Source organism: Battus philenor, unplaced genomic scaffold (genome assembly GCF_028537555.1).
Source record: "Battus philenor isolate CCGP_79_NKW_IND1 unplaced genomic scaffold, ilBatPhil1.0.hap1 SCAF_10, whole genome shotgun sequence".
Lineage (NCBI taxonomy): Eukaryota > Metazoa > Arthropoda > Insecta > Lepidoptera > Papilionidae > Battus > Battus philenor.
The window spans coordinates 9,760,821-10,012,500 of NW_027181662.1; the positions used below are offsets into that span (position 1 = coordinate 9,760,821).

The 251,680-nt window shown below is 31.7% G+C and overlaps 1 protein-coding gene and 1 long non-coding RNA gene across 12 annotated transcripts; one reads left to right on the forward strand and one right to left on the reverse strand.

Moving 5' to 3' along the window:
* The first annotated feature begins 53,436 nt into the window (after window positions 1–53,436).
* LOC137925467 (homeobox protein abdominal-A homolog) lies at window positions 53,437–243,501 on the forward strand. Of its 11 annotated transcripts, none has more exons than XR_011107668.1 (5): window positions 53,437–53,719; window positions 66,598–66,627; window positions 108,858–108,896; window positions 194,049–194,067; window positions 239,700–239,786. XR_011107668.1 is itself a non-coding variant. In XM_068768916.1 (3 exons), exons 1-3 carry the CDS (start codon window positions 198,948–198,950, stop codon window positions 240,095–240,097), a joined length of 1,050 nt encoding a protein of 349 aa, XP_068625017.1. In that variant the 5' UTR covers window positions 198,362–198,947; the 3' UTR covers window positions 240,098–243,501. The 11 variants fall into 11 exon arrangements, 4 of the variants coding, with proteins under 4 accessions (XP_068625017.1, XP_068625024.1, XP_068625032.1 ...); XR_011107667.1 differs by lacking the exon at window positions 239,700–239,786 and adding an exon at window positions 196,816–198,193; XR_011107669.1 differs by lacking the exons at window positions 194,049–194,067; window positions 239,700–239,786 and adding an exon at window positions 117,920–118,088.
* LOC137925517 (uncharacterized) lies at window positions 116,722–138,976 on the reverse strand. The gene is made up of 3 exons (XR_011107674.1): window positions 138,801–138,976; window positions 118,390–118,562; window positions 116,722–116,949 (listed from the first exon to the last, which is right to left on the reverse strand). It is a non-coding gene; the product is annotated as an uncharacterized lncRNA (long non-coding RNA).
* Window positions 243,502–251,680: the final 8,179 nt, after the last annotated feature.

Sequence of the window (251,680 nt, forward strand, 5' to 3'; positions counted from 1 at the left end):
GAAATTGTTTCTTCGCAAAATATTTGTTTATATGGAGTGTTTGATTACAGATGAAATTTTTTAAAGGGGTCAATGTATAGCTCAGTTGCTGTTATAATAAATAACAATGAATTTATAGTGTGATAAAGCGTTATCAAAATAAGGATTATTGCATATTAAAATTAATTATTGTTTGTTGTCTGTCACTGTAGACCAGTTATAGATCCTGTGTACGTCTGTACAATCAAGAAATGTTTTTTTTTTAATTTTACATGTACGTTAAGTATTAAATGTACATAATAGAACGTTTATTTAAACCATTAGTCATTTAAATTACTTCTATGTAGTTTTAAATATTTTAATTACGTACTATGTTGCAACAGATGCAAGATCTTTTACTTAATTGATGAGCAATTGAAGCTCAGCCGCCCGTCGCCCAACAATTGACTCAATTATGAATTATTGAAAAATTTAATTAAATGTCATCACAGATATGAGTTTATTGACTTAGTAGTAGTAGGAGGTATTGGTTATATTTATAAGCTTTAAAAGGCTGAAAATATCAAATCATGTTTGTTAGGAAAACGCTTTAGAGCTTTTTCCAATAATCCTGTACATAATGACCACTGTGAAACTAAACAATTGAAACGCGACAGGCCAATAACTTTTGGGAAATTATAAAAACATTTCTTTCCATTATTTTTTTATAACAAAATACTTCAAATTAAGAATCGAGGAATAATAACTTCCTTACAAAATAGTTATTATTGTCTCTTTTTAATCTGTATACTAGTAGTATACATGATTAAATGAAAAATGAGTATATTTCTTTTTAGGTATACTGTGTTTATAGCTACTAGTTTATGTTATCAACTACTTTCGTGGACTGAATAAAAAAATAATGGCGTCCAACGCTGCAATCCGCACCGTCTGCCCTGATGCAAATTCTAGGTACCGGCAATGCATACAGCGCGCATGAGCACACCGTATATCCGATCGTAAAACTGTTACAGCCATACTTATACCCCAACCTCCCCCTCCCACCTAGCTTTGCCAACCAAACCACCCTTCTTTCGCCTGTCTGGGAACCTCTTTGTTTTTGGCAATACCTCCGTGGAGGGAACTAAAATAGGACTCAACCTTAAGACCCTTTAATGGTCGTCTCTGCGGTGCTCACCGAATTTCCTTCGACGTTTCGCGGGGAAGGGTTGAGAATTTTATTATCTATGTTTAAAAGGATTTGGCGCTTAATTTGAGATGTAATTAAATTTCAATGCATTTAATATCTTTTTGATGTTTCGCTAAAACGCAAAAAGTTAAACTTCAACAATATTGATTTTAAAAATAAAGTTTTTTTCTTTATTATTATAACAATACTATATGTCATAATTATGGACTCTCCGGCATACATATCTTAAAGTAAGTTTAAGCAAATATATATCTTTAAGTAAGTTTTTAGCTTTTCTTTTAGGGCTATCATGACCGCCATGTTCGTATGATGTATCGACATTTTGAGATCGTACTTATTTAAACTCTCTGGAGAAGGACGTTGCTTTTTGGAAAGACTCAGTTTTTAGGGAGGAGTATCTGTACATGCTAATAAAGCGAGTTTAGTTCCAGGTCGAATAAATAAAATTCTTGAATAAAATTAATATCTATAAGTAATGTTCTAGAATACACTTCAGCAAAGAAATTTAAATCTAGCGAATCTGGTACAGAACCGATTTTGATATTGACCTTTTTTTTCAATTGATTTAATTTTGAGAATTTCAAAGAATCTCCTTATATTAGAAGAAAAGTAAAAAATACTTATTCTTATATATATAATACAAGGGATCAGGCAACGAGTAAAGAGGTTATATATTCAATGTGGAATTATTTAAATAGGTAGTTGTCAAACTAAAAAGGCCCCCAATACGTTTATATTAACACTTACATAAATGTTACGTAAAACTACTATAGGTCAGTAATTGCTGTCACTTTTTATGTTTTTAATAATAGCGATTTACAGCTTATTTTAGATTATCTACGAAATATTTCAGTACATAATTTTTTTTAAGTCTTATTATCCCAGTCTGCTCGCTTCTAGATTACTTAATTAGGTCAATGTGCTAAAAAATTTACAAATAACCACGTGCTTTGATTAAACATTGGGCTTTTACACTATTAAAACTCAAAACAATTCTTATACATGTTTTTTAACAACATAATAAAATATTAAAATATATACCAACGAATTTAAATAATAAATCAATCATCATTGTTTTCATTTCAGTCGTAGCTAGGCCTATGTCGCCCCCATACATTTCCAATAACATCGATTGGAAGCGGCTTGTATCCAGCGTCTTACGACGAATCTAACAATCCATATTGTTACAAAATCATACCGTTAAAATTGAGTAAATACTTTCACTGTATTGAATTTAAGATTTCGTAGATACCTCTAAGTTTTGTATCCGTAACTTATGAATGAATTTCACTCGGAACCTTTTGTATAACGTCTATCCTTGCGAATATAAGTCTAAATTTTCCCTTAGAATGTTTTGAATATACAATGATCTTAACGCTAAGTCGCCTGGTTAACATCTTTCGTAAATTGCTAAGCAAATTCCGAAAAAAATATTTAGAAACGTTTACTTGTTAAAGTTAAATAAATATTTTATTGCTGTAAACAATGACATACAAATTTGTGTATACAATTATAACATATTATTAACCTACTTTTCTTACTTATATGCTGTTGTACGTCTTAAATATTGTGAATGTTGTACACAGCTTGAATAAGCAGGTGTTTCAGAGTTTTGAATTGTTATAACGCTTAATTTTAACATTTTATTGCGTCTGCTTCGGGTTTGCTTTTGTAAATAAATAAGTCAAGCTCAACAAAGAAAACGTATCGATTTATAAGAATGCTTATATATGGGTGCCGGGCAGTGCAGCGAGCGTGGGCCGCTGTGCGCGCGGCATACTAACTCCGGAGGTGCCGGTATTGATCACATGCCGCTAACCTACACTACTTCACTCGACCGCATGCACCGGCTTTGATTGTTTTCTTACTAGGCTTCTAAATCAGGCCACTCTTGTTAATTATTATTTATCATCAAACTTTGTTAGTAAAGCTATTATTCATTCATCATTGATAAAAAAATCATCCGTTAAACTTAACTAGTGTCTTGGAGTAAGACAGTCCGAATAAACTGATATAAATTGACCAATGTACATTCCAAATGGCCACTCGAAAGCTCAAGTATGATTAAGGTTACGTTTCTGCTAAGTTTCTAGATTTAATTTCCGACATATTCTTAATAAAAAATTTTAAATAACTAAACAATAAAAGGTTACAAGGCTGTGTTAATTCTGTAAATAAATTAAAAAAATTGTTTATGAGCGAAATAGAAATATAATAATACTTCTATTCCGCATATCATGAATACGTGAATAAATATTTTACGTAAACAAAAAAACTGTTACGTCTGTTCTTGTATGGTCCGTTGATATGTTACTGTTAATTTTTTAAACTCAGTTACTCATTCATAGAAGTCTTTTATACTAACATTAATACAATTTTAAAATTCTTTCCGAGTTTTTTTTTACTGAAACTAGAGTATTCCACTAATAAATTGTAAAGTATATATGTACATGTGTACATTTACATGTAAAGCATATATGTAGATACTTTACGTATTGGTATAGTGCAAACATTCAATTTAATTTGTTAAAGTAAATAAAGGAAAACATGTACGTGTACAGACTCTGGTTAATTTTCTTTATTCCTCATCTTTATGTATTTTTCATCGTTATTCTATTAGATATTTTAAAGACGTAAAAGGTATTTACGTTTATAAGTTAAAAATGGAACTAATTTTGTCAGTGGCCTCATATTTTATAATTATTTTACTTTAAATAAAATTAAAGAACGAATAATGTAATTAAACAATTACCTTTGATTTCTTTGATTTGATTGCCGCTGCCGTGATTGTATTTGAAAATAAATAACGCTAGTTACGAACGCGTGGCTGATAACGACTGTAGATGCTAAGATAGTACGAAATGGCGCGAACACGATGACGCTGCTGATGGCGGGCAATACCAAATAGTGGATCATTAGCAACTAATCCGTCTCATATTCAATCAATATCCAAAACTTTACCCACACACCTCCTCGCCCCGCGTCCCTCGTCGCGCGACATTTAATGACACCCGTGCAACGGTCGCCCCGCACCATTATAGTCCTTAAATCAGCAGCACAAGGGCCAATGTTCCCCGAACACGCCCACCGCGTTATATAGCACCGAGGATCTATAAAAGTTACGTCTGTAATCTAACATAAAACTCGGGCCGTTTAGATGCGAACGCCACGGACGACACATCTCGGGCTCGCTCCGTACTTTTACCGAAATGTGGCAGTGGTTTTTGTGTGTTCGCTTGTGTTTTTCTGTGAGAAAACGCTCGTTTGTCGGCGTCGGGGCGCTGAAGGCGTCACACTCGCCTGCCGGTATCGCACCGCCGACACAACTGTGAGTACAGCATTTGAATGTTTCAAACACTTATCCGAGCACCCGCTTACGCCAAAATATCCGGACTTATTTTATCCGTACATTTAAAATTTATAACACGTAGCTAGAACAAAACAATACCTATTTATTATAAATAATCTACACATTAATGCATTGACCTATTCGTTTGACAACTGATTAATGAAAAAAATCTATGTCACAAAATGTAGCGTGCGATTCAAAAGGAAAAAAACTATAAATGATTTTCGAAACTGGTTTTGTGTGTAGTGGTACGAGTTATTAATAATATCTAAATAAATTTTGCTTATATATAGATCTCTTAAACTGTTGGTATTTTGGGACATTATATATTAGTACGTAGAATTCTAAACAAGCCTATGATGACTGTGTTTTGATTATTTTATTCCTATTTATTTGAAAGAAAATGTTGTAGTTATATTTCTAACCTATTTTTCTTTTATCTTTTGACATATTTTCCACATATCTTACATTAAAATATTATTGTAATACTGAAATAATAGCATTTACACAAAGATAGAAACAAAAAAAATTTGACGTAATGTAGTTAACTGTTTAAATTATACTTTATCCTAATTTACCTTTAAAAATATCTAAAATACCATAACAAAATGTACTACACAAATATATTTTAAATTTGGAATGCCTTGGTACAAAATAGTCATAATACGAAATTTATTTTATTCAATAATGAAGTGTAAGAATATGGCCTAATTTATAAAATAGTTTTGGCGCAAAAGTAACATTAGTCGACTTCAACTTTTAACTATTAATTATTTTAAAACCATCAAAAAATCAATAACTCTAACTCGAATATAATACTATTTCTTTCCTGTTTTTCAAATCTATTTTTTTAACTAAAAACATGATATAAAATTCTTTTTAACTAAAACATAAACCATCAGCGCCATCTCTTACATACATTTAAAAGTTCTCTAGCAATAAATACCTGAATGTCTACATTCACTTATCGTTTCCAACATACGTATTTTGTATATACCTTTCCCTTTCTAATAGATTGTAGAAATGTATATAGCCGAAAATGATAACGTACTGTAAAAACAACTATAAGCCATATGAAATAAGGTTGCATTTTTAATGCAGGTCAATAATACAACTGTGGAGTTCGTACAGCACGAACTGCATTCCAAAATATAACTGTCTCTTTCGCACATGTTTCTTATCTCAGTTAGATGCATTCGCTTTAGATATAGATATCTCTTTCCGTAGAAGATAAACAAATGTTTGTAAGATGGACCAAGTTGCTACGTGATAAAGAAGTGATGCTACCACCATGATGGAATGGGAGGGGCTTGTTAGTCGGACGTTCAGTTCAATCATGGCGAACGATAGAAGTAGTGGACGGACATATCTCATAAATATTAGAAAGGATTTATTGAAAACGTATGGTTTTGATTTTGGTAACAAAATTTCAATAATATTTATTGTTTTCTTATATATCAAATATGTATTTTATAATATAATAACGTACTATTTTTAAAAGCATATTGGTATGTATGGAAAAAATAATGACTAAAAATTAAATCAAAGGCTAATTACAGATCTGAAGTTAACCATATGATGTATTTAGTTATATTTTCTATTGTATTAAATAATACTCGTATTATAATTATCAAAATGTTCGTAAAAATATTAGAACGTATAATTTTTTATTGAATAATGTGGTTTTTTTTTTCAATTACTATTATAATATTATATATATTATAATATAATATATATTAAGTAGTATGCAAGCAATATAATAATGTTCTATGAAGTAACTGCACCTTCATAGAATATGATAATGGGCAGGTCACACAGCGTGCAGAATAGATGGCCGCTATGACCCTAAGGTTCTGAAGTAGACACCGCGTACCGGCGAGCGAAGTGAATGACAAGGTGGATAGATACTCTTTTTATCATTAACGCTTCTTACCGATCCGATGATGACGATAACATTAATATTCCAGCTAAGATCTCAAAGAGGAACAATTGAGGAAACAGTCGAAGTGAAGGTTCCGCCTCTCCAACCTGGTAAACCTATAATTTGTGTTAAGGGCAGAACGTACCATCTAGGTAATAAGCTGGTGACAGCAGATGGCGTAAAATGTTTTTTTGTCCTTGTAAGTAATTCTGTTGGAACATGCAATTTTTTTTATATACTGTGGCGCGGGATAAGGTAACTCAAACCTGTGTATTTCATCATGTACTGATATTAATGAACGATCCGTATCACTAAAAAATTGGTAAACAGTATATTTTGCTGGTATAAAAATCTTTAACAATTCTTTTTTACTTTTATTATATCTGTTAAGATAATTCACACAAACAATTAAAATATGCATTTATATGCATGTGCTTGAAAAGCAATGGTTAACCTTTTTCAGTCCAAAATAATCAATTTTTGACGACGAAGATCTTTGACCAATGTGAGTTTCCGGTGATAACTTACGGATCCGAAACGTGGTAGCTTACAGTAGGCTTTACAAGAAGGCTCTAGATTACTCAAAGAGCAATAAAGAGAGCTTTCCTCTGAGTTTCGCTGGAAGTTCGAAGCAGAAATCATAGATCCGCAGAAGAACCAGTATTACCGCCGTAGCTCGAACCGATAGCTGTTGGAGCTAAAAGGTTCTCGAGGGGCGTATAGGAGCTGGCAGTCAAGGACTGGACAGCAAGGAGGAAAGCAAGACTGGACATTGTGGCGGCCTTCGTAGGAGGTCTACGCCTTGCAGTAGGCATCTAGCTGCTGAAAAGAAGAATAAGAACCTTTTTCAGAGAAGTGGGCATTGAATTTTTTTACACCTAGTAGGAGGGGTATTTTAATAATATAATAAGATGATTATTGTCACCATACGTGGTAATAATAATATTAATAATTGATGTAAATTTAAAATATTTTTTTTGGAAGTTCGCACTATACTTAATGTAAATAAAATATGTTAATTAAAATTATCGATACCTATTAAAAATATTTTTATGGAGTTTCGTATATGTTTAAGAAAATCATATTTTTGAATTAGTACTTTGGAAATGTCGCAGCAGGCACATTGGAGATCAACCGTAGGTGCAGGATTGACCGTCTATATTTTACATTATAACTTTAGTAAGTTGCCACAATTCACTTACGAAAAATTAAAGGTAATTAATAATTGTAATAAGAATGTGTTGATTAAAAATCTGGAAAGAATATCAGTCCGTTAAAATGTGATGTTATTATATCTCTAGACAAAAAACACTGTAATAACTATATTTAACTAATTTCTAGTTAGCTTGTATGTAGCTTAGTTATAACTAATTTAAAGCTTCACGTGCGTAACAATTATCTAATGTAATAGTTAAGAAAAATGTACTTCAATTAGAGCAATATAAATACCTTAATCTTGTGTCTTTCACATATGGTCTCCGTGTCTTTGTTGAAAAGCATCTAAAATATCTACAACAGAAAATGTGTATTTATTTAGTTATAATTCACACTCCATTTTTTTTGGTAAGTCACTGACTTTTATTCTAAGGAAGTTTTTCTTTAACCCCTACCTTAAAAAATCTCAGATTATCAATGACATTGGTTATAACATACTAATGTTTTAACTACATATGTCTACTTGATCAATAGTAACGAGACCTTTTTAAAACATTTGATTTTTTATACATCTGAATCTTATAGTATAATACCGTGTCACATGACATCTGAATTGATTGTTTGAAGTGGCAGCAGGCGGAGCACATTGCTCGTGCAATCGATGGCCATAGGAGGCAAAATATTCTCGGAAGGCGACCACGAGTTGGTGGACGCGGTGTGGCTAGGCCCCCACAAGTTGGACTGATGAGATAGTTGAGATTGATACAAATTGCTGGCAGCACATAATCTGTTATTTTGGTGGTCTTTGGGCGCGGCCCTGGCTTTGCAGTGGAAGTCTTTCAGCTAAAAAAAGGAGAAAAAGAGCAATACCTGAATTTATTCCTCCAAGACACTAATCTCATGTCTTATTACGCTAGTAATTAGTAATATATAATAGCAAATATTACACTAAAGCGACTATTGCTTAGAAGAATATATAACTAAACTTCAAACAAAATAACATTAATTTTAATAACAACTAAAATTTAAATGCATATACGTTACACTCCTAATATTATTAAAACCTAGCGCCTCCTTTCATATAGTCTTGTTGACATAATAAAAGCCGTCTTAGTGTTTTTAACTGCTACTTCTGCAATGTGCAATCTATAATAATTTTCATTTTCGTTACATTACTAAAATTATTAAAATACAGGCTGATTAGTTATAGGTATAAAAGCTTTAAAGAATTCACACCTTTAAGTCACAAAGAAGAAATATTTTTATAAATTTGTGGATGAATATTTGCTACACCAATGTGTATACATAGTGATTGGTTATGTCTGTAATAGAATTAAAAGATTGAGTTTATAGTGCATTTGCTGTCAATTAATATTTAATATAATAATCCAATAGTTTTAGAAATAATCAATAATACAGAGAATAATATATATGTAAAAAGCGTATTTAAAATTCGGATTATTATGTATTGAATACGTATTGATGAAGTTGTGTATTGCATTTGCATACCAGCATAATTTGTACTTCTATAACTTATTGGCCTTTTGCATTCTAAAAGAAATTAATAATTAATATAACATATTTCAGAGTGATTACTTTATGCAGGGAATGAGGTATAAAAACTTTAAATCTTTTTGCTGACAAATGTGCTTAACATTCATCCTTTTAAAACTATTACATCTATAACTATTCAATCTGTATATCTACGATGTCACGTGTGGTTAATATTTATATATTAATCTCTATTAATGATTAATATTTATATATTTTCTTAGATGTGTTAAATAAATGAAAATAGAAAAACAGCCTGCATCTTTAAATCCGGTTTGAGAATTATATTATTACTAATTTGGAGATAAGAACAGATATTATGGTCTTTTGTTTTACATAATCAAAAACCCTATTTTGTCTAGATTATACCTAGATTTCCTATTTTCTGATTTACGCTGTACTCACTTCATATTTAACGAGACAAAAAATTTTCATTAAAAATAAAAGGTACATTAATTACACAAATTATTCTTAAAATATCTGACATATATGTATCATTGCTATAAATATTATTGTCTACATAACATTTTTTATTTAAATATAGAATTTGCTATTTGCTAATAAAATTTGTCGGTTCCCTGTTATAATATGAATATTATATGTTAATGTTATGGTATGAATGCGTTCAACGTGTTGATTGATTATAATTACTTAATACTTGTTATCATAAAATGAGATAAATAGCAAAAAATAACAATTGCGTCCAAAATTAAATCAAAAAGAGAATGGCTAATAGAGCCACCTTAATGTCATTATATTTAGTTATGTTTAATTATATCAGTGATACGTGCGCGGCATTGATAAAAAGCAAAATATACACTGTCTACAGATTAATGACTTGGGTCTATTTTATTTTATAAAATTACTTAAATCCTTTCCATATCTATTTACGCACAGTATTAATAAAAAGTAAACTCACAATGATAAAGTATTTTTGTAATAAACAATATCTTTCATATCTATTTGAAATTAAATTTTTAATGTTAAACGTGAACACTGACGTGAACAACAGAATAGGTAATTGAAATACATATGTTAATCTCCAGAACACTGATGAAAATTTTTTGTGTTCAAACTTTGGTAGATAATAGAAACAAAGATATTTTAATCGAATCTTTTTTCAGAAATGATTACGATTGGAATATGATTTCTTACTGGAATCTTCTGTTCTTCTTCTCTTCTTCTTTTCAGCCGATGCACGCCCACTACAAGGCACAGGCCTACCCCAAAATTCGCTATGATGACCGACCTTGCGCTTCCTGCATCCAATGACTTCACCGCCACCTTTACCATGTCGTTGGTCCACCTAATGTAATCTTCTTATAAGTAATCTTCTATTACGCTACCATTACTATCTCTCTCTTGAAGTGCCTCTCCAACTAGTGAAGGTTAGTGGCTATCAGCTTCCTGCTCTTTTCCTTATTTTTAGTTCTGCGTAATAGCTCAGCAGCGCTGGCGATTCCGGTCCACTCTCTAATATTACGAAGCCACGACTTCTTTCTCCTACCAACCTTCCTTTTACCAGCGACCTTTCCCATCATGATAAGTTGAAGGAGATTGTATCGTTGGTGTCGAAGAACGTGTCCCAAGTAAGCGATTTTCCTTCGTTTTACTGTGAGCATTAGTGCGCGTATATGGCCGATTCGTTTCAGAACTTCGACGTTGGTTACCTTCTGAGTCCAGCTTATGGACAGCATGCGTCTATATGTCCACATTTCGAAAGCCTCTTATAGCACCATTACTATAAGCTCTTGAAACAGTAGTTTTAAAAATATGAAGTTACACGTCTCTTCGAGGTATGAATTAGATTTCAATATTTTCTTAAAACTACACACTTATTGTAATGGTAACTTGATGTGACAGTGGATAGCCCACATAGCGACGCAGTGGCTGCTAGAGCCTCTTAACATATTATATTGAAAACAGCGTACCAGCAAAACGGACTGAGATACAAGCTCTGCTTCCAGCCGGTCATATTGGAGACGTGGTCCGACAGTGGACATCTTATGACTGAATACATGAAGACGACGTCCTAAAATATGTTGCCGAAAAAAAAAAACATCAAATTATTTAAATATTTTAAGGCTTATATATTAAGAGTTAGAACAACTAGATGTTATGTCGGTGATAATTGGAAAAAAAATGTCTCTTGAAAGTTTTAAACGTATTTAACTATTAAATATAAAATGAATGATCATCACGAAACAACATAAAGTGGGTCGTTACTCTGATTGACTGATTGTAGGTTTTATTTGATAATTAATGAAACGGATTCTATTCCAGTATTTATAAGCTTACAGCCAACTATCTACGTTAGTATACAAGCCATATTCTATAATAACCCTTTGCTGAATACTTACAAAATTTATTTTGGTTTATATTGAATGAAACCACCCGTTCATATTGTTATATAGTCTATTTCATTTCAAGTTCCATTCGTCGCGATAAATAAATCTATTTCTATCAGTAATTGATACTGGATAGTTATGTGTATATAAGGAATTTTTATAAAAAGGAATAAAAAGATCTAGCACATATGTATACTCTAATTACAGTTTTTAAGACTAGTTGGTTATAACGATGTGAACGTATATATTAAGTCTTTTTAACGTCAACGGGTTTTGTCTTCTTTTAAGTATAGCAATATCTGTGTCCGGACACAGGCTCTTCTTTTTCAATGTTAAATTGTTTATTACATAGTCTAAGCACTAACATGTACAATTATAATTTTAAAAATGCGAGTAATAGACAAATTAATAAATTCATAGTAGTACATTTAAATTGACGGGTGTATGTCTGTGTGCACGTGCTTATTTCCTGTCATCAAGCTGCAATAACCGTATTATGTTACAATTTCAAATAGAACCTCTAAATTTGATGATTTAAGGTAACAATTCACAACCTGTAGTCATATGATAGTACGCGTGGACCCATCGGAAGTACATGAAAATTATAAACGTAATGATGGAAATCATCATCATCATCAAGTCAGCTGATAGATGCCCATTGCAAAGCACAGGCCTCCCCTAAGATCGCGACATAATAAAATGTAATATGATCATAATTCTAAATTTTTGTTGATTTCATGAAGATGATATCTTTATACTCGTAGGCAACTTAGGTAAGTGATCTCAAGCATACGCATGCATGGAGGCCTGGTTGATATAAAAGTATGTGAACATGCAATCTTATCGTAGTTTCAGACCAAAGATAACCACAGTCTCCCCCACTGTCTCCCCCAAAAATATCTGCGGGGGATAAATCTTAATCGCCACACTTGACAGGCCGGTTGGCAATCGCATTGTGGTATTATGGTACGAGGATGATGTTGTTGCCGATTCTCTGGAAACTTGTTTTTGAGCAGGAGAAATGTTATGTAATTAGTTTTAATGCAATCATACATCTTTAAATAATTATTATATTTAAGACAAGAATAATACCTATAAAAGTTCGGAAGAGTGTTGGCCCTCTCGGGTAACCTCTTATTTAAATTCTGAACGATTTTCTAGAGACACCTTTCCAGAAAGCCTTTTTGAAGGTGTCTAAACAAATTTTGAATCCCCCAGGAAGGCCTGTGTGCTCAATCACTGCCTGGTATATCCACCTTAGTAATCTAAGAGCATGAACGCTTCGCGATCCGATAAAATAAATAATTTAACTTTCCGATAGTAATAAAAATATCATATTATAATAGTTTTACATATTACAATATTTATGTCATCATAAGTCATTTATATTTTATGTTTCAGGATGAGATAGTCGAAAGCATACATTAGAGCGCTCTGGAATCAACGATTCCCAGCAACAAAATTATTTTAATCGTGTATAAGGTAGCTAAAAACAAAGAATCTAGAGTTTTAATTTCAGCTAACCAAACATTTTCAATCTTTTAGTTTTGGACATAGGCGTAATAATTACTGTTTTGTAACATTAAAACTGTCGAAGCTGATGAATTAAAGTCGAAGCTTCCTCTGTGGCAAGGTGACGGGCACAAATACATTTATCCACAGGACTTTGTAATAAATCGAAAATCGGAACAGAACTACATCCAGAGTTATAGTGTGACGTTAACATAATATTTTTCGATTCCTTGATCATTGCAATGCGATAATAGGTTAATTAAATAAGTAGGGAGTTTTCAAACGACAAGCTCTAACTATGACAAAAGAAAAAATACCCTTGTGATGGTAGAAAAGTTATAAAATAAGAATGATGGTACCTTATTTCATCATTTGAGTTTAGTTCCCAAGCTTTCCGTTACGTATTGTAGAGCGCTAATTTGTAAAATCAATATTGATGCTTAATTATTTATGAATTGTTATTTTATTTGTATACAAAATTAATTAAAAAAAATTCTATTAGTTTACAAACAAAAATCAATTTTTTAATGAAATCATAAGATGTACGCATTAAGTTAAAACAGCGCCATCTCGTATCGAATGGCAGCACTACGAGAAACGTGTACACACACATTGGCAGTTCTCTCTCTATTCTCGCCCCGGTTTTTATTTATATAATACATATAGACATTCGTCTGGTAAGATTCTTACTATCATGGGGACTAGAATTATATAAAATAACTAGTAAGTTATTCGTAACAATAAATTTATCAGTGTCATTTCAAGAAGGCAAGTAAACGATACCGTAATGTTTACATCTGTCTGAAGATGTGGCCTGTGATATAATGTTAATATTACATAAAATAAGATTATATAATACTGTTATTAACTGTATAAAATATTAGAACGAAATATCTCAAAAATCGAACAAGTTTGTGGCATTTGTCATTTCTTAAAACAAAATCAACAGTTTTGATATGACCGTCGGCAAATAACCATGCAAGATATGTAAGATTAAAAAAAACTATTTAAAGATAATTACGCGGTAAAGATAAAAAGAGTATATTGTTTTAAATTTTACCATTTAATGCAAGTATTTTTACCAGCAATGAGAAATTAAACCGTTATGTTATTAATGCAAAAGAGTAATAAGAAAGATTTTTACCGACGAACGGCCCTCTCAGTACGCTAACTTTTTTTAAAATTACCGGACAAATGGAACCGTTACCTCCTTGCTAAGTGCTTTTTTGCCACGTCGTAAGTCGACGGCCGACGCATTATTTTGTAACTGCGGTTGCGAAAAAAACTAGAGCAAAAAGCTCGCGTAAAAAGTGCGCCTTCGTACCCAAAGGGTTGTGGAACAATGCCTTAGCACGGGTCGTTTATAGGGCAATATAAATTGACAATAGGAACACATTGCCCTGTACTAATGTTCTATAAAGGTGTCCGAACAATTTTTAATGGGAAGCTGTTTAGTTCTAATTTTTAACTCACAGAGTATGGTTATATTAAAAGTAGTGGAAAACGTGATGTTAGTTATTTTGGTGAATCGTTTCAGTTGAATCAAAGCAGCTTCTGGTTTAAATTTATTATATATATTAAGTAAGTAATTATTGCTCATTTTTGTACGGATAAATATGTCTATTTTTATTATTTATTAATATTACACAGTTCTTTCTTGTATATAAGTTGCAAGAGAATTAAACAACTTATCTATTTTGTTAGGATTAATGCATTGTTATTTTACTTTGTATAGTGAGGTACTAAACGTGTGTATCGGACATAATTGTCATTTTAAGTGCAAGCAAAAAGTTCAAAATACACTTAAACACACACTAATAGACTTCACACCTACACAAACATATTAATGTAAAAACAAATATTGACCGGGTATGTGGTAATATAGTTTTTAAGTACTGCATGAAATATTTGTTGTTTATGTAATAAAATTTAATAAGTTAATTTTAATTTCAATGTTTACCCAGAAAAATGTAGACGGCTATAACAGTTTATAACGGGTACAGCTCCAAACGACATAGCATAGCAAGCCCTGAATTCCTCAACGCCTTCGAACGTATACGTATATCTCAATACCAATCATCACAAAAGATACAAAGATGACGTGAAGGCATAAGAATTCATCAGGCTCTCTTCAAAATAATTGCTCAGGCGTGTTATATACGCAAAACGTGATGTATACATTCAAGTCACATATCGCGATAGGATCGTAAATAAATTAAAAGTGTCCGTTGAAACCAATTATGTTTCCACGCCCGGAACATACGCACATCCATTGCATTGGACAATATGAATATACATACGCAGATACGAGGATCACATATTTAACTCTGCGTGTGGGTGATATATTCAAATTATTATCAGTTAATAAGAAACTAGACGTTGGTAAGAGAATCTGCGCAATGTAGAAAATTTTATAGTGCAATTAGATTAAGAAAACTTTTATGAGTTTATCAGCATGTCATAAGACTATACTGTCGGATAGTGAAATCAGAGCTCTGTCATTAAGATCATCAACTTAAGCAATAATCAATAAAAATGAATTTATTTTCTTTAAATATATTGCACGGCTTACTCTTCTTTGCCTTTTAATATTATTTATATAAGATATATATCTACGAGATATGTCTATATAGATTCGTTTAAAATTATACGGTTTTACAAAGATAATTTGAATTGGTAGCAGATGATAATAAAGTACGGACAGCATTACTCCGATAGGGACAGTTTTCTGTTTTATAGATATTTACAACAAGTTCAGATTGTTTAAAATTATACTATTCGGCTACATAATGATACAGTGTGTAGGCGGACTTTATGAAATGGTCTTTTTATTTACCTGCAACGTACAAATATGTGCTGATAGTTTCATGTTTATTGACTAAAAAGTTAGTATTTTTAAAAATATTATTACTTTGTTTTGATAATCACACATGTCTTTGTGTATGATCAAAGAAAATATAATTTTTGTGCAAACGATTAGTGTATATAGTCGATTTTGTTATCATATGGTATTTGGCATTAAGTCGATAACAATCTTAACCTGTCACTGAATACAATAAAAATTAATATTATTCATGTCATCATATTATCACTGCAAGTTTTCGAAGATATAATAAAAAAATTAAATTAATGTATATCTCTTGTACTTGTTAAAGATTTTTATATCTCTGACGAAATGTCTTTTTGTTTTATTCACAGTTGCAAAACGTTATTTTATACCCGTACGTTTACTGATTTAAAAAAAAATGGAGTTTGTATATAATATTGAGCAGATTGATTGTAAATAAATAATTAATAGGCGATAGTTCATTCTATTGTTATTGTACTTGATAAATAGAAATTAATAATCCCCATAGCTCATACAGACATATTTAAATTCATAAAGCAATACGTTATGACATTTGAATAGTTGAGTGAAACTACGTTTATTGAATGTTGATGACAAGAACTGTTAAGGAAAACAATTCTTGGAAATTTTCGGTTGACGTTCAGTTAGGTTAACATTTAGACTATAAGCATTATATACTAATATTTAATACACATAAATATTGCACATGCATAAGCACGAAAAATCATAAACATATATTTTTGTGTCTGTGAACATTATACATGTATAATTATAAAAAAAGCCGACACTTCTTTTTCCTTACTGATTTCTTTGATATATAATTTATTTTAAAAATTAACGCTTTCGTTTAATTTAAATGAAAATAGCAGTCTATTAATTTGTGAAATTTTGATATATTAACCCTTATAAAGATGTATACAGTACACGTCTTTGAAATTTTAAGTAGGAGTGTGTATATACACCGATATGGAAGAGTGTATAATAATACATATACTATATAATGTATAATAATATATATAATATAATAATACATCTGAAGCACAATTAATTTTTGCAAAGTTCTTTCCAACAAAAGGCAAGTTAAACAAGATATTTGTGACAGATATTTACTTAAAAGCATTCTTCGTCTCGACAGCTGATGTAGGCAGTCAATTAGCGAGCTAATTCCCAACCTCAATCCACAAACGGCCGCTGTGCGTAGCCGTACATCCGTTACCAAGTTATTTGTAGTTATTTCTAGGAGGCAACGAATGGGGCGGGATCCGATCACGCGACGTTGCGTGCCGACGGACATTGCGGCGCAACAAATGCCTACATCCACGTAAAGTTTTCATCTAAAATATCTAATTACGCATTACAAGTCCGACCTGTGTAATGAACGTAAATATTAAGATAAATTACTACACTAAATATACCTTTACGGATATTTAAATAAGTTATTCTTGACGTAATTGTATTGAAAGTAATAAAATCAGATAAATTCGTGTTACGTACGTATTTCTGGAATATTTTTGAATACGGAAGATAATTTCTACAATTACTGTACTTAATAATTGCAACCATCGTCATCATATCAGCCTAGCCCACTGCAAGGCATAGGCCATCGCCATGATGACCGATTTAGCGCCAACCGCACCCTGAAATGAGAACATGGAAGTTAGTTTTTATTTACTATACATAATAGTTACAATATATAGCCTAAATTAATGTTTAGGTTTGCAATACAAACCATGGTACTTATTATGTTATTACGTTAACATAGTTTGGGAATTCAATAATAACTATTATTAATAAACGTTCCATTCTGTACAAATTTTGCAAATATGTAATCCACTACTTAATTCTTATATTTGCGCGTGGAACACGAAAAAACGTGCCGCTGACAATTTGTAACCGAAATTCTTACATTAATGTAAATCGTTTAACCCACAGAAAGTTCGCTTAATTTGTTGTTAAGCTTTTAATGTGTTTGTTACATGAAACTTCTTTTTAGGTTTATCAAACGAATTATAATTGTTTTGTTTTTGTTCTTTCGTCTGATATAATGGATTCAGTGGACGGGATATATTCCGTAACTATGAAAAACGATGGATGCCTATCATTGGCCAAGGATTTTATACTTAATCAATTGATAAATAGTTTAAATTTAAAAAAAAAACGTTTGGCAGAAAAATATTTTACTTGTTTCATACCTAATATTCACTATACTGTTTTTAAGCTACACTTTATTTATAACAAGACTTAAAGTGGTTTAAATTTTTGTTACATTACAAATTTAAACCTGTGTATTCATACATAAAATCAAAATTTATCCACAATAAGGTTTAATGAGTAGGATTCTCCCAATTAAGGAATTTAAAAACATGTTTTATCCACACAGTGCATTGTTCAAGGGCCTTCGATTCCAGTAAAGTCAAGTCGGGCAGCATACAACGTCTACATATTTTATCTAAAGAACGCTTAATCGCCCAACACCGTCCCTTACAATATCTTGAAACCACAACCAACATCAAATGATACTTCCTTACGCCCTTAAAACAATGAAGATGCTGCTAGGAAGGAAAACTGTTGTGTATAAAACGGTCTACTTTCGTTGGACGGTGTAAAAGATACGCGAGGTACACATACCTCTTACACACTTAAAAAAACTTTACGTAGTAATGAAGCAATACTTGAAAAATTGTAACCGAAGTCGTTGACTAAGAACTCTCAAGGTTCAAATATTTCGTTTAATAATATAAAGAATTTTAGGTATGTTAGAACGTTTATTTTTTTGTTGCCCACACAAAGTTACTTAAGTTTTGATGAGCCGACATTATAATTTAAAATGAAACAGATGTTCTTTAAAAAAAATTAAATAGTGAGGAAAAATGTCTCTCATTTGCCTAATTATTATTTATAGTACCATAAAAACTCTTCTGCCGCGTGCGTATATATTTACCTGCATTTCCTATACATCGTTCATTTAACTCATTATTGCTGGACGTTGTACTAAACGTAACTACAAGTAAATTTTTAAAAGAACTTTTACTTGAAGAAACAAATACCGCACCTTTTGTATTCTCGAGCATTTTTCCTTCCAATACCCTTATTTGCATTGACCCGGAAAGTAATTTCCGATTTATTTAAAGAAAAAATCCACATTCTCGGAGAGTAGTGTTTGTAAATTTTCCCTCTGACCTACTTGGATATCTCCGAAACCAAATATCGTTGGCATGTCGTACCCCTCTCTTTATCTGAGGAGTAGGTGAATGTAGGAGCGGGTAGATGATTTCGGGGGTCTAGTTTTTCTGGTTCCGTCAGTTACTGGATCGATAGCTCTGGCAGGTCGCCCAGCTCCGTTCCCGCATTATTGTTATTGCGAGCAGTCTGTCGGTAGCTATCTCTTTGCTTCCGCCATAATATTGGAACTGAACCTCTATACCGGTTATAACGAAAGATAAGAAAGTGCGTCGCATGCGGTACCAAAACCATAAACCTAATGCTAACATTGTAGGCTTAGTTAAGCTAACATTGTTAATTAACAGAATACTTCAATTTATTTCAAAGATTTTAAACACCAACAACATTCTACGAAGAGAAAAATATTTAAAAGTCGCTCGTATGACAGTATTTTTTTTCCTTAAAAAACCTCGGTCAACCAATTGCATTACCTCACATAAAACACCATGCGTTTAACTAACTGAATCGTAAATTAATAGCGTAATATCAATACAGACATCTCCACGAAATTACCTTCGCCTTATCTCTGTCGAACTGTGATGGACAAAATTATCATACAAGAAACATAAACGTTTATTTAGAACATTATGTACATATCTTATAATCCGAGAATGTTGGTGCACAGAAAAGTAAGGTTTTAAATTTGATAAAATATTGACGAATATTATTAAGATAAATCTTATATTATAAAGTAAATCCGGATGAGATAATATGAAAGTATTATATACATCAGATATTCAGTTGCGTATACGAAGTAGGAATTTATTTAAATTAGAGATTGTCACCAGGATATTACGCGCATGTATGCATTCCAAAGTTGGATATATCAGAATTTTAAAAAGTGCTTGTGTAGAAATAAATATTTTACTTTGTTATGGGACCACTACAAATACTGTTTTTTTATGTTACAAGTCAAATAACGATAATGAAATTTATCACATTCAGCTTTTACATTTGTTACCTTTATAAATTATATTGTGAAGTATTCTAAAGAATATAAAAGCAAGTAAAGTTTGCTTTAACAAATAGTTATTAATTTCCGTACTATTTTAAATCAAATCTGCCCAAAAAGTAAAAAAAGTTAAGAAAATAAGAAAAATAGTACTTCGAATTTACTCTAATTAAAAGCAGTTTTATATTCGAATAATAATTATATATAATTACAGTAATATTAATTATTAATGAAACATGAAACAATTTATTTCATCTCCATCACGTCAAGAGATGTAGAGTTGCCTGTAAACCGATGGTCATAATAATTTTAAGTAATAAGTGCGCTTATGTCTTTTACTGTAATGAAAAATATAATAAATATATGTATACTTAATAAAAGTTTTCAAAGGTTATAATCAGAATGTTTATAAATAAATTACCTGATAATGAAATTATATTCACTGATAAAAATACCATTTTCGTTTCGTTTCATTTTCGTTATTCACTTATAAAACGCATATCTATATTGTAAAACTAATCATTTTAATGTCATTATAATTAACGATTAAACGTAACGAGTTATTAATGAATTTAAATGCTGAAAACTAGTATTTTTGCACAAATAAATTGTTAATAAATAGACGTCGATGTTAACAAAAATTATATATATAATGACTTTTTACATGATTTTTGGATTTTAAAATGTATTCATTACATGAATTTCATCTTGATTATCGGAATAGGATCTTTATGAATATTTATGTGGGCTTAATTGTCAGTTTTCAATTAAAAAAGTTATCGTTGACCAGTCTTCGTATTAACATGAACGGAACAAGTTCTTCTCAACACGGTGTATTCGGAGCGACAATGTTGCCACACTCATTAGATAAAGACGTTAAGCCGTAGTATCGCAATTTATTTTGATAACTTCTTGAACATAATAACAAACGTTCATATCTCAATCTAAAAAACTGCTTCTTAAAAGAATAAAGAGATTAAACCAGATTGGATTACGTGATATAGGTAGGTTGTGATTAATAGTAGTAGATAGAACGCCGGATACGACCTTCTGTTCTATGCTCGTCTAATCAATAAATACTTTGTTGCAGTACGGTGGATGCACGATTCGTCTTTGTTAATACAAACTTAAGAATTACTTTCGTTTCTTTATTCAACTTAAATGGCATTTATTTTAAAAAAGTAAAACGCAAGAAGTATAAAGAATATATTTAATATTTCGAAAATGTTTAAAAGTTATGGCTTCACTGATGGCTCTTCGTTCTGCCGTGGCTGATGTAAAAAATGTTACATTAAAACAAACTATTACTAACAAAACTATTAGTAAAATTAATATTTCCTAGAAGTAAATATTAAAGAAGATGGCTGTTGTCTTTATATGCAAATGTATGATGTAATAGTGATTTCATGACTTTTCTCTTTAATGTTTTTATTCTTTTACGTCTACTGTCATAATTTAATTTGATTTGATAATAATGTAACTTCGTAATTGAGATATAATTTTTTTTTATGTACCAACATTATTGATAATATTAAAGAACTATTTATGAATTGTCAGCTGTGAAGAAGCATTGATTATATGAATAAATAAATAATTGAAGTCAATAAACTTTGCATTATTAGGACAAATGCAGCTAAATAAATATAAATGTTTTAAGACTTTGTTTTCTTTAATTTTGTAAATATATACCTCCGAATGATAACGTTATACGTATGTCGGTACAATGCCCTCACCTTATATAAGAAAAAATTAAACATGCTCATCAGTGTTGGAAAAATTTGGATACGGTTCATGACAGAGGTCCGCAAAGGATCATTACGTCAATTTAAAAAAAATTGTTATATTTCCTTTTCAATGTTTATGAAAATTAATTCTCTTAAATACTTACCATGCTTATTTGTTACGGAATGACATGAAAAAATAAATACTTTGTCGCCGATTCTTAGTTAAGTAATGATAAGGTAAAGTAAAATGTTGTTCCATAAGTAGTAATAAATAAAAATAAATTAAGTACATGCAATATTTTATTATAATAAAATATTTTAAAGCCTTGGGGTAAATGGTTCGAGTTTTTTGGATTTCCTTTAAACTTACTATTATAAATAAACAAACTATATAAATAAGAACTTTAAAATAAAATCTTCATACTTTGAAAAAACATACCTTTATGTGTGTCTATAAGAGTTATTAATTCATATATTAGAAACGATTATTTTCAAAGCTTACGATTCGTCTATCTGTTTCAATTGCCTATAAGAACAGCGGTGCGGGTAAATTAGTCGAAGTATACGGAATATACTCCAGACAGCGATGTTAAAATGTACTTGAGTGCAGATTAAGCACTCTCAAGGCAGGTAACCGTCTACTTATAAATTAGACAGTTAACTTTATATTACATTCGGGTAAAGTTAATTCTTGCCCTCGAGGCAATTCCCAAGCGCAGATGGAAATGGTAATCATTTTAGTTTATCTACTAATTTCGTCTAACACTTTACGGTTAAACTTTAAAACGCTGTTTTCGTAGATGATCGACGAATTATACACCGATAATTTTTAAAATGTGTAGTTTTTTTGTCTGTACATTTAATTGTTCGCGTAAAATTAATATTTGGCATATTTAAAGGTAAATAAGTTTAAGTTTTTGTTCCTAAGCTGAAACTTAGGAATATCATAGACGAATTGGAATTTAGAATTTCAAAGTATCTTTATTCGAGTAAGAATTTACACGCACTTGTAAATTGTCAATTGTTTCTTAGTAATCAATAAATAACACTGGCACGGAACGCTAAAAAGGGCCGGTCAGAAACTCTGTAGTTGTAATTCTTAAATGATATATGAGAATTGTATTTCTAAATCTGTTGTTATGTTACGTTAATAAATATAAACGATTAAAAACTGTAACATAGATTTGATTTGTGATAATTTTCCGTTTAAACTTTTGTTTTTACACGTTATATTTACTCTTAGTTAATTAACAATATTCTATATTATATAAGTACAAGTTTTTTAGCTACAGATGTAAAAGATTTAAAGCTGCGAATGTATTTCTTATTTGCTACTTTTGGTAGCTTTTAATTTTTTATCCTAATAACAATTTTTTTAAATTACTGAATGTTAAATTAATTTCTCCATTGGAATGCAACGGGCTAAGAACTCCTGGTAGTGAAAAGTAAAAAGTTTGCAGTAGTTATCCGAATTTTGAAAACGCTTTTTTCCTATATTATCATTACGTTAATTGTTATTTCTCAAACTATTAATTTTTAGTTAAGGTGTGTCATACATGAATTGTGTAAATGAGCATACACCCATTTAAAGCCGTTACACTTATAACCAAATATGCTCTATTACCGACCATCTAGATAATTATGTTTGTTGCACCTATTTCCGCGACAAAAATTAAAGTACAAACATAATAGTTTTTTTTATAACTTGGTTTATGTAGAAACCCGTATCACGCCTAGGTATAGACGTGGCGTTTCGCTGAATTCTAGATTACAAAACTCTGCGTAGCATTACACATTGCTCGTCTCAACGTTTAATGACATAAAAAAGGTCGCGAGAAGCGAGACTCATTTCCTCTTATAATATAAAAACAATAACTTCGCAACAATTGCGTCGAAGGCCGAGGGCTTCAATTTGCCCGTACACAATAAAGCGTGCATCTGGCGCCTCCGTGGATTGTTATTTTATAGAAACGATGACATCGACGCGGTTCAATTAATTTTTACGATGTTCCATCGGAACAACCTCAAGGGGCCGCTGGGAAATCGATACACCGTGTTAACAATAAAAAACGACCGTAAATTGTCTGCTGATCATTTGAAAAACAATAACAAGCGCAACATTAGCTAACGGAATCGTATTTGCTGTGTCTAGACGCTTGTTAAACCTATTCATGTGGCACAGTGTGGAGAGATCTTATCTAAATTACAAATATATATTACACAAATGTACTTATCTATCAAAATATACTTCGAAACTCCTTGGTAATTTTTTCCACTTTAAAGTTAAACTTTTTTTTAAAAGGGGAGGTCTATTTTAACTTATTTTAACTACTTTACTTAAAAGTTAGTATTTCAGTTAAAGTAAATAGCCTTAAGCTATCTCTCACGGAGTCTCTAGAGAGAGTACAAGAGATTTTTTTACAGAAATTGGTGTTCTGGTAGTTGCTCGTCAATACATATTACGTAACATATAGTTTATGCGACTAAATTTTAAATATTTTAAATAAAAATGTGAAATACAAAAATAAAAAAAAACTTGCAAAGCCTAAATTACTTTTCAAAACGGTAAAAAATCCTTCAAACTTTATTATTTATCTGTGTGTATATATAATATACACACTGTGTATTATATATACGTGTATATATTATAGTCATATATCATTCTATAGTCGTGTATATTATATATACACAGATATATAATAAATTTTCACGAAATTTGTTTAAACATAGATGTTTAAGTAAAATATACTATGTCACCTAAACAGCCTTGTTAAAAGTCTAAAAGACAAAAAACAGTTAAAAATTTACTACAAATATTTATGTTTATACATAATAAATTTACTAAGCTCAACGTTTATATTATTCAATTGGTATTAATAATTGATAGAATAATTACGAATCTGTAATTCATTACAAAACTGGCATAATGAAAGAAAAGAAAGACTTTCTAGAAAATTCTAATATTTTATACACCGGTTTCTATATAAGGTACATTTAATGCGTGGGAGAATGAATAATTCCAAGTGAAGACGACGGCAATTGTCTGGCTCTGCAATCCCACTTCATTTCGGGAGTTACACGTTGCGCGGCGAGGTCACTGGCTGCAGACGGTCTGCTCCGTTCCTTGATTCAATAAAGCAGTGCTCGCCTCTCGTGCGACTGCAAATTTCATCAGTATCTTTATTCGTTTCTCTCCACACGATTGCAGTTCTGTCATTCTGTTTAATTTCAACGAATCATCCGACGAGTTCAACGCACGCACATCAGATATTAGTATGTCAAAAAGAAAATAATTCCAAATATTTACCTTTCTTTCAGTATGTCTACTTACCTTGTGTATTATCTATCATAATACGCGAGATAAATAAATATGCTAGAGAATGCCTAAACACTTTACGTCAATAATTTAGATTACTTCTATTTGCTTTTTTTTTTCTTTAATATTACTGTAACGAAAGTATAAAATCTTAGCGATAATTAATTTAACATACAATAGATTGTTCTTGCCTTGTTTCACTATTATTTAGATAGCAGTTTAATATTGTATTTAATGCTGTAATAAGCTAACATGATATCGGCTAGGATTGTGTACGCTGACAATTGGCAAACATATTAAACATTTGTGCTATTATTGATAAAACAAATGATATATAATACCTTTATTTCATGAAAATTATTTTGTTACAGGTATTCAAACGAAATTGTGGTGATTTAATTCGTGCAGGTTGGTATGAAAGGCTTTGATAACAGTCCGTAAAAAGTTAGGTTGGATTAGAAACTAAATCACAAGTATACGAAAAGTTCTTAATTAACTCCGGAGGTGAACGATCCACCGACCTCTATTTCGTTGTTTCATTACGAAGATCCCCCGCCCTCATTAACCTGTCGGTGCTGTATAAAAAGTGACTTTATATAAGAAGTTAATTCGGCATCACACCTGTCACGCTCGTAACTTTTCCCTCAGGATAGCTTTACAATGAAGCCTGCCCATCCGCTAGCAGTATCATTCGCCCTAACCTTTCCGCCTCGGCGGCATCGTCAAAGAAAATATAAAATGTATAAAATCTTCATAAAACCGACGTTTGACAGTTCGATTTTCTAAATAGCTTTGCCGATGTCGAATTATTACTGGCTAATTCGTAACAAATTGAGCGGACACCTAAATGCGTTTTTATATTAACACAATGAGTAACACTAAAAAGTAAAATAAATTTCCTATTAATAGCCCTTCGCGTTCTAATACATAATAAAAGCACATCTGCATTAAGTCATGTAAAGTCCGCAGCTTAATATGTTGGTAGAATACCACGCGAACGTCTTTTTACTTGTTTCTAATGAAGAATTCTGAGAGGAATAAAGTAAAAAGAATACACTGCAAAGTGTGCGTCGAGAAATAATATTTTATTCCATTCCCTGAAATTGGCTTAAATGGTGTACGTAAAGGCGGTGAAAGTATGATGGTTACCCAGGCTAAGTAAAGCGTAGTGAGATGCAAGCGAATTTTCTCTGAAAGTTTCTCCGCAAAATGTTCCAATTCCATTTCGGTAAGAGACTAATAATACTTTTTTTTTCGGCATTTTGCTTTTTACTTCCACCCTTTAATGCTGTACCAAGACGAGTGGTATGGAGTAGAATTCATTATAATTTATTTATTGAATTAAAATACTGCTATCGTTATATATCATTCCTCATTATTTATAAAAGTAAATGGAAATTCTCAAAGTTAATTATTGACAATGATTTATTATTTCCCGATTGTGTAATTAAATTTCATTGATAAAATTGTAAAATAAAATGACCAGTTATAGAAAGAAAAATATAAATTTATCTGTAAAAGGATCTCTACACCGTCGTTGTTCCGTGCAGACTTGCAGAGAGTAGCGGACATCGGACCCGTCAATTATTTAGATTGGTGTCGGCGACGCAACTCTCACAGAACAAGCACTTTATTTCAGTAATACCTACTCTACGAAATATGCTCTTGGCCTGATGTATTTCTACTTTAAATGCTTTTTCAGCATGTTTTTCTTCTAATTGGACATTTTTAATAATATCTGATTCGCTGAACTAAATAATTGCTTCACATATTTCTTATAAATACCAATTATAAAAAAAATTAAATTAAAAGTATGACATTTATCCTAAAATGTGAATAAACTCTGGTGGTACATTAATATTTCTTTGGTTCCATAGTTAATAAGTAAATGTTATAAATAACGAAGAAGCCGATTTTATTACAAAACTTTGAGGATTTGGTCTTATTTGAAAAAGTAAAGCATAAAATGTTGTTATATTTTACGACATTCTTTGGCTAGATAGGTAAGTTATCAGGGATTCTTATTATTTCCATCATTACAGAAACGTATCGACCCATGTTAAGGAGTCCCAAATAAATTTCCTCCGTGCGTAAAGCAAAAGAAGTTACGTAAAACTTCCACGTATGAAAAGGCAGTCGTATCAGTACAATGTAAGGGTACGGCTTATAATAAGTGAGCGGATTTTTTATTACTTTTACCAAAATATGAATAACACGATTTAAATAATAATTAAAATTAATATGCATGTAGAGATAGGCCTACATCGAGCAGAGGACTTTCGGAGGATGAAATGGTGAAATTGCCCTTAGTGAATATTTAATTAATATTTTTATATTTTTATACTTCTTGTTACCCAGGAGCAAAGTGTAGTGAAATGTACAAAAAATGTAATTTATGCTTTTTTTATTAATTACTTACCGGCTATAATATACATATATATAACATATACATATATATAAACACACTCACTTATTTTTTTATGTGGTTTATAGATGATATTAAAATAACAAGATTCCCAAATGTTTTGATCTAACAAGATACTGCAATATTGTTTTTAATTCTAATTTCGGCAATGCTTACAGACATTTATAGACATAGCAACAAAACATAATTGAAGGGGCGAAGTTCTTTAGACCCAATAATAGTTGCAAGACATGCTGCATACCTAACGTATCTACTGATGATAGTTTAGCATTTGGTCCTGTCCGTAAAAAACTAGCAGGCATGTTATCAAGTAGGGATGGATAATAAAACTGATTTTAATTCCTAATTTCATTATGTATTTTCACATGTGTAATACTTAATGATGCATTGTACCACCATTTTTTTTAGAATAACAATGAAGTGTTTTCGTTTTATATATATCATTCTATATATAATTCATTATGACGTTTTTTTAGGTTTTTTGAAAAATTATGTAGTTCTTTCATCTTCCATGATTTTTTTAAATGTTACATGTTATCCACATATTTACTATCAGCAGCATTATCATCATATAACGTCTTTTAATCATTTAACGTCTTAAATGCTCACTGCAAAGTACAGGAGATCGCCACGACGACCGGGCTTTCGTTGCTTATATCCAACTGCTTCCCAAAACCTTCACTATGTCATTAGTCCACCTAGTGAGGGCCTGTCCACATTAATGTTGCACACTTTTGTAAGAAGAGTATCTGCATAGTAAACGAGAAGATATTAAACAATGACTCATGCAATGACACACCAGTCGCTTCTATTTTGCGCCACGCGCTAATCTAACAAACCAATAGTTGTAAGTCGGCACGCGTTTGCTCAGCGTATATCATTGGCTGTCGACGCCTGCGAGCTTTTCTGCTTATTCCATACCATGGCTGTTATTTCATATAAATGCGCAAACGTAAAAAAATAAAATCCACCTATTTTATATTAGAATGTGAATATATTAAATGGAATTATCGTAAACTTTCAAAATGTGAACAGTAATCTACAACGCTAATCATTGTTTTGGATTTCATTGTAAAAATTTTGTATTTCATCATCCGTAACATTACAGTCAAGACAGATAAAATTTTACATTGAAATCGACACACTCCCTAAGTTTCTTAAAGCATATTTAGTCTATAAAATTAATATGTCTAGATAATGGTAAACGAATCATGGTGTTTAATTTTTTTTTTGCTTTTTACACTTATAATGCTTAGTTATCTTTTCTATTAATATTATTTACTGACTTTCATTATTTCTAAATTTATATATTACTATTTTTGAGATAAAATTTTTGTGTATACTGCGAAACAATATTTAAATCTTGTTGTACTTTATCTAGATCGATTGTTTTGTTTTATTTATGTAACGATTATATTTCTCTATATATACATATACAGTATATAATATATTTATGTAAAGAGAGAACTATATTTTGATTCATCACGATATCTCTCAAACCATAATATTTAGAGAATAAAAACTTGGTAGGATTAGTCCTTTTGCCAAATATAGATTTGCTTGATAGTATTTTAGGAAATTTTACCCGCAAGAGGGTAGAGCAGGTCAAAATTTTATATTTTTATCCATATTTTACTCCACCCGAAACGGGCGAAGGATAGCTAGTAACATATAAAAAAACGATAAGTTTAGGCCTATTCACTTTTATGCGCATGTATTATAAAAATGTTTTTTTTTTATTTGATTTAATTTTGGTTTTTTGTATTAAAAGAGAGAACATAAAAATATTAAAACGTATAAACTTTATTATTAAAGTGTAATAACCTAAACTAAAAAAGGTACACTCATAACTCCCAATGATCGCGTCTTTACTAAAAATTCATTTGTAAACCAAGCGGTGTATTTGCATCGAAAGCGTCCAAAGTTGATTATGCAAAAATAACGTTGGCGAATGAGTGCACCCAATTTCCAGTTCGATTTGCATTTCACAGTCGTTATGTGAAATGAGATGGTGGCTATTATTTCGGCGTCGTATGCGGTTCAACTGTCATGGCAGCCAAGTTTTTATACTTTTTTTTTTAATTTTCGGCATTGGTATTTTGAGATAAAATTTTAGTATTCATTCCTTTAATTTTAAAATACTTTAAGTAATTAAACATATGTTTTCTGTAGTGTTAGGTTAGTTCATTACCGTTTGAGTAGTAAATTAAATATCAATGATATGAAACGATACTTTTGATATTATATCATTGATTTTAAACAATAAGCAAATTAGCCATAATTTATATATATTTAGCAATATAAATACGAATTGCACGTTGACGTATTCAGAAAATTAATGGCAAACTTTTACATATGTTAGATAAAATTATTATTTCTTTTTACGTGTACAATAAATTATTTTCATATCTTATGGTCAGAAAAGGTTTTTCGAACCATCAAAAATTACCAATTATCATAATTGAGGCAAAGTTTAATACTTAAATCCGAATATTAAAAATAATTAAAATCAATTCAGATAATTGGAAACCTTTTACATTACGGCCAACTTCAAAATCACCCTGAAATTTAATAACTAAAGCATTGATAAAATACAAAGATTTGGCCATCTTGAAGTTCACCATTTTATAAATTTAGTACAAACAAAAGCAACAGTTAATTTTAATAGTAATTTATTTCATTCGTGGTTTTAGTAGCATTTATTTACATCTTAGATTCTCCTTTAAGTCATAGTTCACTTTTTCTTGGACCAACTTCTTGGTGTCTAGTATCCAGTTTACTTAGAAGTTATTTTTGTAACACGCTGGTTTATTTGCACCAATGATTGCCAACTGGTGCAAGGTTAGGACCACCTCCTTTACGAGACTGTTATCCTGGTCTAAGAAGTTTTCGTCCAACCTGCACAGCTGTAAAATTCGAGTGCAGTGCATTTTTAACAAGAAACGCCCCGGGATCGGTGTCCGAGCTTTTCATTATTTTTAAATTATTCAGTGATGTGTAGTGTGTACCAGACAGTGTTATTTTGCGACGGAGATGTTACATTGGTAAGTAAACATTCAATTAAATTTTTTTTTTAATATTGTTCCTTTTAACTAAATCATCCTTTCCGTCTAACTAAACTTGATTTGTAATGAAACTGCACAAGATTTTTTATCTACTGTGTTAATCTACTTGAAGTAAAAATCAGATGGCGTTATTACTACATTTTATAATACAGGTAGCAAATAAAAATAAACGAAATTAATACAAACGATCCTTAATAGCATTGTTTAAAGTGATTCCGAAATTTCTTGTGTAAACAAATATTCCACGTTTATAGGCTACCGACATTTTGATTACAAGTAAAAACCGTTAAATGAACCACTTTCGAGTATTTTTGATACAAACAGTTGAACAACAGGCAATTCAGTCTCACAAGGGTCTCAAGTGTAAATGTGTACTTTCTGAACAGTTGCTCTGTATCATTCTGAAACATTACATTACTTGGAACTTTCCCATTTTGAAGAACCTCTCTTATATCAATGGGAGCTGGACTTACATTCACTTTACTAAATGTATTTTTTTAACTTAAATTTAGTAACATTTAAGATATTATGAAGATAGGATGAGAAAGAGAAAATATATTAATAAAGAAAACATATAATCATCTTCAAATCTATATTCACTATGTCTATTGTTGCTCTTACAAATAAAATATCTTGTATTATACGTTTAGTTGTATATTGTTACGTTTAAGAATCATTGTACTAGTAATAATGTAAAATTCATTGACACGAATGGTATATAAAACATAAAACAATAATTTAGCAAAACGTCCACAATAACCATCAAAATTAATCGTCGGCTCGTAAACAAAATTAAAGTTATAGCCTTTGTACATTCGTACGCAAGTTGGGGGACCCATCGCCTCATTAGTTCCCATCGCCGCTTTTACGAAACTCGTTCCCGAGATAATTTCCGTCCTTCGTCCAGTATTACCTAAGCATAACTCGCAGGCCCAGTAAAACAACGAAGCGTCGACATAACCTCCCATTAAGCTCTCCCGGAGTCTCTGTATTCGTACAATTATTCCCTGAAGTGAACCCTTCGTAGCGCAGCCTACAATTACCTTCCATTCAGCTAGAGGCGCTCCGCTCGGCGAAATAAAATAAAATTGAGGCGGAAAATAAAATATCGAGAGATTCGTTCCAATTACCTCCTATATACCTTGTACCATTTCCGAGAGATATTTATATGAGAGGAAAACGCAAACTGTTTTCATTTGCGTCTCGACTTCGATTCGCTCAGCAAATACCTTTGGCTTATAGTGAGCAATACGGATGAATTTAGTGGTCGTTAAAAATGTAAACTTTTACATAAAAGCCTCGTGATCGGACACAAACATCTTTAACCGTTTAAATTAGTAACCGGCTTTACCAAAAACAACAAACATTTGTTGCGTACATCCACAAATAATTGATTTTGTGCAAATACTTTTATTACCAGACAAACATTTCCTTTGTATATAAAACAACGAAACAACTCAAATTAATATATTTACAATATTTATTATTAATACATTTGTAATAATATAATAATTATAGAAATAAATATAGGTTTATAATAATAAATTTAATGGCTAAAATGAGGAAAGTTGGGAAAATCTTTCTAAATTGTTATAAACCCGCTGTTTGATGAAAGTCCTTTTAGCCCGGTAAATATTCTTGAAATTGTGTCTTTAAAATTTAAAAATGTTACAATTACTTTATTATTCAAGATTTTAGTTGGAAATTTACTTTATAAATGAATCTATTGATTACTATGTATTCAATTATAAACATTGTGCTGGTTCTTCAAATAATAGTTGGATATTTTATTTAAATTCCTCCGATCAAGCCGACTCAGTAGTTACAGCTGTTTCATATTATTTATACAAATTATACGCGTTTGCTGGCAAAATTTCATTTAGCTTATTCATACTGTATCGAAAGCGCGATTGATTTATTTTATAGAGCCGTATTTTCGTTGAAAATATACTGACACGTTTTATCCACGAGGCGTACTTAAGATCTCGTAAGAGATTCCGAGAGGGCTTAACTGTACGTACGTCACAAGTTTTTCCTTGTAAGCTTCTCAAAACGTTAAATTTATTTCGGCCCCGCAGCGTCGAATTAAGTACTGACTTAATCCTTTTGGAACGAACTTAACCTAATATCATAAAGATGGAGCAAGCCAACATATACTTACTCAGTGAAGTCAAATATTATCCTTTGACGGGATTAAAGGGTTAATAAAGTACCTCAAGGGTGTATCTTCTTGGGAGCTTCACTTCGTAGCACTATTTGGTTAAGATAATTTTTGATTTACATAGCAACATTTGAGTAATATTTACATAAATAAAATAGTTAAAAAAAATGAATAATAACGAATATTTAATTAAAAATAAAACAGAGCTTATTTATTTCTATAGTTAATTTCTCGTTTTGATATACAGTCAAAATTTAACATTTATTTAAACATATACTAGAATACAACTAAAATGCTTAGATTTAATATTTTACGCTATAGTAAGCAACGTCAGTACCTGTCTTTTCATATCTGTTAAACATAACTTACTCTTCATTATTTTTATTGTGTACGTATCATTATATAGTGTTAATGCACCATTAATTCTATTGTATTGTTTGTTATTAATAAACATTAACAACATTTTTAATGACGTTTTTTATTTTTAAGGCTAATGTACAGATACACCAATTACCCTTCAACAACAACGACGATAACACTGAAGGTGTAATTTGGAACAATTCCAATGAGACAACGGTAAACGTATTCAAGAAACAAAAGCGTAACGAAAAGACACCTGCCCTTTGTTAAACGAAAGTGATGACATAATTTAGTCGATAACTTTTTTATTACGAAATGTTTTATCAGGCAACGCTTCAAAGTTAAGGTCACAAAATGGTTGGTCTGCAAAAAATATGGCAGGACATTCCCACAGCTGAACGGCGGCCATTTTGAAACCGCCCGGGAAGGGGCGGCGCGATCCCTTTGCCACATGATTTATTTGCTTAACGCTTATCGACAACTCCTTCACATTAATATTCTATTGGACCTACCTTTTCTTCTTCTTTTAACAATAATAGTAAATTATATGTTATATATTCATAATTTTCTTCATTAATAGCTCATTAAAATAAATAAAATAAAACGTTGTTACAAGCAATACGGTGGTTTCGACTGAGTCAATTATTCGAGCTTAATTAATTCCAATTGGAATTTCGTTAAAAGCCTGAGACTTAGATAGTTGGAATTTTTATCTAAAAGTTTTAATTAAAAATACTTTGTCGACAAAGGTTCCTGTTATTCCGGTTTTGTCATTGATAACATATCTTTATTCTGAACTGGCACTTACATATAAATAGTTCACGAAACTTGAGCATTCAACTTGTAATTGGTTAAAAGTAGAAAAACTTGTTCCAGCTGCAATACGAATGTGTGAAGTTATATTTATTTAAACATTTTTATGTTGACGTACAATTTGTGACAAAAGTAAAAAAGGAGGTGTAGTCAATGAGTACAACACAGTAGTAAAGAGTAAAATTTTACTATCAGTGTTAGAGGTAGCATGCATTTAATTTCTTATTAAATTCAGTGTTATAAAGTTTATGATTAAGATCATTATCTTGATAAGGTTATATACCGCACTGCGGTAGGTTAACACTTTAATAAAAATTAATAATTAAAAGTGTAATGCCTACAAATCGTGTTCAATGAGAATTCATGACGACATTTCATGTGACACAAACTGTTACATTGTAACAAGCAACTCATACTTAGCCTTTGAATATCAAAATAAGACGTTGAAACGCACAAGCGATTATAGTTCTAGTGGATTAAAATTTTAAGGTTTTAAATTTAAAATCAGAAGGAGCGTACCCGAAACCTTGCCAACAGAAATTCCTTTGAATTAAGACGCAACATTGTTTCATCGAGATTAATCTAGCGAAGAGCACCGTCCTTTTCCAACACAAATAAAGATATTGAAATTTGATAAGCTCATCTCTCTCTTGTGAATGCCCCGGGTATAAAGGAGGCTTCGTAAATATAACAGAAGATTAGTTGTGAAGTTGAGTCAAGAGTTCGAATTAAGATGATCCCTGCTGCTATATCGGAATGATCGTATAAGATAAATGTTTAAGTACTAAAGGCATTAAATCATTTATTAAAAATGGCTACATGTTTTTGAGACTACAAAATACAGTTTTCTACTATCAAAGGTCTCTCAATCAAACAATATGCAAGTCATTATATACATTACTTCAGCCGTTGGGCGTCCATAGCTGGACATGGGCCTGCTCCATAGGTTTCCAATAGAACGGGTTGGAACCGGACTGCTTATAGCGTTTTTATACGAATTTAAATACGTATAGTATTATTATAAGTCGAAAATTTTCAAAGTAACTTCTTCGTATCAAGATTTTTATAACAAACGAGTATGAAAACAGTATTAAGCTTATATTGACTATTTTAAAACTCCTTATATAAGTTAAATATATTTTATTTTATGAACAACAAAATTTATTTTTAAAGTTCCTTTCATTCGTTCCAACGCATGTCATATAACGAAACTTTTGTAACAAAATAAAGTACTTATATCGTATAAATGGTATAACTCAGAGTTGTCTATCGTTTAAATTTCAAAATGATGCATTCAGAAAGTGGCTAATATAATGCAATGTATAAAGCGCTAGTGTTCCTGCATCATGTTATATAATATAGGTAATAAACTCATCGTGCAATATTATTATATTGCTTGCTTACTGTAATGTAATGTGTTTCACCAGCACCTGTCCATTAAAACGGTTTACATGTAAGCGTTTAACAATCTGTCATAATTAAATTTATTAAATGTTAATTTGTAGAAAAGTACACATTGCGGGCATTTTAAGGAATTAAACAAGGCTTCAGCATTGATATGTTTTCAGGTTTAATCAAAAGTTAAGTACTTCTGTATTGTTTATAAATGAGATTTAAATATTTAAACTATTAAATGTATAACTAATAAGTTACTTTTGTTTATATTCTTTTCGAGATGGTTAATTTTTATGGTCATTAATAAAAGCTATTTGCCTGCACGCATTTATATTTACACGGAGTTCGACGAGATAGAGCGCTAAAAACGCTTACCATAGACCTGTTTACAGAAATTATCTTCAAGGACTCTCAAAAGAATTTCGGCACGGGTCGTTGTATTATTTATTTAAGCGATTACTCTATGATAATCCCAAACTATATAAATAGCCTTATGACTAATGTCTATGTTGTATCAAATTTCAGTTTGTAAATTGTAGTTTATATTACCCGATCAGTTAATTTTAAGACATTGTAGTTTACACGAACATCTCAAAGAATTTACCAACATCGTTTGAAAAATATCGCACGCAAACACATATATATTCATATCTTATATAGTTTGCATAACGTTATTCCCTTATATCAGATACATATACATAAATGTCTATAAAACATTATAATATCTAATCATGGGATTAACTGTAAGTATATTGCCTTATATCCATAGAAATGTAAATTAGTATTAAGAGAAAACATTGCCTCGTATTTTTTTTAAAAAATACAATATTTTATTTAAGATCCTATAGAACCTGCATGAATAAACAAAATAATCCGTGAAGAAACATCGCTGGTCAGCAATTAATATGGTAAACAAAGTAACTAAACTGTTTTTTATTAATATACTCGATGATCGTGGCCCCTCTACGCTCGGCTTCCATTTGTGGTACAGCTATTTTATTACTATTCGATGGCTCAATCGTGTAAGCCATTGGTATTTCACTCTGAACATAATAGAATATTTTTGTTTTAAAGAGAATACTTTTGTATCAATTCGTACTGGATTTAGCCTCAAAATATACGAATATTTATTTAAGTGGGCGAACCGGTTCAATTTACTAATTAATTAGTCACACTTACTATGTAAATTGATTTCTTTCTACGGCTTCCATTTGCAGATTACTCTGTATCGTATCAGCGTTTTGTGAGCCATTTTTATGCAAAATAGTTTCGACGACGCAAGCAGGTTTTATGTGTTTTGATAGCGCTGTATTAGGCATTTTAACATTGTAAACACAGTCTGAAGTTATATCGTCGATTATGTACTCTATTTACCTATTACGTTGAATCATTATTTACTCCGCGCTTGTTGGATTACAAAAGAGATTTTGACTTCTCAAAAATATTCATAAAAGAGAGACAAATATAACCGATTACTGAAGACTGTTTACGTTGTTTTTTTTCATCATCTCAACAATGGTAAGATTTCATTTTATCATCGAGACATTGATGAAAGCCTCGGAGGCATAATCACGATGTTCCAACAAAAAGATGAACAACCCGGACTTAGGTAATTGCAAATTGTATAAAGCCAACTTACTTATGGCGCTCACCATTTTTTTAACTGGGTGTATATTGTAGCAAACAAAAATAATCTCTGGTTTACATTTATTAAAGGTTTATAGATTTATAAATATCAACAAGAAAATAAAGGTTAAACTATGATAAATAAATATTATATATATAAAAATCTTATGTATACGCATACAGCTACAAGTCGCAGAAAGCGTCATAGTAATTTTAGAATTTCACGCCATGGCTGATATCTCGTTACTCGACCCAGATTTAGGCCCACACCCCTCTAATGTCCCGTAACGAATCACTACCTCGCCCATATGTGGATAATAATTATAAAGTCATCCGTTTGAACCCGGGTGGTTTCCGTGAGAAACGAACGTCAGTGTAATTAAGGAAATATCTTATTTATCGTATTACTATACGATAACCATGGACTATTTTTTTATTATAACATTAGCTTTGAAACGATAATCAGAAACCATACCCGTGTATCTATTTAAAAGGATATTTTTTATCGAATTGTTGATCACTTCATTTATTATTCCCTTAGTTCAATAATCAAACAATTGTTCAGACAACTGAGTCGCAAATTGCAGATTATATTGCAATTAGGTTTTATGTTCCTGAAACCCGCAAAATTCTTGTCAGCGAAGGACGATAATCCAGCGCTTAGACGCCATTCTTTTTTACGTGAACAAACTTTCTCTTTTGAATAACTCCCTTATTTTTCCCGCAGGCGACCCCTCTTTATTCATAAGCTGACGTAACTTGAAGAATCTTTAATGAATGGCCGTTTCTTGTTTTACGCCTCTATTCGCAACGCTTTAGGTAGAAAAGAAAGAGATTTGCACGAGAAAAAAATAATCTCAATATTTCACTGTGATTTAAAAAATTTTAAGCTCTCCGTTTCTAAATTTTTTTAATTCGAAACCAATTTTATTTTTGTTTAAAAAACTATATATTTTAAACTACTATTTGAATGGACTTAAGGTTCTTAATTGAAGTAATTTTATACATTAATTTGAAATTATTTAAATACACGTTTTAAGCTTTTGATCGTATAGTAAACATATGCGATTCTACATTCAATAATTAATTCCGAATTAAATATTTAAATCTTGTGGTTAATGTTTACGTACAATGTAATATTAATGAGTCGGCGACTTAAAAGTCATTTTACACATTGACTACCATGCTTTAGCGTTCAATTCAAATTAGCATATGATTATTAAAACATAATTTACTTAAATTGTTTAATTCCCTACTGGTACTTTTTAAAGAAGACAATTTCAAATGTTATAATTATTAATTAAACAGGTGTTTATTCTTTCGAATAGGCTTTGCTAAGGAACTTCAAAAAGTCATAATAGTGAAATAATTAAATAATTTAACTGGTCCCAAATTTCGCAAGAAAACGATTCCTAAAATCCACAAATATTTCAAATTCACGGTTTATTTATAAAGATGTAAAATTATTTGTAATAAGTTTACATGCTTTAGTTTAACTAAATTAATATTTTGACTCGATATAGAATCTTTGATGGTAATAATATAGAAAGAGTTTCAAAAAAAAAGTTCGTTGTAAATTGAATTTTAGCGCTGACTATGAAGAACGTAGTAAAGAGTTTCTAAAACCTTCGCTTTACGATGCACAGCTAAAATACGGTTCCGAGCGCTAGCTGAAAACTGCTCAGTTTATATGGAACGGAGGCGGAGACTATCCCAGAGAACACGGGACGAATGGCCACCTCTCGGGCAAATGCTTTGGGCTGTTTCTGCACGAACGAAATTCTAGCGGCGTACATTGCGTGTTTGCATGGAGACCAAAGCTTTTGTTTTTTTTGTTTCATAGTACATAACTTTTATATTTATCTTTACATTGCCTACACATTTATTGTGAAGTATTTTATATTTATCGAATTAAATAAATAATTAAATTGTAAGAAAACTATGGTATGAGTATTTAAGAAAAAAAAATTTTCGTAAAAATAATTGCGACTAAAACTTACTTTCTAAGTTTTGAAATATTTTAAATAAATACAGATCTTACTAAAAAGCAAAAGTAATATTACCAGCGAACTATAATATATATGGATGATTTCCGAGACGAATAATAAAGACGGCGTTCCAACAGATGAGTGAGATGTGTAGGTACATATTTATGGAACGAAGTTGTCATGTTACAGATACAACGCGAAACAATTACAGAATGTTAAAAAAAAAAACTATAAATAATATCTCGCTGACATAATTCATAAACGTGCGTTTTGGTATTGCTACAATATATAAATAAATGTTTTAATTTGGTTACATATGTTGTCAATACGCACGAATTTTACACGGAGTAATGAAATTTTGTGTGATTGAAGTGCAATAAGTTTCTTTTATGTTAATTTTCTAGAATTTTCTCCAATTTATTGAAATCCTTACATTATACTGCTCAAATATTGATTAACATTATCCTAGTGAAAACTCATAAGAAAAAAATCTTGTGTAGAATTATGTACCATTGCCATGACAATACGAAACGCGCACCATTATCGGGCCCCGGAGGAAACTTGCTCAAGTCCGTTACATACAAATGCCTTTCATTAAGTCGTCGATGCTTCGTCAGAAATACTTTTGAATGGTGCTAGTTTGTTTTAGTTTTGTATCCATCTTGATTTCAATACACAGTATCGATTTTGAGAAAATATAAAATCTTTCATCCATATTCTATAATTTTTTTCTACTTAAAACTCCTATTTAAATTTCACTAAAATTCTATAGATGTTAAGGTCGGCGGACTCTGGACACAGGCTGCTTCTAACCGGTCTTATTGGAAAGTTTTCTTTCGTAGATAAGGGGCCGACCTATGCCCAGCAGTGGACATTCGGTGGCTGAAATTATATGTTTTAACAACTTTATTCCAGGCATTCATTCGAAGTCGCTTAACGAGAACTACTTTATAAATTGTGTTCTGTTATGATTAAGAAAAAGATCGTAAATAGGTAAAGTAACATTTTTATTAGCAACATTTTTATTTTTTATTATACTTTATTTAAAATTAAACACATTGCAGTTTGTTTTATGTACAAAGTATCCATTGTTATTTATATTAATTTAATATCACTGAAAAATCACATTTTATTTTTGAATAATTACACTGAACGTACTTGATGATTGATTATAGATGTAAAAGCTTATTAAAAGTTTAAAGAGATGAATTGAAAATGATCATTTGCCAGCAAAAAGATTTAAAGGTTTTACACCCATTTTTAGGTACTCTTTATAAAATGATCGTTGTTAATTGTTACATTATTTTATTTTTATGTTGGAATGCGACGAGCCAATACGTATTAAGAGTATAAAGTCTGCAAGGACAAAAAGTAAATAACAATTAATTTTATAATGTAGCCATTCACTTTTTCAAAAAGTTTTTTTTTTACTATACTATTATAACGATATTTTGACATTTCAGAAGCCATTGTTTTTCGGATATGGATACCATACATTAATTGACAAAAAAATTAACAACTATAACCAATTATCCTGTTAATTAGAATTAGTATTTTACAAACTTTGCCGCTCTATATACGACAAGTCTTTACATGTATAAATATAAAATAAAGGGTGTCCTAAATAATACAAAGCATCGATCAACTCTTTACCAAAACATTTAGGCAGCGAAGGCTGAGTGGTCCATCAATATTCTACAGAGTTTGTTTATTTCATCGTTTCGTTCGAAAGGTTAAAGAAAACAAAAGGGAACAAAATAGGTCTGTTATTCAAGTCATTTCCGATACGGCCTACTTCGTCGTATCGACGAATCAAATTTCCTCTTCTATAGGAATAAGTTTCAGAGATCTTGTCGTCTCGACGAAGATGGCAGTCGACCCAAGGAATAACAATAGGTAAATTTATGTAAATGAACGCTGTCTACGCAACAAAAAGGAAATGAGCCGAAGCTCGTGTATTCAATTCGATTGTCAAACGTTTTTGTGAGCGCTTATTTTGAAATATGCCCGATAGTTTGTGCGTTAGAACATTTTAGACGTCTGTATCAGTGGACTCTCCAATTCTTATTTTTAAGTGGTTGAGAAGTCTTAGTCGTTAAATAACAGCCGATCGTGATATCGAGGTACTTTAGGTAAAACATAAATATAAAGAAAACATAAAAACGTAGTTACTATAATATTTTCCTATTATACAAGATGATTGTTAATAGGCATAAAAGCTATAAAAGTGTAAATTTATAACCGATTTGTAGTCAATTAATATTTGGTATACCCTATCTGAAATTACTTTAAATTAAATAAATAATGTAGTAATAATATAATAAAAATTTGTTTTCAACATTCGTTCATACATATTTAAAATAATTATTATTTGCTATATATCACTCCAGTTTTGTTTTTGTACTGCAAGAAGTAATCGGTCTACCGTGTTACAATAAAGTTGCAAAGTGGCCTCTTTGTGTGGAATAATTGTAAATAGGCGTAAAATCTTTAAATCTGTTACTGACAAATGACATACATTCACCACTTTAAAGCTTTTATATCATCACTTTGTATGTAATTATTATGTGTTGAAACTTATGTCGTAAAAAATTTAAAAACATGAAGTGAAATTTCTTTAATACATTTTGTACGAAATAACTTGGTAAAGACAAATAAAGACACAAATTTTGAATAACCTTTCCAATTTACGATTGAGATAGGAGATGCTTTTGTATTGGTTCGTATCTTCTTTTAACCCCAATTCTAATATGAAATACTTTATGTACATTTCGGTGATATCATGCGAATTTCACTTTCATGTTTACTCGGGTAAATATAAAGTTACGTCGAGGCAGTTTCGCCCGTAAGCGACTAACATATCTCTTGGTAAAATGTATAAGAAAATTCTTAGCATGAAGTAACTTTGTAGGTAAAGTACAAAATTCTCTTCATATTTCTTATTATTATTTTTAACTATAACAAATTGTGTGCTTCGAGATAAATAAATTTTATCTTATTTATAACCATACCCTTTAATATTAAAGCCATGTTTCGCGGAGCCCATTTATAGCAAAGTCAAAATCTCAAATATAATATCCAAAAAAAAACCAAATGAAGTTATTATATTTAAAGAATATTATTTACGCATATTTTAAAATTTTATATGAAAACTACAATTACACCATGAATACAAGAAATAAAAATAAACTTGTAACACTTAAATTTATTTATGAAAAAGTTAACTAATTCGTCACGGGTCTGAGTGTATGCATAAATACCACAGTTCCATAAGATATTTTAGACTTTCCTTTTCTTAGTTTTAAATCTAAAGTTAAAACTATATTACTAAGTAAATCTTATTATAGCATTCAAGAGTTTTTGGTTGATCGAAATGTGTGGAACTTAGTCTGTTGACTCATTTACATGATCGATATTATAATGTATACTTAAAAAAAATGTTATATTTCATTTAAAAGAGCATAAGTTTAGTTCCTGGTCGGCTTTTCTGAACAGATCAGCATTAAAAGCTGGTTGTAGCTTACTACCAGCAATGTTAAAATAATCAACGATTCAAAAACGCATTTACATGCGCATTACGTACTACTCACGTACATAGGCCTTACGGCCTACTTGAATAAACAAATTTTGAATTTGAATTAAAATGATAAAGTTAAAAATCATCAGGGTCATGTTACAATGATCCTAGCAATATCGTAGAATGATCTCCAATGCTGGTAACATAAGCAAAGGCAAACAAATATTTATTTGACCTTTATGAGTTCCTAATTATTTATATTTTTGTAATTGACCACATTAACGTCATTAAATTTATATTTTTAAAACACTCTTTATAATATTTTCATTTTATATAATTCCTACGAATTCAAGTCTTTTTTGCTGTAACGTCATGACTGGGAGAAAAATTTAATAAAGCTTTTCAGAATTCTGAATAATAAAATGCTTCAAATAACCTCCGGCCTTGTGCAATATGCCTGTATACGTCAGCAGTTTACGTTGTTTCACTTTATCCCGCACGTGTCAAAAATGAAAAAGGCCTCACAAAACTTTCATTGCAAAGCGGGCTTGTGTGACACATCCAGAAACATCCACCAATTTCATTCCTCCTCTCCCTCCCTAGAGCGTAGTAAACACCATCGCACTCCCCCGCCTCACACCACCACGGCATGCGTGTTTGTCCAACTGATATTCTTAAAGATGTACAATTGAGAAACCAGTGTAAATCGACCCCTCTTTTCACTCCCGTCCCTACACCCACCCGTACTGGAAAACTAATGCAGTCATTTTTACAGATCTAGTTTAAGTTGTTAACAAATTTTTAGTATTACCTGTTACTCCGACGTTCATCTTTCAGCAAACAAACAAGTCTAGAAAGTTTAAAAGTATATTGAAATAACCTAGGTTGTTTGTCTTTAATATAAGTAATAAAAAATTGATGCTAAAACCTGAAGATTATTTTATATATATTATTTATTTTACAGGTTTATCAAAATCGTTAATGAATTTCGATAGTTTCCGTCTTCAATTCTAACGGGAATAATAATTTCATAAAATTATAATATTTATTAAATACATATTAAAATATAAATAAAATAGTGTTTAGTTTGATTGAACATTGTGGTTTGTTTTGAGACAACATAAAAATTTAACTAAAATCACCATAACATTTTTGGTATATAAGAATTTGTAATTTTCTTTTCTAATCAAGCAAACACGCGAAGTAACAATGTGTTCGTACAAACCTCTTTCAGTGAATCACCTTCAGAGCAAATACATGAAATAGCGCCCCATCCACAAACAGTTGGTACAAGAGTCGATCGCAGCCCTTATTGGGTGTAGCTCTCTGCGCTGGTCTGTTTGTCCGCTCTCGTTAACTATGTTTGTGTGAGGCGTTATTTACGATGTGTTTGCATTTCGTAAGACCCCGCTAATTGACCGTGCAAGATATTTTATGTTTGCCTCGAGTATTATATTGTCAATCTGTAAATTGTGTAATATTTTGCGGAGAAAAATATAGCTAAAACAAAGCCAGCCCGTAATCACTCTGCAATGATGTTAACTTTTAGCTATTTCTTTTAAAAATAAGCCATGAGTGAATATTTAATACTATATGAACATAATTAAATAAAAAAACCTTAATTAAATAATTATAAATTAACATTTTATGTAAAGATGAACTCATCTTTACATGAATTATTATTTACTCCAACTTATGATTATCATAATATTAATATAAAACAGGACGGTTTATGTAAATTATATTTATTCAGAGAGTTTTGCCACAAAAACAAGTATGCCTTAGGCAGTGTCGTTTCTTAATAAAGTAATACAAAGTCGGATAGTAAAAAGGTTACTTACAAGCAAACTTTATACCTTCCCTTATATAAGGATTCACTGGAGAGGAAAAACAAATTCCTTCTAGGTCTCTATAAAATTTTATTGATTGATGTTTTCGTGCACTAAAATCTTTCCGGCATCTATTGAGTTTAGAAATAAATCCCTCTAAAACAAGTTCATTCGATGGTACAAATGTGAATTAAAACTCACTAAGAAATCGATAAAAGAAAAACCGTAAAAGTAACTTAAATAAAATATACCGTAATTTATGAAGGCTGTTAAGGAGTTACATATTTATTCACACGAACATTATATTCTAAATTTGTCAATCAATTTAATTGTGAATTATTTTTTTAGTAAAGACTCGGAATTACTTAACATTGGACCGTTTTATAATGTCGCAGAGTTTATGATCCGTGCATAAGTAGGGTTTAATCGCACGGCCTGGATTCTTGCGACGCTTTAGTCCCGAGCGTAATGAGAGTCCTGGCAAAATTCTCCGAGCTTCATTAGCCGATCGCTCGTTTGACCGGCTATACCGGGTAATGGCCGGGTCTTTGGATAGCGGTACGATACGGCATAATAGAGGGACGCCCGATATGTAAAAGCTATTTCCTGCCAGTAACCATGTCACATGCTACCTACAGCGTTCAAAATATTTACATAATAATTTTTCTTTAAACAAAATATTATAAGAAAACTACACCACTATTATTATATAACTTAGGTATACTATGTAATTAGACAAAAATTTACTTAGTTACTTATTATTTTAATGACTACCTTATCAATGTTTACAATTTATGGAGAGTATTTTACTTAAGTTGGTGATATACATTTACACAAAAACAACAATCTTTTCTGGCTATTCCAGATCTACATAATAGATAAAAACAATAACAGTAAAAATTATTACACTGAAATGAATAAAAAGGTAAAAACCAAACTTTTTCAATAAAATTCTGTATTGTTCTTCTTAAAAATGATTCACAATCACTTTCTATAATTTGTCGATTCTGTCAAAATGCAAGTCTACTCGTGATTCAATAGTGTTGATATTGGTGAATTTGCGCCCAGAAACTTATCATGAAATAACTAATTTGTATCAACACAAAGCTCAGTAGTTTCATAACAACATTACAAGTTTTTTTTTAATTGTTTGAATAATTATAAATTTTTTATTGAACAAAGCTTTTAAAATCTTCATATTTATGAATTCGTATTTTTTTATCTATATGTTTCCACGGTCTTGGCACAGGCACTGTGTTAAAAAAAAATACTGGCCGTTATCCACGACGATAATCTAGTTTCGATTGGTGGAAGTCACTTATCTTACGCAATTTAGTCCAAGGGAATACTATTTTTCTCACAATGTTTTCTTTCTCTGTTTACGGGCGTTTATTCCGTTATGTATTATGATGCACACGGAGCACGCGTTTCATCATCATTATAGTTTCAGCTGTTGCTGAACAAAAACCACCCTCATATATTTCCCAATACTACTGGCAGCGGTCGGCAATCAGCGTCTTTCGACTATCACAACAACGATGCCTGTTCATCTTTCATTTCGGAATAAGATCCTAGCAATCATCTCGACTACATGCCATACGGTCAGGAATTAATTCCGCAGATATAAGAATAGTAACTTATAATCATAAATCAATAACTGCTAACATTATAAATAAATATATATATATATATATATGTATATATATATATATATATATATATATATATATATATATATACACCCCCAAACACGATGTGTGTTTGTATGAAATTAGTTTTTTTTAAATTTTTTAATACTAATTCGCATTCGTATTCACATGCTCGCCTGGAAAAATCCAGTAAAAAGTGCATGTGTCAATAAGAATATATTAAAATTCGTCTTTGATACCCGTTTTGAAGACATTCTTAAACATATAAATAAAATATTCTTAGACAATCATTCTAGATTTTTATTGTGGTCTAGATTTAGTCACAGTTTATATGAAAATATAAAATAAATGGTTTTCGTATATTTTCGTAAACATCGCATGTATTGCGTGTTTTCGTATAAACTGATCAGAATCATTTTCTCCTTATTTATTCGTAGTTATATAAGTATGAATAGATCGATCAAGGGGATGAACAGTTTGGCTATTTAATATATGATTATCTGTCACTATTTATTAGTCTGAAAATGTGACACGAATTAATAAAAAATAAAATCCTGTGATTATGAAAAAAATTATGAACTGTTTGTTAGATTCATGAATAGTTTTTAGTTCTTGTTGGCTTCTTTCATGTTACTATTTTCTCCTTCTTTCACATTCTTACCTCTATCTGCAGTTTTAAAATTGTTTTTTGCTCTTTTCATCATAAATTAGGTCTGATAATACCTTGCGTTAGTTGTGGTTGCCTGTAATGTTACTTAGACAGAGTCTAAGTATTTCTATAGTAAATATCATCACTTGCGGTCCAATATAAAAACAGTATTAAGTACAAGTATCTTTTTCTTTTTTTAATGTATACACGTATTACTGTTAGCATCCGAATTCAGATCGGGGTTCGATTCAAAATTCGAAAGCGCAGAATAGTTTAACTCTTAAAAGCATTATGGCAGTAGTTGCCTGTAATACGGAACGTTCTCACGTAAACGCTACATATCATTAATCTTAGCACTCTCGCTTAGACTACATATATTTATATTTCAGTACAAATTCTTTAGAAAATAAGCCATGTTATATTCCGGCACTTAGTATATATGTCTTCACGCACATGACTTATATTGTATTTCGCACCGTGATATTAGATCATTACTATATTCTAAAACCTTATTTTAAATCAATTGAAAATCAGCCTTAAATTTACCGAGCATAACGATAGATTTTCAACAAAGGTCTTTTGAAAAGTATATTCCGACGTCGATGTTTTTGTTACAACATAGATCAAACTTCTCTTATATAATGTACTAAACGAAATTTCTGTAATAATGTTTACATGATTTTTGGTAGTTTTAGTATATTTTTATACTTTTTATGTTTTATGACAAAAATCACAATGTCAATCAGATATTGGAAATCTTTAATTTTATCTTTGTTGTTCAAAATGATGCATAAAAATTTATAGTAATGAAACGTCCGTGTGATACATTTTAAAAAGTTTGTGTGATATGAGATAAAATAAAGAATTGAATTAACTTTCCATAGAAGTTATTAAAGTTTAAATATCAATGCAGTGAGAGCAGTTACTTCCCAATCTAGCTCATTTATGCAGCATCTTGTCTCAGTGAAGCCATTCGAATAACTGATACAAAGTTAAACAAACCATCGCCAGGGTCTAACGTTCGAAGCCCGATGTACACTCGCTCCGCTATTATCCCCCACCGACTACGTCAGGTCATGGCCGCTTAAGGCCCTTGAAAGCGTTTCTATTGCGGTCTTATTGCATTAGCGGACGTCTACAAGCGGTTAAATTCCGCCATTATCGATTTATACGGAAATATTTAGAAATAAAGTATTCCAACGTTAATAATTAATATCCGCACATATAATAATAATAATAATATTATGTATAGGTAAATAATAAGCAATGGATTATTTATATTTATATAAAAGATTTCTGCCTATTAAGACCCTTTACGTTATATCTGAAACAATAACAAATAGAAACTTGAAATTAGGTACTTAGGTAGGAATATTCCTTTTGCCAAAGAGAACACAGCTAAGATTTTACGAAATTTTACCAGAAAAGAGTCGAGGGGGCGTTTATTAAAAAAATATTTGTTTTCCAACAACACCTCTAAGAGGTATGAAATTCAGTCAGAATGTTTTTTTGCAATGTGGATTTAATTAAATTTCTGCAACAAAAGGCAGTGTGTTTCACTCGAAGCGGGCGAAGGGCAGTTAGTATGTTTATATAATCGTTACATATTACGAAATTCTGACAGATGTACACTCAAACCCTTAAACAGGTTTTGTTACAATAAAGTTTTCTAGAAAATATGTTCGTTAACTACGTAATTAAGTATTTAGGGTTCATTATTTAGTAAAGCACAAAAAAGTAGGTTGTAATAAGTTTCCGAACAAGCATTGTGGAAATTTTGAACATTTCTTACTAGCGTCTATTAACGGTATTTCCGCTGAGCTTATCACGCCGCGGGCCCCTAAAATTGAGCTCCAATCGGTGTTCAAGAGTGAGCTCGTAAATCGTAACGAGTTCATGATTTATGTGTACCCACTACTCCATGCATATATTTAGAGCATAAAAAATATATCAAGCCGACAGCTAAGGGCGCCGAGTATAATGGAAAACAATACGGGAAGTCTCGGCGAACTATCGCCAAACGTAACGTAGGTTACGTGTTGTAAAGGACAACCCATGCCCTATTTTTGTTATTTAAAAGAAAATACTGACTGTATTTTAAAACTTTTTGTTGCAAGTAATTTCATACGAAAATGCAGGTTCATATTAGTTTTTTCTTTATTTAGTATTAATTAATTGAAGTACTAAAGAACTCTGACATTTCATTTATTCATACTAAATCCACACAGGATTATTTACAGTAACTGCTTACATACGTCGCGAGAAGAATTCTAGAAAAGCCAAAATATTGATAGAAACTAGAATCAGATTAATCTTCCCTGTAGTGGCATCTTCAAACATAAAGCTAAAAGGCTTTCACGCGCCCTGATCTGAGAAACACCCACAACTCAGAGGATTTTTTTTGCGGTCACGTTACAAAATCCTTGATTGATTGATACATTAGTAGAGCAATTGTTTCCCAAGTTTTATTATCATTTATAAAACTTTCACATTGTAATATAGTTTTCTATAAGCTTTGTTTTATAAATTTCTTATATTTATCACATCATAATTCAGAGACATTACATGGAAGTGTTTTGCAATATCGTATACAGTCGCCCAAAAAAAGGTTATTAATTTTATATAGCCTAAGAAAGGTATGTATAGACTTATCTTTATTTTAGCGCTTGACTTATGTGCATAGTCAGTTTTCTTACATTTATTAATATTTTTATGCACATAGATTTTAATAAAAATATTTCTTTGTAAATTATCACCCCAACTTTGCACATCTAGAATACTGTCTACTACTACACTGTCCACTTTAAACTGTACATTTATTTCTTAGTAAATATGTATTAGAAATTATATTAATTAATTAAATTATATCACATAATATAGCACTGTCTGATATCTAGTCACAAATAAAATTTAAATTTATGAATTTAGTAATTGGTATACATTTAAATAGGTCCACCGAGTTATATATAGATGTTTTTAAAAATAATCTTGCTAGTTTCAACTGACTGTTAAGCGCAACTTGATATAAATTAGATTATTTCAATGCCATTTATGTACATACATATAATTTTAAATAGTAACTCAGAAAGAATCTTTGCTTTATTTTCATTACATTGGAATTATTTAAAAGTTTTTATGTTAATATTTTATCTTAGATGAGATTGCTTATATTGTGTTAAAATAGAACATTCTTTGTAGCAGCAATACAAAGATATGCGTTTTGCATTTTATGGTCAACATTTTAGTTGAGCGCGCACATTGCACGCCAGACAATAGCCGTCGCAGAAAATCAATTCAGAAATGAGTTTCGTCAAACGAATCCCATATTGTTCGACGATTGAATAAAAGTAAACCGGTTTTTTGCATAATTGCGTAACATTAACGATTCCGAAACTCACAAAACAACAACGAAACTAGAGCAAAAACTGAAGGAAAAAACTGTTCAATACCGGTCGATACCTAGAAAGGGTTTAAACATTGCGGTTAACTGTTAAACAATCCGTACAGTTATTGTGGAAGGTTTATGGTCGGGCTGTAAATCATGTGGTGAAAAAAGACGTGACGTCATAGGTTGTAAAGGTTTAACGGCGACGATCAGCTGAGGAGGAGGTCGCCGCATCGAGAACACTTGAGCAGGCAACATTGCGTAGGAATGCGATGAACGTGAGAACATTTCGACCATTGCTGCCTTCAAGTTCTGTTTATATAAAGTCCAGCGTATTCATATATCATCTGTCTTAGCTAACCTTTTTGTCCTTTAACTGTAAATATAATAAAGTTTTCGCCCTAATTATTTCAATGTATTATATTAATTCATTTTTTTGTATTAAAAGGCGATAAATCAATAACTTCAAGTAGTATAGTCTGCAGGGACAAATAAAAAACATTAATTAATTTTAATATGTAGTAATCAGAATTTAAAAAATAAACCTTTTTTTTACTATATTATCATTACGTTATTAATATTTTTGAAACCGATTGATATTTGGATGGGGTATACCATACTAAGTTATATATACAATTACACATAATTTAAATCTATTAGGTTGAAAATAATTTATTAATATTGCGCTGCTATTTTTTACTCCGATATTTTTAATTATAGACGTAATTTAATAACAAAAAAAAACATTTGTTAAATATAAAATATAGCATAATGAAAGTTATATTCAGTCTTAGAGTGACTTTTTGTTTTTGCTTATGTATTTAAATGATCATTACTATACAGGATATGTTACGGTAACATTTTATGAATCATTGCTTATACATTTTATTCAGATGTCAGTAAATGTCATTGGCTAATTAAGCCATTTAACCTATTTAGTCTTTTGATAACTAAAGTGGTCGCAGTTTTATATCTGTATATTATAATTTTTTCAATTAAATGACGTGATTATATTCGATAAAGTTCTATCAATTTTCTTAAAATTTTAAAAAATTTTAAATTTTAAACTAAATATATTTAGTTTTTCTCTAGTTACTTTGATTCGAAACAGAAAATCCGAAAATTTATCACGTTTTCATATATATTTAGGCGCATTTTGTTTTATAAGACAATTAGAGCTATTGGCCATTTAAATTTTTTATTGTTCATCAAATAGGTAATTCTTTTAAAATAAAACACACTAAATCAGTTTTTTTTTTTCAAATAATACATATGACTTTCATCACATCTCTTGCAAAACTGTTCAGCAAAAGTTATTCAATTTAGGTACTGTATAGTAAAAACTAATAGATAATCTATCAATAATCATGCATTACCTTTACGCTTAGATGTAACTTCGATAACTTAACAAATTTGTATTATTTTAAATGTACATTATTTTTATTTTCTATATATACCTACAGTACCTTTTTGTATTATCGGTATATGTCACTTTCAGCCAAGTTTTGAATTCTATATTTAACTAACTCTCTCCTGCCCGCTTCTCTACATTCAACTAAATTCAACACGCCAAAATTCTGGCCACTTTTTATGCCTATAAGACCTAGAGTTATGTCCAATCATACCACTTCAAACTCAGATACACGCTGGACATGGAGGCTTTTCTTCGTACCAGTTCCAACTCCGGCTTAAGCCCAACCCGGCCTGCGTGTGAAACTCTGAAATAAAGGAGAGTCCGCTACACTTGGCACGAATTTAACTCAGAGATGGAGAGAAAATTAGACATTGGCGGAGTGCTGGAGATCTTCTCTGATGAAAGACTGCACCGCCCTTTCTCGCTCTCTCTCTCTCTCTCGTCTCGCTTCCATAGACCAGGTAATGAAAGATGTACTGGCCAGGAACGGTAGCACACAGTTTTCTGGCAGAGCTTCGGCGCCGGTCGTTGCCGAATCATCAGGTGCCGCTGAGTAAGTTTCTCTTATATAAGTAGGAAATGTAAATATGGCATGACATAAATAGATAAGTAAAATAGCTGAAACAATTAGCTAACCCTCATACTAAAACTATTTATTAAACTAATAGATGGCACGCATCGATAAATATGACAATAAAATTAAGATTTAGGATAGGCGATAATAAGAATGAGAGTTAATATAATTTTATACATTAACTAGAAAAGAAAAGAGAACTGTAAAATATGTATTAAAAAATTTCTGCCATTTTAGGGTACAGCTGTATGGCGACCAATAAAAAAGGCTTAAAGTTTTAAAATATGCTTTTTTTAAACGATGTGTTGTCAACTACTCTTGTGGATAGAAGTCAGTTCTTTTACGACTTGTAATCAACGAAAGAAATAATGTTACCAAACATCAAGTCTCTAAGTCTTATGGTTCTAGAGATGTCGTGTTCAGTCAGTACATTTACATATTTTGAAAAACTTTTTGCTTTTGTACCTAAGGTTTAAAGGAGTTACAACCTTCGCATACCCCAGTGTTTTTTGGCCAGCCGAAGTATGCAACCGAAAACCGCTGCTGGAAAGTCTATCTATGTATAGATCAAGAAATTTCTTAGGAATAAACCTCTACAATTTCCTAGTGAATTGTTTTTAAAATAGGTAGCGGCAGTAATCTCAACAGACCATATACCGAACACAATAACGATTTCTGCGCCGCAAACCTCGCCGATAACAAACTGGAACACGTCTCTAGCCTCCCGATAACGAATGCGAATTTCCACGCACATTAAACCCGATAACGCCGTTGATAACCGCCCATTGTTGCCGAGGATTTCTAATCAAAGGATCTCGATTGAAAACCTATGCCGGCATCGATAAATGAACCTAATCGATTACCTGGACTTGATAACTTTTGTAGATTCAATCGAAATGTAAAAGATTTATTTAAAACTAACAGAACCAAAGCATAACAAATTCATCTTAAAATAAACATTTTTGTGGAATATGTGCTAATATGATGTGTATATCGTTCTTGTTTTCGTTTTGCTAAAAAGGTAAACACATTTACTTTTACTAATAAATGTTGGAGGCTATATAGATAATATGGCATTGTTTTTCCATAAATCATTTTGTTCGGATGTCTTTTCAATGTTTCCTATATGCCACATTTATTCTTTAGCTATTATTCTATTTATAATAGGAGCGACATGTATGTTATATTTTCATTTTTTATTCTTCCATTTTTCATTTTTTATTTTTTTATTTCATTCTTTTTCATTTTTTATTCTTTAAACATGTTCATTGTCATTAAGATAAATAATTCAATAATAATTGAAGCAAGGATGCGTATTATCAATTCCCCATGATTCTTGCAAGGTAGTGATAGCGAGGTAGCGACGCGTAGGTGCCTCTAACCCAATGGGAGAAGTGCAAATCTGCGCTGCATATCGCCATTAAAATCTGCCTATAAAAGCTATTATGACTCTTTTTATCGGTAATGCTTCAATAAAAGGCACAACTGTAACCGAGCCGTATAAATCGGAAAACAAAACAATGGTCGCACCAGTTTCGTTCCATATTTCTACGCGACAAGTTTTTCTCTATGTGCAACGAAATTCATACTATTTATCACAGTTATGAAAGCACCTCGCGCTGGCCAACACGTCTTTTCGTTTTTTTTTATTTAATTAGAACTATAGTGTGGCTGTGTCTAAATTCGGTTTCGCAGAAATATTTATATAACGTGCTTCACCTCGAATGCCGTTCAAACGCGCTCGGTCGTTCGATGAAAACATGTATAATGAAAACACAAGAAAGCAGGCGTCTGCTACACCTGGTGAGTGCTCAATACTTATATTATCTACTGAAAGATCTGTTTCATGTACAAGACACCTAATGCCATCTGTGTAAAGGGCGGACAACGAATGTAGTCGTCAACGCTGCATCGTTTTACATGGAAAGTGACGCAACACATAAAACGCACCACTACACGCACAGTGCGAAACGTGTTTAACGTATTTCTGTGTGCGACGGGTACGTTACGCACACACAAATACGAGGAAGTCGTAAAAGAGCAATTGAAAAGCTTCGGCTGTTCGCCGCAGGATGGCGTTGAATTAAAGGTTAGTATCAAGGACTACGAGTATCAGTTATGTTTTTGATGGCGCTAGTGTAAAACAATCATTGAGACTAAAAGGCGAACCGAACCGGTTTAGGATAAATAATTTAGAGTTTTTTTAAGTAGACTAATGTGGATTTAGATATTTTTATAAGAGTCAAGATGTATGTTACGATATCATCCAGAAATGTTTTTCGTGTCTGATCGCATGCCGAGCTTTTGAAGAATAACAGTAAATCTATGCGCGAGTAGGCACATATGGTTACGCGTTGTACGCGCATACAGGCGTGCATGATTGATAGCTTCGAGGACACGTTTGTGGTTTGTCGGGTGCACTGACAAAAGGTCAAATTTTCAAGATGAATGCTATAAAGTCAATGAACCGTGTTTTAGCGGCAATGATACATACAAATAATTTTCGTATTTTGTTTTTTTAATTATGCGTTATCGAAAGCTTGACATTATTACTTTTACGTATGTAGATGTTTTTAATTCTTATTTTAACAATTAAAATTTAATCTTTTAAAAAAATGCAAATAAAAAGGTATATGTACTAGAAAGCTATCAACGAATTTTGTAAGATAATAGTAACGCATCAAAAAGAGGTTTTGGAGTGGAGAACTTGGACCGTCAATCGAAATGTACCCACTAGTGGACAGTCAACCTAGTTAATGTCGTTGGAAGCCACAGAGAAGATGATGATGAAGCCTTCCAGCTAATGTGCGGGCCATTCGAGCCATGGTACGGTCGTTTAGCCAAATACATTTCGAATAACCGCCCAAATAGAGGTAGGGATTCTCGAGGGTCTGTATTTATATTTGAGAGTTCCTGTATACATAACATTATAATTGGGTTTAAAGAAGCTGGTAAAAGACTGATGGTACTATTTTATAATTTTTTTACACTTTATAACATTGTGTAATGGTTGACTTAATGGTTTATAATATATAAAAAAGAAAGCATGTATTTAAATGACATGATAAATAAATAATACAAAATGTTAAAAATACTATAGATAAATACCGATTATAATATAATTATCAATAAACACATACTTAAATAAGAGGATGAAATATATACAAATAACATTAGTTCGTCAAACCATCCGTCAATTATTTATTTGTGAACAAAAAGCAATTTGTTTACTTTCAGTCTGATTAATGAGAAAGAAAAAGTAAGTAAGAACAAATTAAGTTGTAAAATATGTGATCTATGACGTATAAAAACATCTTTACATAAGATTAAAAAATCTAAGTTAGAAATTATTTTTTCATTATTTCAAAACGACCGTAGCCGAAGAGTTTGTTAGTTCAAGTTTTACATCCGCTCGGCGCGAAGTGACAATAGAGCGAACCTCTACACCCCTCTCATCTAACTTGCGCCATTACCGAGCTCTTCCATTCGTTCCAATTTCAAATTTGAAGCTGATGGCGCTATATATGGCACCGCGACTCAACCCTGCGCGGAAGCTGTGGGACAATAAACCGGATAGGGCGTAGTAGGCATAATAGTATCATTTACGTATAAACAGGTTTGCGCCTCGTGGTTTAGACGAAAGTAATGAGCACGCCTTGCTATTTAATTATATTTTATATATTAACGTGTAATTAACAAGTTGCTTATGATTTATAACAAAAAACTTTCATTTGTGCACATCTTAAAAATATACCAGCGTCTACAAACAATTTAAATTTTATATAGAGCATTTTATTATCATCATTTTATTCTTAGGATATCCACTGTTGTCAATAAGCCTCTTCTATAGACTTCTAATATGACCGATTGGAAGCAGCCTGCGTCCACCGTCTTCCGTCGACCTCAACAAGGCTATTTGTCCACATGGTGGGTAAATGTCCGACGTTGGGCTTAGCGATCCGGAGTCTACACTTTATAACCTTTAGGCCTCAGCTATCATCTGTTATTCAGCATTTACTTACGCATGTTTGTACTCATATTTAAGAGAATACATTAATAGATATATAAATAATTCATTTTACGAGTCTTATTTATTTTTACTAAAGTGAAGTTTAGTTTTATTCACAATACGTTGCAACTTTCTAATTTTTTACAAAAAAATAAGGAGTAAAGATATAGATAGGTTTTGATACAAACAACACACTGGGCATATTTTTATAATTTTATTTACGCAATAACTTGATTCAAACTTATGTCGATAGTGGAAATTTAACCAAAAAATGTTTATACATCACAAGTATAATGAATGCTTGAAATATATGTAACGTAATAGTGTAAACCTTACGATAACATAAAATAAGTGGAAGGTAGAGAAATAAAATAAAATGCTAGTGGTATAGTATATTTATTACTGTAATTTTTATTCTAACCTCAAAGAAGTATCAACTCGTGCACAAAACAGCCGCAGCCCAGCGTCCAAAAATCTTGTATGCGCCAGACCTAAAAATAATTTCTTACAGTTGCAGGGCACGTCCGTCCGTTATTTTAGACGCGCCAATTCCACCGTCTCACCAACGCCCGATGTCGAAATCCGAAAACGTTCCTTGAACGCAGCCAAAATAAAATTTCATTTCAAATGCTTATTTACCCATTTATTTATCATTTTTGGAAAACTTACAGCCAGATTAAATTATAATAAGAGAACATAAATATGTGTAGGATATTAAACAGTTTTTATGAATATTTGAAGAAAACAATACAAAGCAATTCTGGCGGTATTATAAATATACAATTATGTCATCTATACATCTCAAAAATTCTATCAACGCTTGTCAATCATCAGAAAAAAAGAAAGTGAAAACTTGACAAATGATAAAAGTAAGAATGTTTTATATATGAAATATATGTGACATTTATTCATATTTCTTAAATCAGCGCCCGAAAATTAAAAGAATTTTTGAAATCAATTGTTTTAATTAGAAATAACAAGTATTGTAGTATAAAATTGAATGTTTACTTATCTCTATTTAAATGTTGAGATTTTCTTATCTGTGTTCCTAAAAGGCGATAAGATTTTTGAATGTTCCAGAAAACTTTCGAAGCGATTTTTGAAAACGTACGTTTTATCTTGTTTACATTTCTAAGCGACATTCCACGACACTCATTACCAAATACATAATTTAAAGCCGTCTCCATAACGAGGCACTTCAGGTCAAGTCTGCACTTAACGGTCTTAATATATCAGCGGCACCCATTTTACACGACTACGTGAGTCGACGCGGGGTGAAAAGCATAAGGACGTCAACTTGGCATTTAAAAATATATTTATGATTCGAACTTCAAATCAATAAATAAAAGTCAGACATGTCTTTGATGATAAAACATTTTAATTATAAATTACCTTAAATAATATCGAAAACCAATTTAAAAATTGTTCTAAACTAAAAAAGGTTCAGTTTAGTGATTATTATATTTAAATTAATAATACATGTTTTATATTATTGTTTTTTATTTTTCTTTATGTAGTATGTGTATGTATTTTCGCATTCTAATTTTAAATTAGACTGTCTATTAATTTCAAAAATACGATTTATTAATTATAACAAAATAAAGTGTATCATTTTATAGATTGCGTACAAACTATGCTGTCGACGCTGTCTCCCTTTGAACAATGGTTCTGTAATAGTAGACTCGTTGTACACTCGTCTATTAATAAGACTACTTTTCGATCGAGTTAACGTTTTTATAATTTACATATATTTATTTTATTTACATACATTTGCCGCAAATTCACTGTAGGTTAAAGAAAGTACTTCGGATAATTCTCCTGACAAATATAATTTTGTGAAGAGAATTTAATTTTGATTAATTATAATATAACAAGTTAATTTAACAAAATTCAGAGTTGAACAGCGTATAATATAAAAACAATTTCAACATATTTATTCTTTTTTACATTATAATTATACATGAAAAAATTGTGTTTAGGTTGACTGGTAGACAATGCTTATAAGGCATTAAGTTAATATTTATTGGGACATTAATATGATGACTTTAAATAACCAATAATATCTCTAACAAGAAGTGAATAATGTTTTTTGACCGAACTCTCTCTGTAGCCCTACAGCGTTTGCGGACACTGCGAATTTGAAGTAGCAGGGTGCGGAGGGCAAGTCTTAGACCTCTTTCAAAGTAGCGAAATACTCTTGGAAGAGCCACGAGTCGCTGCAAACTACTACTTTACCGAATTTGACGGCCGCCGAGCTTATGGATGCTCAGCGGATGCTCCATAGAGTAACTAGGCTCTAGGAACCCACAAGGAGACCTTGCTTGGCTTGTGGTGTCACTGACCTCTACTTGGTTAGTTGCTTAGTTAATAATACCGCCACTTCTGAAAGCGATAGCGCCGGGAAAAATGACAGAAGAAACTTGAGCAACGCTTCTATCTAGTAGGACTTTGGAATTTTCTGTCAATAAATTACAGTGTTTCTTGTTCTGTGTTTAAATACAAAAAATCTTTATTAAAAAATTATAAACTTCAATCCGTATTAAACAAGAACCAGTCCAAGTGCAGAGTACTTAAACACGATGAAAAATAACTTTGTTATTACTTCTTGACACTGATTAATAACAGTGACAAAGCGTAATAACATAACTCAAGTAACACTTGTGTCAACACACGTCGCCAACTTGCTTGTACTTACGTAAGCGCGTCTCCACTCCGGAATATTGTAGAAGTATGGATGGGCGCGATTCGGGAGGGCAATATCGTACACAAGCCGGCCCAATTTGCTCGGAAACGTTCAGACGCTCCATAGATTACTCGCTGTACTTTATTATATTTATGTATTCCATATTCTTCTATTACGAAAGTTTCATACAATGTCAATGCCTACTGTCCACCGAAATTCATTACATTTATTTTCGTACTATTTTGTTCTCGTGATACGCAACGGTTGTAAGTTATTTGTTAAATTGGTTGTAGCTATATTTGAGTAGCAGTTAAGCTTTGTAGATAAAATTTACTAAAGTGAAACCATTGCCAAATGTCTCCGAATGTGGCATCGCTAAGTGACTGCAGCAATAAATTTCTTAATTTAATTAAAACGATCTCACTGACCACTCGACAGACATAACGAATTGAGCAACAATGTTGCACTGTTTGTACTTTTGCACGTTAATATTAAGCTTGACTGCGAAACGTATTGATTCGGGGATGTTTTGAATTAAGCTCTGGGATTTATTACAAATATCTCTATTTGTTACTTGATTTGACTTAACTTGATATCAAATTAAAATCCAGATAATGAAAGTAGGCAACAAAATATAATAAGATACTTTATAATATATAAATTAAAACGTTTCATCAGATATTTTAAGGTCACTTGTCGTAGTGTTATTCAGGTACAACAAAATCTGATACAGTACAGTATAATTTGACAGCCGAGTTAACTGGTGGTTTCATTACTTTCTGAAATAAAAATAATTTGTTAATAAAAAATAGAATATAAGGCGAATTTAAGTAAATTTTATTAATATCCATTAAGGTGTTTCGGCCTATGCTATAAGGTTCGAAATATATATTTAGTTTTTGCCAATATACCAGAGATAAAATGTGATTGTTAATTAAGTGGCATTTAAATATTATAACATTAATTTTCAATCATTGGGAAAGATTAAGATTAAGTCTCAACAGCTGTGTCTCGATTATTTACTAAACTATATTCTTATTTAAGCAGTGCTTACGCTAAATTTAATTACATGACAGTAATTAACTAAAAGTTTAGTATACAATTTGACATAAACTTTTTTAATTGATCTAATCGATTCTAAATTTAATATTTCCTAATAAACTTTAAAATATTTGCTTTACTTGAAAAGGTTAACATTTATAATATTACTGTCGTATACAGTTGGTAATTTTTTTAGGGTCCACCATAATCTCTTCTAAGCAAAGGCGAAATTAATTACAATAAAACATTTTCTTTATTCATCCAACGTTTTAAATAACCCATACGAGAGTAACATAACCATATAAATGTTAAGCGTGGCCATGTTTTAATTAAAACAACCTGATAACTGACCTCAATTCCGCCTGATAGTACCACGGCACGACAAAACTAGAGCTGAGGGAAAAAATACATTGTTTTATAATTTATGCAATGTTTATTTATGAAGTATGATAATATTTATATATATGGAGGCATAAATACCTACTATAACATGTTAATTTTAAAATAAAAATCTTTACTTAAAGCATTTCTGCACCTATTCATTAAATGTATTAAATAGTAATCCTTCATTGGTTTATTATTCAGTTATTTCGTTAGTAGAACGTTTTTTTAATAGATATTATTTAGGTAGATTTTACCGTAAGTCTCGTGCTTTTTTTCTGGCAGTGGCAGTAATGCTTGAAAACCGGCATTTACGCTGAGATTAAAAATAGAATTTTAATTTTTCATTTACATATTACGTTATTAAATACAATAGCGGTAATTTTGTCTGCATATGCGTACGCAAATTATTCATGATTACGTCTCAATGTTCAAGTTTAATGTAAGATATGTTAATTTCTAGAATAGCTTATCTTTAGCAGAAACCTAATTTTCATTACCATTACGCGTAATATCGCCGGCAGAGTTACTTCATTAAGTGTCTGTAATAATTGATGTCTGAGGAGGGCAGCCATTTTTGTTCTTAGCCCGACTTAATCCCAGGCTGCCGATTCTTTGTTCAAAGATAAAATTACAATCTTGTCTTTGAGTTTATATCACACTTTATTGGTCTTGGTAATTAAGCATATATATGCCAGGTTCTGTTGTTGCTTTCTCAAGTTGACATTTTATTATTTTGCCTAATTAATTGTTCAAATATATTAGATATTAATTAAATAATTAGAATGGTAATTAATAATTAGCTATCTCACAAATTAATTACTCTGAGAATAAAAGTAAATTAAATATTATATCATTTATAAAACGAATTTAAATAATTATTTCTCTGAAACAGCTAAAACAGTCAAAATCTCAACGACCAAATAGCGTTTAAAAATTCTATATAAGCAAGCTTTGAACATATCTTAACGGCCAGTCGTGAGAAACAGCTTGTCCAAAGTTTAGTGGTCGTGCTAGCATTACCTAACTTGCACTAGGTATACTTTCATAGTGATTTTGTTTTTAAAGCTTATACTTACACGAAATATAAAAATCGATTGAAAAATTTAAAGAATTGATTTACCTATTATCGATTAATGATTTACTTTTTTTTCTCTTAATCTGATAATAGTAACTACTTTTTGAGTGCCTCCACTCATTCCTCTGCTTGAGCGACCAAAGACCTAATATAACGGCCAAAGTCTAGGGCTCCAAGGGAGTATTGAATTAATTTACCGTGAATAGATTCTGATTAAGCGCAAAAAGCAGGCCAAATCTTAAAACAATACTGCGTAACACCATATTTACATATTTGATTAATTATTTTTTTACAAGATATGCCACTGATCAATAAAGAATATAGTAATATTTACGTTTTGTTATTTGTCAGAAGTAATAACCACCGCAAAAACTTCCAACTAAACGGCCAAAGAAAACGTAAGTCTGTTATATTAAGATTATGATTTATGGTTGTTCATCATCAAACCATCGTCATGATTTCCAAAAAAAAATCATCTCTAGGTAATATGCAGCATCTGATGACTTTAACAAGGACTGCTCCTCTTGTAGGCGGATGTCTTACGCTGTGCTGAGTCCGTAGTCTCCCCTCCAGAGCCTGCTATGTGCCCACTGCTACTTCCATTTGCAAACAGGCTGAGCTATGTTGGCGTTCACTTCTTAACAATTAACATTTTAACATCTCTTACGTAATATGTTTTGTTGTTTGTAATTGTAACATTCATGTTTACATAAATAATTTGAAAACTTTCATGAACCCAAATCAGAATAATTTTTAGCGAACATAATGAAACACGTTACATTTACACGGTAACATAGTCCTTTTTAAACGGTTTTATTTAGTTCGACCCGTACGGAATTTATTTGGATCAAAATTAGAAATTGAAATTTAAGCAAGACAGATTGATCTGAAATTTGGTACACACATTTAATTTAGATGACAATACAATATAATAAAATCAATAACATTATAAATCTAAGATGGCCGCCGATACAACAACCACCACAATATGGGTATCAAAAAACCGTTTAACTTAAAAGTTTTTTAAATGTATTTTATTTGGATAATTTGGTATGTAAGCTATTCTTAGTATAAAAAAATTTTAAAATTGTAAAAACCGTAACAGATTTATTTATTTAGTTCGTACTAATCATGTACTATAACATGTTACGATATTTTCCCAGAATTATGTTCTTTCTTGACACTTAATACGTACAACACTAAATACTTTTATAAATGACAAACCTTTATTACGAGACACTAAGTACAGTGGCGGTTGCTGTGCGAATTACTTACGTTTTAATAGTCCTTTATTGTGCGCTCTAGAGCGTATAACAACACCGTTGTCTGAAAACTCCATCCCTTTTGTTTGTTAGTGGACATTCCTTTGTTTCATTCCACTAACCTTAGAGTAGTGATAAATTTAGCTTAAAATAATCTTTTTAAAAGTTTTTAAAATAAACACAATTTGGCCAAAAAAATTAGTTTAAATATGTATAGTATCTAAATCTTAAAAAAAAAAAACTAAAGTTCATAGATACCTCCATGTTACAAAGGAGCAACTTAATACGTTTATGACGTCTCCTTGCGGAAGCCGTTCGTCTATCAATGACAAACGTGTTCTGTTTATAAAAACTTATAAAAAACTAAACGAATTGTTCAACAACAGAAGCTATGTGTACCTGGCGCCGTCAATCAGAGCAAACGTAGTTTTTTTTTAAAGTGAAATCGAATCTTTTTTTGTTAAAAATGAAAGTTTCTTTTGTAACCAACAGTTTACTGGATCCAATAATTTTATAAATATCACCAGCTTGTTTGTATGTTTGGTAAGAATTTTAAATTGTAGTATTTATTGCAAAAGGTAAAAATATAATGTTTAATACATATAATGATTTGATGAAAATATGATGATTTTATTCAGATCTAAATGCGGTTTAGCAATATCATGAATATTGAAATAGTCGCGGGACGCGTTCTGGCATACTTACCGCTGTCAATTGCTTATCGGAACCCATGAGTTGTTTGAAATATACAGCCGAGACCTCTTCGTGCCGGTTCGTACCAAATGTAAAGGTTCCGAATCGCTCAAACCTTTTTATAAAATTACCATATAATATCTTAAATAGTTTCATCTACTCTACATCTTTTATAAATGTATCTATTTCCTCCATTAGTATATACGTGAAAATTATATGACCACGATTCGGCTTGACTCCTTATTTTGTAAAATCTCCTTCGCCCTCATCTTTGTTCTGAAATATATACAACTAATCTTTTATTTTTAGTTGTATAAAATATTTCTCTTCATTCAAAGTACTAATTTCTTTTCCTTCATTTAAATAAAAATGTTTATAAAATGCAGTTGCAATATAAGTACTTAATTTTTAGAAGTAATCTCTATGTAGGTACATCGAATTTTTAAGGGTTTAGTGTTATTTTTATATCATAAATATTCTTGAAAAAATTCGCTGTTTACTCAAAAAACCATAGAGAGAAGCAATACATTTTCATGCATATTTTACGCTAGAGTATAAATTGCCTTCTTATATGCTCACGACGAAACAAAACAACATACGAACAGAAATGTAAGCAAAACTCTATCATATTCCAGCGCAGTAATTGCCCCTACTCTTAATAATATAAGCTCGACTTTATGCAGCGCTTGCAGGTGAATGCAAATAAAAGATACATAATTTTATTGTACATAGATAAAACCCTTTTGTTCCGTCTTCGTTACTCGAATGTATAAGATAGTTAACTATCTAGCCAACTGTAATCGTAAATTGTTTCTATTAGAAAATAAATTATTACTAATGCGCGAATAAAATAAACTGGTTTGTTATTCCGAAGAAAAACTCAATCAGATTAAACGTTTTTAGACATCGACCGAACACACATAAAATAACTTACAGGGCGTCGTACTGTCTGACGCTTTATGTAAATCTTATTTTAATGTTCGCAAAGGCAATCCAATTCGTAACTACAACTAATATAACCGCTGGCTGGATGCAAGTCACGAGTGAATCCAATATCAGCATGTAGATTAGAAAAACTTGTAAATGGAGGGCGATGTGGGGCGATGTGCGGCGATGTGGGGCGGACGGAAGATCGTAGAGTCAGCGAAAGAACCCTGAAACAGACAGATTTATTCCATTAACATGTTTGCTATGTCCCGCTTTTTCCTCGGAGCGTTGTTTATCTTGAACGAAATCCAATAAAGTTTCGCCGCTATAAGTCGAATGTAATGATAGACCCTCGCTCGTAAATCTCTCCTTCGCGGCTATTCTTTCCGCGAACTCAATAATATTAATATGATATAAAATTGAATATATCCCCTTCAGCTAAATCGATAGATGTAAACAAAGTAACGGCACGCACAAATTCTTTGTGTCTCAATATATTTAGCAAGAAACGTAACCTCGACAGAATAACGTATAAATTTTCTGTTCTTAATAAGTCCTTTGCTTTTATGATCGCAGAAAATCCAAGCAAAATACATTGGGCTGATGGATGCGAGCGACGCGATATGTTTACTAAAGGCCTTTCATAAAATTCGGGTTGCGATCATTCCCATGCTAATTTAACAGCACTTGTTCTTTTAAATCATAATATTTTTAAATTGCATCGGGGCGATAACGAGGGCGTTCCCTTTATTGTGAGATCGCTTTTTGTACAGGTATTTACATAATTGCCGGACTGCCCTCACTTCAAAGATCGGATTACATTCGCAAAAAATCGAATCGAAACATTTTGGTGGGGAAAAGTTCTTCAATATAAGATAAATATTTCTGAGATTTATTAGAAGAATAAAACAGTTGTAACTAACTTAACATCCTCCTCTAATAATATGTAATACTCCTTTATTAGTCTTTATTATGATGTATATTTCCCTCGGTGTTTTATACTTAGGATTGTATTAATCTAGCATTATTAAAATCACTTTAACATTGACCATTATTTTCATAAAGAAATAAATTTTATTTATTTAGTAAAGACAAACAATGAGTTCCATTGACGGTGACACGGCATAACAAAGGGGGTTTCATTACCATCTAGGGAAAGAAAATCTAAAAAGGTCCGTCGCAGTAACGTGTTTGCGCTTCCCACCTTTGAGATACAAGATAGTCATTCATTCAACCTGTTATATTGATACGGTATCTTTCATGCGAGATACCTTAATACCTGCCCACTAAGAAATGGCGGCAAAAATAGACGCTTCAATAAAACTATCCGAAATATCTTTAACAAAAGAAAACAACTATTAATTATAATTATTATACCTTACCTTTTTACTCTAAGCTGTGACATAAATCGTAAATCATTAGACAAAATTATAATCATCAGTTATATCTATAATAAAATAATGTTAATTATTTTTAATAATTACGTGAACATAAAAACAAAATCAAAACGTTTAGTTTGTTAGCAATCTTTGTCTTTAAAGCAGTTTTACAAGATATTGATTGTTTGTAATTATACTTGACAATATTTAATTTAAAAAGAGTTTTTAAATAAAAAGCTTACGTGAAGTTCGAAGAGAAAATGAAGCGAAATAATTACACCTCTTCTGTCCTCGCTCCCGCCCGTCTACGCTTCGGCTTGCCCTCGTTACGAAGTTTAATCTGTTTAAACTTTTATTTACTTCGCTTGCGCCAAATTGAAGTGATTAGCAGACGGGCCTTTCCCTGAAACACCTCCGTTTCATCTTCGCTTTAAAATTATTGGATCTCCTTATTGGTTGCTGTTAAACGGAATTTGTGATTACGCATCAGTTACGATAATATCAAGTAACAAAATATGTAATCGGAATATTAAAAAAAATGGGTTTCGAATTAAAAGATTGAATTACAATTAAAATTACAACTACATATGCAGTTTTTTTTTTATTTAATTACACTGCATAAGTAAATAAAATGTATTTATAGATTAACACATTAGTCATTTAAAAATACACCGAATTTGGAAAATGTAAACATTTATCTTTTAGTAAAAATCTTAATAATCTATTATTAAAAAAATATTTTCTATTAAAAACATTTTATTCAAACCTTTTCTTTATATTTCTCTTTTAATAATATTAAAATAAAGTTGCAAACGTGATTTAATTAATTAAAAAATTTCGGCATATTTTTAACGTATATATAAATTTATTTGTTATGATCGCTATGGTTTATATAATTATATATATATAATTCAAATAAAAAAAAATAATGATAGTTTCCGTTTATATGAGTCTAAAAATTTTCATGCAGTTGCACCGTTTGGTCGGCCATGTTACAAACCAGACATTGCTAAGCGATGCTCGCTTATATATCTATCTCATTCACATCTTAACGTACTAGATACTGCTATCTCTTTTTAACGGGTTCCCTGCACTCAAATAGAGCAATACGCATGCGCAGTGTGTCAATGTCAAATCAATCTTTGTATGCTGATGCAACGTGCTATAAATAATTTACGATACATATTAAAATATGAATAATAAGGATTAATTATATTGCTTGTTACAGGTTATGGAATACGGAAATGCAACGAAAGAGGTATGTTGGTACGCTGGTTTTACTTGAATCAATCTCAGTTTTCGTTTTAAACTGAAAATTAGTTAAAATGGTTTGATTTGACTTTTAAATCTCAATAGGATTATGGATCTATTATAGTATTTAACTTAGCTCAGATAAAAAAAATCTAGATTATTTACAACAAAATTTATTGCATATATTTATCGACTGGAGCATTTAGATAATCTAATTAGTATTGGGATAATGATGTCCGTTTTCTTAGGTAAATTTGGGCGTTAAATATTTAGCTGGCGAGTGGCAGGCATCGGACATATTTTTACGAGTGACAAGAACCGGCTCATTACTATCTTATTACATACGGTGTGGGCCGCGATGAACCGAAACACATCCAATTTCCCAACTTCCCATTTATTGATATTGACTTGAGGATGCTCCGTGTTTCTCAGCCTACGTGATCGATATCACTAGATGTGACATGATGTCACATACTGTGTTAAATATTCATTTTTTACTCACAATAATTTTATTATTTATATGTAGTTTGCTTAAAACAAAAAATAACGGAACCACTACATCACTAAATAACTGAGTAATTAACACTCATTGTTATAAATAAGACAGGTCATCCTGCCGATCTTCAGCGAAGGTCTTGTCTTGCGGTGAGCATCTATTGGCTGCCATGATGATGATGATAATAATAATGATTACATACGATATTATTTATACTTAAATATTCATAAATAACTAAATTACCTTACTTCTCCCACGGTTATACCAAAGGAAACTTATTATAATAGATTTTAGTTAATTTAAATCGTTCTACGAAAATAAACTACTAAAATATTCTATTAATATTGCATCGTATCGTCGTATCGAATTAAATAAAATGTTCTAAAACAGTTTTTCTAAAGAAAAAAAATTTTCTTAGACAAATCTAGGTATTAATATAGAGTGACGGATAGATACTACGTGGTATCACTTATTACCGTCAATGCTGAAGCCAGATAAACTTCAAACGTGACTTGCAAAAAATTATAGTTTTGGACTCCCCGCGCGTATATAACTGTAGATATCCCTGACAAATGTACAATGAGTATGCATTCATTGCAATTGAGGAAGTTATATAAAGTATGTAGATAATATTATCGATTAGCGGCAAACATATGTAGGGAAACAAAAGCAAAACAAACGAGAGCCGCATGATATTCTTAATATGTTAAAGTGAAACCGGTTTTGGCCGAACTTGCTGACTAGAATTTCTCGGAATTGAACGCATGCGAACGTGTAGGTATTTCGTGTTTAGTATTGGAAGTACCCCAAGCTCCTGTCAACTGGCAATCCATTTAAACCATTTTATTTAAAGTTAAATAACTCTTTAACACAACGTCTTTGTATCTTTTTATTATTCTATACGTAAACTGTCTTATTGACTACGATTAACATATGTAGTGCATTTTTATTGTATATAATTCGTTGTTATAACACAATGCTCAATTTACTAAATACTTTTGTTTATTATCGTAATTATAAACTGATAAAAATTGATCTATCTCAATATTGGCTATTAGCTAGACAAATAACCCACATACAGCATTATTTATTCTTATAGTAACGTGATATCTCAGTAAATAGGATGACTTATTTTATATAAGCTTTTAATTTCTTTGCAAATGTATAACTCAGTTGTCAGCAAAATGTTATAAAACTTTTGCACTTGCAATAGTCACATTAACTTAGTTTTTCAATCGGAATGCGACAGTGCAATAATTTCTAACAACCACTAGCAAAACAAAGTATAAATATAAATAAAATAAAAGTTTGCGAGACAGATAATAAAAAAAAATTTTTTAGCACGTTGTAATCAAAATTTTGAGAAAGATTTTTTACTGTATTATCATTACCTTTGTTATTATTTCTGCATTCATTATTTTTGAATAGCACTACACTTATGTTAACAAATGTTAGCAAATGTAATACATTCACCTCTTTTATAGTTTTTACACCTATAAACGGTCATTTATAGAGCACATTGTCTTAATAGTATATTATATTTATGGTCGTAGTTACAAATGCATTAAAGTGTCTTAAAATTTTTTGGTAGCTAGAAATATAATTCACTAAGCTGTTGTTATAAAAAAGTAATTATTTTTAGTCCAGAAAATGAGATAATGTATACGACTATAGAAAAAATATTTGAATAAAAAATTAAACATCCAATATTATTTTTGTCAAAAAAGTTTATACCGATAGCAAGCAATCAGCGCAGATCGCAATGCAAAAGTTAAATCGATTCAGGGGCTTTAAACTGGAATTGGCCGGAGCGGAGAGCGTAATTAATGTAAACATGGGACAACGAAATTGGGCTGTCATTCAAAATGACATAAACGAAACGAAATCGAAAATAAATAACCGTTCGGATATAGCGTGGCGTGCCTCATTTACATGCCAATGAAGTTGGGTGGGGAAAAATACAGACTTACCTGATTACTTGAAAAAGGCTGCTCTTCTGAGACATCGCATAAACATTTCGTTTATTAGTCGCACTGTGGGATTACGTGTTCGTCCATACTTATTGGATAATTATATACATAACTTTTTTACTCATGTATTATTTACAAGGCGAACTCGTTAAATTTCTTTGTACATAATGTTAATTAAACTTTTAATTTATTCTTAGCATGTAAATCTAGTTGTTAAGGATTAAAATAAATCTAGTGAAAAGTTTATTTAAAAAAAAAAACAATTTCAAAGTTTCCTTCCTAAATTTAACAAGTTTTTTATATAATGGAAAAAAGGTACCGTTGTTTGACATATTTAAGTATACTTACGGGAAGACTTAAAATATAATTCAATATAATAATAATTTGAAGACTAATAATATAAAATTTTTTGTCTAAAAATCGCATAAAAACACCTGGTATCAAACGCTAATTTAAATAATAGTTACGATTATAAAATAGATTCTAACCTATACTAACCTAACCTAACCTGAATATATGAATATCAAAGAAAATATCATAGAAGTTTTCGTTTCAGCACATAGACCCTCACTTCAAGGCATAGGCTTCACCAATAATATCTATGGGGGAATATACCATCAATCGTTTGGCAGCCGAGTTGACGATCGCAGTATGGTATTATGGTACACAGAGGACGCTGCTGCTCATCCTCTGGAAACTTGTTTGTGAGCAGTGGCAGTCTTATGTAATAAAAGCACAGTGTGAATTATATAAGATTGCATCGCGGGCATCGAACCCGCGACCTACGATCGTAAGTCTCAGTCCTCTGCCGCTGGGCTACAACACACATGTATTAAGTTTTTATCATTTTAGAACACAGCCAACCAAAGTGTCTAAATACAAAATCACTTGCACAATCATACCTAATTTTCAGTTAGAAAAAGAAATGTAATAAAAGGAAAAGAAAACAAGATAGTTAAAAAATATTTTAAATCATTTTCCTTGTTAAAGAGAACTTTGTTTAACATCAGTATATGAGCTTCGTGAACAATCTTCTATTTACACTTGTGGCGTTCGAAAATTACAAAGAAATAACATAACAAATTAGCTCCGTGTTTCGATTTGGTCCGAAAATAATTCAATCTCACCGGTTCGATCAAAGGCTAAAAACGACCAAAAAAGGTCGAGGTAAAAAGGGATACGGAAATTGAGGGTTTACGTGTAGGTAAAATACACTACTTTCAACAATTTCAAAAAACAAACTCCGGTTGTTTTTACATTTATTTTTTCTTTCCTTAGAATATCTTTTATTTTTAACATAACGATAACGTAAGCATAATAAACATTACATACATTTTGTACATTATAAAGCATGTTGGTTAATTATTGTTTTTATATAAAAAAAATTATAAATTGTTCTTGTAATTGAATGCTATATATTGTTTTATTGTTGGTTTACAATAATATTTTCTTGCACATGTTTATAAATTATTAAAAAAATAAATTGGACATAAGATTTAATTGTTTACTTTTAATTAAGCTAAATAAATATGTAAAATCAATAAACTATGATGTGAGAGAATACCAACTAACTTTTCAAGTTAACAGTATAATTTTAATAAACTATTTTATACTTCAAATACTGTACAAGTGTAAACAAAGTTCATAGTGCATATTCTATAAAGTTTAATTTATTCAAGCCAACATGGAACTGGACGAAAGCCATCGCATAGAAACGTGACCACTTCTCTCTTTACTTCCTAGACAAACGCTACTATATTTTTGTCTATATATCTTCCCTGGGCACGTTTTAATATTTTACTATAATACTAAAGTTTTTTAGATTATATAAAAAAATTAAGAATTTCAATAGTTTGCGAGGTATAATATTAAAATTTCTGATCTCTTTGCCATTAGTGTGCCGGCTATAGTGTTAAAAATGTCTGTGTGCGGGGTGTTTGTCTACAGTTGTAAAATCTTTAAAGGGGTGAATGTACAGCTCATTTCCAAGTACCTCCTGTGTCACACTGAAACATGTTACATCAATTTATTGTTTCTATTGGAATGCGACAGATCAAACACTTCTGGCAGTACAAAGTCTGCAAGGACAGATAGTAAACAACAATTAATTTTAATATGCGGTAATCATAATTTTGAAAACCATCTTCTTATTATATTATATTGCGATATTTATTTTTTCTGGCACTATTGAATTTTGTATATGGTGTACCAAATATTAACTGACGGGAAATGAACTACACTTTCACCTCATTACAATTTTTACACCTATAACCAAAAACTCTGTGTTTTACGTGAATAAAGTAAAATAAATACTGATTATCTATTAATTTAAATTTCATATCTGCACAATAATAAACTCTATTTATAAAAATCTCTCGATTCCCCCAATATTAATAAACATAAAGCCTAATAAAGCTCCTGCATCTGTCGTATCTAAAAGATCAGGGAAGATTCTTAGAGCAAGGGAAGCTTTTCCCGTCTTATCTCCAACGACAGGTATGTAATGCGAACTATTCGATACACGGTCGAGAGGCGTGCGTATGCCGTGGGCGGGGTGGGAGCAACAAATATACGTGGAGGTGATATGGGCGCATGTTTTATATTATTGAGGCTCCGATGGCCGCTGGGTACCGTTTACCTTGTTTACAGATATATGAGGGTTGAAACCTTCATTCTGTACGAAAAACTTTTCATTGAATTTAAAAAACAAATTTTTATAGCAGCGATTCTCCAATCAATCACTACGATTATATAAAGCTGTCAAAATTTTAAAATACCGTACCCGAAGTACGTTATAAATCAAAAATAAAAATTTCTTTATGAAAATAGGCATTTGCAAGCACTTTTGTAAATCAATATTTTTTTATCATAAAGTATAAACTACTTAACAAAACTACCACTGGCCTAAAAGTTTCAGCCAGAATCTCAATAATAGTTACTCTTAAAATAAAATTTAACAACGTTTGATTTATACAACTAAAAACCTTAAGCTATTATAAGATTATTTAAATAATAATCTTTTGTAGTTAAACTAAGAAAAAGAAGGTCTAATATAACTGATATGTACTGCTGCAAATGATTAAAGAATGAAAATTAAAAAAACGATAGGAGAAAACAATCATGTAAAAGATACAACTGTGGCCCGGCATTCTATACGCCATGGAATTGTTCCCGCTAGGAAAAAAAATATAACATTTTTTTTCGTACAAATAAAATGAATCGAATAAATAATATTATTATAAATAATACGAATTAGTCAGCTTTTAAGAGTATTTTTGTCCTGCTTCGACGTCTTTTGTTAATACAGTAAATTAGATTACTAGATTGATTCTTTAAAAATCAAATTATATTCTATATGTCAATGGAATCTAGTATATAATTTGGAAAAACGGCATGTCGTGGTGAAACCTAAACATAAACAGATATTTTTATTTTTTACTTTACATTAAATATTTCTGAGCCATCTAATATGAAACCAAACATTTGCGATCCGTCGGGTCGGAGCGGTCCCAAATATTCATTTCCATAACATTGGATAAAAACAAGAAAGTTGTTTGGACAAAACTCGGGTCCCTGATTATATTTGAACAAAATATTTCTAGGATCTCGTGTACATAGTGTAATAAGTCTCTGGAGCCGGCAAATGGAGCTGAAACGAAATCCATCGTGTCTTACGTTACGTGATCCGTGTATCGATGTAGGTATGTTACGGAATGGACAGGGGGGAAATCTCTTGAGCTGTATTAAGGCATAAAGGTGGGTACCGATTCCCAAATGGTTTGGTTATTTCCCAATTCGAAGCCGGGATAACCAGCGACAAAAAGTTGATAGCCTTTGGCCAAAACGTCACTACACAGAAAATGTTGATTGAATACAAAGTTTATTTAACAACTTCCAAAAATTTCTATAAAGTTTTATTCGCGATATTTAATCTACTTGTTACCATGACGTAGAAAACTACTTCATAGTTATAAATTTAATTGGCAAACAGGCAGAATTTTTGTTATCTTTTTTGTTATTTAATCGCATAAGCTTTTGATAAACATGCAATCAAAATAAATTTGATTGGCCGCACCCGACAAATTGTACAGCAAAGAATTTATTTAATCCAAGTTGTTCCAAAAACTGATGCCGTGACAGTACAGTTTTGTAAAGAAATTTCAGCTCAAACATCTCTAAGAAGCTCTGAGTAGTTATTCGAAAATAAGACTTGCAGAGTTTAACTGAAAGTTCATTATGTTACACTGATGTGTAAAAGCGTTGTATGAACACGGTTTAAAGAAATTTGAACTGACATGTTAAGACAGTAAGTTCTGTATTTGCTTGCGTTATAATTTATGTAAAATTGAACGCGTTGTACCCACCGCCCGTCGGGATGGGACCGCCAAATATTGCGGCCTTTATTTATGTCCACTTCAAGTTTCCCGTAACTATAAGAGAAGCCTTTTTGCAAAAAAACGAATTCAAATTATGCATCTCGGTAGCAAAAGCTCTGGAAGATTTCGTTATATTTATTAGGAGAATAAAACAATTGTAAACAATCTGTTTTATTTACATTCAATTTCTACGAATGCCTTGCGTCTTCTGCATCTATGTTTTAGGCAAACTTTTTCTTTCCGAGTTTTATAAATTTACATTGAGTCACCCTTTTAATTAGTGACTTGTTTTCTTTATTTCATTAATGTTAAATACACAACTGATTTGCTTATCAGAAAAAAAATGCAATCAGTACGAAAATTATATCACATGCCTCTTGTTTCAAAGCTTTTATTTTTGTATTGTCTAAATATATTGCTTTTTGAGGACCCCAGAAGACTTATTCATTATAGTATGAATTAAATAAGAAATCGACAAAAGTAATACAAAATCTTCTATAACATGTATACATATAGTAATCTTAAAAAATAAATATCAAAGGCAGAGAGCACAAAACAAAGTTCATTTATTGTGTGGATCTTATATACATACATTATTTCTTCGAAGACACAATCACGAGCGACTGCTGGTGTTTACACAAACATACACAGATGTAATTATACTCACTAAATAAACCAGAACGCTATTAATCGTAAACACAAAACAGCCTGAGCTTTTACCTTAAGACCTCCCGCAATCCTTTGATCTGTCTCGCGCCTCCGCCTTGATTAGCGCACCGTACATAGTAAAAGTTACATTTGTGCCCCGAATTCAGTAAACGCTTCCGTGGGAGGCTATATATTTTCCACCTCATTAACTAATTGGATCCTCAGCGGTTGGTCCATTATTTGTAAGTGTTTATTTCGGATCAATCTATAAACTTATAAAATTATTGCCTTCCTTGTTGGGTGTATTACTCGTATATATGTATTTTTTTGAAACATCAATATTTGTTAATATTTTTAAAAGTAATAAAATATATGTTCATAAATAGCAATGCGGAGATTCGTAGACGATCGAAAGTACCGACAAGGCCCAGCATATTGGCAAGTGGGCAGACCACGTAGCTTGCAAAACTTAGGGCCACTGGCTCCTGTAGGTGTGAAGACCAGAATTCAGCAAGCGCAATGTAGGACGTCCACCCATAAAGTGAACAGATGACCTGGTTAAAGTCATCAGAAGACGCTGGATATTGGCCGCTACTAATTCTGATGTTTATGATATAAATTAAGGTATAATATAATTATTTTAATGAAGGTTCTCATTTGAATAATTTTAAAATATATGATACCTTATCCATATTTTATCAATGAATCTTCCGACGTCATAGACGTGTAGGAATTGAGTACAGTTTTATGCAAAACCGCGTAAGATTAGAGCAATGTTTAAAACGTCATATCGTGCGAAGAAAGGCGCAACTCCGCAATTTCCTGCCTCTTCGTAACCTTGTTAACGTTAATATAACCAAAAGCGGCTAAATGCAACCGCATTACGCGTGCTGTAAACGACATGTAATTCCGTTTATTGCCGCTATTGCACGAACTAATTTACATACAATACATATGTTTAATTAAAGTTATTTCCATTATATAATATTAGTTACCTTGAAAGATGTAGTAGTATTAACTGTATTTGCTAGGCAGAGTTAATACAGCGCTTTTTCAAGCGCATTTTTGTAAGTGTAAAGGATAAATGACATGATCCTAAATGTTGTGAAAAAAATTTAAAGATAAGTTTACCTGTGACTTCATTTTTAAAAGCGGGCAAGTAGCTGTTAACGTATTTCTGTCGATAAATACAGTTAGACTTTGTGGCTTGGTTACCCGAGGTAATAGTAATCAATATCAATTAAATATCAATTCCTTGTTAATGTAATTAAAATATGATTTTTATTATATCTATTTATTCTTACGCACTCTTTTTAACGCAGTTATTTTGATTACTTTTGGGCAGTATAGGTATGCGTTTAATTTCGGCGTTTATATATTCATTCGGATTACAAAAGTATTTATGTAAAATGAAGTTGTTAAATAGAATAAAAAATTGTAAAGCCATTATCAGTGTTATGATAGTTATACATTATACAAATGCAATATGACAGGTAGGCTGTCTGAATACTAGGCTACTAAAATTACAGGCCTAAATACTCAAATAAATGAAACAGATATGTTTATCGTGTGCACAAGACGTACACTGTACATACTAATTACGTTAAATATAAAAACAAATGCTATATTTAAATGCGAATTTCAAAATATTAAACATGCGAAAAAATATAGCCGATTATAGCTTTATGTGCTATAACAATATATTCAATATGATCCAGTAAGTGCAACAGACCATAGAAATATTCTCACCTGCGATAAACAGCTGGCATGCACGCTATACTGAATATCAGTGAAACATAGTGACGATAGAAGGCTATTACGATACATATACGATGCTACTGTAAAAATAAATAGTAATCTTTAGTTAATTTAATTTTTGTTTCATATTTGTTATTTTTTATACCGTTTTAATATTTTATACCGATGAAATTGTAATTATAGGTGTAATCTGCGATTCATGATGTACGTAAACAAATTTCGTACATGTCTATAATAAATATAAATGCTAGTTAATCATCATAATCGTCATTGTGTCTGAAGATAGAAACTGCATGGCATAGGCTTGCCATCCACCGGCTTTCCGCATTCTTAACCATATCGCTAGTCCACATATAAGAGTGAATAAAGACATACAATCATTGTTTATATAATATGTCTATGCTGCATACATGGCTTGTAAATAAATAAATAAGCTTACTGCTAGATGTTATCTCACGTTTCGGGGGACGAAAATAATCTGTGGGAACTATAACGATATGTAAATATGCTAGCTCGCCTTTATACGCTGGCTTATGAAATGATAAGAAGATAAGTGATATTACGTTGATATATCGTCGGAGAAACGAGCTGGGACGCGTGTTGAAACTGGTCGTTTTAATTCCTTAACGCTGGCTATTTCTTCTGTGGATATTCATGTATGTTTATGACAGTTTGTCGCACTTTATGTTATTATTTCCAGCGATTAATCCACCTCGGCGCGATGACATGAGTTTGTCTCAAATAATTTTAGTTTATTTATTACATTGCGATAAAAATTTGTAACTGGAAGTCTTATGATTTAACTATAATGCTAAACAATTCCAAGAAATCAGAATGATGTTTACAAATTATTACCAAGAAGTGTAAGGATATTTAATAATATTTTTTGCGTTTTTTACATGTTGGTTCTTTTCAGCATATCTAAATACAATCGAGAAGTTAATATCGTTTTCTTTACAGATATCAATATTTTTCGGCAAAGATTATTTAGACAAGGGATTGAAGATTTAATTTTATTTATGCCTTATGTATAGAGCTACAGCGGATAAGTAGATTTTAATAGCAGTATGCAGGCCGTATGTAATGTGGAACTAACGGCCGCCGTGGCCTCAAAGGTTCTGGAGTGTTGACCACGGTGCAGCGATCGCAGCGTAAGACATCTCTTGAGAAACAGGTGACTTTCGAAGGTCTAAAGACGCTGGATGCTAGTTCTTTCCGACTAGCCTTAGTGGTAATATATAGGGGAGACCCATGTTCAGCAATGAACATTCTACGTCTGAAATAATTATGTCCATCATCATAATTATTTCAAACGTGGAATGTCTCTTTGATTAAATGTCATAAAAAATAAATATTCTGAATTATCAATAATCAAAAAGCATTTTAAACTTGTATATAGCAACTTAACATGGAGCAGGTAAAACAAATTTACTGAAACATTCCTCGCCTCACCTCTCTACTTGTATCGTAATTGCGATCAATGCTTTTATCTAATCAGAATACGAACGAATACGAGAAATAACATTTGTACATTTAGCAAACCGGTTTCAATTGTAAGACCATCGATACATTTCATCCCTTGCGCCATTAAGTAAATCATGTAATGAAAGGCAAATTAACTTAAAGCAACGTAACACTTCATGAAAATATACATTTTCTCTGGAAATTATTTTAATAAATAACCCTTTTAAAACATATTTGGTGATAGGCACAACCTTTAAAAAGTTTAATTAACAACTCTTTTGTAAGCAAAAAGATTTAAAACTTTTAAACCTATTTCCGATCACCCTTTAAAGTGATAACTTTGAAATACGTTACATTCATATTTTCTTTGTTTATAAATACGACAGGTCAATAACTTCTACTGGTATTACAAAGTTTACACAGACAGACAGTAAACAATAATTAATTTTAAATGTAGTAATCCAAATTTCGGAAACGTTTTTTCTTGCTGTATTATCATTACGTTATTTATTTAATATTTAGAAACCATTAATGTTTGTATAGAGAGCATCATACGGTAATTGACTGCAAATGAATATAAATAATAAATACTTACAGCGCACCAAAGTTTTTACACCTATAACAAACCAACCTGTATATTTGTACGAAATATACAATCTAAAAACCACGTAATAAAAATAATTTTATTGTAAAAATATGAGTTCAATTTATTTTACTAACCGTTTAATCTTTGCAGATGGCTTTTAAAAAATCGATTTACTATCTCTTATTTCGTAAAATATCAAGGTTAAAACAGTAACATCATCAATGAATCACATAACTGGCAAAGCAACTAGCAAAATTTAAATAATTAAACAATGTATTCTACTAAATTGATCTAGATAAATATTTATTTTTGATTAAAATAGGTTATAAACTTTTTTAAATGGATAAGAGTTATTTTAAATGTTAGAAGACAAATAAATTTCAAGAAAAGGCTACCGTTGTGTTAAACAAATCTCTATTTCTTATTATAAATAATTTCTTGATTATCATAATTTTCAAGTCATTGTCGATTAAGAATAAAATAGTTCAATATTCTATACATATTCCTGAATTACTAAATAAGACGAGACATGCGAGCTATGTAGCCAGTAAAGGGCGAATAGACATTCCATGCGGGCAATATAGACACCTATACAACCTCCTCGCTTCCAAATAATAAAAACAATGTGCCCCTTGTTAGCACTTAAATGTACCTATCTTGAACTTACACCAGTTCAACAGACTTCAAAACGTACTTCCAACATTACAATAAGAACAAATGCAAGAAAAACTACATAAAAAATAATGGGTCGCCAAAATTGTTACTAATATCAAATCGCCATAACGGCTTTACCAAATGAGTTTTTTTCATATTGTCTTTGTCGCTATTATGGTTCTTATAGAGAGAAAGTAGAAAAATATATTTTTTCATTTATTTCAGTTGTCAAACATTTGACGTCAATCTAAATCGAAAGAAAAAACATGTTAAAAGATTATAAAGCAAGCACTATCGTTTTTCATAAAGCATTAGATATAAAAACATTATTATTTAAGACATGGTGTGTACGACATTAAAAAATTGGTTCTACATTCGTTTTAAGTAGTTTATGTACAGCATAAGTGGCAATGAAATTCTAAGACTTTTTTAAAAAACCTTTTTTTATGGATCTTATTATTGACTTCTTCACAACTGAGGTTCGTGGGCAAGCATGTTAGTAACTGCTACCATATTTATCAAGGCTTCTCTATTTTACTAAAAGGGTTTAATAACCACGCATGGTAGTGTTACATATTTCTGAAAATGCGACCGTCCTCTGGTCCTTTTACCCTCCACATTGTCGAAAACTATAAGCTTTTCTAGATTGTCTGAGCTCCTTCGTGCAATGTGGCCAAAGTAACAGAGTCTTCTATGCAAGCAGATTGTGGACTAATGACTACATTGGTTTTATCAAGATCTTTATGTTTACTATCTACTTCAGTATTATCTAAAACCACGCACCACTCCAAAATGTTATTATTTCCTAATTCACTCTAGAGACTGGTTTATTCTAGACTGATTGTGCCTAGTGTAGTGTTTTGTTAAGCAGTGAGTTTCATTGATATTTTGATTTTATAGAAATAAAAATTAATAATACTATAATATATAAAATATGTTTTAGTAAAATCAAAGTTTGTAATTAAGATAATAAGTTAATAAATAAATAAATAAATTGTGTACTCTGAAATATATTTAATTAATTTATTTCTATCCTTTATTGGTTCATCGACGGTTAAATTAATTACAGTATGTCGTTATGGCAAACAAAAAAATAAAGTCTACGTGAGTAGCAATACATATATCACCAAATAGTATTTGGCTTGTATTAGGTTTAAACGTATCACGATGCGAGTACAACACAACTAACGCAACAAAAATTATATCTTAAATTTACCACCGTATGCAGTTTACTGGAGATGTGTTATTGAATATTTTCAGTTCATATTATTTCTCAAATATGATATTAATAAAAATATAAGTTAATTTAAATGTAAGTACTGCTAAGTGTAAAATAAAAGTAATTAATATTAACGAATTATTTTTAACAAAATATTAGACTTACCCAATGTAGAAAAACGTATATTTCACGTGTATTTGTATATATCGTACAAATTCTAGGAGATAATCTATTTTTAACATTTACTGCTTCAATCTGATTACGATGAGTAGAAGCCGCGGTTTCATCTGAATATTAAAGTAAAGAGACAATGTTTAAAAGGGCCCTCGTAACAAAAAACGGGGAAAGCTAACAGGGATGTGTCACCCTCTTATAAAAACTGGGCCAATAGGGAATAGTATTCGTTGACAATAGATTTTTTCCTACCAATCGATACAGAGATCCAAAATGGCCGCTTTTAAAACTTTTGAAAATTTAAAAGCGTCAGCCATTATCTTTTTTTTTTCTAAATGCACTATAATTTAAGAACTCAATTCCAAAGATTTTAAATGTAAATAAAATTAATTTAGGCGAAAAAAGTTTGAAATTAGATCTAAAATATTAAAAAAAATCAATTAATATTAAACACTAAAAATAAATAAAAATTGCTGTTCTTAAGTAAAAGTATTTTGTTTGTAAATTTATTTCTATTAAGTACATATTTGTACATAGTAAATTTCTCCACAAAATTATTTTGTATAAATACGGTTAAGTAGAAACATTAAGGCTTTTTTTAGTAGCATTTCATTCATAATAAACTTTCCCAAACGCCATCTATCGTCTCGTTTTATCAATTGCGAAATATCTTTTACGTAAGTCGTAGGAATCTCTTTACGAAAACTTCGAATATACTCACAAGTAAGCATTCAGCTTATTTACTATCAAAAGCAATGACACACTCGTACATTTTGCCTGTGTGTAGCCTCGTCTGTACACCGAATGTGAACACAATACCATCTATGAGTGAGTGAACGTAAGTACGTATCGCCTTCCACACCCACACAAAGAAGAACTTTCGTTAACAAAAAGTTACCCGTAGCGACATCTAGTCGGAAATTGAAGAACTACACCTTGACACTTTCGACAAAGAATGAAGCACGTGAAATTTTCTCAATTTATAATCAACTATTTTTTTGTAACATTTGGTCTTTGAAAACTTCCTTTGTAATTAATTACTTTGAAATTTCACTATTATGAATAAAAATCATTTAGTACACTCTTACAGAAGATGATAAAATTCTATTTCATAACTTTGTTTAAATCCCATGTATGTAATTAATAATAAACCATAAACCAACATTGTTCAGTTTGATAACAGTAGAATGTCATGTCATTTTATTTTTATGTGAGTTATACATTGATCATTACCTTTTTTTACCATAATGTTAAAATTTGAAGAAGAGTAATATATCATTAGTACAAAATAATTAGTTTCAAAAATACTGTTGATAGTACTAGACAGCTTTGTAAATTACAATATATAAAATATAACAACATTAATGACACTGAATGCACATCTTCGGAGAATTTTCATTTGCGTTCATATTCATGTCGATCGTCGCTAGAAATAGACATCTTTATCAGACTCCTTCAGTGAAGCGTGATTGAACGCGATTTAACTTTTTATAAAACTTTAAAACAATTATTGATTAATGATTTAATGGTAAATTACTTTCGTATCACTAGCTTTTTTGATGTCAAGTTACTTATTAAGAATAACATCTTAAAACACTTTTTTTTACATTTTAATTTTTTTAAGATTTATGGTAGTTTATTTACATATACATATCCAAATTATAACGTGCAACGGAAAAATAAAACCTTGCCACATGACCACATGCTGCGTTTTGTTTTAAAAGGTAATTTTTTTCTCATTTTCACATTATTCTTTTAACATGATTGTGATCTAGTAGGATGTTTTTGTGTCTCTTTTAAATTATTTCACTAATTATTAAAATATACCATTCTTATAAAAAGTTTAAAAATTGCAGTGGAATATTTTTTTCTTTATTTATATTTTATTTACAATGTACTCGTACATCGAGTAAACACAATAAAATAGGGGATTAACATCAACTACGCCGTAATCTTGTCCGATACAATTGTGTCATGCTTTACGGTTATTCGGACGGAATATTACCAGCCGAAAACGGAGAAACTTTAAAATAACAAGGAATGTTTTCCGATCTTCTTTATCTGTCGTCCCACGACGCGTCATCTGGTGCCAGATGTCTCGTGAATGTTGGATAATTCATGCATTTTATTGCCTTGCAATGTCGGTCACTCTCTCCGTACTGGACGCGCGTTCCCTGTTCAATTACGAAACTTATTGACTGGCTGATGCCCCGCAATCTTACAATGTTCGTGATTTTGATTTAATTTCAAACATATCAACATTTTCAAATGTTTATATTTGTTCATTGTTTAATTTCCATTATGATAAATCATAAAATAATTAAAATAACAAAGTGTTTCAGTTATTTTTTAGGTATAAAAATTAAACGAACGCAGCAAACTTGTTCAAAGCATAGTATGTGTTATGTTAAATCAAAGAAGCTTACATAACAAAAAGAAAATTAAACGCTGCCTTTCTTGGTGAAGAGTTTATTATTTTTTACAACAAATATTTATCAGTAAGAAAGTTTAATATGCAGTAATATACTTCCACAGAAAAGAAAGACTTTTTTGTGTCTCCAAGTGTCCTTAAATATTAAAATACTCAGAATTATTATTTTAGTCATATTCAAGGACGTCGCGACGGGCGCGTGTGTTGTATCGAAGTCGCAGTTGGTTCATTGACATTTTGCTTAGACTGCACAAGGGGATGGAGGAGATTGATCTATCTCTTTCTGTCGCTTTTCGTTAGAGTAAGACGGACGTTTTAAGCTAGCAAATTGTCACCGACGTCGGTAGCAGGTGGCAAATATTGGCCTTCAGTCAAATTGCTTGAACTTTTGAAGGTCAAAAAATAAACATGTGATATAGATGTTGTTGCTATACGCGTTATGAATTATTACAATATAAATTTACATTTTCATCTTACATACGATCTATATTCATTAAATAGTTTTTAGTCGGTTACAAAAATTTATAATTTATATTCATGTTATGGTAACTCGTTCTGATAAGTTTGTGATGGGATGTTTTTTTTTTATAATTCCTCAACGTACATGTAAATTAGAAGATAATTTATTTTTCTCTCTTTAAAACTATTACACTGTTACATTAACGAAATACTAAAAAACTTATTTTGTATTAAAAAATCTGCGAGCTGATTTGGACGTCGTTTCTTGAAGTAAAATAAGGTTTTCATCTGTTTACCTAAACGTCTATTAAATCAAAAATCTATTAAAGAAAGCAAAACGTAAATAGCAGATTAGATAGGTTACACGCGATCTTTCCTTACACTTAGAAGTGTCCGTGGAAGCGTACTAAGTATTTCGATTCAACATTTCTCATCCGCACAGCTCGGGTATGAAACTTTCTGCCGGCTTTCTTTTTCCCGAGAATTATAACCCAGGTCTCTTCAGAGTCTGAGTAAACAAGTACCTACTAAGTCCACGTGTTTTATCTTCGTCCATAACGTCGTTTTCTATCAGACAACACGGTGGTTAAACTCGGACAAAAGCGTTAAATAAACGATTATTTTAAAAACACAGATTTTATAAAACGTTGAAATATCTTTCTCATAGCTATATATGTATATCACGCAGTGCCTATCACAGTTCTGTTACATATACGTGTCATAGTGTAAACAAGCGATGTACATTGCCAGGATTGAAATAGGCCATGGCTAATCAAGATACATTGTTGTATCAACTACTATTTTGAAGCACTCATCGTGTAGGCATACTCATACTAATTCTTTTGGAGGTTCGAAATATACATAATTGGACTAAGAAAATACTGATTCTACATGAAATAAAAGCAAATTGTCCGCAAAATAATATGAACTTATCAAAATCAAGTTGTAACTTTTTGTGTGTCTTAATGATTAAAAAATGAAAAAGGATACGATGCTGCATGAAGCGAAAATGTTTACATTTTTTTATAATTACAAAATCAGAACTGGCCGTGCAGTGGTAATGTCAAAATAATTTAACCGCTTAATCTTCGTCGGAACCTTTGAAAGCAATCTTTAACCGCAAAAAAGAAAAAAAAACAACACTTCTTATTTAAATAACAGATCTTTTTTATCTGTATCAAACGGCGGTCATTTAATTATGGCATGGCCTCTAATGAGATTGAATAGCCTTGATTTGATCTTGCGATGAAAATAGCTTCAACGTTACTTCATGCACGCGAGACAAAAGAGTTAAATTACTAAAATTTAATAATTTTGTTGAAAAATATTCCCACGTATTATTTATAGTTTTTGATGTAATACAATATTATGTTATAAATGAAAATAAAAGAATTATATTAATGAGGCCTCTTTTAGGATCACAGTCGCTCAATGGGCATCGGACAAGTTATGCACGGCATTTCTCTACAAGTTCAAACTAGAAATGAGATAATCCGTAGACAAACAAAAGTAACCAATATAGTTCAGCGTATTGGCAAGATGTATTGGTAGTTGACATACCACATAGTGTGCAGAACCGATGGCGTTTTCGATCTCAAGGTTGTGGAGTTGCGACCATGGTCCGACTAGTCCAGCGCAGCACGCTAATCAACCGTGGTCTTCTTTAAACTATCACATTATTATTTCCTTTTAATAGTCTGTGTTTTATCTGTACATGAACCTCAATGATTATTTACCATTGAGAATATCAAAGTCTAGCCTTGATGAAAACGAAGGAATAACACAAAACCAATTTACTATACTCTGTCCACTTGACATCAAAAGTAGTTCGTTAACATTAAACTTATGATAGAATAATAAAATGTTTAGTTTAAACAATTCATCTTTCGTTAACAAAAACAACAACGCCTACTTGGTTTCTAAATTTAAATATTTGTTTTTGCCTTGGTATGGTAATGAAGTGAACATAGAAAAAAAACTCTTAAATAATATGTAAATAAAATTTCAAACCCAAAAGTAGATATAATCACTATTGCAATACGTGTTTTTAACGGAATTATTAATACAGAGATTTTAATTAAAGCAAATATTTTAACAGATGGCTCTTATATATTCCTTTCCTTGATTTTCTGTGCTCCCTTTTTTAATTTAGTTAATTACTTTATTAAAAACACAGTGCATCTCGTTTAATTAACCGCGGGCTCGATGAGATTTTGCGAAGTTTGTTGCAGACTCCCATAATTGATCATAATTTCTTTACCTTTTTAATTTTGATGCACTGGAATTTTTTAATTAAAAAATTACTTCAAAATTTAAATTTTACATATTCTATGTAAATCGTATAAATTATTAATAAATTAACAAATGATGGGATAAGCATATTAATACAATACAAAAAGAAAAGGGACAAACAGGATTCTGAATTAGAATATACCTTCCGAATGTTTACGTACACACAGGCCGTCTTTTTCTATCAAAGGTATAAATGCAATTTAGAAAAGAGACGAACGGAAATAAGGGATGCTTCTCTAAAAGGCTTTACTCGGCTAACAGGTTTAAATCAAATGTTGCGGGACGTAGAACGAAATCAAACCAATGATAATAATTTAAGGTGTATATAATAATTAGAATTTTTACTTTTGTCGTATTAACTGTTATATAAAATATCCTAAAATAGTAAAAACTTTTCTTGATTGGTTCATTTGTAAAAAAAAAGTATTTAAAAAAATGTTAAAATTCACTTTATCAATATACTCTATTACAGAACTAATTGCTAACTGTAATGGATTTTAATTTCTTACTTTTTAAAGGAATGTATTAAATTAAATATTTTATGTCACATAAAATGGTAGTAATAAGGTGTAATTATTTATTACATAAAGAAAATAAGCAAAACGAGAAAGTCTTAATAACATTAATTATTACATATATTATGTAAAATCTAAATTTAAGTCTCTTACTTTGAAAAGCATTGAAATAGAATTAATTGCAGCAAATTCGTTTGTATCACACAGTATAAAAAAGGATTTATTACATTTTAAAAATGTTTACATAAAAAATATAATATTAAAATGATTCGATTAAAACGTTACAAAAAAATTCAGCAACGTCCCGCAACATTTGGTCTGCCTGCAAAAGCCTCCAAAGGTTTTGGATAGATGGCGTTAGGCTTCATCTAATGGCGTCCTTTCGCTCCCGTTAACTGATAGACAATTATAGTGCATGTTCACCTATTTTAATTTTTTGTACGTGTAGCAAACCGGCTTGGCGTTCCTCTTTTAAAATAAAGACAAAAGACCTGAATTGCAAATGAGGCAAATTCGACAAGAAGAGTTTGAATAAATTTGAATAACATTTTCCGCTTACGCTTACACTAACAAAGTAAACATAAAGAACATGTTCATCGTCATGTGGGAGTTCTATTATAACTTATACACTGTTCATATTATTACTACATCAAAATATTTGAAAGGCACAGAAAAGTGTTCATCAAGGAAATATTTTCTCATCTCTGTTAAAGTTTTATTACTCATTTTCTAATAAATGTTTGTGAAGTCAAATGCCTCATATCTTATACGACATGCCTCGAACTGGAATCATTCATCAAATCTTATAAGAAATATCTTTTTGATGGGAGCAAATGTTATAATAAATTATAATAAATGTATGTCTCCTCTTAGGAAATGATAAATGTTAAAAGTATATTTTAATTTGCGATTATTAAAATATTTTAATATTGATGTACATGTTACTAGATGAAACGGCGTTGCATAACCAAGACATGCCAAGAATCCCGACGCCATATTTATATCCGCACACGGAGATGTTAGCGCATGCGCATTGAGGTCTCTTTTCTATTTGTTGGTAAACATTGCCGGCAGTGTTTGGTCGATAACTTATCTTACTCTAAGCGAATAGGAATTTGATCGCGTGAGAGATCGGTCCGAGGGTCTTGGGTAGAAAAAATGCTTTAACATTAATAACACTATTTTTTTGGAAAATATCGTGATCTGACCGATTTTTATAATAAAACCGTATTGACAAAATAATTATTCCACCAATAATATTTTAAATATTTGCAAAGAATAGTCGTAAAATTATGCAGTGACAAATAACTGCTAATTAGTCATTGATGTAAAACTAACTTGTTTGTATGACTTGAACTTGAACTTAATCAATAGTTTTTGTGGTATCTTTTCTTAGGATTGTAATTGTTTCATTATTGGAACATTCTTGAAATGCACAAATAATTGATACTATTTGTCTTAGTACTTGTTATTCCTGTTTTCCTTATGTTTTTTTTTCAATGTTGATTACTGTGGTCACCGTTATCATTTTATGTCACCTACTCGATATAGGCTTCCTTTGTTCCTGCATCCTGCGTTTTTCGAGGACAAAGGTCACCTGTCCACTACCACTATTGTTTTGATACCATATAATTTTAACTAAATGTAACCACAGCAAGCCAGTCATATCTATCATAAATATTCCTTAGAATAATTGAGTTATTAATGTCTTTAATTACGATGCAGTAGGTATAATACCTAACAAACTTAATTTAATCATTTCAGTTAAACATTGTTAGTTTTACAAAACTGTAAAATTAATATTCTCTGTTATTTTATCGTCGGTTCCGTGGGAAGCAATTTATAAAAGTTGATAATTACAAGATGCCAGTAACACATACAATGTCATAAACTATGTTGTTCATTTATATAGAGAATATTCAATTTTGGGTAACCTTCGCTTTCTCAAATACTAAAGTACTATACCATTTCCTCATAATATAAAGAAAAATGAAATATTTTTAATTGTATTGCATGGCAAGTCAAAAATTACACAAGGTTCATCACAAAACAAATGGAATTTATGATACTTTGTAAATAAAAGTGAAATTTTAAAAATTGAATATTTAAAACAAGAAAGTTTGCTCTCAACGACTAATAAATATAATTATAATAATTTGGAGTTATTAATATAAAATATTCTAACGTAAAATAAAAGTCAGCTTTTCAAACGATTGATAAAAAAAACGAATTTCATTTATACAAAATTTATTCAGCATTCAAAACTTTTCAAAGTAGAAAATATCTCTTATAAGAAATAAACAGGAATATTAGAATTGCTTCCTGATTAACATTCCTTAACAATGTTACACGGAAAACAATTTGATAATAATATGATTGTTTTTATAGTCGCAGTTTTAACTATAACAGTTTTGGAATTTTTATATATTTAAATATTTATAACCTGAGTCATGGAGTACGTAGACCATTATTTATTGATATATAGATTTTTTTTATATTAAAAAGACGCAACTTATTACAAAATATCTATGGAATTTGTTCCGTAGACATTTTGTAATAACTTACGTGTGTTAAAATTATAAAATAACTTATGCCCTAATTGTAACTTTGTATTTTAAGGCATACAGGACGAGTTTCTTTATAAATTAGACATACATATTATTCAACCAGTACCCCAATTAACAAGATTGTTTTCGGTAATTCAAGACTCACTAATTACTTCTTTGTGTACACAAATTCCCTTACAAAAATATCAGTCGTAGAAATGAATGCCTAAAGGCACTGTTTTACCTTTACAAAGGAATTTAAAATTTATTAACAGTCCTTAGAATGAAAATAATTTTACTTCTAGTTAGTTACGCATTACTGAGGGATTTTTTAAGGCGAGGTTCTCATCGACGTTACAACTTCGCCCACACAAAATGACTTAATCTCACCGAGGAGTTTTGTTTAGTTATTTTAGTTACATATATTTAGTATAATTTTACCTTTCAAAAATTATCGACGGTCACCTTTGAAGGTGGTTGTGGACATTTGCATATATATTTCACATTTTGTTATTTATTTAATTATCCAATAACATCTCTTTTAATCACAAGAACAAATGATCGCAACAAATGTATAATTTTTTCCATAAGGGAGGACCATACATAGATATTTAAAGTAAGTTAAGAATTAAATGTTAATTCAAGTGAATTTTAATCAACACATAATGATAAGTATGCTAAGATACGCATTGCTCGATAACCTGCATAATATGCAATGTCGAGATAATTAATTTGTTATTTCTAAGACCGCAACGTTTGTAGATTAACTTAATTAGATAAGTAAAAGACTTCTTGTCTAATAAAACATATTAGTGATGTCCTAGCATTATCTGGCATAATACTAAGTTAGTATATCGGAGAAATATATTTGTTATTTATCGAAATATGTCAGTACATTATTAAGTTTTGCTAATCAAAGTAGATTAATATATAATATAATAATAAAATGTAATATAATAAGGAACTCTTTAAAAAATTATTCTTTTTTATATATGCAAAATTTATAGAAACGATTATATAACACATGTAATATATAGATATAATTTAGTTGTATGAATATTTTTTTTCATTTTTGTTTGTAATGTACAGAATGTAAATATTAAAATCAAATATTAAGTCACCGATGCTTTTGTCTGCATTTATCACATTTAATTTGAAAGAAAACATTTTACCGAAAAAATAAAGAGAAAAAAAAACAAAAACGCTGGAACAAAACGAATGTTGTTTCTAAATTAACTTTGTTGGAAGTTGTGGAAGTGCCCTGTACCGAAACAAACAAACCTCGTTGCGACAACCCTGGGTTTACTGCGGGGCAACTTCAAAAGTTAGGGTGTAGGGGTGCCCCATTACTAAAATGTACCACGTTGCACTACGCTAAATTCTGCATGCGAATAACCGAATTTGCTAGGTTCGATAGTCGAAAATTGCAAGACGTCTTCTTTCGAGTTTCGAGAAGTGCTTTGACTTAAAAAGTTTTCAGTATTTGAAAGGTGGAGTTCGATTTGCAGTGAATCAGTCCATATGACACTCGAGGGTTTTACAATTTGTGGCGTAATATCTTGTATCATTTATTAACTTTCATTCGCGTATTACACATAGTATATAATATTTGCAAATATGTGTTAATTATGTATCCATATGCAGTGGTAATGGATTATAGGTGTAAACGCTCTAAAAGTGAAAATGTATAGCTAGTTTGTCAGCAAGAAGCTATAAAACACCTATTTCCAATTATAAAACATCTACTCGTATTTCTAATCACTTTATACGGGTGATCTGAAATCGATGTGGCTATAACAGCCTTGCACGGCTAACAGCACGCACTTCATTCAGAATAAAGAATTTTAAATGAAAATGACTAATAACGTCTCTCTCTACACTGTATTGCGTGCTTTAGAAAGGCCTGTACTCGTATATTACATATGTTTTAATCATTTTTAGAAGTGACTTAGGCTTACTTCATTGATGTTCATCTAATAAATGATAGATTCCAAATAAAATAGTCGTCGTGGTTTCAGCTCATAGACACTCAGTACAAGATATACAACTTCTCGAAAGACATCTATGTGGGGCTATGTGGTATAAATACCATAATCACCCCGCTTGGGTTGGCGATCGCAGTATGGTATTATGGTACAATAAGCTGCCTCCCATCATATCGAAAGTTGTTTATGAACAGTGGCAATCCTATATAATTAATGCACAAAGTGTGAATCATATAAGAAAACGAATCCGAGACCTACGATCACAAGTCAGTCCTGTACCGCTGGGCCACCATTGCTCAAATAAAATATTACCATTAATTATTTTAAATATTTGTTATTTATGTGTAAGAGGTATTTTAATAATAATGATAATTACGTTTAACCTTAAGAACTGTTAAACCTGGTTAAATAATAAAAACAGATAGTGGTAAGATGACAACCGTTGACAATAGTTTTTTTTTACTTATATAGATGTACATAAAATCTTAATTTATAGTTTTTAATAAATCAATTGTTAAATACTCTGCCAATTGCACTTAGTTAGTAAAAAAATACACTTTATTTTACATTACTTATAAAAGGTACGCAGGAATATAATAAAAAGATAACAAAATAATGCACTATATTCGCTAAAAAGTACAAAAAGATCTCATTAGCTTTTTTTTAATAAGTGTTGCGATAAAAGCGTTTTATCTTATCTTTAAAAATTTATAATATTGCAGTCTTGGTCACAACCATCCTTTTCATACTGGCCTTATCATAAAAATATTTTAGCCGCCAATAATTTTCTATCAGGAGGCGGGTTTGTGTTGGATGTGGGTGATATACATAATTTACAATATTTATCTCGCTCATATTTGCGAATAATTATATTGGTATTGAAAATGTTATTTTTTAAATTATATTTTAATCACGTTTTAAATTTTCTTACGTTGATTAAACAACATAAATTTATGCAGACTAATTTTTTTTAAACAGTGTGATTGGGGAAAATATATTGCTGATTTGTTGTCAATTACTGTATGGTACACCCTATTTAAAAACCAATGGCTACAGAAATAATAAATAACGTAATGATCATGTAGTAAGATATTATGTTTTTGTACTGGTCTAAGGTATCGGCCTGTCGCATTCCTGTCCATAGAACAAATAAATTAATTTTACATATTTCAGAACGATCATTTTATACATATTGATTGTAAATAAGTGTAAAATCTTTTTAATGAGAAATAGGCTATATATTTAAAGTTTTTAAAGCCATAACCTATCATCCTCTACGGCTATTTCTTTTCAATTGTGTTATATATTCATGTCGTTTCTAAATTTGTAAATGCATTGGGTTTTGGTGCACACATGCTGCACGTCGCGTTAGTCTAAGGAACATTTCCAGGAATTAACATTATCCCTAGTTCAGACCGCTAAACTAGTCTGAGTGGTTTTCGCGCATCTGCGAAGTCCCAAGTGATATGTGAAAGCGGAATTTGATTTTTGATTTTATAGACAAATGACGTTTAGCCGTTGATAATTACAGCTTCATCAGATACAAGATGGAATATATATTGTATAAATGCTGTGCTGTAAAAGAGTCCATATTTTAAAGTAGCCCGAATGATTCAAGGTTTTCGGCTCCTGCGAAATTATTTCATCATCATTATGTCAATATGCCTATAGATGCCCACTGTAAGGCATAAGACTTTCCCAAAGATCGTAACGATGCCCTTGCGCTGCTCGTATCCAACGACTTCCAATGATCTTAACTCTGCTGTCGGTCCACCTGGGGGGGGGGGGAACCCGCTCCGCATCTATCAGCTCCTGGTCGCCACTCGAGAACCTTTCGATTCCAACTCAGGGCCAGCCAGCTTCAGCCAGCCTCAGCTTTGGCGAAATCATCTAAATGCAGCTTAATATAAAATTACTATTACGCATTAAAGTACTTTATATCATAGCATTAGTTTTGTACTTACGTACAAAATGTTTTCCATTGATTTCTAAAACGTACAAAGCTCACTTACAATAAATTTCGTAGCCAATAGAAACAAATCCGTATCTCTTTGGTCGTATCATTTGACACCGGTCATGGATCTTACGTTCTCACACCGCGACCACACACGGTTATTGTTTTTATTTAATCTGCTGAGTTTCAACTGATACCATTTGTTTAAATTATATTTTAGAGAGTGTATTCGCTTTAACTATGTCGTCTACATATGGGCAGTGGTAGCCTAGCGATAGAGGATTTAGACTTTCGACCGTAGATCTCGGGTTTGTTTGTCAGAATAGTCATATAAATCACATTTTCGCATTAATTATACAGGATTACCACTGCTCACAAGCAAGTTTCCAAAGGATGGGTAGCAACGTCTTCAGCATACCATGATACCACACTGCGATTGCCAATCTGCCTGCTAAGCTTGTTGATTATGCTCCTCAGAAATATCTCTGGGGTAGGCATATGCCTTGTCGTGGATCGATGGGCTGAAACGAGGGAATGACGGATCGCAAGAGACTTCAAGAGGGAACCTCAGTTTGCGATGTCACTCAATCAACATTCTGCATTCTGATTTGTGTTGTATGGCCACGGTTTTTGGTCTATAGTTCCCCTGGTCTCTTGTGTCTCTAATATAACTCATATTATTATAACATAACTTAATTTTGTGTTAATATCTACAACATTATGCAACGGCAAATGTCGCTTCATAGACGCTGTCTGCATTTGCATTATCTTCACGTATGTTGATAATGTATGTTTTGCATACTACAAACTTTTTATTTAATTTTGTGTCTTAGCGATGATTGTTTAGTAAAGATACATTCAAATGCATGGACAGCTTAAAGTATTATATTTTTCTATCGTTCATTTGCAATAATAATTTACAAATACTAAAAAACTCCTGACAGTGGTTATTTATTTAGTAATTGCATTAAAATCTCTGTAGTTATATTACATAACAAACAGATTTTATAATGTCAATAACTTTTAATCTATTATTATCTTAGTCTCTCTTCACTTAAACATGGTGTAGTTTTCTCTTTAGTTTGGGTAATTTACTTTAACTACCGTTTCGCGGGCAGTCGCGGTTTCGAGTAAAACCATTAAGACGACTTATCTGCAAACTGTTTCTTAACACGAATGTATTGATTGCTTTAAACAGAACACATATTAAAAAAAATTAAAGTTTTCGAAAACTACTAAAGACTCATCAGACCTCAGAGACGCATCCGACCAGACAGAAAAGTGTTTCTGTGTTTCAATTTTAGAATACATTCTATTACAATTAATAAATACTGTTTAAATGTTTCAAAAGTATTGAAAAAAAGTTGTTTAAATGCTTTTAAACGTTAAATAATTTAAAAATTATAAAATTTTATACATACAAGTCCAAACAAAAGTAACTAAATGTTGGTACAATTAATAAGTTAATTAACAAAATACACACAAAATTAACAAAGAGAATCATTCTCTGCCTATTGCATTCCAGCATTAATTTCCGTTATAGCAACGGACTATTTTCGGAGCTTATTTATGAAACAATTACCTTATTGTTGGTAATTTCAATTTAACATCCGAATTACAACGACCCGACAAATCGTTGGGGGCATCTGGTCTACAAATACAATTGCACATAATATCTTTGCACTTCGAACAACTTCAATTTTGCTTTTCAAGGGAAATTTGTTCAACTCTACAGTACTTCAATAAGATATATTTTAGCATCTAAATTATTTCACTTAATGCAACATTGTTTCTGTTACTTGATTGTTGTTCTGTTCTTTAAATTAATTTAGGCCTCTCGCAACTCCTTCTGTCGACCGTGATTAAGTCTATCTCCAGTTCCGAGTTAATGAAATCAGTAGCAAAACGAGACGAGAACAAAGGCAGCGTTCAGTATCTCGAAAAAATTAACATAAGTCGCTAACAAGTCTGAGATAAATTCTATGATAGACAGTTTTCTTTATTTTAAGTCAGTTTTCTTGATTTTATTTCTTTTATGTAATAACCAAGAGAAAACTGACATATTCAATATTTGTTAACTTGGAAAGTCGAGAAATAGATATACAAAATATTTATTTTTTACTGTTGAAAAATACCGAAAAATATATTAAGTGTATTTGTTCCTACAAATATTTAATAACAATTAAATAAAAAAGAAATTACATCAGCTTTCACACAGATTCCATTTTTACAATATACTTTAAATATTAAAGATAAATTGTTTAGGTATATACAGTGACAAATAATACAATAACTTGTTGCAATAAAAATTAACGAAATAAAATGTCTCGGTTCGCATTATATCGTGACCACAAATGCTTAGTTAATTTGATACGTATTATAAACAACGTAAATTTATTTACACCGAGAATTCTTGTCCCTGCATAAAATGGCGTTTCATATATCCATGTGTCAAAGCGGTGGTCCCCGAACGTGCTTCGAAGATTAGCGTCCAATCATTTTTGTTTCACGCTGGGAACCTCTTAGCGGAATTTTATTTTGCAGTGCATTTTAATGCAAGGTAATCTGATGGACCCCATTGAACTCTGCATTATGGACTCCCATCATCAAATATACACAGAATAAAATTATTATAAGGCATTATAAGAATGCGATTATATTTTTAAATTATCAGAAAGTATTTATCTTATTTAATTAAAGTCGCCCGTTTTAAATTAAAACGTATAATTCAATTATCTACGCAAATTGATATTTTATTCTTTAATTATCGGAGTAGATGCGACCGCGTCAGTGCTCGAGCTACGTTGAAAGATTCTAAATAAACATCCGATAATCTGTATTCATATACGTACAATTTATGTAGCTTTATCTGTACTCTGATTACGGCGGTAACGACTGGTCTATGTTACTTGCAACGTGATATCTATGTGAAGTTTTTTTTTATTGTTGCGCTTATCACTCGTGTACGAACTAATGTAAGCGAAGATATGTACTGTACCGGTTGTTGACGTCCGAGGTTGAAGTCTAACCAAACACGATCGGCCATTTTCAAGTTGTATTCCATTAGTGTTCGAATTTTAAACATAGTGCCGAGTGCAGCGAACCCTATTCCGATATTTGTTCAATGCCGTTCAGATTATTGTGGCCCGTCAGAGTACCAGGCGCTGCTTTTCTGTGGTCTATATTCGTGAATATGCGGGACGTGGGGCGGATCATAATATCTTGGTCACGAAGAGCCCTGCCCTTCGGAGTGGGGACGCAACGGTACCGAACACACGCGAGGGCTTGTCGTCATTCATCATGCATTTTATGGCGGAGAGGCTTGAAAGCAAACCGCTTACATGCAAGGCTTATCCAGTAAGAGATACGTACCTGTCGCCTTTTAGCTTTATCAACTATATACATAAGACTCTACAAATGTAAAGTATTTTAGTTAAATTGAAATTTTTGACGTGATGCACACCCAAAATCATGAATATTTAAGCATTACAACTAATTAGGAAATAAATAAATTGTTTTGCAAAAAAAATGCTGTTATAGAAAGATTTCTTAAGTAAGCTAACAATAAATAATTAATGACGTTAACATTATTAATTATCAAAAAGCCATTATTAATTATCAAATTATTATGTAAATACATATCACAACGTTTAAATCCTTCTTGCGGTCAATTAACAGTATTTTTCTTTATTCTCTGTAATAAAAAAAAAACTTTTAAATGTAATTCTTCTTTCATAAATATTATCACCGACGCAATAAGATACATTCATTTATTAAATTTGTCTGTCTGTTATTAATTGCTTTATAGGTGTTGAAGCTGTAATGTTTATGGTGTAGAAACTAACTCTGTTTGTTTATGTTTATTATTATTAACTCTTTTTGTCGTAAATTATAAAAACGTTAAAAAGTTGTTCATTGCATTAATAATTTTAGGATCGATCTTTTGTCATATCAAAAATCAAATATAAAATTTGATATTTTGAAATGGTACAATTTTAGATAAAAATGTTGAAATTTGGCAATTATAGTGCCCCCTAACCTAACCCCGCGGTTTCATATTACTGACCATTTTCTATACCTAAAAGAAAGTATAATCACTTTACTTTAATGAGTTCATGTGAAAGTAAAAAGATGAATAATACATTAAACTAATGAAAAAACAAATTAATAAATAAAGTTAATTAATAATAAGGATCCGAAATACAAAATGCATCAAAACCGTCGTCGCTTTGGGACGTAATTATTGCCCAGCCTCTTGTTAATTAACACTAAAACCTTTTCAATTAATAAAAGTAACAACGAGAAACTATTCCTTAAATAAACGAGCCCATTAAGTATAAAAATTATAACATCGTCTCATTTCTTTTTAAGCTTCACATAAAAGTACCCGTTTTCGTACTTTAGGTGATGGGAATCCACTTAAACCAAGTTCATTATCTCGTTTTGATATCTAATATGCATATTATCAGAAATCCGAGACAAGATTGGATGGAGAATCTTTGCGAGCAGCTCACGGCCCGTTGTATGCGAAACAGGCAAATACCGTCATATTTTAATCTCACTCCCAAAAACGAAACAACCCACCGCAACTTTAAATTTCATCGTAAAATGAAGCTCATTTACTGAGGAACAACAGTCGAATTCCAACGGCATTTCATTGAGCGGTTAAGCATTTACGATTCCACGAACTACTGTTCTATATCGGTAGGTAAATTTTGTAATCTTGTCCAATTTTCGAAGAGCACATTTACATATTTCCTCGCATTAAATAACTTAAGTTCGGTAAGGAAACTTTTTTTCATTCGAACTTTGCTCCTTAAAATAGTTATGGTAAGACGTAGCTTTTTCTTTCGGGGATCAACTGCAAATTTTTTTATGTTTAGATACTGGATCACAATTTTCATTACAATGAAACGTCTTGTCTACTCAACTAGCTCTGTACAATTTCCTCATTCTAAGATATAATCAACGCTTTCATTACAACAGAATGAAAGAATAATAAGAGAATAACATGAGCATTAAAAGAAATTGTAGTTTGGCAACGTGTAACGCTTAGATATGTGCCATTTGTCGCGCCGGGTGTCACGTTCCACAAATATTGTTACGATTCGTCAAATACGCGGCGCTGTACGGCTAAGAACAAACGTCGGGGCGTGATGCGTGTTGCCAGCGTCAATATGCAATAAGTTGTTGTTTTCAGCAATCGTCCGTGTTTCTGCCACTACGTCACGTACGTTTCTTATTTCAGCACAGTTCTGCCACATTGTGGATATTGTTTGCCTTATTTGTCTATGGGGCGACGACGTGTCACTGCCGGCGCGTCTTTGATTATGTGTGTTATACGAGTAAAATAGTAGATAATGAAATCTTTGTATATGTCCAACGCCATATTTCTACTTTGTAATCCCTTCCCCGTGTTTATCCCTTCATGAGAAATTATTAAGAAGAGCACAAAAGGAAGCAAAATAACTAATTCAGTCAAAATTATAAAATGGTTGATAAATAGCTAAAGTAATGGAATTTTACACAGTTAAATTAATTATCTTCTGGCGTTTATTCACGGCACTTAAAGTTTCTTTATAAAGATGCAATTTAAATACAGATTTATAAACGATTTAGATATATTGATTTATTCACTGTGACTATCATCATTTCGCAATTTTTCAAAAATTTAGAATAACGCAGAACCGAACCTTATTACGATAATTAAAGTATTTGGTAATGGAATTTGAAGTTTTGGGTACTGACTATTTTAGAGCAGCTATGTTTGATGAACACGGGATTTTAACTAATTCGTAATGTAAAGTTTACACTTTACATCGAGTAAAGTACGAGTACGTAATATGATTACTCACATTTTCAAGCCACAAACCTCGGCAAGAGCACTCCGTCGACCGCAATAAATCAATGATCACGTATAAAAGAAAGCAATTAACATCACGCAATAGACAAAGAGAGCACATTATTACAATGGAAAGTGACCACCTTCACTATGACACCTGTAACTCAGTACTGATCTCACCTCATCGCAGCAATGCGGAAGGGGTTTTTTAAAAACTTTTTTTTGTTTGTGCTCTATTTCTTTACGACGCCACTAAAATATAAACAAAAAGTCAAACCCTTCGATTGAACAATAAACTCTCAATTTCTTTATAAAAATACAACAATGGCGTGTCGCTCAGGGAGAGGTGTTTTTTGATATACAGCGTTAAACAAAGACGCTCTGTTGAGACTTTTGTTGTTATGAATGCACTACTTTTTATTGCTCCAATGTCATTGCATGTGATAGACATTTGTACTAGTTGTTCCCGGAACGAGCGTGCGTGGCAAAAACTTGGACTTTTTTATATTATTCCTCTATTGCATATCGCGTTACATCAGTCGTTGGTAAGAGCACTACTGTAACGCAACCATCGGTAAGTTTTTTTTTATTTTCAAATTAACTTTATTTCTATTATAAAATTAGTTACAGGCCACTAATATTTAATATTTATTAATTTTCGTAATCCGTGTCTATTATTAATGCTAATATTGGTATATGTTAGGACTTGACAAATAATAATAATGTCCTTAAATTATACATTAACTGAATTACAATTTACTAGTGATGCGTTTTGTTCTTATAAGCGTTCTGGAGACGAAAGCTAAGATTTACAAATCCTTTTAAAGGACGCCGCAAAAATTGCTTAATTTATCTCAAAATTATATATTCGTACTGCGTATTTTCGTAAATACAAAATATTTAGATATACATTAGTTTATTGGTCCTATATTTAATTTCTTTAATTGTACTACTGCTAACTTTTTTAAAACAATTACTTTATCATCAAATCAAAAATCTTCGCTTTTACCTTAAAAAAATTTTGCAATGAATATTTTTTCATTATTAATGTTTAATTTATGTTTTAAATTACAGAAATTCAAAGAATAATTAGGTAAACAAAATTCAGGTAATTGTTCAAAGAAGGGAGAGAACATCGCGTTGTTCTTTAATTAAACTCCTAACGAATCCTTGTTGGGATAGTAATAGCAGATTGATTAACATTGTACACCCCCGTTCACTACATAACAACCATAATTGGATTTGCTTTCATAATATAAAAGTTACACAATCAAAGCTCAAGGATTTAAAAAAAAAACACTTAGAAAGTTTTCATGACAAAGTTCAACCTAATTTATGATTTCTTTCGGACGATTTAGTTTTATAAAATTACTCAATAATTATTTGAATTTTTTATTCAACATCTTTGTAACATTATGTATTTTCTAAGTATAATCTACAACTTCATAAAACTGACAATAGTTAGTTACGAATTTCTTCATCTTATTTAGAATTGTAAATTGATATTATTTTAATGAATAAAATTACATAAATTATCATTTAATATGGAAAATACAGAACAGTACCATCGTCGTCGTTTTTCTAAATCTCGAATTAAATTTCGGTGGCCAAAGGTTTTACTTAACTTTTAACTTAAAGTAAAATAAAATTATGTGTATCGCACATTTAAATGTTAAAAAAGCAGCGATCAGTGAAAAGTTGAGAATGTTACATACATTATAATTATCTCATCATTTACTTGTGACTGGTTTTTGATAATTTATTAATATTAAGAAATAAATGATGAAATGAAATCATTCGTTATATCTTGAAACTTCAAATGAATATCCGACATATAATGAACGTTTATGCAGGCTAATGCTAGTGGCCTTGCAATGGATTAAAAATCCTGTCACAGCTCTATGTGAACGCACGTTTTCTCTAATTTCGGTGAGAATCGGACTCTACCCATCGTTTGAACGTATTCGTGACTTATGTAAATGTCCGTTTTAACACCTACCTACGCTACAATTAATTACTTTGAATTAACGCCGCGGCAGTAATTTGCTGATTGTATCTATGGATTAGGGGGAAATAACTTTGTTAGTGTGAATTTTATTAGAATTAAATTAATTAAAAGGACATCAGATAATGTTCAAAATGCTTCCGTTCTAAGATTTAAAAAAAAATCATAGATCGTTTGTACCCCTAGCAGGGTTACTACAAGAGTAAATGACTTCATAGATAATGGTACCTTGAAAACGACGTGTTCACCTCAAAGCTACTTCATTGTTTATTAAATTTGCAATTTCTCCGCGTAGTTTTAGAGTTAATTATAAATAAATAAATAACAAATTTTTAAGAGGTTAATCGTCACGTCTGTTATAATCTATTTATCTATACAGTAAAATTTAGTAGTTAATCAAAAAAACAAAGTTGTACTAATAATAAATCATTAGAACATCTTATTTATTTTGCGTTTTAATAATATTAAGTGTTTTTATATATCCGCATCCGCTTTAAAATACTTGAGTTTATATTTATAATGTTGTCTAAAATTCTTCTGTTCAGTCGTAGTAAAGTCAATGTATCATATAGGATGTTAATATTAGATCTATATAATAAGCGAAATATCTTTCTTCTTAAGTAAATCGAGTCAGCAGTCTTCGATCGCTAGCGTGTGCCAAATTGGAAAACAGCCAAAACGTAGAATAAATTCTACCAAATGACGTCATATTTATAAGTTGCCTTGAGGATAATCATTCATGAAATTAATTACATTAACTATTCCCATGAGTCGATTCATTCAGAAAATCGTAATCGCTAGCGACATCTAAACTATTGTTTATTAAATGAATATTACGGTTTATAGACAATCGATGTAAAATTTACACATTTTGGAAATGAGGCCTTAAAACTTCAACGTAAAATAGACTGATATTATTTCACAATAGTATTAATATACAAAAAATACAAATTGAAGTATAAAAAATATAGTGGACATAGTTGTACATAATGATATTGTTTTCTTTTGATGAATGTATTTCAATGATAAGTCTGTATAACATATATCTGGATTTATGTACGTTTCATAAATCCAGATATATGTTATTTGCAAATTATTAAAGTTAACGGGCAAACAATAAAATATATCTGACAACCCATTTTCTAGTTTTACATTCAAAAAACTAGACACGGTTGAGGTGAATATTTGCATCTTTTAATTAGAATGAAGTTAATCAATTCACTGAGGGCAATTAACGATATCTTATAATGTTTATTCATTTTATATATATATAAGTACCTAAAAACTGTATGTCTCAGCTTTGTTATAAAACATCCTTCGGAAAGGTTCCCTTGTATAAAGTTTAAAAATTGACTTGATACAAAAACAAAACAACCTATGTCTTTCTTTGTATATAAGAGATTTCCATATGTATATTACCCATCACGATGTTTCTGAAAGGCTTATATACTTGTAGTGTTGGTGGAAATATTCCTTTCGCCGTGTAGTGGCCAGCTAAAAATTTTACGAACGTACAAGCTATGTGAGACATAAAGCTTTCATTAATTTCTCAAAGCGGGCGGGGGACAGCTATATATAAGTAATTGATAGTTATTATAAATAAAGACACATAATTAAAAAGTATATAAAATAAGAAATCTATATTAAATTATATAAATGAATTTCAGCAGTCTTCTTTAACTATAATATATATTTCACACGGAGACTTTAAAAGTGATATACTTTGCTTTTTGAAAAAGTTAGGGAAAAAATTGTTTATGAATAAATTTTTTATGCATTTTTATGTTATTTATTGTTAAAGCACATCGTAAATTTCCTTGTTCTTTTAAATGTTAATGAAAAATTAGTTGTTACACAACACTTATGAAAATTAAAAGAATAAATTACGACGCTGCGCCGATACAGATCTCTAGTTCCTTACACTCTAGTGAGATGTGCCAACGAAAACTGTGAACTTACAAAAATATTAGTCTAAAAGAATTAGGAACTTTAAAACATGTAATACATTGTAACTGTTTATGTAAAGTTGTAGTGGTATTAATAAAAATTAAAAATCGTGAAAAAAAGAAAAAGACGAAATCGTTATGATAACCTATTTAAATATTGCTAAATCTCATATTTTATTTACTAATTTTATTTACCTAAGTCAATAAGTAGTTACACAAAGGTAATAAGAAACAATATAATAATTTAAACTACAGATAAACATAACATAACGTTTATTCCTGAATATATTTGATCCGAATTTTATAAAAAACTTTGAAAGTATTTCAGATCCCGTTTATGCTTTAAGTCGTTGTCATAGTACCAGTAATATTGAATGAAAAAATCTTAAGCATAAATTAAATTCGCCGTCTTAAAAATGCTTCCAAATTTTTAATCTTAATTAATTTATTTTGATGCAATAATTTTTATACGAATTATCGTACTACGTTGATTCGTGTAAATTTTTATTTTGTTTTAAGCTATTTTAAAAGTTACTGATAATATTAACCAATAAAATTTATTTAAAAAGTCGTCCTGAATTTTAAAACAAAATTCTTCAAAAAGAATTGTAATTAACTTTATTACAACGGATTAGCTATTTTGTTTAAAGTTGAAGTGGCAGTGGCAGGCCACATAGCACGCCGAGTGAATGGTTGCTGGAACCTTTAAGTTCTGAACTGGGCTTTAAGTGGCCTTAAGATTCTGGAATGGATACCAGAGACTGGAAGGTGTGGTGTTGGATGTCCACCCACAAAGTAGATAGATTAACTTGTTCAGTTGGGGCGAGGGATTGGACGCGATGTGTGAATCTAAAGTAAATTAATGGTGTGATAATGATAGAAAAGATGAAGGATGAAACAAGGAAGAAAGAGAGGAATTGTGAAGGATGATAGAGAGAGGCTAAAATTAGTTTTTTGTTTGTGAAAAGAAATCGTTTATAAAATATTTCCTTGTCCAAAAAATAAGATGGAGGAACGAGGGGTACCAATAATGGAGCCATTAGAAAAATAGAACTTTTCAGTTCGTAATAAGACCCTGGATGCAGGCACACGGTCTTATTTTAAGTCTATTCGAAAGGCCTAGCTCCAGCAGTTGATTCCTACGGCTGAAACGGTGAAGATGATGAATATAATTTCATTTGACTACATTATAGGAAAATATATCCATGAAATCCGAGAAAAATAAAATATGAAAAAAGTTATCCATAAGTTAGTAATCATTGTGGTAGAACCATGTAATAACTGGCTCGTAGCCAACCGTCGGCGGTTCCACTATGTTTTAATATAGAAACGCGCTCGATATTAACAAGGCGCTATTCTACTCTATTTTAAAGCTCAAAGAATCTTTGTTTTCACCGGTGCTTAACCGATTTTTACGTATGAATCTAGATTTGGTATACGATTATTAGAAATCACGTATATTATGCAGTTGTTTGGTTTTATAACGGATTCTGTTAATCTTTTATGTAACGTAATATTTTAAGACTTTAATGCTCACTGCATCAATTTGTTTAAAAATATATAAAGTTTAACCAATCTTCCTCCGTTCAAATTTATATTTTAATGAACCCGAATTTGATGAACTGCAGTCGCTTAATATTAATTTATGAGACATTAACAATTTACACAGATTAACTGATATTAAATGTAACAATCAAAAATTATAATCATACAAGATATCATTTAAAATAACGATTTTCAATTCTAGTATTATTTTAATCTATCGAAGACTGCTATAAGCTTAGTCCACTTGGACGAAACATATCTTTCGTGTACATATATTAATTTAAAGACAATAAATGTTATAATGATGATCTGTGGTAGCCTAGCGATAGAGAACTGAGATTTGCGACCGTAGGTAGCGAGTTCGATTCCTTGCATACAATCTTATATAATCCACACTTTGTGCATTCATTAAGTAGGATTGTCAGTGTAACAAAAGGTTTCTAGAGGCTTGGTAATAGCGTCCTCTGCGTACCATAAAACTACACTACAATCACCAGTCTACTAAGAATGGCGATCATGGTATATCTCCCCATAGATAACTTTGCCTTGCAGAAGATACCTATGGACTGAAACAAGGACGACGAAATGTACAGAACAAATTTGATAAAGTTTCATTCCTTATGGTTCTTTCTTAACTATTCTTTGTGCCGAGACCGTTTGCAATTTAAAACGTGAGTCTCGTTTGTGTAGTAGACGAAAGTAACATAAACAGTATTCCACCGGAATTTTTGTTATTAAAATTAACAAATTTTAAATTTACAAAATTAATAATAGGAAATATTAGATTAAAGAATGTAAAAAAATTCTTAGTACACTAATAACTTAAAACAATTTTGAATAATTTATAACCAAATTAATTACGATGATTAATAATTTACAAGGAAGTCCGCCCATTTGTTAAACCCATATATATATATATATACACAAACACAAACACACACACATATATATATATATATATATACATATAACACACACACATATATATATATATATATATATATACATATGTGTGTGTGTGTGTGTGTGTGTTTGTGTATATATATATGGGTTTAAATTTTATCCAAATATACTCGTAAATATAGACATATATATCTGTATATTTATATGTATGTACATAAGAGATTTCCACCTACATAATTACTCAACAAGATATCACGATATCTCTGAAATCATAAGGAGTTGAAATTTGGCATGAATATTCTTTTCACCGAGAGGTCAGCAAAAATAAATTTTCACAAGCAACATTTAAATAATTTCCCACGCAAAGGGTGGTAAAGACGCGTTCGTTGGAAAATGCATATTTTTAAACTATAACCTTTATAAGTATAAAAGTATAATTGATTTAATGAACATCTACAAAATTCAGTGCAGAGGCGTTAAATATAATAAAAAATGATTTACGCTAAGAGAGTGTAAAATAATTTCTTATTTATGCATTTTAAATATATTTTTAAAGTTATAAATTTATTCCATAACCATTATATATTTGACAAACAAGAAAATATGTTTTTTATGTATATGTAAATGAAAAGGCAATAAATACTTTAATAAATAATACAAAATAAGGCTATTACACACACATAAGCCTTTTAATTTTCCTTATCCGGGGTTCGTATGTTCATTATTTCAAGATTTACCAACACATAGCAACACCAAACAAGCTTTTACTACAATGAAAACGTCTGTGTATTAAGGAACATTACAGAAACCGCTTGCAAACCAACTCTATTTAGCAGCGTGTCTTGTTTACCCGGCATTTCTCTAGGGGCAGGGTTCATTATATTATTGCTCCGGACACGTTATAGGAAAAACCTTTTAACGTTGGTAACCCACGAGCTGAATAAGATGAAACAATTTACTGTGCTGTTATTATGTTCTCTGTAACTTTTTGTATTTAAATCGAGTGTTGAATGCGCTTGAATTTTACTTGAATGCTAATAACGTAAGTAAAAATGGTGTAAATTATTACATAATATTAAAAGTTATGTTTATTTTATTTGATGCAAATACAAGCTACGCCGCGTTTATACTTTTAACTTTTAATTACTTATGGAGTGTCGGCTGAAACGATCTGTGAGCTGTCCAGCCTTCCAATCTGGTGAAATAGTAGTAAGCAGCGGTCCAAGCGGAGGCTCCTCCGGGAGCACTCGAGCTTCGCTATCTTAAAAGAGGTTTTATGCTAAGCGCACTGCCTTGCCGCCTCGAACCCGCAGAATCTGCAAATGACCATTGGTCAGCAGAGAGATTCTAAATAATTAATTAATTTTAATTTCTACCACTGTAATTAATACTGTTTAAGTGTATTTTTTAAATAAAGACGTTGCTATCTAATAATAACTACTAATTAAAAATTAGAAAAGATACTCTTTGCACGTACACAGAGCGACTTTTCTTTTTACGTAGGTATTACTACAATGCAACCAATGATTGGGGTACATAATGTATTGCGTAGAATATACTTCTTACATTCATATAGGGGCACTTCCCCTTAACTCAAACTGTAGGAAAGTTTATAAATACATAAAGGTTTTCGACTTTAATACGTCATCATTATCAACATTTCAGCCATAGGGCGTCAAGTTTTAGTTATACCTCAATAGTTAAAAAATTCGGCAAAAAATAGTGCTAATAAATATTAAAAAAAATATATAGTTTTCAAAAATGTATATAAAATAAACTACATTTATGTTCTTGCCTCTAATAACTTACAATGCTGCTTGTATTAATTACAATTAAGATAATTTTAAATAATAATAACAATTAAATTACAAAAATCTCCTGTGTAGGTTATTATTTGATTTGTATGTACTGCAATGATTCTACGATGTAACTAATCCTGAAAGTCAACTAAGTAATATATTTCTAGCATGTTATCCTCCTTAACTAGAAGTGTACAAATGTATAATAAAGAATACGTAAAGGTTTTCGATTTTAATACCTAGCTTAAGTTATACCTAATTTGTTTGGACAGCAAGTGCTTAGCGAAAGTTATCATGAATTTGTGACGTAACATTGCCATCCATGTTATTCCGTACGAATATAAAAACACCATCAAATCCCCGGTTCTTAATTAACAATGTTTTTTTATGAAGATGCGTTTAAGATAAAACGCTTTTAAGCGAATTTTTTCGATCGTCGCGGGAAACAAAATAATAAAATTGTAAGTAATTTGCATGCCGCCGTTACCCCGCCACTCGACACTTGCAATCTCAGCGTCCCATCTCCGGGCAACATGTATCGACTTCGCTTTAAAAGTCCAAATCAAAAAGAAAATAATGAATGTGAAATTTTACAGTGGTGCCATCGTTCGTAGTGGAAACTGGAAAGTGAGATCACGGCGCGCTCTGTCCCATAACGTAGTTGTTTTTATTTTCACATTAAATGGAGTTCGGGTGGAATCGTAATGTGGTAACGGTGTTAACATTGCATTTTATGAATCGCATGCACCTGACAGGTTAATTAAGAATTTTAAATTCATCGAAAACCGAATATCGATATTCCAAATAAGGAAATGCTAATAAGGGTAGCGAATGCTTATGTAGGCATTAATACGTTTCTGCAAACGTGGGTTCGCTTTGAGTTATTTGATATTAAGTATTGTTAAATCAGAATTTTGGTTTTTCGCCTTCTCTTTATGCCCGTTGATCGTGTAATATATGACTTCGAAAAACTGTCCATTATATCCTAATATATGAGATATTGGGAAACAAAAATTGCAAATAACAACAAAAAGCTTTTACCGATAGTATTAAATAGGCGTATTTCCTTATCAAAGTATCCTTTTCCCTTTCAAAAAACTCTTACGAATGCCGATGTGAATGATAATAACAAAAATATTTACCAGAGCTCAATGGAAATAGAAGATGCCCCTAAACGTAGGCCCATATGTTCCTGTGTTCCAGCTATTATTTGCTTCCCCAAAAAAGATTACGTTTCAAAGGAAATATGAATGCAAATTCAGCTGTCTGAGTAGAAAGTGCTTGCTTACCCTCTATCCAATTTGAAAGCACCTGTGGGAACAATGTTATTAAGCAGGGATAAGTCACAGTGAGTTTTCTAGCTGCAGTCTCTCGATATACAAGACCGTAAGCGGATATTGGTTGCTTATAAAGAAGCGTAGTTTGTTGTTTTATTGTAGATTGAGTTTAAAAGTTTATAATATTCTAAAATAAGAGTGAGAAAGGAGATCAAAATTTATATTCAAATTGACTTGGCCGAGTTCAATATTGGTAAAAAAATCGTTTGATGAATACGCTTTGCAATATGTACGTAATTAAGAAATATTGTTACATGCTTCCCGAGATTCCCGCAAAAGCTCTTTGGCTTTGCCTTTAAAAAGGTTTAGCACCATTGCCGTTTGAACTCGCGGAATCTTAAAATGCCGTTAGGGCAGCAATGTAAGCCAGGTCAAAAGAATTCTTAAATTGCATTGTGTATTACTTCTTAACATTATTATCAGTAAATTAATGCAACACTTTATATCCCAAATTGCATTGTTAAAAATGTGCAAACGTAAAAATAGTGTTTAAGCATATGAAAACAAAAAAAACGCTGTTAGAAATCGAAAGTAGTAGGTCAAGTTGCTTGCATGTTAGGAATTAACAAAGACGCGTCGAACGCGACGCGATCGTAAAAGCGTGCGTCCATTGAGCGCGACAATAAAATCTGATTCAGATCAGATGGTGTCACTAGCCCGCCAAGTTCAAGTGCGCTATTAACTTGCACAACAGGCCATAAAACGTTAAAATTGAAGAAGAAAAAAAACCTGACGTAAATATACGCTCATCGTAAATGCGGCATCGTTTATAATAATAGCGTGTGTGCGCATTTTTATGCCGTGACGGTTATTTTTATAGGCATCGGATCGTAAAAGCAGTAGACTACTGGCAGACGGGTTTTACGGTGCTTGTGACGGATTGCGACCAGGTGATGAGACGCCGTGCACGCGACCAAACTAGCCGGCTACGTGAGCGAGTACAATTGCATCATTCTAAACTTTGATATTTTTTCTTGACATATACGTAATCTTTAGTGAGAATGATGTATTATTTTTCTCACCGACGTAAACATAATGTGAAGTTACAATATAATTAACGAGGATTATTTTTAACTTTAAATTCAATATGTAAAGTACAATTTTTCTGGAATATGTATTAAAAAGTCTTAATCTAAGGGTAGTTAAAGAGAATATTTTTTGACTAAAAAAATTCTCATGTTTTTTTTACTGTCTACAAAACTTTTTCTTCATTATCAGCATCATTGTAAGATATGAACTTGTCCCTATAAATTTGCCAATAAGACCAGTCTTGGTCTAAATTAATAATTTGCTTAAAACTCTTTGTTAATAATTTTTCTTATTATTGTTCCAGATGCACAAAGAATATGGATAATCTAAAAGTTAATAACAGGTAAGAAATTAAACATATTTTAAAAAAGAATCTTTGTAACACAATATAAATAATAATGTTTTTTAGAATGTTTTTTTTTTGTAATTTGTTTCAACAGTCGTAAAAATGCAACGCATTCATATCTCTTTATAAATAAAACTAATTGAATTGGTTACAAGCTAACGTTAAAAGAAAAATCAAAACAATACACTAAGGTCTACGTTGATTAAACCATTTTCTATCATTGCTTTATTTCAGGCATAAGTTGATTATCTATTAGAGACGGTACAAGAAACAAGAAAACTTATTTGTAGGATTATATTTAAGTCAGCAAAGTGTAAATTGTAAGCAAGTGCAAATACAAAAGTACAAATTATACAAAAAAAGATATCTACTTGCAAAACAGGTAGAAGTTGAGAATTTAAATTGGATTTGACTTTCAATCAACATATAAATATGTCACGCGATAAGTTTTTCCTGCGTTTTATCATTTGCTTATTCAGTGAATGTTTCCAGTTATAAATTGGCGACATGAATTTCAAAGACTTTATCTACATCAAGATATATATCCTTTTGATTAATTTGACGATATATGGAAGTTGTTTACTATTCGACACACACGTAGAATAATAAAGGCTACATGTATATTACATATTTAAAATAAATATGTTTACTAACAGTGTTGTACGCATCTGTACATTTTTACAAGTCATGAACAGTTCGTAACTAATCTGTGAAGGTAGTACAGTAACTGCGGTGGAATCTGAACGTTGAATAGAGCAATGTTTGTCTGCTCCTAACCGGTCCATCACATGCGCTGCTCAGTCTTTACGAGATGTTTGCGGTTCCTAAATTGATTCCCTCACGGATTCCCTCACGGAGCGTATTTTAGAGATTAGAGCCATGAGCTATTTTCGTTTTTTGATATAAGCTCTTTATCGTTCACGTTCAGTTCAATAATATAAAATAAAACATCAGCGTGAACTTATACCTATGTGATTGAAAAGACTCCCGTTTACCACAGAACTTATTATTATTCTATATTATTACCGTATTTTTTCACGAAATTAATGATTATTTTATTAAACAGATCCGGATTTTAACTGATTTATATGCAATGTATTGTCAATAAAAGGTTTTAGTGAGACAGGAGTAATTCAAAATGCTAAAATATTGACTATTGGTTTTCAGTACGTGTATGAAAATGTATATCGATGAAAACTTTATTACCTAGGAAGTGTGTTTTACATAATCTTAATACCAAATCATAAACTAATTTTGTATACCTGCTCGACTTCTATAGGAAAAATATACACTTTTACAATAGGATACCAGAAAAAACTTTGAAAGAATTTACTACTAAATTTAAAAAGAAATATCTAAGAAGGTTTGTGTACGTAGTGTTACTAAACACTGTAAATAATTTAAAAGAAATGAAAATGAATGAATGCACATCTTTTGAATTTATTTCACCTCTTATTTTTAGGTGTGACGCATTTAAAATAGGAACAGATGGTAGACTCATATACAGGTTAACAATACATTTTTACATCTCGTCTAGATTCATCCTATGTCGCAAAAAAAATTTTTAAATTTAAACTTAATATCAAGGATATATAGTCGAGGTGCTTTCGCTTATTTAGTTTTTTAGTAATACGAGGTGGTGACATAGTAAATAAATAATATTCAAATTTTAATTATAATATGTAATTGATTTCAGAGAAAATTTCAACGTCCAGAGCGTTTTGTGAGATATGAAGCTTCTGTAATATATATAATATGGAGATTAAAGTGCGTTGGGTGATAAGATACGCTTAAAAAAACCGGCAAGTACGTGGGTTTAAATCCTTATTACTTCATTTACATATTCAATTATTTCGTTACTTATAACGTTACGAAACAAAAATAATATATCCATTTAGATCTTTATATGATTGAAATAATTTAGTTGTTGAAGAGGTTTTTTCTGAATCAATTAATTTCACTCAAGAGACAGTAAATAGTATCAGTTTCAAAACATTATCTTATTGCCTAATAAATTCAGGTTGCCATTAAAATCTTTGTTCATTAAAGCATACAGACAAAGCACCGTATATGTTTTAATATTAAAATCTTATAAAAATCTAATATTTTGAATGTTGTACACAGCATAATTGTAATTATTTTAAAGCATGTGCTTGTGGTGCTACTTTTTTAAGAAATTAAAATTAAAATGTTATTATATGATGTAAGGTTTAGGACCAGCCGGGAGTTATAAAGAAGGATAATTTTGTAAGGTCACAGGAAATATTTTTGCACAAAGCTTCTAAATAAATTCTTTTTGCTTATATAGGGTGTCTGTGTTAATTAATAAAAAGGACAAAAATGCTTTTTTTTCACCAATAAACGTTTTGTTTTACAGTGTAACTTAAACAAACATTTTAAATTGAATTTTAACAATTGGCAATAAACAATCTGAACATACTAACTTACATAGTTTGGATATAATAAAACATCACAAGTTCAAAGTTTAAATTTACTGCTTTGATATTTCACTGAGCAACTTGTGAAAGAATTATTAAATTTACACACACAAAAATAGTAAAATAAATTCGTAGATTATTTTCAGTCACATCAGAGTAAATGATCCGTGTATTCATTTTCCTCGGAGAATTTCTTGAAAAACAAGCAAATAACATCACATTTAAACTACTGCCAGACAAAATTTACACAAATTTTGTAAATCGCTCTTGCATTGTTTTCGAGCCAACGAGCAGAGATTGCGAAATAACATTATACCTTTAGTTTGAGAATTATCTTGTTATGATATATTTTAACAAATTTTACTTTTGATATTTTTAACAGAAACGAAATTATGCAAAAATACGATTCTTAAATAAAAATGACTGTAAAAATACTTAAAAAAAAGAAAAATTAATTGCATTTGATAACGGCGATGTACAATTTTAAAATTAGAATTGATGACTTTTTTTATAAAAAACCTTATTGTATTAAACCAGTGAAGCTATATTTAACTCTTAGCAAAATAGGAGTGATTATATTTATCAAGTAGTAAAACTGTGTCCGAAGACCGTTCTATTGGAACTTCACGAAGTTTTACGAGGCGCCAGCACGTAAACCGTCGGGCACCTGTTGTATGCCACTTCGTAAAAATTTCTCAATGGCCTGCATTGTACGCCAATCATATAATTCATTGCCTTATTAACGACTTATTTAGATGTTTATTGTTCCCGTTGTTGTAAAATTCATAGCCCTTTGCGGCGAACGAAATTAATTGTCAAATGTTTTTTTTAATATTTACAGTAATTGCAACGTATATGCATTGTTAATAATAAAACCATTACTTACTCTCTCAAATAATTTATTAGTAATTAATTATTTAAAGTTATGTTGATATGACATTTAGCTTATTTACTATACTTACCCATTACTTTTGTAACATTTATAATAAAAAATAATAATAATAGGCGACTTGTGATACGGATTCCAAACAATAAATAATGTAAAAACGCAGAGAAATCATTCATCGGCCCGTTTATTTCCATTCAATTCGCTATGGTAATGTGTGTGAGTCATAAATAGCTCTCTTACGCTTGATCGATAGTTCGCAAACGGTTATCAGTGGAAAAATATTAGAGCAAAACCAAAACTCAGCAGTATTCTTAAAATACGCGCAGCGTCCGCCATGAGCCATAACTCAAATGATAGCATATGTCAGGAATATCAAGGAGGTATCCCGTCAAGCTCCTCCTGAAGTAACATGGCCGCACTATCCGTGTACACCTTCTAAACTCTTATTGGTCTCAAAAGAAGAAATGGACTTGTTCTTTTCCGGATCCTCCAATCAGCACCTTTCATTGATTCAAAGAGTTTGCTAAGATGGTGATGCATCAAGCATCTTTCTCTTTCGCTTTATGTGCGAGTGAAGAGTATTGCAATAACGTGTCCGATCAATATAATAGTTACAACATTTGTTACACAGATGGCGTGGTTGAGGACGTAGTTCTTACATATTCGAATAGATGGCGTTTTGTTCAATTTATTTTATTTGTGGTAATATTAAGGTATTTTAATATGTAATACTTGTTATTAAATTTATAATAATTTGACTTGCTTTGCTATGTAATTACTGAAAAATATTTACTCTTACGATACGGACAAAATATGAATTGTTTCAGTGTAAATAAATTCATTTATCGTTATGGAGTATTAAAAAAATATTGTTATGGTACAAAAAGCTTTGTTGTTAATTCATTGATATAAACACAATTACATATATTAACTTTTAAAAAAATTATAACTGTTTATGGTTTTTTAATTGAATTGGTTCGTAAAAATATTTATCTGTATTAATGTAATTATGTTACTTTCTCTATTGCCTGAACTCCCAATTTTTTTAGTGTTTAAGTATATCAGATTTTTTATTCAAAAGATACTTACAATACATAATAATCTAAGCAAAAAATCAGAATTACGATGATTTTAGAACTATGTGTGCCATTGTAAAAACTATCACGGTAATAATCAAAAGATAGGTAAAATTATAGCATTAAAACACTGTTGGAATTATCATTGGTTAATTTTATTTTTGTCTATAAAATTTGATAATTCACAATAAACAACGCATAGGTTCTGATTATGCCATATTTTTTATGAATGCATCTTTTAGGTTGATTGAAATTTTGGTTGATTATTTATTAAATGTATTATTAACAAAGTCAGTGTAGGAAAATAAAACAGTATAGAATTTTTTTAATAAAACAGGTTTATTTCATCAATATTTTTAAAAACACAGATCACTTTTCTCTTCTTGGCAGGAAGAAGCCAATTAACACTGTTTATCTGTCAGAATTATTTACAGAATAATTATATTATAATGGTTTTCTCATTAGCGTGCCCTAACATTATATAGACAGTCATTTCGGCGACGGACTGGTGGTCGAACGGCGTTCATTTTGTAACTGTTTAAATAGTTTGTGTTATGTTTGAGTTTATTTAAAAATATCTTCATTCAATCAACTATTACAATTTATAAGTACCTAGCATGCTAGAGACAGTAGATCACTTTTTGTAAAATGAGGTTTTTTTGGCCTTTTGTCTGTCGATTAAATGTCTCAATGTTTAATGTAGTAGTAAGTTCTATTACTTGTGGACTCCGTAGGTAACGTCCAGTTTACTTTTTATTTCCATGAAGATGAATAATTACATTGTAACAAAGAGGAAGTGTCTATATAAAGATATAAAACTTAAAAATTGTATTTATAATATACAATTACACTTAAAGGAAAAGTAATTTTATTGTTTTGCCTCACAAATTAAAACGAACCATTCACTTAATTAAAAGTATAGTACATAATGAAATATTAAAAACTTATGAAATAGTATGATGGGGAATTATACGGTACATTAGATTTTTGAAAGACCAGCATTGATTAATATTAAACATGCATAATGTTATGATTGTATTACCATTTATATTAGTAATTTCGTTGCCTCCGAATATTATTAAAATTAGCCACACATATTAACATTTTCGAAATTTTGTAAATTCTTTGAAATTTTGTAATTATGCATTCCATATAGTATAAATTTAAAGGTTTGTGTTAGTTATACATATTTAGTCTTGTATCATTACGAAAATTGTTAGAAGATCTGTGTCGTCCTTCATTTAGTTATCGTCGACTATTTAATATCATTTTTTAATTATCTACAACTGTTTCCAAATAAATATAATATTCATAAATAAAACATTTTTCACTTCTGATATAACGTTCCTAAAATATCGGACCGTCTTTCCGACGGCAAGTGAAACTGTTTGTTTTAGTAAAGACATAATTTATGAATTGTAGTATTGATTTTAGTAGAATCAGTCATAATAATACATAAATAATATTTCTGTAACTAAGTTTTTCAATCAAATACGCAATGCAGATATAAATCCACGAAGTTATTAAAATTGCTTTTATAACTTACAAAATTTTCGAGGTTATAGATAAAACCTGTTTACTGTTTGTTACCCTTTTATATCATTTTCAATCATGTAAAAATACAGTGTTCCAAATGCCGCCATAGTCACTTACTTTGACAATTAAAACACTTTATTGTTTTGACAGAGTCTAGTAATATTATTATATCTTAACACATGACTGTCTTAACATAAAAAGAACTCTAGCCGCCACTATAACGCATAGACTTTCCCCAAAGATATCTATACAGTATAAACCGTATTTGTCTCTCTTAGCAAGCGGATTGGCGACCGCAATGTGGTATTATGGAACCCAGCGAACGCTGCTGCTCATACTCAGGACTTATTCGTAAGCAATGACGTACCTATATAATTAATGCACTACGTAAGAATTATATAACATTGAACGCCAGAAATCTAACCCGCAACTATACTTCTACTGCTACTTTATCTAATTTACATTATTTTGTCCCATTTTATATATTAATTGTACATAATAAGTTATAGCTACCATTATTTTTTATAGATACAATAAAACTTACATTAAATTTGTTTATTTTCATACTTGCGACTTAGTTAGTCTTTTAGTTATAAATATAATGTATGTATCAATTTATGAACATTTTTGTCTATTTATATCTACACAGTAAAACTTATGTATATCAAAAAAAGAGAACCAGAAGATCACAATTAGATTGAAACTAAAATCCAGTTAAGCTTCTCTATAATAGTATATTTCAACCAAGGGGAGCCCACAACAAACTAAAAAGAGAGAAATAAAAGAGAAAGAAAAATGTTATTGTTGACTTACAATTATTACAAGTAAATTATGCATCTATTTACTAAAATTATTACAATTGTAACAAGCAAGGTATTATAAAAAGTAAAAGTATCAATAATGAGAACTTTTACTCAGCTACGTACTTCAAATATAGCTTAACCCGTACTGCAGCTGATTTTCAGTAAGGGATTTGGGGAGGGAAAAAAATATGTATATAAAATTAAAAAAAAATGTAACCAAAAGTAATAATAAAAAACTCAAAACATTTTTATTGGTCTAATCCATAATATATAGATTTTGAAAAATACCGGTAGGAAATGGCCTGATATGGCCATCTTCCGGCGACTTTAATTTTCACAATGTCTTTAATTCAATAGTAAAGCTTTATTATCATTTAAAAATTCTTAAAACTATAATTGAAAATTTTAGCAAGTTTTTGTTTAAATAATTTAAATTTATTACATTACTCTGAGACACTTACATGTGTGTTGTAATACCGTACGAAGTTGCCCACAAAAGAGTTACTAATTTTATGAATTTAGACTTGTAATGTTGTTTTGTTAATGCATATAATTACGAATTTTACTTACTTAAGAGTTTACTCCAAGATTTCTTAAGATCTTTTTAAGAGCTCAAGGTGCTTTCACTGAGCATGCGCGTTGGTAAACGTGCTGCCGATGGCGATAACTATTGACATACACCACTTCACTCGACCGCCGCCGTAGCATCAAATTCCGCTGAGTTTATACAGGGTGATCGGTTTTAAGTATAAAGCTATATGGTAGTAAATGTAAACCTCGTTTTGTCAACTAGTGTATGTTACATCCTATCTACAAATCAAAGGTTTCAGAAATAGCAAATAACGTTATCATGATATAGAAGGAAAAAGCGTTTTCCAAATTCTGATGGCTAAAAATTAAAATTTATTATTGTTTACTATCTATCTATGCACACCGTACTAACAAAAGTTATTATTCGAGCGATTTCCAATAAAAACAAAAATAAAATAAAGTAATCACTTTAACGGGGTGATTGGAATACATATTAAAATTATTTACAATATTTTAAGTACAATATCGGCAACGATATTAATATACATTTTTGGCAATAACCTCACTTGTTCAAATATATTTGTGAACTTCTTTACAAAATGTCTTAACGTTGTAATAATTTAAATAATTATTTTTGTACAAGTTTTAATTTGATGTTTGCATAAATAAATTTCACAAGTTTTCTTTACGTGTATTCCTTTTTTATTATTTGAGGATATCCGTCGACATTTTTACTACGAAAATGTTGTTGCCGATGTGTGCCCCCAATCCAGGCTCCTGAAATAAAAGAGAGAAAATATGACAAAGTGAGGACACGAGGGGCAATTGAAGGGTATATTTGGCACAGTTGCCAACAGGACCCATTTATCAAGTGTAGCCGCATTCGAGTCTCAAGAGCAAACGAATTATATTTTTTTTAATAATATTTCTGCCGCGTTATCTTGTACATAACAGTCTGTATGTGTGTATGTGATATCTGTGCCAAATAAATTAGGTTTAAAAAATTAAAAAAAAAGATTAACTATTGGTTTATTTTTTATACTAACTTACTGTTGGTTTTTCGGAGTTTTTGGTACAATTTAGTTAAATCGACACATACCAATACATAAAGTGTGTATTCTCATTGTGCTTAAAATTATGAGACAGATGATAATTGTTATAAAATTATAGTTCATATACAAGCTCTAACCGAAAAATACTTAGTTATTTTGTAATAATGTTCTTTGGCTGTTATCAAAAAAGTGGATCAAAATTTTAAGACAAAACTTTTTCAGATTTCGATTACTGTGAAATATTGGCACTACAGCCAAAGCAAAGATTCTCGAAAAGATTTTCATAGAAATCCTGCAGTTTAGTAACTAATTAAGAGGTTAAACCTAAGCGCTAAAACAGTTTTTTTCCTTTGTAATTCGTGGAATAGCAAAGGTGACTTTGATTTAAGTAAAAAGTAGACTGTCTTGCTAGCCGTGAATAAATTCGGAACAACCCTTTTAAACAGGATGGTTGATATACAAACAGACTAATTTATTTTTGGCGAAAGGTATAGGTATTACAGAGAGATTACCTCTTCGATTTCAAAGTAAAGAGACCCGCAATCAAGTAAAAAGTAAGTTATGGGTACATAATATAACAATTTGTTTCTGCATTGTGACAATTTGTGTTTAATTCGCTAATAAATGTTGTTTAGAAGCCTCTGAATGATATATTCAAACATATATATTGCATATATATTCCTTGTATATTGTAGGTGGCGGTCGGGAGCTCTGAAGTGCAGTTTGGGAATACCGCACCGACTGATACGCCGTAAAGTACAGGGATGTACAGCTGCACACGGGGTTACGACTCTCGAACATGTCTTCTGATATGTCTCAATTTTATTACAATTAATTTATTTTATCAAATAAATACAATGAAACAATGGCAATGAATTTAATAAATTAAAATTATTGTATTAATAATATTTTAATAGAGTTCTTAGATATATTAATTTAAATTCAATTAATTGTAGTTGTAAATAAAAAAAAACTCGTATATGCTATAATTTTTTTAATTTCGCCTAAAAAACGTAATTAGTGCATGATAGCAAAATTTAATATGGAAAATATTATGATTTTGTAACAAATGGTTGCTATATCAATCGATGAATTACCGTGGCGAGTTTTTATTTACAATATACTCACTTACCTAAAAGAGTAAATAGAACAATATTTTACTTACAAAGGCCGCGCAAATTTTAAATACGGTTGTATGAGAATTGGGTGTGTTTCATTATGTAGAAGCATTCTCATCAAATCAGCAGATTGGTCCCGAAACCGGAGTCCTGGTGTGGTGTGCGGCCTCAATAAAATATGTAGGCAGGCGACGTGGGACGCAGCCCTCGCCCGCCTTTCCTATAACAAGAAAGAATTTTTCTATGCATTTATTTCCTTCAACAGAATACGTTAGACACGCTCCTATAGTTTTTTATAACGACACATGACTTACATGAATTATTACCTATTTGTTAAGGAATTTTTTAACACGTCTATAACCTTTAATAAATTAAATTACACCAGATAAATACATTCTAATTAATTTTAATTTAACAAGAATGCTGTTTAATTAAACAAATATTTTTATTAATTTTTACCCTTGAATTAGGTTCCGTTTGTTTAATTTATAGCATTTATTAAAGTCCCCAAACCAACAAAATTTTGATATTATTACCATAAACTTTTTGATAACATTCCACATTTATGTAAAAATATGTTAAACACACACACATATACATATATATATATATATATATATATATATATACACACATATATATATTAAAGGATTATTATAGGACTATAGGATTACTACATATTAAAATTGATTATTGTTTACCATCTGTTGCTGCAGACTGTTAAAGTTATTGGCCAATCGCATTTCAATAGAAAAATAATTAATTAATAATATATATTTTAGAGAGATCATTTAATGTAGGATGGTGAAAAAGCATTTTAGAGCTTGAGTAATACATTTACTCCTTTAAAACTTTTAGACCTCTAACCAATATATATTTCTATATCATATAAATTGTATAAAACTTTTGGACAACTTGTATGAAATTAATAATAAAAATATGGAATACATAATATACAGTGATTGTTTTTAATTAAAATTTGTAATTTAAATAAAGCTACGTCTCTGTAAGCACATCGGCAGACAATATCAAGTTATTGAAGCAATTGTTAAGCAGTAACATAACGGTTACTATATCAACTAAGTAATTCCGAACGTATTCGAACGTATTTCAAATGGTCAAATGTATCGTTTTCGATTACAGTGTAATAACCCAACAGGTTTCAATTGATTTAAGGCTGTGTACATAGCGGCACATAGACCTTTAGTTATGGGCGGTGACTGAAGAGATACACGCTTCACAAATTGTGGGTTTTGTTTATATGATACGTATTTATGTTGAAATATGAGTCAACAAATATTTATAACAGAATACTCAATGAACAACCAATTTATTCTGTAAGAAATTTTATCTGTATTATTATTTATAGCTTGCGTAAAGACATTCATAGGTTGTCCATAACAAGACGAATTGCATAGGGTGATTGCTTATTTGTGTAAATAGCTGAATTAATAGTTTAATTGGTACCATAAAAGTTTAAAGTTTTTACACCTGTATCCAAACAATCTGTATGTGCACGTTCTGAAATATGGCATATATATATATTTTTTTTTTTTTTTGGGAATGCGATACACTGATAAACTCCAAATAACCAATACCTAATAATAGCAATACCTAATCTGCGACGACAGATAGTAAACAGCCTTTTGTTAATATATTGTTACTACATTATTAAATATTCCTGAAACATTTTGAAATTAAGGTTTACCATACATTAATTGTCAGCAAATAAGTTATACATTCACCCCTTAAAAGTTTTTACATATATAATCAATTCCCCTGTATATCGAGTTGCTATAATCTAGTGTCATGGAATCATGCTAACTCGAGAAGAGCCAAATTCTTTCTAAAATCAAATACATCATGTATAATGACAGTAAAATTACCATAACGCATATATATTCACGTAACTTTGTTGATAAAGCCGTAAAATACCCCATTTCCATTAAATTTGACGTTTAAAATTCATTATAAAATTAATTTTATAGCAGGATGTATATTTCAAACCTAATAAAGGTTAGATTAAATATCTGGCCTCTATTTTTTAAATTAGAATTTATTTGTGTAAATTTTAAGAAGTATTTTAGTTTTGATTTGTTTTTTAATAAGAAGCAGTCATTAAATTTCAACTAAATAATTAGTTTGTTTTCATTAAGTAATTACGTTAAAAGCAAGATTAAAATATGATTATATACATTGCGTATAAAAAATACCTCTGGTATTGTAGCATGTAGTATTTGACACTAAAACGATGCTGTCTCATTAACGGAGAGCCGGGGCTCGTTGTTATAACTTACTGTCGGGCTGCGGTCATAAAATGTAACATTTGATTGGCGAGCAAACACGGACCGCGGCGGGAATATCTTACCCACTGCGTTAGATTTGAAGGCCGCGTATCGCTTTCGCGAAAAAGATGTTTATCTGCCGAAATGCAAACTCAACGCTAATGAGCAATCCTCTTAAAAACACTGACTGTTATGTGACAGTAGCCCCCGATTGCTTAATTCGCTGCTGTAGGTTCGGCGCAGTGTCCCGACGCCCGCCAACAGATGCCGCCAGATCACCTGCCCCCCGTCTACCACTGAATTCGCATTATCTTAAAATTATAAAGAAATTGCCACTTTATAAACCCAAAATCAGGCAAAATGCCTCGTTTAGATGTAAGCTTGCATAAATCAACGTTCATTGCATTAATACTGATACCCGTATAACGTTAAAATAATAATTTCTTATAATGTAAATATCTCATTAAATTCTGAACTTTAAAGACACTTAAGCCAACGTAACATGTTTCAAACATCTTATTTAAATAATTAATAGCATATAACGTATTTTTTAATCGATTTGATATAAATAAATGGCGGTGATCGTGCTTGGCCGAAAATATCTGTGTTGAGAGCATTGCTGCGTTGAGCTTTGTTTGCGTTCCTGTTTCTCCTCCCCCGACTAACGAGGTGTCAAGACGTAATCTTATGTTATTTTAATCCATTCCTACAACCCTAACGTCGGAATGGGTTCTCTCAGAACTGGTCTGGTAATATGCGGGAGTAGTTAGAAACTAATTTTACGAGACATCTATGAGCGGGTATGCGCTGTGCCGCCTAATGTAATCCAGATTACTGTTGTAGCCTCTCATCTACATACGTCAGCTCAGCGCCGGTGCTCTAAACCATTGTTCATTGATAAACAACGAGCCGTCGACGTGTGTTTCGCACTAGTTTCCTCTGAATTATTTCTTTCTGAAAAAAATAGGTTACACACAGCTAAGTGCGTACGGTTAACACATTGTTCGAGAAAAATAGATGTACAATTCGCTGTTTCCAGGAAATGAAATGGCACAGCTGTTATTGTTCCTGGTTATACTATTTTTTACACCTACAAGTCCTACTAAACCTCAAAACTTAGAATTTTGATCAAAATTTCCTAATTTTTATGACAATAAATAAGTTACAAAAACGTTACATACTTTTTTTAATTATTATATGCATTTTCTTTTTTGCTATGTTATTATGTCACTATATTAGTAAATTTCCTTTTCAATCTTGTCATAATTTGACAAATCGTTTTTCTTCAATTTTGACAAGAAATTCTACGTAATTTTTTGAATATTATGGCAAAAGAAAACAGTTTTTAAACTAATCATCAAAAATATTTTGATTCTGTTTGAATGTCTCGTACATAGTTAAAATATAAAGAATCATGCAGAGGATTTCTTAGCACAAAATATTGTCTAGAACTTCCCAGAACCACACGCTATCAGCGAGTCATGCCTTTTGTATGAAGTGATTACGAATTGTTAATATTTTAAAATGTACAATTTAAGAAGCAATAGATTAAGCAATAATCCTCATTAAATTTACAAATGTTCAATTAATGCGTCATGATTCCATAAGTAATCATCGCATTGAGCTTAATTGAACTGCCTTTTACGTGTACATAATTTCCAATTCACAAAAGTTAATTATTAATCCTGCAAGTAAAATAAAATTGTTTGGTAAGTAATTAAAGAAGTTGCGAACGGGTCATCGCATCAGGAGATTAAAAAAGTTATAAGTTGAAATCATGTTGTGAAAGCTCTGAACGTAACGGGTACTTCGCAAGAGTGGTATGACGAAATTCTCTTTACATTGGATAACAGTCAACCTTCGACTGAGCTTAACGGCTAAGAAATACCAACAGCATTGGGTTTTCAATTACCAACCACGGAGTTCAAATTAAAAGATTTATCCGAAAGTATAAAAACAAATTTCCCATTTGTCAAGCGGCTAAGTCAAGATGGCGTTCTTTCTCTTGAAATTATTAACACATAATAATGTAATTTTATGGTTTCTTTTAATGGAACGTTGGGGTTATCGGAGAGGTCCGAGTCTGAGATACGGCCCCAATAACGCTTGATGTTAATGGACTCCAGCGATGGAGTTATTTGTATATAAGCATTGGATAAATATGTATATTCCTTCCCTATAAATCCTTTTTGGTTTACGTACACCTACCATGCTATGAATGAAATAAAATACGTACGATATGAACGGCAGATAACGCAACGCTGCTTATCGATTCGTATTTGTTTATTTTTCTCCGGCAATGTATCCGATAGGCTGTATCTCAGCCGGGACGTCGTCTTGGAGGTTCCTATTTAATAAAAATGAAATTTAAAGATTTCCGTCGTCTCGCTTGAAGTTGAAATTAAAACGCAAGTCATATAGCTGTTATTAACAATTACTTTAGATATATTATCGTCTCCGGCGACGTATGATTAACGTGGTATTACCTTTTTAAAATTAACAGCATATTCATTGTGTTTGTCAAATTAATCGATTAACTTTATGCAATTTTTTTAATATCTTAGGATTAAACAATGATATATGTTTTATGTTTTTAAAGAAGTTCTTTAGTGCTTATATGGACAACTAATTAATTTTAAAATACCATAAATTTCGCAAACGTAGTTATGAAATTACTTGCAAGTAATATGTTCCTATATGTAATATCATCAATTTCATATAAACGTAGTTAATAGATTTTAAATTTAATATTAACTATATGACAACTTGAACGGATGAAATTAAATTTAGGAGCCTAATTAAAAAAAAACTAATCGATATACTCAGAAATAAATTAAAATAATAAATAAAAAATGTTTGCCGTCCCTCGATATGTAATTAATAATCCACTACGCAAGCCGGCCTGCGTGTTCTTATGCGCCTATTAACGCTCTATCTAATACGCTGAAATATCCACGTGTTTTGTTGTTCTTTTAACATCCTATAATTCAATGCTAGAATAGCCCACCGCACAAATGGATCTTGAAAAGCAACCAGTTATTTTGACAACTCCTCTAATAAATTTGGGCTTAACTCCATCTACACACAAGCGAGTTTCTACTATAACTAAACCGAACATGGGCGCTTTTTGTTTAAAAACTTTCGTGAAAATACGAGTTTCTTTTCTTTGGCCACGCAAGACCTTAATTTTAATTTGGAATGAGCTTTTTATAGAGGACTCTGTAAAGAGGAACGATTTTTCATAAATGATGAGGCGGCACCGATTGTGTATATTGGATAAATATTTTTAAGAAAACTCCGGGGTCGGAAAAATGTGGGGTGTAATAAATAAAAAGGCAAAGCCGCGTCGACACGTGTAACCAATCGCTCGATTATACGAGTCCGTAATGAATTACACCCCCGGAGGAATTAACCAGGTTGCGCATGAGATATTACCGCACGCATACCTTCCCAACGGCTCGCCGCCCCGTTAAATTTATTTATTCTCGATTTCAAAATACGTTTCCTTATGCAAAAAATATAATATGAGAACATATGTACATGCGGTGAGCTTATTTCGGGTCGGTACCTAAATAATTAAATTAGGAAGCTCCCGTGCTGGAGCACAGGTGTTGCTAATGATTTAATTTCGACTGAATCGCGCACCTTTGGTACAAAATTGGACTTTGATCGCTTAAATAAATCTGGGTATTGCCTAATCTGCTTCCTTATAACAGAGTATGCTACGTGACGTTATGGAATTGCGTTTATGAGAAGATTCTTACTCTTGTTTTTCATCATCATCATTATAATGCCTGTATCAAGCGTTCTCCGACGACCTTGAATAGGTCGTCTGCTTACGTTGTGGTTGGATGTCCCACACTGCGCTTGCCGATCTTTGGTCTCCATTCCAAAGCCCTCTATCACTTCACTATGCCAATCTACAGTTTTATGACGGTTACTGTTCATCTGTTTATTTCCTCATTTCTTTCCGATCTCAAGAAATCCCTATCATAGCCTTTTCCGTTAGCTTGTTAACCAACTTAGCTTGCCGAAGAAACCGGAAGTGAGGATCATGTTTTGTCCTCGTCTGTGCCGTATGTCATGACTTGTAACACGTATTGTTTGTAGGCATTCATCTCAAAGCACAGATGTTGAACGAGAAGACGTTTCTTAATTTTCCAAACTAATGTTTTTAATCGAATATTTATGAGTAATATTGTTTTTTATATTAAAAACCTAAAATAAATGTTTTTATAATTTTGAAGTAATTTTATAAATGTGACTTAATTAGTATAGGTATTAAAGTGTAAAGAATGATTTAGGATTGAAATCCGGTTTGGGCGGTACATAAGCGAGGCTGGCGGTGGAGGGACGCGCTGGGGCCTCCTATAGGCGCAGTCACATATAGTAAATTAACTTTCAATTTGCATTTTAATAGCTTCGGTGTCTTAACATACATATTTCGCTAGAATTTACAGGATAAGAATTGTCAACCCGTGGCAATTGGAAAAACATAAAAATGCTATAAAATTTGATCGTAAAAGTATTGTAATTCCCTTTCATGCATTAATAGCTCCGCTTTATATTGGAAACAAAACTGATTTTATATAAAAACGAACACTTAGCAAAATAATTATCGTGAGGATTTTTAGTTTTCATGTGCTCTGAGAATATTTAAAAGTGTATTGAAAATAGTTTATAAAATGTTATGGCTTCGCAGCTGGCATCTACTTAAGTTACTGCAATAATAGTCGTTTAATTTTACTTAGTTTAATAAAAAAATAAGAATTTTCAAGTAAAGCACTGTATCAAAGTAAAAGATAAAAGTTTTTGAGATTTTATATACGGAAACCGCTCGGCCGGGGCAAACTTTTCTCATAATACTCCCTCCTCGCCGCCGAAAAGCCATTGCGGCGGAAAATACAAATTTTACCTTTAACAAGTCTAAATAAGCGCTACAATTTCCTTACAATTACATTTTTTTTTGCTTTGTAGATATACGTTATAAATATTTGTACATGTAGAGTTATTTGTAAATTTAATTTATTCATTAAAATTTTAGTTAGAGACTGTAGAGAATAATCATATTTATACCTAGAGAATAATAATTAATTAAAATTCCTTATAAAATAATTATAAATATCTCTAGATAATAATTTTTTCTAGAGACATTATAGATTTAGTATACATACATTAGATTCATTAAAGTTACAAGTTATTTCTTGTTTTTGTGGAGATTTTGTAAGGTTAGAAAATAACCATAATACATACAAACAACGCAAGCAACCTTTTGGCCGAAAGATCACGCGGTATCGATTTACAGATACTAAATTTTACCATAATCATGTTAAAAATTATTAAGTTTCAAATTTAAACCATGAATAAGTTATTACTGAATTTTTAAATCCAGTTTCGTGTTAATAAATTTTTAAGTAATATTCTTAACTCTTAATTGTACCTTCCCAATTCCTTAACTGGGTCTGTTGGAACAGCGCGGTGCGTGGAATTACACGGGGCCCCACAACTTTGCTATTTCCATTACTTTGATTAAAGAACGTCCGACATGTTGGTATTTAACTTTTAACTAGAAGTACACACGTACACGCAATTCCTACACTATGTGTGCTTCTGTATTACATCTTGAGCAAACATTCTCAAGATAGATATCAAAGGAATATATTCTTTATGATGTAGCCTTACGAGTTATTTTCTTGTGGATAAATGTTGTATTTGCGACGAAAGGGACGTGAAGATGGATATCGATTAGTTGTGAGGTAGAGCCGATACAACCGTTTCTATTTACGCTGTTTATTTATTTATAGCATCCATCTAACTTCCTACCTGCACTTTTTCTTGTCAGTCCACGTTTCATTCATTATCGGCACGAGTGTAGGTATTGGTAATAGAACCTTTCAGTTCTCGTCTTATCACATGCGTTGAGAAAGCACAGCTGTTTGAACTTTTAATAATTACCAGTATTTCGTTCTGTATGCTTCTGTATTGGAAGAGCCCTCGCAATTTACACATTTCGTCTACAATGTTTTATAATATTGTTTTTTTTTTCATAACACTTACACAATAACGCTACGCCAAAGTGAAATTATCAAAATCACTTTCGTTGATGTAGCCACATTAAAGTTTTTGATAAATAGGCTAATAGATATACTTCAATAGATTAAAGTTATTTATTGTATCGTCTAGTGTCCATTAGACAGTGAACGACCTATTAAAGATTTGTTTAAAACACTCGCTTCATTTATTATTCTCAGGGTTGTTGAATATTCATGATTTTTAATTAAAGGAGACCTTTTTATCTGTATCACCTTATTGGAAAAGTTACCTCTAGAAGCTTTAAAGTCAAATAGATTATTAAACAATCGCTAACTATCAATGGCTCCTTGAAATGATATGATTAGGTATTTATATATAACTTTATCATTAATAATTAAAGCTCCGAGCTTTAAATCAAATAAGGATTTCGTTTTAAGTAAACCTAATAAACTTAAACTATGTAAAAGTTTCTTTCTTTTCCAGTAAAATATCGCGCAATAATATTTTAACATTATTATTTATTTTATTCTTATGGGATAAATTATATTCTACGCAAAATTCTAGGGAAGACGAGAGATAACGTGGGAAATTAAATAAAAATCTAGGGCACATCTGGGGTAGAACTTATGCCCACTGGGGTCTTAAATTGTTAAAGAGAGACCACAGACCGGCAAGATTAGCGTAAAATGTCCACACGTAAAGTGGACAGATTGCGACATTATATCGGAAAACGTCGAAGAGACGTATGTAGAGCAATAGACATCTAACATCTGAAATGATGATTAGGGGTGGGCTGAACTTCCCAAAAATCCTCGCTTTGATTTACAAACACGTGACTGTTCCGTATTGGTCTCCATCCTCAACACCAGCGAAATCATAATTTATTTTAGTTGCCTTCTACTTTATTTTTTAAATCTAACCTAAAAGAAGAAAAGGAGAAACAATATGCCCAACGTTTCGAGGTAAAAGTATCGATTTGTAACACACATCGTTGATTCAGATGTGCTATAATTTATTTTTAAAATTATATTACGCATTCAAAAATATATTCTGTAATTTAGTTTTGATTTTCAACGACAATTCACACTGTGGTGTGTAACTGCGTGTTTAGCAGGTGGTTGCTACCGCTTAGCGCGCTGACGATTTTACTGACCGTAAACAGGAACATTTAAAGCTCATCTTTCTTTTTAACGACCGCACAGAATTATTTATAGTGGAAAAAAAGTGTCAAGTCGTCCACAGGGATGGATTTAATGGCTAGAAATATTTACGGTTACAGCGAAATCTTTTAACAGCTCCAACAAATCAATGGGTATCCCCTGCGATATATTACCGCTAGTTTTATTTGTTATTACCTTTATCGCTTTTTAAATAATCGTGTGTCACATTATTAAACTTGCTGTTTATTACACTGAAGGTCAGGTCGGGTTGAAAGTATTTTAAATCAGTGCAAATCAGGCAGATTGGTTTAATAAGATGTAATTCGCAGACGCGGGTCAACGTATCCCAATTCGAGAGATATAAGGTGACTTTTCTGAAGGTTGTCTGCCGTCTCTTGATCTATACATGTTATAGATTAGTACAAATGTTATAATAAATTTATTTCACAGCGATATCAATGTGTCTAAATATCGATACAGCTGCTGTTATATGTATTAATTTACTTTCATATGATTACCATGTGAATTTCTAGTAGAAATGATGATTATAAAACGGGGATACAAAATGGGAAGTTTAGTGGAAATATGACCAAAAAGGGTATGTACATAACGATATTAAATTTATAACGAAATTAAAAGCATCAACGTACATTATTTGCATTTACGTACGCTTAGGGCGAAGCCAAAGTAGAATTACGCAACGCCCCGTATATTATCGGAGTCGGTCGTAAAATACTTGAGTTACCGATTCCATCGACATTTACTGTTGAACAATCGCTGCGTGTGAGTCAGTCGGCGCCCGGAGCCGGGGCTACGCCTTCTACGATCGTGCCCTTACCATGTGTTCTAATAAATACCGAATGCCCACGCATACGCCTAGTGGGAACCTATTCAATGTCATTAATAGTCTCGAGCGATCGTTCTGGAAAGTACAAGGAAGGATCATAATAGAATTTTGATTAGAGCTGTTCAATTCCGTGCTGTGCGTTACGTCGAAACGCAACAATGTCGGGCCCTCTGCAGACGGGGAATCGCGAAAATGGCTCCCTTCGCCCGTTATTAGGTATTTCAATACATTCACTTCATCCGTTCCTTGTATTGCATGGATTTAACTACGTGGAATATTAAAAAGTAATACTTCGACGTCGTTGAGCACGAAATGATGTTTTAACGATTACTATTTATTATGTTTCGTGTAAATAAAAAGGATAGGTTTACACCTAGTTTATGCAAACACGTCTTTATATTATCGAATGTGAAATATTATATTACAATTGTGTAAATTTCTGGAAGAGAGGTCGCGATAAAGAGATTTTTTTTAGTATAATAATCCTAAAAATCTAACTAGTTGAAATCAAAGACGAATATTCACAACCTCAGAGTCTACTTTCGTTTTATGTCCATATCTACTTTGTTAAAAATGTAACGAAATTTCTCAGTGTATATTTATTGAAAATAAAAATTTGTTGCGCTTTTGTATATTCAACAGAAAATGTATGTTAAAAATAAGTAGTACATATAACGCTTGTAAATAGTTCTTTCTGTTATTTCTTATTAGGGTAAGAATTGTTAAAATAAACTTAAACTGATTTTTTTTCAGTAATCTATCATAAGAATTTAAGATTATAAGAAAGTATAAAAAAACTCATAAAATATTTGTGTTCCGTCACAAATCATTGAGACTTGCAAACGTGCCAAGTGATCCACATCTACGAACCGCTTTTAAAACAATTAAAAACCTATAAAGCCATATTCCCACCATAATTGTCGTGTAAGATTCACTTCTTATGGGCAACTGCTATAGGATGATAAACACGCCTCTCGTGTCGAACGTAAAAATAAACCTTTGTTACCATTTTATGACAACAATTACGACCAATAAAACGTGTAGCGATTATTCCACGTCGAGATTCTTGCGGTCGCGCTGTCATCAGGCCGTGCTGCGGCGGGACTTTACTCACGTATTATTCCAAAAAAACCTAAAATAACTACTTTTTGTGTTGTAAATTCAACTTTGTTGTAAACATCTCAATGTTGATATTTCTTTACTGTTTACGTCATTGATGAAATGTTTACAGGCGTACAGGACAAAGATTGAACGGGATCGACGGGTTTTGAATTTGTCCGCGAGTATTTTATAATTCGTCGACTGTTTAATTTCAGCCTACGCACGATAAAGACATAAAAACACATTAAAATGTAAAATTAAACATAGATTTTCTTCACATCTGACCTTTTTCCCTGTTAAATTTTACTTCAATTTATAAAGAACATTTTCGCTTTCTCTCGTGCCAAAGCGACAAAGGATAAAACCTAAGGACTTCTACATTTATGTCATTGGAATATTGGATTTCTATGTTTGGGTATGAATTTACTGCGGATTCGGCGCTTAAGGAAAAATTGCCGTGAAGATTTTGATCGAGGCCGTGACTAAGGAATAGCTTACATTTACGATAAGTAGAAACGCGTTTTACTTTTTATGTATTTTACTAGAATTGAAAGTGTTACTCTAGTTTCCATGTCGGAACCTTTTTTGTTTAAGCGGTTACGAGAAATGTTTTTCTCATATTTATGGCGTTAAACTTTAGTTAAAACTGTTAAAAAAAACTAAAAACGGTGACTAGCAGTGTGAACAAAAATGAAAGATATCTAGAAACTTCTTTTTCTTGCCGCCGTTCGTCGTTTTAAATCGTTGAAGCAAATTTTTAAACTAGAAAATGTCGTGCTATCTCAGATTATCGAATTACTGTAAGCGTGTTTTAGTTAATATTGTTTACAACGCTAGAATATAGGTCCGTTCTCAAACAGATATTGCATTCTCTATATAAAATGTATACTTATGTTAGAGATAATATATGGTATATGTATACATAGTATATATACATATGTGTGTGTATGTATATATATATATATATATATAGGTAAGGTTATATACAAATACTTTCCATTATAATTTATAAATTAAGACGTTTTATTGTACATTAAATTATAATCATAATTATTTCTATAAATATTTGAGTACAACAAAAGACCGCGTATACTAAACTCAATTTTAAATACTGAACAATATTATGTGTATGTATGATGTCCCTAAGGGACATGCCCTTGTACCAGTTATCTTTCCATCATTTTAATTACTATCAAAGGAACGTCTCCACTGTCTTGTATAATTATAGTAATAATTGGGTTACGTGGGGCCATGAAATCGAGCCCCGGTTCTAAGAATCGTTCCAAATATTTGCCCTTTATACATTATGTACTCTTGTTTACAGCTGCGTTCTTCGTTTTTAATTATTTTCCTCTAGACAATCAATTAAACAAGTATTTCATAGCCACTCTGGTATTCATATTGCATTGTATAAACTATTTAATACAACTGGTATTTTATACAAACCTTAAGAACTTTCAATTGGCGGTACATTTTATATACATAATAAACATGCTTGTACATGATTTGTATATAAGTTTAAATATATATAATATAACTGTAATAAGAGATTTATAAGTAGTCCAAAGTAAAAAAGGAATATACATAACTAAATATAAATAAGAAGTGCATTTACATTAACACTATTTATATTAAAATATAATATATACACGATTGACAAATAAATTGCTTAAAATTGAAGATTTTTAGAAATTTATTTCTTTGTGTAAATTAAATTTGAAAGTGTGTTAATCTATTATAATTTTAATTTCAAACCTAACCGAAAGCGTCATTCAGTAACACTAGTGTGAGAAAGTGACTTCGATAAATCCAACTAAAATCTTGCCAAAAAGAAAATTTACTGTAGCAGTGTAAATTATAGTTAACAATGAACCTATTTAGAATCATAAAGATAATACCATTGCGATTGTCACAAGCAACACTATAAAACTCACATTTACATAAATAACACAAGTACGTTCAAACATAACATTGTCTAGTTATTGGCTGAAAGTGATTCAATCTCGAAGCCCCCACACGTGGATGCCGCATCGGGCGTCCCGTGAAAATGCAACTAATTTCGACGTGTGGGACGAGACGACGTTTGCGATGATAGCTCTTATCCGCGTTGCCGATCGCAACCTTTTGTACAACAAACAACGCACGTCTCAGCGGAAAATTACGTAAAAACAAAATTCAGATGATGTTATTCGTGTATAATACGCATTTAATACAACCATACGAAGTATCTTAATGTTGAATTGCTATTAAAATATTTTAAAGGCATAAAGAGATATAAAAACTTTACTTAAGTCGATATCATTCCACCTTTTGCACGTACATGGCCGTTAATTATAATTATTATTGATAAATAAACAAATAAATGTAAGTTTTCAATTTTAAAAATGTATATGACTAATGAAATCTTAAATAACGTTTTAAAGCTCACGTATATCTTTCGTTTGTATGCATATATGGATTTAGAAGTTAACAACAATCAATCAATAAAAACAAACAACAATGTAATATATTTTTTGACGACATTTCTCCTTATTTTTTTCCTTTATTTCTTTTAAGTCTGTATTACAAAATTTGTTCTTAATAGTATTTATTATTCATATTTATAAAACCGTTATTTCCCGACCAACGGATGCATTGTCTGACTCAGTATACAGCCCACGTAAGCGAATTGCACTTTTCATTTCCTAAAGCACTTGTCGTTTCTCAATAATTTAAAAACCATTCTTTCTCCTAAATTTACATATAATCATTAAAATTTGTTATAAAAATTATGGCAATACAACAATGTTTACAAAAAAATATTTTATGTGTTTGTGAATTCTAAATCATTGGTTTCATGGATTTTGTAGTGTGCTTTGTTTTAATGATAGCACATGTTTAGTATTCAAATGTTAATTAAAAGTAAAGCATTAAACAGATAACACAATCAAGTTTAGTACCTAGTTATTAGTAATTTGTATTCTAAGGTTCGTTATTTAGGTGTTTTAAAGATTATGTATAAAAAAACGTACCCAAAAATTGATTTTCCTAAAAGCCTCCACAAATAAATACCGATGCTAAGAAGTTAAATTGTACGATGTATGTAAAATTAAGTATTTACTCCGTTGATACAGACATTACGGAATTATCTCATTACCCTGCAGGAACGGCAATTAAGGCGAAGTTCACTTTTAATACGCATTCGAGATAGCAGAGGTAATTAACTGAATTTTATTCGCACCGCTCGAGTCTGTCGATATAATTTTTGCGGCGTACAGTCGCTGCCATGATATGTAAAGAGTTTAAAATGAAATATTTATTATTTAAAATGGTGGATGACGGACTGGCGTTACAAAATCACAGGCTAACATTGTTACCGTATGTTTACATATTCGGTACACGCGTCCTTGTATTCCGTAAGAAGCAAATTTCAGACCGTACATTTATCTATGTATTAGACGCATTATGTCCAGAGGTTAGAATGGGGGCAATATAAACAGATGATATGACAATCTCAACGAACAATAGACCGATTTTTCCTTGACCTTTGAACAAACTGTATTTTGATCGAATAAATACGCACTGAACAAACAAACGAAAATGAAAATGAGTTCAAAAACTAGGTGGTTTTAAATATTATTTAAATTTTTATCTTAATAATGCTTTGTGTTTGTATTAGGAAGGTTTAAGTGAAGGCATATATAAAGGTTTATTTCATTTTAGGTTACACAGTTATAATATTTTTATATGAATTGCAAAAAATTACCTATCATTTAATTTTGTTGTGCAGAAATTTAATTTGTCTGTATCTTCAACAAAATATTTAAAGTATTGTTCTCGTCATGTTCTAGTCTAACTACAATTTTATAAAAGGTTTTAATGGTAATTAAAAACAAGAAGATATTTATTCATATTGACGTTTCATGATTAATTTATAAATATGTAGATCTATAAAGACACTTAAACTCTTCACAACATGTTACGGAATGGTATTAAATTAGTCTAGTTTAATACCTTCGCGTCAATTTATTACTAAAAGAGATAGCGCGCATAAAATATTAAAATTAAATCAATTATTTACTGCACTATCAGCTTGTTTACGGGCGAGAAATGATAAAACATTACATAAATACGACAGAATGATAGACGTATCTAAGTATAGGTAGGTACCGCTTTATGGAAGGAAATGCTCGAAACGTTTCATAAGCCGAGGGTCGGGCCGCGTCCCTTACAAGTGCAGAGGCATAACTTTATTTTGAGATTAACATAATTACGGACCATTCCTCTGTGGATTTAGGGTTGACTGCGTTGTATACGCATTCGTTGTTTACTAGCGAAAAGTCAAATTGCTAATTACCTAATGACTTTTGAAACAGGCTCTAATTTACTGTTAGTAATTTACCTAAGTGTTGCTGTTTGTTAGAACTAAAGCTACCAAATCATAACGTTTTTTATAGTCTTTTTTATTTTGTTGCTGAAATTATATTATCACTATCATCATATCAGCCGATGTATGCTCTGTCCAAACCATTGACATTCCACCTAAATCACCATGATGATCAGCCTTGAGCTGCCCGCATCCAGCGAATTCCTGGTACTTTAATTAATCTTCGATTCACCTAGTATGGGGCCTACGAATGCCGCATCTCCAACACACACAAGCGATGTGTCACGTCGACTGTGACTCCAGACGTGCAATTAATCGATCTATGTCTTTGAAATTACTAAGAACTAACTTATTGGTGCAAATAAACTAACAATAAGCAAATAAACGCATTAAAAAATTTCAATAGTTATTATTAAATATGTAGGACAATATGGTTAATAAGCATGATTTTATACAAAGTTTAGTAAAAATATAAATAAACATAATAGGCTCGCGAAAATTTTGTCAATAACTGAAACAATTTTTAAAGCGTAGAATAAAATAACGAATTTTTATTTAATGTTATCTTATTATACAAAAGAATGTAAAAATATTAAAAAATTGTATAATTTGATATATCTGTATAATAATTAAAAATAAACATTTATTAGTTTTAACTAGCGCGTTTAAATTATTAAAAATCTCTTTTGTTATAATAGGTTTAAACAACTTAAACATAATATTATATTTATAATATATAATATATCGTTGAAGGATAGTAATTATAGTAATTTCTACACAATGTTCAAAAACTATAACGTTAGATTATTTCTAAAGTAAGATAAACATTATGCCATTATTGTATCGCTATAAGTGATTTTTGAAACAGGCTCAAGGCCTGTATCACGGAGATCTATGATTGGAAACTAATTGAAATAATTATCATGAATATAGAAATAATGTGGTTTAGGACGCTTGGTTAGTTTAAGAAATAATGAAATTTATCGTCATTAAAGTTTTACAATAATGAACTAAACCATAATTCTGAACGTTTATTTTTTCTTCGGGCGCTCAAAGGCTTTTCATGGACTCTACAAAGGGGATAACAATTTACTGGATACTTTTTAGTTTTACCCAATCCTCGTTAACCGTGAAGATTCGGATAAAACTTTATTCATTAAAGTCTACGATGGTGGACTATTTTGATATTATGGTCTACGTAACCAAGAGATTTTATACACTTACTATATTTTTTATAACTAACACAAACTGAAAATCGTACGAATCTTTAATATTTTTAAATGTTAAAATTATAAAGAAATTAATGAAATATCTGATATTTTCTTAATTTTTAGACTAATTAATTTGTACCGTACACACAACTGGATGTTTGGAATATTATATAAATTATTGTTTTATTATAAAAATAAAACAATAATTTATAATTATAATTTATAATATATTATTTGTTTCTATTATATAATATTATTATTGCTTTCTTATTCACGCAAGTATAAAGTAACAATTTGTACTAAATAAACCTAAAACAATATATAATTTATATAAAGTGTGTTCCATTTTTCACATACAGTAATACAATTTACATAATCTTTTAAAATTATAGAAGAGAAAAGGAATGCGAACCCTCTTTCGGAGAAAAGAATGGCGGGCATCAGGTGTCTCCAACTGATCCGTTACAATGATATTATCTCCAACATATTTCCCAAGTCGGGGTCGTACACGGAACAGTCGCTCCCCACTCTGAATAAATTACGCCTACATAGATTTTGTTCTGTATCTACAAATACAGGGCTCAACACTGTAAAGGCGTTGTGATGGTACAAATAACTTATGTACAGTATGCACAGCTATGTACGCAAGTAACATTTAAAAGTCAAGGTATATGTTACTGTGAAAGTAAAGGCATGATAGCCGTCTATTGTATTTGAGTTGCTCTATTACCATAATACTTCGATTTAAAATGTGATGTAAAGATTTATTTTAAATTATAAAAGTTGTATATTCTCAACTATTTTTTTAAACAAGAGCTTTTATTGTATCTTACTGTTAACAGTTTATTGGTACCATTCGCATGTTACTGTAACAGCGCATCGACTGTAGGCTGTTGCTCAATTTATTACAGAGAGAAAATAACTGCATTGACAAATGTCGTTTGTCGTCGTTTCAAATTCTATATGACCTTTCGTCCGGGCCTTTGACCGAATATCGAACCAAAAGCCCCCGTCTAGACAGTTTAGTCCCGACGTACACTTGACAGTGGATGAACGAAAGGTTTCTATTGAAATTCATAATAAACAACACTCTGATTAAACAACTGTTTTTATCATTAATATTATATGTGGTGTAGTAAACACCCAAAAGTTTCTTCTCTACAAGGGAGAGCGAAAAATGGTAATATAGTTATATACAGTAATTTGTTCTATTGACTTGTGTAAAATGATCACTGAAATAGGTTTATTTTTTAATTAATTTCCCAAATTTTATAAATTATTTCCGAATTTTCAATACGCTTTTTCTTACTATCATTACTTTATTTACTATTTCTAAAACCGTTTATATTTGGATAAGATTTATTACACATTAATTGAGAGCAAATACAGTACCTTTATAAATCAGAACATATGTAACCATTCAGTCTATATTACGGTTATATAACTATATACCAGTCTAATTTTTTTTTTCATTAATTTTACTTCTAAAGATATTATTACTTCTTAGTCGCATAATATCAAAAAACATAATTGGTGTTTGTTTTCAAAGGATAACTAATAAATTAAAATCTCACTTGGCGGCGGTTTCAAATGGAGAGAGAAAAAGACTAAACTATAGTCTAATTTAACCAAATCATGTTTTTATTTCTTATAATACAATCGTCATTTTAATCAGGCGTGGGTCTGGCGTGGGCCCGACGTGAGGCGACCCTCGAGTGCACCGCCCGTGCATTTTCCCTCCACTCGGGCTTTTATTTTACGACTCACTATCTACGCGAGATACGCCTAAATGTGTTATGTAATATGTTTAAATTGCTCCGAACAAATATTACGTCGCATCGACAGAAGGGTTGACAACGTGTTAAATTTCGAATGTCTTACGTGTCGTCCGCGTCACTCTCGAGTTTTATTATTTTTCACTGTTACTGTTAAAAGATAAAACACAAACAGTTGTTTTTAAAAACGTAACTGATTCACTCGACTTGTATGTCGTTGTCATCACAGACTGTAAAAGGATATGTATTATTAGTTATAACCGCTTTCTAAACATTTTTACAAAATTTCTATAGAGAGACATGTTCACGGCATTTACTTTTCCGTGTAAAATCTTATTTATTCTAATAAGCTTTCTAAAATAAGACTTGAACTCTTTTATAGATTACTTACTTACGTTACATTATTACTTATTAATCTTAACAATAGTAAATAATTGATTAAATATCTAAAATAAGTGTTGCTTGCAATTCATTTAATCTTAATATCAAAATATCATCCTTAGTTTTGGGTTATAATGATTTTTTAAATTATAATCAAATGAAATCTTTAACATGATAAGATAAATATATTTACATTTATTAATCAGATAACGGAATATTCGGATTTTAATTGAAATCAAAAAAGAATCCAAAAAAAATGGAAGCGCTTTATTAAAACTCCGCCATGTTGCCTGAAATATCTGAAGGACAGGTAAGTTGTGGAATATCGCTTAATCGAGCCAAGAGGTCGGAGGCACGCCATTAATCGGAGGCTTTACGAGAGGGCTCTCTTCGGACGTCAAACGCTCAAAGGCAGTGGCCAGTGCCCACACGGCGTATACCGCAGATAAAGCTATCTTATACGCCCAATAAAATTAATATTTTATCATCATTCCGTTCTCTGTTTACGTTACTTTGTACGTGAGTAATGGTATATTTTTTCGTGCTCCTACGTGTATGAAGCAAGTAATTTTATATATTAGAAACGTCCATTGGAAGATTCAGTTTATGCGATCCGCTACTTTGTAAACACTCTGTGAATGATAGTAAGTATAGTCAGAGTAATTTTATTTTTACATTTATAAATTTCCTTTAGTTACTTAACTTTCATAAGCAATATATTTATAAATTTAAGCTTTCATTCTTAAAAATGTACTTCTGGAATCAAAGGAGTTCCCTAGCACTGGAAATACATATTTAAAGATGGCTGTCGTTCTAGAGCTCCTTCGTTCCCCTCCCCGCGCGTCTCTGCCCATGCCTCGACGCAGCCTAAAATATTATGCACCCAAAAACCATTGTCTGTTGCCATGACAACGGGCCGCTCAATACCGTGTTCTCGCAGACGCATTAAAAGCGCTACAGTTATCTCGCTCGCTCCTTAACTAGACAGATGCTGGATCCGGATTTGGGTTATCGCTCGTTTTGCTCGGACAACGATGGCTGATTGCCAGCGATGTAGGGACAGCAGGAACATTTCGTATCGCTAGAGCCGGGATACGTCTTGTTGGAAACGTATTATTTGTATAAGAATTTGTTGTTATTTAATTAGAGAATAGTTCGGCTTCTATCTTACAACTACATGTTAATAAAATATTATATTATACTGTATAATATTAAAATTACCTTCTTAGCCTTATGTTCACATGTTTTTTTTTAAATATATGACATAAATATAGAGTTAAAGTACATAAAAAAACTTACACTGGTTTTAAAAACACAAACAACTTTCATGATAAAAATAACGATGATTTAAAAATTAACAACACCAACACTGCCAAACAACATAATCTTCATATTAAAAAAATAATTATTTTCACAGCGGTACAAGTATTTGCTTAAAAACAAAATATTATAATATAATTCATAGACAAGTCAGCCTCAGATGCTACTGAACAAATGAACGAGGAAGTAGATCACCAATTGCAAATAGAAATTAGAAAGTCATTTTTCAGCTCCCTCATTGGTCCTTTAGATAAATATTGTCCTTTTGAACTCACCTAACTTTCTCTTTTTTGTTACAATTCCAATTCTTCCTGGACACCTCGAACCCGGAAAGGTTTTTAAAACTTTCTCCTTAAAAAACAATGATGTATTGTACTTACGTAACTATACTTTTTATCACTAGTGTTTTGAAAATGCATTTCATACAGAAAATTATGGTTTATTTTGGAGGTCTGATGATTAGAAAGAAGTCGTTAAATTATGTTTAAATTTTAGGTATAGGTTCTATTTTTTTAAAACAATATATTATAAGCAAGGCCCGTGAACATATATTATTTCTTATTTAATTTTTTTAATAAATATAAAATTTACCTAAATGTGATTTTGCTAAAAATTCGTTTGAAAAATAAATAATAATGTAATATTCTTCCAGAATTGTGACAAAAAAATAAAAGCGAGGCAAATAGAATTATAAAATCTGAATCTGGTGCAGCACAGTCATGCATCACGCATTTATTTCTAAAAGTTCTGTCACATATTTACAGATGGCGCTATTCTTAACTTTTAATATACATTTATTTATGTTAAGAAACGGCCTATTTTTATGATTTTATATATCATACCAAATATTACTTAAATAATTATTCATACAAAAATAGTCTTCACTATTCGGTAGGTCTGTTTAGTAACCAAAAAATACGAAAATACGTCTTAAAAACGTAATAATTATTAGTACTCGAAATCATCAATTTTATGTAATTAAAACTAAGCAGAACGTTCATTTTAAATTCTAGTTTAATTCATTTAGTATACCTACTTTATTTATCTGAAGTGTTCAGTTTCAGACCTTGCGATCACCTTTAGTCCTTGTAAAAATTCTTTACAGGTTGTAGACGTATCTACCGTGACGACTGAAAAACCTGTTTTACATGACTGACAAGGACTGGAAATCGTAAAAAGTTATCGGCTCGGGTCAGGAAGCGGTGGCGCCAGGAGGAACCAGACGCACTTTATGTGCTGTTTCGAATCATTATTCCATCAGTTAACAAATTATTAACGGTTATTATATGTTATTAATTGGTTTTTACTTAATAATACTCCGACTTTTTAGTAGCAACAATAGACATCGGTTTTAAATATATGATCGTTATTTTTATTACTGTCCGCCTAACTTTGATTCCTTAAGTCCCAGTCTACCATCATCAACCCTTAATATACGTTTTAAAATGTAAAATAATTTTTGTTTTACTTTTAAGTAAATACGATTGGTAAGGTTTTACAAAAAAACTAGATGCAAGATAAATATTTTTGGTAATATCTTTAATCATGTTATATAGTTGTATAAAAATACTGATAATAATTGTATTATTCCCTAGCAAAAGAAATTTTTACGAAAAAATATTTGTAAAATGTAAGTAACATGTATATACATGTACAATGTTACTTGCGTTATAACAACAACTTTATTTTTAATTTGAGAACATTTTTATCTAAGTTATTTCTATGAAAATAGATTAAGTGCGAAAGACTTGTGCCAGTTTTATTTAAAATTTATAAAAGTATTGTAGAAAATATATGATATATTTTTATTAATTTTACCCTTAATATATTCAACATTAAATAGACCACAGAAGTCCGAATTAGTCTAGTCAGAGTTTAAAAAAAATACGAAAATGTAATCTTTAAAAAATTTCGTTTATATCTAAGAATTTTTTACTTTACTTTTATTAAGAAATAAAATTATCGAATATTATTTATTAAGTATTTATATCAGTTATGTAAAGTAAAACAAACATATAATACATGTAAAGATAAAAAATGTAGAAATAAAATCAAACATTGGAGCAATCGCTTCATTTTTGATCATTATTCAGACTGTTCAATTCCTGGCTTTTTAATAAATTGATTTTAGGATTGTGTTAGGTTAAACTTTAATTGCTTTTGGCATTAATTTCTCTGTTTAGAGTTACTTTAAAAGAAAAAGTTTTATCATTTATAGATAGAGGAATAATCATTTATAGATAGAAGAATGTTTTTGGGTTCGGATCAGTACATCAAACTATTTTTAATAAAAGAAAGTCATTTGTTTCATTATTTATTTATTTAAAAAAAATGATGAAATCCTACATTTATTTTATAATAGAAACGTTAAAACTCTGTACAGTAATTCATTCAATAAATACGACATATGAAACACATTAACTGGAAAAAAATTACAATCTTACAATATACATAAATTTCTTTACCTCCTGAATTTGACATGTATTTTTTGTAAATTCAACTTAATATTACCAATGTAAAGTAACAAAATATATGAATCAATTGTTATCATAGCTATAACAGAGTTTTAATTTTTTTTTAATTAAGAGCAATATTATAATTTCACTTTGTAAACATTAGATGAAATGTACGTATATTGTTTCAAAAATGTTCCTTAAAATAAATGTAAATTTCGAACTATGATGTAAAACATGTCAAATTTTGCACACGTTACAAGTATGTCAAAACATAATAAAGTTATTAACAAGAAGCAAAGAATACATTCAAGGTGAAAAAGAAGATGTCTTCGTGGCGACCGTAGAGCAGTGTCATCTTCTGTTACGTATACTGAAGGTATACCGGAAAGAATGAAGCACTCAGGATACATTCAGTATACGTACAGAAGGCGACGCGTAATCTTCTCTTCTGTCTTCGAGAACAATCATCAAGCTGCTGAAAAGGGTTATTTAGTACATGGATACATTGTTATAAAAATATTTTAGAACAACTTTTAAGAATATATTTTACTAAAGTGGTTACTTAGACACGGAATGGTTTGCCCAACCTTTTACCTGTCCGATAATATTTTAAAATCTGAATGGGTAGGTACGCTCTGGGCCGGCGTCCTCTCTCCGGGATCACCATCTAAAAAATAAAGTATAAGCTTTAAAACACTGGCCTCCGAAGCAAAAAGGGCACACTTTAACCATGACATCCCCTTCTTTACTCGCTAAGGGGAAAATATTAAACTATAACTAAAATTTTTACGACAAAATTTTAAAGCATTTTTATAACCACTCTTAAACAATAGTCTTTCCATTGTTTTCCCTCCGCCAATAGGAGCCCGAGAAGCGTGCAGAAAGACAGGATTGGTTTGCAAAAATTATATTCGCGAAACAGAGGACCGGTAGCGATAGAGTTTAATGGTCGGCGCGGCAAACGGTCGCCCGTACAGGCTTTTGTTCGCGACGTTTTTTTGTGCGAAGGATAAATTTCAAAGGAGTCGACACTAAAGGTAGAGAATTGTGTGAGGAATAAAAGAAAGAGCGCGAGGGGTTGATTTACGTTCGGCGTCGTGGCGGTCGGAGACGGCAGGCAATAAGGAGCACGTGACTTACCGGTCAGCTGTTCTCGCGCGAAGTAAACATTGTTGGTCGACGGGCGCGTGTGTTCGGGCTCGGCGTCTCCGGGCGTCTGTGCGTCTGGCGTCGGGGCGCACTCCCAGCCCGCCATCGATTGCCCTCCGCCCTCATCGGCGCGCGCAAAACCACCGGACTAATCCCGATCCAAGATTTTCATTACATACGCCATGATCGTTGTTATTTGCACCCCGTAATGTTTTTTGATAGTTTGCTTAGGACGCCCTTCTTCACCACGTTTCTTAAAGTGAACGAATGCAGCTAACCTCGCGTTATTGAATGTCTAATAAGTAGATATGGATGGTAATTTCTATTTAGTGTTACTTAACAAAAATCGTATTTCAGACGCCACTGTTATGCTATTATATGCTATATTGTATTCATTTTCAGGCCTGTGTGCGACATTTAGAGGACCCAAACATAATACACAGACAGAATTATGTATAAATATACTTCAATTAAAAAAATGCTGTCGAAAATTAACATTGATACAAACAAAATTGTGTAAAGAGAATACAATGTACACAATAAAAATGCTAACGGCGCAACATTACACAATTTCCATGTTGTACAAAATCTTAATATTTTTAGGTTATGCAATTATAAATGAAAAGGTTTCATTAGCATAAAGTAGTTCAAATAGCAACAAATTTTTAAATACATTCTTTTATTTTTTATTTTTGTTTGTATATATTCGATGTATTCGTGTTGAGATTTTTACTTAAATATTGACTATTTCAAACGAGTATTAAAATAATAGCTTAAAGCACTAAACTCTGCTTCTAAATTAGTTGAAACATTCAATGTGCTATAATGTTAATTTATAATGAACGCAACTAAAACTAGAAAGGCTCTCTATTAATGATTTATTTGAAAATCGAATTAGCGTGAGTTACTATAAAAATATTAGACTTTATTACAGGGTAAGAGTTTTAAAAAACATTGACAGTTATTATATGTTTACGTCTTGTACCTATAATTTTGTTCTATAAATTAATTATATAACAATACAGTAATTTTAAGTATATACATATTATGTATAACATCCTAGCTGTCCCCTTCGCGTGGCCTGCATTGCTTTTTGTGGGTGTAACATAATAAAATCTAGGTAATTTTTATACTGCTACTATTCTTTTATACTTTTATTTTTTATACTTTTCTAGCTATTTTTATAAATATAAAAATTGGCTATATTATTGCAGTATAAAAATTCTTAGATACAAAGTCTATCCTCAGAATTTATGATTTTTTCTATTGAACGTTCTTCAATTACTCTTTCGGGAGGAATTAAGCAAAAACCCTTTTCAGCGACTTTTACTCAGCAAAAGGAATATATACTTAATATTTATATATATAAATATATTCAAGTAGGCATTTAAACGCACTTTTGACTTATAAATTTTTTGACCTAACTTAATGCCCAAGTGGCATTTGCAGATTCCGCGGATGTGAGGGGTGTCACCACGCTTTGGCGAAAACTCCATGAAGGGACTAGAAGCAAGGACTCCAAAGGTACCTTAGCCTGGGCTGACACCTGCGAGGACTAATAATTAATTATTTTCCCATTATAAGATACCACCGGCTCTAGATACTGATCTGAGAAGAGCCAGAAATTCAACAGTAGCTCTTTTTTTAAAAATTGAACAATGATTGATGTATACTTTATCATATCAATTATGTAAATGTGACATCAAACTAAGTTTCCAAAGTTTAGATTTTTTCACATGTTTTTACTACTATCAAATTTCAAACCTCTTACAGCCTATGGTATCGTGAAAAGCCCGTACAGCACAGTACAGGTGGAAATCTCTTTTGTACGTAAATGTAGATTTATTGTGCTTATATATATTAATTCATATAAGTATCTGGTTTATTTTTTTGTGTATGCATGTGTTAATAATAAAAAAAAATGCTTGTTAGCTTAATCTCGTAAAAATCGTCATTAATATTGTTCGTTGATTATTATAAAAAGATCGAGAGCTGAGCCTGACAAAGCCGAGCTCGGTGGACGTGTGTAGTTTAATTTAACAAATTGTTCGCAGCGATGTGGCACGCTTGACGCAGGTGTCGTCAGTCAGCTAACGTTGTTTTATTCAAGGCGGATACAGCTCAGTGTCGTTAACCGAATGCCCTGCCTGTACTTGTGTCGCTATCATGACTAAATTATGTGCAGTTTTTTCCGTTTACCTCTAATTAAATAAACCCGTTTTTAAATATTTTTGACAACGTTATCTATGTTATCTATATATAACTAAGATTTCCGCTTATATACAACAAATCTATTACATATTTCTACGCCATTACTATAATTTTTGCCACGCAAACAAAACTTATGTCCTCTAGTTTATATTAATTACATACTTCGGTTATATATATGATGAAAACTCAATATTTTTAAGACATTATCTCTTATACTTTTCAATCAAATATCTATTACATATTTTTGCTTTCGTGTTATCAGTAATGACTTACGATACAAAAACGTGGTCTCTTACTTTGGGCCTCATTCGTAGTTTCACGGTTGCAACACTGTGAAGAGAGTTATACTCGGGATATATCTATCGGTGTCAAAATGAGGAGATACGTAGACCAACGAAAGTAACAGACAGCACAGCGGATTAGCAGGTTGAAATGGCAGTAGCAGGCAGGCCACATACCGCGCTGAACTGATGCCCCCAAGGCTTAATCCACGGACCAACAAGAGCGGCGGAGAACATCCATCCAAGAGGACCTTGTTAAGGTCACCGGGAAACGTTAGGTGCAAGCAGGGTCTTATTCTAAATCTATAGCAGAGGATCCGTAGAACGTCTACGGTCTACGGGCGAAATGATAATGATTTTCATATTTTAAAAGCCAAAGAAATTGTGTTAATTAAAACAGTATTTTATTTCAAGATATTAAAGATAGAAATGAGACTTTGAAGGATTTTGTTTTCAAAACCTTAGGTAGCACATTACAATGACTCAGGCGTATAACGCGCCTTCACTTAAATGCCTCGCACGCCTCGTTATTTTATGGAAAAGAATATTCTGTGAACTTAAAACACACAAACATAATGCGTACATCAACTCTTCGCTTTTCTGCGATGCTATGCAATAACTTAAATGACATATGTAGCAAGAAGCGCCAAGGACACGAAGTCGTTTGACATGAAAACTAATGATTTTTACAGTGCCAACGAGCTATGGTGAGATTTCTTTATGTACTGTATGTATGTACGCATTTAAATGAAACAAGTTCTCAGCTAAACATAATAGTTACTTTGATATTTTTTTCTTTATAATAAAAAAATAATAAATTGTTAATTTAATTTAAATTTTTTAAACTCGTCCTAAAACTAAACAGTTGTGTAAAGATAACAAAAATGAAAAACGCACCTATTTTTCATTACAGATCTTAACATTATGCTACATATATGGTTTCGACAATAATAACCAGTGACATGCAAGCCTAAATTTTTTTTTGGTTGTAATTCCTACAAAGTTGTTTTGAAAGTAATACAATGTAATATCTCAATCAATTAAAAACGTATTCTTGAGCGACACAATGAAATCTCACATATTTATACCATCATATTTGTAGATATTATTAGAAATGTCAATAAAATGAATTACCTTTTACTACTTTCTATGCTCAATTGGATAGTTCATCAGAAATTCCTAACTTTAAAGCTTTTTAGAAGAAATAAGACACAAAAGGTTTGGTTATAGTCAATATCAATGAAACAAATATTCATGTTTTCAAATAGGCTTTGTTAATCAATTTCAAAAAATCAAGACATTCATGTAACAAAAATTTCAATATATATTTGTACATATATTCCAGGTTCTGCCTATTACCAGGTTCGAATTGTTGATTCTATCGAAAAGAACCTAGCAAGTAACTCTATAGTTACTCATTTAAAGTCAATTTTACAATTTTTTATTATCATAAATCTTCTATCTGTCTCGTGAAAATTAATAGATACTATAATACAATAATATGTTTCATTGATCAATTTCCTTTCATTACGAATCTCTATAAATTGTTTAAGTAGTATCATTGTTTTAAAGTTAGATAGAGATTATTCATAAATCTATTATTTTACAATATTTTTAAAAGTAGACGCCTTACCACTCAGTACCAAACACAACATCGGACTAGCAACGTTTTAAAAGGTCGTCAGACAACGATCGGGGCGCAAAACAGCGGGAGCACGGAGGTGGGGAGGATGCCACAAAAAATAGGGTGGAACCGACTGCAGCCCCCGGCGTCGTGCTGCAACAAAAAAAAACGATGATTTATTTGCAAATTCATGCTAACAATGGCCCATACATGCAATTAGGCGTACCTGTGTGCGTGCGTGTTATAAGAACATCAGTGTTTTTATAGATTTTTGTTACACTGCCGTAGATTTTAATGTGTGTATAGCAACTTTGTGGGTGTAGAGGGGACACGTTGAGCATGTGTGCGTAATTGACCCACACTTTGCCACAACGCGGAGATTACAGTACACATGTGTTTGTGTAAGTGAATCTTCGTTAAACTACCAGTGCGTTTGTGATCTTATGATTCTCACAAGCCACTTTAGATTATACGGCAATAACGAATTATCTCCTAATTAATTTTCATTGACGAGGAAACATTTGCTCTAAATTAATACTTGTAATGTGGTGTAATCTTTGCTCTGCGTTTTATCTTTGGGAGACCTGCAAACCAGCACACCATAAATTATTAATTGTTTTTTTACGTGTCTTAATATTTCTACATATTTAGAGACGTTGGTTTATTAAAAACACGTACTAGTAGTGAATGAAATAAGTTACGTACATTATGTTTTTTTTTTCAAAAAATTAAATTTTCATAATAAATCTCTTGTCATTCGTTCTGGCTTTCGTTATATACACAAGTAACGATTTTTTAGAGAAAATAATGGTGATTTAGCACCTGCAGTTAATTCACCATCTTTAAAAAAAAATAATAAGTATGTTTTCTATGGTCAAATTTTATTATTTATAATATAGGATTCAAAATTCTTGTAAGAGACGACAACGTACACCTGTGAGTAAACCAAGTGGTTTAAAACATTATCTATTGCTTATTATGGAAATCTTTAAAAAACTTGTTGAAATAATTTATGTAACAAATATTATTTTACTATAATTTAAATCAGCGAATTTTATTACAAAACCTAAAATTCGCTGATTTAAATCAGTATAACTAAGAATTATGTCTATTATGTTTTATTACAACAAAATAAGTTAGCAAACTTTATCTCTAATTATACATTAAAGTTTTCCATGCCGAATATGGATTTTAAATGATTTTAAGTTAAGCGCTTTATGTTATAAGTGGTACTAACCCGGAAGCTCTAGAAGTAATTTATTATGATACAAACATGTTAGAAATTAAATTAATGATATTTTTAGACGAAAATTGTGCTAATTACACTTAATTAATTGTCAATTTATGTTAATAAATTGCTTTATCAAAAAGTTAATAGATATATTATGTGCGATACAACAACTTAATTATTGTCATCGGTAAGGACAATTGGCCGGCCTGTTTAACTTAAATGTTATAAAACAACATTTAGCTAAAATTTAGTACCACACAACAGCTATAAATAACTTGAAAGTAATCCAATATAATAAGGTCGTCTCTTCACGTAATAGGACGCTCTACCCTAGACTTGCCGATCCGAGAACTCCTCTCTTGAACCACAAAGCCATAGCGGCCATCTGTTCTGCGCGCTATGTAGCCTGCCCTCTGCTACTTTAACTTGCCAATCCTCTGGACTAGGTCGGTTACGGATCTCCTCAATCCTGACGCAATCTCATACAGAAATCTCCACATCTCCGCGTCGCTTGTAGACCGACTATGAGATTGCCAGTGCGATCCGAATTGAGAGACCAACATTTCTGAACCATAACTTATCATTGATAACACAAATTGCTTGTAAACGTTCGTTTTCAGGCACTGAAAGATATTGGACGAGCTTATCCTCGTTACATAGTTTTTCAAACATTGTCTAGCTGATTTGGTTCGAGGACTGACCTCTTTCTCAAAGACTCGACTTTTTGACCCAGGTATCAATGTAAATAAATTACTTGAATAAGTATTTTATTAACATCGTCATCATCATAGTTATTAACGAAAAAATATTATTTTAGGTTTTAATTAAATTTTTTAACAAAAACTAGTGCATTCGTTTATAACATATGGACTCTTCACTTACATTAGATTAAAAAAATATTATTCTTATCTATACCATAAGCATCACAGATAATAAAAATTAAAGGCAATAAGGCTTCTAAGACAATAATAAATTACATAATAGATAGGATGCTGATAAATTTTATAAAGATACATTATAAAAAACCTTTTTATTTCATGAACAATGACATGAAAATTTAATTGAGTAAATATTTTATTAACAATACAGATAAATAATGAGTCATAGGGATGTCTAATATGGAGTAAGGTTTAACATTAATAACCGCACAAGAATATTTCTCATCACTTGCAAAGGGATGCCTTTGATCTCGATCTCGTGTCTTTGTTATTGGCGTGCGGGCAGCGCGCGGGCGGCTTGCAATAAATTCACGCCATTTAATTATTGTAGCACTGGCAGTAAGTCTGCCAGCGAATTACTTTTATATGGTCGTCGATAATTACGATTTATTAACAATTATCTCTAAACAATTGAATTCAACTTGGGCACCTCTTAAGGAATTGTTACATGGACATGAAGTGACTTTGAAAACAAAGCTTTTATATGTATTATGTGACGGCTATCAATTTCGTGAATATAATTTTTTAACACACAATATAAATGTCTACCTTAAATCATTATTATATCAGGCGATAGCCACCCATTGCAATGCATAGCTCTCTCCGAAATATCGCCACGATATTCCATCCTGGGCTGACCGTATTCAGCGACTCTCCGCGATCTTTACTAAGTCGTTCGGCCACTTAGAGTAGGTCCCGCCCAAGCCACGTCTACCACACAACTAATAAAAAAGTAGTTTATTTTAAATAATTTGAGTTATCTTTAAATTTTATAAAATACTAATCCATTACTAACATTGCCTTTAAGAAAAATTGATACTGACTTTCAAATATTCTGTAGACATTAGACTAATTTATAATAATAATTAAATTTATCATAAATTTGTTTACATCACCAAATCTATACAATACAGAAACCATACCTACATTAACTTTTACTAGCCATAGTCGCGCCACTTCACTCAATTATGTTTGGTAGAGTGATTACTGGTTGATACAAAAATGTTAAAAACTTTAAAGTAAGTCTTAAAACCAGAATATACCCTAATAATGGAGGAGCATAACATTTTCACTTAAATTAGATACATCCAAACATTTTCATAATTGTAACTATAACAAAACATGAACACTATAACGAAGGAAAAAATATGGAATTACGGAACTCTATAATAGGTAGGATTAAAAAAATTACAGGCCCTGACTTAATGCTTATTTCAACTAATGGCTTCCATTGCTGGACGTGCCAATGCATAGCAACAATATGAAAGATGCGTGAATTTAATGTAAATAAAAGCTGCCAGAATGACGAAATATGAAGGATGAAAGAAGGAAGAAAGAGAGAAATTGTGAACAATGAGAATGAGAGGACGAAAATAGAAAAGTTTTTGAAAAAAAAAAAGTTATTGAAAAATATGCCCCTGTTCCATAAGACTGGGAAACGAAAGGCCCAATAACAGGGTGCGATAAAACCAAAAAAAAATGTGATGGATGAAGGCTGATTTCGACTGATCATATAGGAAATCTATGTGGGAAATAGATATTTCCTGTATTGACCGTCGTGCGGCTGAAATCATGACGATAATGATCATCAGTACATGAACCTATTAGTAAATCCAATGATTCTACATTTTGGAACGATTTAAAATAGTGCATATTCTTATTTATTAACTACTTAGTCGATTTATTTGTTTCACCCATTATTTATTTATCATTGCTCCTCGTTTTGTTTGTTCTGCAGATTTTCAAATTTGTAATTAATTTACGTAAGGTCCCTTAACGAATGTTCTCTTCATCAAGCTTTCTAATAAGATCCGTAGACAGGCGCCATGTTTCGGAAAAGGGTGTCATTGAATACTTTTATTGTAAACTCGCTTCCTCAAACATATGCAAACATTAGAAGAAAACAATCTGTTTAGCTCACCGAGGAGCTGTTATATTATCCTATTTACCTAAAATATATGAATTTACAAAGTTCATCCGCATTTGATTTATTCATTACCTATTTAACAGAGATCTTAACGTCGCCGCTTTCAATCGGTCTTGTTGGAAATCTATGAAGGAGGCCTATTACCAGCAGTGAGCGTTGTGAGCGGCTGAAATGACAATAATGAAGATGACAGCTTCTTCCAGAAATTTAACAACATGCCTATTTGGTTCAACCGCTAACAATTGTACGTGATGTTTTATTTAGATAGACTTGCATAGCAATAGACGAGGTATTTACAAAATTATTCTTTTGATATTAATAAATGTATCGTAATATAATACGATGTAACATAAATCTTGCTTGCTTAAACGTACCTGGTACCTTAATCTACTAGCAAACTTAACGATTTCAAAAGCACTTACATGTATAACGTTATAATATTCATCATGTTTTTAAAGGCTGTAAATTTGGCTGAGATATTTTATTATTAACTATTAATATGCATATCTCATTACATCTATTTAATGTCTTATTTTGTATACCTTTGGTTAATAATAAAATTAGTGACATTAAAACAGGAGTTATACTATTGTACTTTTATTTTAGAAAAAAAAAATAAAGATTAAAAATGGATTGTGGTGAAATAAAGCAATTCTTTACTATCAATTTTACTTAGCAATAAAAACACATGCAAACAATTTATTAATCTTAGTTAAAAAATATTTAAAAGAACGTTAACACCTTTGTTTATATATACAAATTATAATAATATTTAAATAGTATAAAAATTAAAGTTAAAAGAATGTTAAAATAACATTTAATACCCCTGTTATTAAAAATTAAATGAATACATATTAATAAATTTATTTAAATAAATAAAACTAAAATGGGTAGTGAATTAATGATTATAAAATGGTGTTTCTTCACAATAAGAAAAAGAAAACTTTTAAAAGCTTACCAATTGCCGCCAATTTAAATATTGAAGAAAACACTAATATTTGCAAATTTTTGATTTTAAATAAGATTTTACAGTCACATTTAAAAAACCTAAAAGTTATAAAAATAATAATTTAAATTAAAACAAACTCATTATGAATATAATAAAAAAAACTTGCTGACATTTAGGCCTAAACTGAGAAGGCGGCGGTAATGAGCCGACGGCGGCCATCTTGTGGCGCTGCCGTCGGCCCCGCGTCGCTCCTCGCGCTCATTGGCCGAATGACGTCACAAGCGCCATGCCGGCCCACCATTACTGCAGAGTTACAAACTTGTGCTTTTACATATTCAAACTATTGTGTGTTGTATCAGCGTGCGCTAAGGCACACGGCAGTCGTAAGTGATACATTGCGGACCTTTCATGTGTCAAAGCTTGTCGGCCCGCATTCTTGCCTCAAGAATTATCGGCTTCGAATACTTTGAATCCACCCTTATTGACCGAGGGAAATATTAAAATGCACCGTAATAGATAACTTTGGGGCTGCCATTGATGCATGAAAAATAAATACTATAAACTAAATTTTTGTTTTTATTTAACTTTCGAATAGAAAACATCTTCAAAAAGAAATACCATAAAAATAAGTATTAATTCATTTGTGTTTATTGTTATATTGTAGTGATAAAGATAAATTTAAAATTAAGCTTGGTATGAATTTGTGGTACGTAGACAAAATACTTAACATATATGCTTAGATTAAGATATTTTGTATTTAAATACTTTTCGTGTAATTATGTGACCATGATAAGGTGATCATAAAGTTATAAATATATTAAACGTTTTATTCATTATTTATATTGTAATTATCTCGTTCTAACGTATAAGGGAATAAAAACAAGAAGTAAATCAATGTATCGTTGTTGAAAAATAACATTTAAGATAGGTCTGGGATTCTATTTGGATTGTTCTTTCACCACCAAAATGTCTGGATATATATTCACATATTCATATTTTGTTTGTGGTCGATTAACAGCGATTTCTGTTACACCTTGTTTTTAGGATAGGATGTATATCCTATAATGGTTTCAAACAATTAAAATTTGTATACATATCGCCTAAAGAATTTAATTTTCATATTACAAATAATGTCCCGTTCGTATTATAGGATAAAGAACGTAGCATTTAGCATAAACATTTTTTTAAATGTTATGTTATTTATTTACAAGTATTTTACTATTAAATTTATTAATATTTTGGTACAGTACTTTACTTTTCCTGTCACAACACCTCGTGGTAAGGGTCCGATTCTTGTCACGGATAAATATTTATTCATGTATATTCATGCCCTTGTATAGCTTGTGTATATTAACATACGTTTGCGCTAGACAGAATCCGATCCTAGAACAAGAATTGGTTTTTCATGAGGAGAAGACAAGTATTACAAATTTTAATATGTACACCTAGGATCTCTCTCTAACATTTTTTTTTTTACTTTTTACTACACACGGTGTAGTATATAAGGAAAAAAATAATTAAATGCCCAAAAAACTATATATTACTCGGGCCGCAATAACGCAAAGAAGCAATCGATGTTATTTATAACGAACGCATTTTACTTTTTCCATGTTAATGAAGTTCTATCATATTTCTATCTTAAATAATTAAAGACCACCTTGTGACTTAACAACTGCAGCTCACTTTGTAGTGCCGACAGTAATTTCATAACTTTTCTCTCTACAATTTATTGTTATAAATTTTTTTGAAAGGGACGAGGGTAACGCGCATCTGTTGTGTCGCTTATTTATGTGATTGCCTTAAAGATTAGTAACGTTTATTAATTTTTATTTTAAAATCGCAAATTTATGGTAGCCGCCATTGATTTGGGGAAATTATGTTGCTTTTGGTTACCTGTCCGATAGTTTATTTAAACATTTAGATATCAAAAGTTAAATTTAAATTTTGTTATGCGTGTTACCTAAACCAATTTTTATATTTTTCATATATATATTATTTACTTAGATATATTATTAAAACAAGTTTAAACATGCATATAAGCAAGCAAGTTGTCAGCAATGACATAGTAGCGTAATACATATATTTTTTTTAAAATCAACAAGCTAAACCAGAAAAAAAGCATCCGTATTATTCTAAATAGGTATACTATTTCTATAAATTTTTAAATACTATAAATATTTTTTATTTAACCAACATTATTAATAATAAAATAATATTATCATCATTATAAAAGAAACAATATATACCTATTGCACTTTTAGTTTTGTCGACAATTAATGACTGTAGCTTTTGTTTTTGATTGCGATAAGCCAAACAGTTTTATTTTGTACCTAATATAAACTAAAATCTAATTCACATCTATTATTAACATATGCACGAATTTTAAGATTTACAGTAAAATTTTTCATATGTACGTTCATTTGTAAATTTATAAATAAAGAAAAATTTGGCTTATTTGGATAAAAGAAATTAACAATGTTATATATATATTGACTACAACCCAAGAATTTGTTTTTGAATTTTTTGAATTATATCTGTATGTTATAGAGAATACGCATTTGTTTTTCTTTATGTGCCTAAATGTCGCCATTTTATTTAGTATTGAATGTTTTATATAGATAAATCTTTATAAGTTATGTTAGTAATAGATAACATGTAATAATAATAAAAACAGCATTATAAAAGATATTTAAGTCCATAGATGTGTTGCGGGAATATTAGGCGAGAAAATCTTGAACTACAGTTTAAAATCGAAAGCGAAACAAATTTATCATCATCTAAAATCAGCAAACGTAAACGGCATCAGTGTTGGAGCATTCGCTGCTCCCGTGTATCGAGGTCATTGCACTTACTATTTTTACACCGTGCAACTTTCGTGGTTCCTTATCGCTTCAGCGCAAGGTCCAAAGTCGCGTATGCAGCGGATTTATCAAAGTAGACGATCGCAGATGCAGATACTGTGACGTACGTATGACATGAGCCTCGTGGCCTTGACCCGTTGGATGACGGATTCCGTCCTTGTGGGGTCGGCGAACGTGGAGATATGTAGGTTGCTTACTTAACGTCTAGCCTTGAGAGCTGTCACGTCACGTAGCAATGACTCCTAGCGATTATCATCAGTTGTACCATACAACTGTTCTGTATTTGTTCGTGCTGTCAATTCTATAAACAATTTATTTATTTACTTTTTATTGAGTAGTAAATAAAAGGAAATCATATGTAATTGACAAAAATTGAAGTACAAATGGCGGCCCTGGTTGATTAGGAAAGATAGAGCGGGCTGTCATCAAACGACAGAAGGTGCTGATAATTGATTTACATATAAACATATTTCATATTAATGAAATATGCAATATGTTTATATAAATTAAAATTTATACATTTTAAAAATAGCTATATACTATTATAATAAATAACCGACGCAGTTAAAACAGTATGTTCAGTGATAAGCAGGAGTATACATTTTTGCTTTTCATCGTAGAATACAAAATGTCACAAGCAGTCAATGTTCACTGTGTTCAGGTATCGTATTGAACTACGTGAGAGAATCATTTATTTTACTATAACACAGATTAGATTTCTTTAGTTACATGTCTATAGTTTTTTCTCTGCCGAAAATATCAATGTTTTGTACTAAATCAAAACAGTTCGCTTCTAAAAGGAATACGTTTTCAATTACTTTTATTTTTCCACGTATTCTTCTATAGAACATTAATAGTGTTTAAAAAGATGTTCCTTTGATTAATTGAATAATAAATGGTAATGTACATATAATATTTACTTAATAATAATAAAAGTAAAAAATTAAGAAGTATATCTACAACGAACAAAAGACAACGGCTTTGTTGTGGGAGGCAGTCTGGCGTCTGCTACATCAAGAAAAATAATGTTAAAACACACTTCGTTCGTAATTGAATGTTCCTCTGCATTGACTTTTAAATGTAATATGTGCTTTGTTTTCTCAAAGTAAATGATGCCCCGAATAAATTAACTGTTAGAATATAATCTTATTACGGATAATTCGTTGGACAATTTCATCAGCGTTTTACTGCGTCGGCAGTCTGAGAATTTGCTGATCATTCGGAAAGCATGCGCACAGATTAAATTAAATTCAAATGAACATCTGCCTTTGTAAATTGATAGAAGAAAAGTTGCAACATCACAATATACACTTAAAATACGTATTAATGAAACTTATCTTAAGAACTTTTAGCGATTTGCAAGATTTATTTAATTGTTTGCGCGAATCACATTCTTATTCGTAATTGAGAACATACGTTTTTTGTAGTTAGATGTGATCAACTAATATTTCACAGCCTTTTAGGTTAAAGTATTTAGGTCATCTATATAACGTTTATTTATAGCTGCGTTCAAATAGAACTTCAACTCAAATTGATTTGCACATCAAATTACAAACGATCTCTCGTATCGCAAAATAATTTATTAACACCAACAAAGGCAGTCATGTTCAGCGAACAAATCGCTCCCGAATACATTGCGTCTGATTTAAAACGCAGGTATTTGACCGAGTTGCCACTTACACGAAATGTAATGAGGTTATTTATGAGAATAGAGTCAATGGACGATGCTCTCGATTGCGGCGATCACTTTGTTGGTAACACTGTCGATATACGAACACCTCGAGGCGGTCGGATAATTCGTTTTATGTTGGCAGTGACGTTGTTGTCAGATATCAGATCGAAATGTAGCAATTGCCGACGTTAATATTGTGTGCTGAAATAAATTGATTAGACCTTTCGTATCCTTAAGTGCAGTACAGAAAGCATATTCTACTGGAATATTTCAAACGCATAACCATATTTTCATCGTTCACTTGCGTAATGTTATTAATTACAGGCGATGCGTGTTTTGAGTCGGGCGTGCGATGACATCGGTGCAGCAATGGATTTAAATTGCTTTCGTACGTACATGGGAGTTGTCCGAGTGCCAAATATCCCAGCTGCGGACAGGCATGTTGCGCTCGGCATACTGATTAAATCTGCGTTATTGTTTTCGTTTTTTTTTTCACTTTCGTCCCCGTGTCCCTTTGGTCGTCGACCTATTGAATTTTTCATTGATTTTTTTTAATTTTTTTATATACTTGATAATTTGACGTTAACATCTACATATATGACTGAGTGCCACTGTTAAAGGAAGTTAACGCAATTATAGCCGCTCGATAGCGACATTAGCATACATTTCGCATCCCATTGAATTGTCCTTTATGGAAGTTTCGATGGTTTTTATTCCTTTAATAAAAATAAATGACTGTGTATTAAAGTGACACGAAGCCCATAACATCGTAAAGACATGAATCAATAATAAGTTTTGGTTGCTCTTAAATAAATCGTGTGTAATTTTTATTTCAGTGTGGGCTGTAGAGTTTAAAAAATTGTAAAGCTTTCGACGTTTATTATTTGAATACGTTCACAAGTTTTACAAATAAAACATTGAATGTCTGATAAATAAGACAGTGTGACAGTGTGGATTGGAAGCATTAAACTTTTGCTGCAATGTAAAGCAATAAAAACGGCAATTAATAGAAAATTTCAACCACTCTGACTGTCGCAGTACTACCTCTGAAATATGCGACGGTGTTTACCACAGGACGGTCGCGTATTTGCGTCTCATTCTACCTCATAAAGAGCACCTGAAAAGAAAATAACAATATTTATATATAAGAATGCTTAGTCGCCAAACAACGCTTGTTAATAGTAAAAATATAGTTTTATGCTGTAACAGTAAAATAAATTTAGCAAAATTTTAGTATCTTATCGAAAAGGAAATCCTCGTATATAATTAATTAGCAGTTAGTAATGTAACTATGGCGCGTACTAATAATTAGTACAAATGAAACTGCCTTCAGAAATAACTTTCCATTAGTAAAAGTAAGTTTAGATACGACAAGAAAATAAATGTCTTATTTCTTATGCTCAAACCAACAAAAAAATGTAAACAAGTGATGCCGTGGATGTTAGATTATAAATAAACTTGTACGGATCGGGTGTCCGTGTAAAATCCTTTTAACGTTTTAGAAATAACGACTGCCATCTTTGCTAACAGACGCTCTGGTAATCTTTCAAGCACGTACTTTTTAAATCACGTTTTTAAGAAAAAAAAGTTCGAGGCAGGGATCTGAATTTACTGATATTATGGCTTGCAAGTTCAAAGTACGCGCCTGAATAACGATTCTATTGATCTTCTCATGACAATTGAAAGTCGCTTATATACCATAGCAGCTAGAGTATATTTTCATTTTTAGTCTCAGCGTTTGCAAGCCCCTTTTGCTCAGCCCACAAACTGATGTAAGACGTGCAAATAAACATGGTATTTTTATCGACACAAACCTTTATATAGTTGCGGTCGATTTCTCCTCTTTATCTTCCCCAAGCGGTGTTTGCTTTATCTCGTATAAAGAGAAAGGTGTGTGCGTTTGAACAGTTCGCACGCAACGCGCAGATCTCAAATAGGCTGTTACATTGTAGATGTGCTACTAAAAGCGCGCACAACGTCAAGCAAAGCTCTATAATGTCCTCTAATTGTGATTGCAATCAGTAAAATCTTTAAAAATCTTAAGAAGACATGAGGTGTTATGAATCATTGATTATACATAGCGGTAACGACGTTGTTCAATTGAACTATTGATACGCAGACTACACGAAACCATTGTTATACAACTTTAAACATTCAATGGCTTGTAGCAACCAAATGAGTTTTATAATTTTTTAGAGTTGAATAATTTACTTAATTGTTTTCATACCAAATAAAATTTAATTATAAACATAATCGTGTTTGTGCTAATTAACACCGACACCAATTTTTTAATTTAAATTGGTACTTTTATATAAAAACTACACGTTTGCCTGCAAGCACTAAAAATTCGATTCGATAAGAGGTCGTAAAACACTGCCCCCGCTTCATAAAATTAAGGTCATCTTGCTTTGCGATTATAGCCCCTAAGACAGGGTACTAAACGGCGAAGGATTTTTTTGCATGATTCGTAGCGTGGCTTTGTTTTATGACCAAAAAGGGTTACCAACTTACGTAATGTAACAATAAACGTTTTGAGGATAATAAATTTTAATAGAGCAGAAATTTATGGTCAATTTGCGGGGACATTTACAGCTGATGAACAAAAAGTTCATTTTTCGTGGCCTAGTTCTTTAATCATAAATATTGTATAGGCTCTGATTTTATTGAGGAACGTTATCCAACATAAGCGATCGTAAAGTTGACGTTTACATGCGTTAATAAAATGCCTAAACGATTCTTTAGCTCCTTTGGTTCAAGTTTACTGTTAAAATTTATCAACACAGGTATCGTCCCAGCTGACGTGCTGCATGAAGGTTTGTTGTTAATTAATTAATTATTAATAGTTTTCTATCAATTAATTATAAATTAATTAAAAATTACATACCAACAAATTATCTGTTTTTGTTAGCAAACTGATATAGGAATAAAATCTGTTATCTTTTTACTACTCTTAAGGAAATAAATTACATGAAACATCGAAGCACATCTGAGCGAAACACGAAGAGAATTGAAATCGCAATATAGGCGAGACAAGTTCTTTCATTAAGTTTGGAAAATAAAAACAATACAAGTAAAAAGGGTATTGGGTACTGCACACATACACGCTCGGGAAATTTTCCTATTATGATCCCTTCCCTGAAGTCAACTGTTATATAGGTATACATTTATAAAGCGGTCGTCCGCCGTACTAGCAGAACTAGAGATGGGGTTACGAAATTTATCGACGATGAAGGTTAAATACAAAAACATTCTTAAATAGACGGATTATTCCGCCTGAATGATGTGATCAATACTTTATTATTATATTACCACATGGATAGACTACAGTGGTATGCACAGAAGAAACAAAAATGATCATATCTAAATTTGAGGCGAGCTTTTTTAGAGAAGGTAATAATTTATTTTAATTATCGCTACATCGATAAATTTGGAAGAAGTTTAAACTAACGCTGCTTGCCCCACACAGCGCAACGTAAACATACAGGCAACACATACAAGGAGCCCGCGCAAGGCTGTGGTTATGTATTTAGACATAGTTTTATCTAAGACCGAGAGTGGAAAATTCAATAAAAATGCAAATTCTTCCCGTGCAATTTTCATCTCACTACCGTGGACTCGTTTATTCTCTTATGCTCGGTTTTATTATTAAAGTAACACGTGAATAAAATGAATTTTCCATTGTTTGCATATTTAAACTGGACTAAAAAGCGCCTACAACTTTTTTTACCCGGTGAACCATCAAAAGAGAGTTTTATATGTTGTTAGCCAATTTCAATGTACATGTTTTTTGCAAACGGGTAGGTTTATCTGGTACCAAAATTCAAGTAACAAATTAGCTGTGTTAACGACAATTGCAATAAAGTTTCCACTGTGTTATTGTTACTATAATGAACTTTATATGTTTTTGTTAGCGTCTTATGGTTTGTGAGTGGTGCTTGATTAGTTTTGAATTTATAAAAAACTGCTTGAATATTTCGGACATTTTTAGTTGCCAGAATATACGTTACACACACACAAACATATATATATATATATATATATTATATATATGTATATATATGTGTATATATGTATATGTATACATATAAACATACATATATATACATATACACAATAAGAAAGTTTTTTTTTGCCAATGTAGAGATTTTACATTATTGACGACAAATTTTGTAATTATTGAACATACGATGGATGCGGGAATACGCTTCTTAATTTTGTTTATCATTTAACTCTGGTTATCTTACGCGCGCAACGACGACGAACCACTGTAAACAGTTTCAGCAGTGCTTTGGTCGCCCATTACGGTAGGTACTTGACGAAATCTTCTCCCCCTCTATTTGAGTTGAACGATTTATCGCCCTGAATAATTTCCTGATTTTTATCCCTTGACAGCCTAAACCTACTAAATTTTATATATTAGAAAACTATGTCTAAACTGTGAATTTTTTGCATTTAAGCAGTTGCAATAATAACATTTTTTTTATTACAAAATATTCTAAATAGGATATTATATATGATAATTCATATTGCAAAAAGTTAGCCTCGATATGCAAGGGCGTTTTAATTGCAATGTTTTCACATTTTTAATTTAAAGTGACGGTTCGCTTACTCAAAACTTTCCACCTAGTTGGGGAGCGGTAAAGAGGATGGAAAAGGGGTGGTGGGACAAAAAGGGCGGATTAAGGACGCTCCAAGCGAGGAAAGAATACACAATTAGCTATTCTACCTGCTGCAGATAAAGCAGCCAGTTTAGTAAGACCCTTCACGCTACACGTCCAACGCTATCTTCTTTTAGAAATATATATGTTGTTATGAGATTGGAGTTCTTTCATATTGGGCAGTTTAAAGTGAGGATTTTAAAAACGGGATGGAGTTGGAGAGACCGGAACTGAGGGGCCCAGGATCGATCGACGGGACTCGGATACTCGTTGGTTGTTAAAAATCGAAATTAGACGATTAGTATTCGCTTGGAACAAGGGTAAAACAGGCTTACTAATCGAGTTAGATAACTCTGAAATATTACCTTATGAATTTAGTTATTTGTCATGGTTTGAAAACGTGCTAAACGGTTTTGTAAAATTTCAATATAATTTATCTCAGGTATTCCATAAATTATAAATGAATTTTAGACAACAAAACGAATATAATAAAACCATTACCGAGAATAATTTAATACTGTATTTAAATTTGCACTAGAAATATACATTAAATGCTACGAAAACATTATTAGTTCTTAAAATATGGCAGCAAACGTGTTAAAGAATTTATATATAAATAATTCATAACGTATTACTAACGAAATTTTGCAAATTTAAATAAATCTTCGGTATATTTTCCTACGAAAAACGGCATAATAGAGCCTTAGGTTGAACCAGTGGGGCAAGCGTTCCCTCATAAAATACGAGGTGCTACGCAACATTAGGCAATTATTTCCAACGTAGAAACCTCGTGTTCGTCTGTAATATTTTTCTATCGGCGATGTTGCAGTTTGATGCTCCGCAAAAATATATTTAAATCATTGGCTTTGCATGAATTAGATACGTTATCAAAGACTTTAATTTTTAATAGATACATTGACGTTAAGATTTTGTAACGTAATACATTACATATTAAAATTTAACTTAGTAAATTGCATTACCTCTTAACAATTAATATGACAAGGGTTTAAAAATTAAAAGGTTTCAACTTTTTGGGGTAGTATGATTATGTTAGTACAGAAACGTTATATTTAGTCTTATGGGTAACCGCGCACATATAGAACTAACTCGCCTTTACATTTACTTTTTACAAAATTCAGATTACTACATATTAAAATTAATTATCGTTAACCTCCGAAAGTCATTGGCTTGTTTCATTCCAATAGAAAGAATTAATGATTGTAACATATTTCAAAGTGATCACTTTATACAAAATTTGTTAGCACAAGCTATACATTCACCCCCTTTAAAGTTTTTGATACTTATATCCGATCATCCTGTATAAAAAGCCGTAATACTATTTTACAAATACAAAAATGGTTATTTTAAAATCTAAGAGAGTATCTTCTGTATAATGACTTCAAATAGTTACTTTTCTACCCTCCTCAGGTATACATATTTAAATAAAGCGGCGGAAATTTCTTAATAACCCCGAAGCTTCCCCGCGGCACCCTCAGTAATGAGACAAGCCAAGTCCGCAGTGAAGATCCACAAGTGATTTAAAGAGATTGTCAGTTAATGACCCCTCGTCGGCCACAAATTTAGCCCTTTCTCCGTACCTACTGAGCTAATGCCCCCCTTATCTCTGTCTCGTCGCGCGGGCTCCGTCTCTGATATTGAATATAGAAAATAACGACGCCGTGTTAACGTGCTGCTAAGAATTCATAAAGCCGTAAATAACTACAAGAAGAACGATTTAAAACCGAAAACAATACCGCAAATGTACACGGGAAGCTATAGAGAGACATAAAAAATAACTTATTGCTTTATTTATTTGGCTTTTCTGCTACAAATGGGAAATGTTTTTTTGTAAATTTATCTATGTTTCTTTTCAACGCGACCTTGTCGATCAGATCAGAGTTATCGTTTGTTTTCTTGTTTATCACGCACCGAAAGTTAACAGTACTGGTAGCTATATCCCAACTGGATGATTGCCAGTAAAAAAGTAAAAATAAAAATCTTTGTATGCCTACCTAATCCAGTCACGTTCGCATTCACGTTGTTGTATACTTAATTTGTCGTTTTCAGTAACAACTTGTGATTAATTTTTTGTACATAAATCAGTTATAAAATAAATATAATTGCATATAGAAAAGAATATAAACGAGAAATAAAGAATAGTTAAACATAGATTAAATCTCGTGAATTCTTACGACCGGTTTTGCAGCAGAAATGGCGCCCTTACAAAATTTACTATGATAATCCAGTCCTCGATTGCAAATTAAACTACAAAAATAATCACCTCTCAGGTGTAGAATATCCTGATCATTAAATATTAAAATTATTACTTGACCATCTGCATAACAGGTTTGGACATAATCTATTGCCACGGAGCCATTGTGAGCGTTCGAATGAGCCACTTCGAATCGGCTGCGTTCCATACAATTTATCTATGCTCGATCTTTGGTGCGGGGATCGCCTGATTCGGCGTTCTTCCCACACCTTGTTCGTCCCCAATCTTTACTACTACATAGAAACGAGAGTACAAAAATAAAAAAAGGCAGCCGATCGAAAACATTTTCGTTCACGCGGAACCGGCTCCAAATAAAGTTATTCTTTTCTAACGTTCTATATGAAAATTCTATTGCCTTTATGATCTGAATTAATGTCATAATTGCAGCAGTTTTGGATAAAATAAATCGATATGGCGCGCTTAAATAATACCGCCCGCAGTTTGCCGCGCAGAGGCCTGTAACAACCATTTATAGATGAACCATATGGTTTTATTGAACCTGGGTATTTTTAACATTTGGAATAAAAATAGCGGGAAGCGCGGAAGACCAAGTGCACTGGTCGTATTATATTAAAATATAAGACTATTAATGACTTTTTATCTTTTTTTATATAATGATGCGTAATGCAGACTCTATCCTTTTTTATTATTAATGAGGGTCTTATAATTAAAGAATTCTTTTCTATTTTACTCGATTCTTAATAATTTATGAACTAGGACGTTAAAGCATTAAATCAGTTATATATTATTCATATATTATTTACAATTTGAAATTTTTGAAACAGTAAATAAACATTTGTCATCTAAGATTTGAATATGGGCTGGCAACAATTAACTTTAGTCATAATTTTTCAAATTTATTATTTTCTTAAATGTTTCAAAAATATAAATTAAATAACTATAGTCTCCGTGTATTCTAATTTAGGTTCTCGTCTGTCTTGTTATTTCCATCTTAAGTAACACTAGTTTAGCGTGACCCCCTGCTAAGAGTGCGGTGCCTTCTCTATTCCTTGTACGTAATGGTGGACAGGGAGGCAGGGTAGCTGTTTTGAACTGGTTATGTGCGATACATGGGTAGACAATGGTTCAGTGTGTGTAGCGTTTTGTGAAATTGCGAGGAAGCCGAGAACATTCCCGGCGTGCCCAAGGGATAGTCTGGTCTAAACACTTCGTACTTTTGTTTTATTTTTATTCTCGTTTTATAAACCTTTGTATATAAATGGCGTACATACTCTACGTCGCCTTTGACTAGAAACTTTTATGCCTCATTTACCTACAAAGGAAGCTATAAAATTACAGAGGTCCTTTTTCCTTTCTCTAGAACGAGCAAGTATCTTAAAGTTAGTCCGAGCGACCATCTCGACAAATCAATTTAGATTTACGTGTTTTTTACATCTTACGTTTGCTTGGAAGTAAAAATATGGAATTTTTTTTTTCCATAAAACTTTAATACTAAAATTTCATACAAAAACTTTAAATACCAGTTTGTAAGTTTATTACACAAGTAGGTCATGGACACTGTATATATTTAATGTACTGGCAGATAAATCGGAATATATTCTAACAAAGAGTTAATACTTGTGAAATGCGAAAAGAAAGTCAACCATAAACGACCGGTTTTCAGCGGTCATTAAACTTTTACGAATTCATATATTGGGACGCATTAATACTTTTGTATCTGAATGTGTAACCAGTTCTATAAATTTTAAAAGGAGCGGTTATTTTATTGCCTGTCATGTACTATTTTATTACACAGAGATATTAGTGGGTCGATTTTTTTATTTTTTTAAAATTCATTCGACATGCAATACTGTTGGCATCTTTTGCCAGATAGTCATACTTAAGTTTCAATATATGTTATTCGTGGGCACTTGGCTATGTTATGTTCATTCGAGAGAGTTATAACAGCGCTCTTTCAACCGCATTTGGAATCGCTTCATTCGCTTTTCTTAATTGCTTGAAAGGAAGTTATGGTCATTGGAATTTTTTCCTACAGAGTCATATAATCAACAATCAACATCAGAGCAAGAAAACGCGTCCTCACCGTGCAAACTTTACACGTGGATCATCATAATCGTTCGTGGATAATCATAATAATTAGATCAGCCTATAGATTCCCACTGCAAAACATAGAAAATACTATCCATTAAAAATCAAAATTATTTCATTTAATTACGCTGTTTAAAACCAAATTAACATTCATTCTGAAGTTTTTGAATTAAGGCTTGTAATATTTTAATAATTGCATAGAACATTGATCCTCTCGGAGAAGTTAAAGAAGGACAGGTGTATTTTATTCATTTATATATTTCAGATTTAAAATGCGTAGATATAATATGGTCGCGACGGAAAAGCGATAATTTAGTATAAAATACCAATTTTTTTGCATGTGCATTATTCATTGTTTATAACGTTTAGTAATTTTGATATAACAAGAGATCATACACGATCATTGCTTAAAGTCCTTGTCTCATAAGGATCGGCGTTATACGAAGTACCCTAAATAGTTGTCCACACAATTGCTACGCAATTCCTTCACACTACTTCACCGCATTAGCCACACTCGTAAACATATCTTCATGATATATATCTTTAACTGCCGAATACATGTTGCAGGCAATTATCGTGGCTGTTACACATGTAATAAAAGCGATAATTGCTGAAAGGAGAGAACAGAGGGGTCGATATCCCTTTGAAAGGGAGGGTTGCATTGCTCGGTCATCGGGCGACTCCCGCTTGACCGTAGGGGTAATTGTGAGGCAGACAGCGAACGCATTTGCATTACAATGACAGACGTATCCCGGGGCAATGGGCGACGAGCTCTTCCGTCCGGAGAACAGGCTGCAGCCTAGCCAACTAAAAGTGATTTGTATTGGCCTACGGATTGCGACACTACCTTTTATCACTATTACAAAGAATCAAAAGTTTCTTTTTTGATTTCAAATACTGAAACGATTTGTATGGCATAAAGATAAAACAAATTTATAAAAAATAAACTTGAATCTTATTTAAGAACGAATATCTTCTTAATGTCTATTTACTTACCCTCTTAAAAATATAACATAGTAAATAAATAGAAAATTACGCTTATTAGAAAAAGATGCGTAATTAATTACACAATACTAAACTGATCTACGATTTATATGTACAGTGTGTTTCATATTTGTTCGATTTGCACTTAAGTAATGAAATTTAATTTCTTGTTCGTTTCGTATTGTCTGTAACGTAACATCTGGAGTCGCAGAAGCGTACAAAATTCAATTTTTGCTTCTCTATTTCGTTTATATGGACATCCGGAAAACTTTTGCGTCGAATAAGAGTTGCGATTCTATTCCAGAACAAAATTTTCGTAAACGAAATTGATCCTTTTACTCCGATTGGCCAGGCCAGCGATTAATGTAAATCGTTTCAGGTAACAAAGATGTTCCGAATTTAACAGCTGCGGGTCCTATTTACTACATTTTAGTGCAAATGTTATTATATCGTATTAATTAAATAATCTAACTGTTTGAATCTTCTATACCTAATTATTATTGTCTCCGTGTTCATAACATTCATTCCTTTAAATATGCATTTTGATGCACAAGACACACCAGTTTGAAAAAAACCATCATAATTGGATTTTATTGTTTATCACATTTACAAATTGTTGAAATATGTAATGTAATATATGTATAAACCATTGCAATCCGCACCGCAGAAGCAAAATATTTTTTTCCATTACGGTATTTACTTATTCCATCTACCTATTTTATAAGTTCACTGCTTGACACCTACAATTAATTTATCTCTGCATCACCAAATGGTTAGTTTAAAAAAAATTCTATAGCATTAAATTTATATAAGTTCATAAATAAATAAGTAAATTAAATAGTTATTAAAAAAATCATATACGATAAAACATCGTTTGTATTGGACATTTGGCAATGAACCCTAAACACAGTGTGACGAACTTGACTCTGTGAAAAAATATCCACGATATAAATAAAATATCTCACGTGGTCTCTCGGAGTTTGTATACAAATGCCTATGTAGCTGTCTTTAAATGGCGCCACGGTATCGGAATGTGCACAAAATGTCAATTATTGTAAATAATGTATTATTAGAGGCGCATGTTGCTTGCACGTAATATATGAGAATATCATGCCAATTCTACTATAGGACGATAAGAACAAGATGATTTATTTGTGCTCGCTGCCCTTGTTCCTTATAACTGTAATTAATAACTAGGAGCAAGTTAAAATATCAAAATTTCAATTAAATCTAGCAAAGAAAAATTTATCGCATTAATGATTACTTTTATAGAAAAAAACATATGAATCTTGGGCGTTGCGATATAATTAATACAGTTATTATTTAAAATACATTTGTGTTATATTTACAATAAAGTAACCTTCTGTATTCATTACGTTCAATTGTGATACGTTAAGAGCGTCGCATCTTGCTCTGAAGGCAAGGAGTGTATCAAGCGACCTTTCTTAATCAATGCAGACGGCGTCCACAATCAGACGTAATGGACTGATATACGGCTCTGTTGCACCATAATGCACCTACAATGAATGCAGACAATGCGCACGCCTCTGCGATGCGGATGCAATTGCAATGCCCCTCCGCAAATGAACGTGGGTTCGATGCGAAGTGACCGCACGTATACCGCTCATCTTCATATTATATTCATATGAATGTCATAGTAATCTCGTTATATGGACTATAGGTAGTTCTACTTTTGATTTATATACGGTTCATATATGACTAATGGTAAAAAAATTATATTAGTAATCTTCTTTAGTAACAAATACTTCTTTTTTACTTTTATAAAAATAAACGTAATTGTTCTAAGTATCGGCAATCTATTATAACATTTCAAATATGTTATTCTCTGTATCCTTCAACGATTTATGTCTCTAAAAGGAAAAAAATGTAACAAATCAGTTCAGACTTATTGCTGGATAACAGCAATAGGTAAGAAAAAAATGTTTAGATAAAGTTAAGCCACACGTTATTCACCTCAAACTATATAGATACAGACGAACAATAGTTCAAAAACTTATAAAAACAAATAATAAATTATGAAAAGGAAAACAATAAGCCCGTACAACAATGACAGCCATTAACTTGGACATCAAAAAACCTTAAAAAAGCAACAAAGATACTTGCACAATGAACCATTCAACCCTTTCGTCAAAATATATGTCGAATTGACACTTCCTTATTGCCTCGTAAATTTAACAAGCGTCATACAAATTCTAAGACAATAAACTTTTTTAAAAATTATTTTTGTCAACTGTTTCAATCTCTGGACAGCACTAATTTTTTTATTCCAATGAATAACGTTACATAAGCTGTGTGTACGCGCAAACTCTTGAGAATTCATTTTTATATTATTTTGATAGCTTTTTAATTGCGTTATTAACATACAATAACAAGTTGTTACAATTTACGTAAATCGGTAAGTAACTTTCAAAATTTCAACTGGTATTTTTAGTGAATTTTATTTTGTACTTTTAATTTTATTTTATTTTATTGGCGGGGAAGATCTTTATTCTTCGTGTTCGATTCTGTGACTATATCTAACTACATTGAAAAACATTTTTCATTTTTATTTTTAAAATATTCTCAAAACACATTAGTATTACATAATATAAAACAATTGATCGCTTGCAGCCACTGCTAAATAGCAAATAGCACTGCTAATAATTCAGTAGGTATCGATTTTTATAACCGAAAGAAAATTATACTATTATCCTGTAAAACCAAGCAGTAAATTATTTCATTTTTTGTGATTAGACTTGATTAAAATTATGTAGCTTTTTGTAATCACAATTTGGCAATTATCATTTAATGAATATCTATTCCTAAAACTATACATACAATTTATTCTATAAGTGAAAACAAGTGAATAACTCGCTTTTTCATAAGTTATTGGTCATGAGTTGATGGGAGCGGTGAATTACAAAGATTAACTATATATACTTCCCAATGTTGCCTACATTTTGTTACGGCTTATAATCCTAATAATTTTACTAACCGCCTTCATTACCGAAATATAATATGGTTTATGCATTATTTACGTATATCGGAGGTTTCTTGTATAACGAAGCTACTGTAAACACATTATACTGTATTCGAGGGACAAAGTTAAAACTTTTTCAACCACACTTGTGTAGTTAAGTACTTGTACAGAGGCAAGTGGACAAGTGATTGTAGTAGGCGTCAATAATTGTAAAGTAATTTAAAGGTGATTTTACACATGACTTCTTTTTTGCGCGCAAGCTATAATATTTTTATATAAAAAAAACCCGTGAATTATTCCAGAACAGTTTTCCTCATTAAATGAACTGCCATGTCACCAATAAAAGGTCTTTATTACGTCGCCGCAGAGCGAACTAATAAGATAGGCACGCAATGCATTTTTAGTTAAACTATTTCTACTAACTACTAGCTTCTACGCCAACAGTATTCCATTAAAACTTTGTTCACCTAAATCTATATTCCAAACACAAATTTCTTTACTAAACTAGGCATTTACACGCACTTTTTTGTCGGTGCAGTCAGCCCCTGAATTAGCTACAACAAGCTCGGTTCCTCTGATTTAACCGGTTACGCGAATAAAACTCGATTAGAATGACGATCTATATGTGATATTAACAGGTTCATCATATTACTATATGCAATGAGAGTATTAGTTTGAAAGCGATTAAATATTTACTAGTAAATTATTATATATTTTATGTTGTCAAGGCAATATGACGCCCAGCACATACCCGCCCCGCCCATCAACCCCAAGCTTGGGCACGTAACAAATTAGGGGAGACGCTTTATTCCGGCAGCCACGTTCAAAATTATCCAACCCGAAACTATTGCACACCTACGTAGTGATCAAAAATGAATTTATACCCGGCCATGAACCGTACATTCGTAGCCTAACTAATCGACAATTGATATTAATACTTTAACAATCGACGATAGCTTAATTAGTTAGGTGTGAAATGCAAATGTATCCACGTATTGAGTTGTAAAATTTGTATCGGACTGTACTTCAAACGACAACCGATACTGTGTCGAAACGGTTATTACGTTATAATTGTTACAAAACGATTAGTTTTACATATACATCGATTGTAAATCAAGGTTAACAATTGGAAGTTTTTCTTACGTTCAATTTTGCAAAACGAATATTAAAAAAAAAAACTAAATAACGACTACATGCAAAAAGAAAATTAAGCCATTAAGTGGAATTAAGCGGATTGGTGATTAAAGTTGTGATTCAAAGTAGAATGTTTAAAAGAATAGTATTTTAAATTCAAAGTTTATAGTGAACACGGATACCTTAATTTTCAAATGAGCGAATAAAACCAATATTTTGTAATTGAATGATTATCGAGACGATTGATGGAAATTAAGGGCGCATTGTAAAGAGACTGCATGCGTCAAATCAATTCCATTTTCAATTAATGAGACCAATAATGAACGCTTTGCTTAATTAAAAAGTACTTTTGAGTTGCATTAACGTAACGAAGCGTTTTTGATCTGATATCGTGTGCGTCCAACTCTAAATGTGCAATAAGCATATAATTGCATTCATCAGATTATCAAATGCAATAACAAACTAAAACTTTTAACTTTTATATCCTATATTAAAAATATAAACATATTATTAATTAAAACACAAAATGGCGATAACTGTCAACATTCAAAGTCAAGTGTACAAATTATATATCTATAAATACAGACTGTATATATTTTGGTAAATTTGGTAAATTATATTTTGGTAAATTTTTATATATTTTGGTTAATGCAAATAATTCACTACCTTGAGTTTTTTTTTCATTTAGCACATACTGCTTCGAGTAAACAAAGAAAAATATTTATATTTAAAAATGGAATCATGAATACATGCTGATTTCATTAACAAAATCGTCGCTCGTAATTAAGCAACCATTTGTAAAGAAAATTTAATTTCCCGTGATTTTAATAGACGACGGTAACAGAATTTATTAAAAACGAAATATCGTAATCTGTTTATAAAGTTATGTTCCATTAACATAATCATATCATAAACAGTTATATATAGCCCGCGTTGTCTAAAGACCGATTTAGACATTTTAGGGAATAAAACGAAGTTAATATTAATTAAACATATACCCTATTATGTATTATATTTAACTAATATTAACAAAATTATGTTCAAAAGTCATCTTAATATTTAAGCAATTAAACGTACGAATTAGTATAAACTAACATTTTCATTATTTCACCATCTTGAATGGTACAACAAACGATATGTAATTAATGAAATAAATTAAAAATTAAGGTAATGAATGATTTTGAATATACTTCATAACGATTAACCGAAATGTTTCGTAACATAAAAATTTAACTTTATTAGAAACGCGTCAACATTATTATTATTGATATCAATAATATATTTAAGTATCTCTAAGTAATATCGGAGCGTGTTTAAAATTTACATTTAACTTAGTTATTAAGACGTTTTAGTTCTTAATGGCGCGTATTTACATTAATGATGTATATGTAATAATTTAGACAAGGAAATGTACATGAATATAAAAATAATTAGACGCCTAACCGCAGACAGTTAGTTTCCTTGGAAAATAAATTCCGATAAGCTACCATTTTTGAGTTTCACGTGAAATATTTCACTGTCGCTCCATTAAAATTCCGTTGCAAATTGAAATTGGAAGTCAGTAGAGCGCGAGGCGAAGTATTGTAGAGAAGGGCGTCTACAAAAATTAAGTCGATCCCATGGTCGATAAAAGTTAAGCAGTTTGATAGGCAAGAAGTTTGCCGTAGTCTATGCCGACACTTAATTACAGCGGGTGTAATTGAAACTTTGCCCGGGCTTATCGCGTCTGCTACGTTAGCTGCTTCACTGCATTGGTCTCCTTACCTAGACCGTTCTAACGTTTCCTTTGTGAGCTAGTATTTATGTATTATATATACTTTTTAATAATACAGAATAAAACTTGAAAAGTTATCCCTCTTTGTTTACACTAACTAAATGTCTACTTCTCCGTTGTTTCTTTTTCTATGAAGATCAGTTCAATCTTATAACACCTTGATGGACGAGATAACGAGATCTTTTCAAGTTATTCTATCCTTAGCTTTGCCCTGGAGAGTAGTTATAGACAGTCTAGTTATTGACATGATCAGAAATGATCAGAAATTATTATCAGAAATCTGTAGTGGAGGTCTTTGTCCATCAGTAGACGTCTTACGAGCAAAATAATGACCAGACTAGCGGGTAGGTGATCGTCCACGTGGTCTTTTACCGTCTATTTTCCTTTCCTCCATTAGTATGTCTAAGTTACCTGGTGGCTTACGGGCGATGTGGCCAAAATACTTTAAAACTCGTTACTGACATATTGTAGAGTAGTTAAAATTTTGTAGTAATAACTGTTTAATATGTGTAGTGCGATGTTATACACTAATCATTTAAAAACAATAATAAATAAAGCCCTTATTACAATAACGGGTAATTCTCATTAAATGTGCACATACATAAGACTTGTAAGTCAATAGAAACGATCGACTTTAATTCCAATAGAATAAATTATTTGTGTTAATTGATTTAAATGTATGTAAAGATCTTAATTTGTAATGAAACGCGCGTAGTTTTACGTCCGTTACCATTTTAAACACGGAGTAACTAGAATACTACGCGTATGTAGTTCCTTCGTGATAGTTCGCTAATTAGAGGTCAAAATAGGCTAATGTCTGTTAATCGTTGATTTAATCAAGATTCATTGATTAGGGCCTCATGCAACATTCCGTAAGAGAATACATTGTAAGTAACTTTTTAATTTTCGGCGTACGTTTCAACAGTTTTAGCCTGTTTACGAGATTAGTTCCAAAGAAAGTAACAATTGGATTTCATTTCTTGAAAGCTGACATATAAAGAAATTTATATGAACTCACAATAATAAGCATTGGAATTTTCTATAAACTGATGTTATAAAACTTGGAAAACCTCCAATATCAACTGAAGCTTAACAGTTTGCAAAATCTCTTTGTTTATTATATGTTACAATACTTACGTAAATTTCAAAAACATATTGAACACTACGAATTCGTAAAGTAAATATAACAAGATGAACATTTCTTTAGTAAATAAAAAGTTGACGTGAATTTTAAACACTGTAATTTCATTCGTTAATTATCATAAAAATATGAGTTTCAATTCAATAACATTTTTAATTACTGAAATTAACTATGTGGCTTAAACTGCATAAAACACTATTTTAAAGTAAATCAAATAACATTTAATTAATCCGTAGTTAGTGGCCGGTTGGAAGCGGACTGCTTCCAGCGCCTTTCTATGACTTTAACAAGGCATTGTGATAACTATTTTTTTGGATAAAATATATTACAGGGAATATATACTTATTTAATAGCATTGCAATTAACTAATATCATAAGTATAAATACATTTGTTGTATAAAGTTAAAACAGAACTTTTGCTTTTTAACCAGCCGGTCACCAAGTTTAAATTGGTTTCCGCCGTCTCAGACCCTTGGCGGAGAGGTCGGGCCAACTACTGAAAGTTTGTTACTTCAATACCTACCAGTCTGAACGGGTTTACTCGTTACCGAACACTGTTTCGTTTGAACTTCTCTTGTTTTGTTATTATTCCGAGTTCACTTCTGTGTCCATTTACAGTTTGCAAAGAATACTTCGTTTAATGTATATCCCATATTACCATTTATATGCAAGCTGATGGGTTATAGTTGTAAAAGCTTCTACCCTATTCAAAAATCGATGATTTCAATATTAATAAATAACTTAACAATAATATAACATGAGAAAGTGTTTTCATAATTCGGATTACTACATTTTAAAATTGATCAGTGTTTACTGTCTGTCTTTGCAAGCATATTACCACTGGAAGTTATTGGCCACACACATTTTATCTAAGGTGATTGGAAACAGGTGTAAAATCTTTAAAGTTTTTTGCTGTGAAACAAGCTTCACATTTGCCTCTTTAAAGCTATTGCATTTATTACCAATCAATCTGTATACTGTCGTGACGTCATAAAAAATATAAAAGAAATAAGAATTTTATTGATGGCATTTTATATAAAATTAACAACGATAGAAATTCTTACTTAGAGCCGTACACGGTCATTTGACATCTATCTTATGTTAAATATACATTTTCTTTAAAAACGAATAAGATAAAAATTTTTGAAAGGCAAAGGAAATTGGTCTTGCATTTTAAAATAACATTAAATGAAAAAAATCGCTGTTAGAAATAGCTACAGAAAATGCAAAGAATTTTCTTACCGTCAATGTTATTATCGAATTGACGTAACCCATCTCTTCCCTCTTTATTACAAAGCTATGAGATATCCAGGAAAAGATACAGGGAGGCAATGCTTCGCGGTACCTTAGTCTTTCATGATTTGAATTCTTGATATAAAAGACCTTATATTAACCATAAACCACATTATTTTTTATTCTTAATTAACATTTTTTCGTTTAAATCTGGCCCTGTCTCGAATACTACGCTGAGATATTTTAATATATCAAGCTATTTTATTATAATGATTATCTTTTAATTCAGTTAATTCGTGATTTTAATCAAAGAAGGATTAAGTTTTTTGAACTTTTAATGTAACGTTCGATTCAATAAATTTAAAATTAAATCGTATTGCTTTACGGTGTTCGTAGTGATCTCAACACATTGTCGAACTTTTTGTTTGTTTTAAAATCGTATTAATTAGCGATTAAGCTAGATTATGTTAATTTTTATTGGTAAAAACGACTGTTTATTAAAAATTTAAACGATTTTCCGTTATTTTATACCAAAGCGACATTGGCGAAGTATATTTTTATGTAAATAATTACAGAGATTTCTATGCGGGTAATGCTAGCTGGTTTGACCACTATGCCCTGATCTTCCCACGTGACCGCATGCCACTAAAGGCATCTCATACGCTTAATTAGCTATTCAAATTAATAAACTAATCCTGTATTATGTAACCTGAATAAACAAGAAGTTATTTTATATCGCTGTACTTTTACATGATGCTTATGTTATTGATATATCATATGAATGTAAGGGTTATCGACTCTATCTGTATTTTCTGACTCTTATTGTAAATTTTGGTTGTAAATGAATAAATATTTATTCATTGAAATATTAAAAACTGTGAGGTATAATTAGTAAAACTGTTGTTAACTTACGAATGACATGAAGAATTTAGTGAATCGTGTTAAAGTGAAAAAGTTGTGAATATACGTAGGAAAGTCGGAGATATTAGGGGCGGAAATAACGCCTAATGCGTACAGCCGAGCAGTTAACGGTGGTAGATAGACATATTCGCTCCGTCGCACAGCCATTACCGACCGAACTCACGCCATCTGACCATTACCATCTCTGTCGTACCACCACTATTTTAAATATAACTGCACTATAACATTGAAATTAATGTTTTCCCCGACGCCTCTATGAACCGCTCGCGTCTATCGCGCCTACACTGTTTATTAATAACCTCCGATAACACCTCTTCGTGCACAAAACGGATAGGAAACTTAAATCATGTTTGATTTAATACATCAATAATTCGCGAGAGTGCTCAAGGTCGTAAATGTCATAAAATTATTTACTCTCGACCCTTGCCGCGAGTTTTGTTTATAACGTATATTTATAATGATTTATTGTTGTACCTATCTCCTTAATGTGTGTACGTATGGACCATAAACCGTTTTATGGGACAGTTTACGGCGTTGAAACCTCGGAAATGCTTTTATTGATATCTAAGCGCCACATTAAAATGGATGTTGTTTGTGGTCGAGTTTCGACTGAACGATATTCAATATCTAATGCAAGTTAATTGTCAATGAACTATATAGTAAGGTGTCATGGAACTTAAATGTCCAGACCACTGTAACAAAAGGAAATATTTTCTTTTAATGAAAAGCAATATATTAGTTAGTTTAATCTTTTTACAACGTAATAGAGAGGCGATTAATCTCACAAGTTTATCTACATGCAACAATTTGTTAGAAATATTAAATTAATTCACACAACTATTACTTATTCAATTTTATGTTATAACTTACCTGTGTTAAGGATTGTCGTAAAGTCAATACTCAATATTTTATAGAATATTTAACGGGTCATACTGTAAGTGAAGAAAATTTTATATTTGTTACTTCTGCTTACAAAATGCTCCCACTTTACACTGATATAAAGTAACGCTATAAATATTTTTTTAAAAATATTGAACTTATTTACATTTTTATATTCACAGACTCTGTTCATAACGCACTGTTTTGCAACTAAATGTGTACTGAGAGTTTCGCGCTTTCGCTCTCTAATACCTGTGATTATTGCCTTCAGTTAAATCCTTTCTTTAGCAATTACCTTTACAGTAAAAATTTTACAAAGGTAAAGTAATATTCTGTGCGTACTTGTTACAATACTATGAATCCTATCGCAATGGATTATGGTTGAAATTTAATTAAATCTCAAAAGTTCGGGGAGTGACAGCATTATTTATTACACCTCAAAGGGTTGGGTAATCGAATAATGGTTTTATGGTTTTACGTTGTGCAATTTTCTTGCATTGTGTGCCTTCGTTGCGTGTACTCCAACCGCATTTATGGAAATAATTTTAGTACATTGCAGTTTGCTGTTTATAACGCGAATAAATGCTGTTTAGTTTATATTTTTCATATGGCGCAACAAAATAAAATGCTACATAATATAATTTCTAACAAGAATACCTATAATGAATCGTGTAATTGCATTAAAATATATTTATGTTGTATTATATTCAACTAACTAAATAAACGATAGTACTTTTCAAACAGATTAAAAAAAGATGTGTGCTCATTTACAAATTTAAAAACTATATATATCTCATTAACACACTTTACGTTTAATCTATTCCAATAATGAATCATTTGAAATATATTTCGTAACATATTGATATTTCTATACAGCAATGTTATAAAGATGGTTTAATATCTACATCAAGTACTTGTTATTTAACAACATTGAATATTTAGATTTCCCAGTTTTTCTTTTTAAATATTAATTTTATAAAAGCTGTTTGACATCTTTTTAATGTTTTTCTGACACTGTCTTGTTATTGTTATAGTATTTAGTGTATTTGCGTTATATAGTTTATTAAAATTAATTTCACGATATTTTTCGAAATTATTTTTGTGACGAAATTATTGTGAAGCCGTATCCAGTTATAACTATGGTACTTTTAGGCAAATTTATTAGCACCGGTATCCCAGCGGTAGAGGACAGAGACCTATGATCGTAAGCTGCGGGTCCTATTCTCGGAAAATAGTGTTATATAATTCACACTTTGTGCATTAATTACATGGAACAGCTACTGTTAAAAATAAGTTTCCAGATGATAGGCAGCAGCGTCCTCTGCGTATCATAATACCACAGTGCGATTTCCAACTCGCTTGCCAACTGTGGCGATGTATATCGCCAAATATATATCTTGGGGGAGACCTGTGACTTGCAGTGGGCGTTTTTGAGCTGAAACGACGATAGATGTTGCTGGTGGAAGTAAATAAATAAAATAATATTTTTTATTTTCGTTGGCAAGGCGGCATAAAGTATCAAATCTGTTTGTCAGTGGTATAACTATGTTTTGACTCACAATTAACCGTGCTGTCAATAAATAGTTGAAGAGCGTAGACAATGTGCGTATTGTTTCGTCAACCCTTCCGCGGTGATTGCGTAAGATGCATCTTTGGTGAGAGAGATTGAATGCAGGCGTTGTTTGTGCAACGGTAATTTGTACAGGCAAAGCGGTACCTGTCTTAACGATGCAGTATTTATTGCCTTAATATGCCAATCATTTTAACGTTTATTGTTGAGAGAGATTTCGTTTGCTGGTTAATTTATAACATACATTGTTAGCGATGATTTTGAAAACAATTATCTGATTAATGACAGATCGTTCGAAATTTAAAAAAAATTGTCAACAAACGATCGATTACATCTCTTATTGGTGTCATATTAAGTTTACACATGTTCCTATAATAAATATCTAAAATGTAAAAAGATTAGACGAGAGAAATTCAGCAGACCTTAAAAAATATATATTTACGTGTTTAATTAAAATTAATAGTCTGGTCGAAGACATTATTTTTCAGGTTTGTTGTGCTATTTTCTATGATATTATTTAGTGTGGTAAACATAATTAGTTTTAATTAGAATGTCACATCATTTTCTATTTTCAAATAAGAAAGTGAACAGACACTATAGCTCCATCTGCACGTCAAAAGCATGACTATTTACCACAGTGCAAAATACAGTAGCACCATCTGTTGGGGCTACCATTATTTGCAAAGCCATGGGGCTTACCCTTGTCATCCGCGCGCGCAATCAGAGGGGTGACAAACACAATGAGTAAGGGTGGCAACACACTGAAGCTGTTATTTTACGCTCAGGCTCTAAAAAGATCAGCTAGAAAGCTTATACTCCATTATATATGTATTCGTATTTAGATGGATCGTATAAATTACCAATTATCATACTTAGTGACTAGTTATAGATGTATGCTTTAAAGAGATAAATGTATAGCACGTTAGCTGTCAATTAAAGCATGGTATAGCCTATCTAAAAATCAAGGGTTTCAGAAATGATATAGAACGCAATGCGTAAAAAGCCTTTCCAAAATTTGGATTATTGCGTATTAAAATTAATTATTGTGAACTTTCTATTCCTGCAGACTCTGTACTGCCAGAAGTTACGAACCTGTTACGTTAAAATAAAAAAAAATATGTAATATATTTCAAAGTGGTCACTTTATATAGGTAATTAGAATAGGCGAAAAGCTTTTTGATGATAAATAAGCTATATTTTCACTCCTTTACAGCTTTTAAATCTATTACCAATTACTTTGTATACTTACATAATTTATACACATACACCGTATACCAACATTGCTTAGAGAGTTGATTCAATAATTAAAATAAAGATTAACTTTACAAGTATTGCAGAGTCTAATAGATTAGTTAGCCAACTAAACATACGAGACAATTTAATATTGTTAATGACTTTAGCGTATAGTATTTAAAACAACGAATTTGTAATAAATTCTATATGCGACTGACAGATTACCCAATTTATTGCTGTTATAAAATATATAAACTTTAAGTGTAGTCTGAAATGAAGTCACATAATTTAATAAAATTATCAAAGACCTTCATTAACAATGACGAACAATTTCAACACTCAGTACAGATTCATAGAATCGTTTCATGGTAAATATATATTTACACTGTGTATCGTTTTCTTTATAACAATACTAACCCAAAATATATAAAGTTATTCTTTTTTTAGAAACATGTATATATACGTTGAAATGCTATTTTAAAATTTTTGTAGCCTGTTTAAACTAACATTTTTTTTCTGGTATCCACTGCTGCCCAAGTGGTAATGGCAATTTCCGCAGATTCGAAGGAGTGAAGCCGCAGATGTTGCTTAGTCTTCACCTCTTCTATAGGTAACGAAGAACGAAGGCTTTCTTGGGAGCCTCGACCCGCGCCGCTATATTTAATAGTATTACCGAATAGGAAGGCAGCCGAGCTCTTAGACCGCTTAGGCGAGTGGTCCATAAAGAGACCTGGGGTATGGTATCCTGAGAAGAGGACCTCAGCTTGGACTGTCACTCTCTCAAGGGCGAGGAGGCCGAATCTTTAGATAGCCGGTTTTAATGCCGCGCTAACATTTCGAAAAGATTATCTTTACTTCCATCGGAAAACATTTCCGTTCACCGGCTTATAAGGAAGTGAAACTAAAAACACGTAGGTATCTTAAATACGTGTTGTCTTTCAAGATTACGGTACGAAACACGAGGATAGAAGGAGTCTCAATTCCTCACTTGAGAGTCGATGAAGCTGAGGAAACTGGTAAGAGTAACAGAATCAAACTTTAAAAACAAATGGTGATTTTCCTATTGGTTCCCATAGACAAAGAAACTATTTATGTTTAGTGTTAGGTGCTGTTTTAAACATTATTGCACAAGTCTTTAAAAGGTGTATCGTATGCGCCTAGCAATCACTTAAAACACGGTTACACTATAAAGATAAACGGGAAAATAATAAAAAAATTACAAGTTTTGGTATTTTTAACCGCAGATTTTTTTTATTACCTTAATCTCTTGTATTCCGCGCCACAAAGGTTACGTTGCATTATGTTTAAAGTTTAAACATATTTGATTTAGTGTTTACATACCCTTATGTCTGTGCGTGTCAAAATATATTTATAACATATCACAACAGAAAAGAAGAAAGATAAATTTCTTCTTTTTCAAAGTTTTTCTAATAGCACAAATTATTTTTAAAAATGTTTATGTCTCTAATGTTTTAGTTTCTTCAACGTTTTTGTGAAACTAAGTAGAAAGTTACGTTAGTCGAAATAGACGTATTTACTTATTTCCTAAGGAATAACACTGGGTTTAGTCTTATTTTTATATTAATATAATACCGATTTATGTGTATTTATGAGCTCGGCTCTGATCAATGGAATATTTACTAGGAACTTTAGAATGAGTTTTGTTAGCGTTTTACACGACAGAACGATTTGATTTCAAATATTTTTAATTATACCTTAGACAAATTATTTTTTTATTTTAGTCCGTCCCACCAACTATCATCGGCATCGTTTCAGTCGTAAGATGTCCCTTACCGGTTTTTAGCCTCCGCCGTAGATTTAAAATAAGACAAGTACGAAGCGGCCTACATTCGGCGCCTTCGGACGACCTTAAAAAGCCTGATCATATCGTGGGTGGACCAGCCCGTGACAGCGCTCGCTTTTCAAGTTTATTATTCTTTCTCTATCTCCTACTAGACACCCTTCTCAGCTATCCTCTTTTTGTATTCAACGTTTCTCTGCTTATTTTTGATTAGAATATTAATCTCTCATTCACCGGTAGCAGATTTCAAGAGATGAAATGTACTTTTCGTTATATCGGCACTATACATAGGAAAGTATTTCAACGGCATATTAATATGACATTAATAAAACGATTAGCGTTTTTCAAGCTTACAATTAGTGATAGGATTTGTTGTACATTCGTTAATTAATTCTGTCCAACAAAAATAGTATATTAACAGTATATTTAATAAATTTAAGGCTCTGCAATAACGCTAAGAAGAGACTTGAATATTTTGTTATTTTTTACTGGATTAACCTTGTTCAAATGACATATGTCTTTTCCGTGGGTTTGAGCGCGCAGGGCGTAGATGGCGGTTAGCTTAGACTTATTTTATAGATAGCCTAGTTCGAGAGCTACCTTGGTGGCCTCGATATGGGGCGTTACTTCTTAGATCACCCAGGCGAGCCTTAGACGGAGTGAATTGGCGCAAAAGTCCTCTAGAGGGACTTCAGTTTGGGCTCTCACTTAACACGCTTTTAGCATTCCAGCTCAAGAGCGCCCGAGAGAGCTGAATCTCGACTTTGCCAGTTGCTATTTCTTGGTCGATATTGATTTCCAAAAGTATTAGCGCTGTAAGACGTTGCGGAAAAATTTTAGCAAACTTCTGTCTAACATAAAACATAGGCGAGGGCAACATTCTTTGTTATACAATAATATATCAAATGTTTATTTTAGATGGTAAGATAAACATTAAGGAAATGACCGAACTGGAAACGCTTCATAAATTTATTGCAATACGAGCTTCTCGGTTCATAGTTGCTAGCAGTGCGTAGGTTAAGCAAGCTCTATTAATTTCAATTGCTGTAATATCTTTGCGTATGTACATTAAACAAAAATACTTGATACTTTTAAATATAAAGTGAGCTAGTACAAAGCAATTACGTGTCAAATAGATGTAGAAATTACAGAAAGAGAACAATAGAAAAAATTTGACGGAGTTTCTTTAACACTTCATCTGTCAGTGTGAGCCTGGCAGAAGCGCGTAACTTATCCGTCTGGCTTAGTTACAGTAAAGAGATTTTGGCTCATTAACTCTCTCATACCATAAATCTAGTAAAGTACTTGACCGTGATTAAAAAGGTAACAACCAATATAGTTTTTTAATATAAAACTGCTAGGAAAACAAAAACTTATGTCTTATTGTCAGTTAATGTAATTTAAACAAACGAAAGACCAATCTCTTCACCACAGATTATCATCATCTCGATTCACCGACAGGCCGACCACTGCTGGACATAAGCCTCAATCCATTAGTTTTCTATAAGACCGGTTGAAAGAGGCTTTGATCCAGCGACTTCCGACGTCCTTAACAAGGTCGTCTGTCCACTTTATAGGTAGGCACCTAAGGTTGCGCTAGCTACTCCGTGGCTTCCACTCCAGAACTTTATGGCGTCGGTGACCTTCTATTCTGCGCACTATATGGTCTGCCCACTCCCACTACGACTTGCGAATCCTCGAGGCTATGTCGCTTACCTTCGTTCTTCTAAGGATCTTTTTATTACTGATTGACTCACATAGAATACTCCCAAGCATTGTCCTCTACATGGCTTGCAGCGATTGTCAGCTCGCAAATGAGGCCCAGAATGAGAGACTACGCTTGTACAAATAAGTAGAAAATATTTCAAAATACTGTTGCAAGTTTATTCTTTGATATAATATAAATTGAATTACAAGGAGTTTTTATTTCATTATTTCTACGATGTGCAGTTTTCAATAAAGTGTCAAAACTGATAAGTCCTACAATACCCAGTAGGAAATTTATAGTCACTTTATACATTCAAATGTAAACCAAAACCAAATATTATTATGGATCATAACCAAATCTTATTAAAATGCGAAGTTAAGTATAATGTAATGAATATATTTTATCTATTATGCCGGCCATATTACATTTTGATCCAGTTTACCAGCGTACGTAAAATTGTAAATGGTTGTTGGAATTGTTTAAAGTTACGGAGAGCAGTAATTGCAATGATTATAGTCTTCAGAATAACGCGCACGAATTGCTACGCGTTGACCACATCCGGTGATGTGACCTCGATTAAAATATATTAAGAAAAAACCAAAACAATTTTCTCAATAGGTCAGCCGATGAAAAATGAACTGTATTATCTGGTGTATACGATTCGCAATCGATGACTATAATTTGAAATCTATTTCCTTAACATATACTGAAATAGGTTCTCTTATCGAAAGATACGCGTTTAATTATAAATTCTTGAAGTTATGACTCCTCCAGTTGGCAGAATATTGTTTATATTTAAGCCCAGCTGTGTTTAATTAAATTTAATATGTAAAAGATATATTACAGTGTCCTTTAAGGTATTCGTGTTACTTGCATGATTGCACAAGAAGAAACAATTTATCGACTTCAACTTTGCTAATAAATTTTATCAAATCGATAATAAATTCATCGTTGCTAATAACTTTGTATTGAATAATGTTAATATTTACCCTGCAGACAAGGATGTTGTATGTACATTGATATGAAACTGTTCGAATGGATTGATTCTCAAACAAATTTTGGTGTTGACTTATCAGATTCGTGTCTCCAAAACAATTAACAAATAAACTCGCTGATTCGCAAAATCTGTTCGATTTGCTATTGTTAAAATGTTATATTAAGACATTATTGATAACATTCTTAACTTCTACAATGTGGGAAACATGTTTTTTTTTAAAGAAAAGGCTTACTATACAGATACTCTTTGCCTATGGGAAACTTGTCTCTTTTTATGGAACGTCACGGACTACAAATACTCTGCTTAACTCTACTGTATTTGTCATGAATATGTATTAGAAACCTTACTAAATTAAATTTAAAATTTGCTTATTATTACATATAATCTGGAGGGTGAATGGTTATAGGTGTAAAAACTTACATTTTTATTACAAATAATTATTGTTTCCTATCTGTCTTTGCATACTTTGTACTGCCAGTTGTTATTGGCTTGTCGTATTTCATTAAAATATATATATATATATTAATGTAACACATTCCAGAGTGATCTCTTCATATAGAGTGACTGGAAACAAGTGTATAAACTGTAAAGCTTTTTAGTGACAAGCTACAGCCACGTTCACTTTATAACCAATCATCCTGAATAGTCAAAGTGCCCTTTTAACTCGGCTAACGAGAATTTGTTACAAAACTAGCACCTTAAAATTTATCTGAAACGTAATTGATTGTTATTGTCTTTTGAACCAGATCTTATATGTAATCGCATCTTCTTATATGTAATTTCGGCTTTTATATGACAGTAGTCTTTTTACAGTTTGGTCTGAAAACGTTGCGAAATTATGTGTGTGAAAAAGTGATTATGAGTAATGTGGTTAACCAGTCGTATTATGTACCATCAGAAAACACTCCGCAATATACTATTCGGATTATTGAATTGACTATTGAGTTACAATATACTATTCAGAAAGCGTTTGATACAATTCATATAATTTCCATGAACTGTGAATACGACTGGAAGCGAGTCCGTTGCATTGTACAAAAATATTTATAGCTTATTTAGTATTTGCCAACTATATGTAAAAGATATATTCACATATCAGAGGTAGACATAAATCCAATAACAATGAGCAGTTCTCGTGACGATGCGCAATAAATAGCTTTTAATTGAGCCACTGTGGGCCACAAATCGCATCGCTGCGAGCCCGAAAATTCAAAACTCCGCCGAACCGAAATTGCGTGACTGAAATAACTTCAGTCTCTATATAGTACATAAACATCGAACACGTGTTCACGAGGAAACAGCCGGTGTGTACAGAATGACAATAGAGGTTTCCCTTTCGAGCGGGAAATTTACGTGATAAAAATTCTAAATAGTCGCGTGTGAAAAAAAATTGTATGAGGTCCAAAAATAAAGTGGCTGCGGTAGGTGTCATTACGGAGTCTTATGGCGGGTTTGTGTGCGGTTGTAAATCACCGGAGAACGTGAGGATGGATTCATTATTTAGACAATGTGCGATATATGCGGCTAAGCCAGGCGTGGGTCCACGCCCGCTGGTTTGGGCGGCGACTGATTTGCCATGCTCGATTTGCAGCCGCGAATAAGTATAGGTATTGACGAATAATTATAGAAGGATTCTGTATTTATGAAAGGGCACATGCATAGTTGTATGAAAACTTAAGCATCCAGAGCTTTGTAGAAATTATTAACTTGTGAAAACGACACGTATTATAATAACTCTAAATAGCACTTAATTAAGAATCGGTCCTTAATATATCAAAATGAGATCAATATAGCGATAATGAGGCTTATGGACTAGACTGTAAATTATTAATAGAATCAAATCACTCATTTTTATTGCCATTGTTACATTTAGAATATGAGTTAAAAATTTTGTATAAAGAAACTGAAAATGCGTGCACTCCTACACTCCTAATTACAAAAAATGAGTTCAGTTGAGTATATGTGTTGTGAAAAACATTAAAGCGCTTAAATCAAACGAGGGCATTTCTTAGAATTCCGTTTCTTGCTGGATTTTCTTCACATGTTATCGGTATATATGTTACCACAGATGGGACAAATTTCAACAACGTCGATATTTTAGAGATTTGGCTTAAAATATAGCAGATTTTTTATGATCACTCTCACGGTCTAAATAGGGAAATCTTCGTCTATCCCGGAACAAACCCGCGAGCTACGATTGTGACTTACCGTCCTAAACCTAGTGGTTTAGGATAGTAAGTCACAATCGAAAGGGGACAAGAAGAAAAAAACGTAGTCGTTTTTTCTCCTTGTTCCCCTGATGCCATACGTTTTTGAGGAGCGATTTAATTGTTTACGCGGCGTAGTTGGTAGCCGAACAGCGTTACTTCACTGCAGTCTTAACCAGAATGGCCTGATCGTCTCAACGATCTTTAACAACATTTATTGATATCTGGACAGAATGATGAAGGCCAAGCAGGGGCTCTGTTTTGCCTTCATCGTCATCACCATCATTTCAGCTGTAAGACGTCCACTGCTTTGACATCTGTACTTCGCCCTCTATTCCAGTGTTTCTAATACCACTGCTGGGAAGCGGCCTGCGTCCAGCGTCTTCCGGTAAGTAAAAAATATTCATGGATTATAGTCAACAGAACTTCTCCAACTAGCAGCGAGCGTGAGCATACATCGTCTATTGTGAAGAGTATCTGGTCAGCTAGTAAGAAAAAAATATAATAAAACTGTACGTAGGGCTTTTGACATTAGAGAGCTCTAAAAATGCAGTCGGTTATTTAACTTCTCAGGCCAGACTGGACTGCTTTGTATGCATCCAAGACGCGACGCCCATATAAAGTGGAACTCAACTCATGTCTCACGATCCGATAATAAAGTCGAGATGAAAGAAACTAGGAAAGTACATTATGGATATAATATATCTTTTTTTAATGTCTTTATAACATAGTTGATATGTATTGCCAAAGTCACCAAAGTAATCCTTATTAGCTGAATGTTTTTTTAATAAATCTAATTTAAAATAAACAGTTTTAAACGTAAATATAAATGTAAGCTATAGTAAAACGAAATTATTTACAATAATGATATACTATTCCGACATAGACCCCCTGATTGGCAAGTTGAAATAACAGGGAGCAGGTCACATAGAGCGCAAAATGAATAACAAACGCAAAAATAAGATAAACCTTAAGGTTTGTGTAGAAACCACGTACCGCAGATGTCCATCCATAAGGTGCACATACCATACAATTGGAAATATTTTCGAAGGCTTTCGTGCAGCAATGGAAGTCCCGCGGATGATAAAATGAAAATTATTATATACAAATGTTTCTTATAGTGTAAAAGGCATGTTTCACGGTATTGTATATACATAGTTTTTTCGCGATACAAAAGTATACATAATGTAGTACATTCCAAACAACATTTGAGAGTAGTATCAAAATTTATAAAGAATGAAATCAGCTTGTATCCCCGTAGAAGATATGTATAGCTTTATATCTTTCTGAAAGGTATGAAAGTCAATAAACAGCGGGAGCGTGCATTAATGTCTTCAAGAAACGTCGTCATCTCCGTTCATATGCAAAGTTGCCTCGCATTTATACGGTAAATTTCTTTCCCTTATAAAGTTCCATAACTTTGCACGGTGAAAAATTCACTCTTCTAATCCGGGAAACAGTCCATTGTTTGATCCTATGATCTTAATAAAAAAATAGTATACGACTTTGGGCCATTACCAAGCTGGCTTATTACCAAGATGACAGTTAATCAAAGCGTGTGGGAGAGTGTTTTGCTAAGGATTTATTTACGAAATCAAATCAGGAATGAGATGATATATAGAGGAACCAAGTCCTAGTGGATTAGTAAATTGTGTTGGTCGCGGCAAGCCACAAAACGTGCAGACCAGATAGCAGCTGGGGCCAAAAGGTACTAAAGTGAAGACGCCTAACCAACAAGCACAACGTAAGACTTTCGCCCACAAGGTGGATTGATGAACTAATTTTTACTTTGACCTAAAAGGTGCAAGCGGTTCTTTTAAAAATCTATGTGGGAGGCAAATTTCCAGCAGTTGACGTCATGATGATGATGAGATACCGTAAACAAGAGCTCTCGCTTCTATTATTTATTACCTATGGTAATTGTGCAGAACGTAAGGAAATATAATTCTATTGAAGTTTTTTTAAACATACTGTACAGATATTTAACATTATATTCACATACAAGAATAAAGAAAAGAAATTCATTTAATCGCCCCTGAATAAGTATTGAAGTACTTAATTTTTTGACTATTATATTTAACTTTTATTTAAAAAATAAACAATTTTAATTTTTATCGATTTATGAAACAGAAAAGGGTGATGGCGCAGCATGCAGTTTTAAACTGCAGCGCATTGTTACGTTCGCTGACTGTGAGAGTAAATTCCTAGCCACCCCAGAGATGGCGCTATGCGATCCAGAAGTTTTTTAAAAGAAAATTACGAATTGCAAGTAATTTACACAAAATCATAGTACAAAGCTTTATATTCGTTTTATCATTTTAGTTAACAGCTAAAAGTGTAAATTCAGCGAAATTTTATTACCAAGTATGTTTAAGTAGTTAAGAAAGATATAAGATAGGGTTGCGAGAGACACGAGATGCTAGCAATCTCTAGTTTGAGTACAGGAACACAGATGGCTCTTTTACAACACAGCATCCCTCTAAGGGTTTTACCAAAATGTGTACGTATAGATTTTGATTAAAGCGTTTCAGGAGTCCTTTCAAGTATGAGATTATAGTATCATGGTCGACCCTGTAATAAGTATAATAGAAATCTTCTGGGGAAACTCTATACTGATTTTATTTCATTTTATATAAAGAGACATGACTTATTTCAGTGACCTATATTAAGTATTTATAGTATTAAACAAAGAAAAAACCATTTACGCATTTTAATTTTAAAGTTAAACTTTTCTTTAGTAACATATGGTTTTGGAAATATAGGTAGAAACTAGAAAAATACGAATACCTAGCGTAATTTTTAACACGATAAAGAATTTAAGTAATGAAATAAATGGTTAATTATTACGTAATGGATAAATAAATGTACGTATATATATGTATTTATGTACATATTGACTACCCGATATATATCCTTCTTCTATTTTGAGACAATGGCTGTCTGTAAGAAATTGTTTTGATTCATAAGACCGCCCGTTGTACTTTTGTTTTAGTTATTATGCATCTATATATTTTTTCTGACGTGCACAATAATGCATATTAAATAAATATCTTTATGATTAGTTAAAAAATTCTATTAAACTCTTCTTATACAATCAAAATAATTTTATGACGAATAAAGCTAGACTTTTACTGTTCACACTTAAATATTTTAGATGACTTTCTTATAATTAGCAGAGTAATGGAGTAATTAACAAAATGTCTACTTCAATGACTCTTCATCAACACGATAGTCTTAAAATATGTGCAGCAAGTCGATCGTTGCAATATTGGATGCAGTGCCTTGTATGAAAACAGTACCTATATCAAGAGATTTATACAAGCACTAATATGCAAATAGGTAATCTATGTGCATATACTTTATTACGATAAATTAGTAACTAAAAATGAGTTTCCTAATCTATGTTTTGCTTTTGGACATTAATTTTTTTAATTACAAATATTTCTTGTTTTATTTATTTATCGTAAAAGTCTAGACATTTTACAATTAACGAATGAATTATTTCTGTCTAAACACAAAGGAACGAATTATTTCTGTCTATACACTAATTATTACTGGTTAGAGTTTTATAAACAATGAATATCAATTATTCTAATAGAAAAAGTAAAATAAAAGGACTCGTAGTATATACAAGATGTTTGATTATAGGTGAAAAACCTTTGAAAGGGTGAATGTATAGCCCATTTGCGATCAATTAATGTACGGTACGTAAAATTTGTTCCTATTCAAAAATCAATGTTGTCAGATATAATAACAAGATGATAATATAGTAAAAAAAAACTTATTCAACTTTTTTAATAAAAAATAATTTCTGTTTACTATTTATTCCTCTAGATTTTGTATCTTTAGTAAGCTTTTAGCCCATCGCATTCGAACAGTGTTTCAGACTGATCACTTTATACAAATTGATTGGAAATTGGTTTTAAAGATTTTAAGCTCTTTGCTGACAAATAAGCTATACACCTTAAAGCTATGTATGTACACCTTAAAGCTTTTATTCCTATAATCAATCACACTGTTTAAGAATTTAATCTTAAACGAAACTTTTTGGGGAGTAAGCCACAGAACACTACAATCCTTATAAAGACGTGTAGGGAAGTGACACTACACCGCATATAACGTCTAAATGTCGCGTGAAAGTATCGAAAGCGAAAAGTCGCTAAATTTAAGGCGCTCTCGGAGGTTTTTGAGGAAAGCCCGGAGCTTGTGTTATAGGCAATGAGAGGGCCGGGAGGGAACTCTATCGGCACTTTACACGCTCTGCCGCTGCTAACCTCCGCCCAAAATGTAATAACACGCCGCCTGCTCTCTGTTTCAATTTGGGAACAAATTGAAATTGTTTTTATTTGAATAATATTACTTCAGCACTCGCCGTGTAGATTGAGAAATGATAGTTATAGAATTATTCGTCTACTGGTACTTTTAAGATTAGCTTTTATGAATCATTTGTATCTATCGTGTTGTATATGCTATTTTTTAACAATGACCTTATAATAATTCTATATTATCTATTTTCAATTCATAAAAAAATCAAAAGCTTTAATATTAGAGGTTTAGGTTGAATGAAAGGAAGTTTTTCATGCCCATAAAGATCGAGGCGAGCCTTGCGATTGTGTACAGATTTTTGGTGAGTGCGACCCATGATAGTGATATATATATAAACAATATGTTATAAACCAAAATCCTTGTAAACGACTTTTGAGTTTAGTACTATAATTGCTATGTAGCAAAATTATCTCTCACGTCGGATCTCATTGGCCACATTCGCTTAATGAACCATTACTTTTTCCACGCTATCACCATGCTATTTCGTTACGAGATCGAATCAGGAGTGATGAAAGTTGACAACTTGAAGTGGCAGTGTACATGCCACACAGCGTACAGAACAGATAGCCACTCGGGCCTGAAGGTTTTATAACCGACCTTGTTAAGGTTATGGAAAATCCTAGATAAAGGCTGGTTTCAAGTGGCTGTCTTGGAATCGATAGGGGAAGCTTATATCCGGCTATGGACGTCCTATGACTAAAAGGGTGAAAATATAGTATCTAACTTAGATAGCAGAAATAAGCGCTGTTGTAACATATTTACATAGCCTTCAGCAAAAGAACTCTTACTGTCAAATTAAAAATTATAATTGGATATCTTCGTTATAACTAATTGGCTAAATAATTATTTTCGGTGCCCTTTAAATTAAAGAGAAAATGAAACGTATACATGTAGCAAGGAGCAAGTATACGCCAATTTAAAAGAAAATAATTGTTGAGGTTATAATGGAGTCAAACATTTTATTTATTCGATTTAAAATAATTGTTAACAATATACGTCAGAGTAATAAGAAACAAACCTTTTAATATAAAAATATCGGATGTTAACATCAAGAGAACATTGGGAATTGTACTGAAAAATTAAAAAAAAATCATTACTCAATGAACAACATTGTTGACAGTATTTATTGTCTTGGTAACAGTTTAAATAATAAATATTTTTTTTGGAAAAAAATGAGATACAGAAATCGAAAAAATACGAGAGGTCCTGTCATAGTTAAGCGATAAACCAATTTTATTTACGTCAAAATTTAAGCCTCGTTAATTACTCCTAAACTTTAATGGCTAGTGCAATTATTTTGCATAATAATGAGTAAATTAACATACTATATCTTAATGTTATTTAGGCTATATCGTCTGTCTGTTTATGCGAATTCGGATTTTAATTGTGTACAGTTACGCACGATATCCCTCTAATCGTAAGCCAACACACGCCTTCACAATATTTTGAGTAAACGACCTCACTAAACCTTAATACCATCTTTGATACTATACAGTTACAATATTAATCCTTGACGAAAACAAATATAACAAAACATATTTTTAAACTTTGGTTGTTCGTTACAAATTACTATTTTATATGGGGAATATTTATGCATGTATCTGCATAAAATAAAATAAATATATAGTACAAAAAATTATATACATTTAGTTTTCTTAATTTTAGTCGTAGGGTGTTCATTGATTCCCTTACCCGAAGATTTCCAATTAAACCAGTAGGAAGAGGCAATTTTAACAAGTTTCTTTGTCCATTTTGTGGGTGGACATCCTTAGAAAAGCTTGCTGGTCCTTGGTTTCTACTTTAGAACCTCCGGGCCTCAGTAGCCTAACCTATTAGTTCTAGAAGAATTTTGAATTTTCCTCTTTTTCTACTCGTATAAAAGTTAAGTTATGTTGTAAGTTGCATGCATTTTATGCAAAAATGTTACGATAAATATTAAATAAAGTACAGGAACTGACACCATTCAGCAAGATAACAAAAATTCATTAAGAACATCAAAGTTTTTCGTGATGCGAAAGATAGGTTATTAATAATTGCAGTGTATATTCATAACTGGGCTCATTTATAGGCAGTTTGGGCGTGCTTGAACGGGGAAGATGGAGCGCTGCATCCTTTATCGAGGGCGGGCGGGCGACGGGGCGGGCGGCGCTCGAAAAATTGCACATAAATATTGAAGCTGCCACTTACACGTGCGCCCATCGCCTGCAGTTGCATAATGTGGATAAGCTCCTAAGATAATCTTTTCAGTTCCTTATAAAACCTATCACTGCGTTCAACAACGAATACATGATAATTGGCTATCGTTGGAAAAACTGTAAAAATCATAAATGTATTAAATGAGTTATACATATATGTATATACAATTAATTAATGATACACCCTATCCGAAAATGATTGGTTCCAGAAATAATAAATAACGCTATAATAATACAGGAACAAAAAGTATTTTCAAAATAAGAATTTTGGTTAATAAATTAGAGCAAACTTTGTACTCCCAGATATTATCGGTGTGTCGCATTCTAAGAGAAATATAAATTAATGTAACTTGTTTCAAAGTTATCTTTTTATACAGGAAATATGTGCATCCAAGCCTTTAAAGCTTTTGCACCTAAAACAATCAACCTTTATACTTTTTACTATTGTTCCATATTGTTAAATATAGAAAAGAATTGAAATAGATTACCGCGTTAAATCTGCGATTAATGTTTTATTTTGCAATATATTACCTGACATCACTCTTTATTGAAACAGAAAGTCATGTTGTTCTCGTTTTTTCACGGATTAATTTTTTTTTTTAATATAGTCGCGATCGTAAGTAAACATGAATTGAACATCATTTTTTTAAACGAAATAGATTAATTTAAACATTCTTATGTTTAAGATGTTGAATCTGTCAGAAAATTTGAAATTATTGTGGAATAAAATTAAAAATTATTATTGTGGAATGTCCACATTATGTTGTCGTGGTAGTGCGTTGTGAGCCCTCTTTCTTTTTCTTGTAGCAAATTTCGCAACAATCTCACTTATTATGCCACACAAATTTCCGCGCCCCCGGCCGCCTCTAGACGTGAAATTAAAATTTTCTACTTACCCTCCGGCTTGTGTACCGCTGGAATGTCTTAATAAATATCCTACATACAAACTACGTTTGTTATAATTCATTTTATTTTTTAAATAACTAAATTAATAATATTACATGCACAAAGCAAATGACATGCAACCATTGCATGCTCTAGGTTAACAAAAAAAAAGGAATTTTACATAATCTAATTTTAACACGTATTAAGTAATTGTTATTATTTTTATTTGACTATCTCCGATTCCAGGAACAAAAAATATGAAATAAACACACAAAACAATAATCATAAATAAATAATGATATATATGTGGTGTTATATTCGAAATATTAAATGACTCTTAATATATTAACATTTTAGTGTATTTAATCTTATAAATGTCTTAAATACAATTATTCATAATCTCTCCACCTAGGTGCGAGGTCGTCTGAGGTCGTAGCCGCCTAGATGCGGGCTGCTTTCTTTCGACTGATCCTGTTGGAAGCCTTGGAAAGATCAGTAAAAGACGTCTTTCTGCTAATATGATAAATGAATCATGATTTTTTTAAATTAGTTTTAATCTGATATCCGCCCTTCGCCTGCGCCAACCAGAGTATGGATGTTATTCATCAGTAATGAACAGTCACGTAAACGCGGTTTCAATTGACGATAAGTCATGAGATATTTTTATGAATGATTTTTATTAACACACGACTTCGTGTGAACAGTAATAACTGTTTTAATTTCAACATGTTTACCCTAGCGAGTAAAGCGAGTAAAAACTCGCCGTTATCGTGCTTGGAATCTCATGGTTCATCAATATAAACAACTGCGAAGAAAAACAGATTCATACTCATTTTTAAACGGTTATTTTCAAGAATTAGATTTCTATGAGGGATTATACAAAACTTTATTATATTTTCGCTGCACACAAGTAATGAATACTAATTAAATAAAAGTAATCACTTGATTATTATTTTTACTTATGTAATTTTTTTGTTTCAGGTTAATTACGGATTATTGGGTAAGTTACTTAAGAATTATTTAATACGATACGATATTATTTCGACACGAGAAATTTTTTGTATTTTTTAATGTTTAACGAATTAATGAAAATATTTATGTATAACGTTATTTATGAAAAACGTTAACATGATGCTAACGATATGATAAATGTCACGTATTATCTACTTTTAAACAAAAATTGATTGCAAGCGAAGCATTATTACCTTTGACAGACGCACTAAATGTAAGTCTATGTTGAACGTAAACAAATTGTAATAGACGGCGATCGTCAAAGGCGCAATAACTGTCTCATGTCGCGTCCAGATGGGCGTCACATTGACAGAGCGAGTAAATATCGAATTGAAACCGTCGGATCTATAAACTGGTCGTTAAATCTCGCGGGCCGATAGTTGTAAATTCTCTCAGGAGTCGAGAACTTTTACGATGGACGTACGCCCCACCCACCTGGGATTTTGTGGCTCGCCCGATGGCCTCTTACCCATCGATCCCCAATAAAACAGGGCGTGATGGTGCACCGGTCTCTTTGCTCAAAGGCCTACACTAGCATTTAGTTACATTTTACGTGTTATGCGATTATATACCAGCACACGCGAACCACTATTGTGCGTCGTAAACTTTGTATGGACGAAATATGGATTGTAAAATTTCAGCTTGTAAAATTTTAAGGTTATTGAGATGTTAAAGCGCTTCGAATCTTCTGTGCTATCGAGAGTGAAATTTTTTCCACGTTCACCAGAGCCTATCTTTTATTGCAATCGTTTTTATAAGTTATTTTGTCGAAATATATTTAATTTAAATCTTACGAGGTGATGTGTGTTAATGTGTATGCATGTATTAGTAACCCAAATTGATAATAGTTAATTCAAGCGCCATTTCGTGGATCATAATTTGTGAAATAGAAACAGGGTAATTACAATATCATGACGCGTAAATCAGATCCGATTGTTGGTATCAAAGTTATTTGAAATGATGATACTTTCGTCTACCATTCTTTATCTACTATCTATATAGTTTTTCGTAATTTATAGATAACAGCTTTGTAGTATATAGCGGTCCTAGGTGAGTCTCCTCCGAGCCCTCGAGCTTTGTTACCTTAAAAGAGGTCTTAGATGGGACGCCCTCTCGGTCAGTGTGCGAAAACCCGCGGAACCTGCAAATATCACTTACGCAGGAGAAGTCTAAACCAAAAAAAAGATATAAATATTAATTTTACCTATCCCGTAGTTGAGTACAGATAATAAACATTACGAAAAGTAACAAAATGCTGTGCAACATTAAAGCACGATTACCTATTTTAATATTTTATTTGCCTTCGGAAACAGTCCTGTACGAGCGTGTACTAAGTAAAATGATTTTACAAGTAAATCCTGTTTGTGATCCTCTCTCCCATAGTGATAACATTCCTTCGGTTTGTGATTTATGGGGATACAACATGGCGAAAACTCCAACCTAATTTCCGGAGATTCCAAACACATGTTCCTTCAAGATGGATAAGGCGACCTCGAGAAGGTCGCTAACTTAATACCTTCTCGTGGACGTCTGTCAACCTGCCTGTGTCTGGCCCCAGAGGCCACCGATTCAGCGCGCAATATGCCTTGTCGTCTGCCACTTTAACTTACCAATCAGCTGAGTCTACGTCGCTAATTATCGTTCAGCTATGAACCTCCCCATTCCTAATTCGATCTTGTTGGGGAATCTCGAACATAGTCTTATATGTGGAATATCTATCTCTAGTTAATGTAGGTTTAACGTACATACAGGTAATAGGTGCATATTTCTTTCAAATGTTATAGTGCAGGTGTATGACCTTGACGTAACTAAATAGGATTACAAGGTTGAAGGAATGTGCTGTAACAAAAGAATAACTGCAGACCTTTTATAATTGAGAATACGCGTTATGGATGTGCTCTACCACAATGAAGATTTAATTTTGTAGTACTGTTTTTCTAACTGGATTAGACTTCCTATTAGAAACTCAAATTCTTATTCGGGCGTTATTTTCATTTAATGTATCTTATATGAATTCTAAACTAACCTGGTGTTCTTCGCAATGTGTCTTATTTGAGAAATCGTAAAATGAAAATAACCAAATTATTTCACGATTTTAAGTATATCGTTCCAATTCTATGATTAAAGACAGCAATTCACAACACATGTCACATATGGGTACGCGTTGTTCCATTGTAAATACATTAAAATGAAATATATAACGTCGGAAATAATCATCATCTGGTCACCCGATAGCCGAAACTCACTGCAAGGTGCAGGCCTCTCTCGAGGATCGTCACGATGGCTAATATTACCCTGGCTGCATCCAGCGTCTTCCGACGACTGTGACTATGTAGTCGGTCCAGCTAGTGGGGAGCCATTCCGCGTCGTGTTTACCTGCTCGAAGCGGTAACACAGAAGTTAAAACCGTTTACCTTCGTGAATATTGTCATAATATATTACGTATACAATATATGCTCTAAATTGAACTCTGTAACTACTACTAAAGTGTTAAACTTGGGAGGTGATAATAAATTAACATACACAACATATAAGTATGCCAGTTGTCAGAAAAGGGTTACTGAAAAAGAAAATTTTTAAGGGAGTCGGAAACAAAAAAAAGGTTAGGAACCACTAATAAAAATGATAATATTATGAATATTTCTATTTTTGGAATTATCTGGAAAATGCGAAATAAATCGTTCTTTATTTCATTTCAATTGTCAGGTTCTAAATAAAATTTATGCTTGTTTATTAGATTTGATGCCCGCTGGGTCCCCAACGGCCTGGAGTAAATACCGAGGACCTGCAAAGGCAGCGTAGACCAACCACCGATAAGATAAATAGACGTCCTTGTAAAGATTTTTTGGAGGCCGCTGTATGCAAGAAGCTTTTAACCGGTCTTATTAGAAATCTATTACTGAGTATATCCAGCAGTGAATGTTCTGGGGTTGAAATAATGATAATGTTAATTATATTCTTTATAGAAAAAATGTTACTCTTAATGCGTTCAAGTTAAGCCATAAAAATGCAGATATTTTTATATATGAAAGACCTTTTCATAAAAAATTAAAATATTGAATTAATAGGTAAGATATATTAATTCTTGGTATATTCACTATCGTTTATGTCAAGACAGTAAATAAACTTTAATCTCACATAGACGAAGACAGGTGCATGCAAAGAGCACAGCATTCGATCTAATACGCTGCTTTGCACCCGATAAAGCGGTTCTTTCGCTGCTAAGAGATATCGTCAAGAAATAATAAATATTTTTAACGATAAACGTATTACTTTGTATTAATGTTGTGCTGTAATGAAAACTAAAGGTTAATTTTAATTACCGCCGTCACTACTTTATGATGAAGCAATAAAAATCATATTCCAACAAAATAAACATTAGATAAGCACATAAATAGCATTTAACCTCCATATTTACAATTTAAAACAATTTAATAGTGATAAAAAATTGCACCTATCGTAAAACAAATGACCCTAACTGGCCATATCATTGCTCCCTATACATTTGTGGCATAAACATCACAATAACAACATAAAACCTATACTTATGCAATGTTCTACTGCCTCACCGTCGTACCAGCGACCTGATAAAGCTGAAAAGGCAACTTAAGCCCATAAAAACCATGCACTAAACTCAAGCCACAATCGAAATGGTAGTAAACAATTAAATTTCTCATGCAATAAACGGTTTTATGTCACGAATCATAAAGTTTGTTATTGAGCACGTGGTCGCTGCAGTTACGACAAGCGTCGATGAATGAATCGTGCGACAAGAACAGTGATAGTGTGAGATAGAGATGGTAGACACCCGTTCGACCACGTGGCTGGCGTAACACAACTTCGTGCAATTCTGCCTTTTCATGAAATAAGTTAAACTATGAGAATTTTCATGTTTCTTATTAGAATTGTTTTTTCAACTCTTGTGACATATTACTATATAAAATAATAGCATTAAATTGTCTGAAAACATTTAATATTTTGAATACGAATTTTTTGTTACTTATCCGAACGATATTTATTGTTACAAACTTTTTTCTCAAAGTTTCATATAATACTGACTTTACATTTTAAAGTTTCTTTTCGCCTTATATTCTCATGTACATTATATCCACTAACTCGTTACACTTCTTTTATGTAATAAATAATAGATCGAAATTAATATTTACAACGAATTTGTCTTATATATGTACCTTTAACATAGTGTATAAAAGTCATTAATATTTTATCACGCAGCCATTATTTTTAAAATAATAATCCTATGTATAAATGTTTACTAGCTTAATTTAGTATCTATTGTTTTTCATAATGGATAAAATATTTTATGACTAGTGTATTTGTAATTATTATAAAGCTTGTAATAAATATAAACTTTTATAAAGTAAAAATATTGTTGTTTCGATTTTGCTTAACACCATTCACTTTGACAGCTCGAAGTGCCGAAATGGTTTGTGATTGGCGGCGGATGTTCTGCAGCGGGGCACTATTGGCGCAGCGGCGGGGGAAACGGGTGCGCGGGGCTGCCCGCCATTACCAACAATGGCCGTCGGGAAGCTCGTTAGCGAATAGCTTTTATCTCTTTCTAATATGCACCAGGCAGGTAGGAATTAATGAGACGGAGAGGTTTCAGAGCGCGCGCGTCATAAGTCGTGCGTCTCGCTCGCGCGCGCGGCGTGTGTTCTTGCGTCCCGCTCGGGGCGCGCGGCAGCGGTAACGCTCGCCGCGACGGGGAATTCAGAGTCGTAGAGCCTCATACGCGGGTCATAAACGATCCGCGGCCATAGTAGAGGTGCACGCGCGCGAATCGATCCGAATCGCCGGCGATAAACGCATCCGCGAGGCGAACGTCGCGCGCCGCGTCGCCGCCGAGCGATGAGTTCCAAGTTCATCATCGATAGCATGCTCCCGAAGTACCACCAGCAGTTCCACCACCAGAACTTGTTCGCGGGTGCGGGGGCGTCGCCGATAGAGGCGTCGCTTTCGTCGTCGCTGTCTTCGTCGCTGTCATCGTCGTTGTCGTCGTCGTTGTCGTCGTCGCTGTCAGGCGCCGCGGCGCTGGGCGCGGGCTCGCCGGGGGCGGGCAGTCCGCAGCGGTCGTCGTCGTCGTCGTCGGCGTCGCCGGGCGCTCCCACGAGGATGTATCCGTACGTGTCGCACCACCAGCAGTTCGGGGGCTCGGTGCCGTTCACGGGGGTGGGCGCGGACGACAAGAGCTGCCGGTATCCGGCGGCGGTGGGCGCCGACCCAATGATGAACTACGCGCTGGGCCAGCACAACGGCGGCGCTGCAGTTTCGGCGGCATCGGCCAGCATGGCAGCAGCCGCTCAGTTCTACCACCAGGCAGCCGCATCTGCTGCCTCGGCCGCCTCAGCCGCCTCCGTGGACGCGATGGGCGCCACCTGCGCCCAACCCTCCGCGCAGCCACTGCCCGACATACCGCGCTACCCGTGGATGTCTATCACTGGTATGTTCACTTCATTGCATGTCTTCCAATTTTTGCTGCAAACAATCGTTGCTACTATTTAGTTAGTTTACACATCTCGTACTGTAGTAATATTTGACATTTGATTTGTATTTTTGTTTTATCTATCTTTTATCGTCTTAATTTATACTTTTATTTAATGTTTATATCGAAAATTTAAAATATATTTATTCAAGTAGTATTTGAATAGCCAATTGAATTGTCATATATTTTAACATTATATGTAGTAAGCTAACCACCGGCGCGCGATGCTGATATGCTGAGAAGTGCCGGCACGAAACTTAACATTTAACGTAGTTAGTCGTTTTTATGTCCAAATAAGCTTTACATCCATTTCCAATTGCTATTAGAAAGTATTTTATTATTTTATATTTGCTGGAGGTCTAATAATTTTGTTATACTTCAAATTTAAGTACATTCCTTATGTTAGATGCGTGATCATTGTAACTGTCTATTGGAGTAAATAAATAAAACCATTCTGTAAACATATACATCTCGGAAAATCAATAAGATTTCATAACTATTTAATTACTTATTTACGTCATATAAAATAATATTAATTGCTGTTTATGGAAGTAAAACGAGTATAAATGCAATAAAATTGGCCATTAACTATTATTTTTATAGTCATTTTCATGTTTAATGGACGCCGGATATTATACAAAAATTATTCGGTCGACGCGTTGCTGATTATGTTTTAACGGCTTGTTTAATTACTCACATTCGTAATTAAAACTGTAGATATGAATATAATTGTGAAGTTTCGCGTTCCGCTTAGCGCCGCTAACAAGGCGCAGGTATTTTCGCCGACGGCCGAAAATTTTTTTCACACTATTAAAAATTACATTCATTTAACTTCGACAAATAACTACAAACAATTATATCATACCAAGAATCCTAACGCTCAAAAATAAAACACCTAAAACGCTAATGGCTTTTACTTTATATACTTATATACTTCACACAAGTCTTATTAAAAACATTAAACATAAATAAATAAATAAATAATTTCATTAAAATAGAACTAACCTAACTTTTATGTTAATTAATTACCTTACATGAAAAAAGAATGTTTGTTAAGAATTTCCCGCGCTTTAGTACCATGGGCGGAAATGAAAACGCATTCGAAATGTTTTATATAAAAAATTATAGCCTCTGTTTTTGCTATAATAATAATTATTATTTTTTTTACGATTGTGTCAAAAACGACAGCGTTAAATTAATTGTATTGTTATTGGTTTAATTATAAAAAGTTAATAGAATATTTATAATAACTAAAAAACAATTACAGTTTGTTATAACTAATATATAATATAATAAGTAATAAAATCGATTTCAAACTATTTTTAATAGGATACCAAAAAGTAAAAAATTCTTAATGGCCTAATACATAATAACAGACAGAAAAAGATTTTTAATTTGTAAATTAATTCTTCAGTTAATCAAATTAAAAATAATTGCCTGTTTTTAATAGGATAATACCTTTTTAATAGTATTATTTACTTATAAGAATTATATAAAACTAAAATATATATTTAGGTATATAGATATGTGTAAATACTATTTATTTCGTATAAAGATTTAAAAATAGATTCCTTTTTATCATACCTAATTAAAAAAAGCTATTACCTGCGTTTCACTTATTAATGGAATAATTACTTTATATATATAACAAAAATTAAAATCATTTGATTGGTTCAATAATAATAATTAATTAGTAAAGCTAATTACAACAATGATGAAAGTAATTGAAACAAATTATATGCTTTTATAAAGATATTATTTTTGGAAAGATTCCATACGTTTGTCCAAATCACTTAAAATCAAGCACGATTAAACTAGATTCTTTGAGAATACTTGAACAGTGAACTGTTACGTTAATGCTTAATTTTATTAAGAAGCACTTAATTGCTAGGCGGTAAAGTGATATTGAATTGAAAAATATTGATAAGTGAAGTGTAACATTTGCCGTTGTTACACTCGGCGGCGTTATCATTTGACCCACAAAGCAAACAGAACTAACCTAGGACATCGAGCACGTTTTAGAGCCCGCGTTGCATTCCGCATGTCGCATACATGTGGGGTCCACTTTGTACACAAAAACGGACGCCCATTACCGCACTTAACTGCCTGTACGCTTTGAATACAATGGCACAATTAGTTTTATTTGAGGTTTTATTATCGTCTAATACTAAAATAGTCTTTCTAGATCGTGCTGTGTTAATACCTATGCGGGTCTCATACGAGCGTATCGATAAAAATGGCTCTCCGTTTATCGTACAATTTGCCTTGCCTTCCGAATATTCATTCGTACATCATAATCGTCATATCGCGTCGCAATGACATAAGAATTCTGTTCGCGTCGAACAAGCGCAGGGGCAAGGTGTCGCAATGGCAAAGTTCCAACACCGACGCCATACTATATAACTCCTGATGTATTACAATGAAGAATCACATCCTCTAAAATAAATGTTATAGCTGTTTACTAACATTTATAATGCAGAGTATATAGCATATATTATTTTGACGTTACGTGAATTTGTTTTATAACAAAATTTTAACTATTTCATGTAAATATCTAACTTACGACATAGTAAATTCATTAAGTTTACTAGTAAACACCCTATATTATGTATACAGGTAGGTTATAAATAAGTGTAACAGCCTTAAAGTGGTGTATATATTGTCTATTTACTATCAATTAATATTTGGTAATAACGTTGTGATAATATACAAAGAAAAAGCGTTTTCAAAATTCATATTCCTACATATTAACATTAATTGTTATTTTCTATCTGTCCCTGCAGACATTGTGCTGCCAAAAGTTATTGGCTTGATGCATTTTTTAGGTACATTGGTATTAGTTTTTTTTTTTAAATAAATGATGAGTAAAACCAATATAGATTGAAAATAGGTGTCCTTTACTTTGAAGATTTTTACTAACAAATGAGCTATGTATTAACCTGTATTTATGCATATTAATATTAAATAAAAACTGAATAAATAAAACTAATTTATAAACAGTTAAGAATACAAAAAATTAAAAAATTATCATAATGGCGATGTTCGACTAACGAATGTCACATTGATAACAGAGGTTACAATTTCGAAATCCGCAGTACATCGGAAAAATCCATTCTCAAAAATTAAGACAAGTTTTTACTTATACATAAAATAATGTAAGTTTTTAAAATGGGCGACAGATGTTATTGACGTGTTTTTTTTTAATTTCAGCCACGAAAATCATTGGTACAAATTTGTTAATTAAAAAAAATAGTAAAACCACTCTTTACTTTTACACCAATATAATAAATAGCATTATTCAGATTTTGGCATAGACGCATAACATAAGAGTTTAATATATCTCATTTTTTATATATATACTACATTTTTCGATTTAAATTTTTAATATGTTTCGTTTTAATTTGCAGTAGAGAATTATAGCTCATGAATGACTCCTCTAATCTCCAATTTTAAAGAAAGAACCCCGAAAGGACATAGTTGAAGTATTCTTGTATAAATTCGTATTTCCTCACATTATAATAACGTGTGAATCGTAAACATTTTTGCGTCCGCTTTTTACCGACCTTCCTGGCATATGTCGGTCGTCCATAACGCGACACGTAAAGAACCTCATAATCAAAGCCGATGTGCCATCGTAATGGACTCGTAGCTCAATCAAATTATTTGGAATGGCCTATAACCGACTTGTTTTTATTTCATAAACGACTATTTATGTGATTTGTTGCTAATGTTAGATTATAAAAATGACCAGAGCGGAGGAACGGCGTATCCGTCTCGCACGAAAGCGACACAAAAATACGGCAGCAGGTGCTTGCGACACCACGTGCTTGAAAATAAGATGGCGGACACGTCGACTGGTGTTGCCAGTTTTAGAAAGCTTAATTTTTAAGTGTACTTAATATCGCCTACGAATTATTTCCAATATAAATATAATAGATTAAAATTAAACATAAATAAAGATATTACAACAAAATTAAATCTTGTAAACGGTAAATTTCTTAATAGCAAGAGACTCAATCTAGTTCATAACATTCATTCATATTATTATATTGTCTAAATTATATACTTCCAGCAAATGAAGTACACATTATGTAAAGTTATAATTCATAATAATAAAATTATCGACTTCTAAACTTTCTACTGTATTTTTCGAGACATTTAATTATTTTGTTATCAGTTTATTTAATATAAGCTGTGACTTTCTCTGTGTAAATATTTTAGACACTTTCGATATAGCATTTTAAAAATGCACTGACTTTCCTTAATCTATAAAATAATCTTTGCTCTAATTAAAAATATAGACAGCGTTATTTATATTACTTTTTTTAAAAGCCAAGTTAATAAGCTCATTTTCTGTCGCTAATGGTACCCTGCCTCAAGCTCATTGGTTTTACGTATAATAAATAACTTGTGAATATAAATGATAATATAGTTTTAATCGTTTTCATAATTCGAATTAAGTACTATACATGTATATAAAATTTATAGTTTACTATCTCTGCCTCTATATGTTTAGAAGTAATTAACTGGTCGCATTTCAAGAGACAAAATAAATGAATGCTATTGTATATAGAGTGATCATTTAATACTTAGATTTAATTAATACATTGGAAATAGGTGCGATAACTTCAAATTAATTACAATAGATTATTTGCAAGTTTTTTTTTAATAATTGTTGAGTTAATATATGCATGTTTTAAGTGTACATGGTCATAAAAATATAAGTGTCACGTTCAAAATCAAACTACAAAGCAACAATGGCTGGAGATGTAAGGACGCTTACCCTATCGGTGCATATTTAGGTAGTCACATGTGTGCGCGCGCGTGGGACGCATGCGCCGAACCAACATGGCCGCCGTCGACCAATCGCGCTGCATCCAAACCCGTGTGATAATGCCCTGCATGCTATTGATTGCTATTAATTACTATGCCGACTATCCACATAATAGATACACTTTAATATGCACATCAGATGATCTTTTTATAAAAGAAAACAATAAAAGTAAATTTAATCGTCTGATTTTTAACATGTAATGTTAACAAAATTAGTCAAATATAATATTTGATCTAGTCTATTCTTCATTTAGAAAATTACAACAATTTCCTTTATAATAAACTTAAAATATTAACGTCTCTTCAAATTTACGCTGTGCTTTGAAAATTCTAAAAATAGTCATAATTTTATAAAAAAAATTATTTCAAATGAAAACCTTTTCTAAACAAAATAATGGTTTACACAAAAGGAAGATAAGTAAAAAGTAAAATAAATGATATTACTATTCTCTCACTTCGTTCTGAATACAATTATTATATATAAATAAATACACGTTATAAAGTTAAATAATTTTAGATAGAATGTAGACAAGTCTTTAAAAAAAGGAATTATTTGCTTTAGTTCTTCTTGTAACCAGCGTTACTATTAGAAGAAAATAATTTTTTAACATAACTTTTAATACTAAAAAGGGAGCACTGTATTCCATTATCTTTTTAATTTAATTTTACGTAGCGTGAAAGTCGTATAAATAATTACTAATTAGAAAGTTAATTACGTAAATGTTGTAAAAAAGAAAACATCAGAAATTTGCCGGAGGAACGTTATTAACTGTCGCCCTGCATTTTTAATTCGTAATCAAAGGATGACAATCGAGGATTATTTTCCAAAAAAATACAGTTGGTAACATGACTAAATTATTCATGTGCAATCGATATAATGCTCGCTACTTAATCAAGTTTTGCATGCACCAACAAGTAATTAAGGATTGCATACTTTCTCATTTGACGTTTCCGAACGATAGTGGAATAGCTCTAATTAAACATTAAAGAACTTAACTAACTTCGTCCTTAATTAAAGCCTACCTAATTGTTCCGTAATACTAAAATACAATGTCAATATGATAACGATTAATTAAATGTGGTTTCAAAGTCAAAATTTGGTTATATACAGAATAAATAATGATGAAAAAGATCATATAAAGTTATTATATATGTATACTGTCTATACAAGGTGTGTGATTACTTTAAATGACGATTGTAGTTTAAAATCACATATAAAAGTATTATATTTTTATTATTGTACTTAAGCCTCTGTAAATTTAAACTGTACAAGATTATATCATAAATAGAATGGATGACAAATTATTAAAGTTAAAAAAAAAAAACATTTATATACAACCGCTTAATGTGTTCTGCACTACACTTATGTTTTATACAAAGAAATACTTATCTCATCAAGTTATTGTCATTTAAAATTATATATATCAACCTTATATAACAAAGATAATCACCGAAGTTCACGTTCTATGTCGTATTTTTCAATATAAGTATATTACTATAAATAAGTATTGTTATAATTTATTTTTAGTTATCATTTTAATTGTGATATGTGTTATGCTATAAAAATCGCTGAAAATTTTTAAATATCTTTGTACTCTATACGTAAAATAAACTAATCATGCTTTTTAATTTTTTATCTTTATTCATTTATTTATTATTGACGTTTACGTAGTTTTACTTTTTTATTAATGTTGTGCATGTGACTGTGCCGGAACAATGAACATTCAATACGATTGATAATAGATTTTCCGTTTCCAGATTGGATGAGCCCCTTCGACCGCGTGGTCTGCGGTGAGTTTAATGGTATTTATCGTTTCAATTTTATTTTATTTTTTTAGTTTTAAGTCTTACGTCCATTGGTATAAAGGTCTTAACACATACGCTTCGTTCGTAAGTCTAACTCTATCGACTTTGTACTCGTATAATAGATGACTCTAACATTACAAAAGGACCACCCAGCTACATGTGAACATATCAACCCATAAACAACAGCGTAAGGCATCTTTATTGTTAACTATATTTGTCTTAGACAATTTGAACCACAAATCTAGTTCACTTCTGCGCAACTATCGGAAAATTAAGTTTAAAAGAGATAAAGAGAGATTTATTTACTGAACTTTTTACCAACTTTATTCATAAATTGTAAGAACAGTTAATTACTAATATTTAGACAAAAACTATAAACATTTTTTTATTTCTAATAATTCTTATTTATTTATTTTTTATTTCCACGTTACTTTAACTAAGCTATTTATACATAAACACTGAAATAAGATGTAAATAAATTACCTTTCCGAAAGCTCACAAAATTCTTTAAGAATACGTCTCTCATAAATATTCCACATACAACCTCTTTATTGTAGCATTCTGGGAAACTACGAGGCGTTCGAAATTCAAAATTCGAATGTAACGATTAAGACACATGGTCTTAACGTGAACAAACTAATATGAATATTAATCATCTTTATTTATTAAAAGAATTGAAGCTTATGTGTAAAGACCTATAAAGTCCATATCCTCGCCATCTTTAAGATTTTTTTGCAATTATTCATTTGACATTGCTTCGTTGAATCATTGCAATTAAATTTCTGTAAATCATCGTTGAATTCCACTATTAATAACTTAACTAATTTTGGCGACTTATGTGCCTCTATACCTCTATAATATTATATAAAAATATTTTTACTATTCATAGAATATAATTTGAAATTATATTACTGTCCATGAAAAATATATTTTTCGGGTTCATAAAGCATGCAGTTTACTCTTTACAGTGGATCGAAGGCATTAGAGTACATACACATACAATCCATATTTAGAATACTATATACTTTAAAGTAATAAACGAATAAATATCAACGCAATATGACAAGTATAACCCAAAACATTGTCTGACATTCAAACAACGTAACTGAATTACTCTTTAAAAAGTTTGCACAAGTAGCTACCTTTTTATTTAAAAAAAAATGTGACACAATAGCGGCAAAAAACTCACCTACCTTTTACTGAAATAAGAACACAAAAGGAGGATAAAGGGTTTATTAAGGTAGTTTGAATTGGCACTTTCTCAACAAACTTCGGACAATGGGGAAGAAATATAAACGTAAACATTAGAATAAAAAATGGATAGAGAAACTTTGCAGTATTGTGTCTGATAGGTAGCTATATTTTGTCTATACATTAACATTATTAACATAAGTTTAGTGTGTATGATGTAACATTATATGGTTTCCACAATCTTATACTTGTTACAAGTCTGATTACAGAATAAGTAAATAATGACAAAATCATAAAGCCTTATTAAAAAGAATGAAATAAATTAACGAAAACAAAAAATATATGAAATAGTACGTACATATGAAAATTCAATAAATATAAGAAAGAAAATCAAAATATAAATGATAATAAAACAAAGATATACTCTTTGTGTACAAAAGACTAAAGGGTTTCAGAACAACAATTCTGGTGAAAGTTTGGTTATTTTATAAAAAAAAGGATAACAAAAGTTCACGGTAATAAGGTTGCGCAAATTCTCTTATTGTTGAAAATTGCATTCCTTTGTGCTAAGAAGATGTTTACAAATAAGGTATAAGTCAAAGGGTTTTAAATCACGGTGTCGAAAGCTGTTAAAACAAACTTAGAATGAGCCCCATTGTTTTGTTGGCACTCTCGCAAATTGCTTTATTACCCAACGGCTTGCGGTCGTTTTACGAAAGTTGACATCACCGAAATCGCAGTCAAAACATCGACTTGCTATCACATACTTGAATACAGAATATTCGACCGAGACAGTTGAATCGCTGCTACGTTTTTATCCGCACTAGCGGCTACCGCAAACAACTGAAGTCGTTTCCGTGCAGTATTTCAGATAAATTCGTGATATAAAACAGTCACACGCGCGAATTTATAGCTTCACTGCGCTCATCCGTACATTGCCGCATTAATACACCTTTATCATCAATATATTTTAGTAATCGAGCAAACAAAACTTATTATGCTTTTAGTGCTTATAAAAATCGTTTTATAGCTCCATAACAATTATGAGCTAATCGCTGTCAATCGTAACTCTACAGTTATAAGGCGTTTGAGACTAGTGAAAAAACCTCCGCCTGCGAACAATAACAGCTGAGAATTGACCATAAAGTGGCGACCTTGCGGCAATAAAAATTTAACGAGTCGGGCCCGCGGCATAGTGTTGTATAAACAGAGTACCAGATTTGTGGACGTGACTGTCATAGACAAACCGACACGGCATCTGCGCGTTGGCGCCAAATTCTTATTAGCAGATACAAGTTTTTCTTTTGCTTGCTATAAAAACAAACGAAAACATTTTTTTTATCTTTAAATAACATTCTATAAGTATACATAAGTTATATTTATATTATTAGTAATAGAAACATTGTTTTAATAAAACTTGAACTATGTGTTGTTTAGTGGCATGTTATTTTTTGATATTATTTTGGTTTTGTTAAAGACTTTTGTTTTATTTTCATCAATATAAAATCATGCGAAAATATTTCTAATCATTAAAGAACATTTTTAAGTAAGCATACGTTATATTAATATTTTTCGAAAACATTGTTTTTAAAAGCTTTAACTATGATCTGATTAAAACATGCTATTTTTTTTGGTAAAATTTTAATTTTATGACTAAAAATTTACATCTTTGAAAGATAATAGAGGAACAAAATATGTATTTTTTTATTATTTAAATCGTTTTAAGAGCGCTGACACTTATACCGTCGGACCTATGTAAGTGACCGGATTTTTGAAAGTGTAAATTATAGGAATAACTCAAGCTGAAATCGGAACATATTATTGATTCGCATTGAGCTTCCAACGTTTATTATTATGCACAGAGATAGCTTATCTCACCGTTGCTCTACTTTCGTTGTTTTCGGTAATGATTAAACTACCAAAGTAAAGCATAGTCTTGATCCAAAATGAATTTCTTGGCTTTTTACAACAGACAAAGAAATGTTAATGTAATTTCCGTTAGATAGCGGCAAAGAATGTCTAAGGCGCCCAAGTAAGTCTATGGCGTTAAAAAACGTCGCGTACATTTGTCGTTCAAGGCCACGATTGTTGCTATTTCGCTTATTACGTAACAAGCTATTTTAGCGTCAAGTCGAAAATGTGCAAAAAGGTTATTGGCCTCCGCGCGAGTTAATAGTTAGATATGCAGTGCAGACATGTGATACTTGCACAGACTGTATGTACAAGACAATGTACAGATAACTTGCGAATGTCGCGGGACAGCTTCACAGTGATTTTAGCAACAAATTTAAATTATTAAATTTTTCGCAAGTAAATTAATAATTGGATAATGATTTTATTTTGAACGACTCGATAAGTTTGTACGACTTGACTAATGGCTGGCGCTATCGACGCCGTGACGCCGGACTGTGTTATTAACATTGTATTTGAAATGTAAACGGCTTACTGGTTTCAGTTAATTTGAAAATCGCTATATCCAGACACGAGCGATAATTCGTAACGGTGATTTATTTAATCCGTCCGTTTCGTCGCTTCCTGCAAAATTCTAGAGAAGACGTAGTAACGTAGACACAGTTTTTTATTATAGCAGCGATATATAAGCCAGTTCTATTAATTTAAACATGAAATGTTTTACATTTTTTCGGGTTAAGTTTTTGTAGCAGTTCTTTGTAAAACATTTGCACATTTCCGCTTACTAGTGTATAAATTGCGGCTCTTTTTAAGTAAGATACGTGTAAATTAGTATGCTATAAAATATTACGACTTCTTACTATAGTAATATATTTGATTGCTTGTAAGTTAAAAGAATAATGTGAAACATGATTCGTAAAGTGATTTTATCTTTAGCTTTTTGTTGGCAGTACGTGCGTTTGTTATTTGTAATTCAATTAACTCTGGCAGCTCTTTTAATATCCGTAACGTTAACGTATGCCACGTAAACAATAATTAAAATCAACAACGGATTGCTTTTTAATATTTATTGCAATAAAAAAATATTATTTTTGAGTGATAATCATAATGCAAAAAGTGCTTAGTACACTTGTAACACTGTACTTTAATAAAAAAAATTAGTGATGATATATTGCGCACGAGAAATATATATTTGGATTAAATTTTCTATTCAATTTCTTTACAATTATCGCTTAAATTCGTTGATTTTAAGACAACCGTAAATAAAATAATTCCCTCCGGGGATAATCAAACGTCGCATCATTTTGAAGCTAAGAAATGATCTTGTCTCTTCGGACGACGCGACAACAATAAGACAAATAGCTTACAGAAAAATTGGCTGCTAATCAAAATAAAGCCGTCGGTGAAGAACGTATAGGCGAAGACAATCAAGAAAGATGCGCTGCTAGAGTTTCTTCCGCCATTTTTCCCCAGCACTAACGCTTTCCGAATCTGTTCTATAAATCCGAAAATATTAGCCAGGACAAGCGTCTTAGTCAAGAGCTACGCGCACGCAATGAGCGCCTTTGAGTAGGAATGTTAAATGCGTATTGAGTCGCAGCCTACGCCGGAGTTCCTTTACTTATGCTCCAGATCACTTCATGAAGCGCCTGTCTAAGTGATCCAAGAGCTCGGCTAAACAATCTAGCAATATTTAATGTGATATAGCGGCGCTAGCCGAGTTTCCGTAGTAATCTTCGAGCAAAGTTACATCTAGCATACAAAATCCGTAAATAACAATAACCTAACAGTGTAGATGCAACAAAAAAAAACAATTATCGGCCAAATTACGCTCATATGAGTGCCCGTTTTACAAATAAAACTTTACAATTGACACATGTAGGTGACACATTAAAAGAAACCATATAATGAAAGTAGAAAGAAGATGCCGGAATATTGTTTCATATATTTATTATTTCACATATTATACGAGTAACAACGTGTACACTGTATTACTGTGTATAATTATGTAATAAATTGATAATTTTATAAGCATTTTTTACCATAATCTTTCTTATCGGTTCAAAATAATGCAATTCTGCATCTTTATTTACATAAATGATTGCAATGTTTTTACAGCCGAAATTTTTTTGATATATTATGATATAATTCAAACTTTCGGCAAAATAAAACACGACATTGTATCTTGTAGCGCATAATACTCGTATTATATTTTTATTATTTCTTGTGAAAAAAATATTCAAAAAAACAGTTCAAATTTTTTTTCATTGTTCTTAATTTTCCGAAAGTAATAATAATCAGAAAAGATCAGGTATGAAAATTTAGTCGTATAGTAGATACCATCAACGATATAAAATCTTTAGGTGGTTTAAGAGGTTTTGTATAACCTTTATAGAACATTACACCTTTTCTTTAGATTAATTCTTATTTATTTTTAAAACGAATTTTTTACCTCATAGTACACCTAATTTTTTTTAGCGAGATAATAGAGATCAGGACGAAATTTAGTCAAGCAGACAGTTATTAACATCGCAACTAAAGCCATGTACAAAATCAAGTAATATGGTAATATTACCATTACTGCGAGTGAGCGCAAAACACTTTCACTTTAAAGTGTATTATCTATGCTTCATTTTCATCACCATTTCAGCTGTAAGGTGACCTGCAACCAACTGCTTCTTGAACTTGCCAATCCGCTATCTCGGTTACTTTAGGTCGCCTACGAATCTCCTCATTCCTGAGTAGAAGAATCCCGAGCACAGCTCGCACCATAGTTTATTAAGTGACATTGTGTTTGCGAATGTGGCCCAGAGTGGTGGAGACTGCGATTTAAGTCTTAAGTTTACCATTTGTTTTTTTTTATTTTAAGGAACTGGGTAAGAAGTTTTATGCAGTGTTAATACTCTGCACACAACAACTTAATACACAAAACTAATGTTTTGGTACATACAATTGCTGAAATACATAACATTTTTGTCCGTGGAAACGTTATGTTTGTTAAAAAAATTACTATAAATTCTTCGATACGAAAACAATTAATAACCTTTCAAACAAATATTGATAAACCATAGAAAGCTTTAACAAATCGTCGATTAAAAACTCTTTTTACAAAGGTTTTTGTGTAACATGTAACAAAAGTACCTAACTTTACACAGAGGATGTGTCAAGCTAAAAATTCAAAGGGATATACAGTAAATTATTTTTATGGTTTATTTCCATACAAACATTTTGTCAGGCATACCCTGGGTTACGCTGACCTTTCACTATCAGTCGAACCAAAAGACAGCTCTGTCGTGTAAATAAAATTAATCTTATCATTTTAATGACAAATATATGTAAATTCTATTCATATGTCCTTTGATTTTTGTTGTTTTTAGGTTATACTTAACACTAAACACTAATATGTCTTATTGTAAATAACAAAATAATATTTTGATCCGAAAAATCAACACGAGTCTTAGCATCTTCTTTTGCATGCTACGTTCACCGGACACAGGTAATAAAAATCAAGTACGAAATGACAGCGTGCTGAATAAACAGCCGCCGTAGCCTTTCAGTTCTGGGGTGGAGACCACGGAACTGCGAACAAGGCAAAACGTCCTAGCTCGCAGGATGCAGGCTACTTCCGAACAATCCTTTGGGAAATGTATAAGGGAGTGTTGAGTTGAATATGGTGAGCGGTAGACATCCTATGGCGAAAATGATAATAATGAAGTATGGATAAATATCATCCTTTCAACCAAACCTTTGTAAGCTAATAAAACCACCGAAAACTGTTACGGGCGCTAACAGTTGTAAATAAATTTAAAGATTTTGACTGTTGAAATCATTGACTCTTTGTCACTCTGTTTTTTTTTATATTATTAAAACAATTTTCAGTAATCGTTTTGCTGTTATGTCCATAGCAACCGTGATTTTTTTGTATGACATTCACCACGCATTTCAATAATATGTTAAACAGAACAGTTTATAAGACGCCAAGCAATCAAGCAAGGAACAAACAACATACTTTGCACTAAACAAATGATAGATGTAGGCTAACATTTTGCCTAAGTGTAAACGGATCATTACTACCGCATTACGAACCAATGATATAAATTGTGCATTTCTTGGTATTATTTCTGTCCACCGAATATATAAGTACAGTTCAAAATCTTAAATAAGACTATGGATAGTGCTGTTGAAATAGCTATACTGTACTTTAGAAAAACGTAAGAAGGAACTATTAGTGGAACGAAGCGGTTGATACTTACCTCTGTCTTTGCCTTTAGCTCAGTACAACAGTATGGTTAAACGTTACTAAAATTCGTAATTGTTAAGAAATTCTGAGTTGCCATTCCAAGAAGAAAATTAAATTAAAATTATGCAACTCATACAGTCACAATAGCTTTTTTTTGGACTAGAATAACGTGGAAGGTAAGACTCGGTAGGGAACGATGCACCTATTCATAATAAAGCACAGATTTTTCTTATTATATTATCATTACGTTATTTATTATTTCTCAAACCATTGATATCTGGATAGATAGATGTCATATATTTATTGAGAGCAAATGAGCTATAAATTCACCCGTTTCAAATACAATTTAAGCGAAGTGAACCCTTTAAACCAGCCTTTAGAACCGCATGACAAAATATATGCAACTCAATTATATTAATAAATTTTCCATAATTGATTAGCAAATTATGTATCAAGATATATTACGCTTATCTGTTAGCAGTCGGAGCTATGAGTATGACTTAACTTGGAATGCTGCGACTGTCGCCTTGTCCTATGAATACATCAATATTTTAATGCACCGGCTCCTAGATTTACATACTGTTTTGTAAAGCCAATCATTGGTACCAACATAATTTCCTTCAAAAGACGGTATACAGTAAATTGTTGGATCGTTTGACTTGAATGGTCAATGCGCGCGGAATTTACATAGCGGGATTAACTCTTATAAGAATGAACAATAAAATTACCTATATCTCAGGAAAACAAAAGTGTAAGATGTCATACATTACAAGTTTTTTTTATACGAGCTTTGAAAAATATTCATGTATGTAAATATTCGTTATTAATATATCATCATCCTTTCAGCTATAAGACGTGCATTAATGAAAATTAGCCCCCTCCCCCCTCCCTTGATTTCCTATAGGATCGGTCGGCCTTCCAACATCTTCCGATGACTTAAAAAAGATCACCTTACCACCTTGTTAGTACACTTCCCACAATGCACTTGCTGAACTATGGTCGCCACTTCAGAAAATTAAGACCCCAGCGGCCCTCAATTCTGCACTCTATGTTCCCTGGTCTATATCGGAATCTTGCGTTTATTTATAAACCATCTTTTTCCTGATTTGATTTCGTAAAAAATCCCAAGCATAGTCCTTCCAGGGCTAGTTAAACAACTGTGAGCAAAAACGCACTGAGGGTGAGACCACGTTTATATATACTTTATACTAGTAAAGTTTTTTTCTTAATAACCTTTAACATATATTGTATTAAATGACATTTATATGTCTACCCAGTTACATTTGACGACAGACTTAACTCGACGATGCATAACACGTAAATTATATTGGCTGTGATCCAAAGATCGCAATGAATCATTCAAAATTTTATCATAAAATTTGACATTTTTTATCAAAGTTTACATTAATAACGATTACATTTTTATTAATAAACAAAATAGTAAAACAGTGGCAGAGTAATCGTTAAGGTTTTAATATCGGGTTCGATCTCCAACAAAAACATTTAATTTCACTACTCAGAAATAATGAAGGATATAAACATATGTAACCGACATATCCAAGACAATTCTGTCTCGAAAAAGATTCATTATTAAAATTATCCAAATAATTTAAAACGTTCGTAGAAATTAAAAATGAAAACCGTATCGGTTCAAGCGTCTACAATATACATAAGTATTTTACGTCCACTTCAAAAATCCAGAATAAGCTAGTGTAGTCAACGAGCTGATTACGTATATGCACACTAATTGATAGACGTAGTGCGCAGTAAATTATTAATTAAATTGGCAACTTCAGTACGAATTTAAATGTCAAAAGATATCAGTAAGAAGTAGCCGAATAACATGAATATTGAAAGGGCAAGTCAGGCGGGTTACTTTGACCCAAAATAAAAAGCGATTGAATATTCTCAGTCGAATCTCGCTAGATTGGTAATAAGTAGCTGCAAAATCTTACAGTTGATTGAAAAAATTCTTATGCATGCATTGGCGTCGATCCCGTTACGTAATTTTATGTTTGAGTTGTTCTCTATAATGTCCTTTGGGATGTGTTTCAGTCGCTTTTGGGACGTGAATGGAGACTTTGTTCAATAGTCCGACGAACTTGCGTTGTTAAGTTTACTCTGCTTACGCCGACTACGTTACGATAATTTCAGAACCACCATGTAGTCTGCCAAAGCGGCGCTGCGAATTTATTTTATGAGTCTATCACAAGCTGAACCGTAGGTATACTAGTAGTAATGCTACGCTCTAGACAGTTTATTATATGAAATTCAACGCTACATTAGTTAAAACGTTCGCAGAGAGCTTATAAACAGCTGAATTTATAAGGTTGAACGTAAATCGTGGCAATGTTAGCTTAGGATCGCTGTTTGTGAAGTCTGATCTAACGTTAAGACGCAAACAGAATGAAGGGCAAAGTACGAAAGTCCACAGGTTTTGAATATGGGGCGTGCGCGCACCGATAGCGAGCAATCATGTTATGTATTAGGTGTCGATAGCTCTCAAAGGGATTAAATGAAATGTGTACAATTTATATCTCTATTAACGTTAAGTATTGTTTACACGGGTCTGATCACGGCTCAGAGGCCGAACGCGGCCGCTTGTGAAAACATTCGCGTCGAGATTAAAGGTGGACGTGGTTGTAACGACCAACTTATCGAGAGCTCGAAGCGTGCGAGCGAACTTACGGAACCGATGCGGTGAAGGGTTACGCATTCGTAGCTCCGCAATGACTGGACGCGGTCGCGTTTGTTTACAGCGAGCTCAGCGTTTCCTACCAGTTTGCATAACTGGAGGGTAGTCTCAATAAAAACAAATTGGCTCGCTGACCAGAGTTGGGCACTTACACACGTTCGAGGAAACCGGGCGACATGCTCGAAGGTGATTTACGGCCTTTCGAGCAACTCGCATTGCGGCACCATAAAGAAAATAAACGCACGTTGAACTATGACACTTGCAACATAACTGCAACATTTCAACGCATAAGCAACCACTTCCTTTATTGCAAGCTTTGAGACGTAATTAAAATGAGGCCATTTTCGTAACTGAGAGTAAATTTAATCAATTTATGTGAGCATTAACTACGCATTGGGTGGTTGATTATCTCGTGCAGTTCCCTACATAATAGACACCTAGTGATGATTCCTATCCGATTAAGGATATTCCCTCCTACGGTACGTTCATTAAACAGTGGGCGATATATTTAAATATGTTAGTAGAGATAAACAGTAGACGTCTCCACAAGTTAAAAGTATACAAGCACTTTAATCAAATGTAAAACAATAAAAATAAAGGCTCGCGTCGTTAAGGTGAATAAATAACAAGATAAAGGGATGGAATTATATTACGAGCTGTGGGTAGGCGCTCTATGCGGCCCGTGTGCATTAATCTGAGAGATACAATCGCGAACAAGCTCGCCGCGTAAATCTGAGATACGCATCTTGATATATAACCAGTGGGGGACGTTTTCACCTGGAGTACTACATTTGCGGAATGAAATGACATGCACTTGTGTAATAAATGTTTTTACTGAAATAACGTGCTTTATTCACACTTGCTGCCATTGTTTTGAACCAACCACGAAAAAACTAAATACATATTTAACTCTTTACCTTTATATACTGCTTCAATGTGGAGCGAGACGTGAGAAAAAATTACTTTTATACGTAATGATTGGAAATAGGTAGTGAAGGCTTTAAAGGGGTGAACGCAAACCTTCTTTCACAACAAAAACGTTTAAGGCTTTTACACTTAAAAAAGAGCCGCGTGAAAAAATTATGTAATATATAACAATGCAGTAGTTCGATTTTGGCTGAGACCAACATTTGTTCGGGTTTTTGTCTGATTTTCTTATTTTTATAGCCTTGCATCGATATTCTTACGGAAAATTGCGATATCACTGCATTTTTGGATTATTATTAATTAAGTTAAACTGTTTATTGACGAATAAAAGATTTATAATACAAGTAACTACATAAAACTTCGAATGTTAGATTAAAGAGTCAGTAACTCAGGCAACAAAAGACCGAACATCAGCGAGTTTTGTTGCATCTTGTCGATACAAGAATAAGAAAAATGTTACGCGACCATCAAAGTAATAAGTTCTTTAACGTTGACATACATTATACAAAACTTTTGAAAGCTATTTAAAAACAAACCACGTCGTTTATTAGATGAAAAATGAATTAATAGGTGCGTACAACGAAACATTTCAATATTCACTTCCTAAAATTACGCGGTATTCCTATTAAAATGTAAAACAGTATTTTTTAATGACTCTACAATGTTTTATGGTCCCCAAGCTCGCCCATTATAATTATGAACGCTTCTATAATTAAGTTCCGTGCGACGCAGAAATTTACGTGTGCCCACTTACACGGCACGGAGGAGATTTAAATAAATGAACTTATAAAAACTGTTTTGTTGTCTCTTTCGAAAAAAGAAACGCCAACTGGACAATAACGTGTACGTGTGCGTCCAATTAATACGACTTTTACGTTATTTAATCACCTCCGATGAGAAATTAAAATGTGATTTTATTGTAGAGAAGCTTAATTGTACGATCCGAGAATTTTTGACGCGTTTTCCTTTTGAAATCGGCCGACTGCGTTCCTTTGGATGCGCGCATGTTTTTTTTTAACTCGATAATAATATTAAAGTTACTTAACGACTTTATCTAAACGGAGTTTGCAATAACGCTACAGTTGTCTGGCTTTCGCATGCATGAATTATGAAATTTATCCATGTTTTACACATAATGCATAGGTTTTATGTTGAAACAACCGTTGGGAAATTATAATCAAGAAATATTTAATTACTACTCTAACCACCCGTACACTCATTGAATCCAAGACATTAACACACCAGCGAAATAAAGTGACGTTTTATTCTGAGTGTTGTATTGATTAACAATTATTTACTTTGTAATTACTTTTAGACAAATATCACTTCGTGCCAATTTTATGAATGTAAGCTAAATTTCGTAAATTATTTGAAAACATTGAAAATTGATCAAAAGTGTAAATTATTTGTAATATAAAGTCGAAATTAATTTAACAACATGACATTACTTTTTTGAGTTTTTTATTAACTTTAAAAAATCCGCCATACATGCTATTACATTAGCTTTAACGATAAACTGTAATATAAACAGCATAAAATATGAATGGAGCTACAACCTACGCACGAGTCCTCAACCGGCAAACCCGCCGAGTAATTAAAACCGCTCGATACAACTAATATACGATTTTTTTTTATTTTAATTAACGTGTACTGCTGGTCGTATTACTTCGATAATAAAAAAAGCATTTAATATTTTCATAATAAGAATTAACCGTAAGTTTAACGTTTAGAAAGAACTTTCAACTGAGCTGCAAATAGATTTATATTACGATCAATAGAAGTTCAATCAACCCCGAGAGGTAAAGTGTTGAATTCGTGATTACAATATCAAAATAAAACCCTAGCAATTGATATAATTTTATGTTAGCCATTGTCGCCCTCAGTATTCGAGCGGTGTGTCGTAATGTATGTTTGGGGATACCAGGGGGCATCCGTGGGGCTAAAGGGATCAGGGGATGGTCGCAGGGTGCGTCTGACATTGAAGAAGTGCCAATAACAGAGGTATAAATAGCGAGGGCCGACGGCAGAGGGCGTTACATCGGTACGAGATCAGAATATTTTGTTAGTTCGCTCGATACCGTGGCCCAAACAACGGATTACAATGCGGGAAGGCGGCTCCCGCCCGATATCGATCTGTGCGTGCTTGATAAATTGCAAATTCTGCTCAAATTTATCGGGTTTACGTGGCATTCGGCGCCTAGTTTACGGCATTAGCAGCGATTTCGAACTCATTTGCCTTCTATATCTCTCATAGGAAAACAGAATGGCCCTTTAATTTAACATATTCTTGTTTATGTATTAGTTCAAAAACCGTCAAATGTAAAATTATACTTTTTATTTTGTTTTGATAGTCATTTTAAAACAATTCTGCTGTCAGCAACCAAAAGAGCCATAAAGGCCATAAATTCACCCCTAATAATCGAACACCCTCGAACTAGACAAAAAGTGTCCAGGATAAATTGGAATGATAGTGAAGCCCTATAAAACATTCAGTTTATAGGGTGTCATATTTACATGCGGCAAGACGTGAGAATGCGGACGTAGGTATTTAAGCACCTACACTTTGCTTAGACAACAATATTCTTTAATTCGTTGTCTTTCAGTAGCTAAATAAAACATAATGTATTAAAGTATTGCCTATAAATTTGCGCAACTGTACAGACCTTTTCCGATAATTACATTTTCGGAGAACTCCGTGGTAGCGTCCATCTACGAATCCAATCACGGGAACGCTTCAATTAAATAAAGCAGCAGAGGGTACGCAAGGGTGCTAATCGATTGGCAATAAATTGGGATTCGTAACATTTGCGAACATATACGTTGCGTCCATAAATATTCACGCAGCGTGCGAAAACTTACATCTCAGACGATGTATGCTATGCCGGGGTGCTCGGTCGGAGGAAATATTTCTGTAATATTGTATTCAAACCATGCGAAGCTTTTTTCAGTGTATTTATTGAAGTACACCGCACATTAGATACTCGTAAGATTTGTCGGAGTTATTTCGTTGCGTTACGAATGTAGCTTTCTCACCCAAGTTATTTCACCCTACTATCAGAAAGAAGCTACATAACTATGTGGGCATCATAAATTGCACACAATAAATTAGTAGTCCTTTCTATTTTTGAATTAGTATAATTTTGTTATCGTTATGCGAGGCTTCCATTTGATTTTTCGAATTCAATAATTAAATTATGTCAAGTAATCTAAAAGAAAATAACATATAATTTTCTTTTAGATGAAGTTTTGTACAAAATTAAAGCATTCAGAATGTAGTTAAATTAGTATGTGTAACGGATAACAGGTTTTTTGTATTAATATTTATGCATTCAAAAATTTCTTTCTGAAATAAAATTGATGTTCGTTTAACGTGAATATTTTTGACCATTTACAAGACGAGATGGAACTTCCCTAGCAGGATTAATTCTTAATTATAATTGCTCGGCAGCAAACGGCTGACGCTTAACGAAGATGCGGCCTGAATACGTGAGAGGCGATATTTAATCACTGGACTTTAACGAGGGTTTGACGAAGAAGAGGGGATGTTAAACACATTCACGAATTATAAGGGCGTTCTAAATGCGCCCAGATATTTGCTATTTTGTTATAATTTATCGAGGCACATCAAATTAAGTTTCGACGAAAATTAAAGTGACTAACATTTGCTTGTCACTTTTGTAAATAATTATTTATTATTTACATGTACAATTCCCCACGCCTACAGTGCTAAGCAATTATGTAAATCGGTAGAGTCATAGCACATTAGTGCTGGAGGCTGCAGTACAGCCTTACGCTACTTAAGGGAATATCGCGCCCCGTCTACGGCCCAAGTGATTAAAACTAACAAAACTAAATGTTACAGCGGCTATACATACGGGCAAGAGTCCGCCTTTAAGCAGAGATGTAAAATATTGAATAATATTTAATAATATTTTGATAAATATAGTAACGTGGAAGAATCTAGCTTCCACTCTTAAGTAAAACTAAAAGGTATTGCCTTTTACTATTTTAAAAATATAGTAATTATTTTATCAATAAAATTTTATCAGTAAATTGCTTTTGAACATATCTTAAAGAAATTAAATATAAAAGAAATTAAAAATAAAACAAATTCAAGATTCAAAATATGTTTATTCAAGTAGACATTTACATTCACATTTGAATCGACGATTATTTTAACAATATAAGTGGTAAACTAACACGGGCTAGCTGTTCTGTTGAGAAAAGCATGAAATAATTTCAACAGTTGCTCTTTGCAATGGTATATAACAATTTTTCATGTACATTTTTTATATTTATATATTGTCACTAAAATATCAATTACGTAGATGAGTTAACGAACCCTGTTTCAAACATTACAATCAACTAAAAATTCTTGAATAAACGAAAGCTCAAGATATCTTGTGGAACTTTGTAATATACGCGTACACCGAAACCTATTTGTTAACTATTTCTTGTATTTATCAGGTGTCTGTCTCTATTTTTTATAAGATTTTAAATTTTGTTTCATAATTAGTATATTATTAGAAAAGTATTGCGAAATTTATGCATAAGTTTGGTTTTTTCTGGAATTACATATATCATCTTTACACAAGTTATTTAACTACTTGAAACGATTGCATTGATTTGGGTAATTTTTTTTTGTATTATATACTTTGAAAACATGTTATTTATAGCATTCTGCAAAGAAAAGCTATGTACTTTTAACGTCCACTTCACAGCTTCGAAATTTTGACAGAACCGCGTCTAAGGAAGTAAGTTGTTAATATTTCTAAGGCAATATAATAAACAATAATACAGCTAATTATCAATGAGATTAAGTAAGTAAGTAAGTAAGAAAGTATATAGTTATTCTCGGTCTTTCATTTTAATTAAGGTTAAATTTTAAAACATGTTCTAAAGCCAAATAACTGTATATTAAATTTCACCGTCATCCAATAACAATGCACATTATTTCTAACAGCGTCGCGGCAATGAACCAAATCATCCGGAGGTAACTATTCCCGTCGCGTTCCTAAATCTAACGGCCCGCATTAAGTTCCAATTACGAAAATTTATGCGTCCAGCCGATGCAGCGGACCGCTATAAATTACGCAGTTGAATTAATAAGTGCAGAATAGTGCGGCTAACGAGCGCTCTCGGAGACCGCCGCCTGCATAGCTCAAGCAATTTGCATACAACCCCTTGACGCATTAAACCACGCCTCACCCAGCGGTTAGTAATTGCACGGACTTAAACGTTTACACGTATATAAACCTACGTTTCATCTATAAAACAACTTCTAAACTAACTTTGAAAACACTCATTTTTATAGAACCCGATAGAAAGTGGTTTTTCTTATCATCTTCTATAATCAAGTGGTTTTACCACATAATTTATTTTTATAAGATCAATAAAAATCTGTTAAAATTTTATATTTATGGCTTTTATCAGGTGTTTTAGAAATAATTTGACGTAAATTTTACTGACGTTTTTAATAGATATTGCTTTTCTTTATCTTTACAAAGTGATCGATTTATTAAAAATTATTAATTAATACGTCGGTGTTGTTCTTAGAAAGGGTCCAGTAATTATAGGCATGCTGTCCTAAAGTGGATGCCATGTTGGTTAAATCATGTACTGATGGGAAGGGGCGAACGCACTGTCGTCAGCCCCCTGTTTATTAGGTAGTGCGTTATGTATGTTAGAAATTGTGTTATATTATTTAACATTGTTTATTAAATTGGAAGACCTATTTATATTTGATTATTTTTAAATATACAAAATTAAAATAGTGTTTTTCTAATAATCTCGATTTGGTTTGTAAAGGTTTTGTTGATATTTTTTGAGCTGAAAAAGTTTTAAAGAGTCTGTCTGTTTTAAACGTCTGCGGTGACTCTTTTAAGCAACAAACAGAACGCAAATACTACTGTTATCGAAATCATTCTTTACCGTAATAACAGCATAAGCAGCTAGATTTTGTTGATACATCTTCTCAACAAAGGTAACAACCAACGGGCTTTTGGACAATTTCCTAAAAAGAACTTTACAAATGTACGACGAGCTCATTTCATCCTGTCAACGTATTAAATAGTGTCGCATGGTTACATTCTCATCTTCTGTGTTTAATTTTTATATTAATTCACTTACAATTATTAATTGTATACTAAAATCTAAATTGCAATAAGTCATGGTATTTTTTTAATAAACAATTATATGGGCAATTAAAAATATTTGTCTCAGCATTATGTGGAGCTATTTGTATATAATACGTTTTAATGTATTTATAGAATACACGATTTACATACATAAATTTATGAAAGCCCTATTTCCTAATTCGACGTTTCAGCCAAAGGTATCTATCGAAGGGTTTACCGTAATCGCCACGCGTGGTAGGCGGGTTGTCGACCGCAGCATGGTATTATGGTACGAAGAGGACGCCACTGCCCATACTCAGAAAACTTCTTTATGAGCAGTGGCAATCTCTAAACAGTTTATTAATGCACAAGTGCGAATTACATAAGATTGTATTCCAGGAATCGAACCCGCGACTTGCGATCGCAAGTCTCATTATCACTCCTTACCCCTGGGCTACCACTGCTCGCTATGTATTAACGGATTTTATGTAGAGAGTTAAAAGTAATTTTAAAATAGCAGAAAATAGCTTGAAGGTAAACAAGGTTTTTGAAAAAAAAATAAAGCTGCCATTTTCACGGGGAAGCTCTCTACCGTTACATTAGAGGGTTTGTTCAGGAACATTTGCACAAAAGAGAAGTTAGGGTGAGATCGGGGTGAAATTATAAAATAGTACACGAGGCCCCTTTGTTTTTAAAATATAGGTGCGTTAGGACCGGGGCGCGAGTATACAAATTTGAAATTCAGAGGGGGCACTAATTCGTTTTAAATTACGTTACGATATTGCGCTCTGCGTTAAAATGTTGCAAACGTATACCAACTCTACGATTGCTTTTGTTTGTTTTGTTTTGGTTGAAGTTTATTTTAGTCGCGTTTAAAAATATTTTATTATTTAACATAATGTCAAGAAGTTTCTCAATTTCATGAACACAACAATTTTTTCTTTTTATGTTTAATGTACTGGAAAAAGACATCCATTTATGACGAGTTATATAGTAAATGTATAGACCGTATGAAATACCTATTTACAGTTATTCTTCGTCGTTCCTTGGTTTTAAAATCGATATTATTAAATTAAATTTAAAAAATATGTTTGTTTGATTCCTGATTTAATCTATTAAAAAATATTCATTTAGTATTTCTGAACGTGAGTAACCACTTAATAGCTTTATTTTAAAAGTTTTACGAGTCACGTAAATCTGAAATAGAGTGAAATATTTAGGACGATTGGACAGTTTTATGTTCGACTTAATTATGTGTATATCTTTTAAATAACCGTCCTGTGTGTGAAAAAAAAAACACAAATCTACTCACAACAAACATTTTGCGCAACGTTAATAAAGATATAATAATAAATATTCCGGGAAAACCTTTCGGGAATCGAATCAAACTAAGGGTAGGAAAATTGCTCGCTTCCCGGAGGAGGTGTGGAGACGACATCTGCGCAGCCTAATGGCCCCTCCATTTATCTGTCATTTTGAAGGCAATATATAGACGGATAAGTCATATCATATTTTACTTGTAATCTTTATAAGGCATAGACACTCCCCACTGAATGTAAGGTTTGGTTCTACTACAACATTACTATTTTTTGCACATAAATAGCATTAATGAATTACATACATATATGTATACAACATTTGTTTTAAATAAAACATTAATGTATAGGAAACTATGATTCAAAATTTATGTAGATGTTTCGATTAAAAAAAAAACATTTCTAAATTTAGTCTGTATATTCAATTTCTAAGTAAAGCTATATGGCTATTTAAAATTGGTCATCCAAGCAAGACATCTGTTATGCCATATTAAAGGATTAACTTAAATTGAGAGCGAAAGATCTTTATTCCAAAATTGAAGGTAGGTCCTTAGATAAACTAGTTTTCTTTTAAAATAAATTCTATTCATACCAAATGAATTAATACAGAAATCACAGATTGCCTATAGCCGCTGACGTTGCATAAGAGTGACGACAATCTCTATTTTATGATGGAGACATCGTAAATGTCTATTAATATGAATGGGCTCCAATTACTTTTACGATTCGCGTTTTGTTGGGAGACGTTCTAAAAAAGTTTACGATCTTCCGCGCCCCTGATCTGTTCGACTTTATATTATCTGGATAGGGTGAGTGCTATTGGGTGCGAGTTGCGGACAATTGGATTTACTGACAGATGGTGCTGAGGGCATCTTCAGCTGGCTTTGTAAGCCAGTTCTTTAGAATTATTATTTTACTAAACAAATTACCTAATAGACTTGTTATTAATTGGGAGTATAACCCCGGGAATGATTAGAAACAGAATTGATTAGATATAAGAATAATGAGAAATATGTTAGTTTATTAAAATCTGCAACCTAATGTAAACGTGTTACAAACGTGAATTAATACGGCAGGCTTACATCCAGCTGTGAACTTTCCACGGCTAAAATTATATATATATTTCAGCAATAAAGAACCTCTAAATTTCATCATTCGTTTAGGTTCGTATTACAAATTCCTTTCATTGCACTAATATTGTGTGTAAGCTTTGTTTATACGAGTCATTGTTTTCATTATGTGGTAAAAACCAGCTATGGATGACAATCGTAGAATACCATTATAGGGGAGCTCAACTTGATACTAGTTCTTATCAAATCGAGCTATTCTAGAATTCTTCTCATGACGTACACAAGTGAACATGATTCTAAGCAGATAATAAAATGTATAAATAGGTAAAAAAATGAAAAAAAAATTCAAGCATTTTATGAAAAAGAAAATGAACCGAGAAACTTGCAATAAGTGCTATGTACTGAATCTGAAAGTGTAGATCTGAATTACTACAGTCTGTACCAGACGCTTCCTGTAGTGTGTGACAGTCGCCGAGTCTATCGCACCGCATGACCCGTTCAATGCGTCTTATTCCACTTTTATCGCTCGTATCAGTCATAAAATGTTAATGAACGCGCCTTCAGGCCAAACATCCGAGTGGGAGATTCATATGACGGTGTAAAACGTAACCCGAAGTCGACACTTCGTTGGAAACGTAGTCGTGAACGGTCTGTGTGCTTTCAAAACAACGTGTAACGCGAGCGTTTGAGATAGCCTCGATGTTTTTAAAAGCTCTTTTATTGTGCGACCGATATGTGTCTAACCCAAACGCTTGCAAGCCTACCAGAAACAAACAAATTTGATTGTTAACACAAGGGAAGACGGTGGCATTTTGCACAATAACTTTATTTGCAATACTTGTAGAATCTAACTTTAAAAGTTGATGACGAAACATTTACATAAACAATTTTCAACTTCTTTACACTGTTTTCAAACGTATTTATGCACAATAATCAACGGTTTCATTAAGTACAAAGCATTTTTTTTATTAAGTTTCCTTTTGCAAAATTCATTTTAAAAAGCCATTTATAGCACGATATTTAACTCCCACGTTTCGAACCAATTAAATAGATATCTATGTGATAAATGTCAGAATATATATAAGTGACGTGCATATTACTGTATATATTTTTTTTGCTACTCATTGTAAATTGCCCGATAAGTTGTGGAACCTGTCCAGTGAGGTCAATTAACCGAATGGGCTTTCAATTCAGATCGCTCTAAATATTAATCGATACGAAATATTTATCGTAGTTTATGAGGCAAATTGTAATTTAATCTTCTGTAACAGAAACAGTTAATACGCTTTTAATAACAAAGTAAGTGTATTATATCGATAATAACATTTAATTATTCATTAATCTTTTAATTGGCGATCTGCTATTATTAATAAAGGATAAATGCTAGCTGCAAATATTCCATAATTAATAAATTTGTATAATTTCGATGAAAGCGTTCATTTCCCATAATATAACGCAGTAGATCAAGGAACAAAACTGAACAATGTCTTTATTTTTCAAATCCTTTAATATTTGGAAATAAAAAAAATTCATAACTTTTTTACGGTAATAATAGCTCTAAAATTCTCAATTAACAAATAAAATATTAATTTAGTTTTACGTATAAATATTTTATTAAATTCGCATTATGTGTTATAACAGTCAACGTGACATTTTAGGTGTTAAAATTCATATTTCAAGAATATTTTTATTGAAAATAAATAAAATTAGTTTAACTTAAAGTATGAACATTTTAACTTGTATGTTAAGCAAATAAAATTAATTATAATATATATATAAGACCACAATTTTTAATTTTTTGTCACAAGATAAGGTTTATTGTCACGTTTCGGTATGAAAAGTGTTATAGATATAAGAAAACAACAAATTAAAGAAAATATTACCAGATGATGAGCAATATGTTATATAACAAAGAAGTGTTACACACGCTTTTCACATATCTTAACCACTTTGGGACGTCAGATAATAATTTTGTTGTTAATAGCTTTGGTTTAACTATCTAATCAAGGATGTATAGCAAATACACGCGTTGCTTTTTGAGAGCAAGTAAATAATCATGATTCAAGGATATAGAATAGAAACGAAACAAAAAACAACCGTTCTCGAGATTAAAGTGGCACTTGACGTATTAATAGGCGCGAAGCAAACACAAATCATTACGATAATTGGGTAGACAAACTTCAAAATCACGAATATTATTAATAGATGAAAAACTTTTTTTAAAATTTAAAAAAAAAATTACGGTTACCTATCGCGTTGTATTACCTAATATTTTCACAGATAAAGAATAGGATAAACATTTTGGCGACCATCTGTACCAAGACCAAGTTCATGTAAAAGTAAGTAATACGCTATACACGAGCTTTACCACGTTGGAAACAAAAGCGACATCATCGTCTAGATTCGGTTTTGTTAAACGTTACTTTTGTCTACCTAATCAAATAACTGGGAGATAAAGACAGTGCTCTAATCGAAACCAGTCGATTTTTTCCGTAATTCTTATTTCCGATGTGCCAAATTAAGTACTCCGGCATATTTTATATCAGATTACCTCAATAACAAAACTAGTTGTGTAAGTGATGGTATTTACCAAAACATAACAAGCGAGTTATACGAGTAGTATTGGCATAGATATTCAGATCAAAATGGATTTTGAATTTTAGTTTGTTACGTGGACATGGGCAATAGAATTTCCGAAAAACGAGTTCAGTTTCATAGTTTATTCGCCGGTTTAATCATAAATACAAAATTGATTTATAAAAAAATATATTTATAGATGTATTGATTAACATACTTTTAAATTTATCACGTCATTATTTGTAAAATTATAGTGTATTTAAAACAAGAGATGAAAGTGAAATTGAAAATCTCTCGAAAGCGGCTTATTAAAAATATTGCTGGAAATAAAGCGTTTAAATTGCCTATCCCTCGCTTCCGAGCCCGTAACAGGCAATAACGTCAGTGAAATATCCAACGGAGAGACTCAACAATATTTAGTTACTCCGAAATCGTACGCGACACATAATACTGTGCGTTACAGTTTTTTTTTTAAGTCTCTCGAAAGCGTTATCGGTGACTGATGGAGCCATTTTCGAAAATAAAACGGCCCTCTCCTCCCGAGACGACTTACGATCGCTTCACAATATATTATCAAAATAACGCGCACTAAGCCGTAAGCATTCACCTTCTTTCAACTGGCTTATCTCCACACACAAATAATATCGAATAGGAAATGAAGCGTACTTAGTATAGCATTTTGTAATTATAAACATCCGGTTATATTATTAACACGTGTGCTCCTCTTATAAATATTGACACCGAAATATAAAAACAGTGTAAGCTCATGATTGCCGAAATAGCGTAGCTTCGCAGAACGATTTCGTTTAAACAATCCGGCAAATAAACTGCAAACCACTGCGACAATTGTGTAGGTAAACATTAAAATCACCAACTTTCGATGAACATTGATACATTAAAGTTTCTTTTTAATAACGGTGTAACTTCACTCCATTGCTTTGGTGGTACGTCGGTAATAAGAAAGACTTATTCGGCTAGGTACGGTTTTATAAAACCTTGTTTTTGTCTATTGTAACGGACCACTTGGATATAAAAACAGTTCTCTAAAAATCGAAAATAAACGTACTACACATAGTAATGCCTTCTCTATAAAATTTGTTATGCTTTTGTGTGTTCTTGAATATAAGTTTTTTTTTTGTGTTAAATCTAAGTAAGTTTCAAAAAAATAGCTGCTTTCCTTAATTAAAACATCAGGGGAAGAAGGAATTAATTAATCTGAACGCAGCAGTCGGCAGCAATGGGTGCATTTACCGGCGTACATACCTATTTCAGGACGTAGCTTAAAAGGAAAACCTAAGCTGAAAATTCACAGTAGTACATTTGCAACAAAAATTCAACCCTATACCTGAGTATTAAAATGCAATTTGGTTTGCGTTACATTTAGCCGTAAGGCGGCATGCAATTTCACCGTCACTATACATCCTGTGCTGACTTTGTATAATTACAAACTCACGGACTTACCGGCATACATACAATGTATTTAATTATATTTGACACTTATTGTCACGTGTGAAGATCTATATTACTGTGTATACAATTAGCGTGTAGGTGTTTCATATCTACGAGTACCAGATTGCATGCACAGAATCGTTATAAATTCAACTAACGTGCAAGGATATCAAAAATAATTCACACAATCACGTAATGGTTAACTATCTTAATAGTAAATATAATATACCTTAATTCTAGTACACGGGGTAATCGTTTATAGGTGTAAAAGCTTTCAAAGAATGAATGTTTTTTTATGTAAAATATACACTTTTAAAAAAGCAATGGTTTCAGTAATAATAAACAACGTTGTGATAATATTGTGAAAAAAATGCTTTTAAAATTCAGATTACGATATATAAAATTAATTATTGTTTATTGTCTGTCCCTGTAGACTCGTATCGCAAGAAGTTAATTGCCTGTAATATGCCAAAAAAAAAAACAAAAAATGTCATATATGTTATCATTAGAACGATTATTTTAAACGAAGTGATTGAAAATAGAGTAATAAGCTTTAAAGCTTTTTCGCCAATAACAAACCACACCGTATTTTGTAAAAATAATTTCAATGTACCAAATTAGTCGAATGCACAACATGGAATCTATTTAGAAACTTTAAGGTAAACGTTTTTCCTTATGCGACTTTTTAGGAACAACGCATGACTGCAATTTGTTGCAATTCGAGTTAATGCAGAAACACACACAGGCGGCATTGTGTGCTCTGTAAACCAGTTCTCTTTGCTACCGAGAACGCTTCTACGACCTCCGACAGTGATCTACAACGCTTTTTGAGAGATATCACTGCTTTTAAGATTACCTCCGCTGTCCTTTTTTGTGTGTTAAAAACGAAATTATCGGATATGGCCTCAAAATGTCCTTTCTGTGTAGGGATAAAGCGGTAGAGTAATGGATAATTTAATATGTTATTGTTACTTTGAGATAAAAAGAAACTTTATGCTTTATAAATGTGAAACTTGATGTATCATATTATTACACTATTATATGTGAACATGACATAGTTTTTTTTATGTTCTTTAAAGAAATTTAATTTTTATTGGGTAATTACTACCATGTTGTTACGAATGCACAACAGTGCATAATCGTCTTTATTTCAGCCATAAGACTTCAAAAACTTGACTTAGACCTCCCTCATAGGTTTCCAATAGGACCGGTTGAAAGAGGCCTGTATTCAGGGTTTTCCGTCGAAATTATCAAAGTCGCCTATCTCGTGGGTGGTCATTCTACGCTACGCTTGCCTATGGTCTCAACTCCAGAATTTTAAGAACTCAGTGGCCATCTGTTCTGCGTGCTATGTGGATTACCCACTGACACTTCAAGTTGCTAGATCTCCTCATTCGATCTCATAGAGAAATCACAAATATAACCCTATCCACAGGCCGTTGAACAACTGTCAGCTTGCCAATGAGGCAAAGAATCAGAGACCATGTTTATGTGCAAATCATCACTGGCTACACGTTGTGTAAAACACATGAACAGTTCAGCTAATAAAATTAAATGACATTGTTTTCATTAATTTTCGTTAAATTTTAACATGTGTTACGTCTAAAGGTAGATATTTTACTCCAACAATAACTAGCCTGATATGAGATATTGCCCATCGATACGTTAAGTTCTACTGTAGGTTTGTCGTTCTCTTTGTTTGCCGGTCTCCTACAGCAACGTTGGTAGAGAAAGTATGCGATTATAAATTCTTCGGGAGGCTCATTCTTCAGGTAATTGATTACTTGAGCTCGTCAATTATAAATGGCTTACGTAACTGATATATGCGTACATCAATAATGGAAACACTCATGTTAATTAAATCGAGTATTACGTGTCAAGAGGGATACTGCGCGACCCGTTTATCTCCGATAAAGTCGTCAATTTTAATAATAGTTGGCATATCGCACAATGTGTAATGGTTGTTCGACAGTAAATAGCGGTTTATTGCGGCCGTAAATGTGCACTGATCTGCATTTCTATGTGCCTCTGTTTTTGCTTCAAAGAATTGATTATTCAATAAATACAAATTACGTTTCGATACTAATGCAGATATTACAAGCATCTTTATTTGTTTTATGTAGAATAATTTATTTGTTCAAAAATTCTGTTTCGTAGACTTGGCATTCATTCTTACAGGGTTATAGTTATAGCTATAAAAGTTCTAAAGGAATGAATGTATCGCTCTTTGACTGCCGATTATGGTACACCCTATCCAAAAGTAAAGGTTTCAGAAATAATGAATAACCTAAAGATATTATAGTCATAAAAAGTGTTCCCGAAATTCGGATTACTACAGATTAAAATTAATTATTATATGCTATCCATCCCTTCAGAAGTTATATGCCTGTCGCAAGTTATTATCCAATTGAAAAATAAATTAATGTAATATATTTCATGTGGTGAATTTCTTACTTTGATTGATGACAACTGAGCTGCACATTTACCCGTAGAAAACTTCCACTACCTATTTCCAATCATTCTGTATATAACTTGTTCATTTTTAAACACATTCTTAATTTAACTTTAATAATTGAATACATATTTCAATGTGATTTCTTTATACAGGTTGATCTGAAATAGACGTAAAAGCTTTTTGCTGATAAATGAGCTTTACATTCACCTCTTTAAAACTTGTAAATGTAACTCCTTAAAATAAATCACTTTGTATATCTAAATCAGTGTATAAACTATAAATGTTCTGGATTCTTAGATCCTATATATAACGGTATTATTGGTTACGAAACATATCATTTTCGAGATGGCAAAAACAAATGACGCGCTTTAACCCTGTAGATCATATCATTTACCACCAGCGAAGTGTATGCCCTGTTTTTGTCGTACAGTAGATTAACGTCAATATATATAGTCGTGATATACAATGCAAAGTTTAAAATATGACAAGCATATTACGAAATATATAAAGATAATATACCATCCGCTTTTTCAAATAAGACAAAAATAGTAAGATAGTTTTAATGTTTAATTTTATATTAGGTATACATTTTTTTAATTTTTAAATAGCAAGAGAACTTTTGTGAAATTCAGTAACGTTTTAGTAAGGGTTACTAACGAAATTAAAAACGATATTTCTTATTTTATCGCACCTAGTGGCCCCATCTTAAGAGATCCGACGGGTATTTACGCGTTCCATTCGCGCCGATAAATCGTCTACTCGCAGCAAATAGGATTAGGAATCGAGTAAACGTTGTTGATATCTAACCGTTAGATAAATCTCACCATGCGAACACATTGCATATATACACAAGAGTTATATCCTAGTGTAATTGCACTGTTGGATTACATATTCAATAAGTTTACCGCAATGTTCTCTCATAAAATAGTAGAGTAAATTTCAAACGATTTTAAATCTGTATTGTTCGATGCGATTAATTTAAATAAGTGAATGTGAAAACGTTTAAAGGAATAACCAATTTAAATGCAATTCTACAATTTATGTACATTATTTATAACATTACGATTAAATTTGAAAAGTCAAAACATGAAATTGTTTTGAAACATTACAACTTCGCACGTTGTGCCTTCTTTAATTTAATTTAACACGAGGGAAGATAGTGAGGATGAAACTCATTATTTTGTTTTAAGTTGTTAAACAAGTAAGGATGTTGAGGGCGTTAACCCCCTGTCGCTCTAAATCAAGTCGTCTGCTCTTGGTTCGTTTGTCCGTCCGCATGCAGCCACGGCTACGTTATTACATTCAATATCGCGAATTATACAGTGGACTTGGTTGTAGATATGAAGGCTCTATAGTGAGTACTATAATATACACTAAATAATATAATATAGACTATAATAAAAGTAAACAAAAAAATATATAAATATATATATATATAGCAATATTTAATTTGTAGCAGCATTTGCTGTCAATTAATGTGTGATAATGCAAAATGAATGTTTTCAGAAATAATAAATAATTAAAGAAAAAGTTTATCAAACATTCGGAATATTACAGCTTAAAATTATTTATAGAAGTTATTGACTGGTCGCATTTCATTGATAAAAGTTAATTGATCATATTTCACTTTACAGTATAATTAGAAATAGGTATAATTAGCAAATGAGCCATACATTCACCATTTTAGAGGTTCTACACCTGTAAACAATCAGGCAGAATATTAAAAATTAGAATTCTCATAGGACAACAGACTCATACGCATTTATTCGTATTTCAATATTTAATGTGTCGCAAGTTGAAATAACGACGGTTATAATACATGTGATTTTAAAGTTTTATTGTTATATGTAAAAGCTTTAAAAGGAAGAATGAAGATATCATTTATCAGCAAAAAAAGTGATCACTCAACAATGATTCATTTAAATATATAGTGATCCGAATTTGGAAAACGCTTTTTGTTAAAATATTATCTTTACGTTATAAATTATTTCTCATTTTGGACAGCAAATGAACCATTTATCAATTTAAAGCTTCTACACCTACAAAAATGAACCTATTTTACTAAGTAAATATAAGTCCGCTCATTTTAAATAACATCATTAGGTTAAGCTTAATATTATAATACTGCAGACTATTAAATAGATAGAAATATAAAGTTATAGACATAACAAAAACATATTCAGACAGCCTTGTATAATAATATTAAAAATAAAAACTCTCATAGGTTATCATACGCATACGTGTCTGTTCATATTTTAATTTTGAATGTGGCGCAGTTAAAACTAATTTGGATAGTATATAAAAAACATGACAAACATCGCAGTAATCATTAAGTTCAAAAATATCGTAAATAGAATAACTGTGGATCGACTGTTTCGAATTCGTTAAGCAACGACTTATCACAATCGTTCGTTGTTACGTCTCAGCGGGAAAAATAAATCGTGACGTCAGTGAGGCGCGGATCAAAGATCGCTTTGCCTCGACTCGCTTCTGTTCCTATACTTATATTTCACCAAAGATATCAGGGCTGCCAGCCATTCATCAGGTTCTTATCAACATTTATATGATAAATAAGATAGCAAAACAATTGATTCATTTCAGATTCCTCAAGCTTCTTGCGAGCTACGCTACAAATATAAACTACAAGAAATTTCACTCATCGCATTTAAACTGAGATGAATATCATACATGCTGCTTTAATATGCAAGGTTATAAGTGTTAAAATTTTAAAAGCAATAATTTTAAAGCTTTTACACTCATATCCAATCAACCTATATAATGAATGGCCTAGAATAAGCTACAATTATTTGATTTTATTATTCGATTGTGATAAGCTAATAATTATTGGCAGTACAAAGTCTGCATGGACAGATGTAAACAATAGTTTATTTTAAAATGGTAAAATCCGAATTTTGAAAACTCTAATTTGTTCATTACGTCATTTATTATTTCGAAAATCGTTAATTTTTCATAGAGTGAACATTAATTAACAATTATTAGATAACATTGAAGTTATAGAGCTGTTAAGATATGAATTAGTGCGAAAAATAAAAATTATGCAGAAAATAAAGATTTTTTTTAATTACTGTTTTACTTAAGAAGCAACCCTGGGCAAAAGGCAATGTCCCTTGTAGAACGTAGCCCAGAGCAAAGTTGAAATGATTTATCTGCCATTTGCAAACAGAGAAATGTCTCCTGTGATTCCTGTCGTTATATCAACCATATTTACGATAGTGAAATTATTTTTTACTAACCAACACTAATTACTGTTCAAAATTATTTCTTTGATAACATTGATGGACCTTCTGTAATGTTAATACAGAAACTTCCGTGATTTTCCATGAAAGAATCTAAATTCAACTATAAACCAATATTTAAGCGATCATATGTATTGGAAAAAGTATGGATTTCAGTTAAACAAATCAAAACGCTACTGGCGTGTGGCTATGTCGTGTATTATATGATAATTTTAGTCACTATTTATCTTACTATTTAATTGCTTGGTCACTATTTCTTGTATCATTTCAAATAGGTTTGATATTAATGAACTCTTTAAATTTTAAACCTAAATTCGAAAACCTTCTATGTATGACTTGTGTGTGTACAATAGATAGTAAAAAGAATTTCATGTGCTTCGTAACTCAAGCTGGCATTTTAAATATGTAGTTTTATAGTTTAGTCGGACTCAGGAAACGGCACATCAAAACACTAGAAAGGAGTCAAACAAGATCCGAAAACAATTCAACAGTATCCACTTTTGACATCACAAGTTCTATTTTAAAATGGCGGCCCGAACAACGCCGAGGGTTTACGATGGCACACGAGTTACGACGCAATAAACTCCAATGTCGCAGACGTGCGGTTACAGTGCCCTTAAGAGCCTTTAATGGCGGTTTAATTGATATAAGCTTAATACTTCATAACGTAATTGATTCCTTAACACAATGATTTTGTAACAATCAATACTTTTGTCATCTCTCGGTTCAATGTACTCATAAATATTTTTATAATATAAATACTCGTACATCGTTCGCGGAAAAAGTTTCAATGGTTCCATTTTAATGTACACAACATATTTACATATTAACGATATTATATAGAATCACTTATAGTAAAAAAAAAAATTTCGGCGTTTGACTTTTTATACTAAAATCAAAGGAATAAATACACCAGTCCATATATAAAATTAATTACCTTTTATGATAAAGGCTATTTCAATATAAAACTGTTTTATTTCGCCAGAAATTCCATATCAATCTATATCTTTGAGGTTGGGTTGTATTAATATAATGTAAATGTTATCTGAAAATTACGATTTAGTAGAATTTTGTGTTAATGGCAATCTTTTAAGTAAAACAAGTAGCATGAGAAACGTGTTTGTTGTTATAGCACAGTAACGAAACACACCAACATAAAAAATGTAAATGAAATTCATTATATCGCCTGCAAACAAAAAAGTTTAGTATCACGCAGTCGTAATCTTCAAAGAATGAAACAAATTGCGCTTCCTATCAAGATGTGTTTATACGCGCATTAATATTTTAAATAAAACTCTTAAAGGCATTGTTTTTAAAATAACCATATTAACAACTTATGTCGAATTACTCACACGACAAAACTCGAACAGAAGTTTTTTTTTGTTTTAGAAAATAAGTAATTTTTAGAGTACAGATTAAATTTATTATGTTAAATAGTAATAAAGATCTGCTATTTGCTATATATAACCTTCCATCATAGTTATTCTTCATTTATATGTTATAATTACAAAATAAATTTACTACTTTAATAGTTCAATCGTAATATAATTTTAAAAATTCATGTTCTGTATTGTTAAAAATTCGACTTTAAATTTATAAAAACAAACATTGACCGCATCAGAATTAAACAGTAGGTTAAAAACTAAATATGAATTTAAAAGTACTTATAAATTCACGTACATATTTTAAAGCATTCTGGTACTTTATAACAATAATACATAAAAATGTCTTTAAAGTATTAAATTTTACAGCAGAATTGTAGTTGTAAAATCTCGTTTATGTACTTGTATAATAAAGTGAATTATAATTCCCTTGCATATTACACCCAGAAACATCAAAACCATTTTGTGACATGAATTATTTCTAATTTAAATTGCCCACTGACCAGCTCCAGAAGCTATCTTGCTCGCTCTATAAATTACCTACTTACTGACCAGTATTTCCCTTATAATTCACAACCGTACCTTTTTAATATTCCAATCCGGCGGGGACACATTAATCAAAGGCACCGGGGAACTGGTTCCACACAAAGGAGGCCAAGTTTGATACAAAGTTAAATAAAATAATAAATAAGCAAGAACATTCCGTGAGATTTATTTAAGAGAAGAAAAAAGCAAGGTAAGTTAAGAGCCTCGGCTTGTCGCAGTGTGTTTATAGGCGGCCCAAAGTCGACTCACAACGTACGCCCTTAATTAATGCTATGTCGTTCTTCTTCGAGATATATAGCAGTCGCAACAGAGCCCAATTGAACATTTTTTTGTATCAACCGAATATAAAAAAAATCAAGGAGAATGAGACATTACTTATCTAATATTTTTTTAATTAAAATATTGAAACAAAGTTAAATATAAAATTATTGAGCATTGGACTATTACGTGTTTTGGAGACTATATTATTAAAAAAAAATACTATTCGTAAAGAATACAGGTACAACGTATCGGTGACAAACCGCCCAGTCTCTAAAATACAAAGAATAATGGAACCCAGCTGACGGGAGGTGCCTTAACGTCCGTTGTCATGGCGACCGTGTGAAGGGTGGCCAACCTGCTTCGCTAACATATTACTACCATTTACCCAAACAACTGATCTCATCCCCTATCGCATTCAGATTTAGTCCCTATCCGCTACAGGGGAAGGATTTGTTTCGAGTGGCATTAGATACAATTTACGACCTTTCTCGTGAATTGCATTATTTGAACTCGTGTATTGTGTTTTGGGTTCCATCTTTGCTTTTTAAAATTAGAATGGCTTCCTCTATCTCGTTCTCGCCAATGACCGCTAAACCGCTCTCTCTAGTAAGTACGGTAACTACATTATTTTCAATTTACAAATTATTAAACAGATTTGTATTTTGATACGAAATATGCATAAATCATAAAAATTTCTTGGCATAAAATGCAGTTATTATAATTTATAGCTGGTTTAATTGCTAATATAATTTCAAGTTTGTTTACGGGCCTCATTCTTAAAACTCCATAATTAAAAAGGTTAATAGTTATTAGCAACATCATAAATTATTAATAGTCCATCAATTTCTGTTATAGCAACCTTATAGATATTTCTATTATGTAAATATTAAAATGCACAGTTAACTCGTCTCAATTCGTTAAAAAGATTTCAATCAAAAACAATGCAAACAATCTGAATAGAAAAACAATTTATTCGGATCATCATTATAATTCATTCTAGAATGCGAAATATATTTTTTAGGGTAAATTATATCGTTTTATATGATTTTTATATTTTGCTTTTGAGTATATGAAGCTTATAGGTTTAAATGCAACCACTAAAAGCTTTGAGATGATTCTTTCTAAATGCCTTCTATTATTTTATATTAGTTAATCGCTGAGACAGCCTATATTAATCTTATCCAAGTGTATAATGTTCAGGTAAGTAAGTCGGTTCCAGCGCGAGGAAACATTCCCGCGCTCGCCGTTGGCCCACTATCAATTTTATACACGTCGGGAAGCCTATTTATCTTAGCTTATTTATTACCCGGCTCGAAAACCAGTCCGGGGTCCGCTGTCTGTGGCGCGGCATTTACCTGTCTATGTAGGCAGGTCCTGTCCAGCCCATATGTGGAACAATACTACATTCTCTCTTAATGAGTTGAACTTTTTTTTTAAATCCAATCAAAATTAAATACATTCTTTACTGTATTGTAATGTTATTTGCTGTATTGTGAGTAAAGAGTTAAAAACTTTCACGAGTTCTCCGAAAACAACTTTACGGGAATAATAGAAACACCTTACAAAGCATTAGAAAGTTGCGCAACCCTTCTCTACTCTATTCCGATTTTTTACAGCGATTTCTTTTTAGCTCTCCATTGTTATTGCAAAGTTTAAACGTGTTTTAACCCTTTCGGTTCCTTTTTTTATTCAATGTATACATATTTTTTACTTATGCGCGGACAAAGATCGATACGTTTGTGAAACATTTCACATTCAAATATTTGGTCCACCTACAGGTTACCCACTGACAGTAGCGAATAAGCTTAAAATTAACTTTACTGCAGCAATAAAATATTAATGGCCCATTAAAATCTTAGATGATATAAAGTGAAATTTAATGGGCAGTGTAGAGGTTTCGCGCTGCGAATCCAAACAAATGTTTCGTTGTCTTTGTGATATATGGAACATAAAATGAAAATAAACCTCTTTTAATTACTTACCATTTCTGTTTAGTTATTTATATGTAAAAGTATTTTTACATTGATGAAGTAAAAATAAAAATACTCAAACGTTTTTTTTTATTAAATTAATTTTTTGGTTTCAGGTCCTAACGGCTGCCCTCGACGACGGGGACGACAAACATACACAAGGTTCCAGACCCTAGAGTTAGAAAAGGAATTCCATTTTAACCACTACCTGACGCGTCGACGCAGGATAGAGATCGCACACGCGCTGTGCCTCACGGAGAGGCAAATCAAAATCTGGTTTCAGAATCGACGCATGAAGCTGAAGAAGGAACTTCGCGCGGTAAAAGAGATAAATGAACAAGCGCGCAGAGAAAGAGAGGAGCAGGATAGAATGAAACAGCAGCAACAGGAGAAGCAAGCTAAGCTCGAGGGCCAACATCACGGCCACCACGTGACCCACCACCACGACCCCATGAAGATGCCCATCGACAAGGGCTCCAACGACCTTCTCAAAGTGAATAAGGTGTCGACGTAAAGCCCCTGCTCGACACTAAGCAATCTTGACTGATACTGTATCATAGTGTGACTACATGAAGTGTTGCGTCCACAGGCAGCTGCGGGCAACGTTCGTCGTTTCGTATCCACTAGTTTTATGTTTTGCGGCTGATTTGTGTGGAGTGTCGTCTCGTTGTGGAGGCGTGGTGACTTCGTATCAATGTTCCTTTAGTGCGAAAGACTCGCCTCGGCGTTCGCTAGTGGACGGGCTGGTGATGTGCTTTAAGCATTTATTTTGTTGCCATAACCACAACATGTATTGCAATAATATTTTATCTAAAATATACAAGCGCGTTAGTGTCGCCCTAAGGTTTACATATAAATTCCGAGTGGATTTCGGTATTGTTAGTTAAGATTTTAAATCTGTGAATCTCATAGTATTTATTGCTACCACTTACTCTTATTCATTACGTTATATTTTTTTATTACTAGATATTATTATATTATGTACATTTTGATGTATATTTTATTATTCGTCTGCTATTAGCGGACTAATTATTTGTCTGCTGTTATGTTTTGAGAGTCACATTTTTTTAAATAATTGTAAAGTTTGTTGTATTATTGTCAGTTGATTTCGAAAGAGTTGCTTTATTATTTTGGTCAGTGATTTTCATCCGTCGTTATTTTCGTAAATTGTTGATTTGGTTTGAGCATTTTAGTTTTAATTTACTATTTTCTATCCACAACTATATGAATATAGCATACATAATTATTCCATAAGAGCGTTTAACGTTTATCTGTAACAAAATACGTATCGAAGTACAATCGCTGATAAGTCTTGTTTTTAATGAATCTTCATTTTGTATTTTTTGTCTTCAGAGCTAAAGGTAAATATTAAAATTACATGATATTTTTTGATATCAATTATAGATTAATAGCACCGTGTCCAAATACAGATAGTGATGAAACAATCGACAAATGGACATGAATTTCATTCGATGCTGACCTTTTGCCAACGCGTGCGGTGCGTCGTCCAAATGAAACCCGAAGTCATCCGATGTTCAAAAATGATATACGTAACAATGATACATATAATAAACAACAATGTGACTAAATATAAACTTTACATGTAATTTTAAACGTTGAGTAGCTTAAGTGTAATATACATAGGTAATATAGAATGAACTTTGTATAATGTATTTCCTAGGAAGATAGTTACACTTTGTGTACCTTTGATAGGATTAAATGTATCATTTGCTTAAATCGCCCTAAATACTTCCTTGCATGTGTAATAGTTTTCGAAATAAATTGAATGACGACAGAAGCTTAATAATGCATAGAACATCCTTCACCACCAAACGCTATGAGCTGATGTCAAAAGATCTTAATTAGTTTTTAACGCAAACTTTAGACATAAACTCATTTTTTCCTCAATTTAAATTACTTTTCCCGGCAACACCATGATTCGCTTTTAATTCCATGTTGTGCCAAAATATGTTAACATATATTTTAGCATTGTAATATTCTTACTAGCACCAACTCGCATCAGATTCACATAGTATTCCGAGCAAGGTTTTTTTATGCGTAAAGTCTAACAAAATTTAGTATTCTAATAGTTAGTGTTAATAGTCACCCATTATACGTAAATTAATGTCAGGGTAGAATAAAAGAAAAAATAATTAAAGTTTGTATTTAAATTTGGAATCTGCTTAATTTTTATAAATCAATCTCAATAGATGTCTGTCCACTATCTTACTCGCGTCAAAAAACTAGCGTCTTAATGTTCGTGGGAAGTAAATGTCGTGATATCATAAGATGCATAGATTTAAGAGTGACAATGTTTTTATTGTAGTAGAATAAATAATCAAAATTCATTCGCGTCACGTAGTTAATGTTCAAAACATTTGTCTTTAATCATGAATCTGTTTGAACTAGTATCTTATTTATTGTTTCATCACATCATTGTCTCCTTTTTACATGGAAATTTTTATATCAAAGTATATGTTTTAATTGGTAATTTTATGTTGTCCTGTAACTTTACATTGAATGTATCGGCTACCGTCTGGTATGTGCAATAATAAATTAAAGATCTTCATAAAGTAAATCTACATAATGTTCGTGTTAGAATGCTTACGGAATAAGGTTGTCATTAGTGATAAATTATTAATCCCATCTAACTTTTTATCTACGATTTGAGAATAAAGAAAATCGAACAAAATGTACTTAAGTAATCGGTTTAAGTAGACTTTATAAATTATAATGCATAGGTATAAATAAAGTAGAGAAAAGTTGAGCGTGTTAAATCCGATAAAGTATTTGTTTATAAACGCTTAATTAACTTAGGATGGAACTCGAGATGTTCAGACGGACGAAACTTACACACTGTGTTGCATTAAGGTGTAATGTTGAAAATGATGTGTGTATACGAAAACATAATTGTTATCTCAGTTCATTAAATTTATCGATTTTTTTGCATCGTTTCCATTGTTGGATTCCGTTTTAATTGTTTTGTAACCATATATTGGGTAACGGGAATGTGCAAATTCCATTACATTCATTGTTAAATATGTTTTTATTCGTCATGATTTTTCCGACTAGAATAAATCTTAAGAAGGTTGACAATTCTGCGTAAATGCATCCAGTGATTTATGTAAACTTTTCATTATTGTTCTTTGACTGGTAAACCATAGATAATTCATGTGAAACAATGAGCAATTTGCTAAATAAATTATACATCCGCCATTTGCAATGCTGTCTTGCCATATTGCTAGTGCCCTGTAGACTAAAGGTTTTAAACACCTAAATAGACTTCCATATTTATTTACTACCGTCTTTTTTTTGCAATACGAGAGACATTTATTAATTAGTACTGTAAAAAGGTTATATCATTTTAGTTAACTCCTTGTTTTATACATATGACGCCAATATACTTTTATGTATGAACCTCTATAACAACTTGCGGTCTCTCAAGTAATACCTAAAACCGATCAATTTTTATCTTAATGTAAATGTAGCTATGTATGTATGTACGTATATCTATATTTTTGAAGATGGAAATTAAAATAAGAAATTGTAAATAGTCGTGAAAATTTTAAGTGGCGCATTATTGATTTGTTTATATCTTTTGTTTTATGTTACATATTTATGTATTGAGACTTGTCGTCTTACGGTATACGTGATATATCGGGCACTTACTGTCAAACGTAGAATATTGTGAATGATAATCAAGGTAACTCTGGATGTATGCTTTTTTTAATTTTTACGTCCTCTCCTTTTCAGCTTTTAACGTATAAGGTGTCCGTAAAAAATATCGCGTTGCCGTATACACGGCTTGTGACTGTGTCGTGGTAAAGTTAAGCAAAATAGTTGGGTGATTGTATATGAAGCCCGCATTCAATATTGTAATATTAATTTTGACAATTCAAGAGAATAAAGAGTTAATAATAGTAAGGCTATTTTAATTTATAATTTATCAATTATTTTATTTACACCCTTTGACTAATTCTGCCATCTAGTAGGTGCCTTTATTCTATTCGAACACCCTTAAAGCGCTGACCGAACGTCAAGTTGTTTCAAAAAATTGCTTATTATTGTATTACTACGTCACTACCTTCTAACCTTAAACTTTTGTAATTTAAGGTTAACTAAGAAATAAATTGACAACGTAAGGTATTCCGAAGCACAAGCAAATATAAAAACACGCTTAAAGTAAAGGAAAAGTTTCTTTAATTATAAACGAATAAATTACATTAATAGCTGTTGAGTTACGTGAATTAATTTCGACGCGTTAGTTTAACAAAACCGTGTGTTGACCACACGTTTATAACCAAAAACTGTTAATATAAACCTAGCAATAATCAGGAAACAATAATTAATTAACTAGACGATGAAGATAATTAGTTAAAAAAACGTAAAATTTGGATAAAATACTCTAATATGAACTGTGTGGGTAGTAATTTAATATTTCAATGAAAATATATGCTATTAATGAAATAGTAAATTTCGCAATAGGAAATTTATAAAGTAACCGTAAAGAAAACTGTGATTGGCGAGCTCATAGTCGCTCAACGAGGCCACGAAGAGGTCTATTCTGGGAATTTCTCTGCGAGATTGTATAAGCAGTAAGGATATATGTATATGAATGAAAGTAGCCGCCATAGCGGACTACCAATGGACAGGCCGCAAAGTTCTTGAGAGGAGACCGCGGACCGGTAAGCGCATCATAGAACAACAAACAAACCATTTCTAACGTCCAACGCATTCAACTAGACTTATTGAAAATCTAGGGCGGAAGTTTTTATCTAGCAATGTACATCCTGCGGCTGAAATGATGACAATAGTGCAAAAACTACTTAATACAGAAATTCTATCTGCAATTCAATTATTTCTTATAATCAAACCGGCATTAGTGATGATCACCTGTTCAAGTTATTTTTAATTATATGAATCCAAACGAGGAACAAAATCATCGTAACGTCCCAGGCTAGAAGCTCTCAACGCCCTGCTACCTAGAAACTGCAGAATTTGCTAATAAGACACACAGTAACTTTAATTGAAAAAATGTTTAATGAGACGAAGTTAAATAGATAACTAAAAAGTATTCAAGAAATATTAATTTTGAATATATACAGGGTAATTAATAATAAATGTAAAAGCTTTATAGGGGTGAACGTAAAGCCCATTTGCTGTCATCGTATTCGCTGTTCAATAATCGATATTTTCAGAATTAATATATATAATGATAAAAATAATCAAAATTTTGATTACTATTTGATTTTTATTTTGATGACTTTGTACTGCCAGAAGTTATTTTCCTGTTGTATTCTAATAGTAAAAATAAATCGATGTAACAAATTTCAGAGTGGTCACTTTATACAGTGATTGGAAATAATTTAAAGCTTTTGCGCCTATAACTAATCATTCTGTATTACTAACAAATGAATGAAAGTAATAAATATAGATAAGTCTTCAATCGAATATAGTTAAACATATTCAAATGATAGATTTTATGTTTTTGAAATTACAAAGCACGAATGTCGCTTACTTCCTGTGCACTCACAGTGCACACGGTGAATGATAAGAGGGTAAATTTTTGTACGTGATAAGATTGTAAACCGTCGATAACTATTTAAACTTAGTCATACTAATATTTTAATAAGTCGTTTGCTGGCAAGATGAGAGACGTCACTATGCTTGTTTCTTTAAGTGAATGGATCAAAGAGCTATCATTATGTCTTTACGTATAAATCAGATAATAAAAAAATAACATTGGTGAATATCGAACACAAATAGAAATCAAATTTACTTGAAACATTAGATAAATTGAAAAAATAAACGGTTAGTATTACAATTATCAATTTTTAATTTCAAAAACACGTGGATTTTAAAGTTACAAACATAAACAGATTAATATTATTTTCATCAGTTAATTATCATGCGGTTTGATTTATAAATATATATGTGTCTCAATTTATCGGATATAATAAAAAAGTTCTATAAGTTATCCAGTAGGTAAAGAAAATGTTTATAATAACATATTAAAAAAGCAAATTTTTATATTTACCATAATCATATATGTATATATACATTTATATAGTCATATATGATCATGAGTAAACAAAGGAGTAAGTAAATTTTCAATTGTCTGTCACTGTTAGCCAGAAGAGAATTTTACGCAAATAGTAACTTTATAGTCTATAATAGACTTAAGAAACATATCTCTTCCAATTAAAGAAACAGATGATATTTTGTGACTCCAAATATTTCGCTATTTTCGTAAAGTCAACACTTGACTGATAAACGCTAAATTTTTTTAACCGTAGTTTCTTCAGAACATACTTAGAATAATATTAATTCCCACCGTAACCAACTACATTACTGTCGGCAAGTCATTCAAACACCATTTACTGTCTCATATTTCACTATAAAAAAAGAAAAAGCCATTGCCCCTAATGGTTAAATGCCCCTAAATACCAATAACGTTTGTCGGATCCCCGCCAAAAACAAATCATGAGTTATATCCATAATGTAATGTATTCTTCTATTCCGCCATTTTCCATTCTCCACAGACGCTAGTGCTGTCAAATAAATTTCGGACCTACGGAATTCACAATAGGTGGGACTTGCACAACATTAAACTGAAAATCGCTTAGCAAACGTTCCGTTCCTTTAAAGCAAATTGTACGCCAAAAGATTGAGAGTCACAAGCCGTTTTGCACTTAAATAGATAAACAATTTTTTGTCTTAAAATTTCGTCCAACATTTTTGTCTTATAGTTTTTGTTAACAGTTTTTTTTAGTATCTTGATAGTTTGACATTACGTTTATGGCGCCTGATATCTCGTGTAGTGATCGTAGCAAATTCATAAAGTCGTTAAAATTGGTAAATATTTATTTTTTACAACCAAACAAATTCGTCGGTGATTTAATATTGGAAACAAAAATGAGTTGACCTAACCTCTCCAACATTAGTGTAACAAACATTTTAACTATTGTAAATTTCCATTACCGGAGACCACCTACTATTTATGGCTAATAAAATCCACGAGTGCCGGTGATTCATGTTGCCCGCTCATCTTAAGACGCATACATTTTACCTGTAAATGTTTGCTACTATTTCGTGCTATTGTAATGTACTAGTAAAACATCCCACAGTTATTTTATCTTTACATATACAACTAAAGATATATTTTATTATATTTATGCCATTAATAACCTACATTCAATTACCATCGCTCTAATAGAAATGAAGCCAATGAAACTGTTAAGTCATTTATTAAAATAGAGTCATATGATTCACTTCGCTACTCGATATATTATATAACAATTAACCACAGTTTTTTTTTCATTCATGGGTTAATAAGTCAAATTAAATTTGTTCGCCTATTATGCCTGGATGCATTGTTCCAATGCCATAGCCTGAGCCAATTTCATGGTCTGACGCTCAACCCTGCACAGGAATAACTTAAATACGTGTTCAACTTTGAAAAAATCAATCTCTATTGCTATAAGTATTATTTCTCTAAAATTAAAATATTCTGATAAATATTAGATGCACCTTGTTGGAGTGGTTCCCAAAGGATTTTAAAGAAATTTTACGTTTATTTTACATATTCAGTAATAACAAATATTTCATTTCTATTACCTGATAGCAGGCTGAATTATTATCTAATAAAAATAAATTCGACATATTTCTTAGAAATAAGAACTCATTTTATAGTTATGTTTTTTCAAAAAATAAATACGATAGAAATATTCTTGTACTTTAACAGAGTATATCTAATCGAATCCATCTGAATTCAACATGGCGACTGCAAACCGCTCGCAAACTATCCCGGATACGATAGAAAACTCCATTCTTTTATTTTATTTCAGTTTGTTTTTATTCGTTCGAGGAAATTGTTTCGTTTCTCTATGTAAAGTTTTGATTGGGGAATGTGAAACGAAATATTTTACTAACTCTGGTGATAGCTACTACATACGTACATCAACTACATTTTCAACAATTACGAATGCAATTAAAAATAATTCTTTCTCTATAGTACACTCTATCCAAAAACCAATGGTTTCAGAAATAATAAACAACGTTATATTATAGTAATAAAAACTGTCCCGGCAGACTGTATTGCTAGAAGTAATTCGCCTGTCGTATGTTATTAGCCAACAGAAAAATGTATTAAAGCAATACAATTTACAGTGATCACTTTATGACTTTGATTGGTGACGAATGAGCTGTACATTCACCCGTTTAAAACTTTCACAGTCTATTTCCAACCATCCCGTGTATATTCTGTTCATTTTTTAAACACATTCTAAGTTTAACTTCATTAACAGAAAGTTTTTATTGCCACCACATATAACTCCTTTGTAGTATGTACACATACTTTATAATCATTAAAATGTTCGTGTAACTGAGCATATGCATTACGCAGATGGTTATTCTATACCGTTTATGCCGATATATAATCGTAAAAATTTATGTCTGTAACATTCAGGCATAATTACAGGTATTCAATACGCGCAGTCTTAACAACTTCGCACAATCGTTTGCTTGTTTCTATGTTCCTTAAATATAAGCTAGACTAAACCTAGGGTACTGCAGTTTAACGACTCTTATTATTACAGAATGAGCTATAACTTTTAAAGTTATAAAGTGTACGTTAATGATATGTCCGACCAGCGATATTATATACTTCTGGAATATTTAATAAATTTTCTGTGCAAGTTATGAAATTTTGAAAATTTATTAATATCGATAACTAAACCAAAACCTTGAGGCTACAATTTTAGAACGTTGATAGTTCTACAAGAGAAATTTGTTACCGAAGACTATTTGGTAATATGTATATAAGAAAACGAATACATGTCTAAGAAAAAGTTTTAAAAAATACTTCTGGGGGATAAAAATTATTTTATAATTTATCAAACATGTTCTGCATATAAAACGGAATCTTACCATTTTGGTTTACATTCGAAAGTCAACATTCGATGACGAAACAAGAATTCGAATTGATTCCTGTTTCGTCATCTATATAAAGGTATTCAATGAGTCATTTAAAATCAGGGCTAAACGTTCGATTTTTGTTATTGTTTTAGTTTATATTCATTAATTCATAGATATTAGTAACATTGTTCTTCAGCGTCAGATCATAAAATTTTATGAAAATGAATGCGGATACACCCCTTATATCCAAAAATACTTGCTTAATCCTACATCACCTGAGCTAATTTTCCGCCCCTCCGTAAATCGCAGTCCGCGGGGGATTATTTAAAATGCTACGGAGTTTCGTTCCAAATAGTTAGCAATTGCAGTATCGATTTTTGCCAACTGGCTCACTCAACTGCGGATTCAGCCGTCCTCGTCGACGTATATCGATTCATCTACGTACGTAAATTCACAGATTATAAATCATTGCAATCGAAAGAGTAAAAGAAATCGGTACAGTAAAAAAAAACAATTTAATTTACCGTGCCTATTTGGTTTATATTTAAAATACAATTTTCAAAGTAACGCCCCAAAAATTAAATTTTACCATGACCACGTAATTGTCGAATATTTAAATATGTCATTTTGAAGTAAAGTTAAATCATATTTTACACAGAGTAGTATTATTAATAATCATATACTCGTATAATTTATTTTAAAAATATTTGAAGGAACAGAAAAGATAATCAAGATTTTGATACTAACACGTGCCATTATAAAAACATATTTGTTTAGAATAGTTCTGCTATTAATGTCAACACGTGCCTTTGAAGGAGGTTCTATTTTTAACATGATTTCTGCTTTTATAATTTACAATAATTTGCAGTTAATATTACATTCAAATTAATTTGACCAAATACCATTACTATAAATATTATTAACTGATTATTAAAAGGTTTTTAATAATCGATTAATTCCTTAGTAAAATGTTTATGTATCAAAACCGGTTTCCACTCAAAGTTATATATAACAGCGAAAACAGTTGATCGAAACTTAAATGTGAATACCATCTCCATATCAAACGAGTTCCAACCGGGTCGGACTTGACCGGTAGCGTTTTGCGACTGCGCGAAACCCTGCTAATAGTCACATTGATTTTGCAGATAGAAGCCAGGTTGGGAGCGAGCGAAAGCACCTACCACTTTTCTCTATAATTTCGCCTTGATAAAATCCAAAGATTCTTTTATATACCACTAACTCAGTGCACGGCTTACACAACCCGCATTGTAACATTCACATTAAACACAATCTACTTTAGTACATCTTCCGTTTTCTTTTTAGGACCAGACAGTCGTAGATATAACAATAACCATATTATTATGGCCTATTTCCTTCAAGCTGCTTTTTGTACTTTACGCACGAGATGACAAATCGTAATAGGAAAAACAGAATTTAAATTATGCGTAATTAAAGTCAAAAACTAGTTTTGTATGGGTTTACTAAATATGTTTTTAATAATGTAATTTAAAACTTAAAATTAATGTAATAATCATGCTGTAACAGAATAATTTAATATAAATAATGACAATTTCTACAAATATAATGCAAGCTTATGGTGTAATTCTTATTTAATTATCCCTTCCCAAATTGAACTTCGACGCGTCCAATTTGAACCCTTACGAGCTTAAAACACAAAGAAAAAATGTGAAAAACCGTTGTCCAGTATTTTCTGTCATGACAGTGACAGTTGTGATCGGCTTATAATTCAATATTCTTGTAATGACTTTTAAGTGTCATGCGAAATTGGATCGCCATCGATAATTAATTCTTACAATCGTTTACTTTCATATCCGTCACAATTAAAAATGTAAATAAAAAACAAATGAATCATTTAAGTATTATACATTCTGCTTCGACTGTCTTAAAAGTGGAAAGATTTTAAAACTTCCACCCTGACTTTCATTACGCTTTCACTGAAGCCGTTGCCGCGAACAATAGACCATTCCGATACTAACCTTACCTGATAAAAACCCTTTAGTAAACCTTGCCAAATAGAAATACAAAGCCAAATAAAAATAAGCCTGCCAGATAAAATAAGCTTACTATATATAACTGGACGGTTATAAGAAAAACTGCGAAATTAATTATAATTAATGGTAAATTTCCTGTTCATGCCCTGTGGTTATTTGAAAACAATATTAATATTAAAATTTATTGTGCTGATACTAATTACTATAATAATTAAATTACCAATATTCAATGCATTATAATATCCTTATAACTTCATCTCTGGAATACAAGAATACATGGTGATTAGGTATAGAAATGAAAGCTTTAAATTAATGAATATATAGCTCATTTGCTGTTTAAGAAATAAATAATGTAATCATAACACACGGGGTGATTGGTCATAATTATAAAAGATTTAAAGTGGCATAACTCATTCGATAGCAAAAAGCTTTAGAGCTTTTTCATCTATTTACAAATCATTCTGTAAAAAAATTATCAATCTGAAATATGTTAAATTAATTTATTTTCCCTATTGAAATACGACAAGCCAATAACAATTCTACAGAGACAGATGGTAAATATTTTTTTTAAATTTCTGCTGTCAAATGAGCTATACATTCGTCCCTGTAAAGCTTTTACATCGATAACCAATATGTATATCACGGAAGTGATTATTTCATTTATTAAACTATTAAGAGGGATTAAAAAAGCAAGACCACATTTTTAAACTAGTTAAATACTTTAGTTAGGCAAAACCAAGTTTCAGCAGTACTGTTAACTATGGATTTATTGCCCCGTATAAGCATTTAGAGTCTCGTTTATTCTTAAAGCAAACAAATTAAAGACGCTTCCAGCGGTAATGCTTGTACTCGTAAATTCGTCCCAATTTAATTGGATTGTGTTACGTTGCAGATCGTTTGCCGGTACCGCGGGCGCAATATCGGACGTTATTCGTACATTTAACTATCCCGGAGCAAGTTACGACCAGCCAGCTCGTTCCCTTATGTCCGCTAGTTCAGTCAGGCGAAGCGTTGACGAGAAATATTTGTATTGTCACTGGGAAACTTCTTGCTACTAGAGTTGAATTATATACGTTATAACCTACAGGAGCATAAATACCATTGTTATAATAGTTTGCACAAATTAACCTTTTACTATAATTACTATTTACTTTGACTTGTATATTTAT

Bases quoted from the DNA above. Each gene is read 5' to 3' on its own strand.
- LOC137925467 (XM_068768916.1), top strand. From the start codon at position 198,948: ATGAGTTCCAAGTTCATCATCGATAGCATGCTCCCGAAGTACCACCAG. The intron at 199,540-206,157 runs GTATGTTCACTT...GATTGATAATAG, and splicing joins CCCGTGGATGTCTATCACTG to ATTTTCCGTTTCCAGATTGG. The intron at 206,218-239,699 runs GTATTTATCGTT...TTTTGGTTTCAG, and splicing joins GGTCTGCGGTGAGTTTAATG to GTCCTAACGGCTGCCCTCGA.